At 40.8% G+C, this 247,702-nt stretch overlaps 1 protein-coding gene across 6 annotated transcripts; it reads right to left on the reverse strand.

Annotated features, from left to right (window-relative positions):
* Positions 1–30,788: 30,788 nt before the first annotated feature.
* LOC126183358 (ATP-citrate synthase) lies at positions 30,789–198,622 on the reverse strand. Of its 6 annotated transcripts, none has more exons than XM_049925269.1 (21): positions 198,475–198,622; positions 115,752–115,922; positions 114,639–114,824; positions 109,844–110,034; positions 94,574–94,832; positions 84,477–84,689; positions 82,117–82,274; positions 74,093–74,258; positions 70,706–70,894; positions 70,414–70,537; positions 70,069–70,184; positions 69,611–69,807; positions 66,702–66,861; positions 61,802–61,922; positions 58,162–58,400; positions 54,153–54,248; positions 52,164–52,373; positions 43,408–43,551; positions 36,006–36,202; positions 35,824–35,900; positions 30,789–31,418 (listed from the first exon to the last, which is right to left on the reverse strand). In XM_049925269.1, the coding sequence occupies exons 2-21, from the start codon at positions 115,905–115,907 to the stop codon at positions 31,327–31,329; spliced, it is 3,291 nt and encodes a 1,096-aa protein (XP_049781226.1). In that variant the 5' UTR covers positions 115,908–115,922; positions 198,475–198,622; the 3' UTR covers positions 30,789–31,326. The 6 variants fall into 6 exon arrangements, with proteins under 6 accessions (XP_049781226.1, XP_049781228.1, XP_049781227.1 ...); XM_049925271.1 differs by lacking the exon at positions 198,475–198,622 and adding an exon at positions 161,100–161,196; XM_049925270.1 differs by lacking the exon at positions 198,475–198,622 and adding an exon at positions 160,957–161,093.
* Positions 198,623–247,702: the final 49,080 nt, after the last annotated feature.

A 247,702-nucleotide genomic window follows, 5' to 3' on the forward strand; every position in this document is an offset into this window, starting at 1 on the left:
AGTGATGAGTTCTAATTAACGTGCTGGCCTCCCAATTCGCCAAATCTGAACCCGATTGAACACATCTGAGATGTGATTGAACATGGTGTCAGAGCTCGTCGCTCCCTCCTCGGAATTTACGGGAATTAGGTGACGTGTGTGCATATGTGGTGCCAACTCCCTCCAACGACCTACCAAGATCTCGTTGATTCGATGCCATGATGCGCCGCCACTGTTGTCCATGCCAAAAGTGAACACACCAGCTGTTAGGTAGGTGGTCATAATGTCCTAGCTGATCAATGTATATAAGAATATGCTTAATAAAAATAGTCTATGTTGTCTTTATTCGTTGCAGAATTCACACATGTAGCTCTCAGCACTGTCCCATCCTGGACATGCTTCATGAGCCAATATTCCACAGACTGTGCATCTAAACAGAATGTCCGCAGTAAAAACAAACTTCTTCATTGTCATCGAAATCTTCATTTTCAGATTCATCTTGACACAACGTTTTCCCATCATTGGAATCATCAGTGTCAGAGTCGAAACGTTATCTGTACGATCGTTTCTTAGGCCTGTTATTCATTTTCTTTTTAGTTTTTGAGTGGAGTCAACATTTTTAGGATTATTTGGTTTCTTCATCTTAGCTTTTTCTGGTATTTTGTTCTTCTCTTCTCTTCTTTTCTTTTCTTTCTTGGAGAGGCATCAACTTGCTGCATGTAACCTACAAGGTACAGACTATCATTATCTTCAGAAAATTACAACTATTCATAGAGAGCAACATACAAGATCACCAAGGTGGCTTTGATCAAACTGTTTGACAACACATTGCATTTTCACCCTAAGACAATTGTTTGAAAAACACTGGGAATATGAGAAAGGTAGCTATAGTCTGAAACTTCCTGGCAAATTAAAACTGTGTGCGGGACCGAGACTCGAACTCGGGACCTTTGCCTTTCGCGGGCAAGTGCTCTACCATCTGAGCTACCCATAGCATGACTCACGCCCCGTCCTCACAACTTTACTTCTGCCTGTACCTCGTCTCCTACCTTCCAAACTTTACAGAATCTCTCCTGCGAACCTTGCAGACTAGCATTCCTGAACCATAGGATATTGTGGAGACATTGCTTAGCCACAGCCTGGGGGATGTTTCCAGAATGAGATTTTCACTCTGCAGTGGAGTGTGCACTGATATGAAACTTCCTGGCAGATTAAAACTGTGTGCCTGACCGAGACTCAAACTCGGGACCTTTGCCTTTTGCGGGCAAGTTTCATATCAGCACACACTCTGCTGCAGAGTGAAAATCTCATTCTGGAAACATCCCCCAGGCTGTGGCTAAACCTTGTCTCCACAATATCCTTACTTTCACGAGTGCTAGTTCTGCAAGGTTCGCAGGAGAGCTTCTGTAAAGTTTGGAAGGTAGGAGACGAGGTACTCGCAGAAGTAAAGCTGTGAGGACGGGGCGTGAGTCGTGCTTGGGTAGCTCAGATTGTAGAGCACTTGCCTGCGAAAGGCACAGGTCCTGAGTTCGATTCTTGGTCCGGCACACAGTTTTAATCTGCCAGGAAGTGTCATATCAGTGCACACACTGCTGCAGAGTGAAAATCTCATTCTGTTATCTATAGTCCGTTTGTCAATTTTCAGCGTGCATATGACAGCATCCACAGGAACAGCCTATACAGTGCACTATGTGACTTCAGAATCAATGAGAAGCTAGTGAGAATGCTGCAAACTTTTATGGGTGGATCATTGGCAGCAGTGCATTTCTGAAGGTCATGTCAAAAACGTTCAAGATTGAGAAGGGTCTGAGACAAGGGGGTGCTCTCTCATGTGTTCTGCTCAGTGTCACATCACAAAAAGTAACAAGGGAATGAGGTAAGAAGAAAGGGCTGGAGTACAGATGGATGGTAATTTCAATATCTTGCATATGCAGATGATATAGTTCTGCTAAGTGAATCAAGCCATGAGGCGAAATAAATGTACCAGAAAATGCACAGCTATGCACAGAAGCTTGGTCTAAAGGTGAATCAGGAGAAAATAGAGTTCACGCAATTAAGAAAAAGATAAGACCAGTAAGAATTTCTTGAGATAGATGGCTTGAAGTTCAAGAGAGTTCACCACTTCAAATACTTGGGATCTTTGTTTACCAGCAACAACAGCACAGAAATGGACATCAAAGAAAGAATGAAATACATGTATCCTTCAGGGGGATGCTCAGCTCAAAAACAATGTCAGTGAATACCAAAAAGAGAATATGTAATACAGTGGTATGCCCAGCAGTCTTATATGGATCAGACACCTGGAGATGACTAAATGAGACAAGGAAAAAAATTTATATTTGAAAGAAGAGTAATGAGGAAGATATGGAGATCAACCATAGTTAAAGGAGAATGAAGAAGGAGGAAAAATGAGGAAATCTATGTCTTGATGCAACAACCAACAATCCTCTAGAAGCTGAAGTGCAAAGGAATCCAGTGGGTGTGCCATGTAGTCCATACGCCAGAAGAAAGACAAATGAAGAAAGCACTTGAGGAGAAATCAAATACCAGATGCCCCATACGACAACCGAGGCAGTGCTGGATGGATGACCTGGTGAAGGACCTGGAGCCTTGAGGACTGAAGACTCCTGAAGGAACCGAGCATAAAACAGAGAGGAATAGAGGCACTTTGTGGCATCAGTGCATGGTCTGCAAGGCCTGCAACTGCTGGATATGAATATTTATCATGTTAAGAGAGAATACAATGTTACATTGTGTTATAATGAATATTGGCTAAGTGAAGACCAGTTAAACAATAATGTGTGAGGGTATTTCTCCATATCTTGGCAGGGAATAAGATGTGCAGAACAGTATCTTTAGTGGTCTTAATTATTGTATCAAAGGTGTACTTTAAACAGCATGTATGTTACTATCCACATGCATGTCCAAAGGAACTTCGCAAAGTAATTCAGAATAACACAGGCACTGCAATATTGTATCCATCTGCTGACACCGAGCAATTGACTTTCAAGTAAGAGGTCTCACCTGAACAGGAATGTACATAATTGATGTACAAGTACAGGTTGTAGACACATGACTGACAACATAAAGAAGTTTAGTTCTGGTCACGAGTTATGCATGGGTAGCTAAATGGTAAGATGATCGTTCGCAATAAGCGATAAGTGGGAAATCCAGGTTCGGGTTCTGATCTAGCACAAATTTTTGTTGTTGCCATTCCATTCTACAGGTGATGGCTGTCCATATTCACAATTGTGAATTCAGTTAATATATCTAAGCAACTTTGTATTTTTAATGCATTAAAATTGCATGACCTATATTGCATATACTAACAGATCAATAATACAACCAGATAAGTAATTATATCAGGCTATTGAGTCATCAAAATTATTGGTGATTAGTGAGCCGATTATCAGAAGACTAACTCTATCCTTCTTCAGAGTGAGGATGTTAAAAATGCATTATCAGTATTTCTCAATGTACTCCAACTTTTTGAAACATATTATTTAATGGTTCTGAAGGAAAAGAAAATCAACACTAAAGATAGTTTCAAACATGTGCATAAGTGGTCAACAACCCTGCTGAGGGTTAGAAACTGGATTTGAGTTATTGTGAAAACCGAAAAAAAATTTGAAGCCAATACTGATAGTACAAGGTAAGTAAAGCTAAAGGGCAAATACAGAATTAAAAAAAGATGATATAAGTGTGATGTAAGCAACACTTACATTAACAACTTTCACAATAAATGGAAGCAACATGGAATACTGTGAAGACTGAACAGGATAGATGTAAGAAGTACAAAACTGTTTCTTGTAGCGTTAGGCTCACACTATATGAATTAAATGCCCATTCTGTTAATGCTGATGACATGAGCTGCTCTACTGTAATAAAGTGTAATTATAAATTTGTGAAAATTCTGAACTCTAAGCATATTGACAATAACCTACATTCTGAAAACATAATCCTACAAATAAACAGAAAGATAAACTTTCTGACAAATTAAAACTGTGTGCCAGACCTGATCTTGAACCCAGACCTTGTCTTTCATGGGGAATCCACTTCTTCCCTGGTATATGCAGGCATAGCTCACAACCTGGCACAACAGCTTTATTCTGTGAGTACCTCTCTCCTACTTTCCAAACATCATTCGGAATAGAGAAAGAGGTCCAAATAAATGATACCACAAAATCAGCACATTATTTATATGTAGTTGTAAATTGGATCTTTATTTGCGACTGTTTGCTTTCATGTGTAAGAATTACAGTGGGCACTTATACACACACAGTGGTGATAAATGATGCTCAAATAATTACAATCAAATTTCCCTAATACCTAGTGTCTCTAAAATGATACACTACCATATTACCAAAAATTTAAGAGCCATTTTTGTTCCATGGGAATTGTCCTAGGACAGTACTGTGTGAATTAATTGTCTGTAATACAGTATAATAGGCTTTCACCAATTGGTTGTTAGTGACACAAGTTATATGTTTACCTAATAAAAAGTATCTTAGGGTGAAGTTCTACATATATAATCATTTATACAAGTACTATGTTTGCTTAACACAAGTATTTTTGGCTGCATTTGTTCATATGTAGGTTTTGTGACTTCCTCTTTCAAATTTTGGATCAAAACGAATGCAGTGAATGCTATCTTATTTGCCATCAATGTTATTACTAGTTGGGCTAAAAAGAATATTTTCGCTTTTAGAATGATTAATTAATAGTTTGTTTGCTCTGAACAATATACTGGATGCACTGAGGTGATCACTTTCTTCCTTTATTATGGGTGTTTCTTCTAGTTGAAACAAGAGCGAATCTACTTACATGGCATAATACTCAGCAGGCATTTACATAAATTATGAAAAGTAAAGGTCCTAGCAGGGAATATTGTATATAATCTGTAATTTTTAAAATATACCATTATCTTCATGTCAGTCAGATACAGTTTAATCAGAAAGTGCTGTAATATGCAAACCATCTTAACAGATCCATTTTTGTTGAATTTCATGGATGGCACTAAGGTCTACAAGAAGACTATCTACGGTTATGCTTGGCTGAATGAAGTTAATATGGAGGGGAAGATATTTTTACATGCTTTCACAGTTGACAGAGCAGGTTTGAATCGATACTATGAATTAGTAATAATACTGTTTACAATAGATGATTATGAGTCTGGAGCTGCATGCAATATGGTAGTGTATCATTTTAGAGACACTAAGTATTAGGGAAATTGGATTGTAATTATTTGAGCATCATTTATCACCATTGCGAGTGTATAAGTGCCCACTGTAATCCCATGGAACAAAAACGGCTCTTAAATTTTTGGCAAAAATGGCATATGTACGTCAGCTACATTAAAAAAATCATGGGATTATATTATTTTTATAGTCAGTTGTCTGATGCACACCAAGGAAGAGGAGGGTATTACATTAGCTGGCAACAAATATTTCAAATATATTTAAGAGGCATGGACATACAAAAGTAAAATATAATATGACAGTACATAAGAAGGCAAGTACTGGTGAAAAGATAGCTGGTAGCTGTTGATTGGTTGCTCATTGTCTTCACATCAAAAAATGAGATAGTAAAAATGAAGAAATATGACATTCGCTATTAATTATTTAATGAAGACAGTAGAAGGAAGGAGTGAAGAACCAAATTACTGTCAGTAGGTTTTGCAGAAAGGAAAGTGGGAGGAAGAATAGGAACTTACAATAGAAAAGCTTGCAGTGGGCATCTGCTAACATCAAATGTGGGACAGCTATAGGGAAGGAGATAGTTTCTAGGCCTGACACAAAGAAGTGTTGCTATCAATGAAATCTTATTTTTGTTAGTTTGGGCACTAATGTAAGTTAACTGCGATCTTTATATGTGGACTAGCTTTGTTCATGTGACTTTTCAAACTAAACTAATCAAAAAAGGTTACAACTTCTCAAATCTGTTAGAATGTGGATTTTTGTCTCACACAGAGATATTGTACTACAGAAATATTCCAGTATTATTTGTTTAATGTCGTATTCATTAAAAGAGGTCTAGTTCCCAACATAAAGTGTTGCAGGAAGCAATCCCCCTACCACAAAAAGTAGTTGCTGTACACTGTAGGTTGTTTGCATGCAAGCAACTTGTTTGGTCACAGGACAATATTAACTACAACACAGATAAGATAGGCACAGTAATGATAAACAAGTAAATAGCATTTTTATTTAAATAATTTACAGTGAAGTACTCAAAGTTGAGCAATCTGTAGATGAAGTGAACACAATGAAAAGGACCATTTAATCTGTAGAAGATCAATCTGAACTGCTGTGGTTAACAGTTCAGGTTATAAATATGAACAACATTTTGACATTCAGTATTTACAATCAAATGATCACTTGTTGACAGCAGCTGGGTAATCACAGCAGCAACTGGAACTGGTTGGTGACTGACGAATGACTGCAACTGCAACTGGCCAAGTGAGGCTGTGCATCCACATTTACCTGCAAATAATGGAAGGATGTCCACTTCCAATCTATTTTGCAGAGGCAGAAAGTAATTCCTGATGTCATTGCTCTCTGTGGCATCTGACATGACTATTGGTAAATGGAGCAGACTCTTTGTAGGTCTTGTGGCAGAAGCACAAGTAGGTTCCCATTATGTGTGCCCTGTAAGTGGCAACAGATCAGAACTTGGTGGTGCAAACTGGCTGGCTGGTGGCACACTGTGTAACTATCACTGTGTACCATATGTGATGCTCTACACAGCATCCCTCCTCTAGGGAGGTGGGGACAAGAGGGGGCGGAGTTGATGCAATTGCTTCAACCTTCATCTTTGTTGCTTTCTCACATATAAATATGATGAGTACATGCATGTTGTTACCCCTGGCATTTGCCCACAGCTTCAGGAAAAACCACAGCCAAAACCTTGGTGAGGGGATGGTCAGAGAAGTGATTTGCCATCTCAACTTCCACAAGCACAGCTGTGGGGTGAGCTGTGAGGTCCACCTCCTCTTTGATGTTGTTGGTAGGCTGCAGCTGGACACTGATGCCAGAGATGAAGTTGACAGTTGATACTGTAGGTCCTCAGACAGTTGCCTGTTTTGAAGTCTTGTAAGCATGAAAAAGAGAACAGTGTAGAATTTCTGCCTATATGTACACAAACATGTTTTGGTCTCATCTGATTTCTATGGCGTGTTGTGTCACCATTTGGAGTTTGTATTTTATACATGTTGTTTCCCTGGATCTCTTTCCATACTCTTACACTGAGGTGACAAAAGTCATGGGATAGCTACAGAGACATGTACAGATGGGGTTAGTATATCATACACAAAGTACAACAGGGGATTTCATTGACAGAGCTGTCATTTGTATGTAGGTGATTCATACAAAAAGGTGACTGATGTGATTATGGCAGCACAACAGGAATTAACAGACTTTGAACGTGGAATGGTAGCTGGAACTAGACATATGGGACTTTCAGTTTCAGAAACTGTTATGGAATTCAATGTTCTGAGATCCACAGTGTCAAGAGTGTGCCGAGAATACCAAATTGCAGCATTACCTCTCACCACAGACAACACAGTGACCTATGGTCTTCACTTAACAACCAAGAGCAGTGGCGTTTGTATAGTGTTGTCAGTGCTAACAGACAAGCAACACTGCATGATATAAGCACAGAAATCAGTCTGGGACATACAATGAACATATCCGTTTGTACAGTGCAGTGAAATTTGGCATTAATGGGATATGGCAGCATACAACCGATGTACCTTTGTTAGAAGCATGACATCAACTGCAGTGCCTGTCCTGGGCTCGCGACCATATTGGTTGGGCCCTAGATGGCTGGAAAACCGTGGCATTGTCAGATGAGTCCTGATTTAAGTTGGTAAGAGCTGGTGGTAGGGTTCAAATGTAGTGCATACCCCATGAAGCCATGGACCCAAGTTGCAAAATACTTTCTTGCTGATGTCTTGCATGACAGAAGTTGTTATACACTACCATGGTTTCACAGTCTTAGTCCCATCATCAAGTGTATCTGAAATCTGAAGTAAATTAACCATTTTAACCTACTTCAATAAGCAATTAAGAAATTTTAAAAAAATTAAGATTGACATTAGAAACTGATAAACAGATAAAATGATTTAACAATAGCCTACCTAGCAGTAGTAGGATGTCACGTCCGTGCCCTAACAATCATTACGCAAACACCTACCATAGGTGGATCATCAAATAATTTCCCAAATTCTGACTGCAAAGAACTCCATCTTTCAACCGCAACCTGGGAAAAGTCTACTTGTCCCAAATTGTCACCAGGAATGCATGCAGTCTATAGCAATAAATCCACCATGGGACATTAGGTGGAAGTCATGCGCTAAACCAAGGTTAAACTAAATAATGACACTGCACTGCAGAAAGTGCAAGTCAGCTTATAACCTGATATGATGAACCACTCAAAAATGCTTACATTCAAGTCCAACACTTACCAAACACTGATGCAGCATGCCTGTATGACCCATGTGGCTATGGCAAGAGGACTGAGCAGTAATGCTGTGGGCAGAATTCATGGTAACAGTGGGTGCATAACATGGCATGGAGAGGAACTAAGAAACAACCACATACAAGTGCTGAAAAATGCAGAAGCAGTACAGGTAATAACTGAAAGTAATGGTGGTTCATTATGAGATATGTCCACCTTAACAAACAAATTAGAAGAAGCAGCATGACTAATAACAGAATAAGTGCAACAAAGCAACATGCACATGGTATGCAAACATCATATAAATAAGTATAGTATAAGCCGAAGGCCAAAATATGTACATTTGCCAAAACCTGCATCTAGTAGCACAAAAGTCCAAACACAACAAATAACAAGTTTTAAACCAGTGAAATGAAAAGGTAAAACATTTGAAACATAAAATTTCCCATACCTGCATCCAATAGTGGAAAAGCCGAACATAACAAATGACAGGTTGTGAACCAGAGAAATTAAAAGGTAAAACATTTAAGACATAAAACTCCCAAATCTGCATCCTTTATCAGAAGAGTCCTAACATAACAAATGATAGGTTTTGAGATAGTGAAATTCGAAGGTAATGAATTTGAAAGATTAAATCTTTGGCTAATGCCATTATATATGTCCATTTTCCATGTCATGTGTTTGTTGCTTTGTTTCACTTATTCTATACCTGCTATATTGTAGCTAAATGATAAGGGATCTTTCTTTCTACGTATTCGCAGCACATTACACTTGTCTACATTGACATTCAATTGCCATTTCCTGCACCATGCGTCAATTTGCTGCAGATCCTACTGCATTTCAGTACAATTTTCCATTGTTACAACCTCTCGATATACCACAGCATCATCCGCAAAAGCCTCAGTGAACTTCCAATGTCATCCACAAGGTCATTTATGTATATTGTGAATAGCAACGGTCCTATGACACTCCCCTGCAGCACACCTGAAAACACTCTTACTTCGGAAGACTTCTCTGCATTGAGAATGACATGCTACGTTCTGTTATCTAGGAACTCTTCAATCCAATCACATGATTGGTCTTTATCACTATAAACACGCCTCCTCCTTCACTGTCCAACCTGTCTCTGCGGTATACATTCCAATCTGAGTTTAGAATTTCATTACTGTTTACATCTGGTTTCAGCCAACTTTCTGTCCCTAGTACTATGTGGGCATTGTGACCGTTTATTAATGAGAGCAGTTCTGGGACCTTTCTATAGACGCTCCTGCAGTTTACTATTAGCACATTAATATTGTTATTCCCTGTTGCATTTTGCCTACTCCTACCTTGCCGAGTCTCAGGAGGCGTCTTGTCGGTCCTAGGGAGGAAGTTCTCTAACCTAAAAAACCCACATGTGCACTCCACACATACTCCGCTACCCTTGTAGCCGCTTCCTGCTTGTAGTGCACGCCTGACCTATTCTGGGGGGCCCTACATTTCTCCACCCGATAGCGGAGGTCGAGAAATTTGTACCCCAGATCTCCGCAGAATCGTCTGAGCCTCTGGTTTAAGCCTTCCACTTGGCTCCAAACCAGAGGACCGCAATCGGTTCTGGGAACGATACTACAAATAGTTAGCTCAGATTCCACCCCGCGAGCGAGGCTTTCCATCTTCACCAACTCTGCCAACTGCCTGTATGAACTGAGGATGACCTCTGAACCCAGACGGCAGGAGTCATTGGTGCCGACATGAGCAACAATTTGCAGTTGGGTGCACCCAGTGCTCTCTATCGCCACTGGCAGGGCCTCCTCCACATCTCGGATGAGACCCCCTGGCAAGCAGACAGAGTGAACACTGGCCTTCTTCCCCGACCTTTCTGCTATTTCCCTAAGGGGCTCCACCACCCATCTAACGTTGAAGCTCCCAATTACTAATAAACCCCTCCCCCGTGAGCCTGCTCGGACCTTGCTGAAGGAGCGGCCACATGTCCACTCACAGGCAGAGTGGACGATGCCACACAGCCAGCCTCCACATTGACCCTCCGCCTCGTGCACCGCGAACGCCACTTAATCCGCCACTCCCCTTGGGGAGAGGGTGGCCCAACCACGCCCGGTACCCGCAAAGATGTCTCGACAGCAAGGACAGTGGGTGAAGCATGTAACACCTGTGGTGTACCATGCGACACACCAGACTCCCCACTGCCGCTACACTCCGAGGCAGCAGCCTGAAGATGGCTGACCGCGGCCATCAACACGTTCCGCTGTTCGCGAACAGTGGCCAGCTCCTCCTGCGTCCGTACACAGCAGTCACACATCCTATCCATCCTAAGAAATCAATTTACTGTAGAGAGTTAATCAACTTCTGACTAGACTACTAATTCACTAAAGGCGGCTGATAGTTGATAGTCATGCTGCTTTTTATCATTTGTTTGTCAAGGTGAACATCTCTCATAATGGACCAGCATTATTTTCAGTGATTAGCTTAATGCTTTTGCATTTTTTGGCATTCGTACATGCTTGTACCTTGGTTCCTCTCCGTGCCATGTTACGCTCCCCCTTTACACTGTTTACCATGAATGTGGCATGCAATCCTCGTGCCATAACTGTATGGGTCACATAGGCACACTGTATGAGCATTTTGTAAGTGTTAGCCTCAAATGTAGGCATTTTCAAGTGGTTCATCATATCAGGTTGTAAGCTGACTTGCGCTTTCTGCAATGCAGGGTCATTATTTAGTTTAACTTTTGGTTAATATATGACTTCCACCCAATGGCCTATGGTGGATTTATTGTTAAAGACTACATGCATTACCAGTGGCAATTTTGGGACAAGTGGAATTCTCCCAGGTCACAATTGAAAGTTTGAGTTCTTTGCAGCCATGATTTGGGATGCAGGGGACTTCCAACAACATGTAGAGTCAATGCCATGTTGAGTAGCTGCATTATGTTGAACAAAAAGAGATCCGACATGATATCAAGAGGTATCCCCTGACTTTTGTCACCTCAGTGTACATTGTAATGAGTGCCGAATCATTTACTTAAAAGATGCAGTTGTCTCAACTGTTTTTAATGCTCAGTCTGTGGATGCTCAAGTGGCTCTAAAATTGACATTAAAATGTGATGCAATGTCCCATGTAGTTTTTGAGCAGGAGATTTTGTCATCTGGAGTGGCTCATACTGACCTAATTCAATGACCTATGTAGGTTTTGAGCTGGGGATTTCGTGTGAGGTGGAGTGGCTCATACTGAGAAAGAAATATTAACTTACTGTACCACTCAGTAAGCTTTCTCATGTGAGTCTTGAATGTTCATCTAAATTGCTCAGTGAGTCCATTTCCTTCAGGAAGAAATTATGCTGGTGTGAAATGTGCAATGCCATTTCTTTCACAAAAAAGTTCAAACTTTTGAGATGGAAACTGAGTGTCATTGCCCATAACTACTTATTCTGGCAACCATTCAATAGAGAAAATCCTTGACAAAGCTTGAATATTTTCATAAATCTAATTGATGACAGTTGTATCATACATGAAAATAATGAATATGCGTCAATGGTGATCAGCCAGTGGCTTCCTTGTAATGGTCCAGCAAAAGCTGACATGTAAACATGAACACGGTTCTGATGCCAGTGGCCATAGGAAATACCATCAAGGAGGAACTACTGGTAGTTTTGGTATAACTAGCATTTAGCTAGCATCATTTCAATGACTCTACCTATATTTTTACAGCATCAGTGCTCTCTAACAATGTGTTTGTTATTTACAAAGACTTAGTGGCATTGGTGTAGCATTTGAAACAGTTTGGGCTTAAGTACTTTGAGAATAACTGCTCATGACTTTCCTGATTCTGAATGTATCAGAATGACATCTTTGTAAACAGTGAGAGTACTGTGCATAGTAGCCATAAACAAGAACACCACTCTTTATACCTATTCCTTGACACATATTGACGGGATGTTGGACAGATTAGGACACTAAGCTTTTGCTACTCCTGATATGAACTCAGGCAACCATCAGATCCCAACAGCCCCTCAGTGTCAATCTAAAACAGGTTATGTCATGCCTTCCGGTATGTACAACTATTTGTGGGTGCCTTTTGGCTTAAGAAATGCACCCACCACATTTCAAGATTCACTGATTTGTTACGATATCTGCAACCCACTACGTTTCTGGTTTATCTGGATGATTTCATTATTTTCTCTCAAACTGTCAAAGAACATGTGGAATGATTGAAGAATGTGTTGGCAGATCATCTAAGTTTAAAGTTGGAGAAATGCTCTTTTGCAGAGTCACAAGTCCAGTATTCGGGGCACATTGTCAGTTCCAATGGAGTAAAACTGGACTCGCAATTGACAGAAACCATGGGTAACTAACAAAGCTTTCTGGGGTTAAGTAATTAATATCATTTCATAAAGGATTACACCACTATGATTAGGCCCTTAATCTAGTTATTAAAGAAAGGAATAACATTTGAATGGTCCACAGAATATGAAACTACCAAGCATACAGTTAAAGAAGTTTTGACAAGTTCACCTCTGTTGATATATCCTGACTTTTAGAAACCATTTATACTCTCAGGTGATGCTTAGACTTTGCTGTTGGCATTGTTTTGAGTCAAGAGCACAACAGCAAAGAAAACAACTATTGGTTATGCTCTTCACCAGCCCAACAAAGCTGAAATCAATTGCAGTACCACAGAAAAATAATATTGTTGGATTTAATGTTTGGTGTTAACTATTTTGAATACTACCTCTATGGCAGGAAATTTACCATGGTAACTGAGCATGCTGCCTTGTTGTGGATATTAAATGTAAACGACCCCAGTAGCCACCTTGCATGTTGGGCTGTGAAACTGGTGGAGTATGACTATGAAGTACATCATAAACCTGGAAAACTGCACCAAAATGCAGATGCTCTCAGCAGAAAGGTTTGAGTAGAGCAAGCAGACAAAGTACTAATAGCAGAATTACAAAACGCCATTACCAGCAGACACACTATTAACACCCACATTGTTACGTAGTATTGGTGTCTCTGTCAACTCCATGATGTCGATAAGTATATCCACGTGTATTTGCCTTATGCTCATTGGTCACATCTGATGTGGTTTCATATTCCTTTACAGATCTTACCAGAAGCTTCCAAATCATATGAAACCATGGCACTCAAACTAATGGGACCTTTTTGTCAACCCAGAAACTGATTAGGCATATATTTTCAGTAATTGGCAACTTTTTCAAATGTCTAACATGTGAGCCAGTTGCCAATGTGACAGCTAAAACCATGTTTAAAGCATTTTTAAATCACTTGGTACTACCATTTGGAAGCTCTGACGCTATTCTAACTGATCAGGGAATAAATTTTATGTCCTCAGTGTTTGTACAAGTGTGCAAACTACTTGGAACCAAGCAGTGGGGAACTATCCCTTTCATTCAAAGGCTACTGGCCGTATTGAATGTGTCTATAAAACTGTTAAATGAATGTTACCCTATTATGTCAACCAAACACAGTCTGACTGGGACAGATACATTCCTTTCATACATCACCTTACAACAGCAGACTTCACGAGTTGACAGGATGTATCCCATTTGAGGTAGTATATAGCCATCCCATGAGCTTCTGCCAACAGCCTTGCTGCAATGGAACAGCAGTTTCTGTCAGATCATCAAAGTTAAGTGCTGTCAGGCTTGACTAGCACTTGGGTGGGTGACTGTCCATGTCTGCCAAGTGCTGTTGGTGAGCTGGGTGCACTCATCCCTTGTGAGGTCGGTTGGGGAGCTACTTGATTGAGAATTAGTGGCTCTGGTCATGAAAACTAACAATGGCAGGAGAATGGTGTGCTGACCACATGCCCCTCCATATTTGCATCCAGTAATGCCTATTGGCTGATGATGACACAGCAGTTGGTCAGTGATATTGCGCCTTCCGAGGCCTGTTCGGATGGAGGAGAGGAGGAATAACATGGCCTCCCCCTCTGAAATAAATAAGTTACCACTACATTTAGAATCAAAAGAAGTGAGGAGTTTAGCACAAAGGCTTAAAGCAATCTGGCGTCAAGTCTGACATAACACTGTTAAGCCTAAAGCCAAGCACGTACAGAGAAAAATTTTTGAGCAATATTGCCTCCATGTCAGCCAGGTGATTGAGAGCTTTTGCACAGTCCTGCAGTTAAGAAAGGCAAAACTAAAAAGTTCACTCTACCTTTTGAAGAGTCCTTTCTCCCTGCTCCAAGCCTACTACATGCCCTCTACAACACTTTACACTTGAAACTAATAGCTTCTTTACTTTAGAGACTCAGACTGGGTATGCACACCCCTGGCTGAAATAACAACACTGCATGGAGCTGGGATCCTCTTGCTCAGCATCTGAGCCTGGCTCAGCTGTGCCTGCTACCAGCCTCTTGCCTTCCTTCAGAATACCACCATGCCATGGTGGTGCAGAGAACAATTTTTACATTCTGTTCTACAGACTTTTACACTATCCTGTCTACATTCATCCATGATGCTGATAACATATGATCATAATGCTTTTTTCAGTTACCGCCTTCGACCTCAACTTGGACCACTGGTCCAAGAAAAATGTGGCCCTTTTTGAAGGTGATTGCCAATAACTGTTAAACAAATTGAAAAAAGCATGTTTGTGCCATTAGCTGTACAATTTTATGTTTATTCTCCACTGGTTTCAACTGTAAGGTACCTCACAGTTTTCACCTGAAAGATGATTTTAACAATTGAAACTTCAGAGAATAAACATAAAACTGTACAGCTCATGGCACGAAGATGTTTTTCCCAAAAATATAGCTATCACTCATAGATTTATCAGATGTGATTGTGATAATGATGAAACACCTGTGATTTAGATCAAAACTGATCAATCATCATACCAACACCAATACCTGATCATCACTCTGACAGCTGGATCGTAGTTGATAACAGTGTACTGCATGTTTATCACTCATGCTTGCTACAGTTATTTGACAGTACATTCTCATCAGGTACTGGCGGAATGGCCTTCTGCACATTTACATCCCTGCCACCTAAATGTTTATCAACTCTTACCATTTCTAATCATGCTTCCCAATGTGGAATAGCCATGTTATGCAAATCCTTATTGCAACTTTCACAGTTGCTGAGTTAACCTTATTATCCTTTGCTTCTTCTTTTGCTGAAAGAGGGTAGTTGTTGGCTGATCTCTCCAAGCAATAATGGTTCACTATCTCATCTATTCAACTCAAGCTCACTGAGAGCTCGCATCTCCCTTCCTACTGCATCGATCAGCCTCTCTCTACATAAGAAACCATTGTCCTGCTTTTCTAATTTACATCATTCCTAGAACCTGCATTGACAATCCAGTGCTGATACAGCAAACTTACGTAGTGCGCAGTATGAAGATTACCTGTGAAGCTCCAGTCCCTAAGGGGCTCCATCACCCGCCTAATGTTGGAGCTCCCAATAACTAATAACCCCCCCCCCCCCCGTGTACCTGCTCGGACCTTGCTGAAGGAGTGGCCACATGTCCACTCACAGTCAGAGCAGGCGATGCCACATGGCCAGCTTCCACATTGACCCTCCGCCTTGTGTGCCGCGAACGCCGCTGAACCCGCCACTCCCCTTGGGGAGAGGGTGGCCCAACTGCACCCGGTACCCGCGAAGATGTCTCGACAGCACGGACAATGGGTGAAGCATGTAACACCTGGGGTGTACCATGCGACGCATCAGACTCCCCACTGCCGCTACACTCCGAGGCAGGGGCCTGAAGATGGCTGACCGCAGCCATCAACACGTTCAGCTGTTTGCAAACAGTGGCCAGCTCCTCCTGCGTCCATACACAGCAGTCACACATCCTATCCATCCTAAGAAATCAATTTGCTGTAGAGAGTTAATCAACTTTTAACTAGACTACTAATTCGCTAAAGGCGATGATAGTTGACTAAACTGTGGTTACTAGACACTTCTTGTAGAAAACAATGAAAATAGCACTACCTGTCTCTGGACTGTATTGAAAACAAAAATTAGCACTACTGGCACTATTGTTGACTAAAGGGACTCTCTCTGACTGTATTTGGGTCATATGTTGTGAGATACTAATATTTAGCATCTAGTAAACATTGTTTCAGTTTGTCAAATGCACACTAGCATTCCCTATTCCAAACCAAATTTGTTGCTTTCTTTAACAATTTGTGAAGTGGTTCGATTATGGATGTTGCATGTGCAATGGACCTCCTCTAATAATTAACTGATCTAGTACAGTATGTAATTGCTTGAAGTCTTTGAAAGCCGGGAGGTTTTTAATCACCTCAAAGTGGTGTTGTGTCAGCATGATGCTGTGTCCATACAGAATGTGTGCTAAGTATTGTACTTCATGCTGGAAGAACATGCACTTTTATCTGTCACATTTTAAGTTTACTGCATGTAAAACCTTATACACAGGTTCTGAATTGTGTATCTGTTGTGGCGTAGCAAGCCACTCAGAAGTAGCCGAAATGCACGCGTTACACATGCCGGCTGGCGTGAGGTCTGAAACAGGATACGTTATGAATGCTATAAAGAAAAGTACGTAGCTGCGGTAATACTTAACTTTACTCCATCATTTGTATACAGCATTCTTGATGATACAAGTGAGACTCTTTAAATACAAGCACTGTAAGGCTAATGGCGCCTTGCTAGATCGTAACCATGGACTTAGCTGAAGGCTATTCTAACTATCTCTCGGCAAATGAGAGAAAGGCTTCATCAGTGTAGTCACTAGCAAAGTCGTCGTACAACTGGGGATGAGTCCTAGTACGTCTCTCTAGACCTGCCATGTGGTGGCGCTTGGTCTGCAATTACTGACAGTGGCGACACGCGGGTCCGACATGTACTAATGGACCGCGGCCGATTTAAAGCTACCACCTAGCAAGTGTGGTGTCTGGCGGTGACACCACATTCCTCCCCCGCAAATCGGCGAACGGTCATGTTATAAGGCTTCCACCCGCCGTGGGGAGGGCCCCATGTTGACGTATGCGATAAGGTAGGGAGCCTAACAACAGGCGAGGCTGTGCCACCCGCACCCGGCCATTCGGTCCAAGGGGAGCTAGGAAACGCCTGGAAACCTAGTCCAGGGTGCACGTCAACATGCAGTGTAGGCGCCCGTAAAGAGACAGGAGGGGCCGACGGGTCGACCTCCATTGCGTCGGGGTATCCGACGCGCGATGATGCCATGTGGTCCAGAGCAGGCAAGAGTTCCATGGCTGAGGACAGCTGGTCATGGGAAGCAATCGGCGGCGCGGGACCCAGGGAGGCGCTTGGCGGCTGCAGCGAAGCGTCCACTGCGGGCGGTGGCTGCGGCGGCGGCGCGACGCCATGGGGCAAAATGGAAGGCATCGTCGGTAACACCTGGGGATGAGGTGAGCCAGTAGATGGGTCCCCAGGGCGCTGACCGGACGGCACCGTCGCTGAAAGCAGACGGGGAGCGGCAGAACCCAGGCGACGACAGAGGCGCAGCTGGTTGAGATGCCAACGCACCTCACCAGAGGCCCCCAAAACCAAATACATCGCGCGGCCGAGGCAGCGAAGAATGCGCCCTGCGAGCCAACGCCGTGAACCGCGATAGTTGCGATAGAATACAACGTCGCCTGGAGCAAAAGCAGGAGTCTGCCGCTGCACAGGAACCTGATGTGGCGGATGCAGCAAAGACATCAAGGTTCGATGAGGACGACCATGGAGCAACTCAGCCGGCGAGCGACCATCCCGGGGCTGAGAGCGATACGAGGACAAAAAAAGCAACAATGCGTCCTCCCGAGAATGCGACTCTTTCGACTTCAACATCTGTGACTTGAAAGTCCGGACCAAACGTTCAGCGGCACCGTTTGACTGAGACTGAGGCGAAAATGGCGCGGATGTCAGATGTTGAATACCATTGGCCTTGCAGAAGGACTGAAATTCTGCAGACATGAATTGTGGGCCATCGTTGGAAACAATAGTCTGTGGAAGACCTTCAATGCAAAAGATAGCAGACAACGCTTGGATGGTGGCAGATGACATCGTGGAAGACATCCGGACAACAAAAGGAAAATTACTGAAGGAATCGACAACAACCAACCATCGAGCATTCCAGAATGGACCAGCAAAATCGATGTGTAAGCGTTGCCAAGGGGAAGTGGCTTTTGGCCATGCAAAGAATTTCCGCGGTGGTGCGGATTGTTGTTCGGCACACGCCATGCAAGAAGAGCACATTTTCGTAATCGCTGCATCGATTCCTAACCAAGTACAGTGCTGACGAGCAAGTTGTTTCGTATGCACTATACCACAATGTCCTTGGTGGAGAAGCTTTAAAACAGAAGACTGTAACGAACGTGGGACCACGACTCTGGACTGACCATTATCAGAACGCAACAGCAAAACACCACGTCGTACAAAAAGTCTCTCCTTATGAGCAAAAAATCGGCGAACCAACGGATCCTCGATCCATGACTTGGACAAGGGCCATTGCATAGCAACAAAACGCAAAACGGTAGCAAGGACAGGGTCAGCTGCTGTGGCTGTAGCTACACGACGAAAATCAATCGGAAATGATTCGACCACGTCATCAGTTTCTGCATCAATGAACATGCAAGCAAGTTCGGAAGAATCGAATGCTTTATCCTCAGCAACAGGCAAACGGGACAACGCATCGGCGTTTCCATGCTTAGCAGTGGACCGATACAAGATATTGTAGCGGTACTGCGAGAGGAAAATAGACCAGCGAATTAATTTCTGCACTGTACGTAGAGGTACAGGCTTGTTCGGATGAAAAAGCAATATCAAAGGTTTGTGGTCTGTGATGATGGTAAAGTGACGACCATACAAGAAATCATGAAACTTTGTAACACCAAACGCGAGAGCCAAAGCTTCTTTCTGTATCTGGGAATAATTTCTTTGCACAGACGACAGCAATTTGGACGCAAAGGCAATAGGGCGATCATGCGAGCCATCTTTGTGCGCAAGCACAGCACCGATCCCGAAATCCGATGCATCTACCACCAACAAAAGGGGTTTCTGGGGATCGAATGGCGTAAGGCAAGTATTTGAAAGCAACGCCGATTTCAACTGGCGAAAGGCGGGTTGCACTCCGGCGACCAGACGAACAGAACACCTTTATGGCGTAAGCGATGAAGCGGAGCTGAAATGGAAGAGGCATGGGGGATAAAGTTGTTGTAATAGTGAATTTTTCCCAACACACTCTGTAGCTACTTCAAATTCTGCGGCAAAGGCAAGTCCTGTATGGCACGGAGGTGCTCTGGACTCGGATGTATGCCTTGAGCATTGATTACATGTCCCGGATATGGTAAGTCACGAGCAAAAAACACACATTTGTCCTTCCTCAAGCGAAGACCATTTTGTCGCAAGACCTGAAATAATGTTTGTAGATTGAGTAAATGGTCGTCTGCTGTCTTTCTGGAGATCACAATATCGTCCAGATAGTTTGCTGCAGTAGGGACCGACGCACAAACAGTTTGTAAATATTGCTGAAACAATGCAGGGGCGGATGCACACCCGAATGGCAGTCTTTTGAATCGGTACAATCCAAGATGCATGTTAACCACCAATATGCGCTGGGATTCGTCGTCCACCGGTATTTGCAAGTACACATCTGCTAGGTCCAACTTTGAAAAATATTTTCCCGGGCACAGTTTGTCAAAAAGATCTTCCGGGCAGGGCAAAGGAAAAGTAGCAGGCACTAGTTGTGGATTCACTGTTGCCTTGAAGTCCACACAAAGTCTCAGTTTTCCAGAAGGTTTTTGCAAAATTACTAAGGGTGAGGCCCAGAGAGAAGCCTGCACACGTTCAATGACACCTTGTGATTCTAAATCGTTTAATGTTCTTGCGACTTCGTCACGCAATGCATGGGGAACAGTATCAGTTCTTCTTAAGTTTTTCCTGAGACAATGATGCCATCCAGGTAGTTCACAGTGTTAGTAGTGTTTCTAATTAATTGCTCAAGTATTGCTGGAACAAACTTGGTGCTCTGGCAATCCTAAATGGTAATCTCTTCTACAGGTAAAGTCCAAATGGAGTATTTATGACCATGAATCTCTGTGTACCTTCAACCAGAGGTATTTGTAAATAGGCCTCCTTTAAGTCAAGTTTTGCAATATATACACCACCAGCCAATTTTGATATAAATTCTTCTGGTTTTGAATTGGATATGAATCAACGGCGGGTTTTACACTGACACTTTAAACCTCTGCAGATCTGTAAAGTGCCATTTGATTTTCGTACTACAATGACTGGCATTCTTCACTACTGGTAATGGATTTTATAACACCATTTTGTTCTAGGTAATCTAGTGCCTATTTCACTTTATCCTTTAATGCAAAGGGAATATTGGGTGCTATGCAGAATTTTGGCACTATATTTGGCTTCAACATTATGTGTGCCTTGTGGTTTTGAATGCTACTTGTTGCTTCTGAAAAATGTACCACTATATTCACTCCTTCATGAATCTTGAAGCCTATGTTACTGAAGAGACACAAGCCCAACAAATTTGTTGCTTCATTTGAACTGATAACTTGGTAAATTGCTTGTATGCAACATCTGTTATAAACTGATATTTGACTGTAAATAAATAGTGAACTCTGAAATTCACGTAATTGCAGTGACCCTAATTTCTTGTATGCCTGTAAATTAATTAAAGAAATTGATACTCCTGTGTCAATTTGAAATTTCACTGGCACTTTATTCACTGTGAGTGTCACAGACAAAGCCTTGTCATTGACTGAAAAGACATCATTCACTTTGCTTCTTGTCTGCATAATTTGATTGATTTACTCATTTTAATTGTGAACATCATTTGAATTTTTATTACAAATCTACTTCTGTGTTCCTGAGTGTCTTATTACATTACCTGATGTGCTTTGTGCTGCACACTACAGACCTGTGATCGGACTTTGTACAGTAACTTCCTTCCTTCGAAAGAAACAATCTTAGTCCTTTTTGTTAACTCCACAGCATACACAAGATCTTAATTTTCCTTTAGTGAATCTCTTTACAAACTGTTGGTTAAAACTGCTGCCCAGCGGCATACACTGATAGCCGTGCCGCTGGCTTGGCTGTGCAGAATGGTTACCACCACACATCGTGAATACAGAAGTTTCTCCAGACTGAAGTGCCTCTGCAGTTACAGGTGTTTGCTCATGTACCTAGATTAATGGCTAACTGTTTTGCAATTATGTATTAGTTAAACTAAGCAGGTGTATCTTTAATTTTTTCTCAGGCAAGTGCATGATAAACATGTCTTGAAGGAGTACCTGGTTGCTGCTACATGTACTTGTGACTCAAAAATATGATTCTGACTCATGTTTAATTTCTGAATATGAAAGTGTCATCAGATCTATTTCAGGACACAATTTTTGGACTAACTTCAACACCATAAGCTCAGCATTTGCAATATGAAAAGCTTTGCCTTCAACATCGCCCAGTACTTGGTGCTGATGAAATGCTGTTCTAGTCATGAAATGCAGCTAGGCCAAATGCCAGAAATGGTGGTTGCAGCATCTTAAAATTTTCTTGAAGAGTTTCCTTTTTTGCTTCATGTTTCACCAAACTTGCCACTAGTAGTTCCGATATAGTGGATAGGGGTTGGAGAAGCAGCAGCAATGTCTGCAAGATCTCTGGTTCAGTCATTTCTGAAAAATACATATCAGACAGTATTCTACAGTCTTAGAAATCTTCCAGAAAATGAAACTGGGTTAGCAGTTCACAAACAATAAAGGCTCAGTTCAAATATGCCACACTATTCTAATGTGTTGCCACAAAAATTGATCATAGGCACTTGACAAATATGTAGCTTGGCTTTTGGTAGTCACCAGTTTTATGTATTGGTAATTATCTCTTAGAAATCCTTAGACCCATTGATCTTCATCAACCGTTTTAATGTTGTATTCACCAAAACAATCAGGTGCCAATGTAAAGGGTAGCAGCAAGCAACCCCCTACCACAGAAAGTACTTTAGCACTTGGCATTTACTGTCCAACACTCATTCACTGACAGCAGCTGTGTTGTCATGGCACCAACTGGAACTGGTAGGTGGGTGATGAATGATTGCAAGTAATGATCTGGTAAAGTGCAGTTGTGCATTTAATGTCATACTCTCCTCTCCACTGCCAATAAAACATTTTACAAACTGGTTGTTGTGTCATTGTGGAGCTGACATGCCCTGCATGTTCTGCCTGGTGTGGTGCTGTAATGGTTGCACGTGCACATTCTATACCACAACATTGGCAGTCATATCTTCCACATACTTAGCTGCACTTTCTGGAACATTGGCTATTGCATTAGTTCTACTATGATTATCCTGTATGGGATGTAGAGGATATTGTAAGCATTGTATACTGGCATATTTCTCTGTTTCATATCATGGGACGAAGTTAACAACTCTTGTCTGTTGTCATCTACCATTTGTGATTTCTTAAAAGTTCATGTAGGTGTTGATTTTTTACAATTTTTATATGTATTGACAGGTTCCACAATTCTGATACAGGCATCACATTTCAAAATTATGTCTTAGGCTGTTCCCGTATGATCATTCACAGATATCTCCATATTTAATCTGTACAGGTTAACTGAATATGGACCAAGGCTTGTTAAACAATGTACAAAGCCCTAGCTGGGGTTTATATAGCCAAGGACTATGTATTTATGAATATTTGGGAATGGTAGGGGTACTCTTCTGCTTATTTCACTGTTGCCCCTATCTTTCTGCCATACACTCAATTTCCAGTTCTGGGTTTGGGCCTTTGTTCCTATGTTTTTATCAAAAACCCATTTATGCTACCAGCTGGAGGCCATATAATATCTTACTGCCATGTCTACTGTGTAGGTCCCACAGATCGCCTACAAAGCAATGATTAGTGTGGAGCCAAAGACTCCTGTTAGTCAGGGGAGGAATCCATCTGTACACATCACACGATTTGCCTGCTCCACATGCACAGACAATTGCAGCAAAATGTCTGAAGGCCATTAAATTAGTATAACAGTATGACTTAATTGCCTGAATTGGTGGCTTGTAGTTAAGTGTGGATGTGCAGACCGATTTATGCGTAATGTTGCTCACTTCGTATGTGTTTGAATGTGTTGCACAAAATTATGCTTTTCATCTAGCTCGAGTTCAAGGTAACTGTTAGCCTGGTAGTGGAAATGTTTGCTAATTTAACTGTAGGATTCCTGCATTATAAAAATAGGCATTTTAAAGTGAGATGACATGAGTCTTGCCCATGTACTTTTACTTGGATGGTACAACCCAGAAGTGGTATGAAGATGAGAAATGAAGATACGCTCAAGAGCTGGGACAAATTTCTGGCAGAAAGTAATACTGCATTTGTTGAGAAGCAATAGCAAGTCAGCATAACCAACAAAAGTGCCCAGTAACAGAGGTGAGATGACACAGTTATAGACAAGGAGTGTTTTGGTACTATATCACACAGGGAGTCTGAATACAATGGAAGATGACAAATTTCCACTCCAAATTATGGTCATAGGACAAGCCACTTATCATGCTTATTTATAGGGAGTCACCAAGAAAAAGTACCAGAAAAGAGTACACTGAAAGACATTTAAAAAACTTCTGAATGTTATACCAATGGCAGTCATGGAAGACCATCAGAACCTTGCATCACTAATGTGGCAAGTAGAAGCAGATGAAATATACTAGTTTATGAAGACTGTTAATGCTGAACCAAAACAACCAGATATAGCAAAACTGAATGTTGAATCCAGCCAGGAGGAAGTGGAATTTCTAATTCAAGATCATTCACACTAACGTCTTCAAGGCAGAGCAACATTAAGGAATGGAGCTGGAAATCCCAGACTTATCCCCCAGCTGTCAGGCAGCATAAAAGGTTCTCAATGACATAGTTACTACTAGTTTCTTCATAAATTTATCTTTAATCAGAAAAATAACAGTTAGAAAACAGAGAACAGCATGCTAGTATGATTCTGTTGTGGAGGATCAGGGCATGTTGTACATTACCGAAAATAAAGAAAGTGTTTGACATCTATTATGCTGCAAGATGTCAAATAACTGGACAATTCTGTGCACACCACTAAATTCCACATGACTACAGTCATTTTGTGGAATGAAGGCCATTTCTGTGCTCTGGTCAAGGTTGCTCTCCCAACACAGAAATTTCCAGGCACTCACCAAAATCTGGAAAACTAGGTGATGAAACTATCTAGAGGGTTTACAAACTTTCCTCCTACTTACAGCCCCTTGAGAGCCAGTTCAAGATCTGTTAGTATGAATTTAGAAGTAATGCGGAAAATTCAGCCCTCCTCAAATATGAAGTTCTGTACAGAATTCCTGAATCTCTACTGTGTGGCTGTCTATGGGCACAAATAAAAAATGGATATTCCCTGAGGATATGATTTTGTTTATAGCTTATGGATGAGACAATATATTCAAGTATGGGATTCTGCTGAAATTTATGAATGAATTGGTCAGTTTTGAGATGTCTAAACCACAATAACTAAATTTTATGTGGCACAAAAACTTAATATATCCCAGAAAGATGATGGTTATTCACTCACTTCTAGGAGTATATGACAATTCTGGAACAAATAAACACACTATTCTGGATCCAGGGGTCTACTGTCCATATTATGCCCCCCCCCCTTTTTTTTGCAGGCACCTATATATCCAAGTGGTGTCATATGCTGTCTGGGTGGAAAAGAAAGCAACTCATGTAACTATTTCCAGAATGGTTAGACTGCCAACCAGGAAATGATACTAATTTGAACCCACAACACACACAGGATGGTGAGTAATAATGTGTTCTATGCACATGATAACGACTACAAGTTGATAACAGGTAAATTTGGTGACATCCTTTCTTCATTTAAAGAGAGGGATCGTAATAGCCTCTCTTCTTCGTGTCAAGTTGTGCCATAAATTTATTTTTTCTCCAGTTCTGTGCAGTAGCTCCTCATTTGTTATTCAATCTACCCACTAATCTTCAGCATTATCCTATAGCACCACATTTAAAAAGCTTCTATTCTCTTCTTATCTGAATTGTCTATAATCACTGTTTCTCTTCCACACAATGGTGGCAGGTATATCAAACATGTTATAACCTAAGTCCAAGTATGTGATATTCATGTGTTGAATGAAGTGTGTGCACGAAGTAGTTTGTAACTAATTTATGTTTTTTCCATATGGTTCAATAATTGTCACCCTGTAATTTGAATCAAAGTTGGAAGCGAAAATTGTGACACAAAAATATGTAACCTTTGGATTCTGATATTTCGTTGAATAAACGCACACAGAACATGAAACTTAGTACACAACATCTCAGTAGCATTAGGATGTGGAATAAAAAATTTCATTCATTTCTCGCAATATAGTGAGATATAAATCATCAATTTAAAAATAGAGACCACACGCAATGAAACACAGGTTGCAATATAGCCTATTGTCATGGTCCATCCCCTCAAATTTATCTGTCATTTTCAGGCATTGTTAGTGCACACTGAAAAATTGGAAGTTATTTTCTAGATGCTTGGAAACATGTTATTTCCGACTGTGATTAATTTGAAATCAAGTATGTAAAACAAATTTTCTAAAATAAAATTGAACATGATTTATTTTTGTAATTTTTATGGAAATCAAGTTTGAACTTATTTTGTAGGAAATTGGAAAGTAATACGTGATTGATATTTTATTCTGGAAAACCTTATGTTGGTAAGTTGCTGTGTCCAAAGTTTCATGTTTATCATGCCTTTAATCAACAAGATATAAAAAGCCAAAGTTAAAACTTTACTTGTAGTGTGATTATTCCAGCTACTTTGCATCTGTTTATGAAGCGTTGTTAGTCCGTATTGGAAATAAAACCCACTGTTCTGGGATGAGGAATAGGGGGCTTAAAACACTGTTTCGAATGAGACTGGTTTTTAAACTTTCATATAAAATGGTATATTTTTAAAAGAAGTGTCATATATACCCTATTTTCACCATTCCCGAAAAATCACCATCTTCTCAGCCAATTTGTAGACTATTCGAAAATAGTAGGTGAATGAAATTTTATATTCCATATCCTTGTGCTACCAAGCTGATGAGTTTTAAGTTTCATATTCAGCATGCATTTACTTTACGAAATATCAGAATCTGAAGTTTACATTTTTGTATATTTTCACACCCAACTTTGATTCAAATTATCTAGCATTGTTAGCCACTGTTGGATAATCAAACACACTTTGTTTTACTGCTCAAACCATGCTCTTTCTAAATAGCTCAGTTTCAAGAATTTTATAGATCACAGTTTTTTTGCAAACTCAGGTCCAAACTACTGCATTTTGACCTTTTTACAAAATCTTCCATTTTGCACTTAATTTATGCAGTATTGAAAAGTGGTATGTAAATGAAATTTTATATTTGAGAATCTTGTGCTTTTAGGTTAGTACAAGCAAAATTTCACATTCATCATACCTTTATTCTCCAAGATATAAGAAGCCAACCTTTGACACTTTTCTGGGCGACTTTGCATAAACTTCTCTGGTTGAATATCACTTGTAAAATTCTTTTCATTATTATTCTTAGGAGAATGCACAAAATTATACAAGCCAGCCAAATTTCATTTCTTTCAACAAACTACTGCCCAAGATATAACAGCTTAAAAATCGCAAGGAAACCCACGCTCACTCTGTGCAAAGTTGCACATGAATTCAAACAAATGACTATATTTTGGCCAGTATTGCTTCGATGAATGTTAAACTTTACTAATGTTCATTGAGAATATGTGCAAATGTCTGAATAAATTTCATCAAAATCTGAGGTGATCAAGCAGGGAGGTCTAAGTGAGTTGACATGGAATGACCCATACAGTCCCAGTCTCTCCTCATGCGATTTTCATATTTTTGGATCCCTGAAAAAAGATGAAGTAGTCCACGTACAGTTCAATCATGGTTCCGTAGACAATCACAAACGTGAAGGCACTGACCATCTCGTCTCACAGATGGATAAATGTATTAATAGACATGCTGATTAGTTTAGAAATAATAAACAGTTTGCTTATTTTTTTCCCATTTGTCTCATTTTCATTTGCATGCCCCTTATTTATCTTCCCTACTTTAGTCACCATCAGTTATTTTGTTGCCTAAATAGCAATACTCATCTACTATGTTTAGTGTCTTTTTTTTTTTTTTTTTTCAAAATGTAATTCCCTCAGCATGCCTGATTTAATTAAACTACATTAAACTATTCTTGTTTTGCTTTTGTTGATGTTCATCTTACAGTCTCTTATCAAGACACTTTCCAATCCATTCAAGTGCTCTTTCAAGTCTTACGCCGCCTCTCAGAAAATTACTATGTCATCAGCAAACCTCAAACTTTTTATTTCTTCTCCCGAAAATTTTATTCCCTTTCAAAATTTTTCCTTGGTTGCTGTAATAGCTTGCTCAGTGTACAGATTCAATGACATCAGGGACAAGCTATAACTGTGTCTAACTCCCTTCTAAACTATAGCTTTCCTTTCATGTCCTTCGACTCATAATCGCAGGCTGTTTCTGTACAAGTTGTAAATAAACTTTCAACCTCTGTATTTTACCCCTGTTGCCTTCAAAATTTCAGAAGGTATAGTCCTGTCCATATTTTCAAAAGCTCTCTCTAAATACTATGAATGTAGATTTGCCATTCTTTAACCTGCCTCCTAAAGCATGTCCTAAAATTAGTATTGCCTTGCATGTTCCTACATTTCTCCAGAACTCAAACTCATCTTCGCCAAAGTTAGCATCTAACAATTCTTCCATTCTTCTGTAAATAATTTGTGTCAACATTTTACATCCACGACTTATTAAACTGATGGTTCAGTGGTTTTCACACCTGTCAGCACCTGCCTTCTTTGGAATTGGGATTCTTATTAGATTCTTTCCTGAAGTCTGCAAGTGTTCAATCACCTGTATCATATCTTGCACACTGGGTGGAATAGTGTTGCCATGCCTGCTCTCATCTTTCAGGTATCTCTTAGTCTGTCCAGCATTCACATACATGTAAACATTCTGGTCATGCCACTGTGTTGTAGTGCTTTAATTTTGTTTTCCTAAACAAGCATTTCTTTAAGATTTTTTTGTCAAGCCATGTGCTCTTTAGGCAATGGCCTTGTTGCAGTGGATACACCGGTTCCCACGAGATCACCGAAATTAAGTGCTGTCAGGCATAACCGGCACTTGGATGGATGACCATCCGGGCCGCCATGCACTGTTGCCATTTTTCGAGGTGTGCTCAGCTTGTGATGCCAATTGAGGAGCTACTCGACTGAATAGTAGCAGCTCTGGTTAAAGAAAACCATCATATCGACCAGGAGAGTGGTGTGCTGACCACACGCCTCTCCTATCCACATCCGCAGCTGAGGATGACACAGCAGTCGGATGGTCCCGATAGGCCACTTGTGGCCTGAAGACGGAGTGCTTTAGTGCATATGCTCTTTCCATTTCAATAGCTTTTACATCTATTTCAAATTTTTCTAGTCCATTCTGCTGTATAATTCCTCCAGCATACTTAAATTTATTAACTCACTCTATTTTACCTATGTTTCTTTGTAGGTTTGGGCATTTTTGTATTTGTTATTTTTTTTCAGCTAAAATTTTGAGATCAGTATTATTTGCTATTTTTTCAGAAGATTTGTTTAACCGCTGCTGTCATATTTTCTGAAAGTATTTAAAAAGCCAGCTAGTTTATCTTAATTCAATTTGTTTTCCACAATCAACCAGTAAATGCGATGGATCAAGTTACTACAAGCATAAGTGACACCCCACAGTAATTGTTGACATTTTGTTTGCTCCCTTTTTGTGTGACAGATGAATCAATGCTGTTTTCCACTCTTCTAGAATTGTTTCTGTTTTCCAAATGTTCGCAAAATGTCATGTGTAAATCACTTATAATCTTGGTTCTGACCATGTCAACAATTCTGCAGTAATGAGTCTTCACCACTTGCTTTGTTAGTTTTGAGTGTTTTGATGGCTTCAGGAATTTCTAGTTCAGTTGGTGGGAAATCTTCCTCAAGATTTTCTGGTATTACCGGAAACTCTAATTTAATTGTTGGAACTAGCCAATTTGAGAGCCTGTCAAAAAAATTCCTTAAAACCACAATTCTCCTGTTATTTAATTCCATTTTGCCATTTTCACTTTTGAAACAAATACTTAATGCTTGATACGCTGTCAATACGTGTTTAAAAGTTCGGTAAAAAGTGCTAGTGTTAGTTTTGGTGACACTTTCTTGTTTTTCTATAAGCTAAGATTCATCAAAGGTTCTTTCGATTTTCTGGATTATTTGCTGTCTGAATTGTTCCATTTTTGGCCTATCTCTTCTAGTGCTTCTTCACACTCCTTATTCCACCATGTCTTCTTTTTATTCTTAACCAATCCTAATGTTTTTGGTGATGCTTTAGTACTTTGTATCTACAGTTCATGTACTCACCTTTTCAGTTGTCTCCATTCCTTCTCTACATTTTTCTGTGTTTTCGAGTATAATATTGACTTAACTGAAGTTTTATCTGGTTACTTTCTGCATTTTCTTTTTTGTTTTGGATGGGAGAAATGTTCTAACTTCAGAGAGGTAATGATCTGAATCAAATTCCTCATTTCCGGTAACTGTAACATTCATCATTTCCTTGATATGACTTTCACATACGGAAATGTGATCTAGTTGAAATTCTCCGAGATTTGGATTTGGAGATACCAAAGTTCTGGGTTTTCTTAGTAGATGGTGGAAATGTGTGGTCGTCAGTTTTAAGTGGACTATTTTGCACATATTAATCAGTCTTTCACCATATCTGTTTGCTCACAAGTACACTGGATATTCGCCTACAATATTCTTAAATTTCTTTTCTCTTCAAACTTGTGCATTGAAGTCATCGAGAAGTATTTTAGCATTGTTTATAGGTAGGTTGGAGATTTAAAAGGTCCCAACTTACTTACTTACTTTCTGCAGATTTCTTCTTTTGTCTTAATGTTTATGTGTCTGGTCATTAATAACATTATAGCTTTTATTATTGCACTTTCTTTTTAACATGGACAGTCTTTCTGATTTTAACTTAAAACCTGTTAGACTCTCTGTAGTATTGTAGCTTATTGACACTACCACAACCAGTGCCTCAATGAAGATCTCTGCGGGTGCCATGAGTGGTGCTTCGACCATTTCCATGAATAGCATGACCAATGAAATACCTCCTGACTGACAACCAATAAAGACCGCGCGCACACGCACGCACGCGCGCGCACACACACACACACACACACACACACACACACACACACACACACACACACACACACAGAGAGAGAGAGAGAGAGAGAGAGAGAGAGAGAGAGAGAGAGATATGCATCTACCAGATATCACTGCATGCGGATTAATAATTCATAAATAGTGATCAGGGATAAGATTCACTTAAAAGTCTATATTTTCCATAACTTGTGTCAAATTTGACACAGTCATACACAAACAACATATAGAAACATATATAAATTAAACTTTTACAATTAAAAACATATACACAACAAAACAGTAAAATGGAATTACAATTTTAAGTCACTTTTCTTTGGAGGAAGGCTATTGCGCTCCCTCAACTGCTACATACTAAGACAGTTGTACTATCTTTATATAATGCAATCAGCATAAATGCTTGATACTGAAGTGTAGTGTGCACAGAATACGCTTATAACAGTTCTTTGAAATGCAACAACCATGGAAGATGATTTTTAATTATGTAGGATGAACCTCACACAAATTATTTTGTTGATGTAATAATAATAATAAATGTAACGTAAAGTCTTTTGTTGCTGCTGTAATAATAAATGTAATGCAAATTCTGTTGTTGCATTATTAAAATGAAATGTCCTCAGAGTGATCTCTGCTACATGGCATCAATTTGTAGTGTTATATCAATTATACTGCTCCGGCAAAATATGTGTTATATCAATTGTACTGCTCCGGCAAAATATAAGAAATGTCATCCCATGGATGACGGTACAGTCCCTGCTTCAGACGTTTCTGGTCCATATAATGACCTGGGAAAAAGAAAATTAATTTATCATTTCATGAAATCAGCACAGCTATATTAACAGCAAACAGTTATATTCCACAATAATTCTATTACAACAGTATGGAAAATAATATTTTAAGCACATGTAGGCTAAGTGGTATAATTAAGGCTAATGTTTTCACTTGGAAAGTCTACATTCCTGTGCAAAAGAGTGGTTCATCTGTAAAGGAGATCGCATATAGGATGCTGGTGCGACCTATTCTTGAGCACTGGTCAAGTGTTTGGGAACCATACCAGGTCGAATTGAAGGAAGATGTCAAAGCAATTCAGAGGAGGGCTGCTAGATTTGTTACCAGTAGGTTCAAACAAAACATAGGTGTTTAGAAGATGCTTCGGGGACTCCAATGGGAATCCCTTGAGGGAAGGCACTGTTCTTTTCGTGAAACACTATTAAGATAATTTAGAGAACCGGCATTTGAAGTTGACTGTCAAATGATTCTACCGCCACCAACATAAATCATGTGTAAGGACCACAAAGATAAGATACAAGAAATTAGGGCTCGTATGGAGGCATACAGACAGTTGCTTTTCCCTCACTCTATTTGCACGTAGAACAGAAGGGGAAATGACAAGTAGTGGTGGCTTGCAGAGTTTTGATGTAGATGTAGAAAATCTACCAAATTAGGATTCCTTGTAGGTTCCAAACTAAAACCTTACATTCTGAAATTTGTTATTGGGCATATGCTTATTACTTTTATACATGGTAAAATTCAGTCAGTTTAGGTAATAATACTCATGTAATATGAATGTTTGCTTTTAAGCTTCCTGCTAATATTTCTCACAGTGTGCTTGACCTCTGGAATACTTTCTCCTTTCCATGCAATTTCTACCTCAACAGTATCAACATTCATGATATCACTGCATTTACAGCACACTATTAATTCTGCAAGTTGATCAATACATTATTTATTTCATTTTCACTGAACTGTTATGATTTCAGCAGCAAGGTTTGAACAGTTCTCTCTGAATCTATTAGGCAGGTTCAGATGTACTTACAGCAAATTCCTGCAAACCCTTCAGAATATAAGAGGAAAAAATCTTTTAAATATTCCATTCTCACTGCTTACTCACAGTTACAATTTTCTTATAGCAAGAAGTAATTTCTAGTTAGTAATAAATCAATATTCAGGATAGGTATCACGATGAAAAATCTTTGTTGATTAAGTGTAGGCATTACTGCATGATTTCCTTTCTTTTCTTTTTTCTTTATTGATTTCAGTTAAGAGCAATTAGAAAAGTCTGTCTCTATTGAAACAAAACTTCATTCACCTGATGAACCACTGAGCTTTAATAGGCTATTGTATGATTTCCTTTCTTTTTCCTTTACCCTTTTCAGTTACAAGCAGCTTGAAAAATCTGCCTCTATTCAACAGAATTCCACTTGACATACTACTGAGGTTTAACATGAATCTCAGGGGCTAATTACAACAAAGAGTTTCACTGTATATCATTTATTTGCCCAGTAAACACACCACTCAGTTTAAGGTTTGATAGTTTTTTATATCAATGCATGTAACAATGGCCACTTCACTAGCTTTCCCTCTTAAACTTTTCTCTTCCTTATGATTTTTCTTTGTCTAGTTTTCTCATAAAATTCCTCGGTCTTTACTGAATTAACTGTGTTTTCTCTATCAGATTTCTATTCACAATAAAATGCTTTACTGCACTAATATGATGTTGTCATCTTATCTTTGTTTTATTAGTTCTTCGTGCACTATCTGTTCTACCATACCACTTAATATCTGTTTATTATTTTGCACCCTGCTCTGGTGCCACTAATGCTGCATTTGCTCTGCATATTGTGATTCCTCCTCCTTTCTAACACCTTTATTTTATGGCTTAATCTTTTTTTCACTTCAAATCCACTTCTTTGCCTTCAGTCATAAACTTCAATCCTCCCTTTAGCCATTTACTTTTGCTTTCACCACTATAGTTTTGCTTTACCTGTATCTGTGCATTTCTACTCTTGTTGCCCCACAGCTGCTTCAACTGCTCACAGTACCTAATTGACATGAAATTCTATAACAAATTCAGTTTATGCACTTCCTTGCTCTCTTCAGTTCCAAATTTCTCCCACCATGTCTCCTGTTTCAATTTGCCCTTAAGCTCCACTGAAGGAGGTTGAGATACAATGTTTATATGCTAGTATGCTAGTGTATTCATCAACCACATAACCTTTTGCATTCAAGTTGCATATATGTCTTTCTCTCCTTTACTTATGTAATCCCCTCTCCTTTACTTATGTTCATTAGTTTCTTCTGCTAAATTTCAAACTACTTGACAAACTACTATCATACACACTACAGGCAGTACAAATGCATTTTCTGTTAGAGTGGGATAGTCTTTGGAGCTAATCTCTCTGGCAGTGTAATGGGGCTTGTGTTTTGTAACATGTTGCATTTATAATTTGCACATAACGCATGTACACAATCACTGAGCTACTTTATAGCTTTTATCAAATTCTTTACATTTGTACAATGAGTAATTTTAGTTATGTTTAAAATCCACACTTCACGCTATAACCTCATACACAGGAAAAACAAGAGGGAAGTAGTTTTCAAATGGAGAGAGACTTCTAAGATCATAGGATAAGGACATCACAGTTCCTAAGGAGACATGGGATTACTAATCCCCAAATTAGCTTCAGAGAACATAGATATGTATAAAATATAACAATAAATATTTTTGTGAAAACATGCAGATTAAGGTGACATGGGAAAATATTTCTAGTGACCATAGTTAACCCAATGGATCCAGTGCCCTCAACAAATGGATCTCTGTTGAACATTTATCAACACTCTCCTCCCATTTTTTCCTTAAAAAAGCAACCTCTGTCTCAAACGACAATTATTTGCCTTCAATTTATTCATGGATTTACTGTAATACTATTTTTATTCATACCACACTGACAACAATAACAGCATAGGACAAGAGTTAGGAAAGAACTTGGCCTATACAGTCCTAAAGGATCCATATCAAGATTTGCCTAATACAATTTGGGGTTACCTCAGAATTACTCAACCAGAAAGGAGATGAAACTCTTTGGTGGATATGAATTTCATCTCTTAAATACTGCATCATTTTGCTTAATTTTATTTCACTTTTCTTGGGGAGTATTTCATTTACACAACAGTGCTTTTGTATTGTTCTATAAATTTCGTCTTTTTCACCTTCAGGAGAAGAAATAAAAAGTTTGAAGTTCGCCGATGACATTGTAATTCTGTCAGAGACAGCAAAGGATTTGGAAGAGCAGATGAACAGAATGGACAGTGTCTTGAAAGGAAGATATGAGATGAACATCAACAAAAGCAAAACGAGGATAATGGAATGTGGTTGAATTAAGTCAGGTGATGCTGAGGGAATTAGATTAGGAAATGAGACAATTAGATTAGGAAATGAGACGCTTAAAGTAGTAAAGGAGTTTTGCTATTTGGGGAGCAAAATAACTGATGATGGTCGAAGTAGAGAGGATGTAAAATGTAGACTGGCAATGCCAAGGAAAGTGTTTCTGAAGAAGAGAAATTTGTTAACATCGAGTATAGATTTAAGTATCAGGAAGTCGTTTCTGAAAGTATTTGTATGGAGTGTAGCCATGTATGGAAGTGAAACATGAACGATAAATAGTTCGGACAAGAAAAGAATAGAAGCTTTCGAAATGTGGTGCTACAGAAGAATGTTGAAGAGTAGATGGGTAGATCACGTAACTAATGAGGAGGTATTGAATAGAATTGGGGAGAAGAGGAGTTTGTGGCACAACTTGACAAGAAGAAGGGACCGGTTGGTAGGACATTTTCTGAGGCATCAAGGGATCACAAATTTAGCATTGGAGGGCAGTGTGGAGGGTAAAAATTGTAGAGGGAGACCAAGAGATGAATACACTAAGCAGATTCAGAAGGATGTAGCTTGCAGTAGATACTGGGAGATCAAGAAGCTTGCACATGATAGGGTAGCGTGGAGAGCTGCATCAAACCAGTCTCAGGACTGAAGACCACAACAACAACCACCTTCAGACATCCTTTCCTACACTAAATCATCATTTATGTATTTGGCTAACATTTTGATTTTTTAACATCTCATTGTAATAAACTATCTTCCTACACATCAGTATTATTTAAAATCAATTATCTGTTCACATTTAGTTATTTCTTTACGTACATGTGAACTTTACTTTTTAAACTCCTTCAACTTCTGTACCAGCATACCAAATTTCTGTGGCCACTTTCACAACCACCATGTCACTTTCTGCTTGAATATTAGTTCTCAAAGCACTTATTGATGTACCACAATGAACATCAGTAAAAAGGAAATAAACTACTGTAGTTCTGTTTTTATTTTCTAAATGAAACAGGGTATCACTGAAGTATATTTACCTATAAATCCAATGCTTCTTCCTAGCACAAAGAGACTGTTGATTGATCCCATTTCAATATATTCCTGTGCTTCTTCCCTAAAAGTACAACAATAGAATTATTACAGCTCTGAAGAAATTTATTTAGTTGCACCAATTATGTAATAAACAATTTTAAGGCATAAAAGAAAAATTGTGACTCACCTTGTGAAACTCCCACAGTGCCTCAGCATATCAACAAAGGATGTGGCTATTATTCCATCTACGTTTAGTATAAGATTTGGTTTCTTTGAAGTTGTTATCTTTTCAACTTCTAATGCATACTGTGTTAGTGGTTTATTGGGAAAATGTTCCATCACAAATTCTTTAATGATTTTAACCCTCATGTCTGGATTATTAATCTGAAAATAAAAATTTACATTTTACACTGATATGCAATAATTTGCTAGCCTCTTGCCTGTACAATTAGTGTGTATTTTGCTTGTTGTAATATTTCAAAATATATGTTTAAATATTTATGAAGTCTAAATATAATTCAAGGGCTGGTGGTTCTGTGGGTGAATGCGTGTTTTGTAAAGTAAGGTACAACACTATAAAGAGTGTATCTCTCCTCTCACACCAAATAATGCAGTTTTAAAACAAATTTTAAGTACAATTAGTGTTAGTTAAATTAACATAACTTTTTATAAATCTGCCTACAGAAAGACAAAATTCCAACATCTTTTCACCTACACATGCTTTGCCACCCGCTATGTTAACATGAACAACTTCACTGATTTCGTATCAAAATGCATTAATTATTCAATGGTGTTATTCTTCAGTCAATGCATTTTTACTCAACATATGCCCACTGCATAGATAGCATTCCCAAAATTTGATAACTGAAGATTTAAAAAACATCCATATATGACAGCTATAACCTCTTCATTCTGCTTTTTAATTTTATACTTGCAAGAATCATTTTTCCAAATTTTTGAGAATATGATTTACTCGCAGGATGTCACCCATCTGCATTGTTTATTGGACATCAAACATGAATGTTTGGATTTTAAAATGGCATTATACTGAGATAATGTACATCACAAAAGACAGTGAGGACTAGATTACAAATGCTAGTGTACACACCCACAATACAAGAAGGAAGAATAAACTACGGAGCATACCCCACCGACTGGTAATGCTAGAAAAAGGACCCCAGTACTCTGGTATCAGACTACTAAGAAGTCTGCCTGAAAACCGGCAAGATAGTGTACTTGACAATGACTTTCCAAAGAAACTTAAAGACTATCTCATTGAAATAGAGTTTTACAGTGTTACAGAATATTTATGCCATCAAATTTGTATATATTGTTATTCATTATCAATGATGTAAACATGTAAGCTAAAGGGGTAGAAAAATAGGTGATAATGAATGTTACTACTTTGACATGTCCTATATTACGCATACATTTACTGTACATGATGTAATCTTACAGGATCAAATAAAATTCAATTCAAGATATTTATACAAACTATGAGCAAAAAAATTATTTACTGGTAATTTATGACCACTGATGTATCTAAGGCATTTGATTGTGTCAATCATGACATTCTGTTGGAGACCTTATATATTTTGGGTTAAATTGTTTGCTGTCTGCCTGCTTCCAGTACTGTTCTTGCTCTACATTAAAGGCCTCTGGAAAGGATCAAAATCTTGAAATACTCAATTTTTACTTTTTTGCATTTTAAAAATCTACAGACTTTTCTCTTTCAATTGATATATAATTTATTCAGTTTAGATGACTACATCTAAAAAAAATATTTTTGAAATATATTCTGCATGGGGGTGACCCACTGTGGCACTGTTAAACTGCTGTCAAATGTTGTACGCCTGAGTCCACATGATCATCATGTACATTTTAGTGATGTGAGAGAAAATAAGTGTTTCAAAACAAGTGTTGTGGGTCACCTGTGATAGTTCGATATATTTCGCTCACTCAATTGCCGTGTACTTCATGTTTATTTACTCTTTTGTAATCCTGAAAATATTTGTAGTGAATTCTGTTCATTGAAGTCTCTGTTTTATTGAAGGATAATCATGGGTAAATGTAATGTGACTAGAAATCCTCTGAAGGCTTTTAAGGAAAGGATAAATGTTGGAAAGCCAAAAGTAGGTGTTATTACCATAAACAATAAAGACAACAACCAAGTGTGTGAACCTAACCTTGCTGGTACACCTGCCCATTGCACTGAAAGTGGGAAAGAAAGTACTTCGCAGAGGAAACTTGGTTCAGTTAGTGAAAAGTATCAATATTTTATGGGTGAATTGTATGTGAATGAAATATTTGATATGTCAGTTCTCAACGGGATTTTTGCAAACTGTATAAGATGTATTCAGTGCAGTGAAGTTGGTCTGGAACACTAAAAAATCATGTAGGACTTGCCAGTGAAATGGAACTGAAATGTGGCAAGTGTTGATGACCACCTTTTGGAACAGTGTTGCAGTAACTCCAAATGAAGAAAATGGCAGCAAAATCTATTAACACAGCATTAGATTTGTTTATGCCTTGCATACAATTGGTAAGGGTGCAACTGCAGGTGCAGTTTTCTATGGCATGATGAATCTTCCAAATCCCCCAACCAAGTTTATGAACTATAACAGATTTGTAGGATCTAAGGTCAAATATGTCTGCATAGCATCTATGAAGAAAGCTGTGGAAGAGGCAGTAATAGAAAAGAGTGGTAATAGAGACTTTACTGCAGCATTCGATGGTACCTGGCATATATGGGGACACACATCTCTTCATGCTGTAGTATCTGCCACCAGTATGTATACTGGGAAAGTTTTAGATGTAGCAGTAATACCTAAATATTCTAGGTGTATATAATTGCACAGCTAACTATAGTGGCAGTAGTGGAGGAATGGAAGTGGCTGCTGTTGCTAGTATATTTCAATGTTCTGTTGCATGTGATAAAGTGATATGTATAAAGCGATATGTGAATTACCTTGGTGGCAGTGATTCTAAAAGTTTAAAACATATTCAAGAACTGAAGCCCTATGGTGGTGGTGATGTACTACAGAAATTTAAATGTACTGGACATGTACAGAAACGAATGATATCAAGACCTCAGTGACTGAAGGCTTCGTACAAAACACAAAAACTCAGTAATGGTAAAGGGTTGGATGGGAAGGGAAGGTGTAATTGACAAAATACAGAACTATTATGGAATGGCTATTAGGCAAAACACACAGTGTCGAGATTACAAATAACACATATAATGTAGCCTACATTTTAAGATAACTATTTTTGAACTCTGAAGCAATGTATTTATACAAGTTACTTGCTGATGACTGTTCATTTGTTGTCACGTAACACTGGGAACATTTTACACACTACACAAAAGTGAGCTTTACTGCACTTGTTCTTGCAAGCCACAATATGAACGACACTGTCAAAACTACCAACACCAATTTACACTTAATTACAAAATTTTCTTGAGTTCACAGAACACTGGCTACATTCTATCACAGGTTGCAGAGGAGAGATGAAGATGAGTAGCTTTCTTCAATTTCTTCAGGAATTCTGAAGGAAAACTATTCATGTAACATGGTCCACTGGTTCTTGTTTACAAAACATAAATCGATCCCAGAGTTTCATTCGACATGGAGGACATAAACTGACTGCAATTCTTCTTCACCAAGCTAAACACACACTTATACTCAGTGTTGCTGTGCGGTAGAGTCAAAATAGAAAGCATTAGCCTGCATAACCTATCATACTTTGGAACACCATCAGCTCCACGAATGCTCATCAAACGCGCCCACTTGGTATCATCTGTCAAGTTCTCGCTCTCAAGAGTAGCAGAGTTATCAACCTGCAGGGCCACAAATTGGCTCTGAAACGCATTCACTGCATCCTCAGCTGACTCACTGACATTCCTCGGCAGCAATGATGAAAACCTTTCTACAAGAAATTCTACGGAAGAAAACTTGACATCCTCAATTTTGGAAACTTGTGCAACCTTTGCATGCTTCAGTACTCGATCACTGAAGGGACATTTGTTTCTGATATAATCACATGCAGAGCAGAAGTAAGCCCTGACAGATGAAAAGAATGTTGATTTGTCTTTATCATTAAGTTTCTTCACTAAATTCATTGTCTAAATGCCAATAACTAGATCATCATTATCTCTCTGATTCTCAACAAGATGGTACTGAACTTTCTGTAACAGGGAACTCTTTACAACTTTAGGTTTAACAAACCTGGAAAGAAGCTGCTGTAATAGATTTGTCATTAGTTCTAACAGTTTATATGAATTTCAGGTGCAGAACTGAGATTCTCAAATACAGGAATGACAGCACACAGGAAAGAACAGTAGCCTTGTTTAAGTCTGAAGAGACAAACATAAACAGTTTTTCTTCACAGGTTTGAATAATATTGTTGTTCTTCAGCACAGGAGTGTCAGATTTTGTAGCAGATGCAACTCTGAGAGTCTGATGACTCTCTTTAGAACCACCAAGCTCAGTTTTTGGGATTGTAAACTATGTTAAGCTACTTGATGCACACTGAGCACTAGCATGCACCTCATGTTTAAAGAACCCAACTAATGAATCCCACTTCTCCAACAGTCTCTGCAGACACTTTCCTAAAGATAGTCATCTTGTGCAGACATGTTTTAGTCTCTTCTTAGTTTCCTTGTCATGAACCTCTTGGAACTTCTTAAGGCGTTCCTTCCTCTTGCAACTCTTTACTAAATAATAGAAAATGTTGACTGAAAGTTCATCAGTCTTAACAGGCAAGCTGATTGCATCTTTCTCACCAGCAAAGTTAATCAAATGACACTAACCCAGCACAAACACATATGGCTATGCTTCCGTTAAAACAGCAGCAACCCCATTTTTCTTTCCAATCATGACTAGAGCATTGTCTGAACAGAACACTACACAATTTTCAATTGGCATTTTGTAATACTCCAACTGTGAAATTAACAAATTCCCAATATTGTGTCCCGGTGAATCACCCACTAAGCCTGGGACAGACAGTACCGAAGTAACTATATTTTCCTGCTTTTCCTCAAAACAGATTATGGATAAGGGATAAAGCTTAGCATCACTGTCATTGCTCCCATCTGTAGCCAAAGTAAATGGTTCATGTTGCATGCAACTAATGAGTTCATTTCTTGAATTTGTAGTAGCCATTTCTTTCAAAATATGTGAAGTTTTGTATGACTACAACTGTATCTTTTTGAAATTTCCGAACCAGAGAAGATTTTCTTAAAAAGGGCACCAGCATGATCAGCAGCAGCTAACAGAATATTATGATCAATTAAACATGAAATGAACAAACATTCTGCTCTTACTACATCAAGGTCAGCTCCAGGAGTGGTAAAAAATGAATCAATTTTCCTACTGCTGCCCTTCACTTTTGTATTGGAGATGTTTTTAACAGATCTAATATGATTTATCAAGTCAGTTCCTCCGTAAGCAATGTTTATATCACACGAACACACGGAACATAATGCAAATATTTTTCCTTTCCGTGGTCGCATAATACAAGGAAATTCAGCGGAATATGCATCCCTGAAAGACTGATATCATTTCTTAATTGAACTCATCACAAAAATACTAAATCACACAAAAATTCATCACACAATTTCATGAATACCAGAATCACAGTAAACACCGCATAAAACCGAGCATAAACAAAGCTTTCCCACTAACACGCAATTGAAGCACAACACACAAACACCAAATCGGACACCAATTCATCACACAATTGCACGAATACCAGAAAATACAGGAAACACCACACAAAAGCAAGCATAAACAAAGCTTTCCCACTAACATGCATCAAAGCACAAAGACTATGCAGCGATAACCCGCGAGACGCGATTAGGGATAGAACGTTTGATCGACTTTCGCCACTGGTGTTTTAAACACACAGAGTTAATGACAAAAGCGCAGCGATATTCTGCGAGAAGAGATTATCAATAATATTATCGGTTGACTTTCAGTTGAATTTCAAACACCCGTATCTCGGAATAGCAGCTATTATTGAAAGTCAAAACTGAAATGCAGTATGAATGCAGAGGGTGGGAACAAGCCCAGGAGTTGAAAAAAAAGAAAGAAATGTTCATCTGTAAAACCAAAGGACTACCCCACAATCCAGAAATCTTCCCAGAAAACTGGAAAACTTGGCAGGTATGACTCCCTCACACATCACTTAGCAATGACTGCAGAAATGTGTGGCTTATGAGGAGATGCTTGACCAATGCATACCATTCTTTTTGAATCCTGATATACAGTTATTTTGCTAGCAGGACTGCTAGTGGCACTTTGGAACTCTTGAGTGGTTCTTTCTGCTGATTTCATATGATTTTTACAACCACACACTGCCACGTTCGATGTCTGTCAGTATGTGACAACCGCAATGTCTGAGTTTAGCAGAGGCTAGCCCTTCGCGTTTCCTGTTCTCAATCACATGACCAACAGTCAGTTTGGGAACATTCAGAAGAGTTGAAATGCCCCTGGTCGATTGGTTACTCAGGTGGCATCCAATGACTAGTCTATGTTCAAAGTCACTGAGCTCTCCTGACTGAACCATTCTGTTGTTACTGGTTCTCTACTGACAACAAAATACTCATCACCGCCTTTTATACTAGCACAGGTCCTCCTTTTATGACATCTACTGGTCAATTCCACATTACATAGAGGTGTCCAGATACTTTTGATCACATAGTGTATTAACTGCAGTTTCACTGCATATTTACTCCATGATAAAATTTGTTGACAACAATTAACTGAATAATTACAACCACAAATGCAATGCTAAAAGGAAAAGCAATCTACACTACCATCTAAGTGTCCAAATTTTAGCAAGAAAGGAGTGAAATACATAGCTATAAAACACAGTGAAAATCTACCCATAGGAATAGAATGTCTGAGAGAGAGGTATAAGCAACACTTCACAAAATGACACATCCGGCACATTTCGAGGAAACTGGTGATCCATAGAAAACATAAAGATTTCGTGGAAAAGGACATAAATGTATGAGTTTACATTTCTGCTGCACTAGTATAAACCGCTGCCTCCCACCTAACTATTGACAGTTCAATAACAATAACGCAGACCATAAACAATACTTGAAATCTGTATAATAGACAATACCGAGTCATCCATTAAAACAACAAGTAAATGTTTAAGGCTCCAGCTCCTCCCAATAGCACATATATCAGCACACATCTTCTACTTTACATCAAAACCTATCATTTTTATGTGCTATTTAAGTAAGATGATAAGTTAAGACATATCTACAGTTAAATAGCCTATATCAATATCATCCAAATTATGAATGTAGAACTTCACAGAGAAATGGTTTTCTTCTCTTATTGGAGGAAAAAAAGGAGGGAAAATAACCAATCAGCAGGTGCCAGTCAACTGGCTGCCCAATTAAGAAATCATTATTTTTGTGAAACTAGGTGGGGGGACAAGGCCAAGCACTAAAAATAAGTTCATGGCGTTTAGTCAAAGCCCGTTACCATATTTAAGACATTCAAATATATTAATTATGAAAGCTAGTAAGTAACATAAGTACAAATTATTTTTGATCAAAGCAAATTACATACCGATTTCACTCGGTGTCCAATACCCATTATCAGTTGACCTTTACTCCTCATAGAATTAACAAATTCCATGGGAATAAGACCAGTGTCATATGCTTCACTGAACTGTCTAGCGGCCCCATCTAAGGCACCTCCAAATCTGTCTCCCTAGAACAAAAAAGAACATTGGTCAATGTTATTGAGGATTACATGGATCACGAGAAAAAAAAACAACAAAAGAATATTTCATCAAAATCTTTAATACAAATTGTAAAAGGCCTGCATCACTTTCCAAAAATCAGAAAGAATGATACGGGGAGCTGGAAAGAGGGAAGAAAGGTGACTGTGGGGGGGGGGGGGGGGGGGCGAGATGAGAGGTTGGTTTAATGAGGACGGCAGAATGTGCTGGGAGAGAGAGTGGAGAGAGGTGAAGGACAGAGACTACTGGAGTTTCAGGAGATGAAAATTGCAAGAAAAAAGGATATGTTGCAGGGCGCAGGGAGAGTTACCATCTGTATAACAAAAATCTGGTGCTGGAGGAAGGGGCAGGGATCCTGAAGAAATGAGCTTACCATGCCTAATATGTTGTATGAATACTGTTGGCATTCAAAACAACTTCCAGTCTTCTCAGAATGGATAAATTCAGGTCCTGTGCAGTTTTCAGGGGAATCTTATAGCATTATTCTCGTAATATACAGGAAAGTTAAGATAAAAAGGAGGCAGGTGGATAGCAACCACACACTCTTCTCTCCAAAGTAGACCCTAAGGCTCAATAATATTGAGAGCCAGTGACTGTGGTGGTCAAGGGAGATGCGAAAATCCATTCTCATGCTCACAAGACCAGTCCTCGATAACACAAGCTGTGTGAACAGGGACCACTGTCATCCTGGAACACAGCATTACCATTAGGGAACAAACACTGTACCATGGGATGGACCTGGCCAGCCAAAATGGTCGCATAAACCTTGGCAGTAATGCAACCTTATAGAGTAACCCAAGGGCCAATTAATATAAAGAGATGGCTGCTCAAGTCATCATCAAACCCCTGCCATGTTTCACTCTTGGGATGTAAACTCAGCTAGATGTTAGAAACAGTGTGAAACTAAACACATCTGACCAAATTACTTTCTTCCATACATCCATAGACCAGGTTTTATGGTTTTGGCACCATGTTTTCATGTCATAAGCATTTGCATTATTGATGACTGGTTTTGGAATTCCTGTTTGCTCTGCAATTCCCTGCTTATCAAGCTACCTTCATGTTGTTTTGGTGCTGAAAGCGTTTGCGAGTGTGACATTCAGTTCTGCAGTGGCCTTTGCAGCTGTCACCCTCTTATTTTTTGCTGCAATACTCTTTAGTGACGATCCATCATAATCATTCACCATGCACTTTTATCTGAGTTGTGACTTAGGGGATGTTGTAGTTCCAGTTTCCCTGTATGTGGTACAAATCTTTGGTACAGGGCTTCTTAAAACATCAAACACTTTGGCTACCTTGGTTATGGAAGCATCCAGCATACGAGCACCAACAATTTCCCCATGACTGACACTTACAATGTGTTGAAGACACTGCACAGATGCTGCTCATGGTCTAGTACTACAGTGCAGCCTGCAGGCTTGCCTAACATCTGCATTTATGTTCAAGCATGCATTTCTCACAATGTTTCCATATTTTTGTCCACCCCCTGTATGTCTGAAATATGGCAGAGGCCCTCTGTCAGATACTCATTATGGTTCATAGAGTCAATGATGGAGTCTTTGTGTGCAGAAAGGATGATCTGGTTGGTTCAGTTTGCAGATAGTGGTCCTGTCTACTGTCATGAGATTAGTGTCACTGATGAGACACCTATGGAAGAAATATGAGATACATTTCCTGACCAGTCACAATGGAATAGTTCCTTTGCACACAATTCTGTCCACAACTGCAACAAGTAAGTCACATTTTCCACAAGGGCTCTGATCATGTCCTGAATTTGTTATAATCATCCCTACTGCCTTTTCCCACCCAGTCATACAATGGAACATTTCCTAACCAACCATAAGTAGTGCTACCTATGGAAGCACACACATCATGTATTAACTTCACTGCAACCACAGTACAATGTTACACATAGTGAGAAAGTATTCAGTCTTCTCCAGAATGAATGACAACAACAACAACAACAACAACAACAACTACTACTACTACTACTACTACTACTACTACTATCTAGAGCTCTTCTTAATTTTACCCCAACATCCATAATCATATTTCCTCCCACTGGCTTCAATCACATTAGCAGTCACTCTTTATATTTTATACTCTTGTCTTAGCATTTCTCCTACCCCATACCTCGCCAAATTGTGCAAATGACATCACCCCCCCCCCCCTCCCTGCAAGCATGTACATAATCCATGATGTACCTCCGTCTTTCAACCATATCTTGCACAAGAAAGATTTAGTCCATAAGATCAGCTCTTAATAATCATATTCTACATGTATGTTCCTATCTGCTGCTCAACTCCTCTTGTATTTGGACAGCATGATCTATCCTCAAATACATATTTATACACCATCTTGGATTTCCACTGCATTTAAGCAAGGCTAGATATTTCTTTGATGTGAATATATGGTTACATCATCATCAATGCATGATACTCTGCTACATAAGGAAGTTAAGTTCAATACTTTCCAGGCATTCTTAAGCTCAAAAGACAATATAACAGAGCTGACGAAGGGAAAAAGTGAAATGCCGGATGTTTCATGTGATGTATACACCTCTAAAATGTGACAAATAGCTGTTCAAAATAATGTATTAAACAGCAGAGTTTCACCCGTTTTGGCAGATTAAACCTCAGACAACAGAGAAAGCCTTTGTGGTACCAAACTTAGATTTAAAATTTGCATTCTTACAAAACGTTTCACTCAGACCACAGGCAAGGAATGTATCACTGTACTCATCTTTTGCAGATCTCTTGTTAGTAATTGAAATAGGGAAGTTTTTCCATTAATAAATTAACTGATTTAATAGGTCTCTTGTTACATGTATTTTCTTCCTCATTTGCACATTACCATTTCTTGTTACAGTGTCTTGATCTGTTTATGAAATTTTAGAGTGAACACATTATGTGGTAAACAATGTATAACAAATCATCTACCACATACTTTTCACGCCTCAACTTGAATTCAATGAGATTTCACATTGTCAGATTTGAGTCCATGGTCTACTTTGGAAATTCCTTTTTTATTCATGATTGTCTTGAGAACAATGGATGGATTTACAACAGTTTGTCAGTTTTGACTCTTATGAGTCATAATCAGAAACAGTATCATGTTATGAATGCAGCAACTCAAATAGTCACTTAATGCCCATCTTGGTCACTTGACATCAACAGGTGACTGTTAGATGCATTACTTTTGTAACAAGATACAGGTTTTTGTGGTTACTCAGAAGAGTTGATGCCAGTAAATTATAATAAGTACATCTAATTCAATTAAGACAACCATGAATTTAAAAATTTAAAACTGAAATGCCAGCATAATAGTTGAGGAGGACAAGACACAGGCAAAAATGAATAAATTGGTAATTAATGAACTTGTTCAAAATTATTTCTGAAAACCCACTTTTATATTATTCAATACTGTGCGAAAGTAAGTCAACATAATGTAGGTAGCAACCAACACAACTACAATGGAAATATTCTCAATAAGATTATTGGAAATTAGCAATTATTCTTTGAAAGAAATATTCTTCTACAGGTACGTGAACACCTGTAATTTCTTGTCCTGATACCTCAGCAGCTGAACTCTTAAGGGGTTCTGCTGCTGAAAGTGGTACGATGTGGTAAACCGTACCCTGTATGCACCGCTGGTTCTCAGGATCTTTCAAAGCTGAGCGTGCCTTTGTCTTGCAAGGGCATTGTCTTCCTATCTTACATTCAACAATGCTCAAGTGCTACTGGTCACATACCAGAATGGGAGGGCAGAGTTATCATTTGGGTTTCATGCGGAGTGGTCATGTATAGTTGTGTCGCACTAAAATTACTTAAACAGTTTGCCAAGGTGATGGATTATGAATCCGTATGTATTTTGTCAAATGGGGGAGTAACAGTGAGTAATGATATGGTTTATTCACAGAAGGTATGTATAATTACATATTACATTAGCGTACAAAATAGTATTGTCATTCTCAGTCAGTGCCTTCTGATGGCAGAACATAAATCATTAGAACAGTTATATAAAGCTACCATGGACAGTCATAATGTGAAAGGCTAATTCAGAAAAGCAGTCCGGCAATGGCAAACTGTAGTACGAAATGGGAATAAATGTAACTGTTGATACACACATGGTCAAGGCATTGTTGGGCAGTGTGTTTCTCACAAAATCAAGAAACAGTAAAATTGTACGCAGTGTTAAACCTTCAAAGCAACAATTTTTCGCCTGAATTTGATAAACTTTAGTACTCATAAAGTAAAGAGACATGTTTTCATACAATTATCATCATTATTATTTCAGAATTGGTGTAACACTGGTGTCAGTGTCAGCGAGGATGGTGGGCAGATCTCCAGCCAAATCGAGGGCTGCCATGATGTAAGAATATAAGACACACATAGCCAAAACATGCTGAACTGAGAGTTGCATACCACAAACTTTACAGAGTGATGGATCCTCCTACTGGAGGAGGAAAAAATGTGAGTTGAAGGGCAATGACCTATGTGCAATCTGGTGAGCAGCACTTCCTGCCACTGGTGAGGTTGGTATGAAGTCTGCCACATCTGTGTGGTTGATTTGAGTGACCATAGTTTGTTTTCTGTCATCTTCAACCATTCAGTTTCCCACTGATGCACGTTTTGTCTGTCAGATAATGCGATGACAGCACACAACGGGATGGCACATCAATGTGCAACACCATCCCGACAATCTTCTTTAGCTGCTTTGTCAATTATATCATTTCCCTGTGTCCCAATGAGTCCATGAGCCCAGGAAAAGTTCACCTTCTTGTCATGGTGTTGGAGCCACTGTACAGAGTCATGGATGGGCTGACTCAACTGGTTTACCATGTACATTTGATGGACTGCTTGTAGAGCACCGAGTGAATCATAACAGATGACAAACCTTGCACTATAATATCTTTGAATTCATTCCAGTGGCATCCTAACATCATATATAAATTTGCATCATAATTTGTAAATTGTTCCAGAAGGCCTACATGGAAAATCATGTAGGAAAAACAGCTGAACAACTGAGAGCATTTTCTAGCTGGGATCCAAATGTGTAAACAATGAAAACACTGTGGTAATACTTAAAAAGAAAACAGAGTTGCAAAAACATATTCTGGAGTCACTTTGGGACTCCGAAGACACCAAGGTGGCAATTTGTTGCATCCCTGGTTATGCATTCGGAGGTCTGAAATACTAATAATTGTCAGTCAGTCAGTAGCATGTGCCCTGGATGACTTGGTTGTGTGGGGGTGTGCAATTGCTAAATAGCTGCTCAAAGTTGGGGTGCATTGCTGCACTAAATGCCAATGACTGAGGCAATGCTAACATTTCCAGAGGCTGTTGAGCCAGAAGGAGGCACTGCTGAATCCAGAGTTGTGGTTCACCTGACTCTGCACAGACTCTGAACTGGCCTGCTCCAGTTGATATCTGAATATCCTCATAGTGGACAGCATCTAACACCTTGAAGGAGGAAATATGGGCCAATCCATAAACCACACTGCCATAATCTAACTGAGATCTAACAAATGCCCTATAAAACTGTAGGTGGTGAGACCTGTCAACTCCCCTCACCTTTCTGCTAGGCATTTCCGAATATTCAATGATTTGAAGCCCTTTGTTTAAGGTCTTTGAGGTGCGGATGTCAGGTTAATTTCAAGTCAAATAGAAGGCCAAAAAGGGCGCAGTGTTCTTAAAATGAAAAATATTGTCTCCACTGTGGGCTCTAGTTGGTTAAAACTTTGTTGAGTTCAGTTAAAACTGACACACCTAGTCTCCTTGGTGAGAACCTAAAACCAGTTTCATTACCCCAAGCTTCCTGATGGTCATCTGTAGTTGACCCATTTTTGTTGTAAGATAGGAGGAAGAGTAGAAGATTGTGAAGTCATCCATAAACAAAGAACATTTAACAGGGCTCCTACCTGTTGACAAGGTGTCATTGAGACTAACTGCGAACAAGGTGACAGAGAATACACTGCTCTGAGGGAACCCATTCTCAGGAACACAGCAGTCGGACAAGGCATCACCAACATAATAGCAAAAGCACTGGTCCTCGAAGAAGGATTGAATAAGAAGTGGCAGACATCCACATGGTCCCCATTGATGAAATTGGTGAAGGATGATGTACCTCTAAGTGGTGGTGTATGCTTTTTCAATGTCAAAAAACACACCAATCAAATGGTTTTGGTGGAAGAAGGAATCCTGTAGTGCTGTCTCAGAAGAATTAAGTTGTTATTGGCAGAACAGCAGTGCCTGAAACTGCACTGGGAGCAGCACAGGTGACCTCAGGATTTAAGGAGCCAGATCAATCAAGTGGCACTTGACCACGTGGTCTAGAGTCTTACCCAAAAAGCTGGTACAGGCTTTGCTCCAAAAGCTGTTGGGAGTCAGAACGATCCCAGCCTGGTTTCCATAATGGAACTGAGGGCCATAACTGCAAAACTAAACATCTAGAAAATTTTTGATTTTGAGTTATATGAACTAACATATTTTAGAATCAAAGGAATCGATTGCAAATGTTAAAATTTAACAAAACCAACATGAACCAAATTAAATATGCATGAAATAGTGCAAATTTTTGCAAAACTTAATGTCTACTGAAAGAGAAATCTTCCACAACTTAACATTTATAAGACATTCGTTTTTGATTGCCAGCAGAAACAACCCCACCCAAAACTGACTGTTGTGAAAATATTTTACTCATGACAGACCTTGATATATAACTGTAGAGTAATGGAGGTAAATGGAGGAAAACAAATACTTGTCATTACACAAGACTCTAAACACAAATGCCTTGTGAAGTCAATAAGATTCCTTCTGCTGCAGACTTTTTTTTTTTTAATAAATTTGTGGAAGGAACATCAAGAAACCAAGAATTGGAGCCTGTTAAGAATTTTCTCAAGCTCACACAGTTCACAGAATAAAAATTCAGTGATGATGGCTATGTTCCTTCAATTTTGTGAAGCATCAAAATTTTCACTGTTGCTGCACTGCGCACGTTTTGATTTTTTCTTGCGTGTGGATGCTAAGTCACTCATTTGTTTATATGTCAGGAATGGGATTGACCCACTTTCCCCTCCATCTTGCAATATTTGCTGCCAAGGATAGCCACAATGACAGATATGAGACAATGTATCAACATGCCAGTGACTCATCAGACCAGGGGTCAATGTACAGGATGGTTGCACAGTCATCCTGCTTTATTTTCCACATTCTTCTGGGCAGCTGGAGCAGAGTACAGATAGTACTCTGCAGCACTGGCCCCTTACTTAGCTCAAAGCTATTGCAAATCTCTCACACAGAGAAAAGTGCCAAGTGAGTGGGAAAAAAGGCAGGTGACTTCTGCATATAAGAAAGGTAAAAGAACGGACCCTCATAATTACAGACCAATACCCTTAACACCAGTTTGCTGTAGAATTCTTTAACACAATCTCAGTTTACATACAGTGAATTTCCTCAAGGTAGAAAAGCTTCTGTCCAGACCCACACATATTTAAAAATTATTGATCATGTGAAACTCAGCTTGCCCTTATTTCACATGATATCCTACAAACCATGGATTTAGGGCAACAAACAGGTTCCATACTCCCAGATTTATGGAAAGAGTTGACATGATGCCCTACTGCAGACTGCTGAAGGTCCAAGATTCCAAGACATGTGAGCGGCTTGAAGACTTTTTAAGTAACAGAACCCTGTATCTTGTCCTCTACTTCTATGTGGAGGTGTCATCACTGTGTGACTGTAGGAGTATACAAGATGACTCTGACAGAATTTCTAGTTGGTGTGATGAATGGCGGCTTGCTCTAAATGTAGAAAAATAAAAGTTAATGAGGATGAGGCAGAAAAATAAATTCATAATGTTCTAATACAGCATTAGTAGGCTGCTTCTTAGTCACACTGATTAAATAACTAGGGATAATGTTGTAAAGCGATATGAAATGGAGTGAGTATGCCAGGTTGGTAGTAGGGAAGGCAAATGCTTGAATTTATTTTATTGGGAGAACTTGGGCAAAGTGTAGCTAATCCATAAAGGAGACAGCATATAGAACACTAGTGCGACCCATTCTTGAGTACTAGGATCCCTACCAGGTTGAAAAAATTCAGAGGCATGCTACTAGATTTGTTACAGGTACGTTCAATCATTATGCAAGGATTATGAAGATGCTTTGTGAACTCAAATGGGAATCCCTGGACGGAAGCCAATATGGAAGCTTTTAGGTAGTTGTTTTTCCCCTGCCTTATTTGCAAGTGGAATAGGGATGGAAATGACTAGTAGCAGTACACTGTACCCTCCACCACGCACTGTAGAGTGGCTTGTGCAGTATGTATGTAGATGTAGATGTAATTCATATATTAGAGACAGTTAATGATACAAAATATAGTTTATCACTGACTACATATTAACAATCTCTCAACACCCTTGAAATTTCCACACGTAGCGTACTATATCTAATGAGAAAAGTATTTGCAACTGTCTAAGTGAATGAGTAAATGGCAACCTCAATGTAACCAATAATACTAATATTCTAGATAATGTAATCAATAAAATGTAAGAGTATAAAAGAAAAAAATACTATACGTACAATGGTCAAGAGTCCAGAAACAACAGACGATACCAAATCTTTACCAGCACGAGCACAGACAATGGTGTTGTGAGCACCAGAAACTGCTGGTCCATGATCAGCTGTTATCATCAGACACATTTCAAAGTACTTGCACACATATGCTGGTAAACATCGTTGAAACCACAACAGAGATATCACTCCACCAATTCCCAAATTTTGCTTCAGAACCTGGAAATATACCAACAGTGATTAGATTATTTCATACAGCTCCTATATACTCCAAGTAGTGAAGTTACCATAAAAAACAAATGTTAGGTCTGAAAATGACAGAATATTAGGGATTAACAGCCTGTCACCAGTAATGAGCTCTTTTGTGAGAGAGAGCAAACTCTGACAGGACAACACAAATAGATGTATTAAATTAATACAACACATTTTATATGATAGACCTACTAGAACACCTTTTCCCTATCAATTTAGATATCACACTAAACTGCAAATACATTCACCTTAGTCCCACCATCACATAAACTGGATGGCAAATCTGTAACTAGAAACAAGTCTGCAGTCATATCAGAGTACGATGAAAAAAAAGTGAGATGCACATGTACAGTGCAACACAATTGCTGCACTCTGGTTGTCCAAACGAAGTTGAGCCATATGTAGTTCTCCAATGGTCATCCCTTAGCCAAGTAAATGCAAGATCTTTCCTTTTGATGGCTGGATGAGGTTCATTGAAGCCGATTAAGTCACTTCACAAATAACTTTTTGTAATTATTCTCCCAATGACACAAGATCTTTCTCCTCAGCAGAGATGTACGAGGAAGTAAATATTGCAATGTGTCACAATGTGCTCCCTACAAGCTTCCAACCTGCAGAACTACAACTGGCCATTATACTTCAGTTGACAGTAAAGAGCACCTTTTGACTTCAGATTTCCTTCTCTGATAGGCCCCTTATTCATGCATGATTGTTGGAAAGTCAACAGTGTAACAATATAACTAATGGTACTGAAGACTGGTGGTGATGTAACTGACAAACTGGAAGGTTAACTGTGAAATGAGAAGTTAATATTTGATAACATACTTTAATCAGTCACTTCTGTCCAACCAATCAAGCCTTCAAAATAGTGACAAAAATCTTTAAATGAAAATCTAATAACTATTGATACATAGCTATAATTAGCCATGGATCAACTGACAGGTTAGTGAAACTGGGATTTATCATATCTCCTAACTCAGGTACTCAAATAAGAGACCTAATAGTCTCACATGACTTTTAAAATAAGAGTATGAACATAGAACACAATTCTGGAAAATTCAAAAGCAAGCAGATGTGAGTAGTTAAAGTTGGTGCAAATTTGTTTTTACTTATTAAAACATTAAACTATTTCCGAAGTCCAACCTTAGGCACCCATATATCTGTTGTAATATTGTCAATGTGTAATAGTAAGGCTTGGAGAGTATTTTCAAAATGAGAAGTCTAAAACAAAGTAAAGACAACACATAGGGATCCTTTACTGACAGCCATGATGGGGAACACACTTCCTACAGTGACATCATTTTTCCTAACAAAACAGTGTAACAGAATCACTGAGTAACGAGCATATCTTTTCAGTCACAATGACCCCAACAACCTGTGCAGATAACCAAATGATCTCCATTCACCCAGTGGGTAAAATGTTGCACAGCCAAATGTCCCTCTACAAAACTCATTTTAAATCTTTTCCAACAAAATACTCAAATTTAGTAAGGACTGGGAATGCTGAACTTCATTTTACTGTTACATAAAAAGTCATTCTGAACTGGTGATTTCCCGGATTCACAAAACCAAGTACAGGGCTCAGCACTTCATTAATAAAGTCACCAAGCTGAGATAGTGACAAGCATTTTCCCTATAGTTCTCTACACTCAAGGTTTGCTGTGATATAAAAAGAAAATCATAGAGAGACAACATATACTGAAACACAATAGTTAAAAGAATAGTGTGTTTTGGAAGATAACTTACACTGCTGATTGGCATTCCTGCGTAGATCAGCTCCTGGCCCCTCTCATCACATATGCTTGTCATGAAAGAGGCTGGTTTTCTTATAAGTCCTAATTCCTATAAAATGAGAAAGAGAGAAACAAACCTTATTAAAGGTATGGCATTATATACAATCAAGAATTTATTCTCTTCTGTAATAATTTATAACTAATGTCTGGGTAAAAAGGCATAACTATAACACTAATTATTATCATCATCATCATCATCATCCGCCTGGAAACATACTAGCAAGGGGGAAGAGGAAAGAGAAATGGTTATGACTGCATAAGAACCAACAGTATGTCAACCCCCCCCCCTCCACACACACACACACACACACACACACACACACACACACACACACACACACACACACACACACACACACACACACACACACACACAGGGGGGGGGGGGAGGGAGGGAGGGAGGGAGGGAGGGAGGGAGGGAGGGAGGGAGGGAGGGAGGGAGGGAGAGAGAGAGAGAGAGAGAGAGAGAGAGAGAGATGCAAATGCACATGCCCCTACAGTGTGCCAGCAAGACAGACAATGTCAGGATTGTATTTCGGTAGAGGGAGATGTGGACTGGGAGGGGGTGACAGGATGGAAGAAGGGAAACTGTTGGGTGGAGGATGCGGGGACAATGGGTTAACAGAGATTAAGGCCAGAAGGGTTACAGAGGCAAAGGATGTGTTGCAAGCAGAACTCCTATCTGCATAATTCAGAGAAGGTGGTGGAGGGGAGGGTCCCGATGGCCCAGACTGTGAAGTAGCCACTTACCTGTATCTTCCACACATATATGATCCCTGTGGCAAGAAGTTGGGAGTGGGAGTGGCATACGGATGGACCAGGATGTTGTGAAGTTTGGGTGGGTGACAGAATGCCACTTCAAGATGGTTGAAAAGAATCTTTAGTATGATGTCCCTAATTTCAAGGCATGATGATAGAAAGTCTAAGCCTTCCTTTGGTAGTTAATTCTTGGGGGTGGTGTCAGGATACGGCATGGGAAATCTGTTTGCAGACTGGGTTTTGGGAGCAGTGCCTGTCTGTGAAGGCCCTCGTGAGACCTTGAGCCTACTGCGCAAGGGAGTTCTCGTCACTGCAGATACACCACCCGTGGATGACCAGACTGTATGGGGGAGATTTTTTGGCATAGAAGGGATTACAGTTATCATGAAGTTGGTGGTTAGTGGGTTTAATGTGGACAGAGATGTAGATGGAGCCATCAGAGAGGTTGAGGTCTATGTCCAAGAAGGTGGTACATTGAGTTGAGGAGGACCAGGTGAAACGGATGGGAGAGAAGCTGTTGCGATTGTGGAAGAATGAGTACAAGGTGTCTTGGCCCCGAGTCCAGATCATGAACCTATTATCAATAAACCTGAACTAGACAAGGGGTTTGGGTTTTTGGGAAGATACAAACATTTCCTCTAGACGGCCCACAAAAAGTTTGGCATAGGAGGGTGCCATGTGGGTGTCCGTGGGTGTGCTGTGGATTTGTTTATATACCTTCCGACCTTCCGCTCACAGGCAAAGTAGCTGTGAGTCAGAATATAGGTGGTAAGGTGTATGAGGAATAAAATAGTGGGTTTGGAGTCTGAAGGACATTTGGAGACATAGTGTCTGATAGTGGCAAGGTCATTGACAAGAAGGATGTTGGTGTATAGGGAGATGGAATCAACAGTGACAAGTAGGAATGCAGGAGGTAAAGGGGTGGGAATGGTGACAAGTCAGTGAAGGAAGTGGTAAGTATCTTCGATGTGTCAGGCTACATTTTGGGTCAGTGGTTGAAGGTGTTGATCAACAAGAGTGGAAATTCTTTTAGTAGGAACACATTAACCAGCTACAACATGGCTTCCAGGATTGTAGGGTATGTGGAATTTGGAGAACATGTAGAAGGTGAGTGTACAGGGTGTCACAAGAATGAAGAGGGAGATGGACTCAGGGAAGAGGTTCTGCATTGGGCCTAAGGACTTCAGTATGGATTGGAGGTCGTACTGGACATCTAGGATGTTATCACTATAGCAGAGCTTTTAGGCTTTGGCAGGATTGAAACTTCTATGGAACTGAGGTTTTTGGTGGACATGTTAGCAACAGCTTGAGTTTGTTAGGGTTCTAAATTTTGTGAAGCGCTGGAAGGGAGTTTTTGTGGATGTGGCAAACTGAAAAGGTCCGCTAGGCATGGTCTGGGTGTTATGAGGGTTTGACAAGGGGTTCACTGTGGGTAGGATAACAGGTGGCAGGTAGTGGTGCTATGAAATGTGAGAAGGATGTCAACTGAAGGTTTGGACAATTTATGAAGGTGGTGTCTGGAATGCTCTTTCAAGTGTTGGAGGGCAAGGGTTTTAATTTATATTCAGAGGCCTAATTCTCAAAATGCAAACCAATATTTCAACAATTGCTATTAATGAAGATAGTTAGAAGATGCACACAGCCTCCAGTCTACTATTACCTGATGAATGTAAGTGTTGACACCTTTCACATTAACAAGGAGAAAGGCAGCAGGAGGAGGAGGAGGAGGAGGAGGAGGAGGAGGAGGAGGAAATAAATCAATACACACCATGGGACTGTTTGAGTTCCACTCATTGGCAGAGAAGCAAAAGCAGAGAAAGAGAGAATCCTGTGTTACCTACACTGAACATTTATTTTCCAGTATCTGAAAATTAATATTAACTTTTAACTGCTCTTGTTTTTGCAGCTTTTGTGTATTTTATGCTAGTGCCAGTCGCAATTATGTCTTAAATGGCACAATCCATCACACAGTTATTTTCAACCACTTTCTCTTTGCATATTTTATGACAAGCCTTTAAAATATTCAGTTATTATTTCCTTAATGTTTTATGAAGGATGTGGTGTCTCAAGGTTATTTTCACCTCTCCTCCACAAAGAAGACAGCTGTGTTGTACAAAAGCAAACCAATGTTTAATGTACCTTCTCACACAGGTTATTAGGTACACTTCATATTATGCTTGTTTCCCATACACAGCCCAGTTCATTACTCAAGTTATTTTCATGTTTCATGGAACATTGAATATAAGTTTCCTGAATGCTGTAACACATACAATAGAAAACATACTTTCAAAGTATCATACAGACTTTGGTATAATTTTTCACCAAATAATGCAATTTTGCAAAACACACACACACACACACACACACACACACACACACACACACACATGCCGTTTGAAGGCATAAAGAGTGACAAGCAAACTGCACTCTTTTAAGTGAAGGTACAGAACTAAAATCCCACAGTCATTTCATTAACTATTTAAAAAAAAATAGTTGGTAGTGAGTTTATCACACAGGTTAGGCATGTTTCAGGTTTCAGTGGAATGAAAGAGGCAATGACACATATCCTTGTTAAGAATTGCCTTGTATTTTCCTACATTCATTCAGTGGTGGATATAACTATATAAAGATATAATCAAGTTGTTAGATTATTGATCTACTTATAGCACAGGAGAGTGTCAAAGATCATGGATGGCAATTTACATTTTGATAACTCAGATATTCCACAATGTCTGCATCAACCTCTAATTTGCTGCACCAGTGCCCAACATGTCCTGCTCAGGAATGAATGTTCTCTGCAGCCACATTCCTGTGCTCTGTTCCTCTCCTTGGTTTTTCCCTCTCTATCTGTGGCTCCTTCACATTCACATTGACCTCATGTACTACATCAAATCCGACCACTCAGTCCAAGTCATAGTGCTACCAAAGAATCTTGCATGCTTCCTCCCCCACCCTCTTGCGTTGAAGAAGAATGTGTGTTAAAAATCTCATTTATAACATTCAACTTCTTGATTATGTGCCTCTCGGTTACTGAACAGCTCCTTTAAACTATGAGTGTATTTACTCATCCAAAGAATGGGACAATATAACATGTTGATTGGTATTTAACTTTGAAACTGTATTCACCTTTTAAGAAACAATTACAATGCTTATAATGCCCACCTGTGAAATTATTACAAAGAAACTACTAATGCAACACTTACCCTTGCCCATGAGTAGTCCATTGGCACCGTAGGTGGTGGAACCTCTGGAGCAGGAACTATCACACCACTTTCAACTAATGACTCATATACTTCAGCAATTACATCTCCAAAAGAATCAAATGATGGTGGGACATGAGCACCAGCTTCACTCAGTGCCTTATTCTTTGCAACAGCCGTTTCCATATCTGAATTAGCACATGATCCTGCATGACCAAACTGGACCTCTGATGTAAACATACCTGCAACATAACAATAATAAAATTTGGAGATGTCACAATACTGCCAGTTGTAATGCTGGATTGAATTTATTATTTTCGTGGCAACTACCAACAATATCATCATCATCATCTTCATCATCATCATCTCTCACTGCTTAAAAATGTTTAAAAATTGTCATTTTCTATTCACAGCTGCTGATTCTATTCAAATTTATTTGCCACGGACCAGCTTTGACCTCAGCACCATTGTCAAGCAGCATAAAGCAAACCATGTACACATAGTGTAAACACTAAATAAGTACAAGTGAAAATACCAACAGATTATATGGACAAACAACAACATACACACAGCACACAGGAATGAAACATGCTAACATGTAGTTGCCATTTGAAGAAAAATATCATTTTATACAGGGTGTTACAAAAAGGTATGGCCAAACTCTCAGGAAACATTCATCACACACAAATAAATAAAAGATGTTATGTGGACATGTGTCTGCAAACGCTTAATTTCCATGTTAGAGCTCATTTTAGTTTGTTCTTCCACCTACGCTCAATGGAGCACATTATCATGATTTCATACGGGATACTCTACCTGTGCTGCTAGAACATGTGCCTTTACAAGTACGACACAACGTTAGGTTCATGCACTATGAAGCTCCTGCACATTTCTGTCGAAGTGTTCGTACACTTCTCAACAACAGATTCGGAGATCGATGGATTGGTAGAGGCGGACCAATTCCATGGCCTCCACGCTCTCCTGACCTCAACCCTCTTGACTTTCATTTATGGGGGCATTTCAAAGCTCTTGTCTACGCAACCCCGGTACCAAATGTAGAGACTCTTCGTGCTCGTATTGTGGACGGCTGTGATACAGCACGCCATTCTCCAAGGCTGCATCAGCGCATCAGGGATTCCATGACGGAGGGTGGATGCATGTATCCTCGCTAACGGAGGACATTTTGAACATTTCCTGTAACAAAGTATTTGAAGTCCCACTGGTACGTTCTGTTGCTGTGTGTTTCCATTCCATGATTAATGTGATTTGAAGAGAAGTAATAAATTGAGCTCTAACATGGAAAGTAAGCGTTTCCGGACACATGTCCACATAACATATTTTCTTTCTTTGTGTGTGAGGAATGTTTCCTGAAAGTTTGGCCGTACCTTTTTGTAACACCCTGTATAACTGATAACAACAGATTGGTTCAAATGGCTCTGAGCACCATGGGACTCAACTGCTGTGGTCATAAGTCCCCTAGAACTTAGAACTACTTAAACCTAACTAACCTAAGGACATCACACACATCCATGCCCGAGGCAGGATTCGAACCTGCGACCGTAGCGGTCGTGCGGTTCCAGACTGTAGCGCCTTTAACCGCTCGGCCACTCTGGCCGGCCTGATAACAACACTGTGTGGTCAAATGTATAATCCAATATATTCAAAATGAACAAAAAGTACAGCAAAACGTCATCAGCCACCAATGTCTAACAGTCTCATCAACTAACATAAAAATGTAGAAATGTGCACTCGAATGAACTCTCACACAAACTCAAAAATGTGGCTTAAGCAAACATCAGCTCTTGACCACTACAACAATGAGCACTGAGCTGGGCGATTCAGCAAGGCTAAGCAGAAGTATGAAGCTGTCCCAGCAAAATGGAGTGAGAGATGATAGCAACAAAAAGAGCAATGAATCATCTTGCACGCCAGCCCCAATTGTCAGTACATTGCAATGAAACCAATATTGCAAGCATCCAGTTTCTGATGTACTGTTTCTTTTGTTTCTGCCTATAGCACATCACTGTTTGTTGTTACAAGTGTATTGACCTTGAATGTAATTTGGTTCCCAGGTTTTAGTATCTGATACACCAGTGTGATGTATTAGTGTGGAATGTCAAGTAAAGCAGACCTGAAAAATCAGAAGAGAGAGATAACAAAATCTTACTGCTGAGGAATTATGCTAGAATCAATTCACATTTACAAAAGCTTTGAAATATTGTATCAAAGAAGATCCTTCTGTGACATACAACAACCAACAGACTGCAGAAAGAATCAAACTTCTTCACTCATCATAGGATGTGAAAGAAGAGGAAGTACAAAATTAAAAAAAAAAAAACTGTAATATGCTTTTTCCAATATTCAAGACAGAGGTAAAAGCACAAACCAAGCAACAGAAGTGGAGTTTACCAGTATCAGTAGCCACAGGACAAGGAAGAATGAAATGAGAAAAATAGGAGACAACCTGGAATTATATTATTTTTATGTTGATGGTCAATACTCATCACTTGTGTGGCACATAATGAGGCCAAACAGAGAAACAGTGATCAGATAAAACACTTTATTAGGAAGACAATAAAACACTGATTGGACACTGAAAAGTAAGAAAAATCTGATGTTGCAGTAAGACCAGTAAAATAAGTACACTGCCTAACTCATTTGGGTTCCATCAATGCATCTACTATCATGTGTTTCATTACAGTTGTCACTGAGCAAAACATCTTCAATGGTCTCTCAAGATTTCCAGGTGTGCCTAACCTGTCTGGTTCTCAGTTGTGTGGTCAGCAATCTGCAAATGTATACTATCACTACAGATAGTGTTTTAATTATTTTACATCATATAACTAATACATCTGCTATTTTGTTTACATTAAAGGCCATCAGTTTGACCCATTAAATTATGTGAAGATTTATATGTACAATATTGGAAACTTGTCTTTAAGTGAAAGCATTTGCATAGACTCAATAGCAATTATAGCTTTCCCATAAATCAACAGGTCAAATGAGCAGGCCTAAAATGAAATGCATTCCACAGACATTGTAAAATAACTGAAGAAAGCTAATTACAAACATAATGTACACTGAAGACAATGCATCAACAAATAAAAGCAAAATGTGTATAACCTAAATATATAATGACAATTCAAGTTGCAGAACAGGCCACAACACAAACCCACCACAGTATATTTTCTTAATGAACACTCTAAATAATTTATTTTAAATTAGACATTTTTTCTTAATTATTACCTGTCACTGAGACTAGTGGCATTTATTAAAAAAGAAGAAGCTATTTATCAATTTTTAAAGACAGATATTTTTACAAACTGACATTATGGACTGCAAATTGAAATCCAGCTATTTTACTCACAAAAAAATCATATCAAATTGAACTTATGGGTGTCAAGTGTAACATCTGAAAAGAAAGTGATGCAACAAAGCAGTTAACATGCAATCATTTGAAGGAAGTTATGGCAAATAATCAACACTCCTGGGATATTCAGTCTGAGCCACTTTCTTACTGCCCCTGCTCTAAAAGGCATTATATGAGTTTTGATAAATGCATAGAAAATGTGCAATGTTTGACACAACAAGATACACTTTGGTGAGACTAAAGTAACTACAGTATCAGAAACTACATTCTTACCTGCACATGTGCCTATGCACCATGCTACAAGTGGTTTAGTAATCCGTTTATCTTTTAGGGCCTTACAAACTGCATATTCTTCTACACCACCGACTTCTCCCAATAGGACAATCATTTTCACCTATGGGCAAAATAAATAACATGAAACATATGTTACTTCTCATTTGATATGGCTGTAGTAAGGAAAATTTGTATGCACAAGAAGTTATGAAAATAACACCAATAAAAATTGAACTGCAGGCAGTTAGAAAATAGTATCATTGTGGTGAGCTATTAGAACCTTCAATGGGAATTCACTTGCAGCATCCATGGAAATCTAAACATAGGAAGCAAGCTGACATAACAAAAAACTCACACCATAATGAATATTCTTATTTCAGTATTTTACATAAACTGGGTAATATGATGTGAGAAGCATATAACCAGTGTTCCATTTTGGCTCCACAATATTGTCCTTATTGTATTTACTCTGATTAGTTTCAAAAATAAGCTATTTTAAGCAGTGCCTGGGCACAAACCAACATTTTACAGTGTACAGGGATAGTCAGCAAAATTTTGCACCCTAAAAAGTAACTGCTTATTACAGCTTGCTTGTTAACATAAGACTCTATAAACATAGCAGTGGATATGTTGTTCAATGTGCTCTTTCTGAGATTTGTTGCTCTGTTAATAGGTTCATACATCAACATGTAAGCCAAAACTTTGTATTTATAACATATCGGCATGGGAAGAAAACATCCTCATAAGACACACATGATATGTAGATACAAGGTAAACTCTTTAACTAGGGATGGGAAAAAAACAGTTTCATTTTACAGCCCAATTCAGTGATATTTCTTGCCACATTCGACCCCCCCTCCCCCCCTTTTTTTTGCCAAAAGCCATGTTATTTTGTTCCAGATACATTATTATTTTTCCAAATTAATAAATATATTTGCAAGTTCGTTAACTTTTTGACAAATTTCATATTACTTTTTGACAAATTTGATATATTTATTTACCAAATCTAGTATTTTTTTGACATTTTGGTGTATTTTTTTGCCAAAATGTTTTTAGTCAGTGTCACTTTTTGGTACAGAGAGTGTAATTTTTTGGCACAGTTGGCATCACTTTTTGGCACAATCAGTGTCTTTTTTGCCTTGCTCAGGGTTATTTTTCACCAAACTCATTATTTTTTGGCAAATTCAATGTTATTTTTTGCCAAATTCAATGCAGTTTTTTTTTTTTGCCAAATTCGATGATACGTTTTTGCCAAACTCCAAGCTCATTACATGGAAAATGAACTGTCAGTGTAAGATTATACACGAACATCAGCATTGATGAGATTACAAGTCAAAATACTGTTTCAACAATTAGTAACTATTGGTTAAGAATCTTAGTAAACTGCTGTCCTCAGATTTATGAGATTTTTATATGGCAAAATTACAAATTTTGCAATATCACATAAAAATTGCTGATTTTGCATTATTTTGCTAAAAACTGATAATTTTGCATTATTTTTTGCATTATCACTTTTGCAAAACTTTCCTGTCTCTTCTCATAACTTTCGTAATTTACTGTTGCATTAATTTTTCTGTAATGTTGGTTTTTATTCTGCAACAGCTCACACAACTCTACCTAGTAAGCCACAGTGCAGTGTGTGGTAAAAGTCCTCATGGTAGAATGGCATTCTGTTCCACAGTGGTGGCACATAATCCATATCCTGTATACAGTAGCATTCAAAACAATTTTGTAGTTGCAGTGTTATGGTGTCAGTACTGTTTGCATGCAGTCACAAGAGAGCAATGCATGTAACTGTGTCACTCCATGAAGAGCTTGATGCCCCTGTCGTTACATAACTAGTAATCATGCAAGGTCATACAATAACAACATAAGTATATATTCCTTTAGCTCAAAGGTATTTTGAAATTTGCTTTGGTGGTACAGTATTCACTAACTTTTGTTACTTAGGCATTCACACAGTGTTTGTTTATTTTTAGAGACAACTAGAAGCAGGCCAAAACATAAAGAATACTTGGTTGATGTGAGACAAGCACTTTGCATGCTTTGGAGAAGGGAAATTTGCAGTCTAGTGCTGCTAGAGACTATGTTATATCACAACAACTAATAAGTGTGTGCAGTCAACAGTGAAATCAGGGAGGAACAATAGCCAATAAGCCAAGGTAAGGTCATCCTGGAAAACAAGGTGGGAGTACATAACAATTTGTAGTGAATCAGTTGCTGATCCAAGAAAATCAGCTTGACAAATTAGGGATGATCAGGAGCAGAAGCATGGACTGTACCTACAATTCTCTACTGTAAAATGCCACCTAGTAGCAGGTGACGTAAATAGTAAAGTATCAAGTCAACCACTCAAATTCAAAAAAACAAAAAGGCCAGGAAAGAGTTTGCAAAGGAACTTGAAACTTAAGAGGCAACAAAAAGTACTAGGTACCAACCATTAAGCTCAACGGTGGCAGCATCATGGTGTGGGGGTGTTTTTCTAGACATGGGGTAAGTCCTCTAGTCCAAATAGGTGGCAAAATGGGTAGTTTGCTGTACAGTGACATTTTTGAGAAGAATATGGTTCCACACGAGAGAAAGAATATGCCATGTAATACGATATTTCAGCTGACAATGATTCAAAACACAACTCCTGTCAGTGGAGAAAAAAATCTTTTCAGAAATAATCAAACTTTTGGAATCGCCAAGCCAAACCCCAGATCTAAATCCAACAGAACACCTCTTGGATGCAATGGATTGACATGTTTGTCATAGAAACTACTCAAATAGAGATCAGTCTGCTGCTGTCTTATTGGACAAATGGTTTCTCAAAACTCCCACTTGGCCTATTACAAAAGCTTGTGGGTTCAGTGCCAAATGGATGTGCAGCTGTGATCAAAGCAAATGGGGATGCAAGAAAAATACTTATTTGTTCCTCAGATTCTAAAATAGTTTTGTTTTATTCTTACATACCTAGACCTACAAATTACTTTTGAGCAACATTCGTAACTCCTGTTTTGATGAAAGATAACTTTGTGTAAACTAAATGTAGTTTTGTACTAAATGGATTATAACTACACACTTTTCAATTGTCCACTAGCATTTATCTTTATGTAAATGTAACTAATGCTTTCTACAAGTACTTTTGAGTGCTACTGTGGATGCGACAGCCTTAAACATGCAAGTGCTTGAAGAACCTGTGGCAAGTGAACTTTTCAAAATGTAAATGGAGAACTGGGATCACTAAAATTTCTGTTGCTATGTCATCATACTACTGAAGGAAACAAAAAATAACCAATTTGTAAATCATATTTACAGCAAAATCTTTGAATATACTTTGTACAACCCCCAGTGTGAAGTGCATGAGTAGAAATCTGTCCTTTAAAAATCACTATGATCTTATATATAACCACATTTCTCCCTGGTAAATGAAGTTTTTGAATTTATTGCCACTTTTTTCCTCACATTTGCAGACTCCTTTGATATGAAATAAGAGGTAAATACAGATTGGGGGAGAAAGAAAAAGTTAAATAAACGACACGTTTCAGTAACATAGCCAATTACTTGCATCTTCTAACTTGGAAGGAAGAAAAAATAAGAATTTAATTCCTGCCAATGCAGAGATAATAAGAGATGAAAAAAATCAGTTGTAGCCTATTCTACATCTACATATCAACATACACTCACTGCAAACCACTGTAGAGAGCATGGCATCGTATACCCTGTGATTTCCCTTCTTGTTCCACTCACGAACAGAGTAAGGGAAAAATAACTGTCTATGTGCCTCCACATCAGCACTAATTTCTTTTATCTTATCTTTGAAGTCCTTGCGCAAAATGTACATTTACGGCAGGATAATCATTCTGCAGTCAGCTTCAAATGCCAGTCCTCTAAATTTTCTCAGTTGTGTTCCCTGAAAAGAACACTGCCTTCTCTCCTGGGAATCCCATTTTAGTTTCTGAAGCAACTCTGTAAAAAATTGCTTGCTGTACAAACCTACTAGTAACAAATCTAGCAGCCTGCCTCTGAATTGCTTCGATGTCTTCCTTTAATATGGCCTGGTGAGCATCCCAAATACACTAGCAGTACTTGAGAACAGGACCCACTAGTGTCCTATATGCTGTATCCTTTACAGATGACTCACAATTTGGAAAAATTCTCCCACTAATCCAGAGTCAACCATTCACCTTCCCTACTACAATCTGTACATGCTTGTTCCATTTCATATAGCTCTACAATGTTGTGCCCAGATATTTAAATAATGAGACACTGTCAAGTAGAATGCTAATAATGCTGTATTCTCATTATGGGTCTATTTTTCCCACTCATCTGCTTTAACTTACATTTTTTCTACATTTAGAGCTAACTGCCATTCATCATACCAATAAAAGAAACACCCCAGCATTTATTTGAAGAGATTTAAGGAAACCATATAAAACCTGAATAAGGGGGAATGGATGGGATTTTGAAAGATGCTCCTTCTGAATATGAGTCAAATATCTTAACTTCCCCAGCACTTCATTCAATGTCAACATCAGAGCTACATGTATACAAACAAAGTCATCTGTTTTTTCCCGAGATAACATTTTTCCACATGCTGTACTCTTGAGTATTTTAAGTGGGCGTACAGTATTTTAGACAAAGAACTGAAAACATGCATCATTTCTACTGAAAACATGCATCATATCTACTTCAACAGCAAGGCACGCAAATGAACACAATAAGAAAGTGTCCTACGTCTTTCAATATTGGAGCAGAAGTGAGAGAACTTCCATGTTTGAAGAGTTCTTACATAGTGTCAGAAAGATTTAAATATGTCTTATCCACTAAAAATAATACAGGCCTTCAGACACAGAAAAAAACCATGATTCATTAAATTTTTGGAATTAAAGACAGCTGCATAAACAACATTTTATACCTCTGGATCAGCCTGGTATCTCAATATGTGGTCCATAAAATTTGTTCCTGGGTACCGATCTCCACCAATAGCTACACCCTCCAGGACACCATTTGTTGATTTTGATATTATGTTGTTAAGTTCATTTGACATGCCACCTGATCTTGAGACATATGCAACACTGAAAAAAAGAAAAGATCAAAGTAAAATCTGGAATGCTCTCAAAACTTTAGTGAGTGTACTGATAAATGTTACAAATAAATTATTTTTGCAGTTTTTTTCCATTTGCATAAGATGTGCAGTAACATGAACAGTTTGTTTTAATAAATGTAAACAGTATATAAACAGGTACAAATACCACACTGTCACATAGCTACTGATGTATCTTACTGACATCCTGTATCTTGTCTCTCCTAAGCAAATTTAAAGTAAACAAAAGAAGGCATACTAACTGCACTGGGCCCCCCTCCCAAAACACACACACACACACACACACACACACACACACACACACACACACACACACACAAATAAAAAAAGTAAAAGGGACAGCTTAAAACAGGTATAAACAGAATAATAGTGCAAAATATTACTAGAACAGGTAAGCAACCTAATGTTGTGAAAGAATACCATCCTCTAACAGCCTTTAAAAGGCTCTTTACTTCCAGCTTCACCTCCCTCTTCTTTTCCCACATGTGTTTGAAATTTCAGCATGTTGAGCTCTGTAGAATTTACTGTATATACTCAAATAATCCGCGCCCTCAAATAATCCGTGCACCCTAATTTTGAGGAAGGAAAAAAAATTTATTTTTTGCTTTAATTTGTTTTATTTACAAAAAAAATTGTCCCAATGCTATGATGTGTTCAAAAGTACATATAATAACTATTGGTTTGAAGCAATGCTGCTGTACAGGTTGATACATTGTTAAAACGCAACAGATTCAGCGGCGTGCAGCTGGCCAGCCAGCGGGCGGGCAGCCAGCAGCGTGCAGCTGGCCCATTAGACGGGCGGGCGGGAGGCCGGGGAACATTATCACCGCCAGCCGGGACTCTATGCGTACCTACAATAGCAAAAAAAAAAAAAAAATTTTTTTCCACCAATGGTTGCGGAATGGAGTCCCATGCATTTTTCACCCATTCACAAATCTGGGACAAATCCAGCCGTCTGATTTTTCCATTGGGTGTGAACTTATGGTTTTCATCATCCATCCATTGAGTATATCGCTGTTTAAGTGCAGCTTTGAATGGCCGATTTATACACTCATCTAGTGGTTGTAGGATGGATGTTAGGCCTCCAGGGATAATGACCAAGTCAGTTTTCCCTTTTTGTAATTTGTCTCGCACTTCCATAGTTGTATGTCCGCGGAAGCTGTCCAGGACCAATATGTTGCGTAAATTCAGTAACGCACCAGGACGACATTGCCAAACATGTGTCACCCAGTCAATTATAAGTTCATTGTCCATCCACCCTTTCAGATTTGCTCTTATTAATACCAGTATGCCTTTTACTGATATTTGCGGAATAGTTTTCCTTTTAAATATAACGTAAGGTGGTAGCTTTTGTCCATCGCCAGTTACACACAACAACACTGTACATCTTTGTTTCTCACTGCCGCCAGTTCGTATCATGATGCTGGATTCTCCTTTCCTGTTCACTGTGTTGTCAAGCGGCATCTCAAAATAGATCAGCGTTTGATCCACATTATCAATTTGCGATAATATATAGAACTGTTGACGGTGCAGATTTATCACATAACGTAAAATTCACTATTTTTTCCTCGTAATCGCCTGGAAGCCACTGAGCAATAGTAGTTTTCCTCTGGAATCCTAAACCATTCCGGTTGAAAAATCTTTATAGCCAGCCCCGGCTAGCTTTGAAACTGGTAATGCCTAGTCCTTTGGCTAAAGACAATGCTTTAAGTTGGCACATTTCACTCGTCACCGCGCATCCATATTGTCGCTTCTCATCTATATAATTGCAGAGCCTTTTCTCGAGGTCCAGATGCTTCACTGTTTGGCCACAAAATGCCCGGCGATTACTATTACGGTAGTTATTTGACGCTGCGTTTTAATTTTTCGCCAGTAGTAATACAACTCTCACTCACGTCGTACTTTCTTCCTGCTGCACAGTTTCCAATACTCTCGGCTTCATCAATAATTTTCACTTTTTCTTTAGCAGTGTACAAGCAATAACGAGAACTTGTAGCCATAATTAACAAGTTTGAAGACGTTAATACTTCACTCCTAACGTGCTACTGATGCGTCACAGACTGAGGCCGCAACAATGCAATAGTATAATGGGATGTATTGTAGGAGGCGGAGCAGTACCAACAATGTTTCAAATAATCCATGCACCCCAGTTTTTCGTCCTAAAATTCGGGAAAAAACATGCACAGATTATTCAAGTATATACGGTAGTATCATTAACTCTATGAAAAGTAATCACAGCACTATGATACTCCAAACACACAAGGGTGCCACTAAACTTGTGCTGGACCATCAAGAATGTGTGGTAAAGTCTGTAACTTAGAGCACTACATAAAAAATCTGCCTCCAAGATTCTATTGCTGGCAAGCCATGTCAAACTCAAATGACTTCTAAGCCAGTTAGGGTATTTGTAAGCCTTCACAATATCAACAAAAATCTTTGCCAGAAATGTAATCCTAGTCCACATAAGTACAAGCTGTAATAAGCCAAGATCTAATCACTGGTTTGTAAAATTGGGTTAGTCCATAGTCCGTTTCTATTTATTCATTCACTCATTCATTCATTCAAATATGAGAATGTGTCTATAAGGTATAATTCTAATACATTAAAAAGCTGATTTGAACAGTTAAATTGGTGTAGATTTATTTTTACTGGTTGAAATATTAAATTTTTTTCCTATGCTTGATTATTACTCTGCCATGTATCTGTTGTAATTGTCTTACCTTCCAGGCCTATACAGTTTCGAATGCAGAATGTTATCCATCATGCCACCTGTGTTGCCAATCTTGAAACAACCAGGCTTCAGACCTCCAACTGTTGCTGGACCAATGATGCTCACACCCTTCTTATGTGCTTGTACAATAAGTTTACGTGTAAGATTCTCTGGTATTCCCTCAGCAATTATGGCGATTGTTCGTATCTTTAAAAAAAAGTATATGAAAAACAACTTTAAGTAAATGTCTGAGATGCCTGTCTGTTCAAATATGTTTGCCAGGAAGACAAACATATCCAATAACATTTAAATGATTCAAAAAATTAACAGACCAAAAGGCAACACTGAATATCCTGTTATTCATATAACACAAAGAAAAAGATAGTTGATACACTTTACACATTTTCCATTGATAGAACACTTAAGAATGTAAAGTAACAAATAAGCATGTTCTCCTACAGTACCTACCTGAGGATAGTTCATCGCCTCCAAAGTACTCTCATAAGCTGACCTGAGAGAAGCAAAATTGACTAATACATCTGCAGATCTGTGTTTAGTCATGGCATCTTCCATTTTCTTGTAGACTGTAAGAAAAACAGAAAAAAATCAACTGATTGCTTCCAGGGGCCTCAATTATAAAAATTATATTAATTCTGTGAATTATTTGAACTTTATTTTGGTACTTTAAGCAACCAGTTGCTTTCCATCAAAGATATTTTGTATGTAAATGAACAGAAATGAATGTTGTACCATTATATATGATCCAAGCTGCTGTACATGTCAGATAGAAATTATTAGAAAATTTTATGGTACCTGGAATAAGGATCTCCTTATGACCCCAATAAAATTTCTGCTTATGATCTCCAGTAAAAGGATACACCATAGCAACCACAGATGGTTCTGATCGACGACAAACGAAGTCAAAGTCCAACATACTCTGAAACATAATTACATTTCTATAATATATTTACCATAAATACACTGCTGATAGCACAAACATAAAATGAAATTTGTAGGAGTTTTTAGGGTGTCACTTTCTTTGGTTCATGTAATATTTCTACTGCAACACACATTTCTAAATAAATTTGTAGGTATGAAGATTAACCTGGACAGCTCTGCTCTGCATTCCCCACACAATTGCCTTTGTATTTTTTGTAAAAAGAACTCCTCTCTGTGTTCCATCTCTAACATCTTCACCTCCACTTGATGAGAGGCTTCTAATTGGTGCCTCTCTTTGAGCTGAATTTCCCGTCGCTGATGCCAGTGATCCTTTGCGAGACTGCTGAGGACTGTCCTGAAAAATGAAATTTCCAGTTATGTGAGGCACATAATATATTCAAGTATAATTACAAATTACAATGTTGACATCTTAGGTTTCTCATGACTGACTGTCACCATACATAATCTATGTCTTTATACAAAAGGGTGCTCATAAAGAAATTCCTCATATTCTTTTATCTTTTTGAAGATAATAATATGATAAAACTGGCTTTGAAAGTGATTTTCTAACCACCATCCACAATTTTTGGGAGTATCAGTGTATTCCATCAACAGATGGCAGCGCTACAAAACTGTCTGAGGTAACAGCTAACAATGATGTGTATTATAGACTGGACTGTGATATGACTCGCCAACACTTATGTTTAAACACAAATTAACCTCCATGAAAAAAAAAAGTTTTGGATGTGCTACAGTGGCAATAAATACAATGAGACTGGTTTTTCACTGTAAAGCTGCATGGTTTATGTTACTGGGTGATTGGAAGTATAGCAGTCGTGCAGAGAGCCACCTCCCCTCCATAGCAGTTATTGCACTAAATATAAAACACATTGACCACATACTTTACCCTGAGTCATGTAACAGCTGATTGAAATGAAATGATCGTACGGCATTGTTGGCTGGGATGTCCCATTCGGTGCGACTGCCACGTGCAAGTCTTATTTCAGTCGGCGCCACATTGGGCGACTTGCGGCCAATGATGAGGATGAAATGATGATGAGGACAACACAACATCCAGTAGCCGAGTGGAGAAAATCTCCAGCCCAGCTGGGAACCAAACCGCCGCCCAGTGCCAGTACCAAATGGAGTAAAGATGCCCAAAGACTTCAATGTTTCAGGACTTATATCACTCATCTCTCTCAGTGACTGCTTGCTGGCAATGACAGCCTTTTCCCTGGCTATCACTATTAGTGAGTGATTCAATAAAGGTGACCTTCCACAGTCTGGGCAATGCTTGTTTCCTTTTGCTGTTCCAGGGAATTCCAACACCATCTCACAATTTCACATAAATATAACAGATCTTACCACTCTCACATACATAAACAAACCAACTAGTGACTTAGTGACTTATATAGCAACATGATACCTGGAATATAACTACAATATGATTAAAACTGGTGACATTAGAAACAGGATAACACATTAATACAAATCTGGAATGATCAAATCCTCTTTTCAATCAATCATACTACTTGCTGTATTACAGTCAGTCACCAACTTAAATGAAATTCAAGGGTTCTAATTCTTTGCATGAATTGCTCTTTGACACTGAAATTTAACCCGTCTGTAGTCTCATAGCCTAATATACTAATGGAATCGCAGCTCAGAAAGTAGGTGTGGGATGTGAACCATCTTCAGTGCAACAGTCTCATTTGTTGCTTGAGTTAGAATTACTCAGAACACTCCTACCCTCTCAAAGACTCAACAGTAAGCGTAAACAGCAAAAAATTACTGTTTCCTGCATTACTATGCATTTCAAGTGCAATCTACAGTATGTTCAAAACTCTGACTGTAACGTAAAAAGCTCCTTGAAAGTGAATGCAAACATGCAGGTTTCTCCAAATGCATTTATGAATTTTAAATCATTAGACTTTAATGCTTTTTTACATAGTAAGAGCATTACACAATGAGCATGCTCAAACTGGAGAAGAAGCAGAAAACTTAGTGACCATGATATTGTTTTACAGAGCATTTTCAAAACTTTTTCAATTGACATTTGATGAGAACACACAAAAACTACATCAAAAACAGTATGGCCAAAGTGAAATAACAATTTTACTGTTTTGTTTTCAACAACAACAACAAAGTACTTAATGTGCAGTCCTAAAGCATCAACTGAACACAGACCAGTGCAGTGCCGTGAACTGGCATCAAGAAGGCACTGACCTGTGCACCAATAAAACGAGTGGGCAGCACCACACCTCCAGGTAGAGAGAGTTCAGCACCCACTGCCAACACTAACTTAACCAGCGACCTGCACCTATCACTTGTCACGCCTAGTTCGGTTGCAGACTTCAAGAGCATCAGTACTGAGTAATATGAAGACAATTTAGCCTGTGTTCTGCGAGTCGTACTAGTGTGCAAAAGAACTTGCATTAGGAGGCACAGGAAGCACATAAAGCCACCCCACAATTAAAAGTTATGCTATGTTTCTCTCCTTTTTAGAAATAAAGTGTTCCGTACAGATCATTTTGTATTCCTGGCCATCGCAACTTCTCTCCTTCCTCGCTCGTGTCGGTGCTGACTCGAACAGGGGCCGACACAACACTCAAAGATTAAATTCGTAACTAAATGGAGCAGAAATGTGCATTTACTTCCGTGCAGAAGAACTTAACTGAAATTTTTTGGGTATCAAATGGCTTGCTTAAGTCAGGTATCCAAAAGCCATATTGTCCAAAAATGCTGCTTTTGTGGATTATATTTTAATTATGATGTGAATTAGTAGAAAATTAAAACTGAGCACAAAACCCCAAATTTAGCCAGAAGCTGTTGTTTTTATATCTGTTATTCAACAGCTAGGTACCTAAGCAAGTATTACAATCCTACGCACAGCTTATTTCTTTTGTCCAACCACAATAACAGTTCTCCTACATATCCCACTGAAAATGGTGTGTTTGGAGGGAAGCTTAACCTGCATGCTGTACTAGAAGCCCAATTCTAATTTTCAGTTTCTTCTAACAATGGTCCAATCATGGAAAAATATGCACAAACCATATAACCTGAACCTCAACCTCAAATTATACTCCACATTTTATAAACTGACACAAAAGCAGGCAGATAAACTGTACTCTGCCATAGTCCCTCATTGAATCAAAGCAAAAAGCCAATGCTCTGCATTCAGGCCCAAATGGACCAATCAGAACCAACCAACTGCCATGCCATCCTCTGCCAATGGCATCAATCGAATGCCGTATGGAGTGGCGTGGAGTCAGCACACCCCTCTCCCGGCAGTTGTCAACTTTGTTGACCTTGGAACTACTACTGCTGACATTCAAGTAACTCCACAACTGGCATCATGAGGCTGAGTACACCCCTTTCCAGTCTTCCCATGAAGAAAAAAATTCAAGCACTAAAGTGAACAGTTATAACAAGATGAAGAGTGGGTTCAAACAACAAAGTGAAAAAATTGTTACCCACATTAAGTAATAATTTCAGACTAAAAAGTAAATAAAGTATCTACCATATGAATGTATTGTTTTTCAATAACACAAACCTTCTGTCCTCCTGGTAATAAGAAGTTTGCTGTGGCAAATTCAACTTCCGTCACACTTGGTATTGGCTTCTTACCAAGTGCCATGCTTACTATGGCAGTCATGTGTGTTTCTGGTCCAAAGACATGCAATGGAATGCCTAAGTTTTTCCCAACATCACGCATGATTCTGAAAACAGTTAAAATAATAGCTACATTAATTACAGTTGAATTATTTATTCGTATATCCAGGAATTAACATCATAAAAATTATATTCAGTTCATTTGCAGTAGCTTCTTTCTATCTGTCTAGAAATTTGATTTAACAATGTGTAGAGTTTTGTGGCCTGTGCTAATACAGATAACCTCTTATAACACAATAGCTAAACAACATATAAATGTACTAAAATACAATAGCCTCAGTGCTCCCTGTGGTCAATTTAAAAAAAAAAATCAAATTTCAAACTCTGCCATTGGAAATAAGGATCATACAAAACTGAAACCATGGCCTGAATCTCCCTCTAGCAACTATCAGTGTGGGCCAATTTATGGGCCAAAGTTAGGTAGGGCATACAGCTCCAGTAGTAACAGACCAAGTTGAAGTGGTCAGACAGACCTACAATTTGATGATTTCTTTAGTTTTATTTTATTATCTATCTCACATCTGTGACATGCAATAAAGTAGCTGTCTCCCCTCCCCCTCATTCAAACATAATTCGCTAATTCAACAACAAAGCATAAAGAAATGGATGCTTGAATGCCAGAAACTGTGTAGATTTAAAAAGAGAACAGCGGCAATGACATGAAATTTTGGAACTTTTTCAGTTTTCACCACCACTTAGAACCTGCATTCAGTTTTAGTCTGCACAGACCAACTATTAAGCTTACTACTTTCCACTGGATAAATTAACTAACAGAGTTATGAGTAACACATCAATTATGATACACTTACTGACAACTGGATTAAAGAAGGCAGTGGCACGAAAAGTCACACCAACATCATTATTTGATAAATAACTACATAAAAATGTCCTGAATAAACTGAACAAAAAAGACAATTATCAGCATGTCATGTGTCTTACACAACTGTGCCTCACAGTAAATGTGTATCCATCAAATAACTGTGTTGAAAATACACAAAAACATCACTATACAGATGACACAATTAGCATGAAATTTAAAGTGTCCAACTCAAGAGGAATCTGTGGCTGAGCAATGAGGAAGGTGAATACAGCAATGTACTAACATAGCAACTGTCTGAAAGTTATTAATAAAGCAGGAAAGAAATAGGGATGGGTAATCTTGGTAAATAATCAATGCTGATTTTCATTTCATCACCAATGTCTAAATATTGATGGCTGATAATAATTGACCCCAAAAGATAAATGTTTTAAAAAAAACACACAAATACATCTAATATTAATCAATAAATACAACCACAATTAACGTTACATATCTGACAGCTTTTTGTCTACAGACTGTATAAATAATGAAATAATTCACAAGTGACAGCCAGATGTCAGAGTCCAATGACACAATATTTTGACAAATCACCACACTACCACTATCAGGTGCGCAGATGGACTGATTGCGTAGGAACTGGCCTCCCTCTAACGTGGCACTTTGTGTGTGATCTGCACCTAGGTGCAAGTGTGCATCCAGAATTTCTCTCCTCTCCTCTCTTCCCTCCCTCCCTCCTTCCTCCTTCCTTCCTTCCTTCCTTCCTTCCTTCCTTCCTTCCTTCCTTCCTCCCTCCTCCTCCTCCTCCTCCTCCTCCTCCTCCTCCTCCTCCTACAGCCGCCAAGTCGATTCATCTGAGGTTCACATCCTAGGACGCATGCTGATAGTGTCTCTGTTATTGCTCTGCCTGCCTCCGAAGTCAGTTTTTTGTGGGATATCTCCTTCTCCTTCTCCTTCTCCTTCTCCTTCTCCTCCTCCTCCTCCATCAGACTCAATGCGTATTCTCTGGCCTTACTACGGATGTAGCTGCTATTATGATTGATTTGCCATTCCCTCACTCAAATCTTGATAGATTCTTTAATGACACAGTATCAGAAGTTAGATGTCTGTGTCAGAAACTCAGTATGGTCATGATGCATTCCATGTAATTCTGTTAGGTGATGTTCCATGACTGCCGACTTGTTGAGCTGTTGCTGCCTGGTGTTCTCGGCAAACATCTTCAACAGCACACCATTTGACCTATATACTTGTAAATCATACCACGTTGGGAGGGGATCCGACAGACCTTAGACTTCCATAGTCCAACATCATCCCTGACGTTACCAAGGAGTGCCTGTATTTTCACTGGTGGGAGGAAGACAGTCTTCACTTGATGCTTTCAAAGAATTCGTATAATCTTTCCAGATAATGTGCCAAAATAAGATAAATAGAATGGCCGCATCCTCCTGAATATACTCTTTTGTTGTACATTCGGTGTATGATGTAGAGCTCTTCGAATTTGCCACTCTGTGTAGCCATTTTTCTGGAACACCATCCTTAGATGTTCAAGTTGTTGGTAGAGGCTCTCACTGTCAGATTGGGCACGAGTCTTACATACCAATGTTTTTAGCATATCGTTCCTCTGCACCAGCTGTCTGCATGTAAGTATAGGTCAGCGAGTGTAGTCTTACAATATGTGCTGTGGCCCAACCGCTCTTCTCTTCACCAGGATATCCAGAAAGGGTAGCACCCCATTCACTTCAACTTCCATGGTAAAATAGATGTTCTGGTGTATGGAACTGAAATGTATAAGGAAACCATCCAGCTCGTCTCTTCCATGAGGCTATATGACGAAGGTGTCATCAACATCCTGGAAGAAACAGGTACATTTCCACTGGACTTTGCACTAGGCAAGAGATTGGCAATAAATACAATCTAAGTAAAGGCCTAATACCACTGTAAAACTGAACTAGGACTCCATCCGGACCTGGTGACTTGTTTGTTTTCAACTCTTTCAGTTGCTTTGGTATGCCAGTAACGGTTATTGCTATCTCCTCCACACAGGAGTCTGTAAAACAGTCAAATGGTGGTATATTTGCATAATCCACCTGTGTGAATGATTTCTTAAACGCGAGATTTAAAACGATCACTTTCATTTCGCTGTCTTCTATTGCCACATCAAAGTGGTCAACTAGTGACTGGGTAGAAGGTTTCGATGAACTTAATGATTTTGTATATGACCAGAATTTTCTCATGTAATTGTTAGTTCTGCCTGCGCAGTAGCCGAGGTCACTAGCACACACCTGTATGGTGACGCTCACCTCAGAGGCAAGTCAGATCAAATTCTGGTGAAATATAAAATTTTTCCTGCTATTATTTGGTCAGCAAGGGATGGAAAGGTGGTGGCATAAAGTTCATTATCACCAATCTTTGCATCAATGTCATAGATTAAATTCCAAACCTCTCCACAGTGTCTCATGGAGAGAGGGCGTGGTGGTAATCTGACTGTCGAATTGCGAATGCTACATGGATGGCAGAAAGGAGTCTGTGGGTCTGGAGTCAGCCATGCATTGGAAGGGATACTGTTTGATAATGCCAAAACCGTGAGCACTTGGAACAATGGCACAAAAAGAAGTGGTATTTCCCAGGCAAAACCCACCTACTTCTGGTTGAGCTCAATGTGGCATTATTAACAGTTCAGGGTCACCCAGGATGCACACCTAACTTGCAGAATCCTATGGGTATGGCAAGCACAATCTTCCCCAGTATTGACCTTGTACATGAAAATACCTCTTATAAGTGTCCCACAAATTCTTAATAGTTGATATCAGGGATATACAGTGAGCATGCTAATGTCTGACCCAGGACCTACAGTGACCAGAGCACAATACACAACTCCCAGCGAAGCTTAAAACATGCATATTAAATTTTTTTGTCAATTCTCTCCCAATGAGAAATTTCACAAACACATAATGCTTTGGCTGTTGATATACTTTCCGGGATGTGAGGTCGTGGTCCAAGAACTTTTCTGCTCCTTACGTTTCGTCCAGAACTGCGCTGGACTTCCTCAGAGGCGCTGCTCCGCTGAGTCTTGCCGACTGACTGGTCGGGTGTCTGAGAGCGACTTATATATTGTGAGAAAGGGGGGCGTGGTTCAGGTGACACGTGATGAGCAGTGATAATCCATAGCAAAGATAAGGTTGACTATCGATTACCACCTTGTCAAAGATAAAAATAAAAATTGTTAGCAATTTTGTAGAGCCACTGTCCATATATCGCTAAATTTCATAGCCTCCTCTTTCCTATTAAAATTATCGTGATGTTTATAAATTTCGATAGCTTCTCTATATAGCCGTGGATAGTAATTTAACGTTGTAGATAAAACTTCGGTATCCGAAAACTTCACTTGGTGGTTCCTGGTTGAAGAGCATGTTCCGCTACAGCTGACTTTTCTATTTTTCCAAGTCGCGTGTTTACGCTTCTTTTGGTAGTACCAATGTAAACTTTACCACAGGTACATGGAATTTTATACACACCACATGTCAACAGGGGAGGGCATTTATCCTTCACAGATCGTAGTACTTGACTTATCGTAGTACTACGATCTGTGAAGGATAAATGCCCTCCCCTGTCGACATGTGGTGTGTATAAAATTCCATGTACCTGTGGTAAAGTTTACATTGGTACTACCAAAAGAAGCGTGAACACGCGACTGAAAGAGCATAAAAGTCTTTGGCGACTTGGAAAAATATAAAAGTCAGCTGTAGCGGAACATGCTCTTCAACCAGGCAACCACCAAGTGAAGTTTTCAGATACCGAAGTTTTATCTACAACGTTAAATTACTATCCACGGCTATATAGAGAAGCTATCGAAATTTATAAACATCACGATAATTTTAATAGGAAAGAGGAGGCTATGAAACTTAGCGATATATGGACAGTGGCTCTACAAAATTGCTAACAATTTTTATTTTTATCTTTGACAAGGTGGTAATCGATAGTCAACCTTATCTTTGCTATGGATTATCACTGCTCATCACATGTCACCTGAACCACGCCCCCCTTTCTCACAATATATAAGTCGCTCTCAGACACCCGACCAGTCAGTCGGTGAGACTCAGCGGAGCAGCGCCTCTGAGGAAGTCCAGCGCAGTTCTGGACGAAACGTAAGGAGCAGAAAAGTTCTTGGACCACGACCTCACATCCCGGAATGTATATCAACAGCCATGTCACCCGGTCGTGAAAGCCTTCATTCTACATAATGCTTTCATTATGAATCTTGCACTGTGTAGTGAAGTGTTGTGATTGATTAAAACAGTATGCTAAAATGCAACTTAAGCCCAGAAACTGTGCTTGTGCAAGCAATATTCTTCCCAGCATTAATTAGCATTATCGCAGACCAGTGTGCATCAAAGAGTGTCAGATAATTCAAGTTCTAATGGACAGTGCCACAGGTGTTTCACTTACTGTGAATAGTAAAATAAGTGCTTTTCATTTCAATTGTGACATTATAAATTACTGGAAGAATTATATGATTTTCAGCCCATAAGTGTGCAGTACAAGAAGTCATAAAATCTTATAAATTAAGAATTTGATAGGCTGTACTATACATCCAGATACTACAGTTCTTATGATTCATGCTGATTAATCTATTTGTAAGGACAGGAAAATTTTGCATAAATGATAATTTGATAGATAATGTCAAATTGGCATAACACAAAAATCATTGGTTTTTACAAATTAGTGTGGAATTTGAAAATTTCCCACTTCTGTATAAAAATCTTGTAAATCTGAAGGCAGCAGTTTACTGACCTTGGTAACTGATACTTATTTAATGCTGAAATTGGGTCTTGATTTTGTTCTCAAGGTTTAGGTATGCATATAACTACTCATTCACTGTTTGAAAAACTGATGCCTCAATGTGACGCCAGTTTTATCCGCTGACATCAAATTTCCTGACCCTTTCATACAACAAATCACAGGAACAATGCCACATTTTGGAGACACCTTTAATGCTGCACATCAGTTAAACTGCACATTTTCATAGTACGCCAGCATAATTATTAAAACCAGCAAATATTGCTCTTTAGCTTTGCAAACACATAAATCAACATGGTGTCACCTTGTTCTGCTTTGATCAGTCACCTGAGCTACACTACAGATCATGAACACTTTCAATTATTTATTGCACGAGAACCAAACATTGTACAAATATCATACATCTGTCATTTTGAAGAGAAACCCTGAAAGTTGCCAACAGTCAGCACTAGTCGCAAGCATAGCGAGTTCAGGTGCAGAGCGAACTTTGTGTGTGTTGGAGTTCGAGAAAAACAAGTGTGAATAATTGTCAAATCTGGGGTACAAAGCGTCCACACGAATGCATTGAATTTGAGCATGATTCCCCAAAGGTAAATGTTTTTTTGTGCCTTACGGGCCATTCTTCTTCACCGAGAGCACGCACTGTCACTGGATATTCCAACTTGGACATGTTGCAACAATGGATGATGCCTCAAATGCAATCAGACTCTCCATTCATCTTTCAGCATGATGGGGCTCCACTCCATTTTCACTGTGAAGTTCGTAGGTACCTGAACACAGAGCTGCCACATCGGTGGATCGCCCATGCTACAGAAGGGGACAGCTGTTCCACGAAATGGCCTCCCTGATCACCAGATCTCACTCTGTGTGACTTTTTTCTGTGGGGACACATTAAAGATCTGGTGTATGTACTGCCTCTCTACCACATGATGCAGCAGAGCTCTGGGAGAGAATAGATGCCACGGTCGACGATGCCATGCTGGGACGGGATTGGCAAGAATTTGATTGAAGTGTGCCAGGTCACTCATGGTTCGCATATCGAATGTTTGTAAAAAAACTTTCAGAGTTTCTCTTCAAATTGCAATATGTATTACATCTGTACAATGTTTAGTTCTTGTGCAATAAATAATTGAAAGTGTTCCCAGACTTTATGAACACCCTGTATTGTAAAAATAATACTGAGTAAATATTGCGGTAAACTTTCTCAGGGTTGTGTTCTACTGCCAGGAAAAGGTCTGTGTGACATCACGTGTCCTCTGCTGTGACTGGTTGATAGAAACTAAGTGGATGTCATGTTCATTTGTGTGTGGCATATTTGGCAGTTTTGGTATTTACATTTCCGTCTGACGAAAATATGCAGTTTAATTGATGGACAGCATTAGAAGTCTCCTCGAAGTACATTGTTTTTTGAAATGAGTTGTTACGCACAACAGTTTGGAAATGTGACATCAGCAGATAAAACTTTTACCTCAATTCCAAGCTAAAATGGTTTGAAGATGGATTTGTTATTATCAGAAAAGCAACTTTTCATGATAAAACTAGCAAACTTCTGAAAAATATGAAGATAAATACATCAGACAGAGGTGAAGGAAACAGTGAAATGAGTTTATCTCCAAATTAAGCTGCCAATTATTATGGACACCGTTACATACAAGTTTGCATTCACAGCAGTTAGTTCTTGTTTCAACAATAGGATTATAGGTTTCTGCAGTGCAAATATTCTGAAGAGATAGAGATCCCTTCAGACTTTAGTGAAATAGCAATTTTCCATGCCAGTAGAAAATCTGAACAGTCAAATGTCTGCTGTTGCACTGAAGGGGCAGTTTAAATGTGGAGTTACAATAATGTTTTCTTTTGATAAACTTTGAACATTATTTGGATGCAGAGCTATGTTATGTTTCTTGTTATATTTAATAGGTCTAAGTGAGACTATGATGTCAATAAATATAACTGATAAATATATGTTCATTTTCAACACAACACAGAATAACCATGAAATATGACAAAAATAAATAATACAACTGAAAAATAAGCTATCAGAAAATAATACTGAACTCAGCCAAAAATAACAACAAAATTTGCCAAAAAATAAAAGCCTTTTTCCTATCCCTATCTATTAAATACATTTGTATAGTATGGAGGCTATGAAAACCTAAAAATAGCATGAGGGGGGCAGAATATTAAAATGGAAACATCCTCTGTATTGTTCAATGATTTATTTCTATTGTCGCAGACTTTGAGCACAAATTAAATAAACACTACTAAGAATTAAGAAAACATCATCATTGTACCTTAAACCCTCTTGATAATTTGGTCCAGCTCTTCTTACAAATATTGAAATATTGTACTCAACTAGCTTTGGTTGAAATTCTTGAAGTGCCGTGACAATACCCTTGAATGTTGATGCAACATTTGTGAAATTTGCAATTCCTCCACCAATAATTAAAATCTGAAAACAAAAAATGTTGAATTAGTACTATCATTAAAAAAGAATAAACTATACTAAAATACATATACACAAAGCACACTATGCTATATGTAACAGGAAACTTTGGTATCGTAAGTTCAGAGAAACAGTGCTGTATCACAACTCAAGTGAAAAATCCGTAAATGGCACCTATGTCGAATTTAATAAGAAAAAATTAAAATGCTAATACTTTGAAGGATAAACAAAGTCCGTACTTTGCCATAACTTTTAATATGTAAAATTGGCCTAAATGCTATCAATTCTGTGATTGGTCGGTTGGCTCATTGATTTGGGGGAGTGGATTGAACAGCAAGGTCATCAGTCCCATTGGTTTAGGGAAGGATGGGGAAGAAAATCGGCTGTGCCCTATCAAAGGAACCAACCTGGCATTTGCCTAAAGTGGTTTAGGGAAATCAGAAAAAACCTAAATCAGGATGGCCAGATGCAGTTTTGAACCATCGTCCTCCCAAATGCGAGTCCAGTGTATCAATTCTATGGCAATGATTGCATACACACTGATGAAAGTAGTAAACTTACACCTAGTTGCCCTTATCAAACTTAATATCCTATCAACACTAAGATAGTGAATAACTGAAAGTTAAGAACAGTGTATAGGAATTAGTCAAGACCTCCTCAAAGACAACATCTTAACAGATAAACAACAGTTCTTACCAATTTCCATATGATAAGCTTATAAAGCTCATTGAAACAATTGCAGTCTTTCAGCAGATGTAAAGTACAGTGCGAATAGTAAGTAATGACATGACAACACTGATCAATCTTCAATTATGACAGTATGAAATTTGTAAAGTACTATATTCATTAACATTTTGGTTGTATCAAGAACAAGGCCACATATTTCTCCATGAATTATTGGTACTTTACCATAAGTAAAAGAAATTAGATACATTTGTGACCATCATTTAAAATTTTCATCAAACGGCATTTCAAAAGTTTTGTCATATGTTGCAAAAATATTCACATTTGGTAGAAGTTTGCATGTTCTAAAGCAGATTCTGACATGTGCTACACCCAAGTGGAAAATTATTAGCCTGAGATGGTACTGCAGCATTGATATAAATGAAATTTTGGTTCTGATGTGTTGGTTCATGTTGCACAGTAACTTAAGTCAAGCGTCAACTTGATTTGCAGAATAATTCAGTTTATACAGCTTTCTGTAAGTCACCTCAAAAATGTTTCCTTAAATAAAAATAAACTGGGATACCATGACATTGTAAAATTCTGTTTTTTGTACCAACAAAAATTTATCTGAAGTTAGTGACGGCCTATAATGAATCATCAGCTCCTGCATTATCAACAGTTAAGAAAGAGGTGACTGAATTCAAATCTGATCAAATTACTCTTCAAGATGGTCCATATAAAGGACATCCCAAAACTGCAACCAGAAGTGGAACACCAAGAAAGTGAAGAATAGTTTATTGAACAATCTGCAACAACAAGTGAAAACACCACGAAAGTGCAGAATATTTTATTGAACAATCTGCAGTTAATGGTATATGAAATAGCTGACACCATGGGCATTTGTTTAATGCTGGCCAAAAGTAATATGAAGATGAATCTCCATGCAGTGCTTGGACCACTAAAACAAAACTAAATGTGTGTCAATTTGTTGGTGTGGATGATAATTGGGTCCAAAAAAATGTCATCTCACAAATAACCTGAGCTGATCATACTCAGCACTATCTATAAATACAATCCCAGACAGTAAACATACATTTATTAATTCATTTCATTTAATTTACTTGCAGCATGCCCCATTAAAATATTTCTAACACCATGGATCCAACTGCATTTATGTGAGATTTCATTTATTTATTTATTTTGTCTGACATGGAAGACATTTTGGTGTATCAAAAATATATCTATTGACTGTATAGATACACAACTTTTATTATAAAATCCCTAGATTTGACAGAGGATAACAAGTAATCGGTTCTTCCTGGCATCTTGCACTAAGATAGAACAGTTGCTGTTACTGTTGTGTTTGTTATACAAGCATATTGTGTTTCCTTTTTATTGTTAATAAAGATTATAGCAAATGGATACATCTGTTATATATGACATTGCTTTGAAGTTGGTTTATTTTAATAATGTGAAATTGTAAGATGCTGTGTTGCTTTACTTAATAAAATGACTTAGCAACAGGAAATAATAAATACTAACCTTTCCTTTTGGGTGTTTGGTCTGAGTCATGAGGCTAAGAATTGTTTTAGCATATTCATATGTCTGCTGCTCTGATGGTGCGCCACTGTATTCTCCATAATTAGCTAGCTCAGAAGCTCCTCCAAGATCACATATTGTGTCACTATAGATAACAGAAGCTCCACCACCAGCAACCATTGTCCAAATCCGTCCACTTTTGTTTAAAATAGTAAGCTGAAAATTGCACACAAAATTCAAAATATAAAACAGTGACTTTTGCAATGACTTATAATGTGTCACTATCTTAGGGCTTTTAAATTATAAATTATCTGTATTATTCAATAATACATATTAATTAAATAAGAATTTCTTTTTCATTATCTGAAACAGTCCATATTTTGCGACAAAACAGACTGAGTTAGCCATCAGAGCATTATTTTATGTCAGTGTGTTGGTCCACTGTGAAACTTGAGGCCACATTACATAATCAACACAAACAAGAAAATATTAATATGCTCCATTACAACTACCATACACTTTCTCATCACTGAGAAACTACTACACTACATCAGTCAGCTCTGAACAGAATTACATCCAGTGGTGGAAACAACCATATCTCAATCACAGCATGCATTATTCAGGACATGTGTGCCTTGACATTTTATGTTAAACATGTTTGTCTTAAGAAAACATGGTCAGTAAGTAATTTTTCCTTACCAGCTGCTCTTGTGTGTACTTTCTCAACATCAATTTGCTTTATGAAACAACCTTGTGGTTTGGGGAAGCAGATTTCCTTGCAAAAGTTTCAAACAGGGACCAATTATTTCTTTTTTACGTTTCTGGCTTAACAATACTGAATACACCATGTATAGTAATGGAATAATGGAAAATCTGGGATGGAATAACAACTTCTAAGTGTAAGTTCTGGGTCTGCTGATAGACCATTTTGGTATGGATACCATTCAACTGAGCAATATCTTAGGGTGGAACTCATAAGTGTTTTGTACATAATATATTTTTCCTAGTATCCTATCAATGAAACCAACATACACAGGCAGTAATGTTTGTTGTGATCTTAGAAGATAAGAGTGACAATTTTACACGAACTTATTTCACACACTGCAAAGCTACCTGGGACCACGGGTATACAAATCATCACATCCACTTTACGATGGATTAATATCAAGTATAATACTTTTTGGAAATCAATGCCTCTGTTTCACCTAATTTATCATTTTCTTTTTCTTTTTTCTTTTTTTTTTTTTTTCGATACAATATCAGCGAGAAAATCTACTAGTAGCAGATGTCATACATGAAGTAGAATGTAGATTAAAAATGGCGAAATATCACCTGAGAGTGAATATGTCTATGAATCACTCTTTCACAGAAATTACATTAATAATGTTGATCAAAAAAACGTGTGTGTGTGTGTGTGTGTGTGTGTGTGTGTGTGTGGGTGTGGGTGTGTGGGCGCGCGCGCGCACTTGGGGAGGGGGAAAAGGGGGGGGGAGTACAGATGGTATAGGTTCTGAATTAGTTGTTGAAGTCAGCACATTATGATGGAAGGCATGATTTTCAACTGGGTGATCCAACTACCTCTTGTCTACAATTTTGGGGTGGCCATTCATGTGGATGGAGATGGCGATGCCCCTATGGGATCCCACATAGTGGTTGCATTTAAGTTGGTAGATCCCATAGCTGTTTTCACATGTGGCCCTGCCTTTGATGTGGTACGATATGCCTGTGACAGGATCGGAGTAGGTGGCAGTAGATGTACGAGACAGGTCTTACATCTAGGCCTATTGTAGGGATATGAGCCATGGGACAATGGGTTGGGAGCAATGATAGAATTGGAATGGGCAAGAATATTTGCGGAGGTTGGATAGACAGTGGAATACCATTGTGGGGAGGATATTTCTCATTTCAGGATGCAATGAGAGGTAGCTGAAACCCTGGTGGAGAATGTGATCTAGCTGCTCCAGTCCTGGGTTGTACCAAGTCACAATGTAGTGCTCATGCTCCTTTGTGGTCAGTCAGTGGGTACTTGAGTATGGTAGGTGACTTCACCCCACCAATTTTTTGTGCATTCCCCTGGTTGTACCTGCATCATGCATCATATACCTCACAGTCCCCCCCCCCCTTCTTCCCAATCATTGAATGTATTTACATCTGCTACCTCCTTTCTCCACACACATCTATGCACTGACCTGCAGCATACTCAGTAATCACATTTTTATTTATTTTTATATTTACTTGCAAAACAGTCTTGAACCTGTCCCCCAAAAACCTCCATCCCACAGAAGTATCAGTCCTTCCAAAGGCCTTACCTTTTGCACCAACATGCAATCATACTGGTCTTTTTGCCACAGTGACCCCATTCCAGAAAGCCAGCAGAATCTCCAGTCTCTCTTCAAACCCACTGGTCCATCCCAGAACCTCTCCCCTGAATGCCTCCCACCCCTCCTAACCCAATGAACTTTTGCCGCCCCCTCCCCCCCCACTCCCAACTCTGACATGCTTCCTGAAGTACATAAATCCAACCACACAGGACATCCCACTATAGCAGGCCACTGCACTCCTACAGAGAGAATATCTACCCTTCCTTCAGCCTACCGTATTTACTCGAATCTAAGCCGCACTTTTATTCCGGTTTTTGTAATCCAAAAAACCGCGTGCGGCTTAGAATCGAGTGCAAAGTATGCAGAAGTTCTGAAAAATGTTGGTAGGTGCCGCCACAACTAACTTCTGCCGTCTAATATATGTAGCTTGTAGCACTACACAGGCATGCTTTGCAGGCACAAAGATAAATACTGGCGCCAAAACCTATCCGTCAGTAAATAAATTAAAAGAAAAGGTAGAAGAATGTAAACATTATGCTGTGTACTCTTTCATGTTTGCTGCTATATCATTTAAATCCTGTCTGCGTAATAAACTACGAAACTAGAGTGAGACAACAGCAAATGCGGAAGAATATACATATTATGTCATGTTTATATTCATATTATTCTTATGCTGAATAGTGATGCAGTCATAAATGAAGCACGAATCTAAGATGACTAACATCTGTGCAGAATGTAATGTACTAAAGAGGCGCCTGCAAAGATTTTCAAACAGAGAAAAATTTTCGCTCAAGTCTCGTTCGGAACAAATTCTATCATAAGCCGTCTATTATTTGGTTCTTGTTGATCATTATCAAAGAAAGCAGCAGTGTAAGTAACAACAAATAGCAGTCTCTTGCCGTTGATTCGGTTAGAGACAATTCCTCTCTTTTATTTTATTGTAAGTGGCGGTAGCATGCACAAAAGCAAGCCATGCCGCGAGCGGCGACAGGCGGTTAAACATGCACTATCAGAATGCGACAAACAATGCACAACACAGTACAGTAATGCATTTTCAGCTTAGAGTGATGCAAACACCTATAACAAAGAGAACGGCACTTATCAGGTCAAAGCAAAATAAGCAATCAATTCAAACCAGACGAAGCACGTGAAAAAGGAAGGGTACCCGTATAAATACGGTCAGAGCACCTGACGTATAGCAATGGCTACCTGGTAAAGCTTAAGTGCTAAGCTTACAACTCGAACCAAACTACTGTAGCTGTATCGTGATTCATTCGACCTAAATTGTGTCTCGTATTACAATGGACCAACTTTGTTTCCATTTGGAGGTACGGCCTAAAACTTTTCTCTCCCCTCGAATTTCGAGTCTCAAATTTCACGTGCGGCTTAGATTCGGGAATTTTTTTTTTTCCTTTATTTTGTTCTCATTTTTCAGGTGTGGCTTAGATTCGAGTAAATACGGTATTAGCCGTAATCTACCCTTCTACAGAAAAGACATTAATCATTTCCTCTACTTGTTTTTCACAGTGCCTGTACCTTCCTCACCTGGTACCCCACTTGTCAATGTCAATGCATCAGTGCCACCTCTCTCTACAGTCTCTTTGCAAAGACAAAAACAAATTCCAAGGGGGGGGGGGGGGGGAGGGGGGGAGAGTAGACAAAGCAAGCTCAGCCCACTGACTCTGAACACATGGGCTGCCATAGAGTGAGGGTCAGTGAAGAGAGAACAAGCTATGCTTACATCAAGCAGATCTGGCAGCACACCTACACTCACATCAACTTTTGCTCCACATAGCATTGGGAGTGCTCACTATTGTCTGCCGTACTGGCTGTCAACTGCTACATATTGCACGTCTACAGAAGTAGTTAATGAAATCAAAATTTATAGTTTCATGTTGAATAATGGCGCTTGCTGCTACTAATTCCATATCAGTATCCATAAACAATTAACATTTAAGAAGAGTCAGTAGGAAAACTTATATTGTAGAAATAGAAAGAATGATTAAAATTTTGAACATGTATTAACAAATGTAACACTGAATTTTAAGTACACATAGATCATTCAGAATGGTAATGAGGACAGTCATTTCTACAACGATGTTTAAAAAAATGACATGTGACATGATTTGTACCCAGTACTTTCAGTACACCAGCTAAACAACTTATTCCCTCCACCGCACAGTTGTTTCAATAACCGTGGTTCTTACTGCACATTTAGTCATGCAATGGATCACAGGAAATTATTTTTGTTGATTACTGATAAATAATTGCAGGATGTGAAAATACTTGGGACCCTAACATACACAACAGAGAATGTCTCGAAAAGTTTCCTTGCAAGGGAAAAAGGGAAAAGTACCAGGAATTCCTTAGATCAACAGTAGAGCCTTCTACATGCACAAACAAAATGACCATTTCAAAGTAATTCATACACAGAATGTCAAACTGAAAAATTTTAATTGAAATCTCCCAGGATTATGTTTCAAAAATTTCTGAATTATTCTCACACTGCTGACACTTGTTCCTGAGTACATCACTATTCATCTCACTGGCAGAGAGAGAGAGAGAGAGAGAGAGAGAGAGAGAGAGAGAGAGAGAGAGAGAGAGAGAGGGGGGGGGGGGGGACTTTATTTTTGCTGTTCTATTCACATCATTTAGTGACATTGTTAATTATTTTTCTTGCTCCACTCTGTGAAGCGCCACAGCTCGCTCTTTTCCAAAGAATGGAAAGTGTCTCTGGCATTGCCTGGGATGGGAGAACTGCTTTATCATTCATTAATATACATATTAATTTTGACGGAACACAACACGGCACAACAATCATTTCACAACGGCTACATATTCAAGATTCTATGTTACATTGCTGAGGCTGGCAGTGGCCACACACAGGACAAGAGCCAGTTGCAGTCTACCAACTTCAGCCACTCAGAACTATGGAAATCTCATTCTTCTCTTTGTGAACAGACTGCACACTAATAACCCCAATGTTCACAGGCTTACCATTACTGAACACTACTTTTCTCAACATATGACTTACTCCAAGCTTACAACATTATTTGTGGTCACCATGACCAACCACATCCTCCCTCACAATTATTTCTCCTTTGTAAGCATCATCTACAAATAAACCCAGAGTACAATGGGCACCCACATAGCACCACCCTATGCCAACATACTCATACATACTGACAACTGATTAATGTGTTCAATATGGGGCGTGACCATCTTTGGCAACAACACAGGCCAGGCAACGACGGGGCATGCTGTGAATGGTGTCATCAATCTCATGTTGACACAATAACGCCAATTATTCCTGCTGATCTGTTCACAAGTCTTGGAGAGTGGTTGGTGGATGCTCACTTGATGCAACCCATCTCCCTAGTGCATCCCAGTCATGCTCTATGGGATTCAAATCAAGAGAGCAAGCAGGTCAAGTCACGCGTACAGTATCTTCTGTTACCAAGAAAACATCAGTAACCTATGCTCTATGAGTTCGAGCATTATCATCCATCAGTACAAAGTTTCAGCCCACAGCACCTTGCAACAAATGCACATGAGGTCCCAAGATCTCATGACAATACCTGACAGCAGTTAAACCTTGCCCACCCATCCGAACAATTTCATGGAGAGGTGTTCGAGTGGTCAACATAATCCCTGCCCACAGCATTAGGGATCCACCTCAATATCAGTCTCTTTCAACAATGTTTGGGTACCGAGACTGTGTTCCATGTTCCCTCCCGATGCAAAATCCATCAAGAATCACTCTCCAGACCAAATCTTGACTCATCTGTAACATTGGCCCACTGTTCGACGGTCCAGGTGGCATGTTGACAATACCACTCTAGACATTCCCTTCTGTGGAGAGGTACACTTACAGCAGCTCTCAGCCAATATAGGCCACTCTACCAAAGCCTTCCGTATACTTTTTGCCTCGATACAACACATCTAGCGGATGCTGCGAGGTCAGATGCCAGTCATTGTGTAGTACTAAGGCAGTACCATCGTGCACTTGCAGCCAAATAACAGTCCCCTCTTTCTGATGTCACATGTGCTCAGCCCTGCCCTGGTCTTCAGAATACAATTTCAGTCTCTATACACTGTCGCCACATCCAACATACAACAAAATGATTCACGTTAAGCCATCAGCCACATCAGTTTGCGACTGTCTTGCTTCCGTTCTTTCTAAGGTCTTCCAACGCAGAGTGTCTGGTAAGCAGCTTCTCTGTGCCATAATGCACCACCTGTGACTGTGTACACAGTGATTGTGGATCTGTGACAACACAGCAAACACCACCCCCATTTGATAGGCGCCCTGCACCATTGTTGGCGTAGTTGTCCATTGTCCGGAACGCCATTTTGTGTGCAGAAAACGATAGTAGGGACATCAGTTAACATTTTGTATGAGTATATCATGAATTAGACACAGATTGGGGAAATAGCAGTTTGTTGCTTTAATTTTGGACATGAGTACAGACGCAAGACCTGTCCCACACATCCTCCCCCTATCACCTGCACCTGTCCTGTCACAGGCATATCCTACATCATCAAAAGCACAGAGTGACCTGTGAAAGCAGCCAAGTGATCTACCAACTGAGATGTAACCACTGAGAGTCATTCTACAGGGGTGTGACCATCAACAAGTTCTCTGTCTGCATGAATTTCCACCCCCAAAAAATTGAACCACAGACAGCTGGGGCACCCAACTGTTGGGCATGCTGCCCAATATGATGTGCTTGACTTCAGTGACTGCTCCACAGCCTGTGCTGTCTGGCTTACTCTCACAAATATGAAGGTGGGAACTCTCCTTGCAACATATCTTTCATTTCCGTAACCCCATTGGCCTCGGTGTTTGCTAGTCCCTGTCCTCCACCTGCCTATCCCCTTCCCTGCTCCCAACCCAGCCCTATACATGCTTTCCATCTCACCAGCATCTGCATAGTCCTTTCCTCTTGTTTCCCTCCATTCCTCTTCGCAAAGCTGCACCGAGCCCATTATCCTGTCCCTGCCACATTTCTGTGTCTTCCACAGGCAGCACTAGCATCTTTCCCCACTCCTACTCCACATTCCCCCTCCCCCCTCCCACACACATATGAGTATTCTTTACCTCCATTACCAACATAAGCAAGATCATCGTTCATCTCAGATGCTGTCAGAGTTGCACCTTAATACCTGGAAATGGCAGTAGCCTCATGTGTGTGAGGTGAACTATGCACATGTGAATATAACAAAGGACTTACTCCCATAGCCAAATAATATCTAGCAGTCTTATTCCAATATTCCTCTCTGCCACTCAGTGCCTCTCTATATGCTGAGTAACAATTTATCCTTTCCATACATGATAGTGGAATTTACTTACTTAAATTCATAACTGAAATGCTTATTTCTATCCCAAAAGTCTCATAAAAATGAACAAAAATAGTTAATAACTCATGTGTGTCTCATGAAATAAGAATTCACATTTACTTGTGTTTTGGGAAACTCCTCTTTCTTCTCAATGATATTTCAATATTTTATGTTGTAGCTCAATTCTTAATTCACTTTTCTTCTATGATCACTATGACATCAAGTCACCCATTCACTGTAGTAAATATACAAACCAAGCACATTTTTCACTCTCCAGCAAGGCTGTGTCACAGTATTTTTTTTAAGCGTAATGGTAAGGAGATTACAATCTCATTGCTAATGTAATTCCTAATTCCATAAAAGCAGATGGTATCACCATTTCCAATATGATAATGCTTGATCACATAGGAGTCACCATGGAACAAAGACACTCTAGCAAAAAAGAACAATGCACCACTGCGGAATTATCTGAATGGAACAGAAATTGGTAGATGTGATGAGCATGTACAGACAAACAGATGATTACAGTTTCAGATAAACTAGATGATTTCTTCAAGAGAAGAAGCTTCACAAACTGAGCAAGGCAACAATGCATTGGTCTACCTCTGGCCCTTGTGCAAATAGTTATTCAGCTTTGCATTGATTGATAAAGTTATTGGATATCCTCCTGATGGATATCATGCCAAATTATTTTTAATTAGCATGTTAGATCACCAGAGTCCTTAGCCAGTCAGAGGGGCCTGCCCATAATGCTCCAAATGGTCTCTACTGGGGAGAGATACAGTGACTTTGTGGCCCATGGTACGGTTTGGCAAGCATGAAGACAAGCAGCAGAAACTCTTCACTACAATCTGGCAGGCATTATCTTGCAGAATGGCTTGCCATAAAGGGCTATAAAATGGCACATAGAATTTCATCGACATACCGCTGTGCTGTAAGAGTGCTGCAGATGACAAGCAAAGGGGTCCAGCTATAAAAGAAATGGCACCCCAGACCATCACTCCTGGTTGTTGGGCTGTATGATGCATGACAGTCAGGTTGGTATACCACAGCTGTCCGGAGTGTCTCCAGATCTGTCTCTGCTGATCATCATCAGGACTCGATTCTAAGTGGGAATGAAGACAAGTCTACTCCAGCCAATGAGATTCCAGGCTGAAGACATGTCTGCAGATGCCCCAGGCAGTGGTGGGATACCAACCTGACTGTTGCATGCTGTACAGCCCAACAACCAAGAGTGATGGTCTGGTGTGCCAGTTCAGTTCATAGCAGGACCTGTTCGGTTGCCACCTGCTGCATCTTTACAGCACAGCAGTATGGTGACAATATTCCATGCCCTGTTCTGTTGCCCCTCATGGCAAGCCATCCTGGGCTTACATTAAGGAAGATAATACCCAACCGACATGGCAAGACTTTCAACTGCTTGTCTTTGTACTGTAAACCCTATCTTGGGCAGGAAGTTCACCAGATCTGTCCCCAACTGAGAGCGTTTGGAGCATTATGGGCAGGGCCTCCAACCAGCTCAGGATTTTGATGATCTAATGTGTGAGTGGACAGATTTGGCATGATACCCCTCAAGAAGACATCCAACAACTCTACCAATCAATGCCAACTGGTTAACCATTTACATAAGATGAACCTACACATTATTGCCTCGTTCAATTTGTTAAGCCCTTTTTATTGAATAAATTATCCAATTTTTCTGAAATTGTAATCATTTGTTTTCTTGTACATGTACATCACATCTATTGATTTCCACCCCATTTGGATAATTCCTTCATGGTCTCTCTCTCTCTCTCTCTCTCTCTCTCTCTCTCTCTCTCTCTCTCTCTCTCTCTCTCTCTCGTGTATCTCATATAGCAAACAACTCAGTGCAGCCTCATCATCTAAACTCAACCCAACAGAGCAAGTTTGGTGTAATACAACTTTCACCTCCCTCCTCCCCCCCATACAAGCTGCACTGAAAGCAGCTTTTCCATAACGACATTCACATTCAACTGAGCTTACAGAATTGTTTTTCATGGAATTTCAGCCATTACTGGAATAAATAATGGTATATTTAACTGACATACCCATCTGGAATAGCTCAAACTCACTGGAAGTATAAACATAAATTTCTTGGTCAACACTGTGTTTCCATGCACAATTTATGATATGTTATATTTTATAATTTGGCTAAGTTTCACATCCAACAACCAAGTTTTTAAGTTTTATGATCTACATTGATGCAGGAAATTAATGTCACATTTACTGCTAAAGAAAAGTGAAAACATATTTGAATATTTTATTACACACTAACCACTATAGCACAAAATTAATAAATTGAATGAGCACCCCCCCCCCCCCCCCCACACACACACACACACACACACAAACCAGTGCCAATTTTAATTACTGAGGGAATTATTTTAACACATATCCACAAGTGAGATGGCAGCTTACCTTTAGGGATGCTCCACTTTTAGCATCCAAATCAGCAATATAAGCCTCTTCAGGAAAAGCATCACGTCCAAATGGAGGTGGATAATCAATCTCACCCCATTTAGCACGGCATATGTAGTCTGCTGTTGCATCAAGCTTAGCAGCTAGATCCAGAATATAGATAGACTTCTCAGTAACAACTAAAGGATTTATTTCCAAGTACGTGAAGTAAAGTTCCACATACAGCTTATACAGTGATACAATAAATTGTGCTATTAATCTGAAATTAAAACAAATACACACCATTTCACATATACGTGTCTACTTAATTTTACATTTAACTTTTAGAACACAAAATAAACACAATATACTACAGTTGGATGAAAATATGGAAGCACTGTGAGAAATGTATGCTTTAACATAAATGCAGATGCTAGCCAAGCCTACAGGTTGCACTGTTGTATTTCACCACAACTGGAACAGCATTTGTGCAATGTTGACCACATGTTGCAAATGTCAGTTACAGCAAGAACAGTGTTCTATTTAATTGGGAGTGCATTATGTCAGAGCTACATGAATTTAAAAGTGGGCAAATTGTTGATGTTCACATGGTAGACATTTTCATAGCCAAGGATCCCAAAATGTTTGGCATTTCAAGAGACACTGTATCAAAGACTTACACTGCATAAAGGGAAGTGGAAAAACATCATCTGCTAAGTCACAATGCAGAAGTAAGTGTGTGTTGAGTGATTATGACGGACAGTTATTGGAGAGGATCATAGCAAAAAATAAGAGGACTACATGGCGTTCCAGGGCCCCACTGTTACTCTGCAAGGTGATATTACTGCCAAGTATTGTGTGGCCATTTCGACCGATCAGGTCCATCACATGATACAATGTTTTTCCCCTAATGCTGATGCTGTGGGCACTACAATGTATTGTCGCATCTCCCCTCAGCACCACAATCACCAGATCTCAACATTATTGACCCTTTATGATCTACTTTGGAGAGAAGGGAGAAGGGTGCACAATTGCTATCCACCTCCTTCACTGTTACCTGAATTGCCACTATTCTGCATGAAGAATGGTGAAAGATTTCCTCGAAAACCATATAGTATCTGCATTTATCCATTGGCATTCAAAACCATGAATTCCTTGCCTCCGGGAAAGCCACCGACACCGCCTTAGTCCACAAATGCAGACAACAGAATGATTATAGTCGATGGTAACGGCAGATAGATGGCCCACATTGCGGCAAATTCTTCGCCGGTACACGGGACACTCATTGCTATTGTTACCGTGCCATTTTCACTCTGATTTATGTAACTCTGTCGTATTCCTCGTGAAAAACACGAAGATTTACAGGAAACATCGTACAAAAGAACTACTTTTTCTTATTAGTCACATGCTATTGAATGCCAACAGGTTTCATATACTGTATTAGGCAAAGTAATGTGTTGTGTTTTTGGTATTTCCATATTTTTGTCCAACCACTGTATGTCTATAATAGGCTTTGCGGGGTTAGGATGAACTATAGAAGGGCAGTTTTCAAAGTAACTTACACATTCCTAAGACATTTTTTAACAAATCTGGTTACTTCTTAAAAATAAGTGCAAGGGTATGTCTAATGGCATCACCTGAAAATATAAAACTGTTTAGTACTATCTACAATGAAAGATTTTTCTTTGGTATGTTGAAATGTAGCACACAGTAGCAACAAAGTTAATTGGGCAAGTTCAACACTGGTATACTTTAATTGCAGTAGCTCTTAAACACTTCACCAAGTACAGGCATTACCCCTCCAGATTTGGTGATCTGTTAGTCACTAAAGACCAATAAATATTTTCATTGCCTTAAATCACTTAAACACTAACCACAGATTGTCAATACACACAGTGTGTTTTCATAACAATTTCTTGTAGATACTACATGCACATGACCACGTTTACGGGTTGACTGTGTGTTCAGAATTCAGAGATCATACAGTGCATTTAGGTTCATGAACATATTATTGCAATTAACATTTTATTTCCAGAACCATGATCAATTTCTTACAATATAATTCCATGAAATAGCATGAGAACCACAGAACATTGAAAATTTATGTCCCAGTAAACTTTTCATAGATTTAGATTAAAATTCTTATTCACAATTATACTTAACACAACTTTTCTGGTCTTGTGAATATGAGCATATATAGTTGCTTTCATACTAAAGCTATCCCCACCAGAAATAAACTATGGGCTTTGCACAGCAGCAAAGACTCTGTAAAGCAGTCCACAAGTCAGAAATGTAAAATAGAAAGATGGACAACAACAATGATACTGGAAACAAGAATTTAGTGATGTGGACTAACAATGATGGAAAAGAACAAAGAAACTAAAGAAAAGGCTTGATAATAACAGAAGCCTCATGATGTAATATGTGGGAGGGGGGATGTGGAAGATACACAAGAGACAAGGGGAGAAGGAAAATAAGAGAATAGAAGGTAGAGAACAAAACAAGATATCAACAACAGCAGGAACTAGGTCACTGACAGAAACCAAGTAACACCACAGGGCAGTTATTCAACGGCCAAGTATCAAGTACTGCGTAAGGAAAAAGAATCAACATCGCCAGTGTGGCTTATGGTTTCTAGAGTGTGGGTCATGTTCTTTGGTAGTAATCTACTTTTATATTTTTATTAATCACTGCTGTGTCTCTTCATCCATGGCACCAACAACCATGCTCTCTAAGCCTTGTCGCACAGTACCACCACGATCATCATAATCTAATCACTTTTTCCTACAGACAGTTTAGTAGTTGCTACATTAACACTGCAAGCTGGACAGTTGTTTGATACCAGGAAGTATACAGACTGAGGCAGCTAAGACAGGCCACCCCAAATATATCCAGAATGAATAAATATATCGAGGTGTGGTTTTTGTGAAATTATGGTGGATAATATGGTGAATTTACTGGTGTTCACAAGCAATTTATATCATATATAGTCTTTGAATTATGACAATAGCTTTGTTTGTTTGGTTTTTTTTTTCCATAATGGAACTATATACTTTTTTCAGTGGCATTTGAAAGAAACTTCTTACAGAACTTCAACAACATACCCTGTATGGGACTTGATCAAATAGTATCAAGGTAACAGCATCGTAAACCACTATCCCACTGTCAGGGGGAGAGGTTCCACAAATGCCTGCCCTATTATGCCAAATGTAAGCAAACACATAACTCAGCTACAGTTCCTTTTTTTATTATCGGGCCTGTCATATCAAGTGCTCAAAGTGTTCTCTGAGTACAGCTATGCACTATAAAGCAATTCTGGAGACACAATACAGCATAATGAATTTTGTATAGAGCTCAGTGTACCACAGGCCTGTTTTATAAGGCATTTCATTTCATGTCTTCGGGGGTTGTCAATGTTTCCTAACAGACCTCTTGTTTGAATTTTCGTTACAGATAAACGTATAGAAGTGTGCAACTGTGTGTGTGTGTGTGTGTGTGTGTGTGTGTGTGAGAGAGAGAGAGAGAGAGAGAGAGAGAGAGAGAGAGAGAGAGAGAGAGAGAGAGAGCGGCTGCATGTAGACCACTTTGTGTTTCCTGAGTGACCGTTCCCATGCTCTCTTAAAATGGTGTGTTATTACAAGTGTGGAATGGGGGTGATATCCATCATGTTGGTATCACACAGATTGCCTTATGACCAGTTGGATATTTTCCGATAACTGCAGCAGCAGTACATTTTAAGAACTCGAGATACTGGAGTGTATTTAGATTCTCATCAATCAAACAGGGAACATTGATATGGGTCTTGAGTAACATGCACCAAACGTTGATAGAATGAGAGCTTTGTTTTTATCCACTTCTTTGAGTCAGTTTGGATTTTCAACTGATGATTAGTGCACATTTATTGTGAAGGCTGACTTGCCCATGTAAACAATGCCTCTTCCTTAAACAAAATTTTGCATAGATACACCGCATCACTTTGCACTTTCCACAGATACCATAACCAATTTTGCAAGTCAATGCCACAAAGCTGTAGATGCAGTGAAATGTCAAGAGGAGGAAATGCAATGGAATGTAGTGTTCACAGAACACTCATTTGGTTGATCCCTCCATACTTTCAAGATGACATGGCATGCATTGTGTTTTACTGCTGCTAAAACATTAGTTTCATTTCTTTTATCAGTTGCTCTTCTTTTTCCTTGGCATATTTTACTCTCTACACTTCCAGTTTCTAGAATTTTTTTTATTTTTTTATTTTATTTTTTTGTTATGTTTGCAAAGACAGATCGTGAGTGCTTGATACAATTTGGGTACTCTTCAGCATGCAACCACACCACTGTTCTAATAGTTTGGTGACATTTACCATAAACAATATTAACTTTTTCAGTTGTCATATACATTGTGAATGTCTCAATAGCTTTACGAGTAAGTTATCTGATTGCTACAACAGCAGAAGACAGACCGATGGGCTTCAAGCACACAGGTAACCTCAGGAACCATACCTGAGTTACGTGTTTGCTTACATTTGGTATAACAGGACAGATGTTTGTGAAAGCACTTCTCCTGATGGCAGGATAGTGGTTTATGACACTGTTATCCCATACATGTTATGTTGTTCTCTTAGAACCTCCTTTCACACAAGAAAGCATATAGTTTCATTAGAAAAATCAAATCCAGTGTCATAATTCAGCAATTATAAACAATAAAATCTGTGAACAGCAGGGAATTTGCCATATTGTCCACTATAACTTGGAAAAAACCGCATCTCAATGTACTGGGTGGTTATAATTAAAGAGCAGGTTAGATTAGATTAGATTAGATTAGATTAGATTAATACTAGTTCCATGGATCATGAATACGATATTTCGTAATGATGTGGAACGAGTCAAATTTTCCAATACATGACATAATTAAGTTAATTTAACAACATACTTAAGTTAATATAACAACTTTTTCATTTTTTTGTGTTTTTTATTTTTATTTATTTTTATTTTTTTAAATATTTTTTTTTTGTTTTTTTTTTTATTTATATCTAAAAATTCCTCTATGGAGTAGAAGGAGTTGTCATTCAGAAATTCTTTTAATTTCTTCTTAAATACTTGTTGGTTATCTGTCAGACTTTTGATACTAAGTGACCAAAGACTTTAGTGCCAGTATAATTCACCCCTTTCTGTGCCAAAGTTAGATTTAATCTTGAATAGTGAAGATCATCCTTTCTCCTAGTATTGTAGTTATGCACTCTGCTATTACTTTTGAATTGGGTTTGGCTGTTAATAACAAATTTCATAAGAGAGTATATATACTGAGAAGCTACTGTGAATATCCCTAGATCCTTAAATAAATGTCTGCAGGATGATCTTGGGTGGACTCCAGCTATTATTCTGATTACACGCTTTTGTGCAATAAATACTTTATTCCTCAGTGATGAATTACCCCAAAATATGATGCCATATGAAAGCAACGAGTGAAAATAGGTGTAGTAAGCTAATTTACTAAGATGTTTATCACCAAAATTTGCAATGACCCTTATTGCATAAGTAGCTGAACTCAAACGTTTCAGCAGATCATCAATGTGTTTCTTCCAGTTAAATCTCTCATCAATGGACACACCTAAAAATTTTGAATATTCTACCTTAGCTATATGCTTCTGATTAAGGTCTATATTTATTAATGGCGTCATACCATTCACTGTACGGAACTGTATGTACTGCGTCTTATCAAAATTCAGTGAGAGTCCGTTTACAAGGAACCACTTAGTAATTTTCTGGAAGACAGTATTGACAATTTCATCAGTTAATTCTTGTTTGTCAGGTGTGATTACTATACTTGTATCATCAGCAAAGAGAACTAACTTTGCCTCTTCATGAATATAGAATGGCAAGTCATTAATATATATTAAGAACAACAAAGGACCCAAGACTGACCCTTGTGGAACCCCATTCTTGATAGTTCCCCAGTTTGAGGAATGTGCTGATCTTTGCATATTATGAGAACTACTTATTTCAACTTTCTGCTCTCTTCCAGTTAGGTACGAATTAAACCATTTGTGCACTGTCCCACTCATGCCACAATACTTGAGCTTGTCTAGCAGAATTTCATGATTTACACAATCAAAAGCCTTTGAGAGATCACAAAAAATCCCAATGGATGGTGTTCAGTTATTCAGATCATTCAAAATTTGATTAGTGAAAGCATATATGGCATTTTCTGTTGAAAAACCTTTCTGGAAACCAAACTGACATTTTGTTAGTACTTCATTGTTACAGATATGTGAAGCTACTCTTGAATACATCACTTCCTCAAAAATTTTGGATAAAGCTGTTAGAAGGGAGATTGGACGGTAATTGTTGACATCAGATTTATCCCCCTTTTTATGCAAAGGTATAACAATAGCATATTTCAGTCTATCAGGGAAAATGCCCTGTTCCAGAGAGCTATTACACAGGTGGCTGAGAATCTTACTTATCTGTTGAGAACAAGCTTTTAGTATTTTGCTGGAAATGCCATCAATTCCATGTGAGTTTTTGCTTTTAAGCAAGTTTATTATTTTCCTAATTTCAGAGGAAGAAGTGGGTGAGATTTCAATTGTATCAAATTGCATAGGTATGGCCTCTTCCATTAACAGCCTAGCATCTTCTAATGAACACCTGGATCCTACTATATCCACAACATTTAGAAAATGATTATTAAAAATATTTTCAACTTCTGACTTTTTTTTCGTAAAGTTTTCATTCAATTTGATGGTAATACTGTTTTCCTGTGCTCTTGGTTGACCTGTTTCTCTTTTAATAATATTCCAAATTGTTTTAATTTTATTATCAGAGTTGCTGATTTCAGACATGATACGCATACTTCTGGATTTTTTAATAACTTTTCTTAATATAACACAGTAGTTTTTATAGTGTTTGATAGTTTCTGGGTCACTACTCTTTCTTGCTGTCAGATACATTTCCCTTTTCCGGTTACAAGATATTTTTATACCCTTAGTAAGCCATGGTTTGTTACAAGGTTTCTTACAAGTATATTTAACTATTTTTTTGGGGAAGCAGTTTTCAAATGCATTTACAAAAATGTCATGAAATAAATTATATTTTAAATTGGCATCAGGTTCACGGTACACCTCATCCCAGTCTAACTGCTGTAGGCTTGCCCTGAAATTTGCAATTGTTAAATCGTTGACTGAACATACTACTTTGGAGGACTGTTTAGTATTGCTGAATGGAGCTATGTCATATACTGTAACTAGCTGTGCACCATGATCAGAAAGACCATTCTCAACAGGCTGAGCATTTATCTGGTTAAACTTATCTTGGTCTATAAAGAAGTTATCTATCAGTGAGCTGCTATCCTTTACCACCCGAGTAGGGAAATCAATAATGGGTGTCAAATTGAAAGAACCGAGTAATACTTCAAGATCATTTTTCCTATTACCCTCTTTCAGAGAATCTACATTGAAGTCCCCACAAATAATAATTTGCTTCCCCCTGTCTGACAGATAGCACAACAAGGAGTCCAAATTTTTCAGAAATAGATGAAAATTTCCTGATGGGGACCTATATACAGTTACAATTATAAATGTGCCTTTATTTAATTTAAGCTCACAGGCACATGCTTCTATATGTTTCTCTACACAAAACTTTTTTGTTTCTATACTTTTTGCACAATGATAACTTTTGACATATATGGCAACTCCTCCTTTCTCCATATTTTCTCTCATTACATGTGCAGAGAGCTTATATCCACTTACATTTACCTTATCCATATCAGTAACAATGTGATGCTCAGACAGGCATAGTATATCTATTTCATCCTCAGCTCCTAAATCTTCTAAACAAACCAGAAGCTCATCTATTTTATTATTTAAACTCCCAATATTTTGATGAAATATACTTACATTATTTTTAATTATACTTTTATGAGAACCTTTCCTTATTCTAACATTTGCAGTACTCTCCTGTCTGAGTTTCTCATTGTGCTTAGGCCTAGTTGCTATACCAGTGGTCACATGGTGTTCAGAGAGGCAGATTATGTCAACTGGGTTGGGTGGCTTTAATTCATCAATGCAATTACCTAGGACTGAGATACAACTTGGTGGAGATAAAATTTGTGGTGAATGGTGAAAATTTATAATTGACAGCTGTGATTGGTCATCCAATGTGCTAGAATTGTGCTATTTAATTTCTTTCCTAAACTGAAGATTTGTTTCAATCCTGACCTCTCGTAGAACTTGACATCTTTCCGTCTTACCTATCCTAAAAAAGGTGCTGCTCCAACACCTGTAACCACTGGTATTTTACCATTCATAGCAGTGCCTCCTCCCCCTTAAATTTCCTGCTATTACCCCAGCCAGTTTCCCCTTCCCTTTCCTGTTGAGATGTAGGCCGTGCCTGGTATAGTCCCACCTACTGAGAGAATCAACAGGAACCACACCAATATGAGCCCCCACACCCGACCCAAGCAGCCGTTCAAACTCCAAATTAACTCTCCCAACAGAAGAGTTCAAATGAGGCTGGTCATGGCGTCTCAGGACAGATACAAATTCAACATTGGTTTGTCTCGATGCCAACGCAATCTTTACCAGGTCACACTCTATACTGTACCCAGGATCTCTGTCGATGCTGTTCCCTGGCCCTCCCACAATAACCACGGTGTCTTCCCTGGTAAATCCTTTACAGAGTGAACCTAAATCCTCTGTCACCTGATCCAGACTAGCACTTGGTTTGAAAAAATTTGTGACCTGGTATTCTGGTCCTAATTCCTCCTGCAGAAGTTGGCCTACACCTCTGGAGTTGGCCTACACCTCTGGCAGGTCCTCACAGAGGTGCCATGTGGGCTGTAATTATCATGTGGCAGTGAAACTTGGTTGATATTCTAATGTGTTAGTGTGGAACCAGTTTACACTGGAAAAAAAAAAAAAAAAAAATAGTTCCAATTGGCCACCATGGGCAAATCTGGTACTGTGAATGCAAGATACACGCACAGAAATGTTTGCATACATAATGGATTAGGAATGGGATATGAGCAGGATCAAACAAATGATAAAGGCATAATGATGATTTTATTATTAACTGTCAGTTACACCATTTGTTCAATATGAACACCAGAGATGTCAATGAGATGCCGCATCCATAAAACAATATGATCAACAGTTGTTCACAGCAATTCCAGTGGAATCTCGGCAATGTGTACCTGTATACTGGCCTCCAGTTCAGGTAGTTACTGAATGTGTCCCTGGTAAACGTGTTCTTTTAGATATTCAAGAGCCAAAGGTCACATGGATTCAGATCAGGTGGTCCTGTATGTCATGTTCTGGTAACCCCCTGGAGGTAACATGTTTGTGGAAGGTTGTGTTAAGCAGATGGCCGAGCAGAATGAGGTGTTGCTCCATCTAGCATAAAAATGGGGGTTTCTATACAGTTGTGCTTTTCCAAAGCAGGTATCACATGCTGTACAAGGAGTCTCAATAATGTGCAGGTGTCATGGTACACCTGCCAGGCCCCCTGGGTGTATTATCTTCAAAGAAGAACGGACTGAGAATAAAGGTGCTTGTGAGTCCACAGCCACACAGTAACATACGGTGAGTGCAATTTCTCTTTGTTGACAACACACAGTTTAACAGTACCTTAAATTCAGCATTTCTGTGTATTCACTACACTCTGTAGTGTAAAATATGCCTCATCACTCCACAACATATTCCCCAGTCACAGGTCAACAAGTTCGATCTGTGCCAGAAACCAAAGAGCAAATACAGAATGTTGTTGCATATCATGAGGTTTCAGTTACTGCATTGTTTGTATCTTATACAGGTACCAGTGTAATATAAACTGCAAAATTTTCAGCACTGTTGACTGGGGGATGGACAGTTGACACGGTACTGTATGAGCACAAGCACTACCTGGGGCACATGCAGCATGGATAGTCACCGTATTTACTCGAATCTAAGCCGCACTCGAATCTAAGCCGCACCTGAAAAATGAGCCTCGAAATAAAGGAAAAAAAAAATTCCCGAATCTAAGCCACACCTGAAATTTGCGACTCGAAATTCAAGGGGAGAGAAAAGTTTTAGGCCGCACCTCCAAATTGAAACAAAGTTGGTCCATTGTAATATGAGACACAATTTACGTCGAATGAGTGACGATACAACGACAGTAGTTTGGTTCGAGTCGTAAGCTTAGCAGTTAAGCTTTACCAGGTAGCCATTGCTATGCGTCAGGCGCTCCGTCCGTATTTATACGAGTAACCTTCCTTTTTCACGTGCTCTGTCTGGTTTGAATCGATTGCTTATTTTGCTTTGATCTGATAAGTGCCGTTTTCTTTGTTATAGGTGTTTACGTCACTCTACGCTGACAATGCATTACTGTACTGTGTCATGCATTGCTTGTCGCATTCTGATAGTGCGCGTTTACGGCCTGTCGCCACTCGCAGCACGGCTTGCTTTTCTGCGCGCTACCGCCACTTTTTTTAAAAAAAAGAAAAAGGAGAGAGAGAGAGAGAGAGAGAGAGAGAGAGAGAGAGAGAGAGAGAGAGAGAGAGGAATCGTCTCATTGGCGAGAGACTGCTATTTGTTGTTACTTACACTACTGCTTTCTTTGATAATGATCAACAAGAACCAAACAATAGACTGCGTATGATAGAACATGTTCTGAACGAGAGTTAGGCAAAAATGTTTCTCCATCTGAAAATCTTTGCGGCCGCTTCTTTAGTACAAGAAATTCTGCACAGAACTTCGAGTCATCTTAGACTCAAAAATCTAATCAGTTGCCATGCTTCATTTCTGACTGTATCACTATTAGGCATAAGAATAATACGAATATAAACATCACACGATACGTATATTCTTCCGCGTTTGCTGTTGCCTCACTCTAGTTTCGTAGTTTATTAGGCAGACAGGATTTAAATGAGATAGCAGCGAACACGAAAGAAAAATGGCAAAATGTTTATATTCGTATTATTCTTATGGTGAAGAGAATACTGCACGTGATTCACATTTCATCAGGTTCCTATTAGCAACTATCTCTTCTCACAGGTAGGAAAAAATTCAGAACGTAGAGTTGGCCATATTGACAAACATCCTAAACAGTCTTGCCAGTCGGATTTTTGTAGTACACTGAAATTCTGCTACATTCGAAGATAAACAATACGGAATTTGTATTTACTTCATTGGATAATGTATGTAAATACAGTGGTCGAAACTCGGGGTGGAGAAAAAAGCTCGTCTTCCACATCTTTTTTTTTTTTTTAATTTATTTACTGACGCAGAGATTTGCGCCAGTATTTACCTTTGTGCCTACAAAGCATGCCTGTGTAGCGCTACATATATTCGACGGCAGAAGTTAGTTGTAGCGGCACCTAACAACATTTTTCAGAACTTCCGCTTGCTTTGCACTCGATTCTAAGCCGCAGGCGGTTTTTTGGATTAGAAAAACCGGAAAAAAAGTGCGGCTTAGATTCAAGTAAATACGGTACAGCAACAGCAACCTTATCAGTAACTTCCATTGGGATAGGAGGCCTTCCTCTTCAAGGTGCCATACCAAGCTCACCTTTGTTTCCAAATTTCATTATCATCTTCTGTGAACCATTTAGCAACATCGGGCCTCTCCTCAGACCTTTCAGTCAGCAATACTTTCTCAATGCAGCACTGTACTTGCTGCCATTCACATACAACAGTTTCACTAACAGTGCACAATCTCTCCTCTATAGCCATACTGTTCACTCACATTATGGCTTGTCAAATGACAGTGTGGATGTCATAGCATCATACAGTGTACAATGCAAGATTTGCACCTGGTGATCACAATTGGAACTAATAGTAATTCCAGCATAAATCCATTCTGCATTAATGCATTAGCACATCTACCAAGTTTCGCTGCCATATGATAATTACAGCCCACTGTGAGTATCTGCTGTTTAGTTATAACCACCCAGTATTTACTCATTCTCCAAATATTTTGGGTGGCCTATCTTAGCTGACTCAACCTGTATAATATGGGTTGTCTCACAAGTGGCTTTCCATCAGACACAGTAAATTTTGCTAGTCATGTGGATGTAATACCATATGGTAAGGATAATTCACCCCTTGTGATCTAGATTTATAACAGAGCACAGAGTTTTTAAAGACAGAAAAGTCTCATTCTGCAATGTCTGAGGTGGGAAGATGTTGGAGGAATAAGAGAAAAAATGGTACAAACATGATGAGTACACAAAATATTTCCATAAGGATGATGAACAACCCTGTGAATAATATGATTCAAGATTAGGTTTAACACCAGAATGAATCTCAAAATGGGGATTCCCATGTAGTTTTCCATTCATATTATGATTGAAAAAAATTAAGTCTTTAGCTAGTGCAGTCTGAATTTTGTGTATTGATTCTTTTAGACAATGTAAGATTCAGCAGGGAAGGAGAATCACTGTAAACTGAATCATATCGCAACAGAACTGCTGTCTTTCCTGAGTGTGAAAACATGAAGAAAGCTGGTAGCCTGTATGCTGGCTTCCAGTGTAGCTCTATCTAGTTACAGACACCTCCAGAGAACACTATATGTACTGTGCGCTGGCTCCCCATGTTGTGAATAGTCCCCTCTTGTTGCAAACAGCTGTGTGCAGGCAGAAGTGGGTGCTGTACATACAATCCATTCCCTCCAGACTGGAGAGAGTTATAGATCTCATCGCAGGTTCAAAATATCAATATGTTAGCAACATTTTGTATGGAGTAACAGATGACCTAATGTGAACAAAATGTAAACTCACTGTGATTCGTATTTTTCATTGCAAATTATCAGAATTTTGTATTATGAGTTACTTAATTTCAAAATATTGCAATAATTATGGCCATTAGCAAAAACATAGGCACTTCACCATAAAGCTTCTATATGAGGCTGCAGGGTGTGAAAGACTCAAATTTTTACCAAACAGTAGGCATAGCATGATGGTAAAGAGAGTGAAGCCAGGGACTCATCATGGTAAAAAGAGCAACAAAGAATAAAGAACAATGGCTGATGGCAAAGAATTACAAAACTGTGAAAAATGACACACTGCCAGATGGGGAAGTGTGATTACATAGTACACAAATTGATAGTAGGAAAGTACACAATAAAGGGCTTGGAAAGCATTTTTTTGGGGGGTGGGGGGAGGGGGGGGGGTACTACAACAAGTGGGAAGAAAAAAAATGAACCAAAAAGATACAAATACCAAAACATAAAAACAGAAACAATCTATCTAGCACAAATAATAGAGAGAAAGCAGTAGATAAGACAAGATAGGTAACAATGAAGATGGTCACCATAAGGAAACCACAGGAGCAATAAAACCCATTAAAAAAATAAATAAAAGCCTCAAGACTGAAAGAACAACCCATTTAGCAGGCAACGAAAGTAATAAGATCTCCTTAGCTGTGGCAAGAAAGAGGCTATGTAAGTATTAGAGAGCAAAATCACAGTGTACTTCTCTCTCCATGGACATTGGGTTCTGGGTATCGTCTTGTCTAAAATTTAACTACACACAACCCCTACACTTTTTTTCTCTGTTTTGCAAAATAGTTCCAAAAATTAGTTTTTCTAACATTTTTTTCTTAAGTGTATCAGCTTGCTATTACCTGGTAAGTAGAAACTTCCCTGATCACGGACCAAAAATTCATATTTTGTGACACATGTGAAATAGATGCAAATTCTGCCTCAAAATGCGAAAACGCAAAATTATTTAATACTATTATTTCATAGTGACTTGTATCCAGATGAACTATTTTATCACTGATAGTGTGAAATAGCTTTATTTTCTGCATATAAATATTGAAAATGTAACCAGTTTTCAGTTACTGGCATTATACATCATCTGACAAAGCCCAACTAAAAAAAATTATGTACTTACGAACCTGTTTGCAAGAAAAAAGTGCACAAATGTAACAGTGTATTAACGCATTCAATGCTCTGGCGCCATGAAAATTGTGGGCAGCTGAATGGTTCATTTAAGATACACACTACATAATGCAACATTAATCAACCGTTCGACCTAGCATTTTATAACAAAGGAACACAAACATTTGTTTGTTAGTTAAAGTTCAAAAGTTGGTACAATGCAGACACTTAACATGGCAAATTAGGAGGGGTATGTTTTGAAATAAGGTTGCATGGAAAACTGCTAGAGGTCGAGCCTGAACTACATTGTTAACAAAGTTCTACCAACTTCAACAGGCAAGTCATTGTGGTAGCCATTACTGAATGCTTTGTATTGTACGTTGCTCATTGTTTTCTCTTCTTATTTTGAAATGAGTGTAGCAACTGATCCTTGTCCATCACCATTTTCGATTATGACCCTTGCAACACCAGAAGAGATCAGCAATCCCGTGACAGTGCGACAGTTCTGCTTTCGCAGATGACACGTGTAAACTGCTGCACTGGGAAAGGGAGGCAGGGCTTGTTTCCCCATACTGTTCCTCTCCCCTCTGGTGGTCGAAATTCTAGTTTGCTTAGGCTAGTGGCCATCCATAACTATATAGTGCTCACACTCTGTGCTATAGCAATATGAAAACAAAATCTGTCATGTTTTTCAACTGCTCTGAAATTCTTTCCTGAACATTAAAATAGTTACTTGCAGTTAAACTTCTATGCTAAGAGTCTTGTCAGTTCTATCTGTAGTATCATCAAGCACTGTCACACAGCTATGAATGCCCATAAAAACATTGAAATTAATAGTCTGCAGCAAAGACAAGTAATGTCCAAGACACTTCACCACTGGGAAAATGCTGCTTCTTTTCCACAGAACAATCATTTTTGAAAGTTTAAACATGGCCAAACGAAGAAAGTAAAGACCATTTTGAAAAAAAAAAAAAAAAAAAAAAAAAAAAAAAAAAAAAAAAAAAAAAAAAGCTTTTGAAGTTTTAGCAAAGACAAAAATTTCAGTTATAAGGGTTCCAATTAGCACATTTTTTAAACAATCAGTTACAAAGCACTAAGGCTTCCTTTGTCTTCACTCATGTACTGTGCCAAGGTTTTTAATTTGTGCATCTAATCATTTAATTTTTTTATTTCATATAGATGCGAATTTCAAATATATATGCAAATTTTGCAAAAAATATATGCTACATTTTCTGGTCCCTTATTAATAGTTGCATTTTTCTTTTGCCACTTTTTGTCTTCACATTCACTGCATTTCTACTCAACTATTAGATTTTTAGATCTTTGAGCCACATATCTGAAACTCTTCTGAAAAATATTTAATCTATGCACCTCATACCTCAAAGTATGAGTTTCTTTACAGTTTTTGAAAATGAAACTTAAACCTTTGAGGCATACTTACTCTTTCTTTTCCTGGTTTACATTTGTCAGTAATGTGCGTTTGATATCATCAAGAGAAACTTCTTCATTCACTGGGATATCTAACTTTAGTGCTTTAGCATCAACGTCTCCAATGTCAACACCACCTTCATGGTGGAAAAGTATTGTATCTGAATAACGATGTGAATAAATACAAACATAAACTTCTTCTTCCTGTGGAGAACAATTAAAGCACAAGTTAAATTTTTGCTACAACTGACAGAGTTCAGATGTTAGTAGTACACATTACTTCCAAAGGGTAAAATGTCATATGCTACTGGGTTGTGGAGTGAAGCTGTAGGTGAACAAGGGAGATTTGTACTTTGTGGGTCTCCTGTTGAAATAAGCCTGGATGAGTGCATGGTTTCACAGAACACAATCTTACTTTACCATGTGTACAAGTATTCCATTCAATTATCTTACAAAATTCCAGTCAACTCCCACTCAAACCCAAGAAGAATGTTGTGGTTACAGCTGTAGCTGTTCAACAGTTGAAGCGTGTGGTTGAACGTAGCAAAATCAGTGCTCCTACAGCAAGCAAATGGGTAAACTGACAGAGTGGCATTTTCTGTGTAAAACAGATAATGCACTTGGTGAACCATACTTCACAGTCATAATTCATACAAAATTAGAACATTCATTTAATGTAACATCTAAGCACAGGTAGAGTTTTGTCTATCTCTATTAAGATAAACTGGAGAAACTTATACAATAGAACAGAGAAAAGTCGACAGAGGAAGACATTCTGGAAACTTCAATCTTCTATGACATACTGGGAGGCATTTATTTTCCGAACTTTTCTTTACGTGAAAACTCCAGAAAAGTTGTGCTACTGGATAGATGTGCAGTTCACTCTTAACAGAACATGTGCTGAGAAATCAGACATGAATGCAAGATACGTAATGTACATTTGTGTGTTGTACGCTGTTTTGAGTAATCACACAGAAAACATGAGGAGTACTGAAAAGCAATGCCTCCGAATCCCTTATGTGAAAAATGTTGAACCATTTGAAATAAAACAAATGTTATTAACATCCTACATCTTTATTTCTCAACATTGTCATCCTGGTCATGCACATATTTCTCCCACCAAGAGACCAGTTTGTGGATACCGTCGCTATAGAATGTTTTAACTGTGTTGATGGAGCCACAACCTCACCTCTGCTTGCACCAATTCATCACTATCAAAGTGAAGTCCTTAGAGGTGTTCTTTAAACTTTGGAAACAGATGAATATCAGATAGGACCAAGTTAGGACAGCATGGAGGATCGATGACAGTGAACCCTAGGTGTCGGATTGTTGCAGATGTCACAGCACTTGTGAGTGTTCTGGTATTGTCAGGCTGAAGGAGTGTGTGCTACCTGCGTGGACAAACTTTTCAAATTTAAAATTGGATTACAGCAAGTCGTTTCGCATGTACCTACATAGTTTGGTTACACACTGTCATGTTACATGCTACAATTCAGAGCCCTTAGTGACAGAGGGCTGCAAATATGTAGATATGAAGGATAAAGAAGTAGAATGTTAAAAACGATTGTTTTCTTTAATGCATTCAGATGCATTACTTTTCAGCATGCCCTCTTAACTATTAACTAGGAGAGTCTCCACAGAAAACATGAAATTAAACCGATACGTCTTTAAAACTTAGTTAATGATGTATATAAACTAAAAGAAAAATAAAACACTTAACTTCATCAGTTTCAAATCTGGATCAAAAAGAATGATGGAAAGTACATGCAGTGGTTGTAAAAATATAGCTTGGAAGCTTATTTCTGGATGCATTATGTTTTGTAATTAAAATCTGTTTGAGAGACGAAGCACACAAGTTTAAAAGAATAACAAATACTGTGCCAATTAAACAAAAATTATACATAATCCTTTATCTATGATGCACAAAAATTATCTGGGCATCTATATTTTTTATTTTATTCTTTTTTAATTTGTGTATATGATAGGACAATTTATTCAGTTTAAGTGCTTGAAATGCGTTTGTAAATTTCCAAAAAGTGTTCCAACACAAACACTTCTTGCCTTCAAAGGTTGCCTGTACACAAATTACTGTGCTAATGCACAAAAACAATGGAGTATTCATTTCATGTGTTCATTGGGGAAAATTAAAATCAAACAGCACTGTATCGAAGGAAGCTCAGTTCCAGTCAGTCATCTTCTTCCAGTGAAGAATAAGTAATTCAAAACTCACTAATAAAAACCCGGTGCATGTATTACAAATAGGCAACATGTTCCACTGTGAATAAGTGTTCAGTTTTCCACACTGTAATAAACAAGTAATACAGGTGGCTACTGAAACCAGTCCCTATGATCAGCAAAACGTGTCACTGCACCATGGAGTAGATGTTGCAGGTTTGAATCCCACATCAAGGATAGGAATGCGATTACTATGATCAGTTCTGTTCCTGCACACATCAAATATACATCTGACATTTGCAAATATGACAAAGAAGAAAAGCTATTGACACATTGCCATAATCTGTCCAAACAAACGTCATTGAATCTTCCTAACAACTAGTGATCTGTCTGTAAGGCTATGCAGCTGAATGCCACTGTTTAAGAAAGAGAAAAAAAAATAAAGTTTAGAAGTGGAGTGGAAAATTTAATATAACTGATTAATACGAATGGCACAATATCAGAGTAATCTCATATATGGCCAGTAAATTTTATTTACTTGCATGCAATGTAACATTGCACTCTTGGACTACAAAAACACCATAATGAACTCATAACATCTCTTAATGACAATCAAATGGTATAATCTGTTCCGGATCAAGTAGTAACCAATGATGGTGGATTAAAAATATTGACTTAACCACAAACACATTTATTCATTTTTTAATTACTGCAGTTGGGAATACAAGCATAACAATACGTATGACGAGAAGGAATTGCAACTGCTACGATGAATCTGTTTTATCACTTTCAGAATGCCACCTTACAAATTATGCTGAAACATTCTGTACAGGTGTAATTCTTAGTCACAAAGACAATTTTATTAACTCTTTGTATTTGCCATAAAAATCTGAGTGAAACATACAGCAAAGGTAGCCAGATTAGGCTATACCAAATCAGCACACAACAGTCCATGTGTCACTCACGGGGCTGAAAGAAATAATATCAATCTATAAATAAAAGTATGATTTCAATATTGCAGTGTTCTTCTCAGGAATGCAGAAAAGAAAAAATTATGAACAAAAAGTGCCTGTTGTAACTGTTATACAAACAATAACAAAAATCAAGCACCAACATTTCCAAAGATTCAAAAAAGGAAAAAGATAAGAAGGTAGCAGCATAAATGAGGGAAAGTTGGAAGAGAGTGTGTGTGTGTGTGTGTGTGTGTGTGTGTGAGAGAGAGAGAGAGAGAGAGAGAGAGAGAGAGAGAGAGTGTATGAGGGAAGAGGCAGGAATAATATAGGCGAACATCACATGTCCCTTCACTGAAGGCAATTACAATGATTTCAAGTACATATTTTTTCAATTAAACCATGTTATGAAACCAGAGACTTTGTGGTGTCAAAAGAGTAACATCCTGCTGCCTTCCATTTTCTAGTGTGTGCCTTCCATTTTCTGTTCCGTACACAAGGAGAGACAGGCAAAATGTTGGTGACTGTTGTTTTCATAAAATTAAGATGATTTTTATATCAGTTTCATGGCATTTACCATTCACATCTACTATTTATGATAAAGTTCTTTATTCTAAAGTACAATAACAGTTAAGATCAGATTAAACATATGGAAATTCAAGTTCTAAGATTACAACCTCCGTATCAGCATGACCAAGATGGTAGTGATGGCAGTCAAGAGAGATGGACATCCTGCAACTGTGTAACTAGCTGACCATCATGTAGAGTGTACAGACAGTTATATGTATCTCAGAAGAATAATCCCCAGAGATAATTTGATTAGACAGTAGTTTAGCAACGGAATGCAAAAGGGTGCTGAACTCTATCAGTAAGTGAAAACTCCTTTACAGGATGACATGATTCCAGGGAACGCAAAACTAGTGACACCCATCGGCTACTTCATACAAATATCAAGGCATGCACCCCCACAAAGAGAGAGTCACTGAGGCTCCAGGCATTAGAGATGAAATTCCTTGGATCCACCATCCTGAAAACTAAGATGGATAAGTTAAAGAATGAGGAGGTGAGGAACAAGGCTGGAATCAAGACATCCCTTTTATATAGAATCAGCACGTACAGACAATGGTGGTACGGGCATGTAATAAGGTTGGAGACTACAAGCCTGAATAAATTTGAAATGAGAGTTGGAAGGAAAATGTCCCTTACGAAGATCAAGAACGCAATGCTTTGATATGATCAAGGAAGACCTCACTGCCAGAAGGGGGACAATGGATGATGTTCTCCATGACAGATTATACATGAAAAGAAGAAAGTTGAAGAGGCACATGAACAGTATGCAGGAAATTGGAACTGTATATCGATGATGATGATGATGATGATGATGAACAGGTTAGAGGGTTCTTTCCAGCCTTTTCTAACAGAAAAAAAAGAGTTCACTCCGATAAGTTTATCAGTATAATTTACAATTTAATTTAATCACATCATGAAACATTTTCCTCATATAAGAAGACTGTGTTAGGATGTGGATAAGGCATTGCATAAACCTTCTACAAATTTGTTTAAAACTATAAAAAAACTAAATAAAAATAAACTGGATGGTTTTAATCAGACAATGAAGTCTTTTTATTTACTGAGTAACAGCAACAAGTGAGGATGCATATCTCATTTACTTAAAATACTTACTGGTTTATGAGGAATGAATGGCTCAATGATGAATGTTCTTAATTTTCCTGTAGCTTTTCCTATTACTTGGTCTACACCCAGCCGAGCTGTAATCCATTCCTTCACTGCCTCAAAATCTTTATTGACAGTAATGAGCCCAAGTTTGCCTCTACGTTTGATAAGCTGGTCAGGTTTTGCTACCAGTTTCTGCAATTAAAATAAAACTACTGAAGATTAAATTCACATAAAAGTACATAAAATACAATAAACTGCAATTAAAATAAAACAGTTAGTTATAGTTCCAAGGGAAATATATATGTACAATGCTGGCATAACTTTCATGAAAACTTTATCAGCACCTTATTAAAAACTAAATTAAAATACAAGCTTCTGGATATTCAAAAGGGAAGTATTTATGTTAACAGTATCATAATTTAGTAATTTTATTTGTAAAATTTTAATGGTGTTTCTGTAATTCTACATGTCTATGGAATTCTTTTTTAATCACACACAAAAAAAGAAGAACAATGTTAAGTTTCCTTGGGGGCTACCTAAACAAAATCCCACATTTTTTTATCGGGGGAAAATGATTTATTATTATTATTATTATTATTATTATTATTGATGATAAAGATGACAATAACAATTATTGCTGTTGCTGAATAATTTTGGTAACATTGTGGCACATTAGATATTACATTACACATTTCATGATCTGTCAAACTGGTAATATCTTGAACACTGACAGGCATACAGATGTAATATTTTTATGTGGCATAGCATGACATGCATTTGTTCATTTTTTATCTGGAAAAATTTCAACAACATGTGAATATATGTATTCTGGTCCACGTAGTTTGCACTCCTGATCCTCACTTACTGCTGGCATAAATCATTACCATAATATTCCTTACCGCATTAATGTTACAGCAAATTTTACAAGCAAGTTTTTTGTCTTGCTTTAGTCCTTAACATATTCATACTTGATTACAGTTTACTTACAATGTAATGATTGAAAGTAAAGGTTAAGTATAATACTCACATAGTTACAGTAAAAACATTTTCTAAACAGAAATATCATAATTTATCTCTATACAGCTCAAAAAAACAGGAAAAAATTGATGAAGGACACACCTCAGTCAGAAGCCATGGATGTTTGCTTCGCAATTCATCCCAGTTTGTGCTCTCGTCAACTGATGCAAAGCGACAGAAAGATGCAGCTGTCCCACTTTGAAGATGGTTATTTATTAATTGTTTTCCTGTTGCTTCTCTTATTGCTTTGGCTGACATTGTGCAGATTTAAATCTATAAAGAAGAAATGAGTACTTTCATTATATATCACTGCACATAACTTACAACAAGTTTGAGCACATTTTACAAATTTAGTGTTTTATACTATTAAACATTTCAGTAGCAGTATCAGTTAAAATAGACCATAAAGGGCACTGATAGAAAAAGACTGCGCAGATAGCATCATAAATTTCCTACTGCTACAATTTCTATGTTCCCTACAGAAATCCATGTCGCTCTGTGTATTAGTGGTTAAGTGTCGGACTACATACATAAAAGTCCAGGGTTCAATCGCCACCCAGTCCTGTGATTGTGTTGACAGTTACAGTTTCTTTCACTTCTGATAATGATTTGTGTACGTTAAAAATATGAAGTGGCACTATGACTTGGACTCCAGCTTCTATTGTAGGAGCCCTTGTATCTGGTTGGCTACCGATTATATGTCGCAAGGGTATACCTCCATTAGGACAATACATAGTAAAGAACTGTGGTATTCAAATAAACCTTTGGGTTGAAGACAGCTTTACCTTTACTTATAGGAATTACATCTCATGACATTAAATAGTCTTGTCAGAAGCATGCACTGTTCTTTAGATAGATTTATAGAACAAAGGAGGTTCATTAGACTGAATACAAATTGGAGCTGGGTAAAGATATAGAAGATTTGGGAGGGGGGAAGGGAGGAATTGGTCACTGGATTTCCAAAAGAATTTGCCTTAAGCAATTCACGGACACCACACAAAGCCAAATCTGGAAGACCAAACATGAATTTCAAGCCTACTCCTTGCAAATGAAGAATGCAGTACATTAACAGTTGTTCTCAGACAGCAGAAAAATCTCTTTCCATAAAAATTACTTTAAAAAAAAGAAAAAGATGGTTGTGGATCTAAAGTGGTTGCTGTTTCTTATTTTTTGCATTTTTTATATTTTAATGTTATTTCATGTGTAGCCTCTTGACTACTGTAAAGCCTTCTCGACTTCTTATTAAACTCTATGAAGATATTACCACATTTTGAGGAGGAGGAGGAGATCAGTGTTTAACGTCCCACTGACGAGGTCACTAGAGACAGAGCACAAGCTCAGATTAGGGAAGGATGGGGAAGGAAATCAGCCATGCCCTTTCAAAGGAACCATCCCTTGGGTTTGAACCATCATCATCCCGAATGCGAGTCCAGTGCGCTAACCACTGTGCCACCTCACTCGGTACTATATTATGAGCTTGTCCTCTGTGGATCATTTGCGTACTGTACTGTGCACATCCGTCAGATGTGTACCTTGTGGGAAGTACAACACAATTACACAATATTTATGGAGCAACACGTATTTTAAATTTGTTTCACTGTTTTTGTGTGGACTTCCTGGTAAATGGTGGTGACGAAGGCTCAGAGTCTCACCTACCATGACAGACAGTTGAAATGCACTTTTCTAAGATTAAGCCTAACAGAAATTTCAATTGGGGAATCATTTTTCCTGCAAGTACACTATGTGATCAAAAGTATCCAGAAACCTAACTGAAAATTACTTAAAAGTTCATGGCGCCCTCCATTGGTAATGCTGGAATTCGATATGGTGTTGGCCCACCCTTAGTCTTGATGACAGCTTCCACTCTTGCAGGCATATGTTCAATCAGGTGCTGGAAGGTTTCCTGGGGAATGGCAGCCCATTCTTCATGGAGTGCAGCGCTGAGGAGAGGTATCGATGTCAGTCGGTGAGGCCTGGCACGGAGTTGGTGTTCCAAAACATCCCAAAGGTATTCTATAGGACTCCGTGCAGGCCAGTCCATTACAGGGATGTTGTTGTTGTGTAACCACTCCACCACAGGCTGTGCATTATGAACAGGTGCTTGATCGTGTTGAAAGATTCAATCACCATCCCCGAATTGGTCTTCAACAGTGGAAAGCAAGAAGGTGCTTAGAACATCAAGGTAGGCCTGTGCTGTGATAGTGCCATGCAAAACAACAAGGAGTGCAAGCCCCCTCCATGAAAAACGTGAGCACACCATAACACAACCACTTCCGAATTTTACTGTTGGTACTAACACACGTTGGCAGATGACGTTCACCGAGCATTTGCCATATCCACACTCTGCCATCGGATCATCACATTGTGTACTGTGATTCGTCACTCTACACAATGTTTTTCCACTGTTCAAATGTCCTGCGTTTACGCTCCTTACACCAAGCATGGCGTTGTTTGGAATTTACCGGCGTGATGCGTGGCTTATGGGCAGCCAAGTTTTCTCACCTCCTGCCTAACTGTCATAGTACTTGTAGTTTGGAATTCCCGTGTGATGGTCTGGATAGGTGTCTGCCTATTACACATTACAACCCTCTTCAACTGTCGGTGGTTTCTGTCAGTCAACAGACAAGGTCAGCCTGTACACTTTTGTACTATGTGTTCCTTCACATTTCCACTTCACTATTACATTGGAAACAGTGGACATAGGGATGTTTAGGAGTGTGGATATCTTGCGTACAGATGTATGACACAAGTGACACCCAACCACCTAACCACATTGGAAGTCCGTGAGTTCCATGGAGTATCCCATTCTGCTCTCTCACAATGTCTAATGACTACTGAGGTTGCTGATATGGAGTACCTGGCAGTAGGTGGCAGTACAGTGCACCTAATATGAAAAACACGTTTTTGGGGGTGTCCGGAAACTTTTGATCACATAGTGTATTGACATATCCTTGATGTGACTGAAATTTGCAAATAAAATAGTTCTTTCCTGTCAATCCAAAGCCCCTTGATGTCCTGTGCAGTGAACAACAACTAGAAAACTTGAAGCAACAGATTGTCACCACCACCATCTTTATCACAGTCCTCAGAAAATCTGACTCACCCATCCTTCCTTCCTTCCTTAACAGTGCTGCAAATGTACATGTTAAATGATGTCTTAGCATTAATGTTTCATGTTCTAATTTTTATCCCCCAAAGGTGAGAAATGACAGCATACAATTAATGACTTCCATCTAATTTAGCATAGGAATTCCTTACCATTATATGACTATCAAGTCAATGAAATCCTTGTTAAATGTACAGAGGGTCATAAAAAGTACTGGATACAACTATGATCTAGAACACAATGACCTTATTTCAATGTGGTGAAAGAAATTAATAGTCAGAAAATTTGTAACACATCCTTCTGTGAAACTGCTTTAGCCAAAATAGCACACACCTCTAAATTTCAATCTGAGAGGAAGACAATCAATAAAGTAGATTAATGCTAATACTTGGTGATTGGGTTGTAGAAAATATAATAATATTTTGATAACGGACAGTAGATGCACCTCTAAAAACTCACTAAGTAGGTTTTCCCAGTGTGGTAATTTATTGTATTCTTCTGAGGTTTGCTGCTACATCCTAAAATCAACTTTACATAACAGCTGGCCTTGATATTTCAAGCTCATTTTAGAACAAGGCAGCAAACCTGAGAAAAATACCATCTAAAACAATCTATTGTTCTATGAAACAGAAACTGCACAAATGGTTGGGTGGCAACCTCCAAACATATGATTACCATTCAAAACATAACAATCACCACAGATGATGCAAAGTCCATGCTACGTAGAGCACCAATGATCCCAAGAGGCTAATGTGACATCCTTCACGTTCTTTCCATCGAGTCAAACTAATGTTCCTAAAAGAGCCAATGAAGCTTACGCACTGGGCTATCTTCTTCCTACCGTTAAATGCAAAAATGGCTTTTAAGGTGTGAGCCTCATTTTCGCTGTATTTTGCTGGTTATATTGCACCTGCCCCACAACAAGATTTGGCCACTTATTATGTAGAATTTATGATGACCAAATACACACTATGGTGTATATGCTATTGCCTGATAATTACAGTCTTCGAAGATAACAAATCTCACATTTACAATTGTTGCCAAAATCCACTGCAATGAAATTCTGTCTCAAGCTTCCATAAACCGTTTTTAGACAGAAAATGCCCAAGTGGAAACCTAAATGTTTCAGATAGCAGCAAAGAGAGAAACTTCCAGTGTGATTACAACTTTAACAGTGTCCGAGCATGGGCTCGGTATGAGTTATATACAGTTTGCTCTCTCCCCCTTGTTATTTTTCATAATTTAGACACAGAATATAAACAAAAATATTCGTCCGAGATTTATATATTGTGTACTACAACATCTGTTAATTTCCCTTGCTATTTTAGTTATTTGTAATGAAAAGTGAATTACTATGGAAAGAATGTTACCAGACCCATTATTTTACACTCATGTTAGTTTGTTTTGCCAACTTCCTACCAAACTGTCAGGCTCCAAACTAACCTAGACCCATAGCTACACTAAAGATCTACTTATCACAACAACAAAAATTTTGTAACGAGAAACAGAGGAGGGGGGAAGGGGGAACTATAATACTGTACCCACAGGCTATTAAAAAAAAAATTGTGAGCAAACTGTAGTTCACAATACCTTAACAATAAATCAAGTCCAGCCACTTCATACACTACTAAACATTTGTGATTGTTCCACAACATATTCCTACAACTCATTACTCCCAATCCTAGCTGTGAGTAATTAATCTTGTTGTTACTTTACAAGGTACTACAGTTTCATGAATCACAGAACCTTACATGTCTTGACATTAAGAGAAAGTTTGGCAGTCTTCACACTATGGTGGTATTTTGTTGGGATATACCATGATATTACTATTATCGTCATCAGCTAACACTTCCTCACATATAACTACTTGATCTGCAAGAAGACCAGAATTTCAATTTATAATATCCACCAACTAATATCACCTCCACATCTATGACTCTATTGTAGATGAAAATTCAACAATAAAGTGCTGCAGTCTGGCAAATTAAGAAGTTCTAAATTCACTCATAACTTTTATTCTGTGCGGTAGTGAACTGTAAGTTTTTGAAAATCTAAAAGTGTGTAATACACATGGTTATCTCTAATCCTAACTTAGGATGTCATGTATGAAGGGTATGAATTGAGCTTTATTGGCAGAATGTTTTCAAATTTCATTCTCATAGGATCTGTGATACGAGGGTTGGAACTTAAATAGTGGCAACTATTTATTCACAACAGATACAACAGAGTTACATGTTTGCACCTGTTACTTTCCTTCAAAGTAGTCACCAGCTTTGTGTAAAACCCATTGCCATTGATGTGGAAGGCATAATATACCATTATCAGAGCCCGTTCTGTTGATGGTGAGAATGGAGTGGTCTACTGCCTGTCGAATCTCTGGAACAGTTCTGAAGCGAATGCCACGAAGTGGTTCCTTCATCTTCAGATTCAATTCAAAGTCTCAAGGACTTAAGGCCGGGGAGTATGGTGGATGGTACAGTACTTCCCAGTCCCATCGACCAAACAGAGCAGCCACAGCTTACGCTGTATGCACCTGCGCATTGTCGTGCAAAATGATGGGTGGGTTGCGCAGAAAGTGTCGCTGCTTCTTGCACAAAGCTGGTCGCAGGTGATGCTCCAAAAACGAACAGTAATACTGCCGTGGAGGAACGTAATGCGTTAGGATAACACCATCACAGTCGTACATGAGAATCACCATAATTTTGGACCGCTCCATTCGCACCATCAACAGAACAGGCTCTGCTAACAGTATACTATGCCTTCCACATCACTGGCGACGGTTTCTACACAACGCTGGTGACAACTTTGAAGGACAGTAACATGTGGAAACATGTAACTCTTTTGCATTGGTTGTGAATAAATAGTTGCCACTATTTAAGTTCCAACCCTCATACAAGAAGGTGAAAAGTGGAATGAATTCACTTTCACGCCCTGAGTAGAGCCAGACAAGGAAGCCTGTGGGCCTTATAGCACTGTTTATTTTCAACACCACCAACACTGTCATTTAATCACTCATCATCTTTATAGTTGTGTGGCAACTAAACATGAGAAAAATTCCATGATATTTATTTTTCAACATTTTGATTTATTGGATTGGATTGATGGGATTAAAGGGACTAAACTAAAAGATCATCAAACTAGAAATAGTCCTCTGAGAGAAAGGACACAGAAGACAAATCCTGATGAACCCAATTGTAACCAAGAATCAATAAAACCAAGACAGGGAAGCAGTAGAACGGTGAGAAAGAGTAAGGTGTGTGTGTGTGTGTGTGTGTGTGTGTGTGTGTGTGTGTGTGTGACTTGAACCAGAAAGCAGCTGGAGGTCTCAGGGGCATGTTATGCAGCGGGAGACACGCAATCTGCATCTGACTGGTTACCATAAGAAAACTGGCAATGAGGACACATTGATAAATCTTAGTAAAGAGATAATGATGATGAGACATTAAGGCAACAACAAATGTATAAGAATGAGAAGAATAAAAAGGAGGGAAGAGCAGGAGCCATGCTGGACCACCAAGTGAGGGCAGCCATGGGCCCCCCTAGGACAGAACAGGAGCCACTCCAATCCCTCAAGCATTCGACAAGGTCAAAGTGCTCTACCTCACAGAAAGGAGTAGAAACCAACTTCACAAGTAAAACCAGATAGGCCACTTTGGCATAATTGACTAGCACCAAAGGCAGCTTGTCAGCAAGTTTAAGATTTCATTGTAAGATAACCAAATTAGGGGAATCCAGTATGATGTGGGTCACCATCAGGTACTACATCCTTATGTCATAGGATGCAGCCATTTGTCAGACGTGTGATTGTGACTCCGGTTCTGAGGCTTTGTTGCAGGAGGTGGAACCTCCTGCCTAGAAAAAGAAAACGGTAGTCTGGATACTCAGATGAATAGCAAAAGCATATCACATAATTGACCAGCAGTTGCTGGTGCCTAATCTGCAGTGGAGGGACTCCACCCTCCACAAGTAGGCTAGTCAAAGGGCTAGTCCAAAAGGCACCTGTCCAACAGTGTACTGAGTCCACTATCTGTAATGCCAAAGGCAATACTGAACCATATGTCAGACTTCTATAACCACGCAAGTAGAGGATCACAGCTTTGTAAAGCCACAGAAGCATAGAGTGAACTGAGAACTAGCTGGTGTTACTGAGACAGCAAAGAGTATTAAAATGTGACCAGCACTTTCACTTTGGTGAGGATGAGGAAGCCACGTTAACCAGGGATCAAAGAACAGCCCCAATAAATGATAAGACTCAAGCACATTGAGCAACTGATTGTTGAGGTGGAGTTCTGGTTGCAGATAGTCAGTACAATGGTGACAGAACTGCATGACATGTGTCTTGGCTGGCCTAAGACTGTGCAGTTGCATGGCACCCTGCAGTCAGTGTTTAGCAACACCCACAGTTGTTGAGCAATAGTAAAAGCAAAAATCATCAGCATACAAGGTGGGCGACACTGAAGGCCCCACAGCTGTAGCTAGACCATTGTTAGCCACTAGAAAAAGGTGTATCTCAATACAAAGCTCTGTTGGAATCCTGTTCTCTTGTATTGAGGGGGGGGGGGGGGGGGGCGGCGAATTGAGTAGTACCAAGCTGAAACTGGAAAGTACAGTGTGATAAGAAGTTCTGGACAAAAATCTGGAGCAGGTCCCAGAGACATCTGGATCTACATTTACATCATACTCCATAAGAAGCCTAACAATGTGTAGCAGAGGGTACTTCTGATACCACTAACTTATCCCCCTTTCCCTGTTCCACTCACGAATGTCAAGATGGAAGAATGATCATCAGTAAGCCTCTCTATTAGCTCTAATTTCTCGAATTTTCTCATCATGATCATTTCACAAGCTGTATGTAGGAAGAAGCAATATGTAGTTGGACTCTTCCATAGTTCGACTCTTCTCAGGAAATGCTGTCTCGAAGTTTCAATAGAAAAACCTCTCTGTGATGCACATTGCCTCTCTATTAACACCTGCCACTGGAGTTTGTTGAGCACCTCTGTAGCGCTCTCGCACCGACTAAATGATCCCATGATGAAATGCGCCACTCTTTGTTGTATCTTCTCTATCTTCTCCACTCACATACGGTTACAAGTAAGTGATGATGGCATGCAGCGTCACAGGCCTTTTTCAAATAGAAAAGACAGTGATAAGGTGTTATCAGTGAGCAAAATCCATCCAGATACTACACTCTAGGCAGACCAAATTGTCAGCAGTAGAACAGCCTAACCATCCTTGGATGGAGTCAAAAGGCCCCAAGATTCAAGATACCAACACAGCCATAGGCTCAGCATATGTTTGAGCAACTTGCAGGGAACATTAGTGAGACTAACTGGGCAATACCTGTGCATCTCAAGGGGGTGTTTATCCGGTTTCAGTACCAGGACACTCACATTCTCTTTCCACTGAGATGGGAACTCACCCTCCCTCAAGATACATACAGTTGAAAATTGTGCCAATCCACCAATAGGTGTTTGATTCTTTGACTATGAACGAAGTCTAGGCCTGGAGCTGCATCAAGGGAAAGGGCTACCACACTTGGTATCCCCACTAACTGAACGGCTCCACGTGGCATGTAATGGAAGGTACGTGAATTCGCTCCAACTACTGTTTCAGGACACAAAATGTGGGCTGATAATTCTCAGATGCAGAAGCTAGAGCATAGAGTAGAACAAAATGTTTGGCAGCAGCACCTGGATCAGAGTAGGCAACACCATTCATAGAGATACCAAATACACCTGTGGGGACGGGTGTGCATAGAAGTGTCAAATCTTTGCACAGACATGAGGGGGTGGGGATGCAGTCCAATGGTAGTGACTTATTGTTCCCAGCATTATTGTTTCTGTCATTTTATTAGGTGGCGGACACAGGCAAAAAGCCCTTTAAAGGCAATGTGCTCCATTGAAGGATGTTGCTTATGGCGTTGGAGAGCTCATCTGTGATCTCTAAGGGCCACAGCTATTCTGGACGTCTATCAAGGCACTGTCTTCTGACAGGGCAATCCTGAGGAATAAGGGATGGCTAAGTTGGCTGCCAATAAAACGGCTGCAGTTGCACTCTGGACAGCCACATCAATATCTCCATATGGCTGTGTCTTAAGGGTGACAGCAGAAGTGAAGGTATCCCAGTCGTCAGCATTGTTTAGAGCCCCTCCAGGGCGACACCCAAGTGAGTGATGCTGAGGTATGGATAGGATGATCAGTAAGTGATCACTGTCACACAGGTCATTATTGACTCTCCAACAGATGGAGGGGAGAAGACAAGTGCTACAGATGGAAAGATCAATGGCTGAGTAAGAGTCCTATGCCACACTAAAGTGTGTGGGGGCCCCAGTATTGAAGAGACAAAGATCAACGTCTGTGAGCAAGTTTTTATACCTTTGCCATGGCTGGTGGTCATGGTTCCACACCACGAAGGGTTATCGGCACTGAAGTCACCCAAAATCAGGAAGGGTGGGGAGAACTGAGAAATCAGTACAGACAATGCATTACGAGACACTTCATGATCAGCAGGGAGATACACATCATAAATGGTAAAATCAAGGCTCCTAGCAAGAACAGCCACAGACTTCAAAAACTAAAACGTATTGAGTGACATGTGTTCACTGTAAACACTCTTTTATAGTTGGTAAGATTCTTAAAGAGCCTCGTAGCTATGGAGGGTAGGAGGTCTGCATAGCTGAAAACCAAGTTTCCTGGAGAGCAATGGAGAAAGCTGAGTAAATTCATAAGAGATGTCAACACTCAGCCAGGTGGTGAAAAAAATGCTACAGTTCCACTGGAGAATCACGCTATCAGTATTCTGGGGAGGGGGGGGGGGGTCACTGCTAGGAAGCAGGTAACGCCCCAGATTCACCTGCTGCCACCGGTTGTGAGGATATTGCATCAATACACACTGGCCCTGAATAAGTTTGTGTGTGGGTCGGGGTGGGGGGACCACCAGGAACTCCACCTTAGATACACAGGCAGTCCATGTATGGCACGGAGTACAGCAGTTTGTCTTTCTTCTTAGAGGGCTACTTCTGGTCATCCTCCTCCTTAGATGATTCCAATGTCTGTGAGGGCTTGTCTGCCTTAGTTTCAGGGACAGGGGAGGAACATGAAGCCCTATGACCAGCAGCCTGCGACCTGCTTCAGCCACTGGCTAGTATCTGGTTGCAGGTAAACATAAACCTGGGAGGGGAGTCACCCAAGGGACCTCCTCCTGGTGAGAGATGCCAGAGGAGTACGATGTTTCTCTGGCTGGAGTTGGGGACCGATGTCTACAACAGGTGGGGAGAATGTGATTTGATAAAGCAGTTAATATACCTGCACAATAAGACTTTACCTTTTGTCAATAAATAATCATCAATGCTCCCAAAGTGGGCATGGTGGAAGCAGTAGAGGGAGTGGGGAGTGGGTGTAATTCAGTGGCTCCGAGGGCATTGCATACAAGGTACAAGGGTGAGGGTACTGATGTTAGAGTAGATGGCATCGTTTTACCCATAATGTATGTCACTGCCATACATGCAGGATGCAAATGTTCATACTCCTTCTTGGCCTTTTGATACATCAGTTGGTTAAGAGTCTTCTATTCTTGGATTTTCTTTTCTCATAGGAAGACGCTGCAATCAGGTGAACATAGAAAATGGTGCTGTCCATAGCTGACACAGAGGGGGAGGGGCACAAGGAAGACCTGTGTGCAACTGACGTCCACAATCCCTCTTGCTAAGACACATGCCTGAATATCACGCATTTGAAGCTCTGCATTGGAGGGAGTACACACGGATTCACATCACATCGATACCCCATCACCTTGATCTTTTCTGGCAACGAGTCGTCTTCAAAAGCCAAGGCAAAAGCTCCAGCAGCAACCCTATTCTTCTTAGGTCTCCATTAGACACCATGGACAAAATAGACATAATGAACACCTTGTCACTCCAAATTCACAAACCCATCATGGTCTGTAAAAGGTGCACGCAGTAGAAGATGATACCCTGTACCATACTTAGACTTTCATGGAGGGTGAGAGTTACAGGAATGTCACCCAGCTTGCCGTAGGCGAACAGTGCTCGTGACTAGGCAGGGGACGCAGTTTTTATCAGAACTGAACCACTCTTAATTTTTGAGATCAATGCTACTTATCCAAATGTGTCCTCAAGATGTTCAACAAATAATAATGGCCTTGTGGCCTAAAAGGAATCACCATCAGTCCTAGAACAAACTAAGCATTTGGGGGGAGTATTTGTCCTGATGCCTCTTAGACCTAAGTAGCTCCTACAGTGTAGCAACAGATGGTAACATTTTGAGCTCATATCTCTCCAAATTATAAGAATTTTTCCATTCAGAATAGACTGCTGGGGCCATGCAGCCACTAACCATAGATAGCTTACTAACATGAGAGTCATCCACCATGGTGTCACCCTCTCTGAACGGGGGCTCTACCCATGGGTGTCACATGGCCTGAGCAAGGGCTACCTGGTCAGTATCTGTTGCCTGGAGTCCTCAGGCCTCAGCCACAATGGGCACATACTCCTTGGCATATGTGGGGACTTGCAGCTCAGGCACCTACTGTCTTGAGTTTTACCATTGGTAGATAGGAAGGGTGCACAGATAGAAATATACAAAGGTGAAATACACACTGCACTGGGAAATCTTCCTTGCACGATCTGCACTTCTGTAAAATTTGGAAGAGGAATGGTAGGTCAAACCCAACAATGGGTACCATGTAGTTTAGGATGAAAAGATGTGTAAAGTGCCGGAAGAGAAGAAAAGGGAATGTGCAAAATCAGAAACCAAATTCAAGAGTGGTTGGCACCAAGAAGATCTCCACATGAAAAGCAGAGAGGAGGGGAAAGAATAGTAGTGCTGCAGCACGAAAAGGGAAGTAATACTGCACGGAGTGGAGCCCCGTGTTGGCTGAGCATATACTTACAAAGAGAGTTGAGAGACCGCTGGGTTGGGGGGGGGGGGGGCGGTTGATTATTTTTTGTCTGTTTTGATCACTGTTTCATCATCCAGTGCCTGGAAACTAAATATTTGTGTATATAAACAATTTCGTCATAGTTAAGGGAGTCAATGAAGATTAACATCTGCTTGCTGCGTTTTATGGTTAGCTTTGTAACTATTCTGCAGTAGCTTTTGTTTCTTGAGAGGTTTCTTTATATTGTTTTTACATGAATTTAAGTCTCAATCACCTTTAATTGTTCTGCCAGCAACAATTTTTCTACAGATAAATCAACTATTTGCTTGATATTTATCCATAGCTCCTCTGCGGGTCAGAATTTTGCCTGAGGCATGAAAAGATTTCTGTCTTATTCAGTTGACTGAATGCGTAGACTTTTCAGCATGTTTTGTACCCCTTTGTTTCTTGATTACTATTGTTGGTGTAACTGCAAAGTGTTCGCCAGTTCCAAATCTCTAAGCGAACTTAAGGAGGTTAAGTTTGTTTGTTACGAGCAAGTCGAATATACTTTCACCTATTACAACATGTCTTGAAAAGATACATATCGGACTAGTGAAACGATTTTCTTTCTGAAATTTACAGTTTATCGTATGGGTGGAAGTTTACAGTTTATCGTATGGGCAGCCAGTAGATGATTTCAACTACAGCTTCCAGCCTATCTCAGATCTTTTCCAAAGTATTTTGCAAGCACACTATTTCTAAAGCATTGAATTGACGTTTTTTGTCTGTTGCTACAAGCACGTCATCTCCAAATCCAATGAATGTTGTTGTTTCTTAGATCTTTCACCAAAATCTCATTAGTGCCAGTTCTTGGTTGTATCATACTTTTTGTACTGAATATTATGTGACCCCACTGCTTCTCGGAAATGTTTCAAACTATAATAGTTTTATGCGAGAAGTTCTACAACTGAGCACTGAAACTTCAATATTGTCTACTGTTGTGAACATTTCTTTGTTTCTGGAACCCTATGAGATGCTCTTCAATAAAATGCTAGGTGTACTTTGAACTACTAATATGTTTTTATATTTTTATAATCTTTTTTTTCTTTAGCAAGAAACATGTTTAAAATGGTAAACTGTTAGGGTGGTGACCATATTTCTACCATGTACATGATCAGTGGTGGCTGCTGTGTAGAGCACAAGAGCACGTGAACACCCTAACTTTCAATGTCTTGTGGCTTTATTGGTTACTTTTCTTTGAATGCTGCTTAATGTAACATAGATGCTGTAATCTGAAAGACACAGCACTTAAATCTACCGCACTGCTGCTTCTCTAGAGTCCGTGAAACTTGACATCAGGGTCACGAGCACACCTTCGGTTGTGCACGTTTTAAGGAGCTTTTCCACATGCGCAACTGGTGTGACATAATTACATTACGGGCCAAATACATACAAATTTGATAAGCAACGTGCACGGTTCACAATGTGCACAGCTAACCCATACCAATCAACTAAAAGTTTAAGGCAGTGCCACCATGTGATAGCACACTGAAGCAGACTTTTATCTCCATTCGCTCGGCATAAATCCTGCTAGATGATAGCAGACTATTCAGACATGCCAACACACTGCCTATATAGTACAATTAGATCGGATGTCAATATACGTTATACTGAGAGGAAAAGCTATTTTGTGGGTTTCTGAATAAGTTACAGTGTATCAAGTTTTGAATTTTATCACATAGTAATATATTTGACACTGACAATCATAAGTGCCTTATGCACATCACCGTCGATTGTGAGATTGTGGCATTAATTCATGTTTCTGAAATCTGTTGATCTTATGGTGAGTCAGGTTTATCTGTGCTGTAAGCCCACATTGTGTGTATGAAAATTCATGAGAAACTGTATTACCAGTTTCTCTTATATTCACTTAAAAGGGAGATCGACAACATTGTGCTTTAGGCCCTTGTGGATCTCAGCTCCCATTTGTATTCCAGTCAAGTGACCACGTTGAGCAGACAGAACTACTTGAGTTTAATCATTTCCGCAAAAGGCAGTTTGTGTTTGGAGTTGGTTGTTTACTGAGCGAGAATCGGCATTCATATGCAATGTAAGCATGAACTATCTCGAATCTATTTCACATTTTAACAGGGAAGTAAAGCTGTGAGGATGGTTCTTGAGTCGCGCTCGGGTAGCTCCGTCGTTACCACTTGCCCGCGAAAGGCAAGGACCCAAATTCGAGTCGCGGTCCGGCACACAGTTCTAATCTGCCAGTAAGGTTCCTACCAGTGCTCATTCCGCTGCAGAGTGAAGATCTTATTCTGGGAACAGAAAAGTAAATCACCATGAAACGTTAGACGTAAAGGAACAAGGGCTTCCAAGACCAGATCCGTTGATTGAGGGAGTGACAAAATCAAATAAGCGTGACTACAAGCGAACATTTGACAAGGAAGTGCACCATTAGCATAAGTTGTGTGCGCAAGCAACGTAAAAATATCCGATATTCAGCCTGGAAGTAAATTCGTGGACTAATACATGTGTTGGGGATTTTGTACATTTGTCAGAAAAAATGGAAAAGCACAAAAACTCCCACTTACACAAAAATGCGAAACAGTGTTGCGAAAGCTTACACATCATTTCGTTATTGCCCTAAATTGTACTTAATTATGTACAAAACAACAAAGTTCCACAAAATCAATTCTTTCTTTTAACAGTTAAGTTATGTACATTATTATTATTATTATTATTATTATTATTGGCAGTGGCTGTAGTTGTATAAACCTGTTGATAAGCATAACTGTTATACAGCAGATTAATTTCACACTCTCAAATTTACCTGAATCTAAAATTTTGTGAACACTCAAAATGTGAACTCATGAGCTGCCGCTGTGTATGCTGACACAGCAAATGCACTCGCAGTTTTCGATTTTCAGGACTACGTCTGGCAAATCGTATTAAAGTAATGCAATGAAATATTAAAAGTGTTAAAATAATGATGATACATATAATAAAAATTAAACTGATGAATAAAAAATAAATAAATCTTCCCAAAGTCCATAAATCGCTCTGGCGCACTGATTTTGTCGCTTGGTGACAAGTACCAATGGAACATTTCACGACCTTCCACTATGTAAAATCTTTTTATTGGCGTGTGTAGAAATATGAATTTACACGTTTTTGGCAAACAGGAAATCTCTGCCAGAAAGTATTAAACAGAGTTGGTCTGTTGGTTCGATTAATAGCTAAGAGACAAAGGTTTCCAGCAATCCAGTGACGTAACTTTAGCAATGTAACGTGCAGTTAATTGCTATAGGAAACCTACCTTGTTTGGTATTATGACATAAGTAAAAAAAAGCTTGAGTTCGAAATCGATCGTTTGGCGGGTAACTAACAAGGAGTCCGCCCGACGTTCTGCATATGCGGATTTTAAGAGGGGGTGCTGATAAGTCTTTGGCTTTTCCTAGTTAAAATTTATTCGATTAATTCTGATATTCTGACATTAAAACTTGCCCTTTACATTATATGTGATAGTAACTGCGAAACATTAACGTTGTTTTCTATTTTTCTCTACAGGTTTGAATTGAACACGGCACAAGAAAACAGAGAATCCACGGTGAAAGTGAGTCGTTTCATGATTAAGTATCTTTTTCCAAAAGTGAAAATGACCAAACACATTTATGATGACATGTCTGGTAAACTGGGTGGTAACTGACCTTCCTACTCCACTAATGACCTCTCGTCTGTTACACTGTCAGATGCTAAATTTGTTTTGAGGAATTCTTCTTGGGTTATCAGCCCAGTGGTGGCGTCGTCTTGCAACGTTTCAATGACTTTTGTACCCGAAGATGACCATTGGAATACGCTGAGAAAGACTGCAATCACATATAGGTTTGTTTTGTTTTGTTTGCAGATGATACAAACATTGCAACATGTAGCAAGTTAAGTACAGATATAGAAATAGCTGCTAATCAAATTTTCACTGACATTAATAAATAGTTTAAAGCTAATTCACTGTCACAAAACTTTGAAAATACCCACTATATGCATCCAGAACCTGTAAGATATTTCCTTCCAGCATGTGTATAACACATGAAGACATGCAGATTGAAGAGGTTGACAGCGTTAAATTTCTAGGATTAAAACTCGACAGTAAATTCAATTGGGAAGGGCATACCACAGAGCGCCTAAACAAGACTCTATTTGCAGTGAGAATGATGTCAGATGTAGGAGATACAAATATAAAAAAGTCTTGCATACTTTGCTTACTTTCATTCTATTATGTCATACGGGGTCATATTCTGTGGTATCACACCAAACCGAGCAAAAGATTTTAGCGTGCAAAAGCGTGTAATAAGAATCATTTGAGGTGTAAATTCAAGAACATTACGTTGACGGAACTTTGTTTAATAACCACTGCTTCTCAGTATATTTATTCCATAATGAAATTTCTTGCAAGTAATATATCTCTATTTCCAACCAATAGCTCAATACACAGCATCAATACAAGGAATAAGAACAATCTACATAAAGACCTAAAATCACTTACCTTGGTCCAAAAAGGGGTCTAATATTCAGGAACACACATTTTCAATAAATTGCCAGTAATCATTAAAAGCTTGGTTTCAGATAAAGCACGGTTTAAACAGAGTTTGAAAGAGTTCTTGATAGGCAACACCTCCTGCTCTATAGATGAATATCTTAACAGGGACTATTAGACCAGCTTAGGTAAAAATGTCTGTTAGCTTACAGTTTTGACAGCACTTGGTCACAACAGTCAAGATTTGGTATTTTGTGTATGGTAAATTTTGATAAATTTATTAACAGTGCATAACAATGTTTTATTCTGACAGTGTATTAATTCTGTAAATATTAGCAGTTCCGGTTTATTGTAATGTATTCACCTCTTTTGACAATCTCCTGACGAATGACAAGTATAGTAAGTATTATATTCAAATGTTTTATGGTTTTTATATTTACTTTCTGACATGTTCCACACTCACGAGAATAACTTCATGTTTTGGGTCTATGGAACGAAAACTGAATCTAATTTAATCTCTAATATTTGTCCAATTTCGTCGTGATTCTGTGGGACTTTTGCGTCGTCTCGTCACCACGGATAAAACATGGATATACGCTTATGGTCCAGAGACTAAACAACAGTCCAAAGAATCGAGACAGTTGTTCTACACGTCAAAAGTTGTTCAAAACAAAGATCATCAGAAAAGTTTCTCGCATCAATCTTTAGGAATAAAAATGGAATCTTACTTACTGACTACTTACAACATGGTGAAGCCACTACGGCGAAGTATTACGTTGAACATCCTGACGAACTGAAACAACAACTCGCCTCCAAACGTAGAAGGTAGCCGAGAGAAGGAATCTTGTTTCTACAAGACAACGCCCCTCCACACACGGCGGCGGACACGCAGCAAAAATTGGAAGATCTTCACTTTGAAATCCTCAAACATCCTCCCTATTCACCGCGCATGGTTTCCCTCAGATTATTATCTGTTCACAAACCTCATGAAGCACCTCAGTGGAAGACGAATTTTTCTACACTCTAAGTAGCCGGAAGGGCTGCGGATGAGTGGTCTGCAGCACAATCGACTTTTTTAAGGGTAGTTTAAAGAAGTTCGAACAAAGTTTCCGGCCGGCCGCGGTGGTCTAGCGGTTCTGGCGCTGCAGTCCGGAACCGCGGGACTGCTACGGTCGCAGGTTCGAATCCTGCCTCGGGCATGGGTGTGTGTGATGTCCTTAGGTTAGTTAGGTTTAAGTAGTTCTAAGTTCTAGGGGACTTATGACCTAAGATGTTGAGTCCCATAGTGCTCCGAGCCATTTGAACCATTTGAACAAAGTTTCCATAATGTGTTGAGCTCAAGGAGGAATCTGGAATCTGTAGGGTAAATAAAGTTTTTTCAAACACATAACAGCATTTTTTTTATGAAAGCCAAAGACTTACCACCACCCCGTCATATGCATGTAGGGTTGTAGTAGTAGCATAAATTTGAATTACACCTATGCTAGATACAGAGTTGACACAGAGTCTGTTAACCGTTGGCTTGCATCCATATTTTTGTGGAAAACATTGGAAATGGAAAAAAGCAGCGTATGAACTGTGAAAGCACAGAGTCTTACTTCTATAAGAAAGCTGTTACGTGCGGACAACAAACGGAATGACCCATCCGAAAAATGAATCGAGAAGGCCGCCTTCTTATGCTCTCTTTCTGTGAGGACATAACGCACAACATACAAGATTTAAACGTGGCTCGCCAGCTGAGTTATGAGCTAAATGCTGATATTTTCCTTTTTAATACGTCGAATGCCGATTACGAAAATGCTTTTCACTGCCTGGGGTCTGAAGATAGCAATCTGACGCGGACCTGCGTTTATTTTTGCAACATAACATTTTAGAACATAATCTATAGACTGACATTACATAATAATGACCATTACATAGAAAACAATAGAAATGCAGCTATTCATCTCACAATGTTATCAACAATATCAAAAGTACACGAGACCTCTCGGAAGCCCTTTTGTTACGCGAATGTCTCGACTTCTGTGATTGATAGCGGTAACACGCAATTTGCACTTAGTGAAAGGAGCGTACAGCTTAGGTGCCAAAATATTTCAGTGCGACAGACGCTGAATTCTGCATTTGAAGGACAAGGCTGCATTCTGATAATCTTGGATACAACAGCCGCCGGCACACGTTAATTTGTCAGTCGCCTCGTCAACTAAAAGCATGTAGAAAACATAGCAAAAGCACAAGAAAAGGAGGTTACACAATCATTTGATGGCTACAATGTTGCATAACCGAGGCAAAAGTCAATTTAATTCATTTCTTACTAATTCTGAAAGTTTCAAATAACTTTACAAGAGATGAGATACCTTGGACGGACGTCGAAGGTTCCTTCGAGTTCAGTAACGAAACAGCATTAACGAAACAGCATGTGCTATGGTCGCACGACTCAATGAAAATAAGAATGCGGTACTCTGCGTCAGGCAAGGCCAAGTGCGTGGGAACAGCCGTGCTCTACACAATGCCTCCATAGTTTTCTAGGATGTCAATAGGTTTCTTGCAAGAACTTCCTAATGTCAAAACAAAAAAAGTAATTGCCCTGACATACGGAAACGAACTGAAAAATAATAATAGTAATAATAATAATGTTTGCAACGGCAAATAAGAAATCAAACGACTCCATATTGTCTGGCCCGCGAAATATGTTATAGCCCTTAATTTGCTGATTATTTTCTAGAGAATGATGGTTAAATGTACTGAACAAAGTAACATTCTCTAATGTTTAATCTCGACCTGCAGGGGGATAATGAACGGAAACCGGCCGGCCGGGGTGGCCGAGCGGTTCTAAGCGCTACAGTCTGGAACCGCGCGACCGCTACGGTCGCAGGTTCGAATCCTGCCTCGGGCATGGATGTGTGTGATGTCCTTAGGTTAGTTAGGTTTAAGTAGTTCTAAGTTCTAGGGGACTGATGACCTCAGAAGTTAAGTCCCATAGTGCTCAGAGCCATTTTGAACGGAAACTACTTGCACAGAGACGTTACATGACGCAACAACAATAAATTTTCGTCTCCCTCCATTTCAAACATGAAAGTGGATACTGTATAGTCATATGTGTTTGTTCTACGGTGTGTCTATAATCACTACAAAGACAGTCGCGAATTTCAATCCTAATAGCGAACTGTGAAACTGTTGCTCCGGTCACGGAGCTTCTTATGCTTCCACGCTAGTGGCTCGTGACGTGAAGACTACACACGTCAACAGAATATCGCTGTCACGTGACGTCGCCGTGGCCTCAGTTGAGTGGCAACGTTCTGCAATGGTCGATGAAATAAATCTGTTGGCATCAAGACAACACAACAAATGCTGTCATGCTCGCAGCCCCCAATCGACGATATTTCCTAAGTGAGGCAAAAACTTGATAGCGCCCCCCCCCCCCCCCCTCACTCTCACTCACTCTCTCTCTCTCTCTCTCTCTCTCTCTCTCTCTCTCTAAAACTACATCTACATGGATACTCTGCAAATCACATTTAAGTGCCTGGCAGTGGGTTCACCTAAACACCTACGCCGGCCGCGTGGGCCATGAGGTTCTAGGCGCTTCAGTCTGGAACCGCGCGACTGCTAGGGTCGCAGGTTCGAATCCTGCTTCGGGCATGGATGTGTGTGATGTCCTTAGGTTAGTTAGGTTTAAGTAGTTCTAAGTTCTAGGAGACTGATGACCTGAGATGTTAAGTTCCATTGTGCTCAGAGCCATTTGAAACATTTTTTTAAACACCTACACAATTCTCTATTATTCCAATCTCGTATAGCGCGCAGAAAGAATGAAAACCTATATCTTTCCGTACGACCTCTGATTTCCCTTATTTTATCGTGGTGATCGTCCCTCCCTATGTAGGTCGGTGTCAACAAAATATTTTCGTATTCGGAGGAGAAAGTTAGTCATTGGAATTTCGTGAGAAGATTCCGTCGCAAAGAAAAACGCCTTTCTTTTAATGATTTCCAGCTCAAATCCTGTATCATTTCTGTGACACTCTCTCCCAAATTTTGCGATAATACAAAACGTGCTGCCTTTCTTTGAACTTTTTCGATGTACTCCGTCAGTCCTATCTGGTAAGGACCCCATACCGCGCAGCAGTATTCTAAAAGAGGACGGACAAGCGTAGTGTAGTCTCCTTAGTAGGTATGTTACATTTTGTAAGTGTCCTGCCAATAAAACGCCATCTTTCTTTAGCCTTCCCCACAACATTTTCTATGTGTTCCTTCCAATTTAAGTTGCTCGTAATTGTAATACCTAGGTATTTAGTTGAGTTTACGGCTTTTAGTTTAGACTGATTTATCGTGTAACCAAAGTTTAACGAGTTCCTTTTAGCACTCATGTGGACGGCCTCACACTTTTCGTTATTTAGGGTCACAACTGCCACTTTTCGCACCATTCCGATATTTCTTCTAAATCGTTTTGCAGTTGGTTTGATCTTCTGATGACTTTATTAGTCGATAAACGACAGCATCATCTGCAAACAACCGAAGACGGCTGCTCAGATTGATCCCAAATCGTTTATATAGATAAGGAACGGCAAAGGGCCTATAACACTACCTTGGGGAACGCTAGAAATCACTCCTCTTTTACTCGATGACTTTTCGTCAATTTCTAAGGCCGATTTTTCAAAAATATGTTCATTTTGTGGCGTACACATTTCTGAGGAGCTTGATATATAAAACATATTATGTTCTAGGAAATGTAAGACATTTTATTTTAAGTGTGCAAAAGTGTTGTTCCACGTCTCTTTACATAGCATTCTTCTACTGCACGTCACTGTATTTCGCTCTGTGGAATTCAAACGTTTATATTTTGTAATGGAAGCCATCAAATCTATATTCAGGACAGTGGAAATTAAAATTACCTGTGATGCCTCTCCTACCCCCTTAAAAAAAGCTCAGAATTAATACTGAGTGGGATTATTTATGACACGGAGAATAAGAAATCTTCAGAAAATTTGCACTCTTTATTGCCTGTTAGTTAATAACTTACTCTTTTGTGTGACATAAAATTAAATATAGGAAACATAAAACCAGTAAAGACACGAGACAATTAATACCACATTTCTTCAATCGTTAGGTCCCAGCTTTTTCCCCCCCTTTCTAATCTTGCTAGAGCTTTACACGACGCGCTTCCCTTTCTGCGAAAGGATCTAATACCTCATCAAAGTTCGCGAACCGTTTTGCTACATGAAAAATCAAAATGTCGTCGTATAACACTGAAAAAGATGTTAATACGAATAGTACCCAAGACTGGCGTGGTTTCTCGATCTGATTACTGCTATTTTGTCACAGTCTGATAGATAAAACGAAATAGGCCTTTCTAATATTGGAGCAGTTTTAACACATGAGAAATAAGCGAGACTGTTTAGGCAGAAATGGTCATTTTTATCTACCTCATTTACATTAATGTCGTGTCACTAGGGCCTCCCGCCGGGAAGACCGTTCGCCGGGTGCAAGTCTTTCGATTTGACTACGCTTCGGCAACTTGCGCGTCGATGAGGATGAAATGATAATGATCAGGACAACACAACACCCAGTCCCTGAGCGGAGAAAATCTCCGACCCAGCCGGGAATCGAACCCGGGCCCTTAGGATATTCTGTCGCGCTGACCACTCAACTACCGGGACCGGACATCCCCATCGACGCGCAAGTCGCCGAAGTGGCGTCAAATCGAAAGACTTGCACCCGGCGAACGGTCAACCCGACGGGAGACTCTCGTCACACGACATTTACATAAATAACACGACAGAATATAATTCACGAAGTACCAATATCACATGCCTATTAGGCCTACCACAAGCAAAAAGTTTTGTTAGGAAACAGTTTTACAGTTCATTCATATGCCCCAGTTTCTCAAGCATGAGATCTACAAGTAGTAGTAGTAGTAGTAGTAAGAAATTTTTATACAAACGTCGTATTTTTCCATATAATTTGTGTGTGTGATGTCCCCGTTTCTTCTCCTTCCTCGTTCTAATAAACAGTCTTGTCATCACTAATTGTGTAACTATTCCTGCCACTGTCAAAACTTGTTCTCCGGTTAGCTTCACTAACACTGCCAGAATCACTGGTTTAGTTATCCCGCGTTTATTCTCCGGTTAGGCGTTATTACGGGTTCGACGCATTTTCGCGCTATTCCGAGAATAGAATTAAGCAGCTGCAAACCGGGGACTGTACAACTTGGCCCTTAGGAGTGTAGCAATCTGGCAAAAATTTTCTGTCAAAATTTAATGTTTTTGGATACACCGAGAAGATAATATGTAACCTTTCTTACCTGTTAGTCATTTATTTCCACTTTGGTTGTCTGAATCTATGGATTTAGCTAATAATTATAACAACGTTGATCATTCGCATACCCAATCAACCACATAAACAAAAAGCGATTGGCATTCACCCGTTCGGGTTTATTCGGCTCAGCTCGTATAGCCCCGTCCCCTATCTTCTGCGGGATAAGATTTATATTTCTAGATACGACGGGGATTCCCCTAGCAGAGACATCACGTACACTATTCACGCATTCAAAAATCAGCGTACGATTCGTTCAGAAATCAACATAGAATGTGCTCAAAAACCAACAGGAACGCGTTTCAAAATCATATGCATAATCTATAGACCAACGTGCACTGGATGCTAGGCACTTTGTGAAACCAGGTTTTTTTCCCTTCGAGAATATGAATTTCGTGCCCTTAGGATATTCTGTCGCGCTGACCACTCAACTACCGGGACCGGACATCCCCATCGACGCGCAAGTCGCCGAAGTGGCGTCAAATCGAAAGACTTGCACCCGGGACAGATACCACGGTTTACGCCCCCCCCCCCCCCCCAGATCCGGGCGTGCACGCTCGTGAACAACGTGGTTCTGAGTTTCATTGTTCTCGGTACCAAACGTCTCACCCTCCTGCGATTTCAGTCAACATGATTCACGGCAGAGTATATTAAAAAGGATCGCAATAGAAACGATAATAATCGAAGTGCTCCAGAAGCATAAGGCAATGAAATAATCGAGGGTTTTTCCAGCGTTGACTTATACACTGAAGAGCCAAAGAAGCTGGTATACCTACCTAACCTCGTGTAGGGCCTCCAAGAACACGCAGAAGTGCCACAACACGACGTGGCATGGACTCGACTCATGTCTGAAGTAGTGCTGGAGGGAATTGACGCCATGAACCCTGCAGGGCTGCCCATAAATCCGTAATCTAAACAGCACGTTGCAAGGCATACCAGATATGCTCAATAATGTTCATGTCTGGGGAGTTTGGTGGCCAGCGGGAATGTTTACACTCAGAAGAGTGTTCCTGGAGGCACTCTGTAGCAATTCTGGACGTGTGATGTCGCATTGTTCTGCTGGAATTGGCCAAGTCCGTCGGAATGCACAATGGACATGAGTGGATGCAGGTGATCAGACAGGATGCTTACGTATGTGTCACCTGTCAAGAGTCGTATCTAGACGTATCAGAGGTGACATATCACTCCAACTGCACACGCTCCACACCATTACAGAGCCTCTACCAGCTTGAACAGTCCCCTGTTGACACGCAGTGTCTATGGATTCATGAGGCTGTCTCCATACCCGTACACGTCAGTCCGCTCGATACAATTTGAAACGAGACTCGCCCGACCAGGCAACATGTTTCCGGTCATCAACATTCCAATGTAGGTATTCACGGGCCCAGTCGAGGTGTAAAGCTTTGTGTCGTGCAGTCCTCAAGGGTGCACGAGTGGGCATTCGGCTCCGAAAACCCATATTGATGATGTTTCATTGAATGATTCGCACACTGACACTTGTTGATGGCACAGCACTGAAACGTGCAGCAATTTGTGGGAGTGTTGCACTTCTGTCACGTTGAACGATTCTCTTCAGTCGTCGTTGGTCCCGTTCTTGCAGGATCTTTTTCCGGTCGCAGCGATGTCGGAGATTTGATGTTTTACCGGGTTCCTGATATTCACGGCACACTCGTGAAATTGTCGTACGGGAAAATCCCCACTTCATCGCTACCTCGGTGATACTGTGTCCCATTGCTCGTGCGCCGGCTATAACACCACGTTGAAACTCGCTTAAATCTTGATAACCTGCCATTGTAGCAGCAGTAACCGATCTAATTGCGCCAGACAGTTGTCTTATATAGGCGTTGTCGATGGCAGCGCCTTCTGACTGTTTACGTATCTCTGTATTTGAATACGCATGCCTATACAAGTTTCTTTGGCGCTTCAGTGTAATACTCTGATTAGCAAGGTGCAGTAAGTAAGTTTGGATACGCAATCTCATCACAAGTGCTCAATGGGCGGCACTATGGTGTCAACATCACCTAAAACCTGTTTGCTCGTGCGACTTCATGAGTTATCCGTCACTAATGTACGTTTACATGCGTTCCCAAATCTGGTTTTCCGTAAACCGGTCTCCCTATATCGCTTCTTGTTAATCATGAAAATTCTACAATGTAAAACAATGAAAATGCGGATTTGGCTGCTGAACTTAAGTTTCCACAATCTGTATTCATTCCATGTCAACGCCCCACCTATCTGAATCGTAACTGGGTTGTCTGGTTCTTTCCTGCTTTTTGAATTGCTCATTAATACGGCTGAAGTGATTTTGTGTCTGCTGAAGGAAAGAGGAAGTATTTGTCTGACCACTAAGTTATCTGCGGAGATTAGAGCATTTATCTTTATTAGATATACATAAATGATGAAATATTGACTGCTACGGTCGCAGGTTCGAATCCTGCCTCGGGCATGGATGTGTGTGATGTCCTTAGGTTAGTTAGGTTTAAGTAGTTCTAAGTTCTAGGGGACTGATGACCACAGCTGTTAAGTCCCATAGTGCTCAGAGCCATTTTTTTTATGAAATATTTGATGAAGTGGGAAAGCTAATCTTACACAATCAATGGCTGGCAGCAACACAATTGCTAATTTTGTCCACAGTAACAGGTGTACGTCTTCATTCATACGCAAGTTTTTCAACCATTCCGAGGCTTCAATATTTTGGAGTACAACACTATTCCACTGACGACCACTTTCCACTTTTTTCCACAAAGCACATGAGCTTGGTGCCTGTAGTAAAATAGTTTCGCATTAGTTAAATGGCGTTGATTGCAATTCAAATGTCTCTTCTTGAAGAATCGTTCTGCTTCTTACGAGTTTACTAACATCCATAAGGAAATCGTACTCGAGGTTCTTTATCGAAATTAATAAGGTATCGACAACGTCACTTCATCGCACTGACGAAATTGAAATGGATTATTCAAGGACATCATTCGCGTAAAACAAGTGACGCTCGGAAAACTATACCCGATGGGACTCGACAAAATCGTTTTAGGCCTAAACGACGGTCACGTTTCCGAAATGCAATTTTAGTTTTCTGAAGGTTTGTTAGACGCAAACTTAATGAGTATGGATTAAATTCTCCTGGTCAGGGTTCATAGTAATGTAGAATTTTTTGAAGGACATCATATTCGCCGTTAAAGAAATTAGGCCTTTTCACAGTAGAAATACAGTAACATCAGACGAGTGCGAAGCTTTGTACATCGTGAAATGTAATGTAAAGTTAGTGAGTTAGCTATTTCCAGTTTGTGCAAATATCACACTGCAGTTATAATGGTCGAAGGACATGAAAGAGAGGCTGTAGTTAAATAGGGCTATAGCCTATCCACCGTTTGATCAATCGTTACATTCCTCAAGCTACGGAGAAATTTGGAAAGAAAGTTCACGGATAAGAAATAAAAACCTTAAGGTCTTTCTATGATACAGTAATTTTCGAGAGGTCAAAGTACTTAGAACTGTTGAACGGAATAGATAGGGTCCTGAAATGAGGTTATTAGGTGAGCATTAACAAAAATAAAACAAGGATAATTGAGGACAGCCGAATTCAATCAGACGATGATGAGGGAATTAGATTAGTAAATGAGACCCTATAAGCAGCAGATGGGGTTTGCTACTTTGGCAGCAAAACAACTCACAATGGCTGAAGTAAAAGGATTATAAAATGTAGACTGTCAATAAATAGCATGAAAAGCATTTGTGAAAAAGATAAATCTTTTAGCATCAAATTTAAGAGTTAGAAAACAATTTCTGAAAGTATTTGTGTGGAATATAGCTTTATACTGCAGAGAAACGTCGGCAATAAACAGTTCAGACAAGAGGAAAATAGATGCTTTTGAAATGTGGTGGTGTTTCATAAGAATGATGACGGGTAAGTCGAGTAACTAATGAAGAGGTATTGCATCGACTAGGGTTAGACGGATGAAACTGGTGGAAGACGAATTATGGGCTGAGATTTGCCTAACACACACACACACACACACACACACACACACACACACACACACACACCTTTAGTAAAACACACAGTTTTACCTTTTTTACATTACGAGCTTGTTGGTAGACCTTGTATTAGGTTGGTATTATGTCATGAAATGACTGAATATATATTTAATATTTATCATATAACAGCTCTGCCTGTGACAAGTTTGAGACCTCAACTAAACCTACTACAGTTCAAATGTGTGTGAAATCTTATGGGACTTAATTGCTAAGGTCATCAGTCCCTAAGCTTACACACTACTTAACCTAAATTAGCCTAAGGACAAGCACATACACACCCATGCACGAGGGAGGACTCAAACCTCCGCCGGGACCAGCCGCACTGTCCATGACTGCAGCGCCTCAGACCGCTCACTCCCGCGCGGCTACTACAGTTCAACGCGGAATTTTGACGATTAAGCAGATCTGCTGCACATATAAGAAAAACAAATGTGCCTAGCGTTGCGAAATTAGACAAAGTACGGAGGGAGTTACGCATTGCATTTCGGAATGCATAGTAAAATCATACCTAGACATTGATGCCCAATATGCGACAACAAATTCGTTCACCGTACCCAAATTGTTGGTTGGCTGTGGGAGGGGACTAAACAGCGAGATCACTGGTCCCATGATCTCAGGTGGCAGAAACCAAGGGAGGAACAACACAAACAGCACAGTCCAGTCAAGGGGAAGGGAAAATAGGGCAAACAAAAAAGTAAAAGGGACGTCGGGGCAGCAGGAAGAGGAAATTACGGGAGGGGGTGGAAACGGCGAGAGCAGGGACGCCTCAGAAACGCTGCTGTTTTGGAACACCAGCACTGCCACCGATCTCTCCCAGTCCCCGCACCACACCATGATCCGATACAACGGAGACAATACCATGGGAAGAAGACAAGACAACGAGAAACAAAACGGCATAAAAAACCAGACAAGACTTAGGGAAAATGGGTGGGGATCCAACCCGGTTGGTGTGAGACAAGGTCAAAGCCTCTATAACCAACGCCAATGCTAAATGAGGGACTCCAATTACAGAGGGGAATTCGACGACTTAAACCTAGGAGGACAAACCACTTTCGCGAAGAAAACAGAGTACAGACGTAACCGTGCGAAAGCCATCTGCTAACACACAAGACAATTAAGGGCACATTTAGTGCGAAGGGCAAAAAGGTAGCGGCGTTCCAGCAAAATATGGACACCGTGAGAGGGAGGGTGCAACTACAAGGCGGGGAGGGGGCGCGGTTAATTGAGGAGTAAAACCCATGGGTCAATATTGATTGCACAAAGTTTATTTGACAGGTGGGTAGCCTCCCAAGAATCTGTCCACAACAATGAGCAAAAAGGGATTTGACGTGAGGCCGAAGATCCGCCTCCGAAGGGGTCACGGAGAATGCGGTGTAAGTGACCGCTTCCCCCCACCCCCCACCCCTGCCAGATGATCAGCAAGTTCATTACCAATGATACCCATGTGGCAGGGATCCCAAAGGAAATCTACCGAACAAGCAACATCACCAAGACCGGTGAGAAGGTCACGAATGGCAGAGAGCATGGGGGGGAGGGGGGGGGAGGGGGGGAGGGGGGGGAGGGGGGGAGGGGGGGGACACCGAGCAATAGCCTGAAGGCCACTCACTAAGTCCGTACGCAACAAAACTCTGGTGAGGAGGACCATTTAATGAAGCAGAGGGCCTGACAGATGGCCGTCAATTCTGCAGTAAACACCCAACACATGGCAAAAGATGGCGTCCATGCCAACAGAAGACATGAAGACGTATCTCATGTGATCAGCGGATTTAGAGCCATTAGTGAAAAAAACGATGGTATCCTGGAACTCCTGTAAGAGTGGGCAAAACACATAATTGAACAACATTGGACCAATGGAGGCCTTTGGACCCTGGAAGGGATCCATCTGAATCCGGGGCTGCGGCACTATCCAAGGGGGGTTGCTGGGAGAAAACGTGGGGAAGAGGACAAGGAAGGGAGATGGAAACAGCCACAGAGAGAAGCATGGCGGAGCCCAATTGGCAAATCCACTCAGGGCGGATAGCAAGCGGGTGACGACCTAAAGCCAAGGAAATGAATGGAATAGGAGGGGATGAACAGGGGAAGAGTAGATAATAATGACACAGGAAACCAGGAGCTGGGACTGCCGAACCGAAAGGAGTGGGATCCAAGCATCAACCAGAAGACTATACACAGGGATAAAGCCACCATTGGCTAAAAGGATACCACGATGGTGAATTGGGTCCAAGAGGAGCAGTGTAGAAGGAGCAACTGGTCCATAAACTCGACAGCCATAGTCACTCGACAGCCACAGTCCTGATGAGACAGAACTAACACCCCATAAACGTGGAGGAAGGTTGAATGATCTGTGTCCCAAGAGGCGTGGGCAAGCAAGAGAAGGACACAGTTTACGAGAACAGCCAGCCATCAGACGGCATATATGGGGCAACCAAGTAAGCTTGTTGTCAAAAAGAAGACCCAAGAAATGTAAGTGACAGACCGTGGTCAGGTGATGGGCGTCGAAGTAGAGCTCTGGATCAGGAGAGACCACAGTACGGCGACAGAACTGCACCACCCTCGAATTAGGGGAAGAGAACTGAAAACCATGCGAGACTTTCCACGTGGATGGCACCCTGGGGCTGTTGCTCCACGGAGGCCACCGAGCGGGAGCTAGTCCAAATACAGAAATCATCCACATACAGAGTAGGAGTGACCAACGGTCCAGCAGAGGCCAGAAGTCCATTAATAGCGATGAGAAAATGGACACTTAATACGGAGCCCTGTAGAATGCCATTCTCCTGGGTCTGCAGAGAGCTGAGAACAATGCCTACCCAAACTCTGAACGACCTGTGGGACAGGAACTGGGAAATAAAACTCAAGAGGGGCCCCAGAAGAAGCCACTCATGGAGCGTAAGTAGGATGTGATGGCACCAAACTATGTCAAAGCCCTATGAAGTTCGAAGAAAACTTCAAAAGGGTTGCACCACTGAGAAAAGCCTTGCTGAACTGCAGTTTCAAGTTGAGGCAGATGATCGATCAGAGACCATCTCTCCCAAAAGCCGCACTAGTGAGAACATAAAAGGTCCCAAGTTTTGAGGACTCAACAGAGCCTACGAGCCACCATTTGTTCACTTAACCTGCAGGGGACATGGGTCAGATTGATGGGCTGGTAACTATGAAGGAATGACGGTTCCTTGCTGGGCTTAAGGACAGGAACCATAAAACTTTACCTCCATTGAGAGGGGACAATACCTTGGAGGAGATATTGTCAGTGCGGAGGACTGAGGTTTTGAAGCTATTGGTTATGGGTCGAATCAGGGCCAGGGGCTGAATTGTGGAAAGAATAGAACGCCAGAAGAAGTTCCTACTCAGTAAAAGGTTCACTGTAGGAGAAAGGGGTAAAACATAACTGAGAAACTCCAGCCCATTGTTCCCAGACAAGGAAGGCAGCTTACAGGAGAATGATGTAGACGCCTTCTAAAAATGGGTCACTAGGTGTTCTGCAAGAACTGAAAGGCCACAACAGACGGAAAGACCCTGTATAGAAGACTGCCACTTATAACCTTGGAGGGTGTGGAGTGTAGCTTTGGTGCGAAGACGTTTCAAGGTAATAAGACTGGTAGAGGATGGACTTAAAATGTTGCAAGGTGCAATGACAATCAAGGATGCTGATGGAAATAGCTGTGCTCTACCATGGACCTAGTCGATGGTGAATGGGGCCCATTGTACAGGTCATGGCAATGTGGGCAGTGTGAATTATCTTATTGGACATATCACGGACGACTTTAACAATAAAACCTGACAAAGAAGGTGTAAACACGACCTAGGAGGTATACATAGACCAGTCAGCACGATGGAAACCCCAGCAGGGTAACGTGGCCATTGGGAGGTTGGAAGGGAACAAGACAATCAATGGGAAGTGGTCACTATCACGGTGGTCATCGTGAAGCAACCAGTGTAAGAAAGGATGAAGGGAAGGGGAAGTGAACGAAAGATCAATGGCACAGAAAGTACATATGCGGCACTAAAATGAGTAGGGGAACCATCATTAAGAAGGCACAGGTCGTGGTCTGCAAGAAATTAGTCAATGAGGAGCCTCCGACTATACAAAAAAAGCACTTACCACAAAGGGTGACGGGCATTGAAATCCTCAAGGAGGAGGAAACGAGGTGGGAGTGACTGAAGGAGGGCAGTTAGGACAGCAGGTATAGATGGCCCATAAGGAGGGAGAGAGAGAGACTGCAAATGGTGACCACATAGTCCAAGTGGACCCAGACAGCAACTGCTTCCAATGTGGTACAAAGGGGGATCCATGTATTAACAACATCCATATGGACCAAAATGCAAACGCCACTAGAAGCCCTCAAAAAGCCAACCAGTGCTGACAGAAAGCATGGAACCCACAAACGGTCAGGGAGTGAGTATCAGTAAAACGAGATTCCTGGAGGAGGACACAAGGTACCACGTAAACGGAAATAAGGGATTGCAACTCTGGGATGTGACGGTAGTATCCATAACAGTTCCACTGAATAAACATGGAACAGGGACCCAAATACGAGGCGAACAGGCTGGAGCCAGTCACGCCACTGGGTCACCAACCATCACCAATCAGGACAGGGTGACATCCTTAAAAAAGTCAGATTCAGGTTATGAGGAAAGAGATTGCACCTCTGGGGCAGCGGGAGTCTTGTCCAGGGATTTATGTTGCTTCTTTCCCTCTTTCATATGTCAAGTAGAGTAGGGCATGGAGGGACAGCAGACATCTGCAGGACCCAGAACTGAAGGAGGACGGGTTACCTTGGGGTGCAGAGACTGTGGGTCCCCCAGCCAAGTTCTGGTAGCAGGTCTTCGGCCTGGGAGATGCTGGGGGAAGAGTCCCAGGAGGGGGTCCCATCAATGGCAGGTGCTGAAAATTGGGTACACTTCTCCGGCCGGGGAGGGGGAGCAGCACTCAGAAGCGAAGGCATGGGAACTGCAGTGGAGGAGGAAAGGATAGGGAGGCAGAACTGGGGTAAGAAGGAGGGTGGAGGGGAAAAGTACATAATACAGGTAAAGTTAGATGTCATCGACACAGTGTGAAGTCCATAATACTTCGACGAGCCTCGGTGTAGGATAAATGATCAAGGGACTTATACTTCTCCTTGTTTTTCTTCTTATAAACCAGGCAATATGGTTAGTGTGGAGAGTGACTGCACATATGGGTGGCGGAACACAGGGACTCACCTCATGGAGTGGGTGTCCACACCCACCACACAGAGAGTTTGCCATACAATGTGAAGACACGTACCCGAAATGCAAACACCAAAAACAGCTCAGGTCACACTAACAACACATAACCTTGACCTTCTCTGGGAGGGTACCTCCGTCAAATGCCAGAATAAAGGTCCCAGTACTGGTGTGATTGTCCTTATGATCTTTCTGAACACACCGACGAAAATAAATGCCCCATCATTCCAGATTGGCCTGGAGTTCCTCATAAGTTTGAAGAATAAAGTCCTATGAAAAATGACTCCCTGAACCATATTCAAAGACTAGTGGAGAGTAATGGACACAGGGACTTTGTCAAGGTAGTGACAAGCACGGCGGGCTGTAGATTAGGTGGCAGAAGAAGTTTTGATCAACATTGAACCTGACCGCATCTTACTGAAAGACTCCACTTCGCCAAACATGCCTTCGATATTTTCCACAGAAAAAAAAACCGGATTGGTGGTGGTGAACGTGTATCTGTTCGTCCTAGTACAGAGCAGGTACTGGGGAAAGTGTTCCATCCCAAGCTGGTGAGCCCAGCCCTTCTCCCTAGGCGTAGTCATGGAAAGGAAGACCACAGGATTATAAGAATCAGCATTAAATGATCCATTGCCAACCAAAGAGACGGTCAGCGAAGAAAAGCTAGTGTTTTCCAGTTTACTACGTTTCATATGTAAAGTATCCGCCCTGATACCACCCACTCCAAGCCGGCCGGAGTCGCCGAGCGGTTCTAGGCGCTTCAGTCTGGAACCGCGCGACCGCTACGGTCGCAGTTTCGAATCCTGCCTCGGGCATGGATGTGTGTAATGTCGTTAGGTTAGATAGGTTTAAGTAGTTGTAAGTTCTAGGGGACTGATGACCTCAGATGTTAAGCCCCATAGTGCTCAGGGCCAAAAACGCCTAAATGGAAGGCTGAAAAAGAAAGGCTAGGGGGACAAATCCGGAAGGAATACGTAAGTAAGAAGACCGTGAGCGTGGAAGGAGGAGGCAGAGGGGTATAAGGGAGGGCAGGGAGGTAGTGGTATGGGGAAGGAAATGCAGCCCGGGAAGGAAGAATGGGCCACAATAGTTTGTGAACCCATGTGCGCCAGGCACGAACTCACGAAAGAACTGAGTCCCCTAGGGGGCGGGGGTGCAATGATGTTGTAATCATCTTTTGGAATCTATTCACATGCACTACCTGCGACATTAAATGATATTCCCCTGACACGCCTCTTCAAAAAAAAACTTAAAATATATTAAATATGTATGGCGCACTATCAATATCGTTCACAATAAGAACGACCCAAGTGCTTCAAAAGTACTTCCGTCTGCCCATATCAAGGGAAAAATGTTTAAGCACACCAACTGAGTAAGTCTAAGTGGCCACAGTTTCACGTGCCCGTCTATACCGCGCTTTTCTCGTAGGAAGGAAAAACCAATTACCTGCACATCCAACATGAAACGTGATCAGCATTTGCAGGACCTCTACCAACCACGATGAATACAAACACGCGAGCACGATATGAAAAATCATCCTTCACAACAAAATTCTTCTACGAGCCTACTGTGTCCATTTGGTTGTACAAGAAAGCAAATTATACCATTTTTGAATTCCATCAACCGTTTTCCAGCATTTAATTACTTTCACTCCACTGCTAATGACATGTAATTCTTTGTTCAGGGTAGTGCAGGTACATTTACACTCCGAGGGCCACCTTACGGGGCGGAACTTTGTGTACCTCTGTCAGTTCCCTACTTCCCTGTTGCAGTTAAGAACGGTAGGTTGTGAATACGTTATTTCGAAGTTCAGATGCGACACACACACACACACACACACACACACACACACAGTTTCGCAGACCTCATCGTCGTTTCTTTGCATCCCCTGAAATTTGAACTAAGAGCATTCATCTTGTGTGTACAATACGCAATCGGTATCGTAGCGCGTTGTCTCCAAAGGTGTGTTGGAGTGGTCAGGCGCCTTGTCCTGCGTAGCGAAGCATTCTAGCTCCTTGGCCTAGGGGGGGGGGGGCGGGGGGGGGGGGTTACCTCTGTGACGTCTAGTGGTAAAGCGCGTGTCTGGAAACCAAGTGCGGGATCGGACAATGGGATATTTCAGTCTGCCTTTAACCTAACCTTCACCTCTCAACGATGTGAGGATTCGCCGGGAACGACACAGGGTCCGGATTCTACGTTAAACTGTAGGCCCCCTTTCCCTGCTAGGATTACGGACAGACAATTAGCCAAAGTGGCGTCCAATTGAAAGACTTGTAGTTGGCCACTCAAATATATGAGGTTAGTAATTCTAACAACAGAAATAAGTATAGTAAAGCCTACTTCGATTTGAAACTGTTTTTACTACTAAGATAAACATTGGTATTTATTAGTACTGTTGGAACAACTAACCAATATGGTGCACTGAACAACTAATTTGATATGTACTGAACACTGAAGTTGTCTTAAGTTACAGCATTAATTACTAAACTGTTCCCCGTTTAACGCTCATCGAGACCGTTAGAAACAAATTTAAATTTTCTTTCGGGCACTACATCAGTCTGCACAAGCAATAATCGAAAACTAAAAATACTGTATAACGATCCACGTTCGGGTGGTAAGTTCTTATGGGACCAAACTGCTGAGGTCATTGGTTCCTAGACTTACACACTACTTTAACGTACGCTAAGGACACCACACACACTCATGCTCGAGGGAGGACTCGAACCTCCGACGGGGGCAGCCGCGCGAACCGTGGCAAACCCCCCCCCCCCCCAGACCGCGCGACAATGTAGAAAGAATAGCAAGGTTTAACATCCCGTCAACAACAAGATCATTAGCAATGGAGTCCAAGCTCGCATAGGACAAGGATAGATAAAGAAATTGGCTGCGTTCTTTCAGAGGAAACGCACCGGCAGTCGCCTTAAAGAGATTTAGGGAAACCGCGGTAAAACATAAATCTGTATGACCGGAAGAGTATCTGAACCATTATCATCCCGAATGTGAATCTATTGTAACGACAGTTGCGTCACTTCGCTTGTTATTTTCATGCATATTCTGTACGTTTTCTGCCTTGGTGCTGAGGAAGAACTCACAAAATTGAAGAAGTTTCTTTATTACCTTCACACTGCATTGTAGATTAAACTAGCGACTGTTACAAATCAAATGACACAAAAAAACGGCGTATAGTTACTACTATTATTTATTTGTCCCGCGACACCTTTTGATGATCTTTACCCTATCGCCTGCAGGTGAACAGCCTTCTTGCATTACTGAGGTCATAATGTAACGCCCCTTCTGCGAAGTGTTCCTTGTTGTTGCATATCAGTACAACGGATACTTTCTATTGGTAATATCTGATGTAATACACGGAACACTGTGAACACCGTAGTAGTTTATTACGCTTGGTCCTAATGGAGGTATTATGCCGTCGCATTTCTCCCACCTTTAAATTGACTTACCAAGTCTGTTATAAGTGGCATCTACAGTTTAAAGTGGATTGCAAACTACGGTAGAACTTGGCTTTTTCAAATATATAATTCATTGCCTAAAGTGAAAGAAGTGACCATGAAGTGAAAAGAAACTAGCGTCAACCGAGAACGAAATCTTGCACCTTTAGCTTCATAGCCACACACTCAGCGAGACACAAAGATTTTATACATTAACTACTACAATACTGCTAATTGTTTACTTACAAAATATACAGAGATATTGTCTACATCACAGTAGGTACACGAATAATTTTTACTAGTAACGTCTTACGTCGCAAGTCGACACAGGCAGAACTTAGTTGTGGAATATATTGTCCGAGTTTATCGATATACGGATCAAATGATAGTAGTAATAGTAAAGCAATTTTTTATTGTTTTAAGAATGCTTCAGTAGTGGCTCTGAAGCGAAAGGCGGTATTTAAAAATGCACTGACCTTAACGAGCTTTTATTGGGCAGACATGGAACTTCGGTTACTGTATGTTTGGCCGTCGTATTAAGTGCACACACGAACTAACACATTTTATGATTACGGTAACACTACTGATTTTCGATGAGGTTAAGATTTGTATCATGTTTATTCTTCGATGTTTCGGTTGAGCAAGCACGTCTGAAGATGAAACGATATAATTTTGAAATCGATGAGAATTAAATACCATCATAAACCAACAAAAAGGCTTATCCAATAACTGTGTATTAATAAAATACAGCTGTAAGCCTCCTAAGGTTCTATCCATGAATATAAATCACACAAAACTCGTTAAGTTATCGTTAAGCACTCTGACTTTTTTTAATATGACATAATATTTGCAGTTTCTATAAACGTGAAAATTTCTCCTTTCTGCATTAATATTACGTGGTAATGTACTCTACAGTTTTTTGTTTGTGAGATAAAAAAATAACAGTGGCTGTATGCAGTGTGTTTTATTTGTTATACAATATACCAGATATTCTCCCAGTAGAGAAAAGTCATTACTGAGGAACCACGGATTCCACAAAGATTGGTCAAGAAATTGGCCGTGTCCTTGTTAATACAATCATCCTAGCATTCCTTTGGAGTGATTTAGAAAAACATGTAATCTAAATCATGGTGGTCCTATGTTTTAGTCCAAATCCGTCCGATACGATACCATGAAGACTACCTGCTGTACAGATATTCGCCCCTACGATTAACACACGCAGGGGTCTCTAGTAATTAGCAATGGACTTTACCGAAGACTCACTCGCGCTACAGTCCAAAATGATTCTGGAGACAACACACAGGAAACAAATATCAGAAAGGACGATAATTCCCTGGATATGCCAACTAAAAACCACACAAAACATTTCTACAATTGCGTCAAGTGCACAATAACATAATCAGAAAATCATACATTTGTAGTCTGGTTGGACAGGTAACAACTCCCTAAGACCATATCCTGACAAATACTGTGTACAGAACGAAAATCCATCTGTGTTCGCTATAGCATGCCTGTGACATACCGGACGTTGTGACTAAACGAGTGCCGTGTTTGAAGACCCGTATGTAGGCAGTTACTTAGCATGGCTCCGTCGGAGCTAGATCAACTTGCTTCAAGGCCGTGTAGCTAAGCTCTCTCTTCTGTTTCATTTTTTGATAACAGCAGGTGCGCCATAGCCAGCAACTTGCACCCGCAGTCTCTCTCAAAGACCTGAGAGCGGACGAATGTTCACTTACCATAACCATCCGGTCTGTCCATATACTGGGGTGAATGTGTCGAACACACTATATATTCCTTTTCTTACAGACGGATTACCGATCAGGACAAAACAATCGTGACGAAACAACATGAGCAATACACGGGGCACGGGGACCTTTTTCCCCTGCTCCATGCTCGAATCAACAATTACCTCCCTCTACCACAGTCTTAATTGAAGATGTAGTTAATTCAACAATAATACACACAGCGGTCTTCCGCTGCGGAGCCCCTATTGGTTCTATGTGCAATGAAAAGCTTGCTCCTAAACACTCGTATCTTTCCCTACACTATACTCCGAACGCAGCTGCAGCACATAATGTCGCTATTTTGTTAATGAGTGGGTCAGCGTCCGACGTTCATATTTCCGTACGGGGCACGCCGTAAACTGTATGTTTCACTGAAATCAGCCCACTTACGATAAATACTAATGATGATCGCACCCGGAAACGCAGTGAGCATTGCGGTTTTTGTATTTTCACCTGTAGGGTCATCGCAAATACCCGTGGTAAATAGCTCAAATCATCAGCTTTGCCCATTCTCTGCACATGGAAAACACAGAACGATCTGGCCGCATCTCTACTGCAGTTTATTGCCGCTCACGCTTCTTCCCAAATACCAACGGGTGCTAATTTTCGCGGTCGTGGGTAATCATCATGTCTTACTGAAATGTTGTGGAGCGCAATATTGTTTCAGAACTACCAGTACAAGGCTCAATTCGATCCAGACGATGGTGCGTAAAGATTAACACAACGGACGCTTATTCTGAAGGACGGCGTTTCAAATTCCTGTCCTTCCATCCATACATAGGTTTTCAGTGGTATCCCTGCTTTGAAAGGGCACGACTGATTTTCTTCGCTTTCTCTCCCCAATCTAATGACGTCGTCGACAGGACGTTAAACACTAATCTCCCTTCTTCAGCTCAACACGCCCTATAATCAGCGAGTTTTAGCAGCTGCTCCTTTGTACAACGTATCAGCAGTATATACATACTCAAGTCGCCAACGGCCTAAACATAAATAAGGACGTTAAAACGCTACTGATCTTATTTCCTCATTTGTATGTCATTATACTCCTGCACGACACATTGCCTCAAAACATTCATCTCAATTTATCGCAAAGAAGAGATGAGCTTAACATCATTTGCGTTGTATTAGGTTAATTCTACTGCCGTTGCATGGTGAAAAATTGACCAAAGTGCCTAGTGAATTTTCAGCGAGCTCATTATCAGTACTCTTTCGACGTAAAACCTTAACCCTGTGGCGAATAGCGTTCACTACAGTGGACAGCGGTTAAAGGTCGCTTCTTTAGCATTTTCAATCAGGCCTGAGGCTGCAAATGCAACAGTTTACTGCAGTGGGTACTCTCTACTGGTGGTGTGTCCTGCATGCAGAAAATTAACCATTAAATGTTGTCTACTGCCGTGAAATTCATGCACCACAGGGTTAAGAGTCTGCTACGAGGGAACGACATGGAATACTCCATGGCTAAGATAAAGGAACCACCCTCAGTTGGGATTAAAAAAAAAAAAAAAAAAAAAAAAACAGATTACCGGAAACTTAAACTAATACTGACGGGAAGGAATGTGAACTAGGATCCCCGGGGCTCCCGTGGGAACAGGACTGTTACGCCTCAGCTAACAACCGAACTACGTCTTAGCATGCTCTTAGAGCAAATGAAGAAAATCAAAGCGGGAACCATAGTTCACGATGACTGAGAAAACTTCAATTCAGAGACAATTCCAGATTAAGTTTAATTCGTTACTTTAAAAAAAACGTATTTTATAGAACTCTTAACTATCGCTTTTTATCCTCGGTTTCTCTCCAAACACACGCCACTAATGCGCAACCAATTGCCGATGATAGTTTTCCGCACCCTTCATAAAGTTCAAGCGTGGGAACACGGTATCTGCTTCCTGTTACTGTACAGGACGATCGTGTAAATATTATGGCTGTTGAAAAATGTAAGAAATCAAACCTGGTACCGTAAATTCTCGAACCATAATCAGGAAAGTAAATAAGTATCTTGTGGCCTTCAACTCTTTCTCGTTCCCACTGCTATGATGAACTTGGCAATTTCTAAAATATGTACGTATGGGACGGCAACTGGGATATGATACACTAAAATACCAATTACTTATAACAAATGACATAGCTAATTAACTGGCAAAGACGCCCACGAACAGTTACAGATAGTATGACCGTTAACTTCTGCGTACATCCTGTTGGAATGGGTTTCAGAGTGAAACTTAACTGAATATAAGTACTACAAATATCAACAGAAGAACAATATTTTTTGTGGGGCAGGAGGAGCAGCATCTGGGATATAAATGTGTGACGGACCGGTGGTGGGGGTAGGAATCTGCACTGGCGCACGTACGGATATCCACGTCAGCTGAAACGGTTTTTTGACTGTTCGACGGTGTATGTATGGGATCCTACGACCTCTAATCCCGCCGTATGCTGTTGCCAGCAACTGCTTTACTTTTTATGTACGACACTGCTAGTCCGCGTATGGTTCAGTTTCTGGACGACATGCTACAACGTGAGGGTACACTAACGCCATTGCCAGCATTGTCCACGCACCTTAATCCTATTCAAATGTCTGCAATTCTATTGTAGGATGTATCGCAACTAATGTAGCATATGCCAATAGTGTTCCAAGAGTTGGATCTTACAGAGTCGCGATAAACTCACCCATTTCAGTGATAGAACAATATAATCTGCGACAAGTAATTTCGGTTATCTCATCTTTTCGTGAACGTTCCCAGAGGTGCGAAAACGGTCATGTCTTAAGTACAGGCTAATGAACATTTACATCTGTTTATACCTGAATAATATAATGTATTTGGAAACGTCGAAATTCCTATGTATGATAGTGAAGTGAATTAAAAGCTTAGCTTTTCATGATGTGCGATATCTCGTTTGATTCCATATTTCGAGAACAGTATTTTTATTATATTTACGCATCGCGCGGGATAGCCGCGCGGCCTGGGGCGTCTTGTCACGGTCCGCGCGGTTCCCCCCGTCGGAGGTTCGAGTCATCCCTGGGGTATCGTGTGTGTGTGTGTGTGTGTGTGTGTGTGTGTGTGTGTCGTCCTTAGTGTAAAACAAAGTATTCCAAAAAATAAAAAGTAATCGTTGCAACATAGAACGTGACCTTATCCACCGCAAACCCTAAAAGGTATTTCTTTATTGACCAAATCACAACACCTGACGCTTAGCCACACGAGAAGTCAGAGTAGTACATTTACGCTTTGCACAGCGTAACTTACCGGCAGACAAGTGCAAGCCCGGTGTTCACCTCAGTCCGCTGATTCGCAGTAGACTAACGCAGTCGGGGTCTCAGCACGACATTTACATGCAAAGGCTCGGGGTCATACGTGTTACATCAGGGGCGAGCACGCGACTGCTACTTGACTCAGGCTGGCTAGAGCAGATGTGGAGATACAAAAGCCAATGCTTGAAAAACAACTTTTGTTTCTAAGAAAGGTTCTGGCTTACAGGAAATTGCACAATACGCGTTTGCTGCGAAGTGAAAGGAAAGTGGCGACAGATCCCGACCGAGTCTTTCTGAAGACATAGGAGGAAGTTCACTGCAGCTCCGGGGGTTCCCTTCTGATGGCGCCACGTTCTTCGAACTCGCCGTTCTCAAAGAGGGGACACAGACTTTCTATATGACGACCCACCTAACTACTCTCACGGCAAACCTGCAGTAATAACTATGCGATTTTTGACTACAGAATACGTAACATATTAAATATATTGTTTGCTCAGTGATTGTAAATCGCATCATACAATTGACAATCCAAAATTAGATACAGTGCAGGCTTTTAGCAGCCAGAGTGGTTTTCGTACAGGACAACAAACATATTCAAAGAAAGAATTACACTATTATATTCTTGTTAGCGGCCCATGTGCCAGACAACCACATCCTCCTCCCTGCTGTCGTTCAGTTGTCGCATCGTTGCTCCATACCATTTCAATATGTTGCTCGCCAGGCTTTCTGTATTGTCAAGGTAACGTCGTTGGCGCGGTACTCCTCACTCCTCTCTTTTCTGCGTAGCATCAGTATCCTTTATCATTCACTAATATTTTGGGTTTTCGTTCTCTACTGAAAACTTATTTTCCTGATAAATATTCGCCAAACAAAAAATTTTGCGTATTACCCGTAATTATCATATACGACCGTCATTTTAAATAGTGGTCAAACTCATTTAGATGGGAGGTTTTGCCTTTAAGCAATTGCAAAGCCATCAGACACTGAACGCTAGCGCAGTTGATTTTCCATAGTCTCGCATTTATCTGAAGCGATTTCGTAAAACTGAAGAAAAGATAATCTGAATGATAGCTAAGCGCATCATTGTCTTACCGACGGAGAGAAATTTCATTCTGCTGCTATCTTCCTATGTAAGAGCCATTTTACAAGACACGGAAATAAATACTTTGTATATTTTTCCTTCGCACTCTTCAAGTTTTCCAATTTCATACGTATAACCATCGGCTCAACATAAATTTGAACTAAGGTTTCTGTTGAATCTGCGATTACTGTAACAGGATGTTTGTATGTATGATTTTGTCTTGTTTCCACACTTAGTGAAACATTCTGTGGGAACGATAATGTATGTATTGTATGCACTGACAACTTTGACGTTAATATGCACACGCCGACCACTGTCGGTAAGGGGAAAATCAATTTTCTCCTTGTTTTGTGCTTGTGCTTTGTAAGCTAAAGCCTACATGCCTATCACGGCCGAAGGCTTTAACAGCAATTGCGACTACCGCCTGATAGTAACCTTTTGTTATGGAAGCCAGCTCACAAAAAATATTAGCAGAACGTCACATTTGTATTAATCTTAAATGTTTTGAGCTTTCGTATGGAAACTAAAAACCCATAAACGACATTATTAATATGTAACTTACTTTTAGAAACGGTGGACGTACACATTCCAACAAAACAGAATAGTGCCTAAGTGAAAGAAGAATGGTAGTTCCAGTTGCACGATCATGCTGACTAGCCGTCTGGCATCTTCAGAGACAAAAGCGGGCAACTTCATCGTTACCACAACTTTTGCTGGCAGTACAAAGTCCGAACGCCTTTCACTTTTCTCCCTGTACATTTGTGTACCAACCTGCTTTCGCGAAAGGCTCGCACTTTCTTCGGCCGTGGTATGTAAGCCACAAGGACACGACACTTCTGGAATGGACAACAGCGTAGGTAGCCTGACAGATTAAAATCCCGTTCTCTGCAGACGGCTATAGCGCCATCTAAACAGTGATGCTTAAATATGTTCCCACCATTAAAATTTGTACGTTATAATTATATACCAACAATATGCCCAGTTACTAATAATGGCGTACTAGTTACAACTAATGCGATTCCATGCATTTAATCTAGTAATACGTATTAATGAGACATGTGAACTCCACACCTACGATTGTCGTCTTTTTTGGGACTGTTTTTCGAGTCGTTTTGGTGCACTTAAAAACGTGTGTGTCACGTCAGTGAGGCTGAGATTGTCAGGCAGTCGCCAAGGCCAGCTACACAGCACAAAAAACGAAAAAAGAAAGGAAGTAGCAAAGTTCTCTGCAAGCTCTCGCAGACGATGACCTTGGAAAAAGTTCCCTCTCAGGAGATCCGAGTGAATGCGTTGGTGTGCATCTGTAATCAATCACACGTTACTGTAATTTTACAACAATGCTTATTTCGCTAGTGACGCGAGAGTGTTAAATTATGGAACAGCCGAACACGAACATACGTCGAGGACCACAGACGGTTTCGAGGGAAACGCCAGAATATTGGAAAATTATTCAAAACTTTGGGAAGAAACCACTGACAGAATAATCTTACATGTTCAAGAAAAGCAGCGCAATATTTAAGGAAACAAACCAGGCTGCTGAAAGGTCACAAGGCACATTCAACGGAGGCAGGAAAAACGAGTGTACAGCTACTCAAATGTTATCCTGCCTCATCGGTGGCAGAGGTTTACTTCTGTTTTTAGTTCATTAATTCTGATAGGACGACTCTCGTAAGATAGGTTGCAGTATGAAATACTAATTTTAATACTACTTCGTGAGTTGTCAATTTGATTACGTCCCTCAAGACATTGTACAAGTTTATAAAGAAGGCACTGAAAACTTAAGACGTTACTTAGTAAGAGTGGTTTTCAAGCAAGTACCATCTACAACGGTTCTTTATCAGTGTGTCTCCTGCGTATTGCATCACACAAACTTTGCCTCTTACTTATCAGTCATTTCAACGAAAACAAGTTTCAGCGCTGCAATGATCGTTTATCTAACAGGTGTATTAAGTCTCTGAATCGTGCCCAACTGCGACATCATATCAAGATCTAAAATCTAGTGTTAACACCCTTTGAACTTGGTTAACCCTCAGCTATGAACTCATTCAAGCAACAAGAGCTAGCAACTCGCATCACAATACCCAAGGTGAAAACTGCAAGGCTCGGGTTTCCCTAATGGCATTATTGCGCTTGACTGTGGTGCTTAACAAGCATTTTAGGGTTATTGTCTTGCAACAGGCAGCATACTTCCGTTATAGATGCGATAAAGCGAAAAGTTAGGTAGGTAACAGTACCATTCTAAGAAATTACGTATATCTGCTAATGAACTTGGGAAAAATTTTCATTTGTTCCTCAGCATTTACTGCAAATATCTTAGAACCATGCTGGCGTATGTTAAAGGACTAATTTACTCAATGAAAGAATAGTCTTGGACGTAGAAATGCCATCCCCCGTAAAATCTCCTGCAGTCGATGGTAAAATATGACTGCAGATTACGATAGATCCAATAATAATAATAATAATAATTATTATTATTATTATTATTATCATCATTATAATTATTCAAACATCTTGCACGTGCGCCATTTTATTTTCAGATAGATTGTCAAACTTTCAGAATAAATCGTTCACTCTGCAGAGGAAAGTGCAATGTTTTTGGAGTAGCACACAATTCAGTTTCAGGTAAAATATTCACTTTCGAAAGCATTCCTAATCTGTAGCCAAGACGTATTTCTGCGATTTTCTTTCTGGTGTGTTACAGCCGCACATTTGCCTAGCTAAACTACGACTATTCCTAACAGTAATTATGATATTACAGAATGGTCTTGTAAGTAGACTATTGTGAAGCCACAGTTCGTAATGTAGTACTGTCCGGTACAGGCTTAGGCTGTTGATAACATCTAACGGAATGACGGCGTGCCCTATAAACGAACGACAAGGAAAAGCATTCGCAATAAACCTACTTTCGTTTTGGAGGGATAGGAAGTGTGGTTGTTCCTTCGAGGTCGGATCACAACGAAATACAGCGTGCAGTACTACAGAGATCAAACTGAGTAATTGAAAACCTCACTGACAATTTGGCGCATTAATAAATGACATTACTACAATAGCATTATCTCTATTTGTCGTGTTCTGAATCGTCAGAAAAGTCTATCACAGGTGTCTGAATGTTTGACGTTTACATCAGTAATCAGCTGTCAACATGTAGCTAACAAACAAGCTTAACGACCTCAAAAATTTCCACTACAGTTGTATTCATTATGGAATTGGTTGAAATCATGTGTATAACTTTCAGGATTTTAACTGTGTTTGACATCTACAGGATCTCTCACCCATAAATCGTCGTTTATTTGAAAATGGTAACATATGTTTCGCACACACTATAAATACGTTAAAATCCACCAGCGGCAGAAGGGTTCTTGCAGATATGGGCTGAAGGGAAATTTCCTGTGTGTTCCAACACTCGTTGCTTTCCTGCTGCAGTGGAGACTGTTCAACAGCTTTTAAGGTAATATCGCGCATTAAGAGAATGAGGAACGATAGAAACTTAAAGCACAGTGGTACCACAAGATAGAATTACCACATGCAGCAAAGTCGCAGAAGAAAAATGAAACAATAAATCACGACAGTTCAAACAAGTCAATCGTGCATTTATCTGATTCCAATATTAATTGGTTGCTTCTTACAACATGATTCGTCCCCTTACAATCTGTCAGGTAGTTTCATTTAAGGAAATACGTACTCACACAAATGTTCGTATAAGTAGCAGGCGTAGATTGGATAGTAATCACTTTCAAAATGTGTTCAGCGTCTGAACGTACGACAGTCGCGTCGTGGAAACTAAAAAGCTATGTGAAAGACTGCACAGGCGGTCGAGGCGCCTACTTACAGGTCTGTTCGACGCGGCGGCGAGCAGGGAACTGGCGTGCAGCGACGCTCGGGGGGGCCGTTATAACGTGAGGCCGTGATAACGGACTGACCTCAACACTATCAACCAAAAAGTGTATCTGGCTCAGGCAGAGCTCTGCCTTCAGTCACATGTGGATCTGCTGAGCGTAGATAACCTTGCATGATACATTTACGTGGCGAGCATGGAGAATTGCAAAAGCCTAACTTATCAACGGCGTTCGACACGCCGGGAGGCAGCGAGTGCCACGTAAGATATGGCGTGATGAGAGCCATTCCTAAATCAGTTCTCCACCGCGTAAGCAAAATTCATTTACACGAAATGACACTTATATGTATGTTGATTTTCGTAAATACGATAGAGGTATAATAATTCATCAAAGCGCGTACAAATCCAACCTATGATTGCTTACCAGCAGGTACCATCATAACATTTTGAAGCTACTCGAGGCTAGACGATGGACTCATATTCAGCTTCATATTAATCCAATCAATTTTCAGGTGGTTTGCATGACCGCCTGTCGCTGGTTATGTCATACCCGGCATTAGACCAACAGATCATGTAGCATCTAGCACTCAATTTACCATGATCCATGGCCTGGATCCACGACCGCTCTACTGCAACCCGCAGTTCATATATTGGCCGGGATTGCATCGAACTTCTGCAAAACTTTGCCAATCTTGGTGATTTTGCGTTCTTTTAAATTTGGCGTGCATTTTTCGTTGCTTCTGCATCAGCGATCTGACATGTTTTGTGTACCATGGGGGATCAGTACCATCAATTATTAATGTATGTTGTATATATCTTTCAACTGCCTTCGATACTATCTCCTTGAAACGATTCTACAGCTTTTCTGCGCTTATAAGATCAGATCGGAATGAGTGAAGACTGTCACATAACAAGGCGTTAAGACCATTTTTATCAGCGTTTTGAAATATATATACTTTGCGTTTCTTTTTTTATGGTTGTGGGTGTTACGGTATTCACCCTAGCAGCAACTGCCTTGTGGTATCTGATCCCTGTATTCGTCACGATACTCACTATTTGTCCAGCATTATTTGTCACTAAGAGGTCAGGTATGCTTTCGCAACCATTTATGCTTCGAGTGGCCTCATGAACTCCAAAATAATTGACTGAGAATGCATTCAGTGAAATTTTGGATGACGTTTTATGCCTGCCGCCGGCTTTCCACTTAAAATTTTTCCATCATATCGAGGGTAGATTGAATTCACCACCGACTATAATTGTATGAGTGGGGTACCTATTTGAAATGAGACTAAAGTTTTCTTTGAACTGTTCAGCAACTATATCTTCTGAGTCAGGGTGTCAGTAAAACGATCCAATTAATAGTTTAGTCCTATTGTCAAGTATAACTTCTACCCAAACTGTTCGCAAGAACTATCAACTTCAATTTCACTACAAGGTAAACTGCTACTTATAGCAATAAATACTCCATCACCAACTGTATTTAATCTATCCTTTCTGAACACTGTTCGGTAATTTGAAAAAATTTCAGCTGAACTTATTACCGGCTTTAGCCAGCTTTCTGTACCTATAACTATCTGAGCTTCAGTGCTTCCTATTAGGGCTTGGAGCTCTGGTTCTTTCCCAACACAACAACGACAATTTACAACTACAATACCGATCGTTTCTACAATTACCTTACTGTGTTTTACATGCTCCCTTTTAGACGGACGCCCTTTCTATGGTTTCCTGAGATCCTCTGACCTAAAAAACTGCCCAGTCCCTTCCATACAGCCCCCGCTACCCGTGTAACCGCTTCCTGTGTGTAGTGAACTCCTAACCTATTAAGCGGAACCCGGACCACCGCCACCCGATGGCGCAAGTCAAGAAATTTGCAGCCTACACGGTCAAAGAACCGCCCGAGCCTCTGATTCAGACCCTCCACTCGGCTCTGCACCAAAGGACCACAATCGGTTTTTTCGACGATGCTGCAGATAGTGAGCTCCGGCTTAATCTCGCAAGAATGGCAGTCTTTACCATTTCCGCTAGCCGCCCGAAACCAGAGAGATTCTCTTCCGATCCAAAGCGACACACATCATTGGTAACGACATGAGCCACCACCTGAAGTTGGCTGCACTCTGTAATCTTCATGGCATCCGGAAGCACCCTTTCCGCATCCGGAATGACTTCCCCCGGTACGCACACGGTGTGCACACTGGCTTCCTTCCCCTCCTTGGCAGCCATGTTCCTAAGAGGCCCCATTACGCGCCTAACATTGGAGCTCCCAAATACTACCAATCCCAGCCTCTGTGAATGCCCAGACCTTGCGGGCCGAGAAGCTTCCTCTAGAACAGGAGGGACGACTGCATCCGGCTCAGAGGCTTCGTCAGCCACAGTTAACGCCCGAAACCTGTTCGTCAAACAAACCGGGGAGACCCTACGATCGGCCCCTCGGGAAGTCTTTCGCTGCCCCACTCAACATCAGTGCAGGCAGTAAGCGGGGCAGCAACAGCAGTGGACCGATCGTTGGAGACGTGGGACGTGCTAGACGTCCCTCGCATCCCCGCGTCCGACCCCCCACAGTGATGCCCCTTGGCAGCAGCCTCAAGCTGTGTGTCGGAAGCTAACACAGCTTGGATCTGTGAGCGAAGTGTCACCAACTCAGCTCGCATCTGTACACAGCAATCACAGTTCCTGACCATTACTGAGGGAGTTCCTGTTTGAAGCTCGTAAAAATATGTAACAAACGAACGGTGTACTCGGCTTATTAGCAGCAGGAACTCGAGGTGCTCTCTCACTGACGGTTTAACTGACACTGAGATACACTCCTGGAAATTGAAATAAGAACACCGTGAATTCATTGTCCCAGGAAGGGGAAACTTTATTGACACATTCCTGGGGTCAGATACATCACATGATCACACTGACAGAACCACAGGCACATAGACACAGGCAACAGAGCATGCACAATGTCGGCACTAGTACAGTGTATATCCACCTTTCGCAGCAATGCAGGCTGCTATTCTCCCATGGAAACGATCGTAGAGATGCTGGATGTAGTCCTGTGGAACGGCTTGCCATGCCATTTCCACCTGACGCCTCAGTTGGACCAGCGTTCGTGCTGGACGTGCAGACCGCGTGAGACGACGCTTCATCCAGTCCCAAACATGCTCAATGGGGGACAGATCCGGAGATCTTGCTGGCCAGGGTAGTTGACTTACACCTTCTAGAGCACGTTGGGTGGCACGGGATACATGCGGATGTGCATTGTCCTGTTGGAACAGCAAGTTCCCTTGCCGGTCTAGGAATGGTAGAACGATGGGTTCGATGACGGTTTGGATGTACCATGCACTATTCAGTGTCCCCTCGACAATCACCAGTGGTGTACGGCCAGTGTAGGAGATCGCTCCCCACACCATGATGCCGGGTGTTGGCCCTGTGTGCCTCGGTCGTATGCAGTCCTGATTGTGGCGCTCACCTGCACGGCGCCAAACACGCATACGACCATCATTGGCACCAAGGCAGAAACGACTCTCATCGCTGAAGACGACACGTCTCCATTCGTCCCTCCATTCACGCCTGTCGCGACACCACTGGAGGCGGGCTGCACGATGTTGGGGCGTGAGCGGAAGACGGCCTAACGGTGTGCGGGACCGTAGCCCAGCTTCATGGAGACGGTTGCGAATGGTCCTCGCCGATACCCCAGGAGCAACAGTGTCCCTAATTTGCTGGGAAGTGGCAGTGCCGTACCCTACGGCACTGCGTAGGATCCTACGGTCTTGGCGTGCATCCGTGCGTCGCTGCGGTCCGGTCCCAGGTCGACGGGCACGTGCACCTTCCGCCGACCACTGGCGACAACATCGATGTACTGTGGAGACCTCACGCCCCACGTGTTGAGCAATTCGGCGGTACGTCCACCCGGCCTCCCGCATGCCCACTATACGCCCTCGCTCAAAGTCCGTCAACTGCACATACGGTTCACGTCCACGCTGTCACGGCATGCTACCAGTGTTAAAGACTGCGATGGAGCTCCGTATGCCACGGCAAACTGGCTGACACTGACGGCGGCGGTGCACAAATGCTGCGCAGCTAGCGCCATTCGACGGCCAACACCGCGGTTCCTGGTGTGTCCGCTGTGCCGTGCGTGTGATCATGGCTTGTACAGCCCTCTCGCAGTGTCCGGAGCAAGTATGGTAGGTCTGACACACCGGTGTCAATGTGTTCTTTTTTCCATTTCCAGGAGTGTACACCAACCAAAACAAACAAAAGCCTGTACGATACGAGGGTCGATTCATTCACAATCGCAGTTACGTGAACTGATTCAGTGTCTTTGACGCCTAGATTGCATATATCTGATACACACTTAGGCTATATGTGTTTCACAACAAATATAGCCTAAGTGTGTAGAATATTGTGGAGAATAAAAATCGGTTTGTCTGTTAATACCATCTTGAAGATACTGGAGGACCCTAAACACAGAATTCTGAGATATACATAATAATGGTTAGAAAATAATATTTAGTTATTTATTGCCATTAACAACTTACACTTTAGAGCAGAAACGTAAACTCATAGCAACTGCTGAAAGTGACAACTAACAGTATCAAATATATGCATCACAACATAGCATAAAATATTGCTGTACGCTCTCAAGTAACCCGGTTGTGAAATGAGACCGGCATTAGGACCTTTCCGCCAAGTTTCTCTTCCATTTCTACTTGGGGTTTAATACAACAATTACTTCATGTAACCCCATAGATAAAACCCGTAGGAGCAAAATCCAGCAGCCACAATTACTATATGTAAGAACATCTTCCAATAGAACAGTCAGGTGTATATGTTGTTTCAGTGCTCAAGAAAAGTAATATCAAAGTGAGCTGGTGCTCCATCGTATTAAAACCACCTATTCTTGTTGACTAGAGGTAGTCTCAAACAACTGTTTAAGTACATCTCGAATGAAAACCAGATAACATGCACCATCCAAAAGGAATGGCTGCAAATAAGAGCCAATTAGTTTACCTACAACAAATCCATCTCCGCTCACGATTTAATGAAAAATCGTTGCCGACCATGTTGCACAAGCGTCTCGTATGGATTTTTATCATAGAATACACAGAAGCCATGGGCTAAGGATATGCACATGTAAACGTGGCAGTAGTACCACTTACACAGGTATAAAAGGGCAGTGCATTGGCGGAACTGTCATTTGTACTCAGGTGATTCATGTAAAATTGTTTCCTACGTGATTATCGCTGCACGACGGGAATTAACAGACTTTGAACGCGGAATGGTAGTTGGAGCTAGATGTATGGCGCACTCCATTTCGGAAATCGTTAGGGAATTCAATATTTCGAGATTCACAGCGTCAAGAGTGTGCCGAGAATACCAAATTTCATGCATTACCACTACCATGGACAATGCAGTAGCCGAGGGCCTTCACGTAATGACCGAGAACAGCGGCGTTTGCGTAGAGTTATCAGTGCTAACACACTAGCAACACTGCGTGAAGTAACCGCAGAAATCAATGAGGGACGTATGACGAATGCATCCTTTAGGACAGTGTGGCGAAATTTGGCGTTAATGGGCTATAGCAGCAGGGGACCGACAGGAGTCCCTTTGCTAATAGCACGACATCGCCTGCAGTGCCTCTCCTGGGCTCGTGACCATATCGGTTGGACACTAGACAACTGGAAAACCGTGGCCCCTATTTGAGTTGATAAGAGCTGATAGTGTGGCGTAGACCCCACGAAGCTATGGGCCCAACTTGTCAATAAGGCAATGTGAAAGCTGATGGTGGCTACATAATGGTGTGGGCTTTGTTAACATACAATGGACTGGATCCTCTGGTTCAACTGAACCGACCACTCACTGGAAATGGTTATGTTCGGCCGCTTAGAGACCGTTTATAGCCACTCGTGGTAGCCGGCTGTTGTGGCCGTGCGGTTCTAGGCGCTTCAGTCTGGAACCGCGTGACTGCTACGGTCGCAGGTTCGAATCCTGCCTCGGGCATGGATGTGTGTGATGTCCTTAGGTTAGTTAGGTTTAAGTAGTTCTAAGTTCTAGGGGACTGATGACCACAGATGTTAGGTCCCCTAGTGCTCAGAGCCATTTTTAGCCACTCGTGGACTTCATGTTCCCAAACAAGGGTGGACTTTTATGTCTATGGATGACAATGCGCCACGTCATCGGGCCACTATTGTTCGCGGTTAGTTTGAAGAACACTCTGGACAATTCGAGTGAATGATTTAGCCTCCCAGACTGCCCGACATGAATCCCATTTAACATGTCGGGGATATAATCGAAAGGTCATTTCGTACACAAAATCTTGTACCGACAACACTTTCGCAATTATGGATGGCTATAGAGGCAGCATGGCTCAGTATTTCTGCAGGGGACTTACAATGACTTGTTGAGTCCACGTCACGTCGAGTTGCTGCACTACGCCGAACAAATGGAGGTCCGACACTATATTAGAGAGATGTCCCATAACTTCTGTCACCTCAGTGTAAATGGCTGCTGCCGCAGTTGGAAACATAACACAGCTGACAGATGGAGAATCCGTAAGCAATACGAACTGTAGGAAGTTTCGTTCTACAGTACTGCGCTGGATAATCCACAGACATAAATGAACTATAGATTTAAAATCATTGGTCGCATTGCTCCGTCTATGATGGGAGGTGAAATTGTTTTGCCACCAGTACTCTCTCTACTGTATTCTCCGAAGCGTTCATTTCACGGAGAATTTGACGAGTGTGTATTAAGTAATCTTCTTCCACACGATCCAACCGAATCTCCTAAAATTCTTTGCCAAAAGCACTGGCTAACGCTCTGTAACTTGAACACATTTTCTCTATCCACGACGATAAAAATTTTTTCCATCACTGGGCTTCCCGTTCCGAAACTTTTCTCTATATAATCTTTCTGCTTGTTGCATCACACATTAAATGCAGGGCAGAATGTTCATGTAATGAGTAATACCTAATATTTGACGCCCATTGACAGACTTTAAACAGTGGCAAATGCCATTGAGAACACATCATTAGCGATTATGTATTCGATACGGCAGGCACTTGTTAGGTAGTTTATAAATATGATCTCGCACGCACGGCTCATTTATTTCCTAAAATTGGTTCCTCATATCAAAATACTGAGTTTAAGATCCTCTACCGTTGCTAAAAATTTGACTGTCAGTGTGCATACACTAGGGGCTATTCGTAACATTCCAGACGCACACTATATGTACAAAAAATACAAACACATGCAGAAACAATTCTCAGCGGCACAAAGAACAATCACAGACTTGTTCCGATTTTATCGTCGCAAATGAACCGTTTATTGCAACGCTGGGATAATCCGATTTTCTATTGGACTACATGTCTCTTATACTGGAGTCTGCCCTCCCGTGCTACCGTTAGAGCGTCATCTCCGCCGCACAAGCACGTCGGATGATCTTTCGGCCTAAGAGATCAGGAAAAAGCTTGCCACAACCCTTAAGACCAGCGGTGCACAGACCGCGGACCGCATGCGGCCCACATTGATCTGATGGCGGCCCGCCCCTCACCGTTCGGTCCTGTAATCTTTTTACTCATCATTCACTCCTTCCCAGAAAGGAGAGAACTTAGTTCTTTTGAGAATACATTATTTTAACTACACTTGTCAAATAAAGTGAATGTTAGTCAAAAAATGATGTGAACTAATTATGTTGTTTTTTTCCTTTGTTGCGGCCCTTACGAAGTCGCAGTGAGGGCGTCGCCGCCCCGGTACTATCAAGTCTATATACCACTGCTAAAGACCGTCTCTTGGTGGCCGGAGTTATGCCCTACATATCTTCAGGGGCGTATCCAAATGTGCGTAATGCAACACCGTGGCAACATATCTCTTCATACGGGTCATAAGAGTTTATTCGGTAAATGAAGCTATCTGTATCCATATAAAGGAAATTGTTTTGAGTCCTTGCTAACTCACGGTGAAAGTGGTACGAGTTGTGTTTGCAAAGATCTGATACACACAGGCAGCCACTGAAGGTTTCATGTAATGCAGCTAACCTTGGACATCTCCAAAGCTACAAAATCTACGTAAAAAATGGCTGCCCACTTAAATTTTGACTTTGTTACTTTTCTCATCGCTCCCTCTCCTCAACGGCTGACTAATTTAGCGTCATGGTGTTTTCTAACATGTTGTTCTATGTTCCAAGAAGTAGCGCTGTTCACTAATTTATCAAAATTATACGTAGCGGCCAATATTACACATCGATCTGTGAGGATTGTATGTGAGGAAGGAGGACTATGTTTTACAGACCAACACAGAAACGAGAAGACATTCGAAGTATACGCAGACTAAGAACGACAACCCCCTCTCGTACAAAATACTTAAGCTTTATGAATTTACATCGTTATTCATACCGCTACGCATCACAATAATATTTGCGCAACTAACCTGGGACGACTGTGTTACTAGCCAAAGACGCTAACTACTAGACCATGCGATCAATTGGATTTTGCAGCTGTGATACTTTTATTGTTGTACATTAGAGGACTTAAAAAAGGCCAAGTATTACGCCAAGAAGGTGTGTGAGGACTATTGGAGGAGAGAGACTTTGATTTAAAAGGAAAGTGGAAATAGAACAAAAATCGGTCGACACAGAACCGAACAAAGACTCGGCATTATCATAACCGTCTGAAACAGCGGATAAAGTTACCGCTGTGGAAAATAGCGGCGTCCCGCGGAAGGTAGTTTTACGGACACTGCTAGCGAAGTATCGTGAGCAGCTACGCGAGAAATAGTCTCTGTTCGTGTTCTAAATTGGCATGTAATTCAGTGGCGCGTAAAGACATGTACCATGTGACAGTGCTCCACTTGTAAGAGTACTTGAGTATATTCTATTACTATCTCACTTATCTGCTTCTCGGGCGTAAACAGGACGCTGCTGCCATTGTGGTCACGTTCGCTTTACCAGGTGTTAAATACAAAATATATGTTACATATTATCGAAGTTCAGTGAGGCCTTATTGGGCTGTACAAGATACAGTACGAAAGTGTACAAAAGCAAGTCTACATACTGTATGCGTTTAGCCCTGTAGCTACGGCGCGTACAGTTCCTGAAAGACCGAGCGAGGTGGCGCAGTGGTTAGACACTGGACTCGCATTCGGGAGGACGACGGTTCAATCCCGCGTCCGGCCATCCCGATTTAGGTTTTCCGTGATTTCCCTAAATCGCTCCAGGCAAATGCCGGGATGGTTCCTTTCAAAGGGCACGGCCGACTTCCTTCCCCGTCCTTCCCTAATCCGATGAGACCGATGACCTCGCTGTCTGGTCTCCTTCCCCAAACAAACCAAACCAGTTCCTGAAAGATTACAAATATTAGGCATTAAATACAAACTGCAACAAACTTTTGACACACTAATGCTTCAGTTGATTTGGAACACACTTGTCGCGTCATCTCTTGTATGCATCTAATCCTTAAATACTTGATCCTGAAAGCACATATACTGTGTGGTATCGTCAGTGCAGAGATATTTGAACTGCGTATCATGAAATAGTCATGTACCACCGCTGTGGAACATTGCCGCTATTTGTATGTAACTGACACCATTCAGAAGTGGAAAGCACTGTTTTCAACGCATCACAGAACTGCAAAAAAATTACTACTACTGCCAACATACATCGAGCAACTAATGAAATAGAAAATACCGTTGTCGATACGACGCCTGTACAAAACCGCAGATTATAGAGGTGCAACAAGCTGACACGTGTTAAGTGAGGGAGAGGAGGGGGGGGGGGGGGGGCAGCGATTGCACAGCCACTTATCTTTTTAATATGGCAAGTGATAAATTTCTGGTATTTTTATTTAGGAAACGTGGGCTACTTTTAACGTCTTTTTGCCGCCATTTTAACTTGGCTCAACAGAGCTCTTCAAGTTTTCCTAACAAAATATTAATATTCCATCACTGTTATTTAGCACATGTCCATTCCGTCATCTGGAAGTTTTTCTTCAGTGGACATATGATAATGCACCGAGGTGACGAAAGCCATGGGATGCCACCTAATGCCGTGTCGGACCTCCTTTGTCCAGCTTAGTGCACCAACTGGTTGTGGTAAGCAATCCACAACTCATTTGAAGTCCAATGCAGAAATATTGAGCCCTGTTGCCTCTATAGCCGTCCGTAACACCGAAAGTGTTACCGGTACAGGATTTTGTGCACGAACTGACCTATCGATGTTATGCCTCATAAATGTTCAATGGGAAGCATGTTTCGCTCGATTTGCACCACACTATTATGGAGCCACCACCAGCTTGCACACTGCCTTGCTAACAACTTGGGTCAATGTCTTCGTGGGGCCTGTGCCACACTCCAACCCTACCATCAACTCTTACTAACTGAAATCGGGACTCATCTGATCAGACCACGATTTTCCAGTCGTCTGGGGCCCAACCGATACGGTCATGAGTCTTGGAGAGGTGCTGCAGGCGATGTCGTGCAGTTAACAAAGTTACTCATGTTGGTCGTCTGCTGCTATAGCCCATAAACGCCAAATTTAGCCTAACTGTCCTAAGGGATACGTTCGTCGTACGTCCCACACAGATATCTGCGGCTGTTTCACGCAGTGTTGCTTGTTTTTTACCACTGATAACTCGCCGTTCCTCTCGATCGTTCCGTGAAGACCGTCGGTCATGGCGTTGTCCATGGTAGAAGTAATGCCTGAAATTTGGTATTCTCGGCACACTCTTGACGCTGTGGATCTCGGAATGTTGAATTCCCTAACGATTTCCGTAATGGAGTGTCCCATGTCTCTAGCTCCAACTTCCATTCCGCGTTCAAAGTCTTAATTCCTGTCGTGCGGCTTTAATCGCGTCGGAAACGTTTTCACATGAATCATCTGAGTACAAATGACAGCTCCGCCAATGCGCTTCCCTCTTATACCTCATGTACGCGATGTTATAGCCATCTGTATATGTGCATATCGCTATCCCATGACTTTCGTCACTTCACTGTATTCCATGTGGGGAAGGAGACTGAAAGTAATGTCATGACACCACTTGTACAGAACACGCCCTAAATCATAACTCTCCCGCCCGGGAATAATTTAAACATATATTAGAACGATGTCCAAGTGACAAGTGAGATGCGTAGACTCTCCTGATTGAATTTCAAGTTCATACTAACGAAAAATTTCGACGAATCATGTATCTCGTGCGTTGTTCTATACTCTAGTTCTGGTTTATTACTCTGTAAAAGCGATATGTATGTGTATTTGGAGAAGAATGTTGAGGATAGGATAAACAGAAATAAAAACAATAAGATGCTAAAAATGAGGATTAAATGTGATCACTGGTCAAAACTATAGCTGAACTCAATTCGAAACTAGTTTGACCAACACGGCGATTTACTAGACCTAGTGTTATTGGTGGTGGTAGGCTTTTGCACTCGTCTGACCTTTTAGCTGAACTACCACGCCAGTTACGAGAGGAACCGACAGTTCAACAAGGCTCTGAACCTGTGTGCAACTTCACATCTTTCACGTAGACAAATAATTGGCTGAGGTGAAGGAAGCGTCCTGTGCCACAAATAATTCTAGAACCGGCCGAGTACTGAAACCCAAGTCTTTGGCACTTACCCACTTTGTACTTGAGATCGTCAAGTTGTTCCGCCATCCTCTAACGACAATATACTTCTTGTGCCGCAATGAATATTACGAGATGACGGATGGCAGGATCCCCAGTCTCTGACCGACGCGTACTTCCTCATGCAGCACTTTGAGGAGCAGGCTCTGAATTCTGCGACGTTGTATCCGTCTTGCATCTTACGGTACGTTGCCGACATCTTCCTGACAAGACTTCACAGTGAAAATGCACTGCAGCAATTCGTCGATCAGATGAACGGTGTCCGGCCAAACATTAAACTTATTATCGATAGGGAGAAGAATGTAAAACCACCGTTCTTTAGCTGAGCAGAATCCAGGAGGCGGCTTGGTCATTCGGTGAACAAGAAACCAATGCACACTGACAAATAGTTGAACACGCAGAGTTTTTACCGCCCTGTACCCCAGAAAGCGGCCATGAAAACGCTGGTACACAGAGTAGAGATTATTTCTGACGACGACCACCTACAATCTGAATTGCAGCATTTGAGACGCGTGTTCGAAAAGAATGGTTAAAACAAGCAGACACTGTAAACGCTTCCAGGTGCCACCGACGAAGGAAGAGGGCAAGCCGACTGCATTTTTGCCACACTGGCAAAATTATTTCGAGCAGTTAGTCCACGAACCCACGCGAATTGTAAATGGTTGCGAAAACACACTTGACCGCTTAGCCACAAACAATCCAGAGCTGATAGAGAGCATCATGACTGATACAGGGATTAGTGATCACAAGGTCGTTGTAGCCGGCCGAAGTGGCCGTGCGGTTCTAGGCGCTGCAGTCTGGAACCGCGAGACCGCTACGGTCGCAGGTTCGAATCCTGCCTCGGGCATGGATGTGTGTGACGTCCTTAGGTTAGTTAGGTTTAACTAGTTCTACGTCCTAGGGGACTAATGACCTCAGCAGTTGAGTCCCATAGTGCTCAGAGCCATTTTTGAAGGTCGTTGTAGCTAGGCTCAATACCGCTTCTTCTAAATCCACCAGAAAAAAGCGCTAAATAATTTTATTTAAAAAAGCGGGTAAAGTGTCACTAGAAGCCTTCCTAAGAGACAATCTCCATTCCTTCCGAACTGACTTTGCAAATGTAGACGAGTTGTGGCTCAAATTCAAAGATATAGTAGCAACAGCAATTGAGAGATTCATACCTCATAAATTGGTAAGAGATAGAACTGATCCTCCGTGGTACACAAAACAGGTCCGAACTCTGTTGCAGAGGCAACGGAAAAAGCATGCGAAGTTCAGAAGAACACGAAATCCCGAAGATTGGCTAAAATTTACAGACGCGCAAAATTTGGCACGGACTTCAATGCGAGATGCCTTTAATAGGTTCCACAACGAAACATTGTCTCGAAATTTGGTAGAAAATCCGAAGAAATTCTGGTCGTGTGTAAAGTACACAAGCGGCAAGACGCAGTCAATACCTTCGCTGCGCAGTGCCGATGGTACTGTTACCGACGACTGTGCCGCTAAAGCGGAGTTATTGAACGCAGTTTTCCGAAATTCCTTCACCAGGGAAGATGAATGGAATATTCCAGAATTTGAAACACGAACAGCTGCTAGCATGAGTTTCTTAGAAGTAGATACCTTAGGGGTTGCGAGGCAACTCAAATCGCTTGATAAGGGCAAGTCTTCAGGTCCTGATTGTATACCGATTAGGTTTCTTTCCGATTACGTTGATACAATAGCTCCCTACTTAGCACTCATATACAACCGCTCGCTCACCGGTAGATCTGCACCTACAGACTGGAAAATTGCGCAGGTCGCACCAGTGTTTAAGAAGGGTAGTAGGAGTAATCCATCTAACTACAGACCTATGTCATTGACGTCGGTTTGCAGTAGGGTTTTGGAGCATATACTGTATTCAAACATTATGAATCACCTCGAAGGGAACGATCTATTGATACGTAATCAGCATGGTTTCAGAAAACATCGTTCTTGTGCAACACAGCTAGCTCTTTATTCGCACGAAGTAATGGCCGCTATCGACAGGGGATCTCAAGTTGATTCCGTATTTCTAGACTTCCGGAAAGCTTTTGACACCGTTCCTCACAAGCGACTTCTAATCAAGCTGCGGACCTATAGGGTATCGTCTCAGTTGTGCGACTGGATTCGTGATTTCCTGTCAGGAAGGTCGCAGTTCGTAGTAATAGACGGCAAATCATCGAGTAAAACTGAAGTGATATCAGGTGTTCCCCAGGGAAGCGTCCTGGGACCTCTGCTGTTCCTGATCTATATAAATGACCTGGGTGACAATCTGAGCAGTTCTCTTAGGTTGTTCGCAGATGATGCTGTAATTTACTGTCTAGTAAGGTCATCCGAAGACCAGTATCAGTTGCAAAGCGATTTAGAAAAGAATGCTGTATGGTGTGGCAGGTGGCAGTTGACGCTAAATAACGAAAAGTGTGAGGTGATACACGTGAGTTCCAAAAGAAATCCGTTGGAATTCGATTACTCGATAAATAGTACAATTCTCAAGGCTGTCAATTCAACTAAGTACCTGGGTGTTAAAATTACGAACAACTTCAGTTGGAAAGACCACATAGATAATATTGTGGGGAAGGCGAGCCAAAGGTTGCGTTTCATTGGCAGGACACCTAGAAGGTGCAACAAGTCCACTAAAGAGACAGCTTACACTACACTCGTTCGTCCTCTGTTAGAATATTGCTGCGCGGTGTGGGATCCTTACCAGGTGGGATTGAAGGAGGACATCGAAAGGGTGCAAAAAAGGGCAGCTCGTTTTGTATTATCACGTAGTAGGGGAGAGAGTGTGGTAGATATGATACGCGAATTGGGATGGAAGTCATTACAGCAAAGACGTTTTTCGTCGCGGCGAAATGTCAGTCACCAACTTTCTCTTCCGAATGCGAAAATATTTTGTTGAGCCCAACCTACATAGATAGGAATGATCATCAAAATAAAATAAGAGAAATCAGAGCTCGAACAGAAAGGTTTAGGTGTTCGTCTTCCCGCGCGCTGTTCGGGAGTGGAATGGTAGAGAGATAGTATGATTGTGGTTCGACGAACCCTCTGCCAAGCACTTAAATGTGAATTGTAGAGTAGTCATGTAGATGTAGATGGAAGACAAAGAGCACCAAGTTATGACGTGTGCTACAGAAACATGGACAGAGACCGGTGTTTCGCCCCACTTCCAAGATAGTAGATATTGCAACTTCACTCAGGCTTGTACACAACCTTTTACCATGACTCGTCTGCAAAAGGGGTTCGGTTGTGCACAGTTGCATTCGCGCCCTATATTGAGTAAATAGCCACCCTAAGCACAGCAGTGAATGAATTCAAGTATTTGTCTAAATCACGATCGTTCACAAATGATTTACACCGACAACAGTTTAGAACGAAAACGTTTTTATTTTACTAACATCCACAAAACAAACTGATGGCCACGTGATACCATGTCGACGGCTCTTAGCCGCATCGGCCTTACCGCACCGATGGATCACGATCAAAAGACCACGACCTTTGTCCCCTATCCTCTGTCCGGTCACGTGACACTACATTAGTCAAATATATTATTTCTAAACATGGCCATCATGCATTTACAATGTTACAATATTAAAATACGTAAAACTAAATACCTTATATTTTTTGTAGACAATCATCTGATTATTTACATATTTAAGGGGACTCCTCTTTTTGGCAGTTTCACCCCTCTTCTTCTGTTTAATCACATCTTTGCCTAAAAGGTGTGGCATACGAAATACTCATTTTGCTCTACATAGATCGAAAACTGAACTGTACCTTCACAATAAAAGACAATAACTTATTATGCAGAGGTTCTCAAACATCCTTACAACTTAATTTTTATATAAACATGTTCTTTAATGTCCAAAATATTATCCCTGCTACTATGCTTTAAATTTGAGTTTTGAACTATTTTGAAGAGCTCTTATGTTTATGGAGTACTCCTATTTCAGTGATCAGATACCCAGCAAATCCAATGATTAGAAGGACAGCACACCTTGCATTATTAACATATGTACCAAGTTATGCACTGAGACACAGGCAATTATGTAACTAAGTAATTCAATGTGAAACTGTTATATGCTGCCTCCTCTCTTTATCAAGAAGCTGACTCCATAAATATATTGACTTGTGCTTGCTACACCCCAACTGTTCTACCACAGTAAACATTACCACATCCAGCAAATTAGTTATACTATTACAGTATCCCTTGTAACCTCACAATATCCTACGCCCCGTTAAAGACGACATAGCTCTTCAACTACTTGGTGTCCCCTGCGAATGCGGTAGCATCTATACAGCGGTAGTATCTATACAGGTCAAACTATTCGAACTGCTGCACGCATTGAGCCCAAGCGACATATTAAACAACGGGAACTAGAGAACATGGACATAGTGAAATATTGTCCAGAAAAGGGACTTTAAATATAAACTGAAAATACGAGATTCATGTGTGGCTCATGTGTTGCCTTACAGGCATTCCGGTATAAAGAAGACGGTCAAAATTGCAAGAAACTGCAACAATTTTAATGCAGACTAGAGGTACACAATTAGTGGGGCATGGGATGCGGGCTGTGGATATCGAGCGAAAGCAAAGACGTATGCTTAATGCTTGCAGGGAGACGGGAATGGCAGTTTCAGAAGTGGACCGACTCCTTGTGCGGGAATCTGTAGCACTCGTCAGAGAACGTGACACTACTACAAGTCTCAACGAGTTGTAGATGCAGTTTGCGGAGTGCGGAGTGCGGAGGAGAAGCAAGTTACTATTTCACACATATTTAATACTTCGTAGCTGCACGTTTAAGTACAGTCAAGCTCTCGATAACAAGTGACAAAGTTAAGGATTTTAGTCTGTGTGTTTTCATTCCCATACTGATTTCCCGCCTGGCCCCGGACGTAGCCGAATGTTCACGACGTATACCGGGCAAGGCAACTAGTGTGACGCCACAAGCTTGTTGCGGGGGGAAAGCTTTATGCGGGGAGGGGGGGTGGGGAGGCATATTTCTCGCTTTGTGCCGAGGCCCACGAGAAAGACAGGACGCGGCGCGTACTTCAAAGCATGTGACACTGCATTTCTGCGAGTACCAGCAGCTGTCTTCGGCAAGGTACGAATAACTATTTCAGACGAGTCTAATAATTCCTAACTGCGCTTTTAAATTCACGCAAGCTCTCGATAGCACAAGACAAAATACCTTTGGTGGGTACCTTTTTCGCAAAGTATGGCGGACAACTTGTGACGTCGGAAGTTCACTGCACGGCTCGTATTTACCGTGGTTCCAGCTTTGCGCCACCTGACGTCTATGGTCCCACGGCGGACCGGAGCTGTGAGAAGTTGCCCAACTCGTTTTTCGGCGCATGCATCACTTCGGGCCTCTCCGGAAGGTTCCAGACACTGCAATAACGTCTATATAATCGAACACCCAGTCCCGGCAGTCAGTGGTTTTTATACCCGATGACTGTGGCGGAGATAGCCGTCCAAAGCTCGAGTGTTTTATTCGAAGTGACGCAGCATATAAACAGAAAAGATTTATTTCAAGAGATCAGGCTTTTACTCAATTTATTAGAGTAATTCGGCGTACCTTTTCGCAGATATTACACTACAGTTGGATTTTTGAACACCTAACTAATGTCAAATGTAATTTACAAAAACGATAAAAATAAATTTAATTTTGTGCCGAAACTACTTTCTTTGAGCATCCAAGCCTGAATCATTCTCTTACAGGTACTAAAGCACTTTCAGTTATAATGTAGCGAATCTCTTGTTAAATTACGTTGGCAAATATTATACTATTATACTTTATATAATATTCAACACAAAGTATTAACTGCATCAAATAATACAAATAATGATATAGTGATTTAATTAGGGAAAACTGAAAACTCCATACCTGTGTAAGACACTGAATTCCATACCCTGATTTTTAAGCTTTCGTGAAAATAGCAATACTTTCCACCTAACAATAAGATAAATATCGAATCTTTTTCCGAAATAACGTTAGAAAATGCTTTTTCCCTTTTACTTTACGCCGGTTTGCATTTTCTTTAATAGCTACAAAGTTGTCAACTTTCATTCACATTTACATAAACACTTAATTAATGAAACAGAAATTTTAAAAATCTTTAGAAAAATAAGAGGAAATAAATTTAAATTCCAATGAACATAATTAAAATTGTATGTATTTTTACAAGATCTAAAACATAACATTGTAACAACAATCACAAGCTACAGTGCTAAAGTTTTGAATACAGAACTTAATTAAGCTCAATCGGTAACTAGTAACAATAACAACAATTTCTCTGGATTTCATGTAAACACTAAACAGCAATTCCTGGAAATTTAAAGAAAAGTATTTTTTGCCATCAGTTGTATGCATTTAATTTATTGTTGACTAGTTTCGGTTATTTCAATCATCACCACTGAAAGAAAAATTATATATCTGTTTGATCAAAAATACATGTTTCGCATAGTGGCATATTAGCATACCAAATGTAACTGTGACAATGTGGAATGCAAAATAACCAAAACGTAGCAATATCTTGGAGAGAAAAAAAAGGCCATTTGCATACACACTACTGACAGTAGTGAAAAACACAGATTACTCCATTTCATACCACATTTCAGACAACTGTATGTATGTTAATTGGAAACCTACGTGAAATCATTGTACTTTATATTTTATTCCTGAGTTCGTGCTACCTAATACTTAATACACGTTAAATTGGAGAAAAGCTCAAACAAACAAGTTTGAATAGAAGTCGAAGAGGTGACCTAATGAGAGTCAGAGAAAACAACATCGACCAATATAAGAACAGGTAAACGCTAAAATAATAATATTCTCTTCCTTACTGCCTCTCTAACATTTTTTGCGTTTATTGTGCAAAAGAAGTACAGTCACAACACACAAACGCTCTTTCACAAGTTGAAATTCTTTGGGAGCCCCAGGATAGCATTCCATGGACTCTACGTCAGTCTTCAGAGAAACAAAAACTGCAGAATGTGCATTGAATGTCTTTGCCTTCAGTATGCACATCTGGAGCATTATCCTCAGCTGAATTTGTATCAGACTATGAATCACTACAAGATTGTTTTCTTTTTTTTAAATTTATTTTTATGTACAAAGCTTTCACTTCTGTCTCCTTTATTGCGCTATAGCTTTTCATCTCTTTGAAATGTTTCAAAACGCTCGCTGGATGGAGACGATGTTAGCTACTCAAAAGTTTCAGGACGTGCTGATTTGACTAGATCTGGTGGCTCTTGATGCGTCTCGCTGATTTTGGGGGCTGTCCGGACACCAAGATTCACATTTTCTCCGTTGTTTGCATCATGTAAGTCAAACTCATGGTGAACTGTGAAGTTATTGTCTCTAAGTATATGCCTGTTGCCCCGTTTTCCAGAGGCTGTTTACACCATTTTTCGTTGTTATTCCCCGCAAGTAGGACGCTCCAAATAACGTCGTAATCAAAAATGAGGTTATTTGTCCACCAAGTTTCTATTTCTTGGGGATAACACGTTTTAAACGGTTCTATGAATTCCACATAGAAGACTGTATTTTATGAGTAGAATGGTATGATAAGCAGATGATGTGAGCACGGTTTTCCTTGCTTTGTCTATAACACAAATGTGATGTGATGCCCATCGAGTACTAGCACAACACGATCATTATCAGATGGCTTCACGAAGTTCACAAAACTATCAAACAACTTAGTAAAAGCATAAGTGAATCCAGCTAATAGGATGGCGAGATTCTACTCTAATATGAGAGACATGTCCTAATATGCGACATTGTCGCATGTTTGGATACCCTTGGTATATTAGGAAAAGTCATCTTATGCTAGAGACCTCTAGCGTCATAGTTATACTGCTCGGTGTGAAGGACAATTCATTACAGCGAAAGAAATAACACTTTGTGGAGAATATAATCATATGAGCACCTGGATACCTTTGCGAAACTTTCGTACTTTTATAGTTTTAAATAATGACAGCATATCGAAAAAGTGTAGTCACTGGGATAAGGGTAGTTGTGGGAATGCCGCCTTTCTGAGCAGGTGTGAGCTGCTGCCGTCCTTTTGGGGTGACGCTTCTCACTGACAGCTTCAAATGTTCTTTTCCTTAGCATTGTAAACTTGTCATTTATTGTTTATGACAGTAGTATTTACCACCCTGTTGTTGACAAAAGTTAATAACTAATGCGCTAATACAAACACAAAACAAAATAAAAAAAGAAATGTAGTTTACCGCTCATGGCAATAGTTGACAGTTATCAACTGTTTGTAATTTCTAACTTTCGACCGTGACATTTACATTTACCTGTTGCTGAAGAGAAGTTTAATGAGAAATACGAACACAAAATATAAAGAAGTAAATAAATGCCAAATGTATGGCTTATAACGTAGTGTCCGCCTCTTACCTGAATATCACTAAGGCCAAAATAGCCTCTAACTGTATTTTGAGATTTTAATTGCAGTTCGTACCTGATGTAAGCAAGTTAGGCCGTAGAAGTAATAGGTAAATGACAATGCAAAGCGACAATGACATATATGTTTGTCGCTTCGGATAGGATATTCGTTTACAAAAGTCGATTTGTAAGAAAGGCAAAGATAATGGACTACCTCAGTGGTCACGTTTATTACCTATGAAAATTCTGTATACAAATTATCTAGTTAATAAGTACTCTAAAACAAATAAAATGGTATTTGCAGTAGGATAATATGAACAGGAACGGATTAATAAGTTAGCTTTGTGTTATGTAGATACAAAGCCTTTTGCCTATGATAGTTAAAAGTACCTTATGTTAAAATTTCACAAATAGGAAGTTTCGGCGCAAAATCGGTATGCAACGGCAGAAGCCGGTTACAAAATATTTCTAACGATACCACATTCATCCCTGTACGATTAGTATGCGCTGGGAAAAAGGGATGTCGACTTGAGAAATAATGTGAATACGATTATTGAAAAAGCTGCTCAACTTCAGATAGTGTCGCCCCACAAGCACATACACTCAAAAAACTTGGAATTCAAAACTTTTAAAATCAGGAATTCTCGAAAAAATCCAGCTCTGTAATGGACTTGTCACTGCTCTACGCCTCGTGCGCTGTGAGAACAAAGCTGAGCACTCACTCCACTCAGAATCTAGCTTTCTCACATCAGAGAACTCTCCATTACTTTCCCCCTATGTTCAATAAAGTTTTCAGTAATGATAGTATCTTTCGGGTAAACTAAAAACAACGTCAAAACAGAACAGTAGTCAAAACAGAACAGTGGTTTTCTCCCATTAAATTCTAATTGCAGAAAGGCAAAGAGGACTGCGTTCCGTCATCTGGCGTCTGTACTTTCATACCCGCAGACGACGGCATTATTGAATTCCTGCTGGTAAACCTTTCGGGATGTCAGATCGTGGTCCACGAAACTCTTCTGTTCCTGAAGTTTCGTCCAGGACTGCGCTGGACATCCTCAGAGGAGCTCCTCCGCTGAGTCGGCAAGACTCGAGCTCCTCTGAGGATGTCCAGCCCAGTTCTGGACGAAACGTCAGGAACAGAAGAGTTTCTTGGACCTTTCTTAGACCACGACCTCACATTCCGAAAGGTTTACCAGCAGCCATGTCATACGGTTGTGAAAGCCTTCATTCTATGACTACTGAGTTCCATTTTCATTGCAAATTACGGAGAAACGGACTATATTTTACGTCGGAAATCCATATTCTACGATTGACTTCTCAACTGAAAGCTCGTGTAATTTCATACCTGCTTACCTCTTTCGGATCATTATTCACATCCAACCGGATTTTAATAAATACCGTCTGACAGATTTTAAATGTCTTATTCAGATTCATTACGCTGAATAGTTGAACTTATTCTTTAGCAGCATATTTGTAAATTTACTTAGAGACCAAACTTTATGAGCTCGTCGTTAAGCATTACTCTTCCTTACTCAATTTCATCTTAATGTTTTTTTTTTCTGCTGCATCTCCTTTCCCGTTTTGTCTGCTACTTCTGCGAATCGTTGAATGCATACAGACAAAACTTACTTTTGGCAACTTCATTTGTACCTTATTCCTTTCAAAATCGAGAGTGATAGTGAATTTTAGTGTGCCCAAATAAAAGGGCAAGAGGGTTGCTGTTGGGCTTGACTCTCACCATTTACTTGTGCAATTTGATAAAAAAATATATTATTCCAGTTTCATTCGTGCCAAAGAAATGAATGTCTATTCGTGCGAAATATAAGCTTCGTAAGAGACAAAATATTGCGAGAAGTCTGATTGACCTAAAATGACTTACTCCTCAACAAAATATTTTCTCACTCCTATAAAAAGAATTCCCTAAAAATAATTTGCAGGAATTCTGTTTAAAATTTTCGGAGTGTTATACTCATCAAGACAAGAGAAGCTACTACAGAAAGGTCGTTGGCACCTACCACGACGGGAAAGTAAAGAAAAAATAGCCAGCTGGGGGAACCGAACTCTGGTTGGAGTTAACGACCACGCATTTTGATCGTGAGGTACTAGCACAGTGGCACGTAACACCAACTTCGGACCGCATCTAGCGCTCCGGTCAAATACCACATATTTCGCGATCGCTGTCTATATACAATACTTCCCTGTATAATTTTTAATTGGTATTAATTTCCAATGTTGTGTATAGAAAAATTCACTAATGTCGTCGCAATAACTTAACATGGCCATTAACGGGGCGAAAGTGTTGTCAAAAATTGTGACGTGGCTGCACACGCCAAGAACTGTCGATGTGGGCGGGCTTTGCCATTTTCCGCGCACAGTTTTGTTTTGTCGACTGTAAATCCAATAAAGATACACAAATGTGACGTTAGAAAGTTTCAACAGAGCTTAATGTTACTTTCTCAGTGTAACCCACAATTTTAGATATATATAGGGCATTACTCGCTCTATAATACATGGATACTATTTTTTCTACCACTATTATTTTAGTTTTTTTATTCAAGAACACTGACTTAACACTTGGAGAAATTCACTGAGTCCCTTTCGAGCTTTAATCTAGATTTTTTTAACTCTATATTTTTATGAAACGCAATTATGTCTCCAGTTTTTTCACCAAATTAATTTTATTACCTTCCTTAAATGCTGGAGTACTTTAACATCTTGTCCTATGCTTCTAAATGAACGTCATAGGTTATGCATGTGTGTATGTGGTTACTACTGATCTTGTGTGAAATGACTACAGTGTTCTGAAAATCGAGTTTAGAAATTCCAGCCAGTTTATCCCATGTAGAACAAGGAACGTTTCTGGTATATTATTTATACATTCCAGCATCACAAAAAGACTGATTGTACTATGTATTACCTTCTGTTCTAATTTGTTAAATTTAGGGAATTCTATTTTAAACTTTCATCTTGTTAAACGCTATGAATTTTTAAGTCTTGAGGAGAACTGTGAGCACTGTCTTAATAACAGGTTTTTCCTAAGATTGTTTCTGCAAATGTGAAAATTATTTGAAAAGTTTTGCGACACCAGTTGCAGATCTTCATCCCGCTAGCATTAGTTGTTCTTGGTACAGGTTCTTCCTTCTTTTCTTGTGATCCTGCGGTGTAAAACGCTGCAGGAAAAATGACCGTTTGCCGGGTACTCCCCAGTTAGCGTTACACGGAACTGTACCAACTACAACATTCGGCGAACTCCCTACATACTGTCTCCGGTTCGTAGTGAAACCAAGATGAACATCGCCATATATTAAACACATGTAGCTGATATCTTACATATTCGTGACATACTGTCTGTTGGAGCAACTACCAACACAATCGGAAAAAAATTGTTTTAGCCTATAGTCGCACTTTTATTTCGCCAATTGGTTACCTGCTTTGTTACCAAGTACTGCCATCAGGCAATCCTCTGTCATGCACTCGTCAAGCGAGCACCAAAAGTCATATAACAAGAAAAAGAAAGGTAGATCAGGGTTTAAAATAACTAAAATTACACAGGAGATGTATATCTCACTAAAAGAAATATGGATTACCCAACCATACTCACGAGGAGAACACGGCCAGTGCCATAACCCGATTTCCCAAAAACTTAGCTCAGTGGAAGAGGCGACAAAATAAACAAACACGTACCTCGGCTTATCCATAGATACTCGATCGTTTCTGAAAAAACGACGGTCAAAATTTTCGTGATACATTGTCTTTTACAGCATATCTTCAGACAGAATGGTAGCACAGTGGTTAGCGTCGCGGCTTCTTAATTTTGCGACCCGTGTTCGAAACCCGATTATTACTTTCAATTTTGTTTTTCATTTATATATCCATGTCTGCAGATAACTGCGCGTATGTTTTCCAGTGCATATTGATACAACATTGTCCTTATTCGTCTTCGAATTGTATGTCAGATGAATCAATTAATAAAAAAAATGACAAAATTATCTGAAATTGTTTTCGGTGTAATTCCTGCAAGCGCCAGTTTTCTGAAAAGTGATTCGTTGCGCATGGTTTGCCGCGAAATTATTGCCAACGCGGGCAATCGTCAATAATGTTAACGTTTCTTTCCACAGTGAAATTCATACGAAGAAATGCCACTGTGGCGAACCTGCCATCGCGCGATGCTCGTTTGTTAGGTATATCCGTGTTTCGAATGTTTCTACGATCGGTATCATCAAAGGGAATGATTAATGTCAGAACTGATACGGGAATGACATACAGAATATGAGAATTTAAAAAGATTGTACACACACCTATATTGTACCACAAATGTATAACACTTATTGTGAAAACCAGTTGCAGCCCTTGTATCCCCTAACTTGATAAACATTCGTATAGTAACCGTCTACGTGCATTGGCACAAGCATTAAAGAAATAAGAATAAAATAAATAAAAACAATAATCGGGTTTCGAATACGGGGCGCAAAATTAACAAGCAGCGACACCAACCAAAGTGCCATCATTTCATGTGAAGATATCACGCGATAAAAGCACACAAAGTACCTGACAAACTTTGACCATTTTTTTTTTTTTTTTTTTTTTAGCAACAGTCGAGTATCTACAGATAAGCCGAAGGACGCGTTCGCTTATTTTGACTCCTCTTACATTGAGCGAAGTTCCAGCGAAATCGAGTGATGACACTTGCCGTGTTCTCCTTGTCCGTGACAAACTATAATCTCCAGCCTAGAATCCATGCGGCTCCCCCCGTCGGAGGTTCGAGTCCTCCCTCGGGCATGGGTGTGTAGCCTAGAATCCGTGCGGCTCCCCCCGGAGGTTCGAGTCCTCCCTCGGGCGTGTGTGTGTGTGTGTGTTCACATTTCCATTTTTTACAGCCTAGAAGTCCAGTATGTCTTCCCAACACCACACAAAATTTTTAACTATATTCACTTTATTATCAGCTAAAAAAAAGGACCGGTACCAATCACAGCAGTCCACCTTATCAAAATACTGACTAGGCACAAAAGAAAGTACATTGTTCCCATCAGTAAGTAACTGTACATCACGATCTATGAGCGCAAGATTATTTCTGACAAAATGTGTCCTTCAAATGTTCAAATGTGTGTGAAATCTTATGGGACTTAACTGCTAAGGTCATCAGTCCCTATGCTTACACACTACTTAACCTAAATTATCCTAAGGACAAACGCACACAACCATGCCCGACGGAGGACTCGAACCTCCGCAGGGACCAGCCGCACAGTCCACGACTGCAGCGCCCAAGACCGCTCGGCTAATACAGCGCGGCCAAAATGTGTCCTTCCGCTGTAACAAGTTTCAAAACTGATCAACTCAGTGGCCGTCGATAAGCAATTCACGGTATTCAGTAATACATTCTTCTGCTCCGTCAGAATGTGCTCCGTCAGAATGCAGAGACAGAGTTTCTGCAGTCTCTTGGGAACAATTTCGAGTAACAGAAGAAATTACTGCAGATGTGGGGGGACTCACTGAATGTACTTTGTACAAACACAAATCTGTAATATCAATCTCACCAACTTGGAGACAGACATTGCACACATTTTCCAGCAGATCGTGAGGACAGACATTAGTAAATGCTTGCCGACTACCTCCCAGTTAACAGATTTCGATGACACTAGCTCACGGCGTAGGGACACTATACTGGAAAGCTTTCCTCAACCTGAAGGTAGGTTTGTAAACTACAGTGCCTTGCTAAGCAAGGTGATACGCCTTTGCCTTCCTCTAACTCCGAAGAACGCCCAAAAATAGCAGCACATTAACACTGACATATTGTTCTGAATAATATGTGTGATCTGATTTCCTATATACTGAAGAGGAATAAATTAGTACTACTAACGCAATGAACTCATATGGACAGAGTCTATGTAAATCTCTGCATGGTGTTCCGCACTGCTAGTGGGGAAATTGATTCTTAGTTATTCTGTGCGTTTGTTGTAGCGTTCTTCCTGTAATGGTAACTTCCCCATTGTGAGCACAGCTCGCTTTCAGTTTACAGACGGATCATACATCCTCAGAATTTCTTGTCCCGTTATCTTATGTGTGGAGACAAAATAGCTTCACTGAGCTCATGTTTGTATATTGGTGTTATTTTCAGTTTATTAAATGGGTATTGAATTACACTTGTTATGTGAGATATTATGTAAAATGCTTAACATCTGGTGCCATCAACTATCAAATACACTGTAGAACCTGCCCCCAAGTGCAATATGCTGTCTATATGTGTTCGACAATGTTGATTTCGTTCTCTCCACAGCTGGAATACTTTCCACAGTAGGTGGGGTTATGAAATTTATCAGCCCAGCCTCTGCTCTCAAGATCTAGAGAGGCCCATAAGCTAAAATCTGCTCCCTCTGTAACAGATGTAGATCATCTAGGTGTTATGGAACTTCCGGTACTTCAATATGAGTCAAGCAATCCATTACAGCAGATTGCTATTCTAGATCTGAACATGATCAGCCCCTTCCACCTTGCAAAATACACTGCTGATGTGTAGTACTGGCAGCCTACTCCGCAAGTGCCTGCTATTCCTGAATGGTAGACATTTATGCTCTCTACGAGTACGAATATTCATGGTGAGAGAAGTGGAGTAATTTTCTGGTCATTGATTAATTCACCAACAACTTACTACAACATGGTTACATGGCTTTACAATATTTTATCAAGGAAACAAAGCAGCACGGTGCATTTACCAATCCAATCCCTTTCCCACCAACACTATACATGTCACTGACGGCATCACACTTACAAATTACGTACTTCTCGGCCATCGTTAGTAGAAAGTATTTTAAGCTCACTTAACAACTGCAAATAAGTATTCACTTAATAAATTGAAAATAACTCCATTATATATACACGGACTCAGTTAAGTTACTTTGTCAACCTCATCAGAGAAATCGACAGCAAATGCTGAGGAGGTATGGTCTGTCTGTAAACTGAAAAGTGAGCAGCAGCGCTCGGTGCTGCGGGAAGTCGCCCATAACGGAAGAACGCTAGAACTGCCGTGTAGGATGACTAAGAATCAATTTCCCCTCTAGCACTGTGGAACAGTATGTACAGATTTACATAGAATCTGTCCATATGCGTTTCTTGCATTAGTATTATCGGTAACTCATATCTGCATTCCATGTCGTGTTAAAGCATTTTGTGGAAAATAAACAACCCCCCGGACATGTCTGCACACTGCGTTGTCAGTGATTCATGAGGTGATAATTTGTCAAACTCCCTGTAGCTGCTTCTTGTGACGTAGTGTGGTAGAGACAGAGTGTACTCGCTGCTCATTCTTCAGTTCGCAGACTACGTAGGAGAGAAGTGCATGACCACAAACCAGTGACCTGTCTTCCCTCGCGCCTGTACACTCCATCCACTACCCCCTTCCCTCCAATCTCATCACATACCCAGAACACAGTTTATCTCTCAATATGGTTTCACTGCCCATGGACATGTTACCTACATTTAATATTTGTTCTTAGCCCAGTTCATTTAACAACAAACATTAATTTTATATCACAAAAACAATATTTTTAATAATCTGCAATTTTTCTATCACGCGGAAACTATTAGTCATACAGAAAAAATGAAAAGGACCTTTTTTGTACGAAATTTAATGTAGTACAATTTTGTACTGGGAAACATTTTCGCTAGAAGAGGCAGTTTTTGAGTTATTTAAGAAAAATATAAAATGTGACCTTTAACCACACACACACACACACACACACACACACACACACACACACACACACACACACACACACACCCCCCTTGGTCATTATTTTGTGTGTTGTTCATAGCACTCCCTCCTACCACTGTGCAGAAATTTGCAGGTACACTAATTTTTGCCCCTATTCAATCTATTTCAGTCTTCACTGACTGGGCCATTTGGAACTCACGAGTGATTCCTACAGCTGATTTCATGCGAGTTTTTCTACAAGCACACTCCGCAAAGCTTGCGACGTTCCTCGTTCATCAGTACTTAAGAGATCAAGCTGGTCTTAGATTAGTTACAGTTGCTTTGCGTTTCCACTTCACAATCACACCGACAGTCGACTTGGACATCTACAGAAGCATTGGAATATCCAGGATGGATTTTTCACTCAGGTGGCATCTAGTGTCTAGTCCACGTCTAGTCACTCAGCTCTCCTTGCCGACCAATTCTGCGGTTTTGCCTCTCTATCGACAGCACAATACTCGCCGACATCTTTTTTGCTGCAACCAGAATAATAAAAATTCTTATTTTGAGCTTGTTCGCATGGCTCATTTCGCTCTTGTCTAACTGAGCTATAAAATTTCAGGCTAAGAATTTCTTGCCCGGAATCACAGCAATTGATATTTAGAGCTTGTTCAAAATGCCTGCAGAAAATAAAACTATCAGCTACTAGCTTAACCTCAGGTTTTGCTACAAAACTTAACTCTAACCTCAGGTTTCTAAACTTGCAAAGATAACCCAGTACTGGAAAAATTTGTCTAGATACCTTAATAAAAAAGAAAGTGCTGATTCAGTGGACATAAAATTTAATGAGACAAAGGAATACTGATTAAGACTTCAAAATAAAGACATTCTTGAAGAGAACAATACTTATTATAAATGAAGACAAACAGCACAACATGATAACTGTCACTATCAAGAATGCGCTGATATAAATAACATTCTAGAATGCTGAATTGAGAACATGATCTTGAGAGATGGAGCTAAGCTGACAAGAAACTAGCTGTGACCTGGCTATAGGAACAATGGTAGGAGTGAACACTAGAGCTTATTGTCAGACTGAAAAGGGGGTGATCAGAGACTGTGCACACACAGATTTGGGAAGGATGATGAAAGACACTGGTCGTTCCTGAAGGAACTACATCAACATTTACCTTAAAAAAATTATGCAAACCACTGGAACCATAAATCTGTGTGGCTGAACAGTATGCAAGTATAGGAACAATCTAGTCATTCACATAGCTGTTTTAGAGAAACTATGGGAATATAAAATCATAATAGCCCGACAGAGATATGAACCGTGGGTTAAATTCTGAGGGTTTAACCACAGTGTCACCTTGCTAACCTTGATTGTTAGTTGGACTGGTACCGGAATCAATTTTTTGCATGAATGTATAATTAGTATGGAAAATCACATCTGGAAACTCACATTAGTCTTTTTAATACTGAAAACTAAAGATACGATCATTTGAAAACAGCTTTACCAGAAATATTTCAACAATACTTAGAAACAGTTTAAAGCAAGCTACATGAAGAGCTTCCTGGTCTTGATTCAGACTGTATATTGCAATTACATGACAGCACTTGTGTATTTACTGCTGTCAAAATTAACAGAACCATTTCTGGATGTAGTAATCACTGACAAAGTTCTTCTGAACATTTGAAAGATCTTTATTGTGGTGCATTTCACACGTAACAATTTTCAGCAATGGCATGACCATTTTGGACCACAATAAAATACATTTGTCTTACCTAAACAACAGCCGTGTAACATCAGAAAGCCATTGCTAAATAAATGTATAACAGTTCAAAATAACATTAATGAAGTAACTGACGTCAACTTTGGAGTATGAATTTTGGTTACATATTAAACATCTTCCCTCCCCGCCCCCCCTACCCAGTAGATATAGTAAACCTATGGCTGTAAGGTAGTACTTGACCCCATCAGGTGCAGCCAGTGGAGGCAGAAATTTTCATCACCAATATTCCGCCAACAAGGAGAGGAGAAATGGTGCAGTAGTTCCCGATCAACAGACTTTGTGCCAATACTCTGGGTTGAATTTCAGAAATTCTTTGCAGTTTCATGAAGTGAGTGCATATAATATGTGATGGTGCTCCATCCTTCAGAAGACTATAAGGTTGGAAATCCCTTCGATGCTTTTGGAAGGAGCAGGATATGTCTAGGCACTGGGTTTCACTCTCTCGCTACTCTTTATAGTCATCAACAATCCTTACAGAACATTATACTTCACATGCATTCATTCATTCATTACCTACAATGGAAAGATACACTTAAGACAACACACACACTTCCCAAAAGAAACGTGCCATAATACAGCAGTAAGGAAAAATCTTTCAGATTATACGGCTGAACAACCCTCTTGGATATCTCAGCTTTTATCGGCATGATTCATTAATGGCGTGTTTTTTGGCTTACAGCCAAATTTGATTCCTTTTGATGCAGAATATTTTGAAAACTAACCCAGTCATCATACGCAGGTGCTGTGAGCTGTATTATGTCTACTCACTGCACAGACATTGACTGGGTTTCAGTGTTTTTAGTGTCTCCTTGCTGTTTATAGCAAAGTTCAACTACAAGTGCTCGCTACATGCTTTGATGCTTACTTGTTTTTCAAAGCAAGTATTTATTTTACAAAGTGTACATTCACTTAACATTTTACAACTCTGGAGGGTAAGAGTGCCAGCAATATCTTAACAAACTGAGTGTTGGACCCGAAGCTTTGTGCAGAAAGAAACCTCCATCATGGTTTATTAGGTTTTCCCACATCTTTATTTCAACAGACTCCCTAATTTTGCTTTCCCAGAAACTTAATGTCTGCACCATGATACTCGTCTCATCATACTTAATTTCATAAGTATATTCCCGACAGAGCTCAGCAACAGTTGATTTGCTTGGTTGTTTTTGTTAGGTCTGTCATTGTTGTTCCTTGCATCCTTCCTTGATTGGTTCTAGCAGTCTGTCCCCTGTAAGACCTGTCACATTCATACAAAATGCAGTGTACACCCAAATTATGGAGACCTAGATTGTATTTAACTTTACAACAAAGATGTTTTATCATTATTCACTGCAAAAATTGGCCAAAAAAAGTTCTACAGAAATATGGCTTCCACTGTATTTCACTCCCATTAACATATATGAAAGCCTTCTTTGTAATGTTAAAGACAATCTAGGTCTCCAAGAGCAGGGCATGTGGCACATATCATGCAAATGTGGCAAGCCTTATGTGGGGCAGCCTGTCAGAATTGTCAAGGAGTATGAACCATCAGTGACACACCTAAGTGAAACAGTCAAGTATATCAGTTGTTGCTGAGCATAGCACTGCCTCAAATACAAAAATGGAATAAAACATGACAAGACCTATATTGGGGTGCAAATTCCAAGTTTCTGAGAGAGTAAAATTACAAATTCTATTGAAACAGAGAGTTCTGGAAACCTAATTAACTGTGGTGAAGACTCATTTTGATCAGGAATTGCTTCCAGCACTAAAAGTTATTAAGCTCTCGCTGGCCGTCTCATCCACCAGAGCTGGCTCTGAAATACAAGTAAACATCAAAGATCACAATGGGCACTGGGGGCTATAAATAGTGACATAACACCTACAATACTTCAATGTACAGTTCAACTCAAGACATTGAGTACACAACAGCTCATAGCATCTGAAGAAGACATATGGATCAGTTATCGAAATATAAAATGATGTCAACAACTCTGCTGTACAACTGAAAGTTCACTATTAATACTTTTGGAGTGCCATACTGTCAATAGCAACTGTCTTGTTACGAATCTTCCATTTTGAAAACATAATCTCTCAACGATGCCTTACCCTTGCTTCAAAATTTTAAAAGTCAATGAACTACGTAATGTTTGTGTCTCAGTATATGCTATCTTGGCACACAAACTGCTGTTTTCTTGGTCACCACATGACCCAGTACTCCACATGAATTCTTCATCTGTTGCAACATCTTTCAGAGCTACATATAATCCAAGCAGTTCATGTCATTCATTGTTCTCCCTGCCATGACAGCTGTCACATGACCTAATCAAGTATTCAGGATGTTTTGCACCACAAAAAGTAAAAACTAAACTATATCTATTAATGTTTATATTTAGTGAAAGAATATTTATTGACGCAGCTACTATGAAAAACAGTTTGAAACTGTATACCATCTCTTCACAAACACAGATACCCCATTTAGATGATGCAGAAAACTTTTTCATACCACAATATGACAACACGAACCTCAGGATAAACTGGTAATCACCAACTAGAAAACAGTTTGTTCCTTGTTTTCTTTCTTTTTTTGGGGGGGGGGGGGGGGGATGTGCACCTTATATCCAATGTTCTGGATGATCTAGACAGGTCTCTGCCATTTTATCTACCCATGCCTTTCTACTTTTACCTCAGAATGCTTACCTACTAAGTTTTAAAAAAGTTAAGAAACAATACCAGTCCATTCAGCCCAGTATTTGGAGATTTTTTTAGACTTTTCAACTATTACTAAATATATTTTGTGTAAAAGACTATGTCTTAGGAGGAGAACAGCAGCTGGCATTACATCAACTTTTGCTAGCATTACTCAAACTTTGATTATATATGAAACTATTTTACATAGTAATCCACAGTACAAAAAGGTAACACACAGTATAAGAATCCACGAATGCAATGACAGTTGTCTGTTTCTGAAAATGAAATTTTGCTAGATGTCAGATCAAACAGTAAAATAAAAACACTTTGAGCCCACTGTAAAATACTGAACATTCATTACAGTGTTAAAATTAAAATTTTACTGCAAAAGACCATCTCCTTATCAAAGGTGCCTTGGTTTTCAGAGGAGCTGAGAGCTGACTGACAAAACCATAATGAAGATCGTGGCTGAAAATGAGCAGAGGTAGTTACTGTTAATAAGAGGATAAAATAATGAACAGAACTGCACACCAATATTCCCAATACTGCAGAATCCTATAGAAATGTCTATGGACGTACGTTCTGACTTTCCTGGAAGAAAGTAAGCTTCTCCCACAGAATCAACATGTGTTCAGGAAAAACCACTTTGAAACACAGTTTGCTTTTTTTCCCATACATTATATCTTACAAATAGTAAATTCAGTGTGTGTGTGTGTGTGTGTGTGTGTGTGCGCGCGCGCGTTTTATTTGTACTCCACACATTAAACAAGTTATTTATAAGATAGGGTCAGAGGGACACCTAGTTTGTTCACTGGTGAAAAAATACCTCAGACAATATTTCCACAAATACTTTACCCAAACATCCGATAGTGCCTACTTCTGCCTATTAATCTATAACTTTAATCAGTCCACATCACTGAAAGCTATCCCTGATGGGATTTATGGCACATGACAAATGAATGGGTAAATCACATGGTGAATGAATTTACATTTAAATAATGTGAGATAATGCCCTCAGTAAAGGAAAACTTTGTCATTTTCAATTACACACAACTAGTGATAAATTCTGGAATCTGTCGTCCTTTAAATATCCAGCAGTAGTACCACAAAGTGGTACAATATGGAATGAATATTCTAAACCAGTAGCAGAGAAAATGAATGGAAGATCGATTTGTTAGCAGAGTTCTCACAAAAATGTGGTGCACCTCTGAAGCAAAACTCTTACAGGATGCTGATGTATTGCTCTGGTCTTTTAGGAAAAATGAAAGATTAAATTTACATAACCTGTTACAAACAAGGCAACTGGAGACTGTGCACACGCTCAGCTAGCACAAGAACAGTGAAGCCAACTGGTTAAGTCCCTTTCATGAAAATGCAGCAGAGACACTAAAGAAACTTACAATGAAAATCTGAAAGGAAGGCAGAATTTTCACAGAACACTGTTGGGTAAATTAGGAAAACCAATATTTAAAGAAAAACATAATATTTAAGCTTTTTAAGTGTCCTGTATTTTTTACAGAGTATAGAATGGGTTCCAACTAGAAGAAACCCTATAAACATCAGTCCGAAAATAAATACTTGTTGAAATATGGGCCATTTTGTCCCGTGATGGTCACCTGTTTGTTGACACTGCAGGAGGCACTCAAAGTAGTTACTTATTCTGGCAGCAGCAGCACCAGCACCACCACCACCACATCAAAGAAACACAAACCCGTGTGAACACACTTGGCTATCCTTGTATTTGTTCACATGCAATGAAGTACATGTTCCTGTAAGGTACGCACATTGACTAGTGTGGTGTACGTTAATGCCTTTAAGTCACCCATACCCAGAAACCTGAAAAATTAAAGTCAAGTAAACAGGAGTCTCAACCAAACCATTGCTTAGTAAACATTTGAGTTGTGTAATGATACACCATGCTGAAAGTACGGTGGTGTTCAGTCTGGCATAACCACATCCGCAGTCTTTCTGTTAAGGGTAACATTCTCCACTAGCTGAGGTAGTTTGCTGAACAGAAATCGGTAATAAACAGCAACTATTTGTTTGTCAATTACAATCCCCGCCCCCACACACTGACACTAAAGTGAACCTGATGCCTTGCTTCCCCATCTGCTCCAGAATTTGCATGTGCCCACAAATGGTTATTGTGGTAATTTACTATCCTATTTTGTGTGAATCCCAGCTAATCTGTAAAGAAAATGGAGTCAACTAAAAGGTTCAATTCTATCCATCTGCTGTGACGCATGGTGTGTGTTGTGTGACATCACAGTGGCAAGGTTGTGCGTGTTTAAAAAACAAAACAAAAATCTGTTGTTGTTATACTCCTGCGTTTGCTGTTTATGTTCCGAAGTTGTTTGTTAGGCATGTTAATGAATCATTTGATGCTTGTATTGGTCCACTAGAGGGTACTTTGAATTAATGAATTCCGTCTGTCTGTGTGTGTGTGTGTGTGTGTGTGTGTGTGTGTGTGTGTGAGAGAGAGAGAGAGAGAGAGAGAGAGAGAGAGAGAGTTAAGTTGACCAAACTCTCTCTTCTCAGACCACAGACCTTTAAGTCACCATGATAACATGTGCAATACATATTCAGAGGTATCAAGTTCAAGAATTCTAGGTTGGCCATTCAAGAGATTGTTTTGGTTACTTATTATTTTTGTTAAATTAGTTTCCATTGGGTTCTGTGCACAAGACAAGTGAGTGACCATTGTGTGTTACAGTAGTTTTCATTTTGTAGAGAAGTATGTTCTGAAGTCATTGAATGTAGGGGAAGATGGGGACCATGAGTGGTAGTGGAAAACAATAAATCTCTGTCTGCAAACTTCCAGCATGATGAAGGTGAAAAATGTGTCCGCAACTTGTCTTATAATTGAAATAAATGGTCGTAGCTCTGCCATAAATTGCATTGAGAAGTAAGTTTCATTTCTTGATGGTGACTAGTTTCAGACACCTGTGTCCATTTTCAATCCATCCGCACTGTAAGTGTGACAAATACAGGTGACAGCCTATGTACAGAATCTGCCCCTGCAGTAACCAAAGCAGCATATGGCCGACTTAACAACAGCTGAATCTGTTTGATAAAATGAGAGGTAGTTCTCATGAAGGTTTATGGATGTAGGAGGCTGTTCTGTATGGGCAGGATTCAGACATTTTTCAGGTGCTTGAAAATAAAACAAAATGTGTATGGGGGGGGGGGGGGGGGGTTTGGTTTGAAGATCGCATTGAGGAGGGTACAACCACACTTTCAAATGCTTTTTCATCATACAAGGATTGAGGGAGAAGGACATATGATCATTTAGTTGTAAAACACAGAATTCAGTTTAAGGATTATGGTGCCAGTGTGTGTAACAATAAAAAAAGGGGGACTTGAGGAGGCTATTAAATCTGTTATAGGGAGGGGAATAGGGCCTCCTTGCAGCCTCATTTAGAGGAGAGCTGCTACTGGAAGTGTGTCCTGGATAAATATTGTGTATTTCATTGTTTTCTTTGGGTACGAGGAAAAATTTATAGGTCAAGGATTTCAACTGAATAGGTTGGGTAAGTGCCACAGGTATTCTTTTTTTGGGGGGTGGAGGGGGGACAAGAAGTTGTTTAGCTTTGTCTCTTAAGAATTGGGTCTTTTAAGGTGTGAATATTGTTAATTTTTGTTAGTTGTATTTATCCTGACCACTAGTTTCTCCCCTCGAACTTTTGACCATTATTGAATAAAGATTAACTGCCTCACAATTCAAAACAATGCCAGTTGGTCTGTATAAGATACTGAAGAAAAAGAAGTGCAGAATGAGATGTGAGGGGCAAGGACTAGTAGAAACTGCAGTACTGTTGTATGTGCAGCCAGGAGGGGAGGGGGCATAATTTATACTTATGTAATTAAGAAAAAAAGACAGTGGTGGTGGTGTGGGGGGGGGGGGGTGATGGCAGAGAAAGGTTGAGACCCAGGTGATGCAAATTTCAGATACAATTTGGATAGTGTCCCACTGCATTTCTTGTACTTTATGTACAACAAATGTACTTAACATACATTAAAATATTAGTTGGCAATTTGTCCATCATCTAAGTTTTGTAATTTTATCTTCAGTTTTAGCTGTCATGATGAAATGTGCGTTCAGTGTGGTAAAGTGCTTTTAAATATGGCACAAATATAAACATCAGACTGTACTAAGGTCAATCTTGTTACCACATTTATTTGACGTTAACATTCATTGCCTTCGCCAACGCAACAAATTACAACATTTCAACCTAGCCTTGACCTCTGGCTACATTAAAAATGATGTCTTGACTTCTGGCTACGCTAAAAACGTCTGTCACTGCTACTAAGTTTTCGTTGAGGGATGGAGTGCGCGTAATTTAACATCACACTGAAGACCACATTTTCAAACAGCTACTGGAGTCATCCGGTTGTAGCCAGCAGAATTTTCTGCCACGCAGTGGTCACGCATGCCCATCATTGGCGGTCGGAGGGGGGAGGGGAGTGAAAGTAGTGTGTGTGTGTAGAGAGAGAGAGAGAGAGAGAGAGAGAGAGAGAGAGAGAGAGAGACCTTAAACACGCGAAATGTACCATTTAGAACGGCATAATGAACTTATACATTTTCGCTTTGACGTTTGTATAACAATCATGTCCATTGAGGAAAAAAAAATCGTTACCGTAACATAACGGTATCACCTACTCTTGAAATTGTTTTAAGTAACTAGTTTGGCTGATACTTGTGTAATAACCTAAATATTTTTGTGTCAGCATAAAATATTTGCCCGATATCTGTGTGAATTATTTACTACAACAGAGTTTATTAACATTTCATCTTCCTCTTGGCAAATTAATCTGCTTGATTTTACTAGGTTAGCTAATTTCATAAACGCAGCAGCTGTATATAACACAGCACCTCTCATTTCATCAATTACAAGCATCTCTTTAGGAAAATTTGGCCTTATTAGAAAAACTTTTAGACATTTATTTTGAAGTCACACATACTAAAGAGCATCCGATAAGATATTTTTCACTTTCGATTCAATTTGCATAAATGCTCATACTCTATGTCAGCAATATCGTCCAGTCATGATGCTACATCGTAATTTCCAACTGCAGTATTCCGATCAGCTCAAACCGCAGTAGTAGTTTAACAACGCCATCATGTTTTCACTTCTCGAACAACATGTAACACTCGTATGGCATCTAATCTCATCTCCATGATACGAAAACGTAAGTATATTCAATATATCGATTTCTGAACATACTTACAATAGTTACATGCGTCAATGTATTCCGAACAAACTTCAGTTTCGCACCCACTACATACACATGCAGCTCTTTCAACTGTTTAAGTAAAAGTCAAAGACTTTAGCTGTCACACGGGAAAAAAGGTTAAAAAATGTTCGCCTTGTAGCATAAAAATCTCTACATTTGTGGCCGCACTAAACAACACTGGCATATGATCATAACTACAGAATAGTAATAGTGTAGCAAAGGTCCGCTGTTCGGACCATAATGGTTACGCACTGTTAGAGTTTCCGTGTCCCGACTGTAATATAGTTACGCTTAGCGAAGACGGGGAGCGAGAACTGAGAAAAGTAGCAGAAGTTATACAAGCTTCAAATCAGATCAATATTCTCTCAGATTCTAACCAGCGCCGTAGGAAGACGGTGATCGGTGATGTTTTATTTTGTAATACGCTAGTGTCGTCTGCGGTTGCACTTAAAGTTTAAACAATCACGTGAAACCACCACATTAATGTAACTTTCCGAAATGGAATGGATGAATATTATCAGTACCCAAACAGTAATTATAAATGTGGAGCAGCGGTACAAGTTTATATGCCAACTGGCCCCGCAGATGATGAAGAGATTGAAGGAATGTATGATGACACAGCAGAAATTATTCAGGTAGTTAAGACAGACGAAAATTTAATAGTGACGCAGGACTGGAATTCATTAGTAGGAAAACGAAGAGAAGGAAAAATTGTAGGTGAATATAGAGTGGGGAAAAGGACTGCAAGAGGAAGCCACCTTGCAGAATTTTGCACAGGGCACAATTCAATTATCTCTAACACATGGTTTAAGAATCATGAAAGAAATTTGTACCTGTGAAAAAGACCTGAACACACTGGAAGGCTTCAGTCAGATTATATAATGGTAAGACAGGTATTTCGGGACCGGATTTTAAATTGTAAGACATTTCCTGGAGAAAATATGGACTCTGACCGCAATTTATTGGTTATGCACTGTAGATTAAAACAGAAGAGACTGCAAAAAAACTAGCAAATTAAAGAGATGGGACATGTATTAGCTGAATGAACGAGAGGTTGTTGAGAGTTTCACAGAGAATATTACGCAACGATTGACGAGAAAAGGGGAAAGAAATACCGAAGAAGACGAATGGGCAGCTTTGAGAGACGAAATAGTGAAGCCAGCAGAGGATTTATTTATTTATTTTATTTATTTATTTACGTCCTGAATCTTTGTGGTACATATACCATACCTTAGATGTTGGACAAAATGATATTACATTAATATACTGTTACATTGGTGTATACATTACATTTATAAATTGTTACATTTTATATTGCTATATTGTTACATTACATTTTTATATTGTTACAACCAACTTATTTTTCAAGATACTGTGTTACTGAGTAAAAACAGTTTTCCAAGAGATATGATGTTACAGATTTTTTAAAGCTATGGATTTTGTTTATGGCCTTTAGGTTACTTGGCAGCTTATTAAACAAATGTGAACCTGAGTGATATACACCTTTCTTGCACAGTGTGGTATAACAATGATGTCTGTGTATGTCACTATTTGCCCTTGTATGGTGTTCATGTACAGATTTATTTTGAATAAATACATTTCCATTTTTAGCATGCTTTTTTTTTAGGAACATTACAACTTCTAGTATATAGATACATGGTAGGGGTAGAATCCCCAGTTCTTTAAAGAATGGTTTGCATGATTTTCGGGTGTTGGCATTTTTCATTACCCTCACAATCTTTTTTTGCTTCCAGAATGTGGTTATGCAATGAGGAGAATTTCCCCAGAATATGATGCCATATCTTAATAGGGAGTGTATGCAAGCGTAATACACTTCTCTAACTGTTTCAGGACTTGTGTTGTTCCATATAATCCTCATTGCATAAGTCATTTTGGATAGTTTAGAATTTAATGAAGTGATGTGGGAATTCCATTTAAGATTGTCTTGTAAGTGGATGCCAAGAAATTTTGTTTCAGTGACGCTGTTAATTCTTTGGTTTTCCATTGACATGTTTGGTTTTAATGGGTTTTTATTTTGTTGTGTATGGAAGTGTAAGACGACTGTTTTTTGAGGGTTTATCAGTAATTTATTCCTCATAAACCACTCTGAGACATTTTCACTTGTGACTTTAGCATTTCATTTTCACCTTCAATTAATATGCTTGTGTCATCTGCAAATAGCACTGGTTCGGAGTGTTGAACGTGTAGGGGGAAGTCGTTTATGAAAATTAGGAAGAGAAAGGGACCTAGAATTGAGCCTTGTGGTACACCGTGGGTTAATGTGGAAGGTTTCGATTGATAAGCTTGGAGTTCGTTTTTTCCCATGTGTTTTACCTCTGTTATCTGAGAGCGATTTTCTATGTAGGATTTCAGCCACTCGTGTGGCAGGCCTCTTACACCATACCACTCTAACTTTCTTAGGAGAATTTCATGGTCTATTAGATCAAATGCTTTTGTTAAATCCAGGAAAATCCCCGAAACATTTTTGTGATTATCCACTGAATTTAAAATACGATTTATGAGGCTAAAAGTGGCTGTTTCAGTAGTGCACTGAGGCCTGAAGCCATGCTGACATCCTGAAATCATATTTTTTTTGTTAAAGAAATCAAAAAGGTAAAAAGACAATACCATGACGAAATCCTTTGACATCACAGAAGATATTGAATTCAATTGATGAAAGGCGAAAATATAAAAATGCAGTGAACGAAGCAGCTGAAAGGGAATACAAATGTCTAAAAAATGAGGTTGACAGGAAGTGCAAAATGAAATGGCTAAGCAAGAATGGTTAGAAGACAAATGTAAGGATGCAGAAGCATATTTCACTAGGAGAAAGATAGGTACCGCCTACAGGAACTGTAGAGAGGCTTTTGGAGAAAAGAGAAGCACCTGTATGAACATCTAGAGACCAGATGGAAAATCAGTCCTAAGCAAGGAAGGGAAAGCTGTAAGGTGGAGTATATAGAGGGACTGTACAAGGGAAATAAACTTGATGGCAATATTATAGAAAGAGAAGAGCACATAAATGAAGACGAGGTAGGAGATACGGTATTACGAGAAGAATTTGACAGAACATGAAAGACCTAAGTCAAACCAAGGCCCCTGAACTACTGATATCATTGAGAGAAATAGCTATAACAGAGCTATTTCACCTGATGTACAAGATGTATGAGACAGGCGAAATACCCCCAGACTTCAACAAGAATATAATAATTCTAATTCCAAAGAAAGATGGTAACAACAGTGTGAAAATTACCGAACTATCAGTTTAATGAGTAATTGTTGCAAAATACTAGCACAAATCCATTACAGAAGACTGGAAAAACGGGTAGAAGACGACCTTGGGGAAAATCTGTTGAGATACTAGGGAACTGGTGGAACACGTGAAGCAGTACTGACCCTATGACTTCTCTTAGAAGATAGGTTACCGAAAGGCAAAGCTACGTTTACAGCTTTTGTAGACTTAGAGAACACTTTTGACACTGTGGACTGGAATACTTTATTCGAAATTCTGAATGTAGCAGGGGTTAAAATATAGTGAGCGAAAGTCTATTTACAATTTGTACAGAAACCAGATGACAATGACCTGAAATCATACTTGATGCATTCCCTCACCACAATACCAGGAGCAGTTCACTGTGCTTGTCCAATACATTGGAAAAGTGCGGCCTCTCCTCAAGTCGTCTCCAAACTCGTTTACATTGTTTGGGAGGTTGTTTGGGGGAGAAGACCAGACTGCGAGGTCATTGGTCTCCTCAGATTAGGGAAGCTTCAAATGGTTCAAATGGCTCTGAGCACTATGGGTCTTAACATCTGAGGTCAGCAGTCCCCTAGAAGTTAGAACTACTTAAACCTAACTAACCTAAAGACATCACACTCATCCATGCTCGAGGTAGGATTCGAACCTGCAACCGTAGCAGTCGTGCGGTTCCGGACAGAAGTGCCTAGACCCGCTCGGCCATCGAAGCCGGCATTAGGGAAGGATGGGGAAGGAAGTCGGCCATGCCATTTCAAAGGAACTATCCCAGCATTTGCCTGGAGCGATTTAGGGAAATCATGGAAAACCTAAATTGGTATGGCTGGACGTAGGATTGAACCGTCGTCCTCCCGAATGCGAGTCCAGTGTGCTAACCTCTGTGCCACCTCGCTCGGTTTTACAATGATCATCTGGGATAGTGCAGAACAGCAATTCATCAGTGAACACAGTGTTATGCCATTATTCACCAGCAATCCGTACTTCCACATCAAGGCGTCACTCCTGATGCAGCTATTTGTATTGTAGTATTAATGGCAGCATATGCGTAGGACGCTAATTCCCTAGTACAGCTGCTAGTCTCTGATGAATTGCACAGGAAGACACATAACGTTGCAGGGAGTTCATTACATGTTCTCAGAATGCAGGCACAAATGTGAAGGCATTACGATTTGCTTTAAGCGCAATATGGCAGTCCCTCTTGGTGATGGTCAGACTATTCGATTGGAACATTGGCGATGAGTATGCCTGCCCACATGTTCCCATACAGTCTAACATAGGGCCGTTGACACACCCAAATGTGCCACAAATCTGGATATTGTACGATTTGACCAGCATGTCAAATAAAGACCCACATTGAGGCAAGTACTTTTCAAACCTTGCCATGTGCTGACAATGCTGTCTCACATGAGTTTCTTCACAGTGATCACTCAACATCTGTCACTGTTCACATTCCTTAATATAGCCTATCAGGCCAGGTATCAAAACTAAATGCAAGCAACACTAATGCGAATTGGTGGCCATTCTGTATGTCTCAGAGGATTGCAATCTAATAATTTAGATTCTCGCGGATGGTGTGCACATATCTAAAGTTACACTGACAACCGGCATATCGCCTTGGTGCTTCACTTTTGTCAGGTAGTGTATTTGCACACAGTAAGGTCGATTCACAGGTTATGGAACAAACGTCAACACAAAAGAAGTTAGCCTATTCTCACTGCACTCACTCATCTATGCCTATATCTACATCCACACTCCTGCAAATCACTGTGAAGAACATGGCAGAGGGTACTTTCCATTGCACCAATTACTAGAGCTTTTTCCCGTTCCATTCACATATTAAATGTGTGAAAAATAACTGTTTAAATGCCTCTGTGAGAGCTGTAATTAATCTAATATTGTCCCTGCCATCTCTATGGGAGTGACAGATAGATGGTTGTAGTATATTCCTAGAGTTATCATTTAAAGCCAGTTCTTCAAACTTTATGAGTAACCTTTCTTGGGGTAGTTAATGTCCATCTTCAGGAGTATCTCAGATCAGTTTCATTAGCATCTATGTGACACTCTCCCAGAGATCAAACAAATCTGTGACCATTCATGGTGCCCTTCTCTGTATACATTCAATGTCCCTTGTTAGTCCTATTTGATACTGGTCACAAACGCTTGAGCATTATTCTAGGATAAGTCACATGGGTGATTTATAAGAAGTAATCTCCTTTGTAGCCGGATTACATTACCCCAATAAACCAAAGTCCGCCACCTGCTTTAGCTTTAGCTACGACTGAGTCTAAGTGATTGATATATTTCCCAAACTTATAGAGTGTTGCATCTAGGTATTTGTGTGGGTCGACTGATTCTAGACGTGTTTCATTGATACTGCAGTCACAGGACGCTAGGTTTTTTCGGTTTGTGAAGTGCACAATTTTATATTTCTGAACATTTAAAGCAAGTTGCCAATCTTTGCATCTTATCAAGAGCTGACTGAATATTTGTGCAGCTTTTCTCAGACAGTACTTCATTACAGATAACTGCATCATCTCCGAAATGTCTGAGGTAACTATTAACATTGTTTGCAACGCCATTAATATACAACTTGAACAGCAAGGGTCCCAAAACAGTTCCCTGGGGCACTCCTGAAGTTACACCTATATCTGTCAATGACTCTCCATGACATGCTGCACCCTACTTACTAAAAAATTAATCCAGCTCCAACAAAATTCACTTGGTACCCATACGATTGTACCTTCGATAATAAGTGTAGATTTTTTTCCTTCATTGTATTTGGTTGGGGTGGACGTCACATGACACTCATTCAACTTCATTGTTTATCTATTCACTCAGTCTTTTTATTACAGAGGGCAGCCAGCCCTCTGACCAAACACACTAGGCTACCTTGCTGGCAGATGTGATACCGAGACAAATGCTTTTCGGAAATCAAGATATACTGCATCTGCCTGACTATTTTGGTCCATGGCTTTCTGGATATCATATGAGAAAAATGGGTGTATGGTTTCAGTGCTTTCAGAATGAATGCTGGTTGGCATGGAGGTTGTTATTCTGTTTGAGATATTTAATTACACGTAAATTCAGAATATATTCTAAGATTCTACAACGAATGGATGTCAAGGATATTGGACAGTAGTTTTGTGGATCAATTCTGCTACACTTCCCGTTGACTAGTGTCACTTTTTGTTGAAGGGATCATAACGTGATTATAACTATAAGAGGATCAACTCAGCTGCAAATTCGAAACAGACGCTGATAGGGGTTCTATTGGGTCTGAAGCTTAGTTCAGTTTTAGCGATTTCAGCTGTTCCTCAACACCACAGACATTAGTATCTATATCACTCATCTTTGCAGCTGCTGCTCTAGTATTAGTCTTAGTCGTAGAGAAGGGGAATTTTGTTAAAATTCAGTAAAGGCGCGGTTGGGCTATGAAGTGTGGGGCTGCTGGCAGTGTGTGGTAATAATCGGCAGCCAGTAGGCCAGGCAGAGTATACATGGCGCAGAGCTGTAGCGGCGTATTGCACATACGATTTGTTTGGAATGGAGCAATAGCAAGGCAGGGAACTGCAGCGTTATTGCGATGTATGAGGCGAGGCAGTAGGCCAGAGCCGGGAGTGTTGATGTGTAAATGGCTGATGTATGGGAATTTACCCCTGCCATAGTTTCTGTCTCTCTCTGACACTATGTCAGAAGCGAGGGGAAAAGCAGTATAAATAGCAAGGCACTTTTAGCTTGAGGAGGTGTGCCGGGTCAGTCGAGAGACGGGTCTGACCTGTGCTAGTCTACACTTATAGGGGCCAGTCTGGCAGCGATGTTGTAAATATTCTATGTAAACCTGTACTTTATTTCTATGTACTTGTTCGGGCTGTATTCCGCCTCCGGGGACACAACACCGGGGCAGGACCGAACAGCACCTGAGTACTTGGAGAGTGCACGGTCTGCCTGAAGGAGGGCAGTGACAGCAGTCTGCAGCAGGTCCAGGACGGGCCACGTTCACTTCCAACCTTGTGTACCAGGGTCCAGGCGAGATGTATGCTGCGGGGGGTGCGGCAGCACTGCAGCATTGCCAGAGGGGGTGGCTGGCGCTGCCATCCGGCAAGCACCATTAGTGGAAAATTGCAGCACAGCATCCAGGAGGGCGAGGGTTCGAGTGCGGTACTGTCCTGTGAGCAGCGGCGGCTCGAAGGCCACGGGTGATCAGATGCAAAGGGAAAAAAGAATAAATAGTAAGGCACTTTTAGCTTGAGGAGGTGTGCCAGGTGGCGACTGGGGAGAGTGTGGCTGGCTTCCAGCTGAGCTGCCTTGTAGATGGCAGCAGCGGTGTCAGCATACCAGGAGTTGCTGAGCCAGCTGGACTCGCAGGACAATGCTGTGGGAGGCACGTCAACACTACGCTGCACCCATCGTAGTACAGTAAATTATGTGAATAAAGCAATGCTACCGAATACTGCTGTATCACTCTGTACTGCCCCTTGACTCTATTGAACTTGCTCTGCTTCCTGACGAAATATGGCGTGGTGGGTCCAGGCTTCAGGTTGGCCATCTGGAGTCCTGGGTTCAACCATCGACATCCCCACAACAGTGGTGTCAGAAGTGGTGCCGGTTATAACACTGGTACCGGATTTCCACACCCACATTTTATGTCGAGCAAGTAGCGTTGAGGTGTGCCTGTGTAGAGGTTGCATTCATGACGGGTGGTTGTACACTTCTTGTTACGTCTTGTCATTCAGGAAGTGTTCGTCCATACCAGTATAGGGAGGAAACCAGGACTGTCACATGCACACGAGCACTATGGGGATGGGTGAGTGACGTTTGATTTATTGTTATGTGTCATTCTTTGTGTTTTAAGGGGTTAAGTGTCAGTTAGGATGGACTTTTTTGAAGGTGTCTTTTGTAAGGCCAGAGGAGCCTGTAGATTTATCTGAATTCAGGGGAAATGGGGGCCATGATGAAATAGCGCGTAAGCGATGTGATTTTTGTAACCAGTCAGGTCACGGATTACCATGTACAAAGTGGGTGCCAAAGAGTTGTTTTCTTTGTAACAGATTTGGACACTTGGCACGCAATTGGTCAGAATGCAGATGGGCGATGATTCGCTGCAAGAACTTTCAGGAGTAACAGAGTGGAATTAATACTAACAGTAGAGCTATAAGCAAGAATGGTGGAAAGACGGCAAGCAGCGGAGGCTGCGGCAGTGACTACAGCGGAAGCTGTAGCCGCTCTAACTGAGCAAATTCGGGTATTGTCGGAGGCAAGGATAAGGGACAAAGAAAAATATGAAGAATTAGTGGGGAGATTTGAGGTATTGCGAGTAGGGAAAGGGACGTCGGGTGAAAGTAAATTGCAGGTCAGGAAGTGTCATAGACTGTTTGACACGGAAATCGCGGCATTAATTAACCCCTTTTCGGGTAGAACGACGGAGAATGTGTCGGTATTCCTTAATGACATTATCACAATGGCTGAGGCCAATGGGTGGTTGGATGTTGTAATGTTGAGAGTGGCGAAGTTACGCCTGATAGGAGATGCAAAGTCGTACGTACTGTACCATGAAACGTTGAACAATGTGGGGACGTTTGCAGAGCTTGAGGCTTGGTTATGCCAGAGGTACCAAAAACAGAATAGTACCAGATTTTTTCGGGAAAAATCAAGTGCGTTAGTTTTGAGAAGAAATGAGACTGTGGTGGTTTTCTCAGACAGAATTCGAAAGCTGAATGCACAAACGTTCAAACTGTCACAGAATGGGGAGACGAATAGAATGCTGTTACAGGAGGCCGAGAACAGGGCGTTACATGTGTTCTTGCGGGGGGTACCACCGGAGATGTCATGTCAGGTGAGAATGGAGAATCTCAGTGGTCTTGTGGCGGCTCTAAGAATTGCCACATACTTATAGGAGGTAGATTATGCGACGAAGCAAACTGCAGGAGTAAAAGTGGGGGGGGGGGGGGGGCAACCTCGGCAACAGTAGCTGTTAAACAAGAACAGTACTGCTTTAACCATCTGTAGGCGCCCCGGTGGTCCCAGTCGCCTACGGTGGACTGGAAGCCGAGCGGTGACCTCTCCAGTTGACAGGATGCTAGGAAATGACTGTGGAAGCGTCAGAAACGCCAAAGAAACATTATTAATTCATGACACCTTTATTCCTACCGAGTGCAATGTGGTCCGCGTAACACAGGCTGGCTGAGCTTGGTGATATCAACGACCTTCCCAGAGTCCTTGCTGACTTGGAGCGATGACACAAGCTCCAGGCCGCACCAGTCCTACTAGCGCAGCACCGCGTGCTGTGACATAGCGGTGGAATGCCCTTACTTTGGCTGCACGTGGCTGGCAGCGCCCGGATTGCCGGCCGGCTCGGTGGCGGACAGCAGGCTGCTGCGCGTAGGAGGCTCCGGGTTGGAGTTCCAGCGCTGTCGGCACGAGAAGCGTTCTCATAGTGTGGAGTGTACTCTATCCCACCCTGTATTCTTCCCTGCTCCTCCTGCTGGCTCGTCTGTGGTGGACGGGTGGGACGGGCCGCAATCCCCCAGCATCGTCGGCTCACCCTGTTGTGACAGCGGATGCACAGGGCCTAGGCCCCGAACTATCTCGACGACAGCTCACTGATGTGGCGGCGAGCGAGTCTGCCATGATGTCTGCTAATCCTGGGTTGATGATTGACAGTGGCAGCAGAGAGGACCAGAGCTGGTACTGTCCCATCACGTCTGCTGCTGGATGGGCCACCCTTACTGCAGCATCTCCTTAATAAAGATTAACATGTCAATCACCGAGCTGAGCGCTATGTAGCGACCCAGTACACATCTAACTGCAAGTCTAACTGCGAGTGCCTTGTTGCTATCAAAGCTAGCATATTTAAAGGAAGCACTAGCGACGTCCTGACGTCATGCTCATTTGTAATGAACGCATTCGTTCCACTTATACTGCTGATTTATCTGTCGTACTCGTGCCTTAGGTGTTCTTGTCACAGAGTTATGTGTTGTTACGGCAGACTTACGCGAAGTTATGGAATGCAGTACAGCTGACGCTATACCTCTGTCTTACAGTCTACGTCTAACACAAACCCGCATGCTAAGCAATTCTCTCTCACCTGTTGTGTGTAACCAGGCCACCGCCCCTGCGTGACGACACATTCCGATACATGTGCAATCCTCTTACCTCTTGGCTAACCTACTGCCTCTGGCTCTTGGCATAGGCAACGAAACTTTGACAATATTCCACGTTTCCAACTCTTTACTATTCTGCGACACTACACATCCCCCTCCTTTAAGAAAATTCGTCCCGAATTTTACAATTCTGGACTTACTGGATGTGCACACCATACTTACTTATATTCTGCAGGTATCGTACAACTTCTGATTCAACACTGTCAAACTTTTCTTATCTGCTAATAAGCTATTTACACTTAATACTGATTCCAATCTTATCATTGGTTATCGACATATATTACATTCCACTATTCCCAATCCATCCCATAGGTATTTGATGTATGGTTGTTATTTCAGAACGCGACATCTTTTTCTGTGTACAAAAGTAAGTTGCACAAATAAACACTAGAACTAAAATTATACTAGTTGTTGACACACCAAATATAATTGTGTTTTGCTTACGTTCCTTCCGATATAGTTGCACGTGCTGCAGTAGTTGATTAACTGAGATCTGCTCTTTTTTCTGAGATAATCAGGCTATCTAAAGATTGTAGCAATGTGGGATCCAAGGACTCGTTAATAAACGTTGGGTTCTGGCGAGGCAATATATGTGGTGTTTCCTCTGGATAATACAAGATAGGCTGTGTCACGTTAATCATTGTTGGATCCGTGAAAGTAGCTGGTAGGTGAAAATGCTTCCCCACTATTTCACATCCAGTGCCATTAATCAATAACCCACTGCCCTGTAATTCAAGCTCTGATATATCTGTCAATCTACCATTTCTGTAACAAGTAGCAACTACAGTCTCTAGTTCGAACACAGAGTAAATCCAATTTTCCCCAACTTTCTGAAACTTCGGTCTCGGAAGTAACGCCTTCTTTTCGCATTCGAAGGTTCCCATATTCCCCAAGAACAACTGCATCTCACACGAATGATTGTGGGTTGCCACCTCCTTTGCTGGACAAATAAAAACACATCCCCTGAAACAGTCTGTCAAGTCTTCCGTAGACATTACCACATGAGCACTCCTCCGTCTTGACACTAACAACACTTCCCGAGTTTGCACTTGCACCCACTTCCCAAGTGCACCCCATCTAATAGGATACGGATGTACTGTATAACACTGGTACCACAAATTGATACCCATCACTGGTATTTGCACTTCTACGTGTATACTCGCCTGATCCGTAATTACTCTCACTTTAGACATGCGATAGAATAACGGTAAATTCCGCTTCGCCGGAGGCACGACATGACGCACTACTTCCGAGAATTCTTTCTGCGCTTTCAGCAACGCCTTCAGCATCTGATCTGGACCTAACCAAGTGGCACTGAATTGCCCATGCACTGCGTGATGCATAGCTTCATATAACGCTTCCAATTCGAAACGCGCATCATCCACCCTGTCTGCTAATGCCCTCAATAAAGCTGCTACTTGTATTTACCCGTCTATTCGGCTCAATCTCGCCTGTATAGCCTCTATATCCCCATTCAACACTTTCCTGGTATTTGATGCATACCGCTCCAGGTCTGACGTCAACTCCCGCACTGTTCTAGTGACATTCAATATCCCCTGCTCCATGTTACCTATACGTGTCGTGTGCTAATCCTCCCCTAACTCCTGCACCTCCCCCACCATACTATTTAAGCTCCTTATATCTTCCTCGTCCGCGGTTCCAAACACTGTTTTCAGCAATTTTCCCCCTGCATCCAACCACCCTAGTTTCCTGCGAACGAGCATTTGCGGGACCACTTCCGTTACTTGTTGCAGCTGCCTTCTCAGCTTTTCGTATGAGAGCTTCAGTTCCTGATACTCGTTCTGTATGTCTTGAAACAACCCCTCCTTCTCCGTGGCCGCCTGTAGCGCCGTAAACCTATCCTGTAGCGTCCGTGCATCATTCCTCACTCCCCATATATTATACGTGAACACAATTGCCCGCCTGCCGCTTGACAATACAACATCTAATTGTCTTGCAAACAAAATTACCTTATTTAATGGTGGCACCTGCACCACCTCTCCTCTGCAACAGTGTAGCAGCACCAGACTGACGAAAAGTTTCCCGGGCCACATCCTGGCACGGCACCTGAAGGAAAAGGAAGCCATGCCAATCGCTCCCTTCCTTACCACGTCTAAAAAACACAAATGACAAGTAAAAACTACACATACCCTATTACCTAATAGCAATAAATACGTCATGTTTCTCCCCAAGGACACTGAATCTACACTCCTGGAAATGGAAAAAAGAACACATTGACACCGGTGTGTCAGACCCACCATACTTGCTCCGGACACTGCGAGAGGGCTGTACAAGCAATGATCACACGCACGGCACAGCGGACACACCAGGAACCGCGGTGTTGGCCGTCGAATGGCGCTAGCTGCGCAGCATTTGTGCACCGCTGCCGTCAGTGTCAGCCAGTTTGCCGTGGCATACGGAGCTCCAACGCAGTCTTTAACACTGGTAGCATGCCGCGACAGCGTGGACGTGAACCGTATGTGCAGTTGACGGACTTTGAGCGAGGGCGTATAGTGGGCATGCGGGAGGCCGGGTGGACGTACCGCCGAATTGCTCAACACGTGGGGCGTGAGGTCTCCACAGTACATCGATGTTGTCGCCAGTGGTCGGCGGAAGGTGCACGTGCCCGTCGACCTGGGACCGGACCGCAGCGACGCACGGATGCACGCCAAGACCGTAGGATCCTACGCAGTGCCGTAGGGGACCGCACCGCCACTTCCCAGGGACACTGTTGCTCCTGGGGTATCGGCGAGGACCATTCGCAACCGTCTCCATGAAGCTGGGCTACGGTCCCGCACACCGTTAGGCCGTCTTCCGCTCACGCCCCAACATCGTGCAGCCCGCCTCCAGTGGTGTCGCGACAGGCGTGAATGGAGGGACGAATGGAGACGTGTCGTCTTCAGCGATGAGAGTCGCTTCTACCTTGGTGCCAATGATGGTCGTAGGCGTGTTTGGCGCCGTGCAGGTGAGCGCCACAATCAGGACTGCATACGACCGAGGCACACAGGGCCAACACCCGGCATCATGGTGTGGGGAGCGATCTCCTACACTGGCCGTACACCACTGGTGATCGTCGAGGGGACACTGAATAGTGCACGGTACATCCAAACCGTCATCGAACCCATCGTTCTACCATTCCTAGACCGGCAAGGGAACTTGCTGTTACAACAGGACAATGCACGTCCGCATGTATCCCGTGCCACCCAACGTGCTCTAGAAGGTGTAAGTCAACTACCCTGGCCAGCAAGATCTCCGGATCTGTCCCCCATTGAGCATATTTGGGACTGGATGAAGCGTCGTCTCACGCGGTCTGCACGTCCAGCACGAACGCTGGTCCAACTGAGGCGCCAGGTGGAAATGGCATGGCAAGCCGTTCCACAGGACTACATCCAGCATCTCTACGATCGTCTCCATGGGAGAATAGCAGCCTGCATTGCTGCGAAAGGTGGATATACACTGTACTAGTGCCGACATTGTGCATGCTCCGTTGCCTGTGTCTATGTGCCTGTGGTTCTGTCAGTGTGATCATGTGATGTATCTGACCCCAGGAATGTGTCAATAAGGTTTCCCCTTCCTGGGACAATGAATTCACGGTGTTCTTATTTCAATTTCCAGTGTACTTATCCCTAGACCTAAGTGCGTAAGGAACGTTCCTCGGCTGTTCTTTTAGCTTCGGTACCCTCACACCCTTTGTTACTGCTGGAGGACTCTGCGATAACGCATCCACTGCGCCCGTAAACGGCTTAATCCTACTCACATGAACTACTGACGACTTGGTTGGTAACTGCAACTTTACGTTCACTGGAGACACTATTTCATTTACCTGATACGGTCCGGAATATTTCGTCAAAAACTTCTTCGTTTTACCCTTCGGAACATAGGATTAGCTAACAATACCCATTGACCAATTCTGTATTGCGGCAGCTTACCTGTTCTTTGCCCAATACTCTCTTGTTTCGCTAAAGCTTCAGTATTAGCACGCCGTACCCTTTGCCAAATCTCTCTCAATTTCTTGGCGAAATTCTTCACTGACTCATCCTGTGAACCTACCTGAGGTTTGAGCACATCAAATGGTGATGGCATTTTCCGTCCATAAATTACCTCATACGGAGAGAGCCCCGTTCCTGTATGAACTTTCGCGTTATATATGCTTGTCAACAGATTTAAATACACGTCCCAATCCGTGTGTTCTGAATTTACGTAATGACTAATCATCTTAACTAACGTCCTATGAACCCGTTCTGTTCGTCCATTCGACTGACCATGAAATGGGCTTGTCCGCAATTTCTTAACTTTCAATAAACGGCATAACTGTTTCATCAGCTCCGACATAAAGTTACTACCCTGATCTGTAATTATAGTATCAGGCACACCATACTTCAGGAACCAGTTATTTACTAAGGCTTGCACAACAGTGCTTGCCTTCTGATCTGGAATAGCTACCATTACCAAGTATCGGGAAAAATGATCTAATATTGTTAATACGTATCGATTACCTGCTTGGGTCTTGTTAAATGCTCCAATTACGTCTAATCCGATGAATGCGAATGGACGATCCGCTTCAGGTAGTCTCTGTAACTGAATTTTCTGATGACTTAAATCTGCTCTCTGCACACACGGTATCTAATTTTGCACATACTGCTCTACATCATTGCGACGTGTCTTCCACCAAAACCTTTCAGCTACCCGTCTATCAGTCGTTCTTTTACCACCATGACCCGACAATACATGGTCGTGCGCTTGTATCAACACTTCTTCCCTCAGCGACTCTGGTACTATGATGCGTAGTCCGCACTCAGTCTTCCTGCAAGGCAACCCATCCTGCATGTCAAACTGCGGTCTCGTTCAGAACAATTGACACTCTCTGTCTGTGGCTTGCGTCTTTATCCATTCCTTCTCACTTATGCCCACAACTTGTACAGCTGCTATTTTTCTACTAGACGCATCTGCATTCATATGTTTTACCCCTGGTTTGTGAATTACCTCGTAGTCAAATTCACTTAGTTTCAGTGCCCATCTCGCTAAACGACTCGAAGGATGTTTCAACCCCAACAACCACTTCAATGCTGCGTGATCTGTAATCACCTTCAACTTACGCCCATATAAATAACAGCGAAAATACGAGATACCGTAAATCACTGCTAACATTTCTTTCTCTGTAGTTGAATAATTCTTCTCTGCCTTATTCAGTTGCCTGGAAGCATAAGCCACTGGATGTTCTTGTCCATTAACCCTCTGAGAAAGAATACAACCTACAGCAATATTACTAGCATCACAAGATAGTATGAACTCTTGTTCGAAATCAGGAAGTATCAACACTGGGTCTGATGTTAGTATCTGTTTGAGCTTCTCGAGTGCTTCCTGACACTGTGCTGTCCATTCAAACTTAACACCTTTCTTTGACAATCTCGTTAACGGATTTGCAATTTCCGCGAACCCCTTTACATATCGTCTATATTAATTACATAAACCGAAATATTGCTGAACTTGTTTAGTGGTCTGTGGTACTGGAAAACCACGCACAGCCGACGTTAGACGAGAATCCGTTCTTACCCCATCCTGACTGATAATATGCCCAAGATAAGTCACTTGCGTCTGAGCAAACTGACATTTATCGACATTAAGCTAAGATTTGCCGCTCTTAGCCTACTAAATACTTCGTTCAGTCGATCCACATGCTCTTCTATATTAAACGAAAAAGTAACAATATCATCGAGGTATACCATAGCAATCTTCGGTTTCCGTCCCCGAAGCACACCATCTAACAGACGCTGGAAAGTAGCAGGAGCGTTTTTCAACCCAAATGGCATTCTGCGATACTGAACGTGACCAAGGCTTGTTGTAAAGGCCGTCTTCGGTCTCTCCTCGGGACTTACTTCTATCTGATGGTACCCGCTCTTTAGATATAGTGTCGAAAAATATTTACACCGATCTAGGTTGTCCAATCTTTCCGTGATGTTCGGTATGGGATACGCATCTGTTACAGTTCGTGAGTTCAAAAAACGATAGTCACAACAAAACCTATACTTTTTAGTACCGTCCAGTGACTTCTTAGGAACTACCACTATGTTGGCAGACCACGGGCTTTCACTGTTCTCAATAATACCGTCCCTTAAGCCGTCGGCACACGGACCGTGCATCCGAACGTTGAACGTTGAGCGTGCCGAGTTTCTGACGTCATAGCGTGGAATAGCACGTATGGGAGTCTTTCGGAATGTGCAGAGCAATATCTGGCCTGTCAGATATTCTGAGCGTGCGTCCGAGCGTTGACCAATGAGATGGCACAACGCCACCTACGTCACACGCACGCCGTCTCCCTTCAGTACAGAGTTGTGAGGCGCCATATTGGCGTTCATTTCAAGCCTATATGTATATATGCCGTTTCTGAGCACCAGCAAATTGAGAGTCATTGGAAAACCCGTTGTTAATTCTGTGATTCGTTCCAATAAAATAACGAGAAACATCATGTTCATGGCAAAAGAATTATTGAAACTTGCGTCTTATGAGAGTAGGCTATTTGAAGGCAGTGACACAAGGATGATCCACCCAAAACGCATTGTTCTTGTATAATTTGTTATAATTAAATTTCAATTAGTAACGTATCTACAATAACATTTTCTGCAACGGGTAACATACTTGGATTATTTGCGAGATGTGTACACGTGTTGTTGGACTAGTGTAATGAGTAGCGGAACTGTCTCGTATTTAGTTGATGGTTGGGGCGGTGGTTCGCGTCTTGAAACTTCCGTATTTTATTTCTTAACATTGGCGTTTTTATTAGGTTCTGATACTTTATTATTAGTTTAATATAAGTATGTACTATGATATTTGATATTATGTAAATATAAGTTCACCTTTTTTTGAGGGGTGCCTTTGTTCGGTTGGCTTAATCTACAGGACAGCTTGCGCTACTTCCATAAAGATATTTTGCTCCTTTTCTTTTTCGCTTCATAATTCACATGTTGCAAAGATTCTGCTATTGGGTTGGAACAGTGATTGAGTAAGACTGACCTTGGGGTTTTAATAAAATGTGGGAATGATGAAATAATGTTTATCTTATGCAGAGAAGTATTCCAAATCTGTACCGCTCTGTTTGTAATGGAACTTTTATATGTCTCTGACCTTATTGATTGGACATGGTACTTTCCTTTTCGTGGACGATGGAGGAAATGTGCGTTTTAATAGTGCTAACGTGGGAATTTTACGCGCGCCCGTTGAGTAAACAGTGTGATTTACGAACTAGAAACATCGCTTAACTGCCGCTGGAGTGCGTTGCGATCGCGTATACCACGTTGGGGCCCACGTACCGTATGCACAAGTCGCATCATTCCTGAGCGTTCAGCAGCACGTTGAACTTGGCACGCTGAACGTTAAAGCCGTCGGCACACGGACCGTGCATCCGAACGTTGAGCGTTGAGCGTGCCGAGTTTCTGACGCCATTGCGTGGAATAGCACGTTTGGGACTCTTTCCGAACGTGCAGAGCAAATATCTGTCAGGTCAGATATTCTGAGCGTGCCTCTGAGCGTTGACCAATGAGATGGCACAACGCCACCTACGTCACACGCACGCTGTCTCCTTTCAGTACAGAGTTGTGAGGCGCCATATTGGCATTCATTTCAAGCCTATATGTATATAAGCCGTTTCTGAGCACCAGCAAATTGAGAATCACTGGAAAACTCGTTGTTAACTGTGTGATTCGTTCCAATAAAATAATGAGAAATATTTTAGTGGCAAAGGAATTATTGTAACTTTCGTATTATGAGAGTAGGCTATTTGAAGGCAGCGACACACTGAAGATCCACCCAAAACGCAGTGTTGTTCTTGGTACAATTTGTTATAATTAAACTTCAATTAGCAACATATCTACGATTAAGATTTTCATCAAGCAGAAAGACACTATGTTTAGGCATAACTTCGAAGTGGTTCGCGTAGTGTAATGATTAGCGTCACTGTCCGCAATTGAGATGTGTCATGGGGTGGCGGTTCGTGTCTTGCGACTACCGAATTTTTTTTCCTCACATTCGCGTTTTTATTGGGTTCTGGTACTTTATTATTAGTGTAATATAAATATATAGTACAATATTTAATGTTATGTAAATATAACTTCACCTTTTTTTGAGAGGTGACTGTTCGATTGGCTTAATCTACAGGACAGCTACTTGTATAAAGATATTTTGCTCCTTTTTCTTTTACGCTTCGTAATTCACATGTTGCAAAGATTCTGCTATTGGGTAGGAACAATGATCAAGTAAGACTGACCTTGGAGTTTTACTAAAATGTGGGAATGATGGAATAATGTTCATCTTATGCGGAGAAGTATTCCAAATTTGTGCAGCACTGTTTTTAATGGAACTTTTATAGGCCTGTGTCCTTATTGATTGGACATGGTACTTTCCTTTTCGTGGACGATGGAGGAAATGTGCGTTTTAATAGGGCTAACGTGGGAATTTTACGCTCGCCCGTTGAGTAAACAGTGTGCTTTACGAACTAGAAACATCCCTCAACTGCCGCTGGAGCGCGTTGCGATCGCGTATGCCACGTTGGAGCCCACGCACCGTATGCACAAGTCGCATCGTTCCTGAGCGTTCAGCAGCACGTTGAACTTGGCACGCTCAACGTTAACGTTCGACAGCACGGTCCGTGTGACGACGGCTTAACGTTCGACAGCACGGTCCGTGTGCCGACGGCTTTAGCTGTTGATTACTAAATTCTTCCACTAGTGGTTGTAGGTGTTTCGCTATCCTGTATGGTTTTCTATAGACCAACGGACTATCGCCAGTCAGTATACGGTGCTGTGAAATAGGAGTTGCTGGTAATGGACCTTCTGAATTAAACAAATCTAAATACTCTAATAACAAAGCTTCCATAGCTTTCCGATCACCATTCTCCAAATGACGAATCTTATCACGTAGTACAGATGCCTTGACGGTTTGCTTAACGTTATAATCACCTTGGGATACACCTATATCCTCATCGTCGAGTATTTCCAAACTTGCTACCACTAAACCCTTTGGGAGATCCACTTCATCTGCCCCAAAATTATCCACACTGACCGGAATCATCAGTTCCCCATTTATATCCGTTACGCGCGCAACGCTCCTCCTAATAAAACAATGCATTTCATCCAATGCTTCATTGCTCTGCAGTGGCTCCACCACACATAGTCTCTGCTGTGGTACATCGGTACCTACTGACAACCAAACTAACTTCCCTATACCCGAAGGCACTTTGACATGCGTAATAATCTTTAATGACCTTGTACGCGGTTCAATTGGTGACATCTTAGCAACGGATGCACCTCGCGATGTAGAAACATTTACAGCTGTTGTACCCATTGAAAACAAGTTTCCACTAAGCTCAACTGTACGCTGTGAAAGACTAATTTTGGCATGGTGTTTATCGAGGAAGTCCAGTCCGAGAATCACAGAATACCCTTGTCCCACAGTTGGCAACACTTCCATTTGCTCTCCGAACTATACAGTTCCAATCTTAAAAAGGAACTGTGTTGTACCCAATGATTGCAACTCATTATTCCCTACTCCACGTAATCTATACCTAGGAGTACCTAGTCTTCTCCTACTCATGAGGTCTAGACTAGCAACAGGTACATGTGCCCCTGTATCAATCAAAAACTTACATCTGTTATTCCTTACAACACCCATCAAGCAACAATCTGTCTCTGTACTAGTTTTCACCGTACGTTTGCTTACCGGGAATGTCTTCCGACGGACGAAAAATTCCCGTTGCCGTTTAACACTTTTTCCTGTTTATTCCCGTTACCATTCTGCTTACTACGACACTCATTCGCCTTGTGACCGTAGCGTTTACAAGCATAGCACTGCGGCTGTCTGCATTGAGCCTTCACGTGACCTTTCCTCCCGCAACGGTAACAATTCCTCTCCGACGCAAAGATGCGTTTATCATTGCCAACCCTTGTTGCAATGTCTATCTCCTGCAGATGCGTTGCAATACGCAGTGCTGCAGCTAAATCCCCAGGATTCTCCATCTTAACCCTACGAGCAAATTCTGCAGGAATTCCCCTGAGGAATACATCGAGGGCTCTGTTTTCTGCATCTCGTAGTAATACACGATCCGCATCAGGATTACCCGATAATTCATAGGTCTGCGAATTAATTTTCCGTATCCTATCTGAAAAAGACTCCACTGTCTCATTGACCTTCTGTGTCAAATTAGCTAACTTCTACCTAAATATCTTGCACTATTCTGCTTACGATATCTTTGTCGTAACCCATCTGCCAATTCTTCAAACGTGCTCGCCTTACTAAGCATCTTATGGTACGTCACGAACGTCTTGGCTTCCCCTGCAAGTCGCAAATTTGCCATTCGTAACGTAGTTACGTCCGACCAATCGCTAATTCCAGCTGTTGCCAAAACATCGTTAATGAACGCTGTGACATCCTCTGTTGTTTTACCCGAGAAAGGCGTGATCAGGTTAGCTACAGTAGGATATATTGCAAGGTTGGCCATTGCTACTGACTTGCACTCACTTGAACCCGTTTGCGACTCTTGCGCCGAACGCATGGTCTCCATTTGCGTCATTAATTCTACATGACGTAACTTATGCTGCGCATTCTCTTCTAACAATTTTGAGACTTGCTCTGTCAGAGCAGCTATACTCACTTTAGTACTAATGGATCTTGTTTCCGGCATGATTTGTGAAAATTACCAACAACTTACTCTATACTGAATTTACTCCTCACAACAATAACTACACTAGCTACTCAACTCCTTTGTCACAGTTGAGGACTACACACAAGAAGACAAACAAGACTCACAATGCACAACTAAACAAAATTAATCCTTCTGCCTTGTTATTGCCCAGCGACACTCTCTACAACTGTGCACTGCGTGACCAAATCGTCTACAAATTGAACATTCTACTGGTACAAACTTCGTGCATGGCTCCCCATGCCCCGTTAAATTACACACAGTACATCTGACTGGTACCAAGTACGTTTCCCAACTGTTTCCCTTAAACTCAGATAAATCTGCTGTTTCCGCAGGTCTCACAAAGTGCACTCCCAAAAAAGAACGTGAATCCATAGTTATTAACAAAAATCGCCTCGGGCACTTACCACAAGGCTGCGTAGAGTCGACAGTTCTGACCGCAGCCGGCCGCAGTGGTCTAGGGGTTCTAGGGGCTCAGTACGGAACCGCGCGACTGCTACGGTCGCAGGTTCGAATCCTGCCTCGGGCATGGATGTGTGTGATTTCCTTAGGTTAGTTAGGTTTAAGTAGTTCTAGGGGATTGATGACCACAGATGTTAAGTCTCATAGTGCTCAGAGCCATTTTGAGTTCTGACCGCAACTCTGTGGTGTCAGCCCTGCAGTGGCGGTGTCGACGACTCCAGATACCAGATCTGCAGGCCAGCGCTGTAGTGGGCGGTTCAAACACTTCTGATACCAAATCCGTAGGCGGTGGGCGTGAGGTCTTCTGACACCAAATCTGTAGGCGTCCCGGTGGTCCCGTTCGCCTATGGTGGACTGGAAGTCGAGCGGTGACCTCTCCAGTTGACAGGATGCTAGGAAATGACTGTGGACGGGCCAGAAACGCCAAAGAAACATTATTAATTCATGACACCTTTATTCCTGCCATGTACAATGTGGCCCATGTAACACAAGCTGGCTGAGTCTGCCGCGATGTCTGCTAATCCTGGGTTGATGATGGACAGCGGCAGCAGAGAGGACCAGAGCTGGTACTGTCCCATCATGTCTGCTGCTGGATGGGCCGTCCTTACTGCAGCATCTCCTTAATAAAGATTAACATGTTGATCACCGAGCTGAGCGCTATGCAGCGACCCAGTACACATCTAACTGCAAGTCTAACTGCGAGTGCCTTGTTGCTATCAAAGCTGGCGTATTTAAAGGAAGCATGAGCGACGTCCTGTCATGCTCATTTGTAATGAACGCATTTGTTCCACTTATACTGCTGATTTATCTGTCATACTCGTGCCTTAGGTGTTCTTGTGACAGAGTTACGTGTTGTTACGGCAGACTTACACGAAGTTATGGAATGCAGTACAGCTGACGCTATACCTCTGCCTTACACTCTACGGAAGTCTCTGTCTAACACAAACCCGCGTGCTAAGCAATTCTCTCTCGCCTGTTGTGTGTAACCAGGCCACCGCCCCTGCGTGACGACACATTCCGATACATGTACAATCCTCTTATCTCTTGGCTAACCTACTGCCTCTGGCTCTTGGCATAGGCAACGAATCTTTGACAATATTCCACATCCCCAACTCTTTACTATTCCACGACACTACACATCAGAGGGTGGTCCAAGTGAAATTAGGTAATGCGTTTGTAAGTGCACAGACGAAGTGCTGCTTATTCGGCTCGCTGAACGGAAGGGAACAGAAGTTTGTGGTTGAGACAGGGGTACATGTGTCTGTTATTAGTCTAGACCTGGTTAGCAGGAGAAGGCTTGAGCCACCACGTAGTAGGTTACGTGGGGGTGGGGGATAATAAAGTGGAGTCATTGGGTACGACGGTACTTCAATTTGTGATTGCGGGTACTAAGTTTAGTGAGCAGGTAGAGGTATTACCATGTGTGGGTGAGGGGTATTCGGTGATTCTCAGACTGGATTTCTTTGACAAAAGTCGTGCAAAAATACACTCCTGGAAATTGAAATAAGAACACCGTGAATTCATTGTCCCAGGAAGAGGAAACCTTATTGACACATTCCTGGGGTCAGATACATCACATGATCACACTGACAGAACCACAGGCACATAGACACAGGCAACGGAGCATGCACAATGTCGGCACTAGTACAGTGTATATCCACCTTTCGCAGCAATGCAGGCTGCTATTCTCCCATGGAGACGATCGTAGAGATGCTGGATGTAGTCCTGTGGAACGGCTTGCCATGCCATTTCCACCTGGCGCCTCAGTTGGACCAGCGTTCGTGCTGGACGTGCAGACCGCGTGAGACGACGCTTCATCCAGTCCCAAACATGCTCAATGGGGGACAGATCCGGAGATCCTGCTGGCCAGGGTAGTTGACTTACACCTTCTAGAGCACGTTGGGTGGCACGGGATACATGCGGACGTGCATTGTCCTGTTGTAACAGCAAGTTCCCTTGCCGGTCTAGGAATGGTAGAACAATGGGTTCGATGACGGTTTGGATGTACCGTGCACTATTCAGTGTCACCTCGACGATCACCAGTGGTGTACGGCCAGTGTAGGAGATCGCTCCCCACACCATGATGCCGGGTGTTGGCCCTGTGGCCTCGGTCATATGCAGTCCTGATTGTGGCGCTCACCTGCACGGCGCCAAACACGCATACGACCATCATTGGCACCAAGGCAGAAGCGACTCTCATCGCTGAAGACGACACGTCTCCATTCGTCCCTCCATTCACGCCTGTCGCGACACCACTGGAGGCGGGCTGCACGATGTTGGGGCGTGAGCGGAAGACGGCCTAACGGTGTGCGGGACCGTCGCCCAGCTTCATGGAGACGGTTGCGAATGGTCCTCGCCGATACCCCAGGAGCAACAGTGTCCCTAATTTGCTGGGAAGTGGCGGTGCGGTCCCCTACGGCACTGCGTAGGATCCTACGGTCTTGGCGTGCATCCGTGCGTCGCTGAGGTCCGGTCCCAGGTCGACGGGCACGTGCACCTTCCGCCGACCATTGGCGACAACATCGATGTACTGTGGAGACCTCACGCCCCACGTGTTGAGCAATTCGGCGGTACGTCCACCCGGCCTCCCGCATGCCCACTATACGCCCTCGCTCAAAGTCCGTCAACTGCACATACGGTTCACGTCCACGCTGTCACGGCATGCTACCAGTGTTAAAGACTGCGATGGAGCTCCGTATGCCACGGCAAACTGGCTGACACTGACGGCGGCGGTGCACAAATGCTGCGCAGCTAGCGCCATTCGACGGCCAACACCGCGGTTCCTGGTGTGTCCGCTGTGCCGTGCGTGTGATCATTGCTTGTACAGCCCTCTCGCAGTGTCCGGAGCAAGTATGGTGGGTCTGACACACCGGTGTCAATGTGTTCTTTTTTCCATTTCCAGGAGTGTAGATCGTTGACAACAAACAGTGGAACTCAGTGGAACAATGTTTTGCATGGGGGAAACGGTTGCAAATGGACGAATGTCGCAAGACGCACTTAACGCAAAGGTGACGCCAGCTAAACTGCGAACGGATTAATTAAAGGTCGACTAGCAGGATAACATACCGGCAGGTACAGGGAAGGTAGTCTGGGTTTCGATAAATACGGACTTACCAAACGAGACATTGTACATGGTGGAGCCTGTAATGAGGAGTTGGATAATGCGCACTGTTTTGTGCTGAGGAGTTTAGCTCATGCAAGTTATGTGGAGGGAGATTATAGATTTCCTGTAAGTATAGATAACTTCGGCAGAGCGGATTTTAGCTTGTTGAAAGGGTTGTTTTTGGCCACATTGGGAGTTTTTGATGAAGATGACCTCGATAGGGAGGATTTAGAGGCGAGTACTTCTTGACGAAGTACTGCGAACCATACCAGGTCGTGGAGATGACTTCGCATGTAAATGTTAAACTGCAACTGCCAAAAAAAAACATGAATTATCTACGTAAGTAGAGTATAGCCTTTCAAAGGGATGGTGGACGCATTACCTCAGTTACAAGCAAGTGACCCAATTGCACAGACCAGGCAAAGCAAACGGAAAAGAAGGTCGTGGCGGAGGGACAACAGCGAATGCATAACGTTCCGTATGCATTACAGTCATGGAGGGAGTAAATTATTATATGTGTAATATTGTATGGCATGTTTACATTTTGTGTTTTTGTATCAAGGGATAATTTGCTTTTTTTTGTGTTTTGGTAGGTCAGATAATAGTTACGTTTTTCTTATTTGTTTGTTTTAGTTTTGTCATTGTATGGGGGAGACTATTTTCAGAGAGTTCAATACGGACAGAGTGTACTATAGGGGATTTTTGGGGATGTCATACAATGTTGTAGTAACTTGTAGTGGGAAGGGGTTCTGGAGATATTACCAATACAGAATCTGAGATATTTAAACTCCACATTAAATCCAGAGTTTATGGAAACGTTGCATTCCTTTATTAATGCACAGGAAGGATCTATGACGGTTAATAAAGTATTGGAGCACGTTCGACTGTTACAACAGCATCGCACTTACAGAGTAATGACTGAGCATTTCAGTCACAGGGTGTGCCGTTTTTCTATTTTTCTTGAGTGTAGCTTTGCGGAGAGTGTGGAAACGTGCACCAGTAGAGGAGGTGGCAACACATCAGTTGCCTACGGCGTGGGTAACCAGGGGTAGCGTTAATGTTATTGTGTTCTCGTTAGTTTCAGTCTGTAGTATACAGGGTGTTACAAAAAGGTACGGCCAAACTTTCAGGAAACATTCCTCACACACAAATAAAGAAAAGATGTTATGTGGACATGTGTCCGGAAACGCTTACCGCAGGACTACTACGGTCGCAGGTTCGAATCCTGCCTCGGGCATGGGTGTTGTGTGCTGTCCTTAGGTTAGTTAGGTTTAAGTAGTTCTAAGTTCTAGGGGACTGATGACCATAGATGTTAAGTCCCATAGTGCTCAGAGCCATTTGAACCATTTGAAACGCTTAATTTACATGTTAGAGCTCATTTTAGTTTCGTCCACCTACGCTCAATTGAGCACGTTATCATGATTTCATACGGGATACTCTACCTGTGCTGCTAGAACATGTGCCTTTACAAGTACGACACAACATGTAGTTCATGCACGATGGAGCTCCTGCACATTTCAGTCGAAGTGTTCGTACGCTTCTCAGCAACATATTCGGTTACCGATGGATTGGTAGAGGCGGACCAATTCCATGGCCTCCACGCTCTCCTGACCTCAACCCTCTTGACTTTCATTTATGGGGGCATTTGAAAGCTCTTGTCTACGCAACCCCGGTACCAAATGTAGAGACTCTTCGTGCTCGTATTGTGGACGGCTGTGATACAATACGCCATTCTCCAGGGCTGCATCAGCGCATCAGGGATTCCATGCGACGGAGGGTGGATGCATGTATCCTCGCTAACGGAGGACATTTTGAACATTTCCTGTAACAAAGTGTTTGAAGTCACGCTGGTACGTTCTGTTGCTGTGTGTTTCCATTCCATGATTAATGTGATTTGAAGAGAAGTAATAAAATGAGCTCTAACATGGAAAGTAAGCGTTTCCGGACACATGTCCACATAACGTATTTTCTTTCTTTGTGTGTGAGGAATGTTTCCTGGAAGTTTGGCCGTACCTTCTTGTAACACCCTGTATAAGTTTTGTGAACAAGGTATGTTTACGCAGCCACAGGCCACTTGCTGGTATATTTCGATTTGGGACGAATCTTGTTGAAAGGAGGGAGGTGTGCTGTGCTAGTATTAGTGTTAGTCGTAGAGAAGGGGAATTTTGTTAAAATTCAGTAAAGGTGCGGTTGTGCGATGAAGTCTGGGGCCGCTGGCAGTGTGTGGTAATAATCGGCAGCCAGTAGGCCACGCAGAGTCAACATGGCGCGGAGCTGTAGTGGCGTATTGCACATACGATTTGTTTGGAATGAAGCAACAGCGAGGAAGTTATTGTGGTGTATGAGGCGAGGCAGTAGGCCAGAGCCGGGAGTGTTGATGTGTAAATGGCTGATGTATGGGAATTTACCCCTGCCATAGTTTCTGTCTCTCTCTGACACTATGTCAGAAGCGAGGGGAAAAGCAGTATAAATAGCAAGGCACTTTTAGCTTGAGGAGGTGTGCCGGGTCAGTCGAGAGACGGGTCGGACCTGTGCTAGTCTACACTTATAGGGGCCAGTCTGGCAGCGATGTTGTAAATATTCTATGTAAACCTGTACTTTATTTCTATGTACTTGTTCGGGCTGTATTCCGCCTCTGGGGACACAACACAGGGGCGGGACGGAACAGCAGCCTGGTACTTGGAGAGTGCAGGGTCTGCCTGAAGGAGGGCAGTGACAGCGGTCTGCAGTGGGTCCAGGAAGGGGGGGTTCGGGCGAGCCGGACGCTGCGGAGGGCGCAGCAGCGCTGCAGTGGCGCCAGAGGCGGCGGCGGGTGCTGCCATCCGGCAAGCACTACTAGCGGCAAGTTGCGGCACAGCATCCAGGAGGGCGCGGGTTCGAGTCCGGTCCTATCCTGTGAGCAGCGGCGGCGCGAGGGCCTTGAGTGACCAGTACATCCACCTTTGTCCCACGGTCGGACAGAGTAGGCGGCGAGGACCAGTGACGCGAATAGTCTTCGAAATCATAGGCAGCTATGCCGCGCAAGACGCGACGCGTCGACGGGCGGCGACCGGGGAGAGTGCGGCCGGCTTCCAGCTGAGCGGCCTTGCAGAAGGCAGCAGCGGTGCCAGCATACCAGGAGTTGCTGAGCCGGCTGGACTCGCGGGACAATGCTGCGGGCGGCACGCCGACACTACACTGCACCCATCGTAGTACTGTAAATTGTGTGAATAAAAGAATACTACCGAATACTGATGTATCACTCTGCAGTGCCCCTTGACACTATTGAACTTGCTTGGCCTCCTGACGAAATACAGAGCAGTGGGTCCCAGCTTCAGCTCGGCCATCTGGAGTTCTGGATTCGATTTTTTATTTTTTTTATTTTTTGTAAAGCAACATTTGCAACCCTAGTTCAACATTTTGCTTTTGCTCTGATATAATTAATTTCAGTCCCAGCTTCATCAATGAGTGTCCGGATACTAACTTCTATACAACTGATAGTCTTTACACATAATCAGAATTTCTTTGGGTTTTGTGAGAGATCATTTGATAATATTCTGCTATGGCAGTCGTTGAATGCTCCATACATTGGCCTCGTGTAAGCTAAACGTTTTTTCTTCAGCATCCTCCTATCTCCAGCCCTACACTTTGTCTTAAGCCTATTATGCAGCAGTCTCAGTCTCTACAGAAATTTCTTTAAGTGACTGTCTCTCATGGAAGATCCCTCGCATCATCAGCTGTTCTACTACATACATTTCTATTAAGTGCAAGGTCAACTGTTCTTCTACACCTGGGCCACAGTTCTTGTACATGTTCTGCTCCAGAGCTAAACGTTCCGAGTTTCGTATTGAGACATGACACTACTACCTCCTTACCCAGTTTGTAGAAAATATACATCCTTCTACTTGGTTGGGTTGTGCTTTATGCTTTTGTAGTCAGCTTGCTCATCGTTAGTTTCTATGGGAACATCATCAATGAGATCACGTATTTTCGTTGCTATTAGATCCGATAAATTCTCATCATGAGTAGGCTTCCAAACCATGTGTTTTAGGTAGTTCTCATATGGTGCATTTAGTAATGTTTTGCAGGATGTCATGTTTCACTTACCACTTATGAAACTGTAATTTTCCCAATAGATTATGGATGGTTAAAGTCCCTTCCAGTTGAATACTTTCATACTAGTGAACTTATGTTTTCTATAAAGCTTTTTTTTTTTTTTACATGTGGAAGCCAGTCTGGCGGTCGATAGAAGGATCCGATTATAATACTATGCCCATCCTCGATACCGAGTGTCCGCCTCTGTAACTGAGTGGTCCGCATGCATGGCTATCGTACAGAGGACCCAGGTTCGACTCTTGGTATTCTCAAAGATTTTTCCATGGTGGGAGAGAAGGTAAGAGGTACACTCAGTTTCATGATTCCAATTGAGAAGTTACCTGAACGAGAAGTAGCAGTCCCACGGTCTGGAAAGTCGGCAAATCGGTCAGGAGAGCGATGTGCTGACTACATGACCCTTCATGGGCTTTCAAGACTTGAACAAGGACATCATTGATACTGAGTCTTGCCCAAACAATCTCACGTGCCGTATCAATCTGAATTTGAGTTTCTTAACTAGTGCAACGAATGCTTCATTTCCATTTACCACAAGCCAATTCTTTCATGTTATAGGAGTGGATTTTGTGGTTTTGTGTTTTCTTACACTTTATTTTAACGTTTGCATGACTCGTTGCAAATGTTCCATGGGAACTTAAATACTTTGCGTTTCATTTTTTTACAAAAGAGTCAAGGTATCGGAAAGCGAAGAATGATTTAGCTTTTTCAGTATTTTGGAAAAGAAAAAAAACCTCAAATAAATTTAGTGGCTGCGTAGTTTACATCTACTGTACTTTACGTCATACGCTAACTGACCGAAGGTATTGAGTCACCTTATCTAATGTGGAATTGATCGCTAGATGTCGCGAGAGGCGGACCTGCCAGTGTAAAAGGGGGCCAGGAGTACTGTGTTGTCAGTAGAGAAGCAGTAACAGCAGGATGGGTCAGACAGGAGATTTCAGTGAGTTCGAATGTGGCCTAGTCATTGGATGTCACCTGAGTAACAGATACTGTCTGTCAGCACGTGAGGTCTGTCTCGTCTTGGTTTAGCTGTGGTTATTCCATCACAGTCACATAAAAAACAGTCGAATTGGGCAGCTTCTAAAGCTGCCCAATTCGACTGTTGTTGATGTGACTGTGATGGAATAAACACAGCTAAACCAAGGTGAGACAGACCTCATGTGCTAACAGACAGGGACTAGTGAGCATTGCAGATGGTGGCAGTAAAAAGTCGCATGAAATTACTGGAAGGAATCCCTCATAAGTTTTGAAATGCTACCAGCAGTGCAGGTAGCATGATAACTATGCATAGGGAGTTAAAAAGAATGGAATGCAATGATCGAATAGCTCCTCATAAGCCACGTATTTCTGTAGTCAATGCTAAGTGACACTTGATGTGGTGTAAAGAGTGACATCACTGGAGAGACGATAACCGGATTTTGGAGTGATGAATCATACATTGCTAAACCACGAAGATGACATGCTACAGACGCGAAATTTAACCGACAGGAAGAAGATGCTCTGATATGCAAATGATTAGCTTTTCACAGCATTCACACAAGGTTGGCGCCAGTGGCGACACTTACAACGTGCTGACATGAGGAAAGTTTCCAACCGATTTCTTATACACAAACAGCAGTTGACCGGCGTTGCCTGGTGAAACGTTGTTGTGATGCCTCGTGTAAGGAGGAGAAATGCATACCATCACGTTTCCGACTTTGTTAAAGGTCGGATTGTAGCCTATCATGATTGCGGTTTATCGTATCGCGACATTGCTGCTCGCATTTGTCGATATCCAATGCCTGTTAGCAGAATATGGGGTCGGTGGGTTCAGGAGGGTAATACGGAACGCCGTGCTGTATCCCAACGTCCTCGTATCACTAGCAGTCGAGATGACAGGCATCTTATCCGCATGGCTGTAATGGATCGTGCAGCCACATCTCGATCCCTGAGTCAACGGATGGGGACGTTTGCAAGACAACAACCATCTGCACGAACAGTTCGACGACGTTTGCAGCAGCATGAACTATCAGCTCGGAGGCCATGGCTGCGGTTACCCTTGAGTCTTGACGCTGCATCACAGACAGGAGCGCCTGCGATGATGTGCTCAACGACGAACATGGGTGCGCGAATGGCAAAACGTCATTTTTTCGGATGAATCCAGGTTCTGTTTACAGAATCATGATGGTCTCATCTGTGTTTGACGACATCACGGTGAACGCACATTGGAAGCATGTATTCGTCATCGCTATACTGGCGTATTACCCGGCGTGATGGTATGGGGTGCCATTGGTTACATGTCTCGGTCACCTCTTGTTCGCATTGACAGCACTTTGAACAGTGGACATTAAATTCCAGATGTGTTACGACCCATGGCTCTACCCTTCATTCGATCCCTGCGAAACCCTACATTTCAGCAGGATAATGCGCGACCGCATGTTGCAGGTCCTGTATGGGCCTTTCTAGAAACAGAAAATGTTCGACAGCTACCCTGGTCAGCACATTCTCCAGATCTCTCACCAACTGAAAACGGCTGGTCAATGGTGGCTGAGCAGCTGGCTTGTCACAATATGCCAGTCACTACTCTTGATGTACTGTGGTATTGTGATGAAGCTGCATGGATAGCTGTACCTGTACACACCATCCAAGCTCTGTTTGACTCAATGCCCAGGCGTATCAAGGCTGTTATTAGGGCGAGAGGTGGTTGTTATGGGTACTGATTTCTCAGGATCTATGCACCCAAATGGCGTGAAAATGTAATCACATGTCAGGTCTAGTATAATATATTTGTCCAATGAATACCCGTTTATCATCTGCATTTCTTGTTGGTGTAGAAATTTTAATGGCCAGTAGTGTATTATATCACATGGCAATCGAATGGAAGGATTGGGATTTAATTAATACCTGGAGAGCGTTATGTGCCTTCATGTGTAGTGTCAACTGTGAAGTACAGAAGAAGTGATGTTACAGTATGGTGGTGTTTCTTGTTGTTAGGGTGTAGTCCCCTTACTGTGCTTAAGAAAATGGTAAATGCAGAAGGATATGAATATATTTTAATGCATTGTGTACTGGGTGCAGTAGAGGAACAGTTTCCAGATGAGGATTGTTTGTATCAGCATGACAATGCCCACTATCTTAAAACAGCATCTGTTAGGCAGTGGTTTGTCAACAGTAGCATTCCTGAAATGGAATGATCTTTCCAGAGTCCCGATTTGAACCTAATGGAACACCTTTCGGATTAGTCGACTTCCCTCCAGACCCCAGCATCCAACATCGCTATCTTCTTTGGTTTCGGCTGTTAAGGAAAAATTGGCTACCATTCCTCCACATACATTCAGACATCTTATTAAAAATGTTCCCAGTACAATTCATGCCATCATAAAGGCAAAGGGTGGAAACATCCCATATTAATATCGACTAATACGTGTTGGATACTTTTGATCAGGTAGTATAATAGCTACAAATGCTGACACTGTTATTATATCATAATTTGTCTAATACAAATCGAAGCTACACTCATCATCATCAGTATTTCATTTGGCAGTACGATTGTGAACACATGTTTTCAGACTATGGCCATACAAATGTGTACATGAGGGAAATACAATTTGTTTCAGTCATCTCTGCCAACATTTGAGAAGTGTGTTTTTCTGTCTTTTTTCTAGTGGTAGGTCTTTCCTTTCTGTCTTTCCTTACTCCTCTTCCTGTGGTTCACTGGTCTTACCTACGGTCTTATGAACAGTGTCAGATTTGTTGTTTGCTGCAGGTATGGTACACCTGCAAGTGGCCGCCGCTTCCTGATTGGAACGTTCTCTGCAGATGGATTGGCCACAGCCCAGCCAGGGTGACAGATCTTGCAAGAAACTGAAAAGCATTCATTGTCAAACACAACTTGTAATTTCTAGGATTCGTTGCCATTTTCGAGACTCTCATTATCATGCTACTGTATTCTTTGGAAGTTAGCTGAGAAATTTGGAAATTGATGTATGCAAAACATAAATACTTTTATTGAAAAACTTCTTCTTTGGGTGAGGAACGGCCATGATTGCACATGACCGTCTCCTAGACACTCTCTTTGGGTTCACACGTGCTTCCACCATTCACTACTGGGCTAAGCCAAGTGACACTGTGGTGTATTCTGGTTAGTGTGAACACACAACCAGCTGACAGTGCCACTGGATTCTGTTCCGTTGAGGCCCAGAGTGAATAGACCAACATGGTAATTATTCTACTTACACTCATGCAATGGCTTTAATATTCTTTCTGTCCAACAGAAATATATTTCCATACCTCGTGGATCACAGTGTGCATAAATGTGACTAAAAAGCTGCTTAGTCTGAGCATGTTGGATGACTACTTTGTCAGTTGAGCAACTCTTTGCTATTCAGTCACAGAACCTAAACACAGAATAAAGAAAAGAGTATTTCTACTTGATAGGAGAACATGTGGCAGACTGGGGTACTGATGGAGAATGGGGTAGCAGCGGTTTTTGCCTTGTATATGCTGCCATTTCTCGGTTATCTTTAGAAATATGTCGAGCGGTTGTGGTGAAGTACCTAACAATGCATCGCCCCCATTACATGCAGTGTTCTTGCTTGTTCTGTGGCGATGCTTCTTTTCTACACATTTCTGCAATATTCAGATCTTAATATCTCATAAAGAAGTAAACATATGTTTGTTACAGTTAAACTAAATTGTTACCATGTCTTGTCTATATCCTCTGCTTTATTTTTACATAGTTTAAATATTAATCATATTTCATGATGATCAGTTGATGTTATATAATGTGAAAGTGTGGTCTTGTGGCAGAATGGGGAAGGACTGAATGGGGCACTGCCCTGTTCTGCCGAATTAGTATCCCATTCTGTCCCATGTTAATTATTTGTGCATCTTTTAGAATCTGTGCACAAAATATTTTGTTTTATTTTCTCTACAGAATGGTTCAAGTCTACAAAAGAAAAACCAACAGTAAAATTTGGTCTTATATCAATGAAAGAGCCTGTAGAAGCTATAATAACTGAAAGAATTGGCTATAAGAAAGCAGCAAGTCAGTTTAAATCCCTCAAACCACATTACAGCGTCATGTGTAGAAAAAGCATTGACATAAAGACTATTAAAAAAAAAGCAATGGATCAGTTTGTCTGCGTCTTTAATGTATAACTAATACATGAAAAACAACTGAGAAGACTGGTCCAAGCTCCAAAACATCCTCAAAACTAAAGCAGTCCAATTCCTCCAATGATAGTGGTAAATAAGCCAATAAATATCTTTACTACCTGAGCCCTCTGAAGAGGGTTGGATCAGATATAGAATGTGCCTCAAGTGTGCTAACAATTTTGCCCCACCAAACGGGCCAAAAAGGGGAAAATTATCATTTCTCAAATTTTCAATAGAAATGTGAAGTTAGGAATTGGTATGGTGTGATGTTTTGGAAGTTAATATCATAATAATGTGATTCTAAACGATTTGAAAGCTTTTTGTAATTTTCTTGTGCCTCAGAATGTCTGTTAAACTTTAAATACCTCATTCTGCCACACAGACCCCTACCAAAATCTCAATACTACATACGTGTCTTTCATTGAGAGGATACGACAAGTATGAACCTGGTGAAGAAATAAGAATGTCCCCAGATGCCCCACACGCCAGGTATGGCATGACAACCGCAATAAATGACGCAGTTAAAGTCTGAGCTCAGTCTGGATTTGTAAAGTTACAACTCATAGTAACAGCAACAGTTAATACCAAAGTCCAAGATTTGGCACATAGGACATCCACAACTGAGAGGAATACAGATTTTAAAATATTGAACCCAGTCATGTTTGAATAAATATTAGTACACTTGCAGGGAATCTCTCTAAATTAATTATCAATACCAAAGTACTGTGCTGTTTCTGGTGTAGAAGTCACTTGCTGGCAATGTCTGAGAAGGTGACAGGCATCTCCACCTCGTAGCAGCAAGAGCTCTGATTAGTGGACCACTACTCTGTTTGGCCATGGCCCAGAGGACTTGAAGGAATGAACTGGCCTGGCACAGGCCTAAATAACTAACAGCACCAGGATACAACTGGATTTATTTGCAGCGATGTGACCCCACAGCAGCAAGCAGATCTCGTAGGCCAGCGACCTCTGGTGGCGCTCATGATGCCGCCTGTCAGTGGGTGTGAGGTCTCCCAGCAGGTGTGGCTTTTGTGGTTCCACTGGGTAGGCTTCTTGCATGACACTGGTAAGTGAGGGGTTGATGGCAGAGAGGTCGAAAGACCCATAGACAGCAGTATGTGTCTGAATTTGTACATAAGCATGAAGGTAGTGCACGTAACACTGAACTGCAGTTCCAGTCTTCCATATCATTATTCCAAAACTTCTTTTTAAGCCCCTTCTTGCTTCCCACTGTTGAAGAGCAACTTGGAGATGGTGATTGCATCTTTCAACACGATCGAGCGCCTGTTCATAACGCACGGCCTGTGGCAGAGTTGTTACATGACAATAACATCCCTGTAATGGACTGGCCTGCACAGAGTCCTGACCTGAATCCTATAGAATACCTTTGGGATGTTTTGGAACACCGAATCCGTGCCAAGCCTCACTGACTGACATCAATACCTCTCCTCAGTGCTGCACTCCATGAAGAATGGGATGCCATTCCCCCAGAAACCTTCCAGCACCTGATTGAAAGTATGCCTGCAAGAGTGGAAGCTGTCATCAAGGCTAAGGGTGGGCCAACACTATATTGAATTCCAGTATTACTGATGGAGGGGTTTATAACAAACCTGAATATGATGATAAGGTGGTAACTCTTTCTCTATTGGTCCACTTGGTTTCCCACCATTTTATTGTGCTCCCATTGGGTGAGAGAGATCGAGAGGGGTTTCTTGTCAGTTTTATATCACATGATCACTATCAAGTTATGTCATGACCTCAAATATAGCTAGCACAATTTCATAAGATATGCAGGGAGGTTTCTCTGGGTGACATTGATGAATTCCCTAAAATTTGCATGTATGTCAGTGTATGGGAAAGATTGTACTCTTTAGTCATTTCCTTCTTTATGTAACCCATCATAGTGCTCATGTATTCCAACTCGTACCATGAGTACTGAACTTTGGAATCAGCATGTTGCCCATATCCAGCTTCAGTATTTACAATAAAGTCATTATCTGTATCCCAGCCCACATTTACTCATTTAGATCCACATGCAGTAACATTATATATGCTTGTGAACAGTAGCACTCATGATAGGGAACTTGCCTGTGGTTTTGTGAGCTGTGGCAACTCCAGCTGTGGTGGCTGTTGTTACAGCAGCAGTAGTGGTGCAGTATAGTTGAACAAAGGTGGCTGCTATGGTGGTGGTAAATATATTTGAAATACACCAGGCCCATAAGTCACAAAGCCCATCTTTGGGCTGCTGCTGAGGCAGTGCAGGCAGTAGTATCTGGGTGTCCTCATCCAACAGTTTTGCTACCTCCAGTTCATGGACACATTGCACTGCTGGAATAATAATAATAAACCATAAATATATATTTGTAATAACAATACTTGTGACTATATTACTATTAGATATTTACGTTCAGTCTTATTCGTCTTGTACCTGGGAGCACTGGCTGGCCCCTGCTGTTGCTGGTGCTTCATCATCCTCTCACTATGAAGGTCAGACTTCAAGCAAGGGGGACTCCGGCTGCTCTGGAATCATAATATGATAAATGGAGGAGAGGGGGAGCTCAATTCCTATTGATCCATTGGGTTTCCTACCATTCCATTGTGTTCCCATTGGCTGAGAGAGATAGGGAGCAATTTCCCACCAATTTTCTGTCATGTGACAACTGTCATAACACTTTACTGGGGCATTCCCTTGCATAACCTTCATCAAATCCTGGTGGTTCCACAAGGGGGTTGGAGTGGGGATCACTAAGGAGCCCAAGTGGGTAACCTGCTACTCGATGTGTAACAAGACACCAGATGTGATCAGGTCATTATCTTGGCCAGAGCCCACAGTGCTATCCTACTCATATGCCAGTGCCCAACTGCAGCAGCACCACTTGATGTTGGGCAATATGAAGTGTTCTGTTATGAGGCAGATTGTGGATCTGATGCTGGGGTGAGAGAGACTGTGGAGTTTGTTGAAGATTTCTCATTGCATTGTTAGTGGCACCAATGGTAACATCTCGCTGAAAGAGATGTCATGGAGGATTGGTTTTTCAGTCCCCAAAATGGTGTGTCATTCGATTTGTAGGTTGTTAGTGTCATTGTGCATCAGTTCCACTATACTCTCATCATTGTGTGACTTATATCCATTCTGTACTGAGCAATAAGGTCCAGGTGTTGGTGGCACCAAGGGTTAACATCCCTCAAGGGGTGCCATATGGGACCAACAAGTTGTTTATGGTCTGTAAACACTGTAACAATATGAACTTTGAGATCTTCATGGAAGTATCTCATGATTTTGTAAACAGTGACAAGTTCTCAGTCAAAAGTTGACCATTTCCATTTGACTTGCAGCATTTCAGTGATTCCTGTAAGAGTCTGAGTGTATTCTGTGCAGAAGGGCAAACACAGTTGAACTTTTGCAGGAATCAGTGAAACACTGAGAGTAGTGAGGGTAATGGGCAAGGGCACTAAGACAGTAGTGTGTGGATAAGCTGGAAATTTGAGTCAGTCAGGGACCATGTCCAGATGGCCAAGGCAGTGAAGCTGACCATTCACAAGAAATGAAAACACCTGGTTCGAGTCACGGTCTGGCAAAAATTTTCAACTTTCTACATTAATGTATTTCAATGTCCAATAGCAGGTAATTGCCTTATTTCCTTTGGATCACAATCATATAAGGTCGCAGGATCAAAAATGATGTCTGTTCTTTCAGATTATCTGAAAGAGCAAACACTGCATATGTATTTTTCTGTAAGGCTTTGGAACAGTATTTTCATCTTCCATACTAAAGACGTTACCCTATAAATTTCATTTGTTTTGTTTGAGCATAATTGGCATATATCTCACTCTTTGCAATATCTTTGTTGTGAAATTTCTCACATTTTATTAGCCATTAAATCAAGAAATACTACAATTTTTTGAAAGCAAACTCAAATTTTTTTAATAGAACAGTCTTATGGGAGAAAATATTAAATGTATACTATTTTCACAATTTAATATACTCCATAAATTTTACAAAAACTCTACTTCAATTTGTTTTCTATTTTTATCTTTATAAATTTTTCTAACCACAAGAAGCACATTGTTTTGTAACTGTCTGTGGGTATTATGTGGCGTAAAAACATAATAACATACTTTTGCAGTCAAATGAATATTTATTTTACCACTGAAAAAAGCAAATACAAGAGAAGCTGTCAAATATGGCACGCAGTGAGACATAGAAAAAGTGAACTAAAGTAAAGTCAAAGAACATTAGGTACAAAGACATGGCACTTCACACCAGAGGCGCAACAGAGTGGACCGGAGTATGGTGGTTGCAGGGCCACCCGCACAGAGTCGTCTCGTAGCACGACGAATTCACATGACGCCAGGTCTTTGTGTACAAACATCGGCAGCGAAAAATACCTGCGAGGCAAAGGGGGGGAGGGGGGGGGGGTGAGGGGCTAAGGCAGGCAATGTGTGACGGCAGTTCACTGACCTTGCCGGGCCAGAATGGTGTGTGCCGTGGGTCAGCAGCAGACGACAACTGAGGGCGTGGTGTGGCAGCCACGTGATGCAAGGAATCCCGCGAAGCGAGAACATGAGCATCCTTGCCAGGCCGGAATGGCGTGGGCCTGGCGTCGGTGGCAGACGATGACTGAGGGCATGGCACGGCAGCCACATGATGCGAGGGATCCCACGAACCGAGAACATGAGCATCCTGTAGATTCACCTGCAACGGCATGGAACTGGCAGCAGGGGGAGGGATATTCGACACGGGAGCAATGCAGTTTGAAGATGCAGTAGAAGCAGATGATGGTTCTGAAAGAAGCAGCTCTGTGGATAGGCTGCCGATTGTACTCCATGCATGTGACAAATCAGCAGAGGCGCCAGCAATGAGGGTGCGTAATGCCTCAGTCTGTGTGCAGAGCTCGTCGATTTGTGGGTGTACGGCTGGCTAATCAGAGAGCTGTATAGTAATAAGCTCGAGCAGAGATGCACATGTGGAAACCATTGCCGAGGAGGCAGAGAGTGAAGTCATGCTGAACTCGTTTAAGCACAGAATGGTAGAACCAGATGAGTGGTGGAACATGACAGCCTGCAGGTCTGTCGAAAGTTCATAATGGTGTAGAAAACCCAATCCAATCACAGGCTCAACTACGTCAGTGATGTGGGAGGTCCAAGGAAAGGTCACGGCCAGTGATGGGTGAAGCGACATCTCGATGGAGCCAAGGACCACGATAGGAGACTGATTTGCAGCGATCAGAATGAGGTTAGGAGGAGAAAGCATGCTGCCCACATGCTTGGCCGAGATAATGCTGACATCGGTGCTGGTGTTGACGAGAAAGTGAGTGCCCGATTACAAGTAAGTGACGTAGAGGCATTGCACCACTGGAGCAAGTGGTGAGGCATCAGACGGTAGACGCCATGAAGGATTGTGGTGGGACGTGGTGACTAAGCATGCCCGCCGGTCTCAGTTGGGAAAGGCGCAAGGTGCGCGGCAGTTGTGGGCAGCGTCCCCGTAAGTTTAGGAACCAGCACAGCGCAGCTGACTGCATCGGGGCCGGAAAAGGATCGGGTTGCTGCTCGGGCAAGGTCAGCTGCTGTTGGGGGGCCACAGGCAGTGCCTCCTGTAGGCCACTTGGTGGCAGCTCCTGACAGGCAGCTAAGGTGTTGAGGTGAGCGCGCTAGTCTCTGCTGGCAGAGCACAGAACCAAAGGTGGAAGCATGACGACTGAAGGTGATGGGGATGTCGTCCATGACAGGCAGTGTCAGTGATGAATGATTGTGTAGCACTGATCAGCCATGCATAGACGAACCTCGAGAGGGTCAGCGACATGAGATAGTAGGTGAAGTTGTAGGTCTGACGGCAGTTTGACCTACCAAAAAGTTCAAAGCGTGGCATCTGGTAGTGCTTGATCATCAATTAATGCATGAAGGCACCGCCAAAGCTGCAAAGGTGCACAGTCATCAAGATGCTTGTCATGGATGATGTGGTGGATAGCCTCTGCTGGTGGGCATGAAAGGCGTTTGATGAGCAATGTTTTTGGCGTTACATACTTGGGCAAGGTGGGCGGTGAGAGGAGCAGATCACTGATGAGGTCTGGATGAGCATGGAGGTGGCTCACCAGGCAGACAAAACATGCATCGTCATCCAAAATCCCGTGGATATTCATGATGCGATCCACCAATGTGAACCAAGTCCTAGGGGTGGCATTTTGCAAAGCAGGCAGCTTACGAAACCTGCTGGGTAACACATGTTGATGCAGCACTGGCTGGTGAAGATCTGTGAGTGCGGGGTAGGAAGCCCCCAACACTGTGGATGCAGTAGCAGTGGACAGTGCGTTGTCCGACGTCTGCATGGGGGTGGGGTCTGCCGCAAGCAGCACACGATGTGGAGTGAGCTGTTGCAACCAACGGCTCAATGTTTTCCAATGGCAGGTCTAATGGCGAACGCGGTGCAAGTGTAATGGTCGGTGCTGTTGTGACAGTGAGTGGAAGGCGGTCATGGTGCAGCCACAGGGGGCTGATTTGGTAACCAATGCAGGAGGAACAGCCGGTGCCGTTATGAAAACGGGCAGAAGGCGATTGTGGTGTGACCACGGAGCAATGGGTATGGAAAACAGCGCAGTCGAGGTGACTGGCATCGCCAAGATGGCATGTGGGGGAAGTGGGGGGGTTAGTTGTGACATCACACATATAAGAATGTGTGACCCCATGCACTTTATTGTTCAAATTATGGTTGTCGAATGTCATCGACACATCAAACTGAACTGAAGGAGACGGCACAGCTGAGGGGTGAAACACAACATCCTTCACTGGATTATTGTTCACAATATCACGAAGCAGCATGCACTGTCCATGAAGCAGCCGTTGCTATGTAGTTGCACTTGATGGTGACCATGTTGAGCCAGTTAAGGTTAAGTGCCCATCGGCATGGCTGCAGGTAGGTAATTGTTCACTTTTAACCAGATGCACATTAGGTACACTTATATATTATTGATTGGAAGCAAAGTCAATTAGGTCTGCTACGCTTGCACTGGAAGACACTGGTAGATACATTGTTCTGAAGACAATGTCGACCAGCACACAAAGTCTGTTAGTGATGAAAAGAAGCACAAAATAATTTCTGAACACACCACGACAATGTCGGGGTCACCACTGTGGGTATTACATGGCGTAGAACCATAATAACACACTTCTGCAGTAAAATTTTATTTTACCACTGAACAAAGCGAATACAAGAGAAGCTGTTGAACATGGCGTGCAGTGAGACATAAACAAAGTGAACTAAAGTAAAGTCAAAGAACATCGAGTCCAAAGACATTGCACTTCACGCCAGAGGCGCCACATGCCCACTCATGTATCCAGAAAAATATGTACAAAAGTTAATTTGACCAATTACTGCTCCTAGAGCATTCTAGAACTCCAAGCTGTAATATATCATTTGTCATATGTGTCTAAAGTTAGTCAGACTTTGTTTTTAGACTGAGTAGGTCAGTCTTTGTCTAGATGCTGCCTAGTAAATTTGTCTTAGTGTTGTGGACAGAATGTGTGCCATGCATGTTCTTTATAATGGAAACTGTGACCACTCTAAGCTACATCCAGGAAACAATAAAATTGTTGAAATATCCTCTGGCTCATGTGATACTGATGATTTAAAAGCATTTGTAAAAAAAAATCTGTAAAATGATTTGAACTTTGTGCAAATGTTAGTACCTTTAAAACATAAATGGAAATGACAGAACATGCAATAGACTTTAGATGGTAAAGTTCAACAGAACCATACTTAGGTTTCTCAAGGAGTCAAGTTTTAGAGAAGAGTTCTGATAAATTTCATCAGACAGCTCGTCCAGTAAATATACATTTGGTTATCACAATTAGTGTCAACAGCAATACTGCAGTGAATGCACATCTCAGTGGTAAATCGATTCCAACATTCTATGAATATAAGGCCACTGAGATGCCTGCCAATGCCATCTACTATCCAGTGACTGTCCAGACATTACACCTTCTCGAGTTGAATACTGTAGAATAAGGCGGGCATCTAGTTGATTTTCGAAGTGAAGAACTCATAATACATCTACACCTGAAGTAGGAGCGGCAGCATGAGTGTAAGGTATAAAACCATCACACAAAGCTGTCAGTAGACCACTTCACAGCAGAAACACAATGTGATAACATTGGAGAATTAGAAATTTCTTAAACTGATAGGCCTTAAACCATGCAATGACATCACTTGATATAACAGCACCAGTTCAATGTGATGAGCAAATTATACATCAGGAACATTTCTCCCACAAACATTTTGCTTTGGTGACATTTAATACTAATGATGAGATTAGGAATCTCATTCAACACCAGGATGCTTTGACAGTCCCCAGTAATAGCTTCCTATACTTGGAAGGAAAACTTGTGCAAAAGGATGGAGGCCGTATAGTGATATCACAAATTACTCATAATGCTTTAGGCTTCTTGTTTAAGGAAATAAGATATGACTTGAATGGTGCTGAAGTTGACTCTACAAGAAATGTTGGAATCACCTAAACCCTTATAACATATGCTTCTGCATGAACTTCAAACTTGAATGGTTTGCAAAATGCAGGATGGTTCATACATGGGTCAATGAGTGGTTACAAGTGCTTTAGCACATGTATAGCACTCAAGATGATGATGGAATACTTTGAGGCCATGAAATACAGCATCATGAATGCAAAGAAAGAACTAATTCTGATTTGAAGTGCAGTGGATAATAACTCATAAATTCAGTGGAAGACTGATCCTGAAGAGAATAAAATTGTCTTTGAGAAATTAGTATGCAAAATACTACATATTTCTGTAACTGATGAGCAACATTTAAAAATTTTAAAGGTATTGAATGTTAGTATTTAACTACCATTAACTTTGAATTCGTGGGAGCTGTTTGAATATCCCATACTACCAATTGCATGCAGGCTGACATAGGCCATGAAAACAGCTGTTCAGTTAGAAACACCTTGATTCATCATACTTGCACAGAAAACTGACAGGAAGGGGAGACCAAGAAAGGATTCACGCATATTTGACAATTGTAAACTAATTAATGCAAAAGTTTACTTTTATTCAGAGTCTTACCCATATAGCAATTTACAACTGGACTGGGACAACAATGTTTACAGCCTACTTTTTGTAATATATATGCAAGGTTTCACTATTCTTACTATGAGGGTGTTAACGAAGAGGCATCTGGATGCATGATGAAATTTAAGGAATTAGTTCCCACTTGTCAAAGCAGAACAAAATCATAAAATCAAGGCTGACAGATGCCCCTAAAGAATTTGAATCTTCAGAAATTTTCCCTAAAGACAGTGTAGCATACATACACTTTAATACTAAATGATTATGTGATTAATTATTCACTGCTCTTGGGGATTGTGTAATGAGTTGCATAAATAACGAGGTGCTGCATCACGTTTAAAGCATTTCAAGGTGGGACCCCAAAGTGCAAACGGTGATGAATATGGTCAGTTTGCATTTAAGGATACTGCTCTCATCACTGTAAAAAATGTTGAACATGTTATCACAATGATCTCCACAAATGTTGCACCACCAGATCCATTCAGTGACATGAAGTGTGCCAAGAAATGAAAACTGAATTATGCTTAATGCATAATTACCATGGAATAGACTGGCACGATCTCAGAATAGCTTACAAAGTTAGGCTGAAATCACTTGGAGTATTTGATTATATAGACACACTCATGTAAGTGAAAGGCAGTGAGAATGCTTTGTTGATATGTGATATTAACAATCACACGGCATTTCAGAACCTGGAATAGTGTGGATGTCTATCTCTCAGGCAGCTCAGGCAGAAGCCTGAAGAAAAAAATAGTGTTATATATGTTTCAGATAATATAAAATTACTATTAAAGTTTATTTATATTATTTTTTAAATGTATTATTATTATTATTATTATTATTATTATTATTATTATTACCATTATTATTGCAACTTCCGTTGCTTTTTAAAGCTACCCTACATGTGTAGGTAAAGATTAATATAGAAAGAAGAAGAACTTTATTCACAGTAAGTATACAGTTTCATTCACATATGTTGTCTATGGGGTTCATCTAGTACAGCAAATAGAATTTTACCCAGGTCTTGAACATGTCTATTTCATGTCCAGCACTGGCAATGCTGAACATCATTGGACAAAGTTCAAGAGCATTGGACATATGCTTTAAAAAGATATGTGCTGAGCAGAGTTGTTAGGGATGGAAAAGACTCACTGACATTTGACAACCATGTTAGCAAGCTGCTACAGAAGCAAAGTGAGCTTCACCAACTTTACAGAAAGTCCTAAGAAATTTTGATCTAATGTCAAAGTAATAAATGGATCAAAACCATCTGCCCAGACACTCTGTGACCATAATAACATTGAAACAAAGGAAGTCATAGAAAAGACCAAATTCCTAAACATGTTTTTCAAAAACTGTTTCATAGAGGAAGATTGCATGGTAGTGCCTCCTTTAAATCTTCACACACACAGCAAAATGGCTGATACTTAAATAACTGACCATGGATTAGACAAGCAACTGAAATCACTCAAAAGATGGAAGACAATTTGACATGACAGGATACCAATATCATTCTACATGGAATATACCAAAGAACTTGCCCTTCTTCAAGTATCAGTGTACCATAGGTCTTTGGAGGAGCAAAGTGTTCCTGATGATTGGAAATAAGCACAGATCGTTCCCATTTTCAAGAAGAGTCATTGAGCAGACATACAAAACTATAGGCCTGTATCTCTGATGTCAGTTAGTTGCAGAACTTCAGAACATATTTTATGCTCATGTATTATGAAATTTATGGAGACTGAAAATGTCCTCTGTAGGAATCAACATGGGTTCCAAAAATGGTCATGTGAAACCCAGCTCACTCTGTTTGACTGCAAGATCCAGCAAGTGGTAGATGCTGGCACCCAGGCATATGCTATGGTCCTTGACGTCCATAAGGCATCTGATACAGTTCCACGATGCCGCCTAATGAACAAAATACAAGCATATGTAATATCAGAACAACTGTTTGATTAGATTCCAGAGTTTCTAGCAAACAGAACACAGCATGTCATTCTCAATGAAGAGAAGTCTTCAGACATATAGGTGACTTTGGGAATACCCCAGGGGAGTGTTATACTGTGGGTCCATTATTTTTCACGGTATGTATAAATGACATATTAGACAACATCATAGGTTCTATGAGGCTTTTTGTGGATGATGGTGTTGTATACAGAGAAGTTGCAACACAAAAAAATTGTCATGAAATACAGGAAGACCCGCAGGTGATCAACATTTGGTGTAGGAAGTGGCAGCTGACCCTCAACATAAACAAATTTAACATGTTACATATGCATGGAAAGAAAGACTCGTTATTGTAATTTTACACAATTGCAGAACAATCACTGAATGCAGTTAATTCCATAAAATATCTACGATTATGAGTATGGAGAATTTAAAGTGAAATGGCAACATAAAACTAATTGGGAAAAAGGCTGATGCCCGAATGAAATTCATTTGGACAATCGTTAGGAAATGTAGTCCATGAACAAAGGAGGAAGCTTACAAAGCCCTCGTTTGACCAATACTTGAATATTGCTTGTCAGTATGGGACCTGTACCAGACATGATTTATAGAGGAGATGCAGAAGATCCAGAGAAGAGCAGCACATTTTGTTACAATCTCATTTAGTAATCATGAAATCATCACAGAGTGGACACTGCAAGAGAGACATTCTGCATACATTCCCAGAAGAGTCAACAAATGTGTTGCTTCTTCCTATGTATGTCTCGCGAAAAGACCATGAAGACAAAATAAGAGAGATTCAAGCCCACACAGAGACTTATCAACAACAATTCTTCCCAAGAAATATTTTCAACAGGAACAGGAAAAGAGGGAAGTGACAGTGGTAAACAAACTCCTCCACACACCATACGGTGGCTTGCAGAGTATGGATGCAGGTGCAGATGTCCAACTGGTAATGATTGTGTGCTCCCTGCTCCCATGGACCAACATGTGGAGTATGACATGCAAACTCCAAAGCAATTATTTTGTTAACTGAGTAACAGTTATCATATTCAAATTGCATTTTTTTTTACTCAGGTCAAATACTTTTATTTTAAACTCATTGACTTTTCAACTCCTTATGCATCTATGGTTGCTTTCATACAGGGTGGTTTCAAATCTGAGCGTGTGTGTGTGTTCTTGGTCATGACACAGAGTGTCTTTCAAACAAGGAACTGATCAAGCTAGAAACAGAACTAGCATGTGATGAAGAGACACAGCCACAGCCTGCTGTTTGCCAACAGCTAACTGCAAAGAACTTCTTGAATGCCCTTTCTTATTTTGAGCAGGTCTTGATCCTAATGAATAATGCAGTACTAAACTGTCCCTCGGAGTAAACTCAGCCATTGCGTGTTATGAAACACTGCTAAAAGAGACAGAAAGCAAGGCAAAGCAGACAACTTTGCACCAATATTTTGACCTGAGTCAGTACATACACCAGTTCCTGTGTAGGCAATCTGGCAGGTGCTTTGCTAACCACTCACTCGAAGCAAATGGGCTGAGACGTTTAGGGCAAATATGGTATGTACATTTATGTTTTAACAGTGGGATAACATTAGGTAGAATATGGTTTTGACCCAGCAGAAGTGTTATTTTTCTTCCTAAGAGAACAGCAATAAGATTAGATGTTTCTGGCACTGACAAGCAAAATCAGAGAAGTGAAAGGGTCCAGCATCTTTATTCTCCCATGGCTTGCATTCATTGAGGTGGTAAACATAAGTAGATATACTGGGATTCTGCCTCTCAAAATGTAGTTATGTCCTGAAGTTTAATGATGAAATCAATACCATTAATTTATAATGCTCACAAATATCATACACATTGTATTTACTTGTACACTGTGTATCTTCCTTGTAATTTTTTTCACAAGCCAAAAGTGACCACACAAAGCAAAAGTCATTATCATTATTGTAGACATTAATAATGGCTTGTCTGCCTCTGGAAAATGTATATAGAGGACACCCATTTCATGGGTCAAAAGCATATGAGTCATTCACTCATTCATTCACTCAAAGTGAATTACTCTGCTGAGTGCCTTACCAGACTTTATCTCCCATATTTCAGAAAATTGGGCCTGTATGACATTCCATGTGAAAGTCATTAAAGCACCCATTAATTTAGGCACCCCACAATATCACACGATTTTCCCACCCACATGTTGCCAAGATTATTTTGACGATGCTGCAGAAGTTTTGTAGGGAATCCTTTACACATCCTCCATACAGTCCTAGTCTCTCCCCCTGGAATTTTCATATTTTTGGAGCCCTGAAGAAAGATGTTCATTGTCATTGATTTGCTCCAGACAAATAGGTGCAGGCCTGAGTACAATTATGGTTCCATGAAGGCACTGACAGTCTTGTCTCACAGTGGGATAAATGTATTAATAGTTTTGGTAATTACTTCGGAAATAATAAACACTTACATGGTTCATATCTGTTTATTCTTCTGCATCAATAGGAAAAGATCTAACACCTTCTTCAACAGTACTAATAACGCCAAAGTCAGTTAAATGCAGATTCTTTGTTGTTGCAAATTTCAGCATTTTGTGCATTACAGCCATGAATGACAGAAGGATTTTTCTGGCACCTTCCCCCCTCCAAATATTATGTTGTACTGTTGGTTTTACTTGTTTCAATGCATTCAGTATGGCCCATCACAGGTGTTATGTAAGATTCCTTAGAGAAGAAGGGTTACCATATGTTATGGTAACCCTTCTACATTTGTAGTGATGTTTGGTGCAAAGTACACATATGGGACCAACACTGCATGACAGAAGCACAGATTGTTCTGCGTGCTTTCACCCTGACATTTGGTTAGAATTTGGTGGTGCACAAAATTCCACTTTAGCAGTAATTCTTCCTGTTTGAATGAACACAATACATCTCTTTCAGAAACATAGACAGTATTCTCACTTTGTAGAAATTAGCACCCGTGTTCAGCAGGCCTGTGTTCTCAAGAGCAGTTTCATTGTTCCTATCAATGGTTTGCCCTATTCTGAAGCACATTTGGCCAGCTGTTTTGTATGGTGATATAAAAGGGTTGCTGAAAACTACAGAAGCCTATATGGTGATATAGAACTGCTCATACTGTGTGGAAATGAATCCACTGTTTGAGCTAGTAGGTAGCCTGTATCAGAATGACAACCAACACTTGCTATTATCCATCACCTTTACAAACATCATAATATTACCAGCTGTGTTTTCCAAGATGTTGATTTTCTTATTCACCAGCTTAAAAGTGTGTCATTTTTATATGTCAAATATGCAGGAGCAATTAAATATATGTAATAGCCAGAAAAGTCACTAGATTTGAACTCCATCAAAATTTTCTGGGATTGTCTGCAACAAAGCACAAAAAATCAGCTGAAATGGATGTGTTTTTCGGTGGTTTCCCACGTCCCAATAGGTGAATACTGGGTTGGTACCCATATTCTGCCTAGATACACACTACACAAACATTTAGAAAACTTCTCACACTCATTCATAGAATGTACTCCAGATGCAGACAGACAAGGAACACTGAGTCCATCCTGAGGATGGATGACCTTAGATGTTTAGGCTCTGTAGACCCTTAATCAGCAGCAGTGATACAGATTTGGGCTGTGATGATAATAGCTGGCTGCCTGTGATTTCCGTCTTACGTCATAAATTATTGTGTCATCTGTAAATGCCTTTAACAGTAGTTTACTGGTAGCCATTTTTTGTAAGACCATTAACTGATGGAAATTACATGCAGGAAGTGAATTGTAAATGTCCCTGGCTGACCACACCTGCTTCTTTATGCAGTATTCTGGTCCAACAGACATGCACTCATCCCTTTCATACAATATGCTTCCTCCTCTACTAATTTTTCCCTATAGGTGTAAATGAACCACCATGACTTAAATGCCATAACCTCATGTATCCACTAAGACCTAATATACCGTGTTATTCTAAATTTGGCACATACGATTACTAGTATTGAATCAATGGTGAAGGAACACTGACGGATGGAACAAAGTTTTTTTAATTAAAATCCATTATTGTTGTGTCATCTTTGTTTGGCTGTAGATCTGTAGTAAAAAGGTTTTAGTCCTATCCCTGTAGAAGCAGCTTTAAGTTTACACCTTTCACTGTTTTTTTTCTTTTTTTAATTTTTCTGCAGACATCGCATTATTTACAATAAAAAAATCACTCCAATTCTCTTGTAAATTGCGTGGAGTAAATGTGAAATTGCTGCCTATACATAAAAGGTGTCATAATATTAAGATATTCATTCTG

This window comes from Schistocerca cancellata, chromosome 4, assembly GCF_023864275.1.
Source record: "Schistocerca cancellata isolate TAMUIC-IGC-003103 chromosome 4, iqSchCanc2.1, whole genome shotgun sequence".
In the NCBI taxonomy this organism is placed as follows: domain Eukaryota; kingdom Metazoa; phylum Arthropoda; class Insecta; order Orthoptera; family Acrididae; genus Schistocerca; species Schistocerca cancellata.

Excerpts from the sequence above, each read along its gene's own strand:
- LOC126183358 (XM_049925269.1), bottom strand. The coding sequence starts at position 115,907 with ATGTCAGCCAAAGCAATAAGAGAAGCAACAGGAAAACAATTAATAAAT. Across the intron at positions 84,690-94,573 it reads AAAGTGGAGCATCCCTAAAG|CTTACTATTTTAAACAAAAG; the intron begins GTAAGCTGCCAT and ends TGCAATTTTCAG. Across the intron at positions 31,419-35,823 it reads AAGAAGCATTGGATTTATAG|GTCATTATATGGACCAGAAA; the intron begins GTAAATATACTT and ends TCTTTTTCCCAG.